Genomic DNA, 282,049 nt, shown 5'->3' with positions numbered 1-282,049 from the left:
AATTGTAGCCACCTTCATTAAGTATCTCAGTATCTTCACTAAGTATCCAGAAGATAACTTGCTGCAGCTTCTACAACAGCACTTGCTGCTTGACCTTGTACTTTTATGTTAAGGTGATGGCTTCTTTCTTTAAACCTCATGAACAAGCTCTGCTAGTTTCAAACTTTTCTTCTGCAGCTTCTTCACCTCTTTCAGCCTTCATAGAATTGAAGAGTGTTAGAGCCTTGCTCTGGATTAGACTGGCTTAAGCGAATGTTGTGGCTGGTTTGATCGTCTATCGAAACCACTAAAACTTACTCTGTATCAGCAATAAGGCTGTTTCACTTTCTTATTGTTCTTGTGTTCACTGGAGTAGCACTTTAAAATTCCTTCAAGAACTTTTCCTTTGCATACACAACCTAGCTAACTGTTTGGCGCAAGAGGCCTAGTTCTTAACTCCCCGACCAGGGATGGAACCTGCGCCCCCTGCAGTGGAAGCGCAGAGTCTTAGCCATTGGACCACCAGGGAAGTCCCTGGCCTATCTTGGCTTTTGACGTGCCTTTTTCTCTTAAGCTGAACCATTTCTAGCTTTTGATTTAAAGTGAAAGACTATTCCTTTCACTTGAATACTTAGAAGCCATTGTAGGGTTCTTAACTGGCCTAATTTCAATATTGTTGTATCTCAGGGAATAGAGAGGCCTGAGGAGAGAGAGGGAGAGAGATGGAGAATGTCCAGTCGGTGGAGCAGTCAGCACACACACAACACTCACTGATTAAGTTTGCTGTCTTACATGGGCATGGCTTGAGGCACCCCAAACCATTTTAATAATAACATCAAAGATCAGTGATAACAGATCACTGTAACAAATATAATAATAATGAAAAAATTTGAAATATTGTGAGAATTATCAAAATGTGACACAAAGACGTGAAGTGAGCAAACGCTGTTGGAAAAATGGCACCGATAGACTTGCTGGAGGTAGGGTTGCAACAAACTTTCAATTTGTAAAAAACAAAATCTATGAAGAAGGATAAAATGAAGTAAGCCTGTTAGTAGCTTCTTGAAGACTAGTTGTTTTCTTTTGGGGGGATGTCAATAGCTTTTTTGATGGCCACATGGGGGAGCTCCACCTTCCTTAACAGTTACCTTGGAAAATCACATTCTATGTTTTTGTTTGCATATTTATTTATTGTGATTACTTTTTATTTTCATCAAAGTAATCACCCACAAAATTAAGAACAATCAAATGGTTCTACCTCATCCCTCTACAACTCTTAGTCTTACTCCCTAGAACCACCTACTATCTATTTTTTAGCCATTTTCCCAAGTATCTATATTTGACTCTCTGTTTCTAAATATGGGATTTATACTGCCCTATCTTGATTTAACAACTTCAGATAGTATATTACATATGTTCTGTTATGGTAGATGTGGATTTAGCAATCTAGCCCTCTGACTGCCAGGATATACCCTCCCCACCCCCCCATCCCCTGCCCAGTTGTGTAATTAGAATGCTTTCAAGTGAGAATTACAGAAAACCCAGACTCTACAGGCTTAATAAGGGAATTTGTTATCTCCATTTAATGTGAGGCTGAAAATAATATTTCTCAAGGTTGCACAATTCAGTGGCATCACTGAAACCTGGGTACTTTTTATCTTTGCTCTGCTATCCTTGGGGTATTGACTTTGTCTGTAGATTGACTGCTCTCGTGACTGCTAGATGGTGGCAGCAAATTTATTTGTCTTTTCCACATGTCCAGAGGAACAAGAAGAGACTGACTCTTCCTTGCATTTCTGTTTAAGAAGCCTCCCAACAGACTTGGATCTATGTTTCTTCCTAAAACTATCACAACTAAAGGGAATGGGGTTGTCATGATTGGGACTAATTAGATTTACCCTTTACGACTGGTGTTGGGATCAGCCTCCTCTAAAGCAGGTTGCCAAACAGAAAATGGTAGATACTAGAACAAAATAATGTACTATGGTTTAATTTCTTTGCTTTTATAGTTCTTGTGCTTGCTTTTCCTGAAGTTGATGATTGTAACATTTGTTTTACTTATATACTTTTCTATTCTTATCCTTATTTTTTTCTATGAGATTTGTCAAACGCTTTTCAATAGTTTCCCAAATGCTGAGCAAGTCAGATAGTTTATTATCTTCATTCCTTTTTCTGGGAACATTCCTTCTGGAGCTCTCTGGGGATCACTCTGTACTGGTTGTTCTCTAGGTCAGCTGTCAGACTGCGATTATTCTTTTTTTTTGGGCTACGCGGGCCTCTCACTGCTGTGGCCTCTCCCGTTGCGGAGCACAGGTTCCGGACGCGCAGGCTCAGCGGCCGTGGCCCACGGGCCCAGCCGCTCTGCGGCATGTGGGATCCTCCCGGATCGGGGCACGAACCCGCGTCCCCTGCATCGGCAGGTGGACTTCTCAACCACCGCGCCACCAGGGAAGCCCAAACGGCGATTATTCTTGAACTCATTCTTAAATTTGACACTCTGTTTGGGGGGATGCATGATTTTTCTTTTTCTTGATTCATTTGCTTATTTTGCTGGACTCATTCGCTTTCTAAGAAAGAGAGTAAGTTTGTTTAGCTATTGTGTGTCTGCAAATGCTTTTAGTTTACTCTAAAGCTTGACCAGGTATAAAATTCTAACGTGAATTTCTAGGATGAAAGTCATTATCTGTCAAAGTTTTTAAGACTTCTTACTTTTTGTCCTCTATCATCTAAGGTCATTATTGAGAGATTCAAGGCCATTCTCATTTCTGTTCATTTGTATGTGATCTTTTATTCTCTCTTCTGAAGACTTAAAGGATTTTCACATTATCCCCAATGGTCAGCAACTGTATGATGCTTTCCTTGGAGTGGGACTTTTGAAATTAATAGTGCTAGTCATTTGGCAAGTCCTTTCAGGCTACAGACTTGTGTCCTTCACCTTCACTAGTTGTCTTAAATTATTTCTTAGATTATCACTCTTTCATTTTTTTTTAAAGTCTTTATTGAATTTGTTACAATATTGCTTCTGTTTTATGTTTTGCTTTCTTGCCGTGAAGCATGTGGGATCTTAGCTCCCCGACCAGGGATTGAACCTGCACCCCCTGCATTGGAAAGTGAAGTCTTAACCACTGGACCACCAGGGAAGTCCCTCATTTTGTCTTTTTTTCTCTTTCTGGCATGTAGAATGATCAGATGTTGCATAACCTGGACTAATTTTCTGATTTTCTTATCTTTTGTATTTTTCATTTTTCCCTTATTCCTCTGCTCTCTTTTTTCCTACTTTCTGGGATGACTTTATTTTCCAACCCTTCTATTTAATTAAAATTTTTTCAATGTATAGATTTTTAATTTCTTTTTTTAAAATTAATTAATTTATTTTTGACTGCGTTGGGTCTTTTTTAAAAATTAATTAATTAATTTTTGGCTGCATCGTGTCTTCGTTGCTACGTGCAGGCTTTCTCTAGTTGCAGTGAGCGGGGGCTACTCTTTGTTGCGGTGTGTGGGCTTCTCATTTTGGTGGCTTCTCTTGTTGTGGAGCATGGGCTCTAGGCACACAGGCTTCAGTAGTTGTGGCACGTAGGCTCAGTAGTTGTGGTTCGTGGGCTCTAGAGCACAGACTCAGTAGTTGTGGCGCATGGGCTTAGTTGTTCCGTGGCATGTGGGATTTTCCCGGACCAGGGCTCAAACCCGTATTCCCTGCATTGGCAGGTGGATTCTTAACCACTGCACCACCAGGGAAGCCCTAGATTTTTAGTTTCTAAGAGCTTATTCTTGGATTATCTGTTTTTGTAGTGCTTTTTTTTTTTTTAAGGGTACACCTTCTGTCTGACGCTATTCTCGTTTGTAAGTTTTAATCTCTTCCCTGTATTGTATACCCCCTTTTCCCTCCCCACTCCTTGAATTTTTTTAGTGTTCTTTCTCCCTTTCTTTTCCTGTTTGCTTGTTGTGATTACTCTCTTCTATGTTGTCTTCTAGAAATATCTGATAAAAATCTGATAAGGCATTTATTTATATTTAAGGGCAGAATCCTAAGCAGTTGGTTGGAGGTCTGTGTGTAGCCACTTCTCCTATGACATCTTTCATGATTCCTCTAACCTATGTGCTTTTAGTCCTTTAATCTCCAAAGCACTCTGAATCTCTCTTACGGCATTCACATTCTGCTTTATATCAGTTACCTCTAACCTAGCTTATAAATGTAAACTCTCCTATGAGATATGGATTCATTTCCCTGGGATAAGTCACATCAAACCAGGCTGGATAACCCTAGAACAGTTTGTTTCTTCTGTTTCACTGCCAATGTTGTTTATCACTGTCAATGCTTGTTAATCAGGAACATGGTTGAAATTCCTGGATTAACCATGCATAATCTGGTAAAAACAACCATAGAGTATTTTGCTAAATTTACTAAATAAAAGTTATCTATCAGGGTTTTATTTTTGCATTTTCATTGATTTGTGGGCAGGATAGTTATTCTTCAAGGTGTTGTATCTGCCGATCATCAGGGAGCAGCAAATGATACCCCAAGAAGCCGTAAAAGAGGGCTTGCTAAAAATTGGAATGATTTGTATACATCCATTGAATCAAAGAGTGATGTATAATAAATGCCTCTCAACTCAAACAAAAGTATAATTAGAAAAGAATTTTTCTTTTAAAGATGGTGAAGAGCTTCTAAGAAATATAGTGCTTCAAAGTGAATACATTTTTGTCAACTTCTTTAGCAATAGTCATTATTCACTTGACTATCAAGAATATATATTTTTAAAGAAGGTAAGAATTATTTTAGTGCTAATAGATTAAATATTTTACGTCTCTGTTATGGACTAGAAAGAACATTTACCTTGAAACATTGCTATATAATTGTATATCAGGAAACAATGGCTAGTGTGAAAAATAATGATGTTTTTAAAAAAACTGAGTCAACTAATGTAAAAGAGTTGATAGAAAGCTCACTAAGATTTGTTTGCTTAGCTAATTCCCTGAAAACTGTGGTGTGTGAGTTGCATGTTTCTGTGCTTGTGTCTGTTCTTGGCCAGGTGAAGTGATAGAAGGGGGAAGAAAGCAGGGTGCTTGATCTCAGAGACGCCTTACCTTTGCCCGATAACCCAAAATGGGGAAATGATGACAAAAAAATGCGCACTTAGGACATCATTGTGTGTATTCAAGCGATGGTGAAAAAAGGTATGGTGGTTTTTAAGAATTGGCTGCCGTTTCTTTGACATGCCTCCCATCAAGGAGTATATATCCCCTCCCTTTGAATCTCAGCTGGCTTGTGACTCACTTAATAACCAGTAGATGGAGCAGAAGTGATGCTGTGTGACTTCTGCGGCTAGGTGAGAAAGGTGAGTCACCATGTAATACCATGTTGAGAGAAAACACTTGTAACAGGATCTATAAATGGAAGTTTAAGCTAAGATCCTAAGATGACAAATGCCAGATGGCAGAGTGGATTGTGAGGATTTGTCAAATTTCAAGGGAAGTTTCTAAATCTTTCTCATATCCAAGTTCTAAAGGATAGGGTTGGAAATGGGAAGAGAGGATTGGATAGAGGATGTCTTTGAAGAGAGCTCTGTTGTGAGCCCTCCCTGCCTCCTTTCTCTTCATCTTAAACATGGTGAGAAGAGTTCCTGAGATATCTTGATATGTGATTCATGCATTGGCGGGGGGGCAGAGGGTAGCCGTGAGGACTGATGTCTGACTTTTGACTGAAAAATGTAAAAGACAAGAATGTAGACTATCCAGCTGATCCAAGGGGAGCAAAGGATGTGTGTGTGTTTCCTCAATCAGATGTAGTCACTGGGAGAAAAGACAGGCCTGAGGCTCTTTTAAATCTTGTCCAAGCCTGGACAGAGTGATGGGAACCCAAAGGAGCAAATGGAGTGTGGAATGCTGACGTGGAGCAGCTAGCAGTGGGGGGGAGAATGCATCCACCAGGACTAAAAGCAAAATTGAATGTTCCCACTGAGGACTTCTAGAAGGACTCATAAAAGGAACCATAAATTAAAGAGCCAGCTTTAAACGTCTATCAGATAAGAGGGCAAGGACCATTTAATGACAGTCTTGATTAAGTAATAACTTTCCTGTTCTCCCTCCCTGCTCCCCTTTCCCTTCTCTCCTCCTGCTTTGGCCCTTGAGGAGTCAGATAACACATAGCAAAATAGGACATAGGAGAGAAGGGGTAGAAGCCCAGGGTGGAGAAGTGGGATCATATTCCAGTCTTTGGTTGGCTTACGTACAAAGACCTCAGTTGGAAGAGGGGAGAAGTTTAACTGTTAAATCAAATTCAATGTTTTGGTAATTACTTGAGATTGTGCACTTTCACATTCATTCTGAGACTTTGTTTGCAACTTGATGTGGCCATTTGGGCTTTTTATCATCTAAGAATGACCAGAAAAGTCTAGGACGGCCTGAATTTCATTCAGGGTGAAAGAAGGAGGGAACCAAGGAGCAGACCCTTTACTTGCAATTTGAACTTCCCTCCTTGTCCCAACCGAGGAAGATCTTTTATTCTTCCGGAGGTAAAAAGATGCCCTTTCTTTCAATATGGCGCCATTACCATGGCTATTACAAAGTTCTAGGCTTAGTCTTTTAGGTTTTCGCTGAAATCTTGCAAGTCAAATCCTGTTGCATTTCAAAACAAAATTATCACTGTACCTTCTCAAGCACTTGCAACTCACTCCCTTTGCTTTTGTTTTCAAATTGTTGTGTCTTCTGTGAGCTGATGGAGCAACTTGACTGGCTTCTTTGTCCTAGGCTAGGTAGGTAGGTACCCTCAGGGAAACCAGGAATAACTAGGGGTTATGAGACCCAAACTACATTAGTTTAATATTTTAAAAATATTATCCTGCCTCACACCAGTATTAGGCAGGCTGAGGGCATGTATTTCCACTGGTCTCCGTTTGGCTTATACAGTAATGTACTAAGGTAGGGGGTGCCATTTGTGAGGTTGTCTCTGAGTTATAGGAGCAGGTGTAGAAATAATCAGTTGACTCCATTTCAGCAACTGTGGTGCCTACAGAGGAATTATTGCTTCCTTCAATTTGTGGACTTGTAAGACCTCAGCTGGTGGAACCAAAAAACTAAACTAAAATAAAACTAAGTAAAATCAAAGTCAAGTGGCATTAGAGGAAATGCTAGAGAAAGACCTTTATTATTGATCAATATGATACGGCAATTTAAAATCTCACCTGACCTTGGAACATTGTATGTTAGAGTTATCATTATCTGAGTTATGGTGCCAGGAACTCTTTTTCTATTCATTTCCACAGATCTTACTCTCGTGGTTAAAAAAATGAGTGAAGTTTAGGTACAGATGGAACAATATCTCAAATAAACTGTTTTAGGCTGGCTGTAATTCCTCAAGGAACATGGAATAAAATGGTTCAGTCAGCATTCTGGAACCAACTATATTCTCCACATAGTATAGTATTTACTATTATTGTTGAACGTGGAGTAACATTTTAATGATAAGAAACTGGGAAAATCTTATGGGCCACTCTCCTTGAAAGATTTTTGATAATTCGTACCATTCTTCCAGACTATTTGTTTACAGTTACCTATTGGTTGATTCCTTAATCTCAGTTTGGTATAAATATAGATGTTGTAGGGACAATTTGTGTTTCACTGGAAAACTATGCACTGTTTAGGGGATATCCTTCCATGTTATATGGTTCTGATTTTTTATAAGCTTTTCACAATTCTGTAAATTGTTGATAACTGATTGCACTGTAAAACAGTTCTTGTCTATAGACATACATTCTATCCTGTCTAGTAGAGGTGCAGTTGACTACTCTCCACCACTGTGGAAGAAGCTAGTTTTGCCTCCATTTGCATGTTCATTTCACCATTTCTTTACTCCATGGAAAGTTGTGCTTTTTTTGACTTTCCCTTTGAATTGGTTGTAACACCTCCTCAGTTTCCTCACTGAGTTAAATAAAATCTTTAACACACATTCATTTTCATATCTGTATGAGAGTCATGAGTTTACCTTAAAAAATTATCTTTTAGGGACTTCTCTGGTGGCACAGTGGTTAAGAATCCGCCTGCCAATGCAGGGGACATGGGTTCAATCCCTGGTCCGGGAAGATCCCACATGCAGCAGAGCAACTAAGCCCGTGCGCCACAACTCCTGAGCCTGTGCTCTAGAGCCCATGAGCCACAACTACTGAGGCCATGTGCCACGACTACTGAAGCTCGCTCACCTAGAGCCCGTGCTCTGCAACAAGAAAAGTCACCACAGTGAGAAGCCCGCGCACCGCAATGAAGAGTAACCCCTGCTCTCCACAACTAGAGAAAGCCTGTGCGCAGCAACGAAGACCCAACGCAGCCAAAAATAAATAAATAAAATAAATAAACTATCTTTTAACAGTGTATTGTCAAAATCTTAGTGTCTGGCAATCCATATGTTGCTCACCAATGACATGAAGTGGTGATTATTGTAGCAGAGATTTGAAATGGAACTATGAGTTTTAAATCAAAGTTTCTTGCTCATTTATCCTGGAAAATCAGTGGCTTTGGTGCTTATGCCGCATAGCCTGTTATTTATGGGCAACAGATAAAAGGGCAAGGAATGTACATGTCTGGGGCAAGAGAATTCCGATGACTGCAAAACTATTATGGAATCCCTTAGCAACTCCCCCTGCTCACCTTCCCATTACTGAACCAGGACAACAGGAGAACAAAGAGACCAAAATATCAACATCAAATTACAGCAGGCAAGGCCACCCATACCTCCCTGTGCTCCGGGGCATCCAGAAGGAGTTCCTTTCTGATAGTATCAGCAGAGATCTTCCCTAGAAGCTTAGAAAAATGTAAAGGCCAGTTTCTATATTTAACTAAGAGACTTCTGATGTTTTTTGATGGCAAATTAAAAAGAATCAGAGTGGTTCCTTGGCATGAAAATCTTCTCCAGACACACAATATTATTAGAGCAACAAGTCATGAAAAAGGCCTGGTATAGGTTGACATCCATGACCTTGTCAACATTGATGGGAGCTTGTGTGGAAACCAACTTTTGTCCTCTTTGAAGTCTGAAGGTTTGAGTAGACTCTAGCTGCTTTGCTAGGGCCCTGACACTGATTCGTTCTGATCTCTACCTTTTAAGATTCTCTTAGCAATTTGGCTTCTGTACAAGTGCTGCCAGGGGCATGTGCTACCATTCCTCACAAATATGGTAGCGTACTTGGCTTTACAGTTTCTGACACAGATGAAAACAATGCCAGCTGAAGGGAAGCATAGGCACTTGTTGGAGTATAAACACATTCTAAGGGAGTATGTTTTCCCCATCTACTGGCCTCATCTACCAACTCCACTTTTGATACTACTTGGTCCCTCCTCAGGCAAGAAGGGAGAAAGTATTGTGTGTGATCACCTTAAAGTCTAATTAGAGCAGAGATGTCATATAAGCCTGGCACATTTCTCTGGACACTTTCTTGGTGATGGGAGCAGAGTTACCCCCATCTAACCTTGATACTAGTTATTTAAATAATTGTTGCACCGTTGCCTCATATGAAACACATTCACATTTTATTTTTTAACCTAGAAGTTGAAGCCACTTTGTAAAAGCCCTGTGCTGATCTTCTGCTATTGGTCCGAATTTTGCTAAATTGATTCCTACATTTACGTAATTGGGATCATAGCTAAAGCTCCAACTTTGGAGGTAGCTTTGTTCACTAGAACATGAGAAGTGCAAGATATTTATTTTAAATCGGGACTCTAAGTCTACAGTAACGTGACCTGTAGCAAATGTAGGGCATCATTCCCATTCTATAAGATCTGCAAGACTCACTCTTAGAATATCATGGTTGATGTATGCTTTCTAAATATCTGTTTCAAATGTTCATAAAATGTGATAGTGGTGCTTTTTCCATTTCCCCAAACTTGGAGAATTAAGGTGAGTTCATTAAAATTTTATGTGGATTATTGCCCTCTACTGAGGCTTTATGTCCATGTCCCTGAGTTTTAAAAAGGGAGAGGGGCGCCATCCCACCCTGATCCCTGTGAATCTATAGAGATTAAAAATATGCAACACAATGCCCTGGGCCTAAAGGTTGTAGCAATATGAGCTTGTCAGGCAATTAATTAGTGAACGGAGGTATATACATGTGTAGGAGAATGCTTCCTTGGGCTCCCATATGTTCTTCATTTAGAGGTACGTCTAGAAGCAGGAGATTGTGGTGTATGCTAGTCCAGTGGTTTCTGGCAGAACTCCTGCAAGGGTATAAGAAACAGAATCCAGAATCTAGGGGTAGATTAGGCAGGAACTAGGCAGGGAATCAGGAGGTGAAATATTTTAGAAAGAGCTTGTCATTTGGAGCCAGACTGAAATGGCTATCTGGGTATTTCCCCTTCCTAGCTGTGTGAATTTTGTAAGTTACTTAACCTCTCTGAGTCTCAGTTTCCATAACTGTATGGTAGAATGGTAATCACCACTTCATAGGTTGTTGTAAGGATTAGAAATACTGTATGTAAACTACCCAGCACAGTGTAGGCCCATATTATGGCATCTACTCTAAATTGGTTAAGATACAAGTCCTAGTGAAGGATGAGAGCTCCAACCAGCTGAGCCAAGGCAGATGCTCATTTTGAAGGACTCCCATGACTTGGGTCAGAGAGAGGTCAGGTAGGTCCTGCCTGCTTGAAATTCCAAGGCTCATCCCTAGCAGAGTACACCTTGTCTACAGGCTGAGAGGCCTGGGGCTGCTGATAAGGATTGGCTCAGAATAGGCCTAGGACTGAGGCTAGCCCCTATAGGGGTCAGAGGACAAAAAGGGCAATCAGAGAAGGCAGAAAATGTCAGTGCTTTTTGTTAGTAAGACTTACCTGTGTCCTCGTGGAGTGGTCTTTGGTCTCTTGTCTAAAGAGACCAGATCTTTTGGGAGGATACTGAATTCTCAAATGTGTGTGTGTGTGTGTGTGTGTGTGTGTTGCAATTTTACTGTTGCAGGAGGAAAGGATGTTAGCAATAATGATAGTTATTCATAGAATCTTTTCAGTAACCTATATTATTAATGCTATCCTCACCACAAGTGTGAATATTATCATTTTTGCCTAATACATGAGGAAAATAAGGTAGAGAGTGATCAGGTGACTGGGTCATGTCACAATTGGGACTAGAATCTATGTAGCATTTCTCCTGAGCCAGAGCTTTCCCCATTGTATAGATTTAAAAATAAAATGTATTGAAGGGATTTTTTTGGTGCTGATAATAGGGCATATCTTCTTCTGTGACTTAGGGGATTTTTTTAAAGCCATATAACAACATATGGGCAACTTTTAATTGTAGCTCTATGTAGATTACACTTGGAGTAAAATTTATGGGAAATTTTACGGCAGAATTTACATTCCCAGTCCCAGGGAAACCTTGCCTGACAGTACACTTTTTGAGGCAGCCAACAGCTCAATAAACAGGATGGTTCTGGATTTGTCTGTAGCCAGCTGTGTAGCTTTAGGCACGTTTCCTAGACTTAAAAATCCGGGAGACTGTCATTCTAGCCTTACTGTCTTAAGTGACCTATGAAAGCTTCCTTCTGCTCTAAGTAATAATGATACTGCGCTCCAAACACTGTACTTTACAGACAGTATCATATGTAGGTATAACCACCCTCCTTTGATAGAAGAGAACCCTGAGGCTCAAAGAGATGAACAGACTTGCCAAAGTCATAAATGGAAGAGCAGTTTTCAGTGCAGGATGGGGACCTCAAAGCCCTCGCTTGTTCTACTGTGCCAGATCACCAATCAGTTTATCTCTCTCCCCTTTACTGGTAAAAAGTCAGAAAACTGTTAGGGTAACAGCCTCCAGTATGGAGGTACCCCCTCAGGCATGAGCAAGATACTCTATTGGGGAACAGAGAAGAATGTCTGCACTTTGATTTATATTTATCTCATACTTTAAATATTTCTATTTTGGGAGTGTATTTTAAAATGTGTATAATCAGTGTAATAGTACGTGTATGTGATGTGTAAATACATTAATTTACACACATCATACATGGAGGTTTGTGGGGTATGCAGTAAACTTATTTTTTCCTGAAAGTAAAAAAATTTAGCGAGCCCTGATTGTCAATCTAATTTTAATATTTGATTAAAAAATATTGTGAAGGGCTTCCCTGGTGGCGCACTGGTTGAGAGTCCGCCTGCCGATGCAAGGGACCGGGTTCGTGCCCCGGTCCGGGAAGATCCCACATGCCGCAGAGCGGCTGGGCCCGTGAGCCATGGCCGCTGAGCCTGCGCGTCCGGAGCCTGTGCTCCGCAATGGGAGAGGCCACAGCAGTGACAGGCCCGCCTACCGCAAAAAAAAAAAAAAAAAAAAAGTGAAAATAAATAGGCCATAAAAAAATGTTGTGTAATAGAAACTCAGTTGTAGATAATTCTATTTGGATTATTTACACTTTTAGATTATCTGGGGCCATTATTCTACATCAAAACAGATGCCAGAAGGTTGATTGGAGAAGAGATGTCTGCTTCATGTGGGTATTATTTGACTTTTGTAACCTTGCTTTTTCTTTTCCTTTTTTTTTTCTTCTTAATTTTTTTTTTTTTTCCCCGGTACGCGGGCCTCTCACTGTTGTGGCCTCTCCCGTTGCGGAGCACAGGCTCCGGACGCGCAGGCTTAGCGGCCATGGCTCTCGGGCCCAGCCGCTCCGCGGCATGTGGATCCTCCCGGACCGGGGCACGAACCCGTGTCCCCTGCATCAGCAGGCGGACTCTTAACCACTGCGCCACCAGGGAAGCCCTCTTTTTAACTTTTTATTTTATACTGTAGTTGATTAACAATGTTGTATTAGTTTCAGGTGTACAGCAAAGTGATTCAGTTATACCTATACATGTATCTATTCTTTTTCAAATTCTTTTCCCATCTAGGTGTAACCTTGCTTTTTCTGATATTCTGGTAGTAATAATAGCTACTGTTTATATATTTATATGTCAGGTACCTTGATAAGCACTTTAAGTTGTATCTCATTTAATCCTCACAATGGCCCTGTAAGTCAGGATTAATAGCTCCACTTTATAGACAAGGCCATTGAAATTTAGTAAAGTGCCGAGATTTGCCCAGGATTACCCAGTTAGAATTTGGACTTTGATCTTTCTGACTCCCTAATTCACTTCTTTCTTGTTTGGTAATCTGTGTTAAACATGTTAGATGTATTTGCTAAAATAGTAATTTCATACAAATCAAGGGTTTTTTTTCTCCTTTAGAGCCATTAAAGTGGATCCCACAATACACATCTCATCTCAACCTTATCACAAAATTTTCAAAGTGTTCATATAAGAGATCATTCTAAAAATTATATATTTTATGTCTTTTTCTCCTCTTTAGAGGTAAAATTAAACTCTGAAAGGGTTCCCTAATTAGCATATTTTATGAACAGTTATATTACTCTCAAGACTTTAAAATTACTAAATGTTAGATTATTAGAAGTAACTTAAAATGGGTAATTTTGCTATTTGATATAGGAAAAGTTAAGGCTATAAATTATTTTATTGTTTAATTAGGTTTGCTACATAATTCCGATTTGTCCCATTAGTTTCTATCAGAAATTGAATACATAGTTTCATCAACAGAAGGCAAATTGTTTATTAATGTTAGGTAAAAAAAGCAAACAAAGAGGATACAAAAAAAAATCTATTAATTATGTGTGAAGCAGTATTTACTAATTTAATTTGTCTTTATAAGATACATTTCACTTTCAGTGAACAGTTCATAGATTTAAATAATATTTTCAATTGAAATTTTGGAAAATGGCTAATCACATAAAAAAGAATTTCAGGGACAAAAAGGATTAAATTTGGCCACTGGGTGTCAATCTTGATCCATATTCACAAGTAGTTAGGGCAAGAGAAATCAATCTTAAGTGACTTCAGCTTTTCTTTGTAATTCTCTCTCCAGAGAGTTAAGGGAGTGGTTTTATTTAATAACTAACACGGTAGCACATTTTCTCTTTTAAAGTCTTTGTGATTTCTCTTTCACCACCATGAAGAATCTTCAGAAAATCTGAGGAGGAAAAAAAGACTTAAAAAAGTAGCAAAAGAAGATCTTTAACAAAATGGACTGACATTTGCACTTTTTTTTTTACATCTTTATTATAGTATAATTGCTTTACAATGGTGTGCTAGTTTCTGCTTTATAACAAAGTGAATCAGTTATACATATACATATGTTCCCATATCTCTTGCCTCTTCCATCTCCCTCCTTCCCACCCTCCCTATCCCACCCCTCTAGGTGGTCACAAAGCACCGAGCTGATCTATCTCCCTGTGCTGTACGGCTGCTTTGCACTTTTAAAATCTTCTTGGGCTAAGCTGTGTTGACTGGCTATGTAAGACATCACTGGGTCACTTTATTTCTGCACAGTACTCTCACTATGTAAAATTTCAAAGTCCCATATGTCAAATATTGGTCTGGAAAGTATAGCTCTCTTAGTGAAACAGTGCATTTTTTTGTTCATGATTACTTTTTCAAACTTGGAAAAAAGTAAAACAGTAAGAGGTGTATAGAGTGGGGGAGACATATCAGCCCCACGATCCCCTTATATTTACCTCTTTCTAATGTATCCTAGAATCTAGATATACCCTATGCATACATAAACATTTATGTGTACACGTCTCCTCTTTTTGGGTATACAAGTGGTACAATATACATTCCATTCTGAAACTTTTAAAACAATTTATTAGTGTATCTTGGAACTTGCTTCATGTTAGTCAATATAGATCTGCCTCATTCTGAATTGAGACCATCCTTTTTTTAAAGATAATAACTAGTGCTCCGATGTTCTCTTCACTTAGGATTTTAAAAGTGGCACCATGGGCTTCCCTGGTGGCGCAGTGGTTGAGAGTCCGCCTGCCGATGCAGGGGACGCGGGTTTGTGCCCCGGTCCGGGAGGATGCCACATGCCGCGGAGCGGCTGGGCCCGTGAGCCATGGCCGCTGAGCCTGCGCGTCCGAAGCCTGTGCTCCGCAACGGGAGAGGCCACAACAGTGAGAGGCCCGCGTACCGCAAAAAAAAAAAAAAAAAAAAAAAAAAAAAAGTGGCACCAAAGGCAAGAATTCGGTAGCACGTGCCAATCCAGATTAGAGGAAATGGAACGAAGAGAAGTTCGAGGCCCTTATCTCTAATGGTCTGCAAGTCTTTGATGCCCCTTCCCCTCCTCCTTCCAAACCCCTCCAACAATCCCAAACATACCTCTGACTTCTGTTATCTTACACTCCCTGATGAGCCTTTTTAGAAACTGGTGGTCTACTTATGCCAAGCCACAGCCATATGATTGTCCCCAAGACACACCATAGCATTGTAAGGGCCCAGAAGAAAACATATCATAAGATTAGATAAAGTTGGATATTTGCAAATAACATTAAAAAAAAAAAAAACACCTCTCATTTGCATGAAAACCATGCAGCTTGATTTCATTCATTTCTGAACTACTGAACTGGATTGAGCATATTTTCATTTTCTCAAATGTAGTAGTTTGACTTAAGTCTGTTATCCTATTAACAGGGCTGCTTCAGATGAGGGTCTATCATTATGGTGGATGCTGTGGCCCCAAATTTACCCTTCCATTATGTTGGACTAACATTGAAACCATATTGGACAAAGTGCCAGTCATCTTTCTAAAACCAGTGCAATCAGGATGTGCTGAGATATAGCCTCAACAGGTAGCTGATGATTCCTGACTTTCTGGAGCTGCTGCACTCAGCTCTTGGGTTTCAATATCCCCTCCCATCCCAAGCACCACGGGAGGCTGTACTTAGGTTTTGAATTCATCTGGTTTTGAGCACTTTCAGTCTTGCTCCGCATCCCTTGGGATCATTAGCGATACCCTGGGGGTTAAGTGCCGGGCATACTTTTTACCAAACTGTGTTCTCTTAGCACAGGCCCCTTGGTTAGTAAATGGACTTTTTTTTTTTTTTTTTGTGGTACGCGGGCCTCTCACTGTTGTGGCCTCTCCCGTTGCGGGGCACAGGCTCCGGGCGCGGTGGCTCAGCGGCCATGGCTCACGGGCCTAGCCGCTCCGCGGCATGTGGGATCTTCCCGGACCGGGGCACGAACCCGTATACCCTGCATCGGCAGGCGGACTCTCAACCACTGCGCCACCAGGGAAGCCCGTAAATGGACCTTTGAAAAGACTCAGGGCTTCATAATTTTACAAATGGTATAAAACAGGCCCATTTGGAGCGACTCTGTTGCATCACCTTCTAAGATTTAGGAGATATGGTTGGTGCTTGTGTCCAGAGGGCAATGTTGGATGTTTTATGCCCTGTTTGGATTTTCAGTGGCTGCCCTTGATTTGCAGCTGAAGTCTCTAGCGGCCTTAGGACCTTCCATTACACCTTGACTGGGAATGACTTTAAGTCAAGGCTGCCCAGCAGGTTGATTTGCAGGTCTTCCGGAGCAGTGTTTCAATGCATCCTTAAACTTTACTGCTGTTTAACTCATCAGGCCTTGAAAGCATTAATGCATCTTCTGAAAGGGTGCTGCATAAAGGTGGAGGGCCAGAGATGCCAGCAGCACAAAGAAGAGTGGCTCTCAGGCCTCCACCACCAATGATCCGGAGGAATGAATTCCCTTCCTGGATTGCTCAGGGGAACTTTGGCGTCTAGTTTCTACTTTTGCCTTTGGCTGGTAACTGCTGCCAAAAGCAGGGTCAGACTAGCCTTTCGGAAAGACAAGTATGGGAATTAGTGTCATTTCTTACGTGCCCTTGGCCTAGGTAGTAACAGTTTTTCATCTATGAAATAAAAAAAATAATAATGGCACTGCCTGTGGAAATCAGTGAGATGGTGTTTGTAAAGAGCTTGGTACAACACTCAATAAATAGTTGTCACTAACATTAAGAGAGAAGGTTGCTTTAGTAGTTACCAGAATAGGGTAATTTTTGTTGTTCCTTGACTAAAAGAGGACCTGCCCTCCTGACTCTGATTCATGAAGGTATGTAACTAGAAATTTACTTTCTTTCTTTTTTAAAATATTTATTTATTTATGTATTTTGGCTGTGCTGGGTCTTAGTTGCAGCACGCAGGATCTGTTAGTTGCGACATGCGGACGCTTCGTTGTGGCATGCATGAGGGATCTAGTTTCCTGACCAGGGATTGAACCCAGGCCCCCTGCATTGGGAGCGTGGAGTCTTACCCACTGGACAACCAGGGAAGTCCTGAAATTCACTTTTTAAAATCAAAATATCTTGGTAAGCGTGAGAGAGAACATTCAGACTTGGCAGCCACTTACACGTTAGTGAGAATAAGCTAATCTTATTTTGATAGGGAGTGATAAGGGCACTGAGCACTTTGGAGAAGAGAAAGAGTTCCCACTGAGTAGATAAAAAGCAAAGATTATTAAGCCTCCGGTCACTACAGATGAGCTTCCTCTACTTTAGAGTTCTATACAGAGCTCCTCTATTTCCTTGAAGTCTGTGCCCCTTCGGGAAGAAATATCATCTAGTGATCCATGCGTATTTAGTCCCATGTCTCCCTTGCTCCATTATTAATCACTCATTATTTTCTTTGCTTAAGTTAGAGCAAGACTGGAAACAATGTGGGAGCAGGGACCCCAGATCTGCTTTTATTAGTGCATGTATAATGCCATAATCAATATCTGTCTTTACTATACTATAAAGCTACAGTGATCAAGACAGTATGGTACTGGCACAAAAACAGAAATATAGATCAATGGAACAGGATAGAAAGCCCAGATATAAACCCACGCACCTATGGTCAACTAATCTATGACAAAGGAGGCAAAGATATACAATGGAGAAATGACAGTCTCTTCAATAAGTGGTGCTGGGAAAACTGGACAGTTCCATGTAAAAAAATGTAATTAGAACACTCCCTGACACCATACACAAAAATAAACTTAAAATGGATTAAAGACCTAAGTGTAAGGCCAGACACTCTAAAGCTCTTAGAGGAAAACATAGGCAGAACACTCTATGACATAAATCACAGCAAGATCCTTTTTGACACACCTCCTAGAGAAATGGAAATAAAAACAAAAATAAACAAATGGGACCTAATGAAACTTAAAAGCTTTTGCACAGCAAAGGAAACCATAAACAAGACCAAAAGACAACCCTCAGAATGGGAGAAAATATTTGCAAATGAAGCAACTGACAAAGGATTCATCTCCAAAATTTACAAACAGCTCATGCAGCTCAATATCAAAAAAACAAACAACCCAATCCAAAAATGGGGAGGAGACCTAAACAGACATTTCTCCAAAGAAGATATACAGATTGCCAACACACACACGAAAGGGTACTCAACATCACTTATCATTAGAAAAATGCAAATTGAAACTACAGTGAGGTATCACCTCACACCAGTCAGAATGGCCATCATCAAAAAATCTACAAGCAATAAATGCTGGAGAGGGTGTGGAGAAAAGGGAACCCTCTTGCACTATTGGTGGGAATGTAAATTGATACAGCCACTATGGAGAACAGTATGGAGGTTCCTTAAAAAATTAAAATAGAGGGGCTTCCCTGGTGGCGCAGTGGTTGAGAGTCCGCCTGCCGATGCAGGGGACACGGTTCGTGCCCCGGTCCGGGAAGATCCCACATGCCGCGGAGCGGCTGGGCCCGTGAGCCATGGCCGTTGAGCCGGCGCGTCTGGAGCCTGTGCTCCCCGGCGGGAGAGGCCACATTGGTGAGAGGCCCGCGTACCGCAAAAAAAAAAAAAAAAAAAAAAATTAAAATAGTACTACCATATGACCCAGCAATCCCACTACTGGGCATATACCCTGAGAAAACCATAATTCAAAAAGAGTCATGTACCACAATGTTCACTGCTGCTCTATTTACAATAGCCAGGTCATGGAAGCAACCTAAGTGTCCATCGACAGATGAATGGATAAAGAAGATGTGGCACATATATACAATGTCATATTACTCAGCCATAAAAAGAAACGAAATTCAGTTATTTGTAGTGAGGTGGATGGACCTAGAGTCTGTCACACAGAGTGAAGTAAATCAGAAAGAGAGAAACAAATACCGTATGCTAACACATATATATGGAATTAAAAAAAAAAAAGGTTCTGAAGAACCTAAGGGCAGGACAGGAATAAAGATGCAGGCATAGAGATTGGACTTGAGGACATGGGGCGTGGGAAGTGTAAGCTGGGACAAAGTGAGAGAGTGGCATGGACATATATACACTACCAATGTAAAATAGATAGCTAATGGGAAGCAGCCACAGAGCACAGGGAGATCAGCTTGGTGCTTTGTGTCCACCCAGAGGGGTGGGATAGGGAGGGTGGGAGGGAGATGCAAAAAGGAGGAGATATGGGGGTATATGTATATGTATAGCTGATTGACTTTGTTATAAAGCAGAAACTAACACACCACTGTAAAGCAATTATACTCCAATAAAAATGTTAAAAAAATATTTGTCTTTGAAGGAAGGTAAATGGGCATATTTTATAAATCTCTCTATGTATAAATATATATGTACAGAAATCTATATATAATTATAAACTATATATAATTGGACCATATATTTATATATTATTAAATATATATTCAATATATTCAATCAATATATTGATTATGTATTTAGATATGAGTATGAATATTATATTTGAATATATATAATTATATATGTACACTTGAAAGTGATACATAGTTTAAAGTCTATATCCTTAATATTTTCATTCTGATGAGTACCTTCTTTCAGAAGGGAACTTGTACCTTTTCTAGTTAAATGTGCTTATTTTATAAAGAGGAATTTAAGGGCCAAAATGGAGAAGTTATTTCCTCTAGATCTCACAACTCATTAGTGGCAGGGCAGAGACTAAATCTGGGGTCTTTTGTTCCAAAATGGTGCTTACTATGTAATACTCAGCATAGCTGAGTAGTCAAACAGTGAATGCCTGGGATAGCAGCTAGGTTAGTCCAATACATACCTGCAGATTTTATCTGGGGCCAAGTACTCAAAAAGACACAATTCAATTGCATGAAAATTTATACTTCCTAAAATGAACCTGTCTGGTTAGAGGTCAGAATAGTGGTTACCCCTGGGGAAAGTGATTGAAAGGGTCATGAGAGGAGCTTCTGTGATGTTGATAATATGTTGATAATTTCTTGATCTGTTGCTGACTACATGAATTAATTTGTGAAAAATTCATCTAACTGTATACTTAATGATTTTTGTCTGTGTTTTATTCTTTAATTTTAAAAGTTTACTTAGAAGAATATAGATTGGCTAGGCGCCATCTACATGAAAGACCTTTAGATGCTATATTTTACCCACATTAAAGTAAGAATTGAAAGAAGTAGTGTAAGGACAGAGGTGCACATTTTAGAATGATCGTATTTAATCCTCCACCTTTGTTCTTTTATTGTCTCCTGGAAGTCCAGTTTCTCCAAAGTAACTAAATTTATTTAAGCAATGTAACAGATAAAAATCTACCTCTTGGGCATCTTTTTACCAAACTGAATTGGAAGATACAAGGGCTTGTAGGTTTATGATTATTACCATGAGCCCAGAGTTAAAAATGCTTGTCACCTGTTTGGCCATCTTTTTAAGTGCACTTATCTGATCTTCTTTCCACTCCCGGCAGTAAAGGGGATGATAATTCCTCCTCTGGGCCTCGCAAGGACATTGTTCATGGGAGGAGGTGCGGAGGTGCCAGATGTAGAGCCGTGAGTTGAGCAGAGCTATTTCAGATGTTCAGCATGTTTCTCTGCTTCTGCTCTTCACAGTGTGAAGGCTTGTGCAAGGCAGGTTCAAGCATATTTTTCTTGAAATGAATGTTAGCACAGAAGGGAGTGGGAATTAATGGGTTTTTATCAAGAAATAGGAGGAGGAGGCGGCTGAATGCTATTGATGTAGAGCTGACTACGGCCTGCAACCTATTTCTCATTCTTTGATCTTTTGCCATGATTTCCACCTTTAAAAGTTTTAATTAAGGCGTTGCCATAGAAAATATGGCATCCTTATGGGCCCACCAGAGTAAGTGCAGTTTTGCAGTTTTATAGATTTTTAACATCTAAATTATTTATAGAAAACCTGGGCCATTTTATATTTAAAAATAACTATAAGCTTTCTAGAAATGTAGTGATAGTTGTCTCAAGGTTCTGTATTCCCATTCATTAGCTACTTTTTTTTTAATATGACAAATCACTATACGATGCTCTTTTTTTTTGCATCCAGACTTGCTAAAAAATTCTTTTGAAGTGTAGTGGAAATTCCTTCAATTTCACTTGCCCTTTTCTGGTTGAAATAAGAAAAAACATTAATTTAAAAAATATATACATCAATTTTATCAATAAACAATGTTCTTACATAGTTTGAAACATTCAAAAATGGCAAGAACCTCGTCAACATTTTAATTTGGTTCATATGATCATTCACTGCCTTTGCCTCCCTATATTTTTTCAGCTTCCTTGAGGTATAACTGACAAATAAAATTGTAAGTTATTGAAACCGTGCAGTGTGATGATTTGATACATGTATACTTTGTGAAAGAATGTATATACTGAGTTAATTAACACATCCATCCGCACACGTTTTTTGGGGGCGGGGTGTGGGGGGTGGTGAGAACATTTAAGTTTTACTCTCTTAGCAAATTTCAATTATACAACTAAAGTGATCATTGTTATACATTGGACTATTAGATTCTCAGACTTTATTCATCTTAAAACTGAAAGTTTTACCAAGCTCTCTATTTCACTTTTTTATTCTCTGTTTCTATGAGCTCAACTTTTTTTTTTAGATTCCACATGTCAATGATACCATGCAGTATTTGTCCTTCTCTGTCTGGCTTATTTCACTTAGTATACTGTTTGGCTACCTATTTAAAGTGTGTTGAAACTCCTAGGTCTCAGCTCTGTGTGTATCAAAGCCAGACCAAAAACATTTATTTATGAGTATATAAAAACAGACAAAATTTCAAAGAGCAAACATTTTGACTTAGTGCTATTTAAAGTTCAGATTTTACAAAATCTTTGCCATATAGTTTGCCATATAGTTCAGCAATCCCATTTATGGTCTACCCACTATGTATCAAGCTCCACGTCAGGCAATACACAATACAGTGACATTCAAAGTTGCATTTGGATAGAAGGGGTGTGAGTCTTCCTCAGCTTGAGAATGAAATAATTGTATCAGACATAAACTCAAAGAGAAATTGGTCTCTGAGACTTATTTTGTTCTGCATTTTCACTCTTTTGATCTTTCCATCTTTCAGTACATGTTATTTGAAAGCCATGTCTTTATAAATGCGATGATGCATCTAAAATAAGTTAAACGACAAAGCTTCAAACACAGCTGCTATTTAAAAAACTATATGCAGCTGAGAGGAGAAAACAAAAACTAAGAGACAAGTGAAAATTCTATAGTTACTAATGTGAAAGATGGCGTAAATGAAATGGAGACACAAGTATTGACTCAGTACTTATTTTGAGCCCCAGATATTAAATGAGTATTTTTTTCCATTGAATGATATTGGGAAACCTCTTTGAAAAAATGCTGTGCTTAGGAGCACGTCCATTGAAAAGATTCCGGGACTACTACTCCCGTCTGCACCCACATTCCAGCCCTATCTCTAGTTCAGAGATCTGAGAGTCAGAGTTAAAGAGATTTTAGAAAATAGTAATTTTTTTTCTTTTTGCTGTAATTCAACCTGAGGGCTTTTCATTTAAGTTGTCATTCCTGGGGGAAAACAAAAACCTACCTTCAAACCTGATAATGCTTCCTTGGCTGGCTGCAGATAAGAGCGCTTTTGCCGTAAAGGAATGAGTTGACTTTGATTAGCTTAAAATTACTCCAGTGAATTTATTGTCAAAGGAGATATAATATCTTTGCATAAATTTCATATAATATCTATATTTTCAGTAATGTATAGCATTTTTACATGTTTACCCTTGTTGTCAAGGAATAAAAACTGATTTAAGATCACAAAAGGTTATTTTCATGATATATGTATAAGTGAGATTCTGATTAATTAATGAACTAACTGGTTTTTTTTCCCACCATGGACTTGTGGGCATTACTCCTTTCTCTTATTATGTTGTCTGGAAAGTCATTTACTTGTACTAAATTAACTAACGTCTACAGGAAATCAGAAGATAAGAATATTGAACGAGTCTCTCTCTTTTTTTTTTTTTTGCGGTACGCGGGCCTCTCACTGTTGTGGCCTCTCCCGTTGCGGAGCACAGGCTCCGGACGCGCAGGCTCAGCGGCCATGGTTCACGGGCCCAGCCGCTCTGCGGCACGTGGGATCTTCCCGGACCGGGGCACGAATCCGTGTCCCCTGCATTGGAAGGTGGACTCTCAACCACTGCGCCACCAGAGAAGCCCACGAGTCTCTCTTTTCTCCCCAAACTGTGGCTCATGTAGTTTAACCCGCTCAATGTTGTCCCATGTAGTGTTCTTTCAAAAACAGCTACATTTATGGGGAGTTCCCTGGTGGTCCAGTGGTTAGGACTTTGCACTTTCACTGTTGGGGCCCGGGTTTGATCCCTGGTCAGGGAACTAGGATAAGATCCCACAAACTGCATAGTGTGGCCAAAAAACAAACAAACAAACAAACACCCAGGTACATTTAAACTTCCAGTTATAAGTATGTAGTAAGTACTCAGGATGTAACGTACAACATGATAAATACAATTAACACTGCTGTTATATATGAAAGTTGTCAAGAAAGTTCTCATCACAAGGAAAAATATTTTTTCTATTTCTTTAATTTTATATCTATATGAAATGATGGGTGTTTACTAAACGTATTGTTTATTCATTTAATCATTTCATGATGTACGTAAGTCAAATCATTATGCTGTACACCTGAAACGTATACAGTGCTGTATGTCAATTATATCTCAATAAAACTGGAAGAAAAAAAGTACATTTATTGACAACATTTGAAAATTGGGTTATTTCTAATGAAAATCCAGATTTCTGGCTTCTGTTACAAAATTAGGGACCGAGAATACCAGGACTAACTTTTCGCAGGACAATAATTGGCTTAAGTTGAGCAGTAACCAAGTTATACACTGTAGAACAATGTGGGTTTTTTCTTAAATATGACCCATATTAACTCATTTGTGTTACCAGATGAGGTCCTGTAGTCCTTTGAATTTGAGACTCCTGTTTGAGGCAGGAATTGTGTTGGGTTACATAAGACTTGGAAGGGGGCAAAAGATTTTTGGTGCTAGAATGACCCTAGAGCTTCATAATCAAGAGTCTAGACTTTGGTTCAGACGGATATGAGCTCAAAACCCTGCTCAGTCATGTTCTTGGTCTTGGAACTTGGGGCAAATTGCTTAAATATTCTTAAGCTGCTGCTTCTTATGTAAATAGAGCTAATTATATCTCCCTCATAGAGTTGTTGTGAGGAGAATTAGAGAGTGATTGTTCCTAGTACAAAAAGTTTTGCTAATCAAGAAATCCCCTGGCTACTTTCACGAAATTGTTTATAGAACATTTACTAAAATTCTGAGAAGGCATATTTGCATATTTTAAATACTCATCTAAATATTATCTATAATACTGGAGTACCCCTCATGGTCTCCAAATCAGAGCTGTAAACCATTTCTCCTTTAATATAATTCTTCTCAGAAAGTCACAGTTGTGGCTTTCAGGCTGAATAAAGCTTCCTATATTGTTTGGCTAGATTTCTGCATTCACAGTAGGCATGCTTAAAAGTCACTGTAATTTCAGAGGTCATTCCTAGAGAGGATATTAAGCAAAATATTAAAAAAAAAAACAACCAAAACCCATAGGAAAGGATTAAGATTTGTGTGTGGGGGGAGCTGGTGCAGAAAAGGGTTAAATCAATTTCCTTGGACTGGAAAAATAGACTTGACTTAGAAAACCCTTTCATAGGTGCATATTTTACAAATGAAACCTAGCAAGGCCAACAAGAATCTTATAATTGACTGGAAATTTAACCTCCTTCAGACCCTTCCTTTAATTATCCTGTCTGTACAAGTCTGTAGTTATTAATACTGTCTAAGCAATAGCATCCCCAAGGTCAGGGTTCTCCATCTGGCTACACATTAGAATCACTTGGGAAATTTAAAAAATTAGCAATGCCCAGGCCCTACTCGCAGAGAGGCTGAGTTAATTGGTTTGGGTACAGCCTGGATAGCACTATGAGCTTCTGCTACATGGCTTTATGCTAGCACTGGGAATTGGTGTTGGAGGGAAAGGTAAGTATCAAAAATGTAGAGCCTGGCCATAGGTCTGTCTCTATTATACCAATCTCCTATTCCTGACATTCATAGAACTACCCTTGCTGGCTGCAACGAACTGAGCCTTCACTTATTTAAGAACAAAGGAGAGGGACTTGGTTAAGAATCCGCCTGCCAATGCAGGGGACATGGGTTCGATCCCTGGTCTGGGAGGATCTCACATGCCACGGAGCAACTAAGCCCGTGCGCCACAACTACTGAGCCTGTGCTCTAGAGCCCACAAGCCACAACTACGGAGCCTGAGTGCCACAAGTACTGAAGCCTGCGCGTCTAGAGCCGGTGCTGCACAACAAAGAGAAGACACCTCGATGAGAAGCCCGCGCACCACAATGAACAGTAGCCCCCGCTTGCTGCAACTAGAGAGAGCCCACGTGTAGCAATGAATACCCAATGCAGCCAAAAAATAAAAATAAATTAAAAAAAAACAAAACGGAAAACAAAGGGGAGAGAGGGATGACATTGGAGGAAGTGGTTAGTCAACACTCCAGCAAGGGAAGGAAAGTCCATGCTAAACATGTCTAAGGGTATCTATAATAGTATAAGAAACATTTGAAGTGCACTTTGTACTTTACACAGTATATCTCATTTGATCATATCAATAACCTCTGAAGTTGATGTTATTAATATTCCCACTTTATGGGAAAATGGAGGGATCTATAACAGGTTTGAATTTTTCCATAACAACTTGACACATTGTTTTAATTTTTGAAATAAAATTGAACCTATTTCTGAATTCTTGTTTGCCAAGGTCAATAAACAATTCAATATAAATCACTCACCTGCCATTGGCTTGCAAGAACTCTGGTCTTAAGGACAGGATGGGAGGGCTGTGTCTTTGAACTATGGTGGTCACTGTTATCAATCCACTCCTCCAGCTACATGATGTCCTGTCACACCCATATCATTCACTGTTCCACTCCAGGTAGACTACAGAGAAATTCTTCCCCGAGGTCCTTTCTAATTTCTGCAAGCTTGGCCATGGAGAGTCCCATTGGTGTTCCCAAGGCTGTTGTCCTCCATAGGCATCTCTGTGCCATTCAACATTCAGGTTCACTGTGGGAAAGCTATTGGAGGCTTCCCTTCCTTATAGAACCCCATCTCTCTCCTCTCCCAGTCTTTCAGGGATCCAGCAATACTTGGGGGTCCAGGCAAGCTGTCTCCTTTCCTCGCATGGGCTGAGCCTTCCCAAAAGAAAGCTTAGGAAACACATAAAACACTATTATCTTCCCTGAGGCAAAAGAACCCAAAACTTAGACATAAGGACCTGGCTGGATTTCTTGAATGGGAAAAGGGAAAGGAACATTCTTTTTCTTTTTTGTTGATGAATTCACAGCAGCCTCAAAGACACAAATTAATTATTTATAGTCCATTTTGGTACAGTGCTAGAAAGCTTTCAAAGCAAGTGAGACTGCTTTCTGGGAGCTTCTCTTTTCATCAAAATTAATCCATTGACTTAAATGGGTCTTGACACTTCATAGATCCAAAAAAATAAAAAGTGATACCTTCACTGAAGAGGTTTGAAATTAGACACCGTATCAGGTCTTTGATAGGTAAAGACAAAACTTCAATCTTTAATGAAGGTCCTTTGAAACAGCTGACTTTTCACAGACAATTCTTCAACAGCACCCCTCCACCCCATCTTTTAAGCGTTGTTTTAATTTTAATTTTTTTTTTTTTTTTTTTTTTGCGGTACGCGGGCCTCTCACTGCTGTGGCCTCTCGCGTTGCGGAGCACAGGCTCCGGATGCGCAGGCCCAGCGGCCATGGCCCACGGGCCCAGCAGCTCCACGGCATGTGGGATCCTCCCGGACCGGGGCACGAACCCACGTGCCCTGCATTAGCAGGCGGACTCTCAACCACTGCGCCACCAGGGAAGCCCTTAAGCGTTGTTTTTATGAGACTTTTTGAGTACTAAAGATTAGTGCTTTTCCCATTGATTCTTATTCTAATAGTCACATACCTAGTTCTTAAGCCAGAAGAATATCTTTAGTCAAGAAGTGCTTATAGATTTGGGGGGACCCTTGGACGATCTAAGGGCTTCTATGGCCTTACTCTCAGCTGTGGAGACCTCAGCTGTAAATATCAACATGATACAATTCAGTTGGTCTCTAGCTCTATTATCCAGTAATATAGATACTTCTAACAGTAGAGTTCTAGCCTGTTTATCTTTCTTGCAAATTAAAAAGACTGGCCTGTCTGAAGCTGAAGTTATTAGATCTCATAAAGAACCACAGTGGGGTCTGATGAATCATGGTAAGAAATCAGGGTGCACACCAATGGAGGTTTATACTACATGGTGAAAAATGGAGGGTCATTAGTAGAATGGACTCTTAGAAAGACTGAGGATTCTGTGACAGGAAGAGAAGAGCAGTAGGTATCTTGATTTTCTAGAGGACTTGTACGTTGGAGCTGTCAATAATAATAACTGATACTTACTGAACATTAATCCTCACAAAAACTGTATGGGGTAAGCACTCTAATTAGTCCCACTTTGCAGATGAAGAGACTGAGTCACAGGGAAGTTACAAGCTGAGGCTGTGTTGCCAAGGTTACGTAGCTGCATAGAGGAAGTAGAGTTGGGATTTGAGCTCAGGCTCTTAATTATGACGTTGCCTGTGTTAGGCTCATCTTCTTTATTATTGGGAGGATCTGGGGGGAACTTGCTGAAAATACCGTCTTCCTGTAATACCAGCAATGCTCCCCCGGGAAGTGCTGCCAGCCCTGATGTTGGCAGTGTTGCCCAGCCAAGTTTGCCCATGAAACTCCTTATGCATTGAATGTGTACAAAGGCAGCAACAAGAGCTAAACATTTCCTTTTCTAACCTCCCCCAGGGTTTATCAAGTAAAACAGTTACCTTAATCATCTCAAGGTCCAAGAGTTGGAACTTTGCTTTTTCCTAAGAGATGACTTTCTGGGAAGGTTTCTAACTAAGAGAACACCTTGGCAAAAGAGTAAAAAATTGACTATTTAGTGACTCTTAATCCGGGAGGCTCAGGACCTTTGGATTACTGACACAGTTCATCTGCTTTGGCAGTCATCTAGGATTTCTGGGAACTGGCACACTTTTATTAACTGCCTGTTAAGCCACCAGACATGCAAATGTAGACCTGACATATTAAAATACAGTCATAAAATGCTGGGGTATTTTTTGGGTAGAGTGGCACATCTGAAGACTAAAGTTATACAAGCTTCTGTCCATTTTATTCAAATCACTGACAGTGTGGCTATGACCAATCCAAGTGTCTTCTATTTATCAGACTATACAATTTTTTTAACACACTTTGATCAATAGTTCTTGCAATGCACTGAATTCCAGATGAGAGTGTTGAGTAAGAATTAATATATTACTATATTTAAAATTTGATGTTTGTGATTATTAATGATTTTTAGCATGTAGTTAAGAGGGAGCAACCACTAAGTTATTCACTTTTTTTGTTCCCAATAATTCCTTTTGATTGTAGCATTGGAGTGTCTTCTCCCCAAAGCCTTTTTTGGCTTATACTTTTCCTTCCCCTCTCTCTGTGCAAACTTGTCCCTTTGTTCAGAATCTTCTGAATTGTCACATATTGAAACCCTTGTTGTCCTTTGATGACCAGTTTGAATGCTGCTTCTTCCATGATGCCTTCTTTGATTGCCCTGCTCTCCTCTGCAGTCTCCCAGGATTCAGCACTGGGTGGGTGTCACTCACACTATGTTTACCTCATCCTATCTGGATTTGCTGTTATTTCCATATGCATTTCACTTCACCTGCTAGATCAAGGGCTGGCAAACTTTTTCTATAAATGGCCACATAGTAAATATTTTAAGCTGTGTGGACTATATGCTCTCTGTTGTAACTATTCAAATCTGCTGTTGTGTGAGATCATCCTTAGTCACTGTGTAAGTGAATTAGTATAACTGGGTTCTAATAAAACAATTTTTGGACACAAACTTGAATTTCACATAATTTTCATGTAATGAAATACTATTCTTCTTTTGAATTTTTTCAACCATATAAAATTGTAAAAACTATCCTTAGCTTGTAGGCTATACAAAAATAGGTATCTGGTGGATTTGGCTTTGCAGTTTGAACTCTCTTCAAGACTATTAATCCACAGAAGGCAAGAGCCACATGTCAGACAACTTTGTGTCTATTTTATATGCCTGCCACAAAACCTTTAGCCAAATCAATGTTATTTGTTGAATTAATGGGCAATAAAAAGAAGACATATCTGTATCATTGAACAAAATCAGAAAACTTGAGTGGTTTATGGTCGTTTCATTTATTCTTTCAACGGCAAGGAAGTTTGGAGACACGAAAAAAGTGATGGATTTTGTTTGTGCAACTTTACATAAGCAGAATTAAGCCATTAAAATGCTACTGCCACGTGAAGAGCCTAATGAATAATGTAGCCACCACTTTACCTGGAGTTTTACAAAAAGAACCCTTCTGAGTTCATTTGGAGTGTAAATGTTTTAAATTACACATTGCTTTTGAAACGGGGGTGAGTAGGGGTTTGTATTAGTGAGCAGAAAAAGAGTAAGACATTCTGAAGCCCCTAAGAAGGACAAAAACATAAGAAGGTCTGAAGGTACTTTTCAGTGTATGTTGATTACCGAATGGATTTTCTACAAAAAGAAAGTAGGGTAAGGCTGGCTATTGTTGACTTCCATTTCTTTTTCTCTTATTGTCTGAATTTTTTGCTTATGGTAAAATTTACTTAATGTAAAATTTGCCATTTTAATAATTTTAAAGTATACAGTTTAGTGGTATGACATTAAGTACATTCACAATGTTGTGTAACCATCACCACTATTCATCTCCAGAATTTTTCATCTTCCCAAACAGAAACTCTGTACCTATTAAGCAATATTTCCCCATTTCTTTCTCCCCACAAATCCGAGTAACCATTATTCTTATTCATTTCTGTCTCTAGGAATTTGACCACTGTAGGTACCACATTTAAGTGAAATCATACAATATTTGTACTTTTGTGTCTGACTTTTTCACTAAGCATAATGTTTTCAAGGTTCATCCATGTTATAGCATGTATCAAAACTGTATTCCTGGGCTTCCCTGGTGGCGCAGTGGTTGAGAGTCCGCCTGCCGATGCAAGGAACACGGGTTCGTGCCCCGGTCCGGGAAGATCCCACATGCCGCGGAGCGGCTGGGCCCGTGAGCCATGGCCGCTGAGCCTGCGCGTCCGGAGCCTGTGCTCCGCAACAGGAGAGGCCCACGTATCGCAAAAAAAAAAAAAAAAAAAAAAAACTGTATTCCTTTTAATGGCTGAATAGTATTCCATTGTGTGTATATACCACATTTTGTCTTTCCATTCATATATTTTCAGTTCTTTTGATTATATACCCAGAACTGGAATTGCTGGATCATATTGTAATTTTATGTTTAACATTTTGAGAAAACACCAAACTGCTTTCCACAGTGGCTGCACCATTTTACATTACCACCATCAATGCACAATTGTTCCACTTTCTCCACATTGGTTTTTTTTTTTTTTTTTTTTTTCTGCACCACATGGTACGTGGGATCTTAGTTCCCTGACCAGATATTAGACCAGATGAAAATCAGTCAACTCTGAGGATGCAGAGGCAAAGGCACACAGATATGGAAGATACACTTATCTTTATCCACGCACTGGAATGGGCTGTGCTGGAAGAAAAAAAATTGCAAGTCTCTCTTCTAAAGATTGTGTTATACAGTGCCTCCAATTTTCCAATTAGACAAATAGTAGGGGTTTTATTAGAAGGAGTGACATAAGTAGTCCAGCGGCCACGGCCCACGGGCCTAGCCGCTCCGTGGCATGAGGGACCCTCCTGGGCCGGGGCACGAACCCGCGTCTCCTGCATCGGCAGGCGGACCCCCAACCACTGCGCCACCAGGGAAGTCCCAGTTCAGCTTTCAAGATGACTTAAATCCAGTCTTGATACACCTCAATTTGACTGGATCAAGGATTTACCCCTATTCTAACTGCCTGCTTGAGGGAAAATAAATCCTCTTGGGAGAAGGTGGCATCATCTATAGCCTACACAATTTTTCATACTCAATATAAAGTATTCAATAAAAATTTGCCAGGCATACCAGGAGCTAGGATGATTCCATCCATCCCTGAAAACAAAAATATAATTAATTAAAAACAAATCCATTGGGCTTCCCTGGTGGTGCAGTGGTTAAGAATCCATCTGCCAATGCAGGGGACACGGGTTCGAGCCCTGGTCCGGGAAGATCGCACATGCCGTGGAGCAACTAGGCCCCTGCGCCACAACTACTGAGCCTGCGCTCTAGAGCCCGTGAGCCACAACTGCTGAGCCCGTGTGCCACAACTACTGAAGCCTGCGTGCCTAGAGCCTGTGCTCCGCAAGAGAAGCCACTGCAATGAGAAGCCTGTGCACCGCAATGAAGACCCAACACAGTCAAAAATAAAATAAATAAAATAAATAAATCTATAAACAGCAACAACAACAAAAACAAAGCCAAAGGTCGTTCTTTGAAAAGACCAACAAAATTGATAAGGAAAAAAAAGAGAAAAGATAGCAAATAACCAATGCAGTAATGAAAAGAGAGATCATACAAAAAATCATGCAGATTCCAAAAAGGTAATACGAGGATATGATGAACAAATTTATGCCAATACATTTAAAATTTTGAATTAAATGGAAAAATTCCTAGAAAAGCACAAATTGCTAACACTGACCTGAGAAAAAGAAAAATCAGCCTCTTGGTGCCATGTTGATTACAATGGACCTTTTTCATGTGGAGGAAGAAGTGATTTGTCCTTCTTAGAATCAACAGATCCTGTAATATGGGTTTGTTTTCCCTTCCCACAGTGCCTCTGCCGGCACCATCATTTGAAGGCTTACAAAATGCCTGATTCACTAACATGGAATCTTGAATCGTGTTGCCCCAGAACAGCAACCTATTTGTAGTGAAGGAGGTTTAATACTGGGTGTTTGACCTTGCAATGCCTTCATCCTATTATGTACTTCATAACCCAGAAGGAGCCACCCTAATGGAACAATGAAATGATCTATTAAATTCTCGTTTAAATGACCAGCTCAACAACAAAACCATGGGATTGGGATGCTGTCTTCTGGGATGTAGTATGTAGCAGATATATAATGCTCTGTCCCTAAGAAGTGGAAGAACAATTGGTGCCTCTCACCATCATCTCAAGAATTTGCTAAATGACAGAAATGTAATTTAGGCTCTGCTGATTTAGAGGTTCTTGTTCGTAGGCATAATGATTCCACTGGGGGACACAATAAAAGTTCCACAGGACATTTAGGTATGACAGCTGCCTGGTCAGTAGGCTCCTCATACAGGCTTCAACTCACCTTATGCTGGAAGCATTACGCTCCGGGTGCCTGCTGCAGCATATCTTTTACTTTTTGCCCTGGAACTTCTCCACTGCTGCAGACACGGGGGGCTCAGCAAGCGTACATGCATACCCCAGGTTATGGGGAAGGTAGTGCCCATGAAGATAACTCTTTACCAATAGTGGATGGGAGCTGATGGATGATTACTTCTCCCGGTTGATAGTCAGGTGGATAATTCTGAAAAGCATTCTCTACTCTCCTTAGAAGCCTTTGGGAAAACTAAGTGCCAGGTACCACAGTGGTGACATTGATATAGCACCCCTATATAGCTTTCCTCCTTCCCTGTCTCATTCTATCTGGTGCCCCAATATTGCTGCTTGGAGTTATTTCTCAAATAAATGACAGGCACTCAAGTGTTTGTTTCAGGACTCTGCTTTCAGGGGAAGTACAAGCTTAGGTACTCTGGAGCTGATCAGACTGGGTTCAAATTCTAGGTCTGCTAACTATCTTGTGATGTTCAGAAAATCACTTAACTTCTCTGGGCTCAGTTTCCTTTTTTAGATAACAGGAATAATTATAGTAACTACTTCATAGGGTTGCTGTGAGGATTAAATAAGTTGATATTCATAAAGCACTTTGAACTGTGTCTAGCATATAGTAAGCACTACATAAATGTTAGCTATTACTTGTTCAAGGATCATTTTTTCATTTTATTAGTTTCTAGGAACATTTCTGTAATATTAAATATTAACTTTTTTGGTCATAGGTGTAAAGAGTATTTTCCAATTTGTCTTCAAATTGTTTATTGTGTTTTTTTGCTTACAAAATCATTTTATTTTTATAGATAAAACTATCAATTCTTTCCATTCTCTATTGTAGGCTTTGTGCTTTGTAATATTAGGCTTTCCCATTCTAATATTATAAAAATAAAATGTAATAGAAATAATTTCCCCAGACAATTCATTAAAAACAAGGTGTATCAGTATTTGCATGCTAGTTAGCTGGAAACTTGCTTGATGTCAGCAAGTTTTCATATGCATGTAAGATTCTTAGCTCATATCTGGCACATAAGTGAATATTCATCAAATTTTAGTTACTAGTTTTATTCTTCATAAAACAAAATAAAAAGAAGATCTTGACTGATTCTAGGACTAGGGCAGGGAGTATACAAGATGAGCCTGGATCACCCTGTAGTGCTGGAAAGTAAGGAAGTGCTCAAAACAAAAAAACCCACAAAAAAATCCCACGAAGATGGGGGTATGTTAAAGGGACATAGGAACCAAATGAAAGAGTTCCCAGTGACCAAAGCTTGAACAATTTGAGCAATAAAATAATGCAGTATTGGCGTATAACCCAAACTATAAAATAAATATCCATAATTCCATAGTGATATAAATAAAGTATTGAGTAAAAAAATAATTAGGGACAAATAGATAAATCTATTCATGTGGAAGAATTTTCTTACTTTGCCCTTAAGGAAGTGGAGTGTGGGCTGTGCATATATACTTCCTTATAAAGAGGACAGAACGAAAAGCAGGGAAAGGAGTGATTGCTGTGTAGCAACGTGACACACATGACTACAGCCAGGTGGTCAATATTTTTTTTTTTTTTTTTTGCTGTACGCAGGCGGACTCTCAACCACTGTGCCACCAGGGAAGCCCCCAGGTGGTCAATATTAACATCAACCTGGTAAGTCATGTTGACAGTACGTACTCTTGACATGATGTGAGGATTATGGCCCTTTACCTCTGTAGTCTTGCCCCCAAATAACCCCAGTCCAATCATGAGAAAAAAATTAGACAATCTGAATTGAGGGGCATTGTACAGAGTGACTTCAGAACAGTCAAAGTCACCAAAACAAATAATGTCTGAAAAACTGTCACAGCCAACAGGCGCTTAAGGGGACATGATGACTAAATATAATGCAGGATCCTTGATGGGATCCTGGAACAGAAAGAGGGCATTAGGTAAAAGTTAAGAAAATTGAATAAGTATGGACTTTAGTTCATAATAATGTATCAATAATGGCTCATTGATTGTTACAAATATACCATACTGATGTGAATTGTTAATAATATGCTAAAATGGTTGGAGGATATATGGGAGCCCTCTGTACTATCTTTGCGACTTTTATGTAAATCTATTCTACAATTAAAAAGTTTTTTCAAAAAAGAAGACTTTGAGGGGCTTCCCTGGTGGCACAGTGGTTGAGAGTCCGCCTGCCGATGCAGGGGACACGGGTTCGTGCCCCGGTCCGGGAAGATCCCACATGCCGCGGAGCGGCTGGGCCTGTGAGCCATGGCCGCTGGGCCTGCGCGTCCGGATCCTGTGCTCCGCAACGGGAGAGACCACAACAGTGAGAGGCCCATGTACCGCAAAAAAAAAAAAAAAAAAAAAAGACTTTGAAGAGTACAAAGTATATTGCAGCAGATATGAATGTAATCAAAGAACTTATACTACATAGTGAGAATCTTTTCTAAAAAAATTAATTAATTAATTGATTGATTTTGGCTGCGTTCGGTCTTCGTTGCTGTGAGCGGGCTTTCTCTAGTTGTGACGAGCGGCGGGCTACTCTTCGTTGCGGTGCGCAGGCTTCTCATTGCTGTGGCTTCTCTTGTTCTGGAACATGGGCTCCAGGTGCGTGGGCTTCAGTAGTTGTGGCATGACGGGCTCAGTAGTTGTGGCTTGCGGGCTCTAGAGCGCAGGCTCAATAGTTGTGGCTCACAGGCTTAGTTGCTCCATGGCATGTGGGATCTTCCCCGACCAGGGCTCGAACCTGTGTCCTCTGCATTGGCAGGCGGATTCTTAACCACTGTGCCACCAGGGAAGCCCCATGTACTGAGTATCTTAATGTAGGTAAGTGGTTGGTGGGATGGGATTACAGAAAAGAAAGAGACTCTCTGGGAGAGGTAGAGGAGCTCTTACCACAAAGGGGAAAATATTTGAGCTGAGGCTTGAGGAAAAAATAGCAGTTGGTCAACAATTACTTTTCTTGTTTAGCTTGCATTTACTTAAACATTGCTGAAACCCAAGAACCGAGATGCATCTTCTACATTTTGAAGTGCTTCTCGGCCTGCCCCATCTTAACGTCTGTTTCTCTGGACTGAACTCTTATAATCCTTTGCCTACTGCATTATCCAATTACTAGGAAGATATTAGCAGAAGTGGTTTTTAAATGGATTTTATGATTCTGTTCTTGCTCTAAAGGTCTGAATTCCATCTTCAAGATTTAGTTGTCACAAACCTTTTTTTTTTGCGGTACGCGGGCCTCCCACTGTTGTGGCCTCTCCTGTTGCGGAGCACAGGCTCCGGACGCAGAGGCTCAGTGGCCATGGCTCACGGGCCCAGCCGCTCCGTGGCAGGTGGGATCTTCCTGGACCGGGTCACGAACCCGTGTCCCCCGCATCGGCAGGCGGACTCTCAACCACTGCGCCACCAGGGAAGCCCTGTCACAAACCTTTTGATTGCAGTTTCAGGGTTTCTCATTCTTGAATTAGTGAAATTTGAGGGCAGATAATTCTTTGTTATGGGATGGGGTGGGGGATGGAGTGGGTGGAGAGGTTTGTCCTGTTCATTGTAGGTTGTTTAGCAACATCCCTGGTCTCTACCCACTAGATGACAGTACAACCCCCAGTCACAACAACCAAAAAGGTCTCCAAATATTGCCAGATATCCCCATGGGACATTAGAGAAATAATGCTCCTTTTATAACTCAGATTGCAATGTTAATTGTAGGCCCTAAAGTCAAGGAGAGCTAAGGAAAGGTTAAAACTCTGAAATCCCTTTAGGATATTTCCCACAGTATACAAGATCTCAAGATCTCTTTACAGTAAGTTGCATCTTGTGAGGTCTGAAATGGGTGAAATGCCAGAAGCCAAATGCAGAGTTTATACTGTTTTATTTCATTCGTTCATTTATTCGTTCTGCAAACATTTACTGAGGGTTTGCCATGTATCAGGCCCCATGCCAAGTTCTGAGAATTTGGTGTTGAATAAGACAGACCCAACTCCTTTGATAGGGAGCCTGGCTGAATTCTGATGCAAGTCCCCAAACAAAGTCAGACATCAAAGACTGGAGTTATGTCTAATGGTGATACTGAGATAGTTGTCCTAATTGATTTCACCTGGAGGATCATATATGGATCCTGACTTTACGTAGGCCCTTTCTTCATGCACGTACTGCTCCTTATCACATACCTTTCTACAACCTCCAGCCCTCTCACAGCCCCTGAGATAAGAGATGGACTGTGGGACTGAAGGGATTGGATTGGTCTTCTGGCTCTCAAGAGTCATTATCCAGGCAGATGTTTTCACTGACCTTTGCCTACAGAAATTGCTCCTAAGAGAGAGGAATTTGAAAGCAGGAGGCTCACCACGTTGACCCTGCTACTGTATTCCTAGCCTTCCTCATGATGCACTATCAAGTGGCCCTGCACAGACTCTTGACTGGGGCTTGTGGTGGCGTCACCATCTGAACACGTGTGCCTGCCTTAGGCCCGCCTGACTCCCAGGGCTTCCTGCCATCCTGTCTTTAAGTCCTAAGTTTTTCAGGCAAGTCCTAATTTTATTGAACTCTTTTTTTGCAGTTAGTGAGACTCATTAGATTCTCTACTGTTTCTTTAAACCTCTGCCAAGATGTTCCCTGTGACTATATTTACAAAGAAGGAGGATTCCCTTGTCATATTACACCTGGTGTCTCCGTTTTTGGTTTGGAAAATGTGGCTGCTCCCTTGGTTGTCCTTTTAGCTGTGGCTGTGGCTTTTCCAGGCCTGGCTACCCACCAGGAACAGGCAGCTGACTTACGGCTCAGGACCTGGTCCTGAGGCTGGCAAGTCAGAAGCTGGAAAAAAAAAAACAACAAAAAAATGTTCTTTCCTTGTGAATGGCAGTTGTTATTACATCAGAAGCACACTGGGGCTGCCTGGTAGGTGAGATACCTTATGATGTCTTTTCGGCAATTTTTTATGGTTTCAGTCTGGCTCTGTTTTACAAGGGGCAGAGATCCATTCAAACTCACTCAAGAAAAAGGAGGATGATTGTAAGGATAATCTAGGTTAGAAACTAGACCTGGAGTGCAGTCAGGAATTTCATCAGCCCCATGAGACTCTGTCTATATCTCCGCCCTCAAGGCTGGGAAAGCAGACAGTATGTTTGAGGAACCAGGTGGAGGCCAGTGTGTCTGGATAGTCATATGAGGTTCACAAGATGGTCAGTGTGAACCTTCACTCCAGATCATTCAAGAGCTTGTAGCCGTGCTAAAATTTTTGAATTTTATTCCAGGAATAAATGAGGAAACTACTGAAGTGTTAAGACCAGGTGACTGATATGGTCTGGATGACTGAAAAAAGTTACTCTGGCTTCAGAGGGAGAAGATTTCAGGAGGCCAAGGGAACACAACAAGTGTGACAAGAGCTGGGCTGGGGGAAATCAAGAGAGCTATGAGGGCATATCCTCTTAAGTCAGTAGCAGTGGTTAGGGAAGGCTTCCTGGAAGAAGAGATATTTTAAATGAGACTGGAAAGTTGAATAGGAATTAACCAGATGAAGGGACGCATTGGGAGGAGAATAATATTCTAGACAGAGGGAATAATAGGAGAAAACCCTGGGAGACAAGAGAAGAATTGTCCTTGTGGAGCTTATGACTTGATGCAAAGTTTCTTAAACTTAAAAAAAAATTATTTTAACATAATTTTAATCTCACAGAAAAGTTGCAAGAATAGTGCAAGAGACTCCCATATGCCCTTTGCCCATTTGTTCTCTTTCTGTCTTCCTAATCGATAAATTATGAACTCATGTTCCTGAACCTCTATTTATTTATTTATCGGCTGTGCCACATGGGCAGGATCTTAGTTCCCAGACCAGGGATTGAACCCCAGCCCCGGCAGTGAAAGCACGGACTCCTAACCACTGGATGGCTAGGGAATTCCCGTTTCTGAACCTTCAAATACTTCAGGATGTATTTCCTAAAAAACAAGGACATTCTCGTTCACAACCAATATCATACATTATAGGATATTATTATTCAATCTACAGTCCATATTAAAATACCTCTATTTTTTCCCAATAATACCCTTTAAAGCTATTTCTCTCCCCAGTCCAAGTCCAACCCAAGGCTGTGCATTGCATTTAGTTGTCTTATCTCTAAAAAGTCCCTCAGCCTTTCTTTGTCTTTTGTGACCTTGCCAACCTGAAGTGTACAGGTTGATTATTTTATAGAATGTCCCTCTGTTTGGATTCTTCTGATGCTTTCTCATGATTGTGTTATGCATTTGTGTAGGTATACCTTGTGGTATCTGCTTTGTTTACCATGTGTCTAGCTTCCGTAATCCTGATGCATCTGCCCTGCATGCATATGCTAGACACACCTTGTCCTGATAATATACCTGAGTCACCTTGCCTTGACCTCCTGCCTCCTCCAGAGTTTTGGGGTGGGGGGAGTTATGTTCAAATACTAACTATCCAATCCTAAACGTGCTTACCCTGCCCGTCTGTTCCCTGTTCCTTCCCATGGAAATCACAATAAAGGTGCTTGCCCACAATTTCCCCCTTTTCCTCTCTGAGTTATGACTCTGATGGTTGCCTGTGTGGCTCCCGATGTCCTGACTTGTTTTACTCTGTGAGTATAATAAACTGTCTTTTCAGTGGCCATCATTTCCTGATCTGTTGGCCTTACCATACCTAAGTAATAATAAAACCCATTAAAACACCTGCCAGTTTCTCCACTTAAAGTTACTATTTTCTCTAATTAACGAGGAATTTGTGGGGAGGTACCTCAAACTTTTTTGACTGAGATGCATAATAAGAAATACATTTTACATAGTGGAATGCCTGTTTCACAAGAGCTTTGTGAAACAACTCATGCTCTTTCCATATGAAAGTTATTTTAGTTTCTATTCTGCTCTGTTTTATTTGAAAATAAGTCTTGTCTGACCTACTACCTTGATTTCATAACCCTCTAATAGTTAATTACCTTTGTTTGAAAGCACTAGTCTGGTGGAAATATCACTTTGATCATCTGTTTGCAGAATGGAAAATAGATGTGAGAGGGCAGACTGACAGCCAGGAGCCCATGATAAGGTTCTGGCCATAGTTCGGGTGAGAGAGGTTGGTGGCTACTGGCAGTGAGATTGAGAGAAATGGGTGAGTTTGAGAGAGAAGTGAGTGGATTGAGGAACTTGCATATGGAGTGGGGAAGAGAGAGGAGTCAAGAATGACAATTTCGGCCTTGGCCTGTGGGGTGGATGGTGGTGCCCCCTACTGAGACAAGAAACACTGAAGGTTTATGGTTCAGGCTCCATCATGTTGAGTTCGAACTCTTAGGGACATTGGCTTGGAACTGTCCAGTGGGCAGTTAGCTCTGTGGCGCTCAGGAGGCAAATCTGGGTTAGATTATTAGCAAGCCGAAGTTGGATCATACTCAAGGAGATTTTACAACTTCATGTCCACTGCAGGAAGCAGAAGTTGGATCAGGATAGGAGCAAATGCTCTGAAAATATTTCTAGTAATTTGGCGTTGAGATGCATAATAACATAGACAAGTCAAAAATAAATTTTAGGAAATCAATGAACACAAATTTACTAGTATAAATTTCACTTTTCCGTACTTTCCTGTCTCTTTTGGTTAACTGCGCTGTAATGTATAGATGCATAGATGTAGAGAGAAATGTGGAACATAAAGAAATTACACGTTTGCATTACGTAGAAACAATGCTGGCATAAATCACAACTGCGTTAGCCTGTGCTTTGCCGGATGCTGGTCCTTAGTTGTAATCCTCCAAATCTAGCAACAGGCATTCTCAGGTATAGATGTGGAGATAAAGACATGCGCACGGTGCAGGCTGTAAAAGACGCTTGGTTTTAAGTGGCACGAGTTTGGAACTGTATTGAAAAAAATGGGGTTTTCTAGTGGAAAAGAGTGTGGATGTGTGAGTTTACATACAGTGTTGGGAATGATGGGCCGTGCTTCGTTATTGGTCCCTCATCCTCCATCCCCACCCCTTTATCTGCTCCACTCCCTCCCACCCCCCTCCATTCTTCCCCCCTTCTCCGGCGTTATTCTGGGATTAACGGCGGGGTCGGCCCCATACACAAACGCAGCTGGTTCGTACGGTCAGCCTGAGCCCTGCTGTGCAACCACGTCAGGAATTCCAGTAAGATGGCAACACTGGAGCACAAAGACAACAACAATGAGGGAAACCCTTCAGTGCAGAAAGGAATGTTTGGAGCGGGGGCTGCTACAGTGAAAGGACACAACCCCCCCCCCCCCCCCATCGCGCCTGCGCTCACCCTCCCGCACCTCCGCGAGCCCACGCGCGCCCTGGGAGGGACGCAGCCCCTCCCGCGCCTGCTGTGCCCCCGCCCGCGCGCCGCTGAAGGCGCGCGCCTCCCGCGCCCGTCGCAGCTCTTTGTAACTCGGTGGTGCGGGGACGCTCATTGACTATGCAGCGCGGCTCCGGCGGGCGTCGGAGCGGCTTGACCCCGGCGCGGTCTCGTACCATCGCCCCGGCCGCCCGGAACCGGCATAAATCACCCGCTGAGACTAAAGTGCAGCTTCTTGCCCCCTCGCCCCTTCCCTCCTCCCACTCGCCTCGTCCCCCTTACTTCCCAGCCCCCCTGCCCCTCGGGTCCCCAATCCTGCCTCCTCCTCGGCGCCGCCCAGCGCCAGACTCTGTGCAGGGAGGCACATAGCGTTCCAGTGACTTTGGTCAGAGCAGAGAACTCTGGATTCCCAGTCCTCGAAAAGAAAGCCACAGAATCTCTCCCGCCCCTTCTCGCACCCTACTCTTTTTAAGGCGAAGTTTTCTCTATCTGTGGCTATTTCTCTCGTCTTGTCTTTCAAAAATAATACCTATCTCTCCCTTTCACCTCCCCGCAAAGCTTCACCAACCACTAAATTCCGACTGTTGGGGGTCAGCAGAGTCCCACAAGATCCATGCTCGGGGGACTACGTGGGTGTTGGGCTGCCGCCTTCACGTCCATGGCCCCTCTGGCTGAGGGAATGGGCTGCTGACTCCCTGGACCAGGGCCTGGCTCCTGGGGCAGGAAATTCTGGGGTGACCCCTGGCCCGGAAACGGCCCCTCCTCACACAGGGCTCCCAGTGGCCAGGAAAGAGGTTGCACCAACCCTCCTTCTTTCTGTGGGCACTGGAGTCACATATCGGGTGAGCTGTAAGGTTAGCTCACAGTGCTTTTGGTGGCCGCCCACCCCCCGCCCTCGCCACCCTGGCTAACGCTGCCCCAAAGAAAGGAACTGCGGGGTCCTCTGAACCCCTTACGTTTCTCCCTCACATAAAGGGGCACCAGCATCATCGAGAAGACGTCCATTCTTTCAATTTTGCTTCAAAATGGACAGATTTGTACAAAGTGCGATTTGGCTGTGACACCTGTAGACGTGGTGCTTAAGAAAACTAAACAAGGATCCGAGGCGCCCCTCTGCCCCCAATATTGATCCAACTCCCCCCATAACTTGTAAAAACCCCATCTCAGCGCCCTAAGGGGGAAACCGAAGTGTCCGAGGGAGCCTGAGGATTGCAGACTAGAGAATGGTCTCAAACCTCTCCAACAGCCTCTTTACTTCTCTTTCCCCTTCCCTTCTCTTCCTTCTCTTATTTCCCCCCCCCTTTTCAAAAACTGTATAGGTGGCAGATATCCGCGTGGACCGCCTAGCGGACTTCAGTGCGGAGGCCAATCCTGCCCGCGTGTGAGTGTGTCAATGTGAGTGTGTGACTGTTAGGGGCGTGTGTGCGCGTATGAATGACCGCGTGTACCTGGGAAGTGTAAGTGCACGTGTGCGTGTGTGCGCGCGAGGGAGCGTATGAGACTGCGTGTGAGGAGTATGTGCCTCTGTGTGCGCGAGGCTATTTCTGTAGGAGTGCATGCGTGAGTGTGCACGCGTGTGTTCGGGTCCCCGCTCCTCTCGGAGCTGCAAAGTGCAGGGGGCGGGCCGGGCGGCAGGGGGCCTGCCCCGCGGGATTCCCGCATGCTAGTTCCGGGGCGGGCGGGTCTAAAGGGCTTTATGCACTGTCTGGAGGGTGGGGACTGGCGCGGGTAGAAAACGGGATGCCTCGGGCGCGGGGCCCGGCTTTCTGCCACTGGGAGCCCGCCGAGGTGCGGGCCTGAAGGAGCGCTCTCCAGTGGAGGCGCTGCAGTGCTGAGTGCGACGCGCGCCCACCTCCCGGGGAAGGAACGGCGAGGCCGGGGACCCGGACCGTCGCGGGGATGGAGCGTAGGGCGTCGGCGGCGTGCACGCTGCTGCTGGCTTTCGCCGCCTGCCTGGCGCCGGCCAGGGGCCGAGGTAAGAGCTCACCGGCCGGAGTTCCGCGCGGAGCGCCGGACTTCCCCGCCTGGGGCAGGGTCGGGTCCGCGGACAGGCGGAGGGGACCGCGGCCGGCAGAGGCCAGGAGCGGGCGGCGGCGCGGCGGCTCCCCCTGGGGCGCTCAGGTTGCCCAGCGCTGGCAGAGCGGGAGCGCCCCTCTTTCGCCCGCCCGGGAAGTGAGCTGTCGCAAACTTGAGAAAGCAGCCCCTCCGGTTTCGGTGACAGCGCACCCCACGGGGACCCCGCCTTTGTTCCCATCGGGGTTTGTCCCAACCCTTCTGGAAGGCACTTTGCGGTTCTCCCCGCGAGTCCGCAGCCTGCTCCCCCCGCTGGTTTACTCTCTCCGGGGCCGAGCGGTCCTTGGCGCTGCTCGGTGCGCAGTTTTCCACCTGCAGCGCCCGGCCCGCGAGTCCCTTCGCGCGCCCAGGCTGCGGGCTCGAGCACCCCGCCTCTCTTCAGCAGCGAAACTTGGTCTCGCCGTGACCCCCAAGAGACCGTATTTCGATAAAGATCATTTACGAGCCAAGATAAGGCCGGGAGGTGGGATTGGTCGAGAGAGCGGCTGATGTGCTGCAGCGTTTTCTTGAAGGGTTTCCCTTTCCACCCGGGAGGGGGGGGGGCTTTTGTGTTGATGAATGGGCCCGTCTGCGCGGCCAGAGTTTTGAGGGCTCGAATGGAGAAAGTTTCTGCTATGAAGAGCTGTAAACTTCTCTCAAGTCGTCGGGGAGTTTTCGTTTTTTTACAGAAACAGGCGAGGGAAAGAGGAGGAGCAAGTAGTGGAGAGAATAAAAATAGATGAAAAGGAGAGAAGACAAGCAAGTAGAGAGTAAAAGGGAGAGAAGGAGGGGAAAGAGAGAGCGGGGAGAGAGAGGGAGAGGGAGAGAGAGAGGGAGAGAGGGAGAGAGAGAGAGGAAGCTAAGGATGAATGGGAAGGGCGAGGAGGCAGGGGAAGCAGCGAGCTCTCTCCCTGGCTTTGCGTTGCTAGGTAGCAGCCAAGAGCTGCGTGTGACCGACCGCCAGACAGACAGAGCGAACTCTGCTGCCTCCACGGGGACTAATCTGTCTGTGGGGAATGGGAGACCCCCCCTTCCCCTCCTGCTCGGACAACTTAATTGCCCTACAATGAAAATGAAACCCCTATTGTTGTAGGATTAGCCAAAGCAATAAATTGATTTCCCTGGATCACATATTGGGATTGACGGGTGGGGACTGCAGAAGCCCCCATTGATGACGGAGAGAGGGGAGGGCTTGTGGATGGGCCGTGGCATGTATTCAAATGGTTAATTTGCTTTCTTTCCTCAATTCTTAGCGTAAGCTCCTTAGAAGGAATCAACTAAGTAATTATACAGCAACTCCTAGCAGTACCCATTGCAGACTTCCTGGGAAGAAGTTTGGAAACGCCAACAAATCCCACTGGTTGTGTAAAAATCTTTGGAAAAGGAGGGGAGGCAGGGGGAGAACGTCAATAATTCTAACTTTGAACACCTTTTCTCACTGTTGGTAACACAGAAAGAGGATTTATTATTATTGTGGAGGGTTTACTGCAGTGCTTAGGGTTATATATATCTCGTGTCCTAAATATAGCCATAGGATTTACTGTATGTTCCTGTCAGTGCCTGGCAAAAGGAAATGTTGTCCGGATTCAACTGGGATACATCTGGGTTGTCCGCATACAACCAAAACAGATGTTCTCTTCCCTGGAGTGATGGTTTAGTCACCAAATAACCTGTACTTACTCTTCTTGGTAGTTTAGACCCACCCATCTTTCATTCTATAATAATAATAACATAATAATAATATGTATAGTAATAGTAACATATCATATACTTATATATGTGGCAGGCCCTGTTCTAAATATTTTACACTTCTTGACATTTAATCTTTACCATACCACTTTGAAGTAAGTACTCTTACTATTTCAGTTTTACAGATGGGAAATGGAGGCATAGAGCAATGAACTTGCCCAAGGTCATGCTGCTAGGAAATCACAGAGCTGTGAGGCAAATCCAAGAGATTCTGACTCCAGAGGCTATAATTTAACTCCTACTGTATGTGGCTCTCTATCTCTTTTGTACCAAAAATGTCATGCCCCCTAAGTTACTGTCCGCATGTGAAATTACTAAGGAAACTGAGGGGCATTTTGCAAGTTTTTGCCACATAATGTAAAATCTGTTTACTGCTCATAACTAGATATTTTCAGAAACTCTTTTCTGGTTTCTATCACCTGAATCCTACTATCCTCACTCCCAGTCCTCCTTGATCATTTTTACATACATGTCCCCTGAATGTCCTCAGCCTGGGTGTTTAAGAAGATTTCTAGATTCCTGTTGTATTGATTTTTGATTTAGATGAAGTAAAGTATGATGACAGTGTAAATGCCCTTATTTTAGCATAAAATATTTCAGGTAAGATCTTACTGCAAACTTTGTATCATTAGAAGTTGGAAAGAGTGTCATAGTTAGTCTTTCAAAAAAATATCACGTATCTGTAGCTAAAAATTATTTGCATTGTCCTCTATTTTATATAATGCTGTTTAAGAAAAAAAAAATGTGGGAGGGCCTGAACTCCATCAATGGCTTCACTACTTTCTAGCTGTGTGACCTTGGGGAAGTCATTTAACTTTGCATGGCTCAGATTGCTTATCTGTAAAATTGGTATGCTGATGAGAGAATCTATTCCATGACATTTTACGAACATAAAGAGATAAATGTGCTTAGTGTGGTGTAAGGCATGGTAGACAGTTTTCATAAATAAACTAGCAGCTCTTTTTATTATATTGATCAACAATAAATGTTACTTTTTTTTTTGCTTACTACTCATATTTCTAATTTCCAAATGCACATAGGAAAGTCTTTAAGCATTTTCCATTTAACATTTCTTTGAGGAATTCCCAGATTCCAGGATGTGATTTGAAGTTTTTTGAGAAAATGGTATTGATTCTCAGGACAATGATATTCTTTCATCCAACAGAAGTTTGGTTGTGCCCTTACTAGTATCAGCTTTTATGACAATTACATCTTTGGGTGCAGTTTATATGGTTAAAAGGATTGTGTGGCCAACAACAAACAGGCAACATTTTGGTTCCATCACATCTCTGATACCTGCTTCTGCTTTTATTTCACAGCAGTTGGCTTCTCTTTCTCTAATTGAAGTTCTTCCTTGCCAGTCTTTGGGGCTTCTGCTTAAACTCCCTTCAACAGTGTGCTTGTCCTGTTTGAATAGAAACTTTAATAACCTTAGATATCAACTGGTCTTCTTGCATTATTTTATAGATAAGTAACTAAACCCTGGAGGGAGACTGAAAGGGAGTGAAAGGGTGGGGATTAAGTGCCTTGCCTAAGGGCATATGACCTGTGATAGAGCCAGGATCTGAACCTGAGTCTCCTCTCCTCATTCTACAGGACCTTTTTTAGAGACATGTCCTCTAAATGTCCCCAGGTTGAGGAAATTTCTAGATTCCTTTTTTGTTGATCCTGACTTATCAGATGAGGCAAAGTATGATGAAGAGATTTGATCTTGGCGAATCTTCAGTTGGCTGGGTCACCTGTCTCAGGCCTAAGCTGAATCTTATGATAACCATGTGTTTTTAGCTTGGTCCAGAACTTATGCCATGTCAGCACCCCAACTCCCAAAGTCTCTGCCTCTGGATCCATTTTTCAAAACCTTGGGCCATCAGAGCATATTCCTGAAGGTCTCTGGGTTTTGTAGTGAAGGCTGCTACATGACTAGATTTTTAGTCTTATTCAAGGTAATTATTCGGTCATGGTTAATCACTGTCCATGTTCTTTAGTCATGTGCTCTAAGAACACTGACAGGTTTCAAAAAATGTAAATTAAAAGTTAAAGAAATCATTTTAAAATAATGATATCAAGAACTTAAATGTATTTCCCATGTGACTAGAAGCACATTGCAATGTTGTCTTTGGGGTTTCTGCTAAGTCCTAGTAGCTAGAACAAGGTATGTAGAAAGTTGAGGTGTTTACAGCAGTTTGTTGAATTGAAAAGAGTTGGTATAACTCAAATAGTTATATCATATTCTATTAACTTTGTGATCTTGAGGAATTAAAAAAAATTGTCACCACTGTGGCATTCCACAAACATTTATTAATAAGTATCCACAGTGTGCTAGTGAGTCAGCAGTATCAACACTGCAGAAAGGTTAAGGAGGATGAGAACTGAAAAGAGGAATCTAGGTTTCACAATTAAAATGGTCTGCAACTTTGCCTTTAAGATTCTGAGATCGTCATTCTCTAGTTCCTAATAACTCTGGCTGTGATCTCACCAATATTAGAAAGATTTGACATGTTCCAGCCTCCGTGTTTTGGGCTGCTTCTTTAGAATGATCAGGTTGGTAGATGTTTTGAAATGTCAGAGACATTTCTTTGATGCTCCCCATGTTTCTATAGGGGTCTGTGCAAATGTTTCCTAATTGATTTCTTGACAGTCTTAGCATTGTGAGACAAAGTAGGAAGAGTGTGAGATTTTGGGGTTAGGGGATCTGGGTTTGAAACTTGCCCCTGCCGTTTGCTATCTGGGAAATTCATTACAGTGTACTCAACTGCTCTGGCTTGGTTTTATCTGTAAAACAGGCATATGTCTACCTGATAGGGTGGCTATGCCAATTAACTGAGGTGCGTGTGAAGTGTTCTTTACACTGTGAGGTCTCATATATTCTTCTATCCATCATTACTGCCTTCTTCAAGGATCTAACTTTTTCCAAACTTGAGGAGAAGATATTGTATCTTGGTATCCTTTTTTTATTTTTATTTTTTTAATACAACCGATCCTTTGAGTGATATTCCTGGGCATGTTTGACATAGTGCTTTAGTGACTACAACAACTTTACATAGTAGCCTAAATTCTCATATTTGTGAATGACAGAAACCTAAGTTAAACTGCTTGAAGCCAAAAGGGAAGTTTATTGAAATATGGAATTGAAAAGGTAGAGCCGTTAGGCTGAACCATATGGGATTTTGCTGTTTTTCTAGGTCAGAAATAGTCAAATATGGCAACTTCACTTGGTTCAACCTAGTACAAATGGGGGCTCAGCATATGTCATGCTGATCTGGATTCTCTTTCTATCTTCTGGCCCTGAGATGACTCTGTTCTCTAGCGTGTTCTTCTCTGGTGTTATAAGATGGCTGTTAATGGCTTCTGGAGCCACATCCTTTCATGTCATGTCCAATGGGAAAGAGCAAGAGTTTCTGTCTTAATTGTTCTCTGCAAAAGTCTCAGTTGCATTTCAGGGGCTCTGCTTAGGTCATAAGCTTATCGGAGAACCAATCGCTGTATCCAGGGATGTGAAGTGTGCCTATAGCTTAGACTTGAGTCACATGCTTGGTCCCTGAAGTCATAGACTAAGGCTAGACCCCAGAGGGAAAATTGGGTAAGGCTCCCAGGAGAATTGTGAACAGATGTAGGGCTGCAAAAACAACATGCGTCTAGAACACCTTATCAGATAAAACCATTTTTCCACGTTATGTATGAAGACAGACTTGAAAAGGCTGTAGAAATTTCTCAAGAGCAGGCAGTCCTGGGGTAACTCAATAATTGAAGGGGGAAAAGTATTGGAAACATTTAAGGCAAAAGACATGGTGCTGTGTTCGTGTGGTCATGTTGCAACTAGAAGATTTGCTTGTAGCCTAAAGGATTCTTATTTGGAGCAGAACTTTGTGATGGACAGGAATGTTCTATAAAATGAGCTGAGAGATCAAAGCAAGGAGCTCTTGAGTCCATTGTAGGATTTCATTTTTCAGTGAGTCCTAGGTCCTTGCTCCTTTTCCAACTTACTTCATTTGTTTTTATTCCCAAGATGTTGTCCCTTTTCCAGGCACTAGACCTTGGCTGTGAGAAAGAGGTAGAGAGAAAGAAGAGAGAAGAAGGGTTTGGAGACATATTAAGATGCTTCTATGGAGACAAAATGCACCTTGGTGCAAATCTAAGAGTCCTTAGCATATACCCTAGGGTCTTCTTCTATAAATGGTAGAATAGTTGTCTTTCACACTTCACCGGATTAATTCAGAAATGCCAAACATTTGCACTCTATGCCGATGGTTATTTTGCTGGTCTTTAAGTCTTATTTCTAATATCATGTACCAAGAAACTGGAAACATCAGTTTCCTGGAAATATAAGTCTCTTCAAGAAAATGACAGATTAGACAATGTGAAGTTTCATGTTAAAATCTCTATGCTTTTGGTCATTAGCCCTCAGATCATGCCTAACCCCCAAGGTTATTGGAAACAGTGAGAAATGAATGAAAGCAGGAAATGTAATTACCATTCTGTGCATTGAAAAGTTAAGCCACTGTTACCATGGATACAATGGCTTGTTTATCGTCCAGATCTTGAGGTCCCAAGTTTGGAAGCAATACCAGAGCTCTCCTTTAAGTTTATGTACCATCAGCCTCATGCAGATTCTTAGTAACTTTTAAAATAAGGCTTTACTCACTGATTCACATTAAGTAATAGCATACCTACTTTTGAGTGTCCAGCGGGTGTTGAGGAAACCCAATAAAGGGGAAGAAGACCGCAGCTACAATTCTGTTATGCTAGACTTTCTTGGATTCTCATATAAAAACATCCTGTCTTATAGTGTCAGAGATTTGCTTGTCACCTTGGGTCCAGTTCTTTGGTTTTTAATCTCATTAACAAGGAGAAGTTTTTCTCAGTAAAGGCTGAAAAATCAAAATTCATTATTTCAATAGGGAAATCCTCAAATAAAATTGAATTTAAGGATAGAAATCTTTTTCATATGTCAATCTTACCTACCTTTTAATCTCACTAAAGGGGAGGAGAAAATGCTAGTGTGTACTTCCACACAGGTTTGATTTTGATGTGGGAAGGGTGTGGAGGATACTTTTTGTTGCAAGAAACAGAAAACCCACCTCAAATTGGCTTAAACAATTAAGGGTATTTATTGGCTCATGTAAGTAAAAACTTCTGAGTCATAGCGGGGTTCAGGTGAGGTGCAGTCATGGCTCCAGTTCTCTCTCTTTGTATTTTTATTGACTCTACTCCCCTCTAGGTTTCAGCTTTGTTTTCAGCCTGGCTTCCCATATTGTTATATTATAGCTGCCAGGACAAACGGGGCTACATGTTTTCTTGATCCTATCTAAGAACAATTCAACTTTGAGAAGATTTCAGCTATGTTCTCAAAAGCGTTATTTCATCATGATTTATAGAATGCTATAATCTCTAGGGTCCCTAGATGGAAATCACCTAGCTTCCTACATTTGGCGTATCATCAAAATCACATGGGGAGTTTTAAATGGTATGTAGATTCTTAGGCCAAAACCCACACTTACTAAATTAGAAGTATGGAATCTGTTTTGTTGAGTAATTCTGAGAGTCAGACAGTTTGGGAAAAACTGATCTGGGTAACCTGTCTGATTTTAGTTTTGTAAACTGAAACTAATTTGCCATGGCAAATTCCTTCCAGTAGCAGTGAAGTATACTCTGTTAAATCTCTTCTTTCTTTTGGGTGGGGATGTTAAAAGGTAGTTAGAGTAAGGAGGAAAACTTCTCTTTTATATCTGAGGGTGATATGAAGTACTGCCCCCATTCCTGGCGGTCTCCTTTCCTGGCCAACATGACACTCCCTCCCTGTAGCTACTATTTGTGTCTTAATTAGATTCTTTGTTCTTTCCCTGGACACCCTTGATGCCCTTCCTCCCACTCTAAGAACCTGAGATTCTTTGAGCTACTACTTCCAACTACTGTTGGAGGTCTTCTTACCCTTTTCCACCCAAGTCAGGGATTCATCTCAAGAGAATCCCGGGCAGAACTCATTGGAATCTAAAGCAGCCGTCTATGTTTGGTATGGGAGTATTGGAAAACCTTGTAGCTCATTCACTTTATATCCTAAGCCCAACTCTTTGTTGATCCCACTGGTACTTATAGTCCATTGCTCCTGCCACCTCTTCACTGCCCTTCAAATTCCTCAGTTATTCACTTCCTCAGCTTGTATTTTATGGCCCATCGTTAGCATCACTTCCTTGCCTCCACCCTCAGCAGTCTGGTCCTCTTTTCTCAAACCTCCATCCAACACCACCTGCTCAGACAACGTTGCTTCTTATAAACGTGAAAATAGACGCAATCAACAGAACTCCACAAACTCCCGTAGCTCAGCCATCATCACTTGAGCTTCAGCCTGTGTATTTTGTCTTTCCTCCTGTTACTCTGGATGAACTTTCCATGCTCTGTAGTGCAACCAGTTCATTCATGTTCTAGATCACATTCTCTCTCACCTCTCACCATTTGTCTCCTTTCATGAAATCTTCTTTTCCACACATTCCTTCTTGCTATCACCTATTTTCTCTGTTTCTTGGCAAAAATCCCTTGGCAGATTTGTCTTTTTTTTTTTTTTTTTTGGCTGTGCCACACAGCTTGCAAATCCCAGCTCCCCAACCAGGGACTGAGCCCAGACCCTTGGCAGTGAGAGCACAGAGTCCCAACCACTGGGACCACCAGGCAGATTTGTCTTTATCCACTGTAGTTTCGCGTCAGTTGTTCTCAAATCCATGCCATTCAAGTTTTTTCCGCGCCCCGCCCCCCTCACAGGTATGTCTTTGGCCAAGGTCACCGATGACCTCCATGTTGTTAAATCCAAAGATCCATTCTCAGCTCTCATCTTGTTTAGCTGATTAGCAACGTTGCACACAGTGTGTCCTGCCTTCCTCCATGAAACCACATTCTCCTAGTTTCCTTCCTTCCTTGCTGGCCTCTCCTTGGTTTCTCATGCTTGTTCTCATCCACCTTCCTGATTACTTTTCATCTCTATCTACATTACTTTGGTTGCCTCATCCTGTCTCTTTAAATACCATCTGTATGCAGACAACTTACAAATTTATGAGTGTAATCCAGACCCTACCCTAAACTCTAGTCCTATATGTCCAACTGCTTATTTGATATATCCACCTGGTTGTGCAATAGTCATTTCAGACTTATGTCCAAAAACTGAACTCCTGATCTCCACTAATGCCCCAAACCTGCTTTCTCCATAGATTTCCCCATATTAGTAAGTGGCTTCTCCATCCTTGTTCAGACTCCAAACCTTGGACTCTGCTCTGACTCCTCTTTTTCTTTTATACCTCACATCCAATACGTTAGACAATCCCATTGTTTCGATCATCAGAATACATGTAGAATCCAACCACTTTTCGTCTTTACCACTACTGCATTGATCCAAGTCATGGTCACGTCTTACCTGGATTATTGCAATAGCTTCCCTACTGATCACCTGCTTCCCTTCTGTCCCCCTTCTGTCAACTCTCAACCCCCTTTTAGAAACCAGTCAGATCCTGTCACTCCTCTGCTCAAAAGCTCCAATGGCTTTTGTCCCACACTAGGTGGGTTTTCCAGAAACAGACGCTGAGATGGAGTTTGGAATGCAAGATATTTATTCAGATCAGTGTCTGTGAAGGGAAGGGGAGGAAGCAGAAATAGGCAGAGGAAGCAACTGAACTGTAACAAGGTCTTGCTTGACCCAGTGGGGAGTTCTGGAGCTACAGTTGGCAGAGAGAGTGTTCTATGTGTCAGGCTGAAATGGCCTCCCTCAGTTGCTAGATGTGGCCTGCCCTGGCAAGGTACCTTATTCTACAACTGAGATGGACCTCAGAGGAGCTCAGTGTAGGTAGAAAGTCCTTCCCTGCAGCTGGTCCTTCCTTGAAGGGGAATCTGGGTGGTACATCTCCTCATCTACCTGTCTATCATTGCTTCCCAGCTCATAAAGAGTCAGTGTCCAAGTAGACCCTAACCATCTGGCCTGCACATCACCTCCCTGAACTATCTCCTTCTCTCTCCCACTCACGTTGCTCTAGGTGCAATGATATTCTCGCTTTTTCCCCAACGCAGTGAGCACCTTAAGGCCTAAATACTGGCTTTCTCTCTTCCTGAACATTCTTGCCTCAGACTGTGTATGACTTGTCCCTCACCTTCGATAGGTCACTGCTTATGTGTCACTTTCTCAGTGTCACCTTCTCTGATTTTTTTCTCTTACTTTCTTCATTGCACTTAACACCCTCTGACATGATGGACATAATTTATTTGTTTTTTTTAATTTACTTTGTTGTCTCTTCCCTAAGATATGAATTCCAAGAGGGCAGGCATTTTTCTGTCTTATTCATTGACTTATCCCTAGTGTCCATAATAGGGCTAACTAAATACATATAAGTTGAATGAATGAAGGATAGATGTCACCGTGAGTGCTAAAACCAAGAAGGGCAGCCTAAGCTCATCACCACGTCCTTGGTATTGCCAGCCCTTAATTCTGCCGGGCTTCTGGAGGCCTCATCAAGGTCCTGATGGGGAAAAAAGAAAATTGCTGTCTCTATCGAAACAAGTGGCTTAGCAACGCTGTTTCTCTCCATTTGACTCTCCCCCTTCCTCTGCCTCACTGCCCCCCAACTACTGATGAATCCCAGTGCATTTGATAGTAGCGGATTCTGCATCAGCCTTTTTCACTTCTACCCCAGACACTTGGTTACCCTGTGAGGATCCCCTGTACATACAGAATGGGGCTATTTTAGGGACAGATTTGATACAGTTGCTTCTACAAAAAGATAAGCCAAAGTTTTTAGACTTTATGTTAGTGGACTGTCATTCTGTGTTTAAACAGAACACAAAAGAAATCTGTCTGAGACCGTGGCACAGTGAAAACAGCCTTGATCAGACAAAAGGCCCTCTTTGAAGAGGGGAGTGGCTTCTCAACTTGGGGAGGCGGCGTAGACTATGGAGGAAAGAACATCACATGTCAAGTCAGGACATTCATGGGTCTTGTTCCTGATGAATGAACCAAAAATGGGCCCAACTGAAGAGGGCCAGACTGCTGAAAAATGCCTGTGGCTGCCTGTCCGTAGGCACAATCTTTCTCACGTTAGACCCCATTCTTTTTTTTTTGTTTTGTTTTTTAATTTGGCTGTGTCGGGTCTTAGTTGCAGCATGTGGGATCTTTCGTTACAGCACATGGGCTCTCTAGTTGTGGCATGCGGGCTTAGTTGCCCCACAACATGTGGGATCTTAGTTCCCTGACCAGGGATCGAACCCATGTCCCCTACAATGGAAGGTGGATTCTTAACCACTGGACCACCAGGGAAGTCCCTAGACCCCATTCTTTTGATAACTTCATAATGCAACCGTGACCAAATAGGTGAGAGGCAGAGGAGTGACTCAGTGACGTGCATGTATGGGTGAAGAAGTTGGGAGAATGACCTGACATAACTACTGCTAAAAAATTTGAGTGCTTTCTATGTGCCTGATACAGTCCTAAGTGTTTTACAGGCGTAACTTTACCCACTTCTTTATTAACAGTTTGAACTTTATGGATAAAGGAGCAAGGCAAAGACAGGTGAGGTCATTTGCCCACAGCCATCTAGTTATTAAGTGGTGGAACCAAGATTTGAACCCAGAGTCCTTAATCTTATGTGTTATCACTGTGGGTAAGTAGGAGCAAGTGCAAGATAGCGCCTCTGTATCAATCAAACAAACCCTCATTTAATGGCTCATATTATGATCAGGTGACCTCATTTCAGAAGCTGGTACCTTTGCAACTCAACTCTTGGACATTTTTGTGCTACTTTTGGCAGTCATTCATTCGTTCATTCATTACATGTCAATGGAGACTATATCATGCTTTGGCATGTGTAACTGGGTACAACAGAGGACAGAGAGATTCCTGCCACATGGGCCTATCCAAAACAGCTTGCTCTTGAAGAGTACATTTCCATTTTAACCTAGTTTTCCCTCTATACTCTTTTGGTACTGGCTGATTCCTGCTTGCTGACTTTCTCCTATACTACCATTCCTTTATCTAGGAATGTCCTCTTCTCTATAGTTACACATCTTTTAATTCAGAAGACCCTTCCCCAATCAGAGAGTTCTATTCTAACTTCTTCTTTGGGATGGCGGTGATGTACAGATTTTTAAAGTCTGCTGTTGCTTAATACTGATGGAAAAATTCCTACTAAGTTCTCTTATTCAAAGTCCTAGAAGAAAGTAATGAACAACCAAATGAGAACTGAGACTCTTTACAGCTGAGAAGTTTAATCGTGTAGAGATGGGGAAGGCGTTTGCCTGTGGGCCGGAAGGGCGGGAAGGGCTGGAAGTGCTGAAACATCTCTTGGCTCCAAAGCATCTCTCACCCTGGCCAAAGATGTCTGCTCTGTCACCATTAGAGCCAGTTCTTTAGAGTAAGACACTCTTCCCCCCGAAACTCTGGTTAAAGTGAGACATGTTTACCCCGTCTGGTAAAGTAGTTCGTTGAGATAATAACGCACAGTAAACATTTGTCAGCGTGAGGTTCAGAAAGAATGAGACGCAAAGCTGATGGTTTGTGGCGGTGGTGGTGCGAAAGAAGGGAAGAAGGCACCAGAAGGTGAGTCCTGAAAGGGAGCCAACCTCATCTCCTAATTATTTTGCCTAAATCAGCTTTTCTGGGGAAAAAAGATATTATTGCTTGTGCTTTTCCCTTAGGGTGACATTATGGGGAGCTTCTGCTGTGAATCTGTCAAAAGGATATCAAAGATAGCACTTCTTACTTTCTAGTAAGGCTCTCCTTCCTCTAATTAGCTTAGCTGAAATACAATTGTTAGAACAAAAGGAAAGGTTGATCCTAAAAGCAACAAAGTTGCAGCACTCTATCAATCATTCCTTCGGGATTCATCGGCATCAGGTAAGGTTGAGAGGAAGCTTTTGGATTTAGTGTAAATGGAAGTTATAATTTTTCTAGACCATAATGATGACTATTGATAGGAAATCCAGTGTTCTTCCTTAGTTAGTATGCAATAAAAAAAACAGTTTGCAAATGAATAAAGTGAAATCCACACATTTCCCAAATCTGTTGCTAAATGGTTAATTTTTATGTACCACCACTTTGAATTATTTTTCCAGTTCACTTCTGGCATAAAAATTTACTTCTCCCCTAATATTTGGTGCAGCGAGGTGTTGAAAGAATTTGCTAAGTAATCACTGGAAGCTAAGATTCTAGTGAAAAACAAAATGCATGGTTTAAAAATTGAATGTACTAACTCGGAGACAGCAAAAATTAGATGCTTCTTGCTGTAAATAATTAAACCCAGCAGGGCAGACAGGAGAGAACATGGGACTTGAGCTAAGAAGGATGCATAGTGTATTGAACACTTTCACTTCCCTGTCAGGGAAATCAAAGAGGTCTTTAATAGTTGTTGCTGATTGTGAATATGTGCAACAAAATCCCACTGTAATCCAGATTTATTTTTCAAGCATTTTGCTTTGATTGAAGGAATGAGAAAGTGAAGGGAAGAGGAACGGTATTGGATTGAGGCCCTTTAGCCCTCTTTTTCTCTAGGAGGTCCAAGTGTGGTTTGTCACTGTGACCTGGGGCTTTGGTTCCCTTCAGGGCCTTCTTGCGCTGGGGTTGCATTGGTAGATCAAAGACAACTGGTTCTATTTTCTTGCCAAGAAGCAGTGGATATACTAATTGAGAAGTGGACTGACACGAGACACATAGGATGGATTCTTTCTGATTTTCTCTAACAGGGCTGGTTTCCTTAGTCTCCCTACCTCCTCCACTTTTTTCGAGGTGGGGGGCAAGTAATTGGCCTTAATTTTTCTATCTGTGTAAAAGGGAATAAGATTTTACAGCTTTCATACGGGTGGGCTTGAATATTAGCCTTAATGAAGTGCTTTATTTTATTATTTAAAAAATTAACGTAGGGCTTCCCTGGTGGCGCAGTGGTTGAGAGCCCGCCTGCCGATGCAGGGGACACGGGTTCATGACCTGGTCTGGGAAGATCCCACATGCGGCGGAGCGGCTGGGCCTGTGAGCCATGGCCGCTGAGCCTGCACGTCCGGAGCCTGTGCTCTGCAACGGGAGAGGCCACAACAGTGAGAGAGAGGCCCGTGTACCGCAAAAAAAAAAAGAAAAAAAAAAATTTAACGTAGACTAAAATGGTGTGTGTATAGTTCTATAAATTTTCATACATGTATATATTCATGTAACCAGCACCGCAATTGGGATTAGAACAGTTTAATAACCCCCCACTCCCTCGATTCCCTTATGCTATTCCTTTGTAGTCACACCCTCCAAATAAAGTTTCTAAGTTCTTTTTCTGAAAACTCACTTTCCCACATGAAAGCCTCAATTTCTGCCTTTCATTTGTTCATTTTAATTCAGGAAGTGTTTCTAGTTCATTTCTGAAGTAATTCAAAATGACATGGGTGAATGGTAAGTTTGCAAGGCTGGTTTCCCCTTATTGTATGGAGGAAAAAACTGGAAAGATGGAAGCTCTTTCAGTATAGCCATATAGGAAAAAAATTGCCTAAACTTGGCTTGTTGCTAGATTGGAATCTGCAAAGAAAACACACGCAAGAAATCTCCCTTGAAGAGGAGGACAGAGGTTTATTTTTTATTTAACGATTTACCCCTTGACACCTGGGAAATGATTAGTTGATGTTTTCAAAGAAGATTAAGTCAGTGTGGTTAATTAACTGTGGTAATCAGGTGACTTAAATTAATTAACTCCTTGTTAACAATTTCCATCAATTTTGTAAATAAATGACTAAATCAGTAAATTATATTCTTAAGATTAAAGGCTTTATTTCCTGATTTATTTTATTGATGACAAATTAGAGATTTTTCTCCTCATCTCATTCCCTTCCTGCCAACCTGACAAATGAGAACTAGCTGGTTATAGTTCGAGAGGAACACACCAGAGTACCTTTTAATATGTGGTTTTAAGGAAAAGTCAGGCTAAAGGACACTTTTGCTCCTTCATCTCAGCACATTTTAAAAGATTTAGGGGAATGAAACTTAAGAAGTATGTACATAGCAACATTAAGGGAGAATGGAGGTAGCAAGTAATGATGAAACTCACTCCAGGATAAGCTTTTTACTATGAAGTTTTTAATGTTTTATTTTCTTTCTTTTTTCTAAGTGAAAAGTGAATGAGGGATATAATAACATGAGACAATTCGGCTTTGAGCTAGAAATAAATTTTAATGGATAATTAGGTGTTCTATTTAGAAGGAATTTATCAAAATGTTGGGATATAGTGATTGCATTAGTCAGTGAAGCTTGATTGCAGGTTTAAAATGCCATGCAAATATACAACTAGAATGTTCTTACTTTTTAGAATCTTTATAATTGAAAATTCCCTTCCCTGCTTACATGATTATGTCTTGGTCTCCAATGAAACATGTGAGCTGGAACATTACCCACCTGTCCCCCATGCCCTCAAATATGCCATTGCATTTTCTGAAAGGCATTGAACACTCAGGGGATTTGCATTGTGAGACAGATGCTATAGGGTTATTTAGGATTCCTTCTAGAAGGAATATTTGGCATCTTGAATAACTTTTGAGGAGCTACAATATATTTACATATTTGCAAAAATTCAATGCTAAGATCACTCCATTTTATAAAGAGAAAATTCCTACAGTTTTCTTGAAGGTATAGAAGGCAGCCTCAATTGTGGGAATGAGCTGAAACCAGTGATGTAAATTTACATCTCTGACTGCTAAGCAAAATTTTGGGGTCTTCCTACTATTATGGAAGCTCTCTGGCCACGCCCTCTGCCCCCTTCTCCACCTACCCAAGGATCCTCAATCTCAAGGGTCTACCCTGGATGTAGTTCACCTGTGGCCAAACCTTTCTGGTCTGGGGCGCTGCCTGGTGTTGTTGGAGTTTTGGAGATTTAGCTCTGTCACGTTCCAGATGTGCCCCTCTGGGCTATTTGACCTCTCTGAGCTTCAGTCTCCTGGACTACTTAGTAATTTCTACTCCACAGGTTCCTGGGAATATTTAAAGGACCTTGTGAGCATGCAAGGTCCTGGCACTTGGTGAGCCTTCAGTAAACATTTAACCCCACAGGGAACCTGGTGCTAAATCATTCATAGTTGACCAGCTCTTGGTTAGGTCAATGCAGCAGAGCAGCCACCATGCTGTGTCTTTTGAAATAAAGGAATCACTTGTCACATTCTCTATCCATAGAAATTGTTGAGGAAAAAATACAGGTTTTTTTTTTTTTTTTTTTTTAGGAGGGGGAACTGTCAAACAAGGAAGCATTAGAAGACAGACGTTGTATCTTGCCTTTCTACCCCCCAAGAACATTTACTTGGACTTTCACCTTTAGGGCTTGAAAGCACAGACCCCAAATGTCACGTTACGTAGTATTTCAAACTTCTCAATGGACTCAGTGTTTCCATTTCGTGTGTCCTGTACCTACTTCCTGTAAACCTGGTCCTCTGCAGAGTTTACTGGTGATGTCTCTGTAACTCTGAGAACAAGAATGATAGAAGCATGGGTCTAAGTAGAGCTCAGGTGTGCCCTCTGGTCAAGGAGAAAGCTCTCCAGAGGGAAGAGTACGTTAAAAGATGAACACTTGGCTTTGTGAGAAGTTTTAATCAGACCACGTAAAAATCATAGTCAATGTTATAACAGTTCCTTATTATTCCGTAAAAATAGAAAAGAGTCAGTGAGAAGTTTAAGAGGTGAAAAGCTATCAGTCAATCCAGATTTGGTTCATAATTACAGTGAATACATTGACGTATTTATTCCACATTTACTGAGAGCCTATTGGGTCCAGAACTGAAGACACAAAGATGAATAAGACATGTACACAAACAGTTGTGCTACAAGGTGAGAGGTGTTGTCATAGAGGTTTGGGAGCACAGGGAAGGGAGTGAAGTCAAGTGGACCTGAGGGGGCCAAGAGCCAGGGAAGAGTGCCTGATTTGCTATTTGAACAGTCTTTTTTTTTTTTAATTCTAATCAAAAGAGCAGCCATCCTAATTGAAGAAATATTTTTGTTTCCCAGTGTGGATTTAGATGTAGTTCAGAAATTGACTCCCTATATCAAATGTATACGTATGCTAAGCTAACCAGTCCACTACTTTATTTTTTTAATTTTATTTTATTTATTGAACAGAGTCTTGAGGAGGGTGTGTTGGCAGGAGATGGAGCTGGGAGAGCCGACTCTGGTGAGACTAGAGGACTTTGTGTGTCAAGCTAAGCAGTTTGGTGCCTTTGAAAAAAATGTAAGCTGGGAAGCACAATGGTTAGACTTAGATTTTTTTTTTTTTTTTGAAGATAATGCTTTCGCCATGAGGCAAAGCAGATCAACCAGTTAAATTAGAGAATTACTGTAATTATCTGAGAGACAGATGATAAGGGTCGAACTAAACTTGTGGACCTGAAGGTGACCAGAGGGAGAAAGAGTCATTGTGGAATACAGAAAAAGCTTTTATTTGTTGCTGTTTTTGATAATTCCCATTATTTTTTTTATTTTTTATTTTTTTGCGGTACGCGGGCCTCTCACTGCTGTGGCGTCTCCCGTTGCGGAGCACAGGCTCCGGACGCGCAGGCTCAGTGGCCATGGCTCACGGGCCCAGCCGCTCTGCGGCATGTGGGATCTTCCCCAACCGGGGCACGAACCCGTGTCCCCTGCATCGGCAGGCGGACTCTCAACCACTGCGCCACCAGGGAAGCCCCCATTATTTGTTTTATAAGTTCATACGTGTTATTTATGGGAATATTAGACATGTGTTTTCAATGTACATTCATAAATACTTGATGGTATTATCTTGAATCCCCTTATCTGCAAAAGTTCTAGCATATTGGGTATGGTAAGTGATGTTTTCCTTGGTTTTGTTCATTGATTCCTAGTTGGTACAGCTTCCTTGCAGAGTATCTGGAAATGTGTAGGGGCATTTTTGGGGCTGTCACAGTCCCTGGTTGCCACTGCTAACATTTAGAGGGCAGACAAGGATGTTAAACCAGCTGCAACACACAGGACAGTTCCACACTACAAGGAATTGTCCAGTCCCAAATGCCAATATTTCTTCTGTCAACCAAGGGCCCATATTGGTTGATACGGAGTGGACAAAGAGGCAGGAAGGAATAAATACTGGTAATAAGGGCTGACATTTGTTGAAACTTATTATGTGTCTGGGATATAGTCACCAGAATTATAGCATTTAGTCCCCATTTTACAAATGTGCAAACTGAGCCGGAGTGGAGGACTATCTCTGGATCTTGCATTTTTTTTTTTTTTTTTTTTGTGGTATGCGGGCCTCTCACTGTTGTGGCCTCTCCCGTTGCGGAGCACAGGCTCCGGACGCGCAGGCCCAGCGGCTATGGCTCACGGGCCCAGCCGCCCCACAGCATGTGGGATCTTGCCGGACCGGGGCACGAACCCGTGTCCCCTGCATCGGCAGGCGGACTCTCAACCACTGCGCCACCAGGGAAGCCCTGGATCTTGCATATTTAACTTTAATTCACAAGTATAAGCGGAAAAGGAGAAAAACATTTTCTTTGTGCACTTGCAGGTAATCAAATCTCAGGATCCACCTCCAGGAAACATTTCTTCCAGTTCCAGAGAATATTGGCAAAGCATCACCTTCCAGTATTTTTTAAAATATGGAAAATATTTGATGACATTAAAAAAAAATAGGGTGGCATTATGGATTGGGAGAAACTCTCATTTGACAGCAAAACAGTTGGTGGTCCATAAATGCCTGGTGAATTGAACGGACTCCATGGAGGCACTCCGTGGCTTCAGAGGGTGCCAGGATCTTACAAATTTATTTTTTACTTCACATAAAAGGAAACCTGCTTCAAGCACAGTCTTGGTCATTTGAAGGCATGTGTCCGTGACATAGGATGAAGAATGTGCCTCCTTCTTGGTCATGCCCTACACTTTCCTGCCAGTTCCAGTTTGTTCCTTCTGCCAGGCACACCCTCCCCTCAGACCCCCATATCGTAGCTTAAAAGCACCTTCCTCCACAGGGCCTTTCTTGATCTCCACTGAATGTTATCTGAGCCTCTCTCACAGCACTTATCATCACACCATGAATTACAATTATTTATGTATGTATTTTATCTCTTCCTCTAGAATAGGACCACTGATGCTAAGAGTTATGCATGCTTCCTCTGGTATCCTGTGTCTGGCACAGAGCCACGTGTAAGCAGGAGCTCAAGAAATCTTTGTTTAGAGGAAAGTTCTTTTAAGAACTCCATGAGTTGTAGTAAAGCAACTCTGTCCCCCAGGGGAGGTGATAGGCATGCTCTACTGTGGATCGCTGTTGCAGAGAGGATTTTGTTTGGCTTTGTTTCTCCCTAACGTAACCAGCAATAGGAGGCTGGCTTGGTACTTCCATGGTATCATCAGGGACCTAGGTACCTATCTTCTTGCTCCACCATCCTCTGCTGGTGGCTTCCATCCTTAAGGTCACCTCATTGTCCAAAATAGTTCTGTAGCCATAGCTACTTCTGCTCCATGCTTGGTGCGGAGGAGGAAAAAGAAGGGCATGCCTTCGCTCTTTAAAGGACACTTCCCAGAAGTCCTACGTAACCCTATTGCTTGCATTTCATCTCATTGATCAAGACTTACTCCGGTGACCATACTTAGCTGAAGTCTGGGAAATATAGCCTTTTAGCTGCACACACTGTTCACCTGAATAAAACTGGGATTCTGTGTCTGAAGAGGAAGGGGAATGAATATTGTGGTAGACTGTTGTGGTCCTGGCCATAGATGGTCAGGTGACAGTGGGCATTTGTTACACTTTGAGGACCACATCTTTGTAAAGACATTTGAACTGAATTTGGAGGACAGAAAAAAGGATGATGAGAGAGCCAGAAACCATGTTACGGGAGGAATGATAGAAAAACTGGGGATGTTTGTTTTGGAGAAGAGAAGAATCAGGGAACAATGGCTAGCTCTCTCTTCCGATATTCAAAGGACCATCACATGGAAGAAGGATAAGGCCTATTTTTAATGATTCTAAAGGATAAGAAGGGAATTGTAGGCACATAGCCTGCACCAAGAGAAGGCTGGAGTTTGACTTTAATGTCTCTTTTAACCTTTGACCTTATAGAGATGTATACTATATACATGCATCTGTGAGTCTGATTTTGAGGTTAGAAATATTGCTTGTTCTATAGTTGCTTTGTTATCAGAATCCCCTTTTCTCAGTGGTTGCTGTAGTGGTGCTACTGCATTGGCAGTTTATATTTTGAAAAGCTCAGGACTTTTCCTTCTGTGAGGTGTGGGCTCTGTCTCCTTTATGCTTGGTCATTTTCAAAATGTCATCGAGAGTCAGAAACAGTTTCCACACTCAGGCTGAAGTGAGGAGAATTCCTAGGTTGTAGATACTAATATCAGGGCTTAAAAATTCCATATTGTCTAACTCAGTAATTCAATAAATATTGTCACTATCAATTTTGCACTAAGATATCTGTGCTTAGGCAACTGGTTAATGTTATTTAGTTAAACATGAATTCTTTTAAATTATTACTAAACATTTTAAACATCTGAAATGTAGTTGCTGTAATGTCTTAAAAACAGAGGCATTATCAACCAGAGAAATAAACTAGCAGAGTTAATTTATCTCACTGAATAGTGATTTATTTTTGAAACTGCATAGATGTGTACCTGAAAACTTGCCTATCTTTGTGAATTAAGTTCTATTTTTCTAGTTCAGTTTCATTTTGAATATAGATGTTTTTCTTTTGTGAACCTCAGATATAAGAAATAGTTAAGGAGAGAGTATAATTTAAAATAGAAGCGATAATTTAGTAATTAGATAATATGAAATTTCTGTATTAAATCAGCTTTTTTGGGGCAATAAGCTATAATTCTAATTAGGGTAATTTAAAAAGATCTTCAAACTGGGTTGCAGATTATGAATACAGAAGTGCTAGAATATAAGCAAATATATATTAAACAAACAAACAAAACCCTGAAAAATTCAAAGGGGGACCATATACAGAGTTTAAAGGATCAGAAAACACCTGCCTAAAAATAGTAACAATAGCTAATGTTCGTTGACCATGTCCTTATGTGTCAGGCCCATACTTCTTACACTATTTCCATTTTAACATTATGAGTAGGAGCTCTTATTATCCTCATTTTTAGATGAGGAAACAGAGGCAAGGAAATTAAATAACATGCTCACTCACCATAGTGTTAGGAAGAGGTGGAGCTGGAGTTTGAACCCAGGTGTAGATTTCAGGGGCTTCTCTCTGGAAATTTACTTGGGTTTCTGAGCAGCCTTTCCTCTTCCCTCCCTTTCCTCACCCCCCAGTCTTAGAGTAGTATATCAAGCATTCAGCCATCTGGTTATTCAGACTTTGTCTCTTAAACTTCTGTAGAAAAGCTTTAGACATGCTGGGCTGAATGGAAGAAGGGAAATATAGACTCCTATACTTGAGATGCATTCCTACAGGTGTGATGGAAAGTACACCTCCAGGAAAACATATCAAGTCCATTCCTTAGTCAGCAAGCTTTGAAATGTTGGGCTTCCATGGTTGTGTGTGTGTGTGTGTGTGTGTGTGTGTGTGTGTATATCTGTGTACATGCATATATACACAGATACACACATACACATTGGGTGGAGCTGGTGAATCTTGTATTTCCAATGGAAGGAGTTCTTTGAGTTACGTAGATAAGGGGTTTCAGTTTACAAAAGAACCAATACTACAGTGTTTCAATAAATCATGTTCATTTGTTACTTGATTCTCTAGGCCTTTGGAGTCATTCCTTTTGCAATATTTCCTTAGGGCCCTTTTCTTCAGCCCAGATTAATTTAAGACACATTACACTGATTTGAGATGTCACCAGTTCTCCTGGGAAACCCTTGGACTGTATTTTCAATGGCCTGTGCTTTTATGGAAAAATGCTGTCTCACTGCCGATGAGGCTTCTGGTGTCAGCAAAGACAGTTGATCACGTACCACATTAGAAGCCCTGATAAGGTCCACTATCCCCCTAGAATCTGTGCCATCAATCTGGCGAGGAAGGTATTTGGGCATTAGAAATGCCTAAAATGCCACAATTAGAAAATTCACTTCTTTGAGGGCCTCCTGTTTTCTGCTGAAAGTACCAGTATCCATAAAGGCTTTAAAACTCAAACTTTCTTGTGAATAAGTTCATCTGGGTGCAGATTTGGGGGCTCAGGGTCGAGAGCCGTGAAAACTCTGGCCACGTTATGGGGATCTAAGGGAGAGAGAGGAAAGGATTTTTAGACAAGGGTGAGGGAAATGAAGCAGAGGTAGGACCCTTTAACTAGATAAGGCCCTAATCGCCTCATTCCTGGACTATCAGAAGAGCCTTTTAGATTTAAGCTGCTTTTGCCTCTTTGTAACTTTACCGACCAAGCTTAGTGAGCTGTTGAGTGCTCTTAGTAAACAGAGTGACCATGGTCCTTCTCGGGGAAGAGCTGGCTTCACTTAGTTTCTGGCAGGAGGTGGGCTGGCTGTGTGGGCTTGCAGGAGGACAGCCAAAGTTGTCGTGTGTTTGCTGTCTTTACCGGAGTCACCTGACAGTTGTTATTCTGTCTCCTTGAGAGCGCATAGATAAATGGTCTTCCAGAGCCTCAACATGCTGTTGGATTGAATGGAGTTTGGAGCCTTTGCTCTGTGAGGTGGAGACTGTTTAGGAGGGTGGTGAGATCTCTCTGTTTCATTACGAGGGAAGCCTGATGCTGGGGTCATGGCAATGATGGGATATTTTATTCCTCCTTTTGGAAGGGTTGGGTGTCTAGGTTCACGTAAATCCATTCTTATTCAACCAGAGAGAAGGTAATAACTGAAGGCGATAATCAAGTTTTCCTTCGAATGTACTGCAAGGCATAATCACAAATGATTTTAGTCAAAGAATGTGTGCATTTGTAGCATTTTTCTATTACGTAAGAGAACGTTTAGAAACCAGGATAATGAATATCTTAGCATTTTAAGGAAGAATTTGAAATTTCATTGTTTTGAACCTACGCCCTGGAGAATTTATGAGCTTTCTAAATGAAGAGCTTTTTAGCTTAGCTTCACTTGATTAAAATCCTGGATTTCTTTATGTCCTCAGTTCTGTGCCATATGTTGAGGTGAGCACTGAGGTCAATGGGAATACTTTTATGACCATCAAAAGGTCACCGTGTCCAAGTTTAACGTGCAGTATAATGATTTAAAGTCCACTCTGGGAAAGCCTCTGTATTTATCATCGAATTTTGTGTGTGTGTGTTGAAATTATACACTTACGGTATTCCACATGAAGACTCCAGAGGCTCACCTGAGATCGAGTGATTTAAAATAGACGAAGAATAAAAATGCTTCTTGTAGGAAAATAGGAAAATGCATAAAGGAGAAAATAGGAAACCAGTGGCAAGCTTGGTGTTGGCCCTAGCTTGACCTGTGTGTCCTAGGATAAATCTTGATTTTCAGTCTTGCCCTTGACCTCAGACTGGGCCAGTGGCTACTTTGTTCATGGACAGGCAACCACCATCCATCCTTCCTCTAAATGCTGAGCCTCCCACAGGCAAGGTGGCTCAGGCTTTGGGAGTTTTCTCTCATTTAATTATTAAGGGGACAAACAGGTCTTATCTGGTGAAGACATTGGTCCCCAAATATTTTCCTTCCTAGGCTGTTAGAATGTTTGAGATGGATGAGAAGTGGGTGTGCCCAGGAGGGAACCACCCTTCATGGAGGGACTGCTGTACTTCAGGCTTTATGCTAGTGGTTTACAGGGACCTCTTTAATCCTCACCAGAACCTGGTTTTGCGGGTCAGAAACTTTGCCGGTAAGGAAACTGTGTATCAGAGTTTAAATCCCAGTTCACCAAGCCAAGTCAGTTAAGCAACAAATACTTACTGACTGAAGATTTAATGTTGAATAAGACAAACAGTTCTTGCCCTCATGGAACTTTTTGAATGGTATGGAGACAGTAGTCAGTGCTACCCATGTGTCCTGGTTCTTAGTCTAGTATTTTCTCCATCACTATCTTCTTATTTCAGCACTTATTGAGAAATCTGAATTTCTTACTGGACTTGATTTAAATTGTCTTTATTATAATACCTAAGAACCTATATTCTGAATATCAGTTCATTCATTCATTGTCTAAGTCAGCACTGTATAATTCTAGATGCCCAATTTCCAGACTTAAGACAGCCACTGAAAACTCTGTTCTTGACCAAATCCCTCATATCAGTTTATTTTCTTGTAATTACTTTTTTAAAAAGTGTAATGCAGACAAGATTCCAGTAAACAATTGTTTTAATTTGTTTGTGTCAGTTAATAGAGATTTTATTGTATGTACTTCCTAGTATAGTTTATTACTGAAACGATTACATTTTTCCAGCATTAGAATTCTAAGATTCTATTTTAATGCATGGTTAACAGTTTCTATTTATTGTGACAATAAGTTCTTACTGTCACTACTTATTGATACTTAAAATACAGATTAGGTGAAATCTTAGGAAATATATGCTACCTTTTTTCTTCCTGCTTTTGACAGTCATTGCAGATAAACTGTAATTTTATTTAAGCTGCTCTTAATATTGGGGGAATTATAAATTCACCATATATAGTCAGAAACCCAAACACCATTTCATTACACATTGGGTATCAGTGGGTGACAATATAATATTGTTGATTCTGTGTCAACAAGCTATTGAGTTTCACATTATAACATGAAGTGATGACATTTATAGAGCCTGGAAGTCATTTGAAGACCCGTAAATGTTGTTTAAGCCCAGGCATAACAAACCGGGGCCAAAGAACTCCTGGTTTAACAGATAACCTGCTGGTGAGGCATGTCCTGAAGTTCTTTTTGCTCAATTGCTAAAATCAGTATAGTAGAGGAGACACAGGAAATTTCGTGTCATTTTACCATGAAAATCTTTGTAAATGTAATAAATCCTATTTTATAGACTCTCAAGTTAACAAAATCAGCTTTACCTTTGACTCTATAGGGAAACTAAAGTTGTGCTTATGTTAGCAAATTGCTTACAATAAAAATTACAGATTTTGATTTGTGGAATTAGATATTCTCCGGTAGCTTTCTTTTTCTCCCTCCTATTTTTTGTGGGGGAAGGTATAGAGTACTCTCTACTACAGAGTAATGCTGGATATAAATGTTTTGTATAATATGAGTGGGGCGGGGGGGAGGGGCAGTCCCATTCTTTATTGAAATAGCAGAGAATGACCTGGACATATAAATAGGTTCCTAAGGATTTGGAGTTGACTTCTTAAGAGTCTTTCTGGACTCTCATGAGGGTCAGTATGGAAGATAATTGTTCAGTTGGTAATTAGATTGGAAGAAACAGTGGCTCTAAACAGCAGGATCTATTAAAAAAGTACACAAGTCATCATGATCTCATGACTTTATCACCTTTTGGATATCAACTTCACCCATATATTACAATGCATCATATATCGTTTAGTTATTGAGGGTCATCTGGGTACTAGGACGTTCTGTGCTAGGCACTGGGATTACAGAGGTATTTATTCCTGCTTTTAGGAGCTCACACTTTAGAATAATGCTCTGTTATTGGTAGAATCATAATAAATTCTTGCCACCTTACTATCACTCTTCTTTTGGTCTCTTAATCTCATTTACTTTTTCTGTTCTTTATTTTTCATATATCAGGTCATGGTGGAAGAATTTTGAGCTTCTGCTTATAAAATCCTTTCTGAGATAGAACACCACTAGAAGGGAAAAAATACAAAAACACTGTAAAACAACAAAACCAGTTTTCTTTAAAAAAGTTAATGACGTAATACGTATGTATTAAACATGTTGACTTCAGTTTACCAGATGATTGGTTATCAGTACTTATTGCCCAGGAACAGGCTTTTAAACTTATTGGTGGAAATATTTTCACATTGTTGCTGCACAGTATTTCTTAAGAGTTTAGGAGAATTTGTTGTTGGCAGAAGCCATACATGGCCATAACTAAATCATCAAGGCTGAGTCATGCATGTGTGCTCACCTCAACTAGTCTCCTAACAAATTGATAAAAGTCAGTGTGTAAACACTGTGATAAGCCCCCATAAGTCCTGCCATGATCAACATTTCTGGTCAGAGTTGTCATCAGACTTGCTTATGGATGCGTAAGTATTTGTTGTTTCAGAGTAAATTTCATACACATATATGAAATTATATATATTATATATAAAAATATATCTGATCTCTACTTTCTGAAAATATACACATTTAGAATGAGAGCTTATTTAGTTCCTAGCTGAGATTTGTGACTCATAAACCCACTTACCAATTACAAACTGTTCCAGCCTGGATTTGGGCCATAGCTAGATAAGAATGAGTTCCCATTTTGTATCAAATTGTGGTTAGGGTGCAAGATGCAAGGTCTCATTAAATTTAGTGTTTGGATGCTAATTGTTGACCTTGATATCTCTCCTTTCCTCCCCCTCTCTCTTCCTCTTTCCCTTTTTCTCTTTCTTCCTCTATTTCTGCCTCTTCTCCCTTTTCATGTCTTGAGAGCCTATTGGTGTAACTATTGTGAATGGTCAAGAACTAAATAACAGGGCTTCCCAGGTGGTGCAGTGGTTAAGAATCTGCCTGCCAATGCAGTGGACACGGGTTGGATCCCTGGCCCGGGAAGATCCCACATGCCGTGGAGCAACTAAGCCCGTGCGCCACAACTACTGAGCCTGCGCTCTAGAGCCTGTGAGCCACAGCTACTGAGCCCGCGTGCCACAACTACTGAAGCCCGCTCACCTAGAGCCCGTGCTTTGCAACAAGAGAAGTCACCACAGTGAGAAGTCTGCGCACCACAACGAAGAGTAGCCCCCACTCGCCGCAACTAGAGAAAGCCCGCACACAGCAATGAAGAACCAACACAGCCAGAAATAAATAAATCAATCAATTAAAAAAAAAAGAATGAAATAACATAGAGTAAGGGATAAAGAATACAGCAAAGTGTTTGTTAAATGAAAACAAGGAAAAATTGTACAGCACAAGGAAATACAGCCATTATTTTGTAATAACTTTAAATGGAGTATAATCTATAAAAATATTGAATCACTGTGTTGTACACCTGAAACTAATATAATATTGTCAGTCAACTATACTTCAATAAAGTCAATAATAGAAGTTAAAGAAAAACTAAAACAAGATCAGAACAAAAAGGTGTTTGTATGATTCAATCCAGAAGATCCGTTTAGTAGTTACAAATGATTTGCCCTGTGACTATAGAGAATCATCCCCAAATCCACCAGTTGGGAGTCAATTTCTTTTGCTTCTGCTGCTATTGTCATAACTTCTGGTATCAAGCCATTGTTCACTTGATAACCAGGTTATCAAGTGCTTGTTAAGGTGACCAAAACAGCAGTGATGCTTGCAGGTTTAACACACCTGTGTTGATGTGACGTATGGTTCAACACCTGGGACTAATTAATCAGAAAAACCCTGGTTTGGTGCTATTTATAAACTCTGTGTTAGGATTGAGAGTGGGTCTATCACACCCTATGTAATAAGCCTTAAGCAGGAAAGCTGCCTATCTGGAGATCTGTGTAGTCACTTATTCTCACATGTGTGTGATTTTCCTTTTTAGCTTTTGATTCTGTTCAACCATCTTCCAATAATTTATCCTGCAAATCAGTAAGCTGTATAGGAATACTCTGGGCGGTTGGGGCTGGAAATCAGCTCTTAAATGGGGGGATTTATAGTTTTTGTACAAGTCATGTTAAAACATTGTGTTGAAGGGTGTTGTACTCTTTTCTCATGGAATTTGATTCATTGGGTTCTTATTAACCAGAGCAGGCAGACTATCTTAAATTTTCTTCTGTTTGGATAGTGGTCTTTTCAGCATCCCATAAATGTAGCTCTTTGGCCATCAGATAACCAGTTAGTTCCTTGCAGGGGAGTGGGGACAAAGGTCTTGGACTTAGTTTTCTCCCATGTGGAGGAGGAGTCCACCTATAGGAACCTCAGTGATTCAGCTGTTAGAGAAAACACTGCATGGATTATATGAGGAAATACAGGAAAGACTAATACAAACACAATTTCAGTGTTTGGTAATGGCTGGCAGAAAGTTTTCGTTGCTGAGTGTTCTTGGACAAAACTCAGAGATTCTTTCAAATGTTTTAGGCACTTAGATGATTGTCAATTCATATCTTTATTTTTTTGTGAGTCTATGTGGCAGGGGTGGAGAGAGGACATTGGAAAAAAGCTTTTTCTTTTGTTCTGATAACTACACAGACGGGAAAACGTTGCACCATGGGCAGGTGTGTTTATGACTGTTTTTCATAGCAATGACCTTTTCCACTAGTGAAGAACTGCTTGAGGACTTCAGATTTGGGGCTTGTTTTTTTGTGTGACTCCCCCCACCCTTGAATGGGTAAGCCTGTGGATGCCCCGTGGAGCTCTCCAGGGTGAAGCAGGCCTCCCTGGAACTGAGATGCTTTACCACACTCCCAGGGGAGTTCATTTCAAGGTGCTAGTACTAGCAGCTGCGGCATGATATTGCCCAATCTCAGGCCCTCTCATTGATGGGTGGGAGGGAGTGCGATTGCCGCTTAAGAAATTTTATTGTCTTTAGGAGGGAAGAATTTTTTTATTTACAGGGGGTTTCGTAGATGATCTCTTTCATGTGGGTTAAGACATTTTGAGCTCTGAATGTCCATGCTGCTTAGAGGTTCTAAGTTGTTCTCAACTGGGGGTGGTACCACCACTCTCAAGGGGTGTTTGGACATGTATGTCACAGGGACGGGGGATGGGCACTGCTGGCATTCCGCATGTCAGGGGCCAGGGACGCTAGACATCCTGCTTTGCCCACGGCAGTTGAATAATTATCCCATCCTACATGCCTATCACGTCCTGTCAGGAACCCCTGAGAAGCATGGTTTTATTTATAATGCACTTCAGTGCTGATGAACCATCGGGTTGTAGGTCGAGGAGGTGCTCGGTGAAAAAGAAGTGATGTGGAAGAGATGGGGAAAGGGGAGAAAGGCAGGTAGCTAGTGTTTAAACAAAATGCGTGAGGAATAGCTCAGTTAGGAAAGGTGGAAATGTAACTTCCCACTTCTCAGAATTGAGAGGCTTCTCTGATAGTGCATCATATTATGCTGCCGGCTTTGGATCATTGAAAAGGCACTTTAAAATTATTAAGCAAATATTTCAGCAGTCTTTGAGATCCTCTGTCTCTCGAGGTCTGGCTGAATTCCTCATGCTGGATGCTCAGACACATGCATTCAACTTGGAGAGAACAGGACACTAGGAGGCCTTGGGTGGCACCTGCGGAAACTGTTGGCCATTTGCCATGCATTGGAGTTGCTTTGGATCGGGCCTGGGGCAACTGCAGGGGCTGCAGGGTGAGCCCCATCCCTGCCAGAGCCTCTTGGTGAACCACCCACCGGCCTGTTCACTGAGCTCATGCTCTGGGCAGGGTTCTGAGGAGCCCAAGCCCTTCTCATGGCCAAAGTCTATATCCTCATTCAGATTTGCATCCACCCAGAGCGACTTTTAGTTTTAATATAGTTACTGGCACTAGAGATTTCTAAGCTTTCTCACTCTCAACCCATTTGATCATGTCACTCTGTTCTTGGCATTCAAGGCCCTTTCTTCCCCATCTCCCCAGCTTGGTTGTCCCCCACTTTAGAATAGATTCCCTGCACTTGGGCCATGGAGGCCTGCTTATTCCCCCCTTACCCATGCTGGGCCTCCCTGAAGTTGTTTGGGCCCTTGCACAAAACATGGTCCCTCCTTCACCACCACCCCCGCCCCGCCAAGTCCTGCTCTTTCACACAGGCCCAGGGCAGTCTTATTCTCCTTCATGAAGCCTCTCTCATTGCATCATCTTGTGGTATTCATTTTTTTCTCCCTGAGACAATTGGTTCTTATTACCTCTGCTGCTTATTTGGAACGAAATCATCTACTGTCATATGGCACAACTTTGGAGTCATACTACCTAGGTGTGAATCCCTGCTTCCCCACCTACCAGTTGTGAGATTTGGTCAAGCCTCAGTTTTCTCATCTATGAAATGGGGCTATTAGTACCATCTCATAGGATTGTTGCGAGGATAAGTGAGATAATCTATGGGAAACACTTAAAACACTGCTGGCACTTAATAAATTCTGGGTGATTGAAAGCTGTCATTTGTTTTGTGGGATGGGGGTTGAGGAATAGAGCACAGGCTCTGAAATCACACAGGCCCTGGGTCTGAATCAAACTTTGACATTTTCTGCATCTGTGGGAATTTGATTAATGCCCTTGAGATTCAAGTTCCCCTTCTATTAAATAAATATAAATCTCACTTCACATATTTCTAAGAGGATCCAATAGATATGTATAGGGACTTCCCTGGCGGCACAGTGGTTAAGAATCCACCTGCCAATGCAGGGGACATGGGTTCGAGCCCTGGTCTGGGAAGATCCCACATGTCGCAGAGCAACTAAGCCTGTGCTCCACAACTACTGAGCCCGCGTGCCACAACTACTGAAGCCCATGTGCCTAGAGCCCGTGCTCCGCAACAAGAGAAGCCACCGCAATGAGAAGCCCGCGCACCGCAATGAAGAGTAGCCCCAGTTCTCCACAACTAGAGAGAGCCCACCCACAGCAACAAAGACCCAAAACAGACAAAAATAAATAAAATTAAATCTCTAAAAGAAAAAGTGGATGTGTATAAAGCTTTCTATATTGTCCAACACATAGTAGATGCTCAACAAATAGCAGCTATTGTTGTTACATGGCTATTTAATTTATAATGCATAAATAACTTTTGTCCCCAATAAATTTGTAAGTTCTATTAAAACAAAGGATCATATCTTATTCTTTGTTTCTTCCACAAACCTTGAACAAAGTTTTGCACACAGTGGGTATGATTTTTTTTCGTGTGTGGCTTTATTGAATCATTTAAGTGATGTGTGTACATGATCACACATCAGCTGGCTTGTGGGTTTCCCTCAAAGTCTTTGACTTCTTGAAATGTCCTCTCAATATCAATATTGTTTTCCTCTATCAAAACATCAGGGCTCTGAAACAATAATTTGGAAAAAGCAGTCAACTTAGTTGTTTGTAAACTGGATTGAAAAAAAAAAAGAATAATTCTGGCCACCTATTTGGTGAACTGTCTGAAAACCAGGCAGCTAAAATGTTGTACAGAAAGAGTAGTAGCCTGGTTTGCTGTACCCGTCTTGTTTCAGTTCCATCAGTTGAGTTGGTGGCTATTCCACCGGTTGACATTAGGCAGGGCAGGGTCTCCAGACAGTTTGTTACCCTTGGCTGTCATGGCTGCAGTGTCAAGTTTGGAAATCAGCAAGTGACTTTAAATCTTCAAAAGGGGACTGGCCTTGTTGGTGTGGACAAGGTGTGAGAATTGTAGTAAACCATCACCCAGCTTATAAACATCACAAGTATGTCTGTCAATACCAAGGGAGTAAAAACAAAGTACCGAAAAAGTGAAGTAAAAATTATGGGTGAATTAAGGAATGTATTTCTTTGAGTTCAGTGGAGGTAAGACTATTAAAGTGCCACGCAGTGTTACATGTTTTTAAAAAGAGCACATGTGCCTCCTCAGGTAGACCAAAAGTGTCTGGAAAAACCAGCACATGTTAGAGGATCTAGCCGGAAAGTAGGATTTGCCACAGAAATTACCTTACTCTGTTAACTTTGGACAACGTTCCATTGACTACGACTTGCCTTTTTCTTCTAATAAGAGAATTCATGAGAGGAAAAAGAAACTCTTATAAGGAAAGGGCAAAAGAATGAAACATTAGGGGGTCTCCCTGGTGGTGCGGCGGTTAAGAATCCGCCTGCCAATGCAGGGGACACGGGTTTGAGCCCTGGTCCGGGAAGATCCCACATGCCGCCGAGCAGCTAAGCTTGTACGCCACAACTACTGAGCCTGCACCATAGAGCCTGCATGCCACAACTACTGAAGCCTGCGTGCCTAGAGCCTGTGCTCCGCAACAGGAGAAGCTACTGCAATAGGCCCACGCACCGCAATGAAGAGTAGCCCCCAGCGCAGCAACGAAGAGCCAGTGCAGCCAAAAATAAAACAAAATAAATAAGTTTAAAAAAATTCAAAAAAGAATGAAACATTAGTATTACTCAATATTTTTCTCTTTTTAAAACGTTTAGATAGTCCTCCTATTTCAAATTATACCAGGTTTCATTTTTCTTTCTATAGATTTAAGATAGTAAACTCCAAATAAAAGACTCATTGTTTGCCTTGATGGTTTTATGAATCTCTGATATGTAATTTTACAAAGAGAAATCTTCATTACCTGGTGAATACGTGTTTTCTGTCCCACATGTGCCTAGCACTGTGCCAGAGTTTGTAAAGGATACAGAAGTGGTGCTCTCCATTCCGTGCTGTGCCCCTTCTGGAAAAACAAACTTCTTCCCTCCTCTAGGCATTATCTGTTACTCCAGTATCTTATCTTAACACATTCTTAGTCCAACACTTAAACCAGGAAGCTTGGGCTATGGCTATTTATGAAGAAAGGATTACTCTTGTTTTTCTCCAGCTTGGGGCTCTATAACGTTGAAAACCAAGTTTATCCCTATGTCTATTGTAATTTTTCTTGAAGAGATTGAAACTCTTTTTGATTTCCCTGCATTGCTTTTTTTTCTTTTCTTTTTTTTTTCCAGCATTGCTCTTTCTAAAAAAATTTATTTTATTGAAATGTAGTTGATTTACAATGTTGTGTTAATTTCTACTGTACAGCAAAGTGATTCAGTTATACATATATATATACATTTTTTTCATATTCTTTTCCATTATGTTTATCACAGAATATTTCATATAGTTCCCTGTGCTATGCAGTGAGAACTTGTTTTCCATTCTCTGTATAATAGCTTGCATCTGCTAACCCCAAACTCCCAATACATCCCTCCCCCACACCCCTCCCTCCTTGCATTGCTTTTGCTTGTTGCAAATTTTCCTTTGTTTTTATGTGCAATGTTTGTTGCTAAGTAGACTACTCTTCTGCAATTGTATTGTATGAGCATATGGTGTGGTGTGGATTCCACACCAGTCCAGTTAATGAATCCAGTGAATGTTGATAGCAACTTTGGAAAATAATCAAATTTTTACATTCATTTTTTTGGTGGAATTTTTTTTTTTTTTTTTTTCTGGTTTGAAGAGAACATAGAGCACTGGTAGTACAGCACAGATGCTGGACCAGAATTGTCAGATTCAGATCTTGCTTTGCACATGTTTGCTATTTGATCTTGGGCAAGTTACTGAATTGCTCTGTGTCTCAGTTTCTTTATTTGTAAAATATGCATGATAATGACGTCTATCTTGTAGGGTTGTTATGAAGGTTAAATGACAAAGTTTACAAAAAGTTTACAAAGTACTTAGAATGGTGCATACCATTTAAGTACCACACAAATAGTTTTTTCATCTTTGTACCATCTATTTTGATTTTTGGGAAAGGCAGGGCCAGCCTGGGAAAGTAGGGTGTCCCTTTGGTTCTAATGGTTCCTTGTCAATGACTGCCTGGTTCTTAACAATAGGTTTTTATTTCAGTGTGGATTATGATGTTTTCCTCTTTGGTTTTTATTAGAGGGAGACTTTTAAAGTTATAAAAGATTGTTTGCAAAATTACCTCTTGTTTAAAAATGGATTGGTTGAATATGGATGTTTAGAGACCATTTGTTGAAAGAAGTGTTAAATTTTGCTCTATTTAGATTTTTTTCTTTCATAAACTATGTTTAGCTCCAAAGTATGAAATTCCCCCACTCCCATCTTCTTTGGACTTCAAATTATTAAACAATGAAGTATAGATAATATGTAGTAACCTTTGGAGGGGTTATGAGTAAAGGCTACTTATTTAAAAAAAAACTCTCAGGACTTCCCTGGTGGCGCAGTGGTTGAGACTCCGCCTGCCGATTCAGGGGACACGGGTTCGTGCCCCGGTCCGGGAAGATCCCACATGCCGCGGAGCGGCTGGGCCTGTGAGCCATGGCCGCTGAGCCTGCGCGTCCGGAGCCTGTGCAAAAAAAAACTCTCAGAAAATAAAGTGCATACAAACCAATTGAAATCAGGGGCAGCTGAAATTGTTATCAAACTTGATCTAGACCTTTTCACTAACAGTGTGTGTTTTTTTAAATTTATTTTTTATTTTTGCCTGTTTTGGAACTTTATTATTATTTTTGTTTGATTTCTATTTTATTATTGTTAAAAAATGTATTTTATATTGGGGAATAGTTGATTTACAATGTTGTGTTAGGTGTACAGCAAAGTGATTGTGTTATATATCTACATATATCTATTCGTTTTCAGATGCTTTTCCCATATAGGTTATTACAAATTATGGAATAGAGTTCCCTGTGCTATACTGGCAGTTTGTTTTTCAACAACACATTTCCTTTGTAATAGAATGGATGACAGTCTTCTGACACTAGTGGAGCATTTGGTTGATTACTAAGATGCCACCCAGCAAATGATAATTTGTTCTTCTGCAGAGATGTTTCCAAACAATAGTCATTTGGGAGTTATAACAGGCATGGAAGTTAATATTGAAAAGATGAACTTGACAAATGAATTACCATGGATCTGTTGATAAGTTGAGTGAATTGGGCTTGATATATTACTTTAGATAACTGAGTATTTGGGAGGTCAAATGTGAAAAATACTAACTAGAAAGAGTTACATAATTGTAAAACTTCCCCTATCAGTTTAAATTTTTTTTTTTAATATGTGATTTTTTTTTTCCCTATAATGCCAGCTGCTGGGCTTAGCATTGGAATTTTTTTTTTAATAAATTCATTTATTTATTTTTGGCTGCATTGGGTCTTTGTTGCCGCGAACAGTGGCTACTCTTCGTTGCGGTGAGCGGGCTTCTCATTGTGGTGGCTTCTCTTGTGGAGCACGGGCTCTAGGCGCGTGGGCTTCAATAGTTGTGGCACATGGGCTCAGTAGTTGTGGCTTGTGGGCTCTAGAGCGCAGGCTTAGTAGTTGTGGTGCAAGGGCTTAGTTGCTCTGTGGCATGTGGGATCTTCCCGGACCGGGGCACGAACCCGCGTCCCCTGCATCGTCAGGTGGATTCTTAACCACTGAGCCACCAGGGAAGCCCTAATGTGTGATTTTTAAATAATTGACTTTGAAGTGCTTAAAAAATGACTTTCGGGTATCTATTTTGTGTTCTTTTCATGATGTGCTTAACTTCATATTTTAGCAAAAACAAACTCAAAATTTGACTTGTAATAAAAATGCTTAAGAAATGAAAAAAGAAAAAAAAATAAACAAAAATGTTGCTTAAGAAATAACACTAATTATACATATATTTAAAAACAGGCAGTATATTATTCTGAGAATTTGCTTCAGTATGCTCAGTTTCTAAGTGTATGATTTTTCCAGCAAGAGGAAGCTCTTTGTAAGTAGACTGACCTTTAGATTGTTATAATTTTTCAACCAGAAATTATTAGATACTAAGGGAAACAAATGTACTGAATTTACAAATGTATTATGTTGGATTTCTAACAATAGACCTAATTGATAAAAGTGATTTAATATATGTTGTGTTAATAGCTAAACCTCCAAAGCTTCTAATCTCTCATGGAAATATTGCTTTGTAGAACAAAATCCAATGAGAAGTTCTGGGATTCCAGAGTGAATTTGTACATTCCTTAGGGGCATTTTTGCAAGGGAGGTTGTTGTGTTTTAAAGGTAGTTGATAAGAGACCTGCACCACCAACCCCAGACCTGCACCACCAACCACCATCATGCATTAGTCTATAGAAGGTATTTGGGTGTACGTATTCCTGTACCACTCGGTACCACCATTTAGCCAAGGAAAGTTTCTGACCATTTGCAGCATACATTATAAATCAGTATGTCACTACCAGACAATCAGATTTGAACATTCCATGAACAAAGTAACCTATATCCCCTAGGAATAGATCACTTAACTGTGTTTATGTCATGCTCATGATAGGCCTGCATTTACACAAGACAGGATAGCACATTGTTTATTTATTTTAGGAGTAGGTAATTGATCTGTATATTCCCTTAATTTCAGTTTAATTAGTCAAACACTGAAATGGGTAATTTAGCATGATTGCTTAAATACATGGGGAAAGTATAATTATTCTTCCAACCCCCCCGAATTATTCCTCTACCACCATGGGTTTGTGAAAGAATAATTTTGAGTCTTCTCCACGTTGGGCTGGCGTTGGCTGCTCTCTTAAAAATAAAATTCGTACTTGGCACATAATGTATGGGGAGGTTGCTGGTCAGATATTTGGGGAAACTCAGAGGATCGCTAACTGCCAAATTAGTCCCCTGGGGAGAACTAGGAAAACTGCAGGATATACTCGTTGAATTAAATGTACTTGTTTAAGTTATATTCACTTTCTGGTATCACTAGGGGATATCACTGCCCCTTGGAAGTGTGGCTAGTTTGATGCCAAGTTTGTGCGCTCTGATTGGCTGCCGAGATTTTTGTTTGTTTGTTTTTTGGCTTTTGTTTGTTGGCAGAGAAGAGCCGTACCTGGCATCTTACAAATAAGTTACAAGCAAAAAGCCATAATATTGGTCTTGTATCTAAGAATGAAGAAACATAAATTGCTGTATATGATTTAGTAATAAAAAGGCACTTAAAAAGACTGTAGGGTGGGAAACTGAAAAAAGCACAGTCCCACAAATGAAAAGTTACTCATGATGGTATCAGAGATAACCACCCTTAACTTTCTGGCCTTTTCTGTGCTTTTTTTCTGCTACATATGACTCTGTTACAGGTAAAATTTGGCGTCCTTGTCTTTGTTATAACGTGTAATGAAATATTACAAATATTTCTCCAAATCATTTAGAAGTTCTTCATAACTATTTTAATGAGTTCCTAATATGATATATATAGATATAAGAAAATTTATTCATTTTCATATTATTGGACATTTACAAGGTTTGCAATTTCCTTTATTATAAATTATACTATGATGAAAACCTCTACACATAAATCTTTAATTCTCTGCTTAGTTCCTTAAGGGGAAAAAAAATTACCTAGAGGTAAAAGTATTAAGTTAAAGAATAAGCACTTTTAAAAAGCAGGATACCTTTTGTCAAACTGCTTTCCAGATTGGTTACCTCAAGGTGCACTCTAGTCAGCTGTGTGTGAAAATGACTTTCCTGCAGACCCTGACACAGAATATAATCATAAAAATGTTTTCCTAATTGTATAAATAATTTACATTCTTTGATTACTAATTAGTTGAATAATTTTTTGTTTTCATCAAAAATTTGTATTTTTTTTGAAATATCTGTGTGCGTAACTTTTTAAACTGGCTTTCTCTTGCTTGTGGGATTACAGAATGTCACAGTGATGAGTTTCAGTGCCAACCTGGGGTTTGTATCATTGCGTCCTGGCGGTGTGATGGGACCAGAGACTGCGCGAATGGCTCGGATGAAATTGGCTGCCGTAAGTGAAGAGCGGTGGGGCTAAGCTCTGTTCTGAGTAGCAGAAGTGCTTCATGGTCATTTCAGCTGTAACAAAGAGAAAGAGTTGTGCCTTTAGTAGTAGATTGGACTGAGCGCCAATCTTTTGAGATGGAGAACTGGTGGCATTAAGAATTCAGTCCCTTTTGATCACGAGGTTCAATTCACATCTGTTTCTATCTTACTCTTATCCCATGACCTTGGTATGGAACCAACTTTCTGAGCTGTTTTCTGAAGCCTATAAACGATTATTTCAGATTATTCAGTCTGCAAATTTTGTGCACTAACAAGAATAAAAAAATAATGTTGTCTGTACTGCTGTGATTTGTAATTCAAGGAAGAGTCTGTTTTTATAAAAAGGATGTAGTAGAACTTGTGTGCATTACTATCAAGAGGTCACAGAAGGGGCTAGTGTGGTTTATGTTTTTTAAATAATAGTTAAAAACATGATAATATTATAAACCCCCAATTTAACGCTTTAGAAGAATTATAAAATCACTTACACATATTTCTTCATTTACTTCTCTCAACAATACTCTGAGGTAGGTTTCAGATGAGGAAACTGAGGCATAGAGAAGCTAAATTATTTATTAAAGGCTTCCCAGTTGGTGCACTAATCCCAACCCTTATGTCCATTGCTCTCCCACCTTGCCATAGGTGATCCATCACACTACTGCAATTTCATTCATTCTGACAGGTGAACAGGCAAGGGTTATCATCCAAAAACCAAGAAAGCAGGTGAAAATTTGTTTTGAATCGTTGGCCATCCTGTGGCACAACAGGACAAACTTTGGTGTATTGTTTGGATGACGATGCTTTTGAAAATGGGAGAAGTGTGGGGATTAGGTCCTATAAGGCGCTTCTCAAACTTTCAAGCAGAAATGGATCACCTGGGGAGGTTGTTAAAGTGTAGGGCTTAGTTCCATATGTTTGAGGTGGGACCTGAGATTCTGCATTTCTGCAAGCTCCCAGGTAATGCTGATGCTGCTAGTCTGGAAACCACACTTTGAGTAAGGGAGTAGTTCTATTTGTAGAGATATGATCAAGTGCTATCTATTTGCTTCCTCTGGGCTTACTGAGTTCATTTTAGGTTAAACACTAGGAGCAGAAAGTCAGGAACAGTGTGTTCTGAGATAAAGGAATAATTGAGCAGTCATACCAACAATTTACCAATGTCCCATAACGATGATGATAAAAACATACCAATGACAATCACTCGCAACTTATTTACATGGTACTTTCACATATGTTACTCTACTTATTTTTTTTTAACATCTTTATTGGAGTATAATTGCTTTACAATGGTGTGTTAGTTTCTGCTGTACAACAAAGTGAATCAGCTATACATATACATATATCACCACATCCCCTCCCTCTTGCGTCTCCCTCCCTCCCACCCTCCCTATCCCACCCCTCTAGGTGGTCACAAAGCACCAAGCTGATCTCCCCGTGCCATGCAACTGCTTCCCACTAGCTATCTATTTTACATTTGGTAGTGTATATATGTCCCTGCCACTCTCTCACTTCGTCCCAGCTTCCCCTTCCCCCTTCCCGTGTCCTCAAGTCCATTCTCTACATCTGCATCTTTATTCCTGTCCTGCCCCTAGATTCATCAGAACCATTTTTTTTTTTTTTAGATTCCATATATATGTGTTAGCATATGGTATTTGATTTTCTCTTTCTGACTTACTTCACTCTGTATGACAGACTCTAGGTCCATCCACCTCACTACAAATAACTCAATTTCGTTTCATTTTATGGCTGAGTAATATTCCATTCTACTTATTTTTTATAGCACACCGTGAGAAAAATATAGTCCCCATTTTATGATGCATACATTGCGATTCAGAGAACCTGATGAAGATTGTAAAGCAAGTAAATTGTGGAAATAATAAATTATTTGATTTTGGGTCTTGTTTTCCAAATCTCATGGATTTTACAATTTATCATGATGTTTTACTATTAGTTATTACAAAACACTTCAAATAATTTAATAATTATAAACTCATGGTTGATTTTATTGAAATTAAAAATTTAATATTTTTTTGGTCATAACTTCGTATGAATGTGTGTTTGGGCTGTTTGTTTTATTCTCTGTATTTTGTATTGCTTTGGATCAGCATTTTGTTGTGATGCCATTGCTGAGATTACTTGACAGTGAACACTGGTTAAACTCCACAGGCTCTAAGGTTCTTTATATTTGCTATCAAATATATTGAGCAGGAGTTGACATACTTCTTTTGAAACGAGCATCGTTTGTTGGTATAATAGGGTGGATGTTAGACATAATGAGTTTTTTTCCGGTTTATTTTAGCTCACCCTACTTGCCGTTCCAACCAGTTCCTGTGTCAGAGTGAGGAGCTATGCATCCCTGTCCACTGGGTGTGTGACGAGGAAGAAGATTGTATCGATGGCTCAGATGAACGGCGGCATTGCCGTAAGTGCTTGTAGAGGAATCTTGTTTTGGCCCTTTGGACACCTTAAATTCCAACCTGTTACAAATACAAAACACAATGGAATGAATCTTTATAAATGCAGAGTTGGGCCTTGAAGGACAAGGGAACCTGTGCCAGCCGTCTCACTCAGGGGTTGGATGATACTGAAAGTGTGAATGTGCTGAAGAATTATCAATATAGCCAGTGATTTGGACATGGGATAGATTCCCAGTATTTAACTCAGGTTATGTTATGCTTAAGAAAGAAACAAAACACCTATTGGTATCTGTATGTGGAGGTCTTCATTTGTCTGCTTGGCAGTTGGATGGGTCCACATGCTCCTGGAGCACACTGTGCAGGCAAAACCTTCCACCCCTTCTGCCCCACTATTAAACTCTCTTCTTTCTGACTGAGCGGAAGTGGAGGTCTGTCGGAGGCACTTCAGTGACAGCTGCTAGAGCCGTCGTAGGATGAGCTGGAACCAGAAAGCAAATAGTAGCAAGGAAGAGGACATTGGCGACTGCTGATTCCTGGACATTGAGGGGGTTCAGGGCAGTAACCTGGAAGAGACACTTCCATTCTGATTTCTTTGGGATGGAACTGGAAAAGACTGTTTTATTGGGCTTAAACAATTTTGGACAAGAGCATAATCTTGGGTGAATTTAAGATGGCAACATGTGAGAAAGATGTCTGTCATCTGTAGCATTCCTTTCTCTTAAGGATATTTGTATAATTTAAAATTATTCTTGTATCAATGGGGATGTTTTTGGCTGCAAAGAGTGAAAAACACAACTCAAAAAAGTTAAGCAAAAAGGGAATTTATTATCTCACCCAAGAAGCCTAAATGTAGCATTGTTCCAGAATTGATTGGAAGATAATGGAAAATCTCAATTCCTTGGATCAGTGACATCATCCAGGTTTCTTCCACTATTCTGCCCTGCCCTGCCGTCTTTTTAGCCTATTGGCTTTTCATGATTGCATGAAAGCCGCAGAAGTCCTGACTTTTACATTCCCATAATTCAAATTTCAATATCTAGAAGAGAAAACATCAACATCTTTTCCCTGTGTTTTTATAAGACAAAAGAAAAAAAACAACAAAAAAACCCCAAACTAAAACCTTATAGCGAGTCTAAGTTGGACTGAGATGGAAATTGGAGAGAAGATACAAGACTGTAATGAACCACCTCAGGCTCTTGACCTCAATTGTCCTCTGGAAAAGTCCAGCTCTGATCACTGTGTAGCATTCACCTTTAAACTTCCCCACATTCTATTTCATTAAATGCACATCCCACAAATCATGGACATCTATCATCACTGTGTGTTGGTTTTGAGATAGCCAAGATCCTGTTGGCATTTTCACATGGACATTGTCCACAAAGATCAAAGAAGAAACAGATATTTTTGATGGCTACGTCATGTGGGAACTTGTTTGTTAGGTGACTAGCAGTGGAGATGCTGTGGGCTTCAATAGGTTCTGGATGTATTTATAAAAAATTAGAATTAAGTCCAGGAATTTTGAGTCCAGCAGTGGGAGTATGAACTCTCTTCAGTCGAGCCACTAGAAGCCTTCTTTTGAGGAAGATAATGGAAATTCTCAATACTTTGGTGTAAAGGTAAAATGTAGACTGTATAATTAAACAATCTGTTAGGGCTTGCCAGTGCTGGTCATGAGGTCTGCCAGCAACAAAGAGATGGTGATCCTTGGGACAGAGTGGTTCAGGGGAAACCAGCAAACTATGTAGGGCTGGGGAGGGTGGTGGTGGTGACAAATGGCAGTCTTGAGGAGGGCACAGACAGGAGCTAGTCAAGGCCAGATAGGAGCACGGCATATCTACATCAGGTCCAGTTACGTGCATCCGGATCTGAGGTGGAGTGGCAAAAAGGGAGGGAGGTGGGGGACACTAGTTCAGAAGGACTGCAGGGAGGAAGGAAAAGTACCAGGCATAGTAAGGAGCAGGCAGAAATCCTTGTTTCTAGGAAATCTGTTCTGGGCTCTGATGTTTCTGGCTGGCCTCTCAAAGGTCCTAGAGGAAAAGGGTGACCTAGTAGGTACTCAGTGCTAGATCGTGAAGCTCTGGAGAGCAGTGACTGTGCTTTGTTCAGCTTGTATCCCTAAGGCTTGGTATTCTGTCTAGCAGATAGTAGGTTCTTGATAGTAGGTTCTGAATGAATGAATGGTGGGTTATTTATCTTTTGGCTAGATGTGCCATTTGGTTCCATTTTCCCTTGCTCCCCACACGGAGTAGGAAGAAAGCTGAGCTGTAGATTGTGATGCAGTGTGTGGTGGATGACCCCTTGATAATAATACTACATAGAGGGGATGGGAACTACCAAGGGCAACTGCTTGGGGAGACTGGAAATAACTTTACAGCAGTAATTTATGAGCAATGTTCCATACTATTTTAAATGAGTATGGATTTTATAAGGTAACTCTTGCATTTTAAATTTTACATTATTTTTTTATTAGATCATCTTTTCCCCAAATGCTTCTCTCTTATGTGGACAATTAAAAAGTCCCATCATAATTCCTGCCTCAGGGCTTCCCTGGTGGCACAGTGGTTAAGAATCTGCCTGCCGATGCAGGGGACACGGGTTCGAGCCCTGGTCTGGGAAGATCCCACATGCTGCGGAGCAACTAAGCCCATGCGCCACAACTCGTGAGCCTGTGCTCTAGAGCCCACGAACCACAAACACTTAAGCCCTTGCGCAACAACTACTGAAGCCCGTGTGCGTAGAGCCCATGCTCCGCAGCAAGAGAAGCCACCACAATGAGAAACCCACGCACCACAACGAAGAGTAGCCCCCCTCGCCGCAACTAGAGAAAGCCCACGTGCAGCAACGAAGACCCAATGCAGCCAAAAATAAATAAATAAAAATAAATAAATTAAAAAAAAATTCCTGCCTCAGACTCACAGAATAGAATTCACATGATGCTTGGAATATTGATTCATTTGATTTTGTCTGTTTTATCCAGAGGCAAATTTGATAAACTACTGGTGCTCTGCTCTCACCTACCCTAATCAACTTAGGATAAAATCAAGCTAGCTTAAATTTATGTTTATGAAATTGACAGGTAGTCAATGTGGAAAGCTTATATAGTAGAGAAAACTCTAAAGAAAAAAAAATCACCCACATTCCTAATACTCAGAAATAACCACTGTTTACTCTTTGGCATGTTTCCTTCTTGTTTAAACAAGGATTTCAATGAGGGGGACCTTACTGATCCTTGATTAATACCTATACCTGCAAAATTCTTATTTCATTCATCCTTTTTACTGTATAGGTTTTCAAGCTATATTGTATTCTCAACACATGTTGATAATATAATTGTCTACACTCACAACCTTGAATGTTGATATGATTCTGGGCATTTTGATAGTATCCTGATAATAACACTTCTGCTTTCACATTGTAAGATGTCTACCTTAGAGTAGCTGGGTTAATGTTACTGTCATATTTGTTAGTTGGTCTGTATTTTTCAGTAATTACAAAGTAATATTTTTTTCCTTTCACAGCTGGGAGAACATGCTCAAGCCATCAGTTTACGTGCGACAACGGTGAATGTATCCCAGCAGAATTCAGATGTGACCATTCCACAGACTGCTTGGATGGAACTGATGAGAAAAACTGCCGTGAGTCCCTTACAGTCTTTGCACTGTATTTGGTTTCACCTTTGTCCCTTTGGCATTTTAATCAATTTGTTGATGGACAGAAATGCCTACAATATGCCTCTTGTTATTGAAATCTCTTGGCGGATTCTTTTGTGGATTAGAGGTGATGTTCTGATAGGAGTCTATTTTTAGCAAGACATTCTGAGTCTGTCCTGCCTTAGCACATCAAGTTTCTGTATGTCTTGAAGTAAGAAACTTTTAACTTTAACACAGAATCACAAAAAGTCAATGAGTACAAAATCCAGTTTGGTCAATTTTAACTTTTAGTACGTTACCATGGTAAGCTTCTAGGTCAAATGTCTCAGTTTTTTTGCTCTTACGGACTCAGTGTTTTCCAGATTACCCTTGGAAACGTGTTACATTTTGAAAATGGCTCTCTGTGTAATGGAAGAATACTATATCAATTTGTAACTGATCACCACAAGATAAAGCCTACAAGTCACAGTATTCTATGTATAATGTTTAAATATGACCATAAGCAAAATAAGAAAGTGCAATCACTTCTTACAAACGAGTAAAGAGTAATCTGCCTCTCTTGAGGTTTATATAGAATTGTTAGAATACAAGAATATACTAATTATGCTGCTGTGTCAGTCCTCTGGTCCATCTAACTCTGTCTTTAGTCTCAGACATACCCATTTTCTCTCAAAAGCGCTTATAGGTCTATCATTTATGAATTTACCCAGAGCTTCTTTGAGTTTTTATATATCTTTCCCTGGCATTCTTTCTGGCATACTGCATTTCAGACTTCAAGGAGTTATTTTAATATTCTAGTATTCTAATAATCGGTGGATAGATTTTGTGTACCTTAGAAACCTTGATCATAAACTTCTTGGTTATTATGTTTCCAACTAAAGATTTAGGTTTTAGTCTCTTCTCATGGGACAACTGTTTTATTGTTTGATCATTTTGATAGGATTTTAGCTCTCTGGACTGTTTCTAAATCCCTTCCTTTGGTATATTGTATGCTTAATGAAAGAGCCATCTTGCTACACTTCCCGATATGGCTCTATGCCGAGGGTGGGAGCTAACATAAACTGGTTATGAGCAAATTGTTCCTATTTACTGTAGTGTTCAGATTGTGCTCTTAATGGAAGAAATACTCGTATGTGTGTCCAGATTCATGCTGCAGCCTCACTGTCATCACACAGTACATTAAAACAAAACAAAAAACTTCTCCAATGCTTTCTTCCCTTGTATGTTATTTTCCTTTGAGAGGAGTCTGTGCTATTTGCCTTTGTGTTTCCATTTCCTAGCAGAATTTCTGATATAGTTCTGTTGTAATTTCTAACTTACATGTTTTCTTTTGAAAGAGATTGTGTGGCCTCTAGGTTGGGTCTTCTTTAACTTTGGAAAAGTTACGGAGAATTTAGACTTGGTACCGGCAGTTTTAGAGATGGTAGTGTGTGTCTGGAGGTCACAGATAGCAAGTCCAGAGTCAAGGACTCCCCTTCGAGTACTTTGTAAAGCAAACAATAAATTCTTTATTGTGGTAAGTGAAGAAAATATTTTTGATTAATAATAGAGACAAATCATACATTATATTTTGCAGTATTGTGTAAACTTCAAAGTGTTATGTGAATTCCAGTGGTTATTGTTATTAGACCCCTGACTGAGGACATTAGGGCCAGTATTATAATACTGTCTTACGAATAAGGTAACTGAACCAGCAAAGGATGGAGTGGCTTGTTCAGGGTTAAAAGGTGTGTGGCAGAGCTAGAGCTCAGCTCGTCCTCTGGTCCAAGTCTGATGATTACTGTTCATGAAGGACTGTATTTACAGAAGGAGGAAGTCCTACCTTGTGCAAGAACAGAACCAGAGGCCTGTGCCACCAGCCAACAGTCTGTGTCTTTATCCCTTATTTACAAGTGGATAAAAATGAGTGCTTTATTGCAAATGCAATGGTACTGCAGGAAATGCTATTTTAGGGAAAATAAAAGGCAGCCAAAACAGACTGTTTGGATTTATTCCATGTGAACACCCCGCAGCCAAGTCTCAAGTCACCAATACAGCTGCCTCATGACTTTGCCGACGGACCTTCTGGAAAAAAACTGGCAGGGTACAAGCATTCAAGCAGCTCTTATAGAAAGGAATGAAGGAAAGGAAGTGAGCTTTGTAAAATATCTGGGCAGGAATCCTTAATCAAGATTTTGTTCATTTTTTTAAGTACATACAAGTAATTGTTGAACCAGAGTTAAACCTCATTGTTTCTGGAATCATACAAGTCGTGAATCCTTCAGGGTTCATGGCCCTAAAGTGAATCTCACACGTGTAAGGAGGTTTTACAATGAGGTATTTTTTCCTATTTCTCTCTACCTCATTTATTTATTGCTATGTGTTCTGTAAGGAAGAGTGTAAAAAAAAAAAGCAAATCAGAGGAAATTAAAAAAGAATCCTCATACTTCCTTGTTAGTGCTTTGATCTCCTGGCCACAGCCAGATTTGTACAGGAAGGAAATGAATGACCTGGATCAAAGTCTTTAAAAAGTGCCAGTACTGGGGGGAGGATTTGCCTCATTTTATTTTCCGTCTTTGTTTGGAGCTCTTGTGGGAAATGGAAAAGGGGAGTGTCACTCCCAGGGCATCAATCACTATCATATTCAATTTTTTTTTTTTAATTGGAGTATAGTTGCTTTACAATGGTGTGTTAGTTTCTGCTGTACAGCAAAGTGAATCAGCCATACGTATACATATATCCCCTCCCTCCTGGATTTCCTTCCCACCTAGGTCACCACAGAGCACCGAGTAGAATTCCTTGTGCTATACAGTAAGTTCTCACTAGTTATCTGTTTTATACATAGTAGTGTATATATAGCAATTGCAATCTCCCAATTCATCCCACCTTCCCTCTCCCCGCTTGGTGTCCATACGTTTGTTCTCTACATCTGTGTCTCTATTTCTGCTTTGCAAATCGTTTCATCTGTACCATTTTTCTAGATTCCACATATACGCATTAATCAGTACTACAAAGTAGGTGTGAGGACCATCTCCACTTTACAGAGATCAAGAGGTAAGGGTAGACGAACCAGGATATTAACCTAGGTCTAAACCCTGTGCCCATGCTCTTGGAATACTTTACTTTTGTATAAGAAGTTTACAGAGCATTTTTGCCTATAGGTTACTTAGCTATTTTATTATTAAAATGATTGTTTAAAGCTTTTCATTATGGAAGGTTTTAAACATAATCAAAAGCAGAGTGATTACATCAACTCATAGCTAATTTTGTCTTACCTATGTCTCTTCTCTCCATTATTTTGAAGCAGTTCTCAGATATCATATAAGTTTGTCTTTAAATAATTCAGTATCTATATTGCTAAAATATAAGGACTGAAACATTACAGTATCATGATCACACCTAAAAGTTTATAACTGTTCTTTAAAGTAATCAGATATCCATTCAGTTTTAAAAATTCTTCAATTGGCTTATTATTTTTTTACAGTGTCATTTAAATAAAAATCCAAAGAAAATCTATATGTTGGAGTTAGCAAGTGGCTTGTTCTGGAGTTTCCCATAGTCTGGGTTTTGCTCATTGCACCCACCCTCTGATGTCCTTTAACATGTTCTTCTGTCCCCTGTATTTCCTAGAAATTGGTAGCGAGATCTAGAGTAAGGTTTTTCCATCTCGGAAATAATGACATTTGGGTCCAAATCATTCTTTATTGTGGGGAGCTGTCCTGTGCATTGTAGAATAGCTATCAGTATCCTTGGCCTCTATCCACTAGAAGCCAGCAGCACCTCCCAATTGTGATGGCCAAAATGTCTCTAGACAGTGTTAAATGTCCTCTGGGAGTAGAATTCCCCTCCCCTGCTCCAGTTGAAAATAGCACTAGTCTAGAGGCTTGAACACATGCAAGGTTTTGTGTGTGTGTGTGTGTGTGTGTGTGTGTGTGTGTGTGTGTGTATAAGGGCAACAACACTTTGTATATAAAGGTATATATTTCCATCAGGAGGCACCTAATGTCTAACTGCCCCTTTGTGATATTAGCAGCCATTGATAATCACGCTAAGATCCATTTAGTCCTAGAGGTACTTAGCTATTTTAAATGTCACTTCAGATATATAGCAACTGTTTAGTTGTTTTAAATTACAATGTTCCCACATAATGGAGGATTAAGTGAGGCTTAGACAGAAAACCTTTTTGTGAGATATGACACTTTGTTCTATTGTTTTTGGAGTCATGATGAATAGGAAAATTACTTTTGGACAAACTTAGAATCAGTTTATGAATATAGCTTTAATTTGTCTATTTCTCAGAAATAAGATTGTCTATAGGAATGGGTCTTCTAGGCACTAGAAACCACTTAAATATAGTGGAGGATGTTGGAAAACTGCCAAGAAGGACTTATTTCTTTTCCCCAAATATTTGAAAGGATCAGGAAGCTTGACTCTGTAGTTCATAGTCCCGCCTGTCAGATCAGACCCCTAGGATATAGTTCTTACTCTTTCAAGCTTCTAAGATCAAGGTCTTGAGCTCCAAGACAGAGCACCTTGTGTCCATTCCAAGCACTCCTTTTATATAACAATGAATGGTGTGTAAGGGTCCACTCAGGGAAGCAGGGAGAAGGGAGGGAAAAGAATGGGTGAGATGGCAAGAAAGGCAAGGGTATTAAGGTCCCAATAAAAAGATTATCCTTGAAATAAATAGTTTCGTATCATATTTGGTCTTTTTGTCTGCTGTGTTCCTATATGCATAAGGCATAAGATATTTTTGGTTATTCTACTGTTTGAGGACTTTCTGAAAATATATGTGTGTGTGTGTGTGTGTGTGTGTGTGTGTGTGTGTACAACTATGAAACAGGTAAAAGTTCATTTTTCCTAAGTTATTTTGCTCTTCAGTCTGGCCATCTGTAAAATGACACCTGCTATTAAACAGTTTGTCAATTATCACTATTTTTTAAGGAACAGAGAGTTGAAACTGCCATCCATTTTGCTTTTAATGGGATTAGCATCAAGGAAAACCCACTCACTCAGAGTCTAAGATAAACATCGGAACAATGCAGCAATTATGGGTCATTCAATTAATAATGTTGCACTGACTTTCCATTGCTCAAAAATAGTATAATTTTTTCTTAGCTAAGTAAACAGATTATTTCATCTTTATCAAGTACCATATTAGCATGCTTTTGGTGTGAGTAAAACTATTGCTAATTATCATTGGTTTGCAGCACTTCTCTTTTGTTACTTAGGAATGCCAAAGAAAGGGTCAAATCCTTGTTACAATGAAGGCTTTCTTGCCGGTAATCAGCAGTATTTGGTCTGCCTGCCACGGGGGCGGCTTCGTCTCTGAAGTTTTATTTCTACTGACTTTCTGTTCTTTAGAATTTTGTATATCTAACTTTATATTTCTAACTGTTGAAACTCCAACTGGGGGCATAACTGGGAGGGAGTGAAGAGGAGGGATAAGTCATTCTTTGGACAGTGATGCCTGGTGACGGACATGTTCATCAAACTCAGCCCCACTGTGCCTCGCTCTTACTATTCTCTCTACTCGAGGTGAGAAGGAAGAAGCAGACTGACCGCATCTTACATATAACGTCACAGACGGACCTTTTTTTTTTTTTTTCTTTAGCAGTTTGAGATAGGATTCAGAGCCCTGAAACCTTGAGGAAAGAGAAAAATCTCTTATTTAGTCTTCATCTTACAAGCACATTATAAATATCTCCCATCTTTTAAAAGACCCTAAGATCCCTCTCAGCTGTTACCCTACTTCTCTGCTCCCTTTCACAGCAAAGTTACATAGAATTGTCTTTAATCGTTGTCTATCTCCATTTCCTCTCCTTCTTTCTTTCTTGAACTCATTGAAAACAGTCCATCTCCAGATCTCCCAAAAACATTCTTGTCAGTGTCACCAGTGACCTCCATGTTGATAACCCTAATAGTTCTTGTTCAAACATCACCTTATCAGAGAGCTACTCCTCACTGTTACTCTTTCTCATTTATTTCACTCTGTTCTTCCACCCTCCTAAATAGAATGTAAGTTCCATGAGAGCAGGGATTTTATGAAGTTCATCACTTTCTCTAGTACTTAGCAGTCCCGTTACTATCTGTTGAATGAAATAGTTTTAAAAAGCTGTGTTACTTCACCTATAATTTCATTTATAATCCCTTTATCCAGTTCTTAGCATGGTGTCTAGGAAGGTGGATTTCAATAAATATATGTTGCATTATTCCCTGGAGCATTTGAGGCACAGTGTTCCATCCTGTGGCTCAGTGACTCCATTGCTAGGGCTCATGTGAGATTTTTATTATTTTTCAAAAAATTAGAACTATGTCAGTCTTAACCTCCTTTGCAGATTTTGGTGATAGTTCTGTGTATGTGAAGAAAGAGGTACTGCAGATCCAAACTCTTCAGAACAGGCCTTTTGGGTGCTTTTTAAACTTAGGTCTGAGATCAGGTCACCATGGATAGAGACCAGATAGGGATTTAGGACTTCAGACCCAGTAGTTCAAAGCGAGGGCGGTAAGGGAAACTATATAAGTGAATGTCTTTCCCTTTTTGGCTTCAGGCTCCTGAAAGCTGCTCAGACTAAACTTGATGTTAGTCCAATTCTAGTAGCCCGTGGGAAGACCATATTTACTTTCTCTTTCCAAGGTACTGAATTGTTATTCACACTTTATAAATATTATGTATATGCTTTTCATTGATAGGCTCCTCAAATTATTTTTGGAGGGCTTCCCTGGTGGCACAGTGGTTGAGAGTCCACCTGCCGATGCAGGGGACACGGGTTTGTGCCCCGGTCCTGGAAGATCCCACATGCTGCGGAGCGGCTGGGCCCATGAGCCATGGCCGCTGAGCCTGCGTGTCCGGAGCCTGTGCTCCGCAACGGGAGAGGCCACAACGGTGAGAGGCCCACGTACCGCAAAAAAAACCACATATATATATATATATATATATATATATATATATATATATATATATATATATATATTTTTTTTTTTTTGGAAAGAGGCAGGAAATGCTTCTCTGTTGTCCTCTTGCATATTACTGCACTCCCTAGATGCTAGTCCGTGATGACAGTCACTTCAGGGACTTGAAGTTGACTGACACAGGAGGTGGGGGGTCAGAGAGGAATAAGTTGGTCTCCTGCTGCTTTGTGGTCTGTTTTTTTTTGGTATGGACTCTCTTGTTTGTCCTGGTACTCTTGGAAAGCTCTGTTTCCTAGCATAGGGTTTCCTGGATTTCTTAGATTATACCAGATTGAAGTCCTTAGTAGAATATGCCATAATTTGATGAAATTTAGATTTGGCCTGACTTCTCCAGACTTCCCAAAGTGGAATGAGAAACTGAAAGGAAGAAAGAAAAACTTTCCCTTGCGTTGCTTCTTCTCTTTCTTTTCATGCTATCTTTTAAAGATTATTTCCTTTCATTCAATTTCATTCTTCCTCCTGTAATTTTCTCTTCCTATTACTCTGAAGCCTGTAAGTGGTAGCAATACCTATTATAGTGGTTAGGAACAAGCGTAGTGGGGCCAGGTTGCTGAATTTGAGTTCAGGTTCTCCAGCTGACCAGTCGTATGACCTTTTTCAAATTGTCTAACCTCTCTGTACCTCAGAGAGGCATGTATGTAAGATCTCTAAAATGGAAACAATAGCGTAACTACCTCATTGGGTTGTTATAAGAACAAAATGAGTTCATACACATTGAGTACTTGAACAGGCTTCTGGCACATAGTTTTCAATACGTGTTATTGATGATTATTATTGTTTTTGCTTATTTAACTTCGCGGATGGTACTTGCAGCTAAGTGCTGGTGGCCAAACTAGTAAACTTCTTCTGGCAAATCATTACTCTGACTGGATTATCCTGCCTTGGAACCAGGCTAACATAAAGTAACTTATAAAGGATGACTTCAAGACCTTGAAAAGTCCCAGGTGTCTGGGCAGGACTTATATCAGTAACTTCTTGTTTTCCTTTTAATCTTGGCTTAAGTGTCGTAATATACCTTTAAGAGGCCCTCTCTTTCTTTAGAATCAATTTGTCTTCTTTTTGGCTATTTTGTCAAAATCTGAGAACAGAATGTATTTATAGCCTTCCCGTCAAGATAATAAAGAGTAGTGCCTAATATGTGTGTCTTACCCTGCTGTGAATGATTTCCATTCTGGGAGGCCTACGAGTTTCTCAAACCACATCTTCCTCCTTGATTATGTAAACAGAACTATAACATGGAAATTTCTTGCTTCAAGCCAAATCATTAGCAGAGAAAACATTAAAAAAGTCTTCAAGCACCAATCTGACATGTATATTTGGAGACAGCTCCCAATTTCGAGGAGCAAACATGGACATGTATCGTTTGGAAGTTGGAGAAAGGAAGGGAGAGGGAAAAGGTGGTGTGAATGAGGACATTCTTCTTTAAAATTTTTTTAACATCTTTATTGGAGTATAATTGCTTTACAATGGTGTGTTAGTTTCTGCTTTATAACAAAGTGAATCAGTTATATGTATACATATGTTCCCATATCTCTTCCCTCTTGTGTCTCCCTCCCTCCCACCCTCCCTCTCCTACTCCTCTAGGTGGTCACAAAGCACCGAGCTGATCTCCCTCTGCTATGCGGCTGCTTCCCACTAGCTATCTACTTTACATTTGGTAGTGTATATATGTCCATGCCACTCTCTCACTTCGTCCCAGCTTACCCTTCCCCCTCCCCATGTCCTCAAGTCCATTCTCTAGTAGGTCTGTGTCTTTATTCCCATCTTGCCCCTAGGTTCTTCATGAACTTTTTTTTTTCTTAGACTCCATATATACATGTTAGCATATGGTATTTGTTTTTCTCTTTCTGACTTACTTCACTCTGTATGACAGTCTCTAGATGCATTCATGTCTCTACAAATGACCCAATTTCGTTCCTTTTTATGGCTGAGTAATATTCCATTGTATATATGTGCCACATCTTCTTTATCCATTCATCTGTCAATGGACACTTAGGTTGCTTCCATGTCCTGGCTATTGTAAATAGAGCTGCAAAACAGTATGGAGCTTCCTTAAAAAACTAAAAATAGAACTACCATACGACCCAGCAATCCCGCTACTGAGCATATACCCTGAGAAAACCATAATTCAAAAAGAGTCATGTACCACAATGTTCAATGAGGACGTTCTTGCATTTTTGTATCAGACACACTTTAGAGGTCTGGGCCTTAGTTAATAGGCGTTTGTCCATCTTTCCATTAAAACAAAACTCAGCAGGATGAGTTTCTCTGGTGTTCTTGTGCAGTGTCTCTTCTCTTACTACACTTCCCCTTTACTTTAAGTCCTGTAGGACATTTCAGCTACATGATGGATTTGCTCCATGGGAAAAAGTTTACAAGGTTAGACTCAGACTCTCCAGGCAAATAAACCAAGAAGTAAGACTTTAGAGATCCCCTATCACAAAGTATTGTGACTTCCTCTTTTCTGGGGTAGATTGAAACCCATTAATTAATACTGTTAGCAGTAGAAATCTTTAAAGGGAGTAGAATCTGTTCATTTCTTACTTTGCTTAGTTTACAACTTGGACCTGTTCCCTCTGTGTGTGTATCCAAAGGGGGAAAACCTTTTGGAAACAGTTTTCCAAATCTTTTGTGTATTTTGTGTCTTGGATCTGTGCAGTCTTTACTATGGGCATACCCCTCCACTTAATCATACACAGAAGAGACCAGAAGGTATACAGGGGTTGAGGCAAGTCCTTAGCTGATTGACAGAGATTCATTATCAGCGTGGACAGAGACAAGAAAGCTGTTCATTCTTCATTCCAAGTGTCAAACTGCTGACCTCTAACCATTCCAATACCCTCTCTGATGACATCAAGCTGGCCTTGTTTGTTGGGGGAATGAGCCATGTCAGCAAACTTTTAGTCTTGTTAGTGGATACTGGTTTTCCATTTTATGGGACTGGTTCTCAAAAAGACGGACAGGGAGAACAAGAGATCTGCCCAGCATATTTGTCTCAGATCCTTCATATCTACAATAATCACCTTAAATGAAAGAGTCACAGTCCAAGCCCAAATAAATTTTCCTCCTGATGGATAACTTCTCTATTGCAAAGAGTTGGGTTTTCTAAGATTTCTTTCCTGCCTGCTGCTCTCTTGAAAGGCTAGATGGCATACTGACCCTAAACGCTATCCGGCACATGGGGGAAAGGAATCGCTTGCTGGACTCAGCTGGCTTCTAGGTATCTCTTGAAGGCAGAATTACTTAACTGAGCTGTGTGACCCTTTGAAGGTGCATCTGCAATGTGCACCATCTCAGTGATGAAAAGACATCAATAACCCTAAACACTAGCTGGTTCTTGGGCTATTAAAAAATAAAATAGGGGCTTCCCTGGTGGCGCAGTGGTTGAGAATCTGCCTGCTAATGCAGGGGACACGGGTTCGAGCCCTGGTCTGGGAAGATCCCATATGCCACGGAGCAACAAGGCCCGTGAGCCACAACTACTGAGCCTGTGCGTCTGGAGCCTGTGCTCCGCAACAAGAGAGGCCGTGATAGTGAGAGGCCTGTGCACCGCGATGAAGAGTGGCCCCCGCTTGCCACAACTAGAGAAAGCCCTCACACAGAAACAAAGACCCAACACAGACAAAAATAAATGCATAAACAAGTGTGGGGTTTAAAAAATATAAATAAATAAAATAAAATTCAGAAAAATTAGAAATTTTAATCAGTTATTAAATGCCTTCCATTTTAGTATATGATTGACTACATGTAACTTTGGCAGTTAAAGTATTTAAAGACACTTAACAGACTAGTTTTGAACTTCTGGAGATGAGAATATTTGTGCTTATTCCTTTATTGGGGGACTTCACAAAATGGGACTGTGCTCTCTGGTGTTGGAGACATACCCTTTTCTTACTTAAAAAGAAATCAGAAGAGAATCTGAGAATCATTGTGAAAACAATCTTTAATGAAAGAAAGAATGGACCAAGAAAGATATCATACTTGTGAGAGGGAGGCTATTAAAAGATCATAAAAGGCAGACATTCAAACTATTTTTAAAAGCTTTTTTAAGTGATAACTCTAGCAATACCAAGCAGTTCTGGAGCACAGTGAGTAATGACCCAGTCCCTGTACTGAGTGATGGGGATTTAAAAATGAGTAAGACAGGATCCTTGATCTCAGAGGGTTTCATGATGTCATGGGGGAAACAGATAATCAACCAATAGGATGAAGCCTACACTTAGGGATCATGAGAGATACATGTTCCAAGTGTGGGGAAGCACAGGGGAGAGACTGACAGTACCTTTTTTCTTCAAGGGGCATGCTGATTTTTCCAGTGAGATCTCAAAAACCAGAGTTAAGCATCTGGTTAATAGCAGTGAAGTGACCATATGTGCATAATGTGGTAGCAGTTATTCAGGCTTTTCAAAAAGCTTTACTAGACATTGTCCTTTGAGGTCCCTGTACCCTGTGAAGGAACTTATCCAAATGTGTGGATGGGGAAGTGGTGACACAAAGAGGATGAACAACTTGAGTAAGAGTAAATAGATACTGAGTGGTACCCCAGGTCCCAGGTTTCCTGGCTTCTAGGCCTGTTTTCTTTCTATGACCCTCTAGCCAAAGAACTGGCCCTTCGTTTCCCAAAGCATATGTGGTGGTACATTACTTTCCTGGGATGTTATTTGTATTATGTAAACGAAGGTTCCATTTTGAAATAAGTTGAATTTCTTCTCATTCTTCAGCTCGAAGCTCGCAAGTCACTTCAGAGGAGACTTCCCTGGGCTCCCATTCCTACTCCTACTATGCACTCTTTCGGCACTCTGTACTTCCCACATTTAGCATGTAATCCAGTTTGTAATTTGCTGTTTGTGTCATTCTTAGGTTATCCAGAGAATGTATCTTTTGTTTACCAATGTATGCTTAGCAGTTAGTGTCTAGAATATAGTAGTCACTCAAGAAGTGATTGCTAAAGCAACGTGTTCATTTAAGGTTTGCGTTCTCTTTCTGTTCTTTCAGGATACCCAATATGTGAGCAGAAAACTTGTGCCAATGGAGCCTGCTATAACACCAGTCAGAAGTGTGATGGGGAAACGGATTGCAGAGACGCCTCTGATGAACTCAACTGCAGTAAGTAATATGGTGAAGCTGGTTTATACTGGCCAGTTATGCACATTTCCAAGTTTGTGTTCAGTGAATTCATGTTGGTAGCTTGAAGTCAGCCACGGTGGAGTATTTACACCATGGAAATTGGCAGATACTACAGGTGAGGACTTTTATGTTCCTGGAGAACTGGTTATTAAACATTTACCAGAACACTACTGCATAGTAAGAATCTCTCTTTAAACTTGAGACAGAATCTTCCTATGAAATTAAGTGGCTACAGTGGAATTGAAATTCTCTCTTTTCTTTCCCTTCTTAACCTTGTGTCCCAGCTCACCGATGCTTGCGCAGTGAGTTTCAGTGTGACAGTGGGGAGTGCATTTATAAAACCTACGTCTGCGACCATGACCTTGACTGTGAAGATGGCAGTGATGAACGTTCTTGCAGTACGGTGATTTCCTTACGTTGGGTCATGCTGTTAGGAGTGTTTTTGTGTTTTTTCTTTTTTCTCCCTACCAATGTGCTACTTTTTTTAAATCACAGAGTCACTATGTCTGATGGCAAAGGGAGCCAGACTGTCATTTAGGGCCCATGGCATGAGCCTCAGCAGTGTTGCTGAACTTGGACTTCTTTAATTTCCAAGGATCTGTGTAGAGTTGAAGGGTTGCTGATGGACAGTTTGCATTCTTTCCTTAGGCTACAAAGATACAGAGTGTATTGTATCACTGGACTCTCAAATTACTCATATCTCAGGAATGGGTCTAATAACCTTCACAGAGTGAGAGAAGGGCTTAGAAAGGGAGACAAGGTCCCTAATAGTAACGGCCCTAACTCTCCTCTTTACTTTGAAATTCTTACCACATTAAAATCACGAGTCAGGAAAGTTTCAGTATGGTTGCAGGTGGCTTTTTTTTTTTTTTTTTTTTTTTTTGCGGTGTGCGGGCCTCTCACTGTTGTGGCCTCTCCTGTTGTGGAGCACAGGCTCCGGACGCGCAGGCTCAGCGGCCATGGCTCACGGGCCCAGCTGCTCCGCGGCATGTGGGATCTTCCCGGACCGGGGCACGAACCCGCGTCCCCTGCATCGGCAGGTGGACTCTCAACCACTGCGCCACCAGGGAAGCCCCGCAGGTGGCTTTTGTTACCTCCACATTTTCACTCTGACCCTCCTTTTCTTTCCATGATATTGCCTGCAATGCACACGAACGCTCTCATTGTTGCCACCTCCGGACTCATTTTATTAGAATATGAAATCTCCATGAGAGAGTTTTATAAATTCCAATAAATTGACAGGTTTTTTTTTTTTTTTTTCTGGTGGTCACTTATTTACCAGAATGAAGGATTTTCTACACACCCATTTTGATTGGTGGGTAACCATGCCTTAGAAGTTGTTAAATATTTTCAGTATCACTCTAATTTTCTGTGAGCCATGCCTGATTTCTTTTCTGGCGCCTGTGCTTGTTTCAGGGACTGTATTGAGAAGAATGTGACATCATGGAAGGAGTTACTCAGAATCATTAGGTCCTAGATAGCAATGACTGTGCTTGTGGTCAAGTAAGAGAGTGTTGGCCATTGGCGTGTCTATAGCATCTTTGTCAGTCTGTGTTCTCTGTTCTGTGACAACATATAACATAACTGTCTTGTTTTTAATCTTGATGCACCTGAGTTCATGTCCTGGACCCAAAGCTGCTGTTTTCTTCTCCTCCTTCTCCTCTTCTCTCTCCTTCTCTTCCTCCTCTTTTTCATTTTTGTCAAGATAGTTAAGGAACTAAACGGGCACAGAAATTTCAGTTTCTAGGAGCTCAGTTTAGGTGGCAAGATGAGCACTTTGATTTTTCCTGAGTGGTTTGTATCTTTGGAGTGCAGCTGTCATTTTCTTCCAGGTTCTTATCAGACCTGCAAAGGTAACGAATTCACTTGCCCCAACGGCTTCTGCATTAATCAAAATTGGGTTTGTGATGGAGAAGGTGACTGTGTAGATAATGCCGATGAAGACGGATGCGGTAAGGAGGGGAAGAGCTTCTGATTGGAAAGTGTTTTCTTAAAGTGTTTTCCAGAACTTGTTTTTCCTACTTTCCTTGTTACAAATTATCTGTGTGACATGCAAGTTTCTGGATTGGCTGGGCTTAAGGGGAATTAGTGGATGGGGAGGAAAGAGGTGATTCCACTAGCTTTTCCTAAAAAGACCCCAAACTCAAATATAACATAAATTATAATCCTTTCCTGCCAATACTAAGGCCAAATAGGTAGGACAGTCTCTCCCCTGTCTATAGCCCTATCCAAGGTTTTCCCTTTAAGACTCTTATTTTAATTAGATGTATCTATATAAAAATAAGTAGGCTGGGGAAGGAGGGAAAATGTGATTTGTCTCAAGACCTTATAACCTTGAAAAATGACTTAGAGCTGGAGATTGTTAGTTGTGGGAAAGGCCACTCTCCAGGGAAGTGAGAAGGAGATTGTCAGTGATATTTGCCCCCTTCACCATGCTGTTATCATCAGCAGTAGTACCTCCAAGAGTTCAGAAGTTGCTGACACCATGAATAAAGCACGTCACCTTTGTGGGTCTAGCCCCAGGTATTGGGTTGGCCAAAAAGTTCGTTCAGCTTTTTCTGTAAGATTTTTATATTAAGAATGATGCTTGTTCTGGGAACATCCATTTGTTTCATGTTTCAGTGATCCAAGAAGTTGTTTTCCTACATTTGGGTGTTTCTTACACTGTTGACATTTCACTAAAGAAACGAAACAAAAACTGAACAACTCAAAATGACACACACACACACATAAAAACAAACATAGGAATCCTGGCATTACCTTGATAGCCCTATAGTTCTATTGTTCATGATTTAATTAACTAAATGTTCTCCTATGGATTATTCATCTAGTTTGTTGATAATTCAGGCCCATTTCTGCTTCCTCCTCTTATCTGGCTGGGAGTTGCTTCCCCTAGAAAGAGTGGAACTTAATGCCATTTGCCACTGCTTACCATCTCAATAAAAGGTCAGTTGTAGAGTTAGAAACTACTAGTTTACTGTGAAATATAGGTCATTTGTAGACTTCTTGTCTACCTGATCTCTATCCTCTCTTAACCATGTATTGAAAAAGAGTTGGCTCTGCCTCTAATGTGACCTGTAGTAACTCTCTTTTTTCCCCACAGAAAGCAGAATTAACCGTACTTATGAATGTTACCCAAATGAATGGGCTTGTCCGAAGTCTGGAAAATGCATCCCAATTACTAAAGTTTGTGATGGGACTTCAGATTGTCCGGAAGGAGAAGATGAAAGCAATATCACTGTAGGACAACACTGTGGTGAGTATGGAAATTTATCTGGGCATCTTTCAGGTGAAGGTGTGTCTGTTTCTCTATAACAGATTGCCAAATACAGAGACTGTCAGTTGGTGTTTGCAGAACGAACAGTCCCACGACTTAGTGGCTTTAACCAGCGAACATTTATTATTTCTCACAGTTCTGTGGGTTGGCTAGCTCACTCACATCTCAGGATGCTGCAGTAAAAGCATGGCTAGTCCAGGCTTGTTTGCATGGTGGTGGAAAGGGCAAACCCCAGTGTACAAGCTCTTTTTTTTTTTTTGCTATACGTGGGCCTCTCACTGCTGTGGCCTCTCCCGTCGCGGAGCACAGGCTCCGGACGCGCAGGCTCAGCGGCCATGGCTCACGGGCGCAGCCGTTCCGCGGCACGTGGGATCTTCCCGGACCGGGGCACGAACCCATGTCCCCTGCATTGGCAGGCAGACTCTCAACCACTGCGCCCCAGGGAAGCCCTACAAACTCTTTTAAGCCTCTGCTTATGTCATGTTTGCCTAGTGTTCTATTGGCCAAAACAAGTCACAGCAAGCCCAGATTCGATGGATTGAAGAAATAGACTCCATCTCTTGATGGGAGGAGCTTAAAAATATTTGTGACTCCCCTCTCCCCCTTCCCAGGAAGAATGGATTTAATGGTAATTGTGATGACTCTAAAGTGTTCTGGAGATTTTATTCCCTGGCTTATACCTATGGAAAAAGTGTTGTCTGGATATACTCCAAGAAGCTTCTGGTTTCAGGGATATGTACTTTTGAGTCAGTGTTTCTTTTTTCCTCCTGTGGCTGTAGAATATTCCCCCACCATCAACCATCAATTCTGTGCACAACTGACTTTCCTGTAAGAAAATATAATTCATGACCTTGATTTTATCAATAGCACTCTCTCTAAATTATCTAGTAGTTGCCTAGCAGTGGCCATTAACTATAACCCTAAAGTTTTGGGGATTTTTTTCCCTGGAAAAAAGAGACTTCTATGGCTTCTTTTTGGCATTTCATTTGGGGACCCTTTTAAATAGTCATAGTACAAAAGTTAGAAAACTAAAATTAACAGAAAAATATAGTCACCTGAAATTCCACCACTTGAAGCTAGCCATGATTAATTAACTTTTTAGTGTTAAAAGTTAAGAGTTTAGTGTTTAGTGTCCAGTGACTTGGGAATTCTTGGGAATTTCCTTCTATGATGTTGACACAAAGATAGACTTATGACCAGATTTTTCCATAAACAGCACTTCTGATGGATTTGCTTACACTTAGTTACAACTTGTTAAAAATATGTGCTGAGCTTTTAAAAATTATTATTATTAATTTTTTTACATCTTTATTGGAGTATAATTGCTTTACAATGGTATGTTAGTTTCTACTTTATAACAAAGTGAATCAGCTATACATACACCTATATCTCCATATCTCCTCCCGAGCTTTCTCTTGCATTGTATTGCAGGAAGGCTTGAATGGTGACAGATTTCCTGTGGCTGCTGCATGCTTACTGAGCTTTTACTTTTGAAAGAAGAAGTTCTTACTTCTTGTAAATCAGCCTTGTCCAGAGGTCACCGTTCATTTCACCAAGTGTTTTTCTCTGTTTAGATGTGGATTTGTGTCCGTTCTTAGGCTGTGAGTACCAATGCCACAAGTCACCAGCTGGAGGGATGTGTTACTGTCCCTCAGGTTTTATTGTCAACGAAAATAGCACCCATAACTGTGTCGGTAAGTGACAGGTGGGAGGGCCTGGTCTTTCATCACGGTGCTTGCGCCATTGGTGGGATCCATGCCCTCTAACATCACGGAGTTTGTACTTGTGGATAGGAATGTCTATTAACAAAGAGCAACACAGTCCTCACCGAAAACATGACAGTATGAAGTTTTAACTCTGAGAAGCTTTTGTGAGGCACCCAAGGCGAAAGAGTGGTTGTGTGATGAGTGAGTTGGCTAGCGATGCGTATATCTTTCTACCACCCGATGATGGAGGTAGTCTTTTGGTGTTTTGTGTTTTATGTACTTGGAAGCAGAAATGATATAGCCATACTTGTTAAATACAGTTAGCCCTCCCTATCCGTGAATTCCACAACTTCAGATTCAAATCAACTGGGGATTAAAAAAAAAAAAAAAAAAGGCAGAAAGTTCCAAAAAGCAAAACTTGAACTTTCTGTGTGCAGGCAACTATTTATATAGCACTTAAATTGTATTTGTAACTATTTACATAGCATTTACATTGTATTGATATTAGGCATTATAAGTAATCTAGGGATGATTTAAAGTATATAGGAGGATGTGCCTAGGTTATATGTAAACACTACACCATTTAATATAAGGGACTTGACCATCTTTGGATTTTGGTATCCTGGGGGGTCCTGGAACCGACCCCCGTAGAATGCCAAGGGTCGACTGTACTGAAATACTTCCATGTAGTTGGTAAATAGCTGCTGTCTTGAATCCATCAAGTACCTTACCCTGCTCCTCTGGCCTCTTCCCAGGATGTCCAAACCTTCCCAGGTTCCAGGAACTAGAGAGTGGTCACCCAACACAACAGAGGGTCACCAGGTCACTGATCCACTGACCACACTGGCCAGTCAGTGCCCACGCTGTGCTGGTTGTTAATCCCATTGATTTTCGAAGCTAATACTAAAGAAGAACAAACTCTATCATGTTATTTCCATCCAGTGGCTGGCATTGAATTAGACACCAGTACACTAAATATTTCTGACATCTTTCCTATCTGAAAGATAAGAATGATTTCTCCTCCTGGGAAAGTTTTGATTTTGATGTAAGCCAGCTTTGCACCCCACTGTGATTAGGAAGGGGTTCTTATGATGGGAGAATTAGACATGGCCAAGTATCATCAATTTTCAGTTTTTTAGGGTTTGAACAATGAATTTTTAATGCTCTGATTTCTTTTTCCTTCTTTCTAACTTTTGTTATATGAACAACAGACATACTAGCAGAAAGTGACCACAGGGGTTTTTACTGGTGTTGGGAAAAGGCATCTGGAAGGCAACTGAAACAATTCATTACTATGAAGTATTCATCTATGGATCTTCAAAAGATAGATGATTCAGAATTTTACCAGGATATCTGTGTTCTTTTGATACTCCGTAGAAATTTGAGATTCTTTAGGGTTTTTTGGATGAAAACAAACATGGCACACATACGAAATACTTTTAGAAAAGTATTTCTTCTGAAATAATTTCTAAAATATTAATATAATTTGGCCCAAAATATTGAATTTGGATAAACTTAATGAAATTATTCAGTCTTTAGTCTCAGCTCATGGCTTCCAACTTAATTATGGTGGATCTTAATAATTTCCTCATAGTCAGAAAAAATTTTAATGTCAGAAAGACTCTGGGGGGTTCCCTGGTGGTCCAGTGGTTAGGTCTCTGTTTCACTGCTGAGGGCCTGGGTTCGATCCCTGGTCAGGGAACTAAGATCCCACAAGCCATGTGGCACGGCCAAAAAAGAAAAGAAAAGAAAAAAGAAAAAAAGAAAGACTCTGGTTTACAAACTCTTGAGAAAGTCTATTCCTCAGTGTTACTGAGAACTATTGTAATGGGGCTCGCTCATTTACCTGTTGTATGCCAAGATTTTTATATCCGGTAAAGCAATCCAGTTGAGGTTGTTCTTGTGGTGTTCAAAGTAGGTAATTTTAGATTTCTAATATCAGGACCGTGTCCCAAAGTTTGCCCTGGATCTGATTGCTCCTCTTAAGTAACTCTATTCGACAAGACATGTTAAGATTAAATGCTTTATGCAAATCAGCCTGAGAGATCCTGAAGACTCAGGGAGAACTTTGAACTATTGAAGAAAGCCCCCAAATTTCTAATCGTCTCTGAACGTTTTATAAATAAAACATTTATGATCTGCAGTGACCATTAAGTGATATTATAGGACACTTTTTGTGTTTTATTATTATCATTATCATTATCGTAACACTGCAGATTCATTCAAGTCATTTAAAAAGACTTTTCACACAAATGTCCTCATGTGTTAGGTGGTTTTCTGACTTTGGAACCCCTGCTTATGCTTCCTGGCATCACTGCGAGGGCTGCATCCCTTTTTTCTCGGAGTGGTGCTCATCTGTAGGTATAAGGCTGCTCGTGTGTTTTTGCCAAATGTCAGGCTTCTCCACCCCCTTTACTGCCACCCAGCTGCCAATCCGATTTCCAGTCTCTTAGTTTTCTAGGCCTCTCTGCTTTCTCTTAGTAGAAAAGGAATTCCAGTAGAGATACCAGAAGCCACGTTCTCAGTATTACACTAGCTTTTCTGTTTTTCCTCTCAGCCCCAAAGAGGAGTTAGGCAAAGGCACCCTTTGCCTCTGAGTTTTGAAGCTTGGTTAACAATGATTTCACATTTCTTTCAAAGAAGACTATATTTTGCCCTCTTTGTAAAGAGAACTCATTAGTTTCAATACATGACACGACAAAACCAGTTACACTTGTTTCAGCTGAGCTTTTAGGGGAAATGTTTAGGTCTGCTCTTTCAAGCGTTTCAAGTCTTTCAAGTTCAGCGAATACTCTCTTTATGGCTGTAATCCTCTGCATGGCTGACTCATCACAGAGGCTTCAGGTGTTGGAAACCTATACAACATTTACCATCTTAGATCTGGCTCCCCAGTGAATGCCTCAGTGGTCATCAAGAATAAAATGGAATAATCCTGACAAGAAATTTTTTTGTCCTTCCGTTCATCTGCTCCTGGTAGCCTTGCCCTGGCAGCGGAGCCTCTGAGGCATGCTGTCGGAGCAGTTTACCGGGGTGATTGTTTCTTATTGACAGGACATGCTGTTTGTTGAGGGAATGACATCGTGGTGCAGAGTTAGAGCAGGAAGGTCATTCAGCATGGTGGGATTTCACACAGCCAGGTGGATCAGAGGGTGTCCAAGGGGGTCTATGCTAAAAAACATTTTTTTGAATTACTTTCAAAGCAGTATTTGTTGGTAGGCGGGGACAAAGAATAAAAAGGAAAGTAGATCAAGGTAATGGGCTGGAGTATTGTAAAGCAGCATTTTAGTGTTTTTTACAGTTTCTACTACCTTTTCTAGTCTCTTGAAAACCTCAGGTCTCCTTTCATTTTTCTTGTCTTCCCTTTGGCTGACAATGGATACTAATTAGGCTTCATTCTTCTTCATAATGGAGAATAGAATCTTATTCAGTCATTAAAATTGACAGTGTTTATACACTTATTTAAACCTGTAAAGTATTTGTAGCCCAGGTGATAGGAAGGGCATTTGCACCCAAGAATTCCTAGTTATGACTTCACCCTCTTTTTGACATGAGAACTGCTCCCAGGGTGACTCCAGACCCTTAGACATAGTCATAGTGTCTTGCATTCAGAATGAGGTCATGACACCCTGGGAGTTTGAGGGCGAATGTCCTGTACTTTTATTCCTGCTGAAGCGAAGCCTCACGTGGTGCTTTCTTAGGGCTGAGGCGAGGGCACAGGAGACATAGATCAAATGTGGGCCTTTTATTTTTACCCACATGGCCTTTTATCTTGTCATGTCCAAATTGGATTAATTTTTTCTTCGTCACGGTCCTTGGAATGAAAGATATGCTGGTCAATGTTTTGTTATACTTGGTCTGGAGGGTAAATGGGAACTTGATCCCAGGACTTCCTTGGTCTTTCTTGCTGGGGAGTCACAAGATGGTGGGCCATCCAACAGGTGTGGTAGAACTCAACTCACAACTCTGCAACTGTGATCGGATCCTAGAAATTCCGGAGAATCCTAGACCTGAGGGTCTCAGGAATTATAATTTACTTGAGAATTTCCTGAAGCCCTGGGGGGTGGGAACATGGTTGGTTTAGGCTGTGGAGGTCATTCTCCAAGGGAAGAGAGCAGGGTGAAGGAGGGTGAAGAGTGGATGTGAACTTGGGGGGTCAAATGAAATATTTGGCACCGGTGGACCAAAGATAGACAATTTCTGTGCCCCTTAAGCTTTATAATCTTTGAGAAAGACACTTTCTTTCCCCCGCATACTGTATTGTTTATATGTCAATTATATTGAAACTCTTCTTACACGGTAGAACTGAGACTGTTATGGCATTGAACAGAGCTCTATTGTGTTATGGATTTTCAATAAGCGCTTATTAAATGAATGAATAATGCTAATGAATAATCAGAAGAGAATATATTTTTCATGTCTTAAAAATGATTTTAATTTTGGTTACGATTTTTGACATCAGAGAAAAGGCAGCTGGGTAAACAGACCTTTGCAGATACTTTATTGCAGCACAGATTTGTGTCTTACTGAGCCACTGGATATAAGGCAGTTCTTTCTGCAGTGATGGAAATGTCTGTGTCTTCCAGTATGGTAAACACTAATCATATGTAGCATTTGAAAGGGGGCAAGTGTGACTTGGAAATTGAATCATTAAATTTATTTTATTTTAGTTAATCTAAATATAAATTTGAGAAGCTGCAGAGGGCAGTGGCTACCATATTGGAAAGCACAGTTTTAAAGGGATGCATTTACACTAAAAGTCAGATATTTTGTAAGCCAACATTAACAAATGAAATGCAAAGGCAATGTGTCCAAGCGGTGTTGTGCATCACCTGCAAAGTTATCCTTTACATAGATTTGAAAAAACCTTGGGTTTTCCCTAGTATGATGATGCCTATTTTTTTCCCCCTAGAGGGTACTTACTTAGGCAGGGGCATCACCGTATTCCTATATAGCTTGTCTAAGATTTTTTTCAGAAATGCTGTTAAACATGATTACAAACGGTTATTTCCTATATGGTAGATTTTGATGATTGCCAGATGTGGGGAGTTTGTGACCAGATATGTGAAGACCGAATTGGCCATCACCAGTGCCACTGTGTAGACGGGTATATCTTAGAGCACCAGCAGCGCTGTAAAGCTAATTCTTCTTGTGAGTAAATTAAAGACACTTGTGTTTCTGAACAGTAAACTTTTGATGACTATCCTCTTTCCATAGCAGATGACAAAAAAAATATCAGCATTGATGCGGATGGCAAGGTTTTATTACCACAAATCAGGAGTGGCTCCTGCTGTTGGAAGAATAGGTCAACATTAATTTCATACTTCGGTTATTAGGGACCAACTTGTGGATTAACAGGTTTTTTTTGTTTTTTTAAAATTTTTATTGGTTGCTTGTTCACTTTGGGACTGGAATATTATGTCATCTATCACATAAATTTTATGAGTACATTTGACCTACTTTTAATTACTGTACTACCATATGGTGACGAGTACCAATAGGCATTGTTTGTGCAAAATTTAGAAGTGGTTCATAATGGACCTGCTAAATTTGGATTAGTTTGTGAAAATGCCCTCATTCTAACAGTACTGTGGCAGAGAAAAGTCATGAAAATTTGTTTTAAAAAATTGGGCCTCCCAAAGCATTTTTGTCACCATGGATTTCTGGGTAATAAGATCTTTACTCTTTTTTTCCAATTGTTTTTTTCACACCTGTTTAAGGTGCCTTTGGGGGCTTTCTGAAACTTATCTGCACACATGATCTATGAATTGACCATTTTCTAGTTGTTTTTGTGTTGAAATACTGATATGCTGTGGACGAACTTTTAGATTTTTACAACTGATTTTTACCATTTATTTATTTTTGAATAGACATTATACTCATATTTTCAAAATTTAAAATTATTTAGAAGATATATGACATCCCCCCACCATCTCTGTTCCCCTCTGCCTAGTTTCCCACTTCTCCTCTCCTATGGATAATCACTGTTTATTTTAATTCTAGAGATTGTTAAATGCATAAATAAGAATATACAAATATAGACACAACGCTATTTTTACATATATGGTGGTAAACTATACATACAGTTCTTCATCTTCCTAAAGTTGCATACTATATTTTCAAGGGCTTTCCATATCAACACAGACAGCTTTTTTTCATTTTTAAAAAAATTTTGTTGTATTTTTAAATTGAATTATAGTTGATTTCCAGTGTTCCAGGTATACAGTTTTTTTTAATAGTGGCAAAATCCATTTTTTTGGTTGTATATAATTTATTTAACTAGTCCTTTACTTATGGACTTTCATATTATTTCTTACCCTCTGATATTGCAAATAAGACTTCAGTGAATAACCTTATTCATTTTGCATTCTTGTGAGTATACGAGTATAGCAAATTTGGATCCACCATTGCCATGTTTTTCACAGAGTGGTTTCCCACTAATCCTTAAAATGTGTTTTGTGTTTTACACAATCTAAGGTTGCACCTGGGGTAAGGTGCCCACATCATCAAAGATTCTCGATGATACCTCAGTGTCATTGAACTAGCAATCAGGACATTCGAGTTCTTGGCAGACTCTGTTCCTAACTTACTGTGATTTTGGACATTTCATTAAGCCTCTTTGTGCCTCAATTTGCCCATCTGGAAAATGGATAGAATGACATATATGTGTGCCTCAGAAGGTTTAAAACCAAATAAGAAAACATAGTTGTAAGTTGCTTCATCATCTTTGTTCACGTGAAAGACTGATAATGCCTTCCTTCTTCACATTTAGTTGGTGAGGCCTCTGTGATCTTCTCCAATGGTCGGGATTTGCTAAGGGGTGATATTCATGGAAACACCTTTGAGATCCTGGTAGAATCTCAACATCGTGGATCAGCTGTGGGTGTGGATTTTCACTATCACCTACACAGAGTCTTTTGGACTGACATTGTGCAAGATAAGGTAAATAGAAATTTCTGGAGTGTAGCTTGGGAGCTGATAGAACTCCAAGCACAAAGTGTTGATAGCTTTTCATTTTTAGGGGAGTAGAGGGGAAAGTTCCTTTGTTTTCTAACAAAAAAGGCCCTTGAGATATTTTATGTTAATCAGCACCTTTTACAGCTATAGTATTACATGTGACCTATTAAACAAAGCACTCTATTATATGGATTAGCCTTGAGCAACTTTTAATTTTATTCGAAATGGAGTCCAAAAGCCTAATTAAAAGAAATAGTAGACATTCTTTCAAAACTGGGTAGATATTTGGTAGTAATTTTTGAAACTTGATCATTTAAAATGTAAAAAGTATTCTGCTTTCCTGTATGATAAAAATCAGATTTTTACCTGCATCTTCTAAATGGAACAGTAATTGAGGATTGGGTAACAAATATTGACAGTATTTTGTTTAACAGCCAAAATTGCATTATGCTGTCTTATTTGGAAAGTGTGATGGATCTGATTTCAACTTTGAGTAATGCAACGGAGATTGTTAAAACATAAATTTTAGAGACTCCTAAAGAGTTATAGAGTTTTATTTCTTCCCTTACATTTCCTTGTACCATTAATAAAATTTTAATTCAATTAACTGATAATTTGCATAAAATTTCTAAAAATTGAGACTTCGGATTATAAGCAGATCTGACTTAATGACAGCTAGAAATCAAAACAAACCACTACCACCTTCTCCACCAAGAAATCCACATTGAATTAAACTTTCTCTAACTACGAAGAATTAGAAATGCAGGCTTTTTTTTGTAAACCCAACTTTTTATATATGCCTCATATGCTTTCAAAGAAACTCCCTGCCCCCAGTAACCCGTGATGTAAAATAACAAGTCTCCAGTGAATTCTTTTTTTTTTTAATAGATCTTTATTGGAGTATAATTGCTTCACAGTACTGTGTTAGTTTCTGTTGTACATCAAAGTGAATCAGCCATATGCATACATATGTCCCCATATCCCCTCCCTCCTGAGCTTCCCTCCCATCCTCCCTATCCCACCCCTCTAGGTCATCGCAAAGCACCGAGCTGATCTCCCTGTGCTATGCTGCTGCTTCCCACTAGCTAACTATTTTATATTCGGTAGTGTATATATGTCCGTGCCACTCTCACTTCGCCCCAGCTTCCCCCTCCCACCCCGTGTCCTCAAGTCCATTCTCTGTGTCTACATCTTTATTCCTGCCCTGCAACTAGGTTCATCAGTACCATTTTTTAGTTTTTTTTTTTTAGATTCCATATATATGTGTTAGCATAGAGTATTTGTTTTTCTCTTTTTGACTTACTTCACTCTGCATGACAGACTCTAGGTCCATCCATCTCACTACAAATAACTCAATTTTGTTTCTTTTTATGGCTGGGTAATATTCCACTGTATATATGTGCCACATCTTCTTTATCCATTCATCTGTCAATGGACACTTAGGTTGCTTCCATGTCCTGGCTATTGTAAATAGAGCTGCAATGAACATTGTGATACATGTCTCTTTTTGAATTATGGCTTTCTTAGGGTATATGCCCAGTAGTGGGATTGCTGGGTCGTATGATAGTTCTATTTTTAGTTTTTTAAGGAACCTCCGTGCTCTTTTCCATAGTGGTGGTAGCAATTTACATTCCCACCAGCAGTGCAGGAGGGTTCCCTTTTCACCACACCCCTTCCAGCATTTACTGTTTCTAGCTTTTTTGATAATGGCCATTCTGACTGGCATGAGGTGATACCTCATTGCAGTTTTGATTTGCATTTCTCTAATAATTAGTGATGTTGAGCATCTTTTCATGTGCCTCTTGACCATCTGTATGTCTTCCTTGGTGAAATGTCTATTTAGTTCTTCCACCCATTTTTTTTTTTTTTTTTTTTTTTTTTTTTTGCGGTACGGGGGCCTCTCACCGTTGTGGCCTCTCCCGGATGCACAGGCTCAGCGGCCATGGCTCACGGGCCCAGCCGCTCCGCGGCACGTGGGATCCTCCCGGACCGGGGCACAAACCCATGTCCCCTGCATCAGCTGGCGGACTCTCAACCACTGCACCACCAGGGAAGCCCTCTTCCACCCATTTTTAAATTGGATTGTTTGTTTTTTTGATATTGAGCTCCACAGACGGGCTGAATGGATACAAAAACAAGACCCATATGTATGCTGTCTACAACAGACCGACTTCAGACCTAGGGACACATACAGACTGAAAGTGAAGGGATGGAAAAAGATATTCCATGAAAATGGAAATCAAAAGAAAGCTGGAGTAGCAATACTCGTATCAGATAAAATAGACTTTAAAATAAAGACTGTTACAAGAGATAAGGAGGGACACTACATAATGATCAAGGGATCAATCCAAGAAGAAGATATAACAATTATAAATGTTTATGCACCCAACATAGGAACACCTCAATACATAAGGCAAATGCTAACAACTGTGAAAGGGAAAATTGACAGTAACACAATAATAGTAGGGGACTTTAACACCCCACTTACACCAATGGACAGATCATCCAAACAGAAAATAAATAAGGAAACACAAGCTTTAAATGACACAGTAGACCAGATAGACTTAACTGATATTTTTAGAACATTCCACCCAAAAGTGGAAGAATACACTTTCTTCTCAAGTGCACATGGAACATTCTCCAGGATAGATTCCATCTTGGGTCACAAATCAAGCCTCGGAAAATTTAAGAAAATTGAAATTGTATCAAGCATCTTCTCTGACCACAACGCTATGAGATTGGAAATCAGTTACAGGAAAAAAACTGTAAAAAACACAAACACATGGAGGCTAAACAGTGTGCTACTAAATAACCAAGAGATCACTGAAGAAATCAAAGAAGAAATAAAAAAATAAATAGAAACAAATGACAATGAAAACATGATGACCCAAAACCTATGGGACGCAGCAAAAGCAGTTCTAAGGAGGAAGCTTACAGCAATTTAATCTCACCTCAAGAAACAAGAAAAATCTCAAATAAACAATCTGACCCTACACTTAAAACAACTAGAGAAAGAAGAACAAACAAAACCCAAAGTCAGGAGAAGGAAAGAAATCATAAAGATCAGAGCAGAAATAAATAGAAACGAAGAAAACAATAGCAAAGATCAATAAAACTAAAAGCTGGTTCTTTGAGAAAATAAACAAAATTGATAAACCCTTAGCCAGACTCATCAAGGAAGAAAGGGAGAGGACGCACATCAATAAAATTAGAAATGAAAAAGGAGAAATCACAACTGACACCGCAGAAATACAAAAGGTTATAAGAGACTACTACAAACAACTATATGCCAATAAAATGGACAACCACAAAGAAATGGACAAATTCTTGGAAAGGTACAATTTTCCAAGACTGAGCCAGGAAGAATTAGAAAATAAATAAACAGACCTATCACAGGTAATGAAATTGAAACCATAATTAAAAATCTTCCAACAAACAAAAGTCCAGGACCACATGGCTTCACAGGAGAATTCTATCAAACATTTAGAGAAGAGCTAACACTGATCCATCTCAAACTCTTCCAAAAAATTGCAGAGGGAGAAACACTCCCAAATTCATTGTATGAAGCCATGATCACCCTGATACCAAAACCAGAAAAAGACATCACAAAAAAAGAAAATTATAGACCAATATCACTGATGAACATAGATGCAAAAATCCTGAACAAAATACTAGCAAACAGAATCCAACAGCACATTAAAAGGATTGTACACTGTGATCAAGTGGGGTTTATTCCAGGAATGCAAGGATTTTTCAATATACGTAAATCAATCAATGTGATACACCATATTAACAAATTGAAGAAGAAAAACCATATGATCATCTCAACAGATGCAGAGAAAGCTTTTGACAAAATTCAACACCCATTTATGATAAAAACTCTCCAGAAAATGGGCATAGAGGGAAACTACCTCAACATAAGAAAGGCCATATATGAATTCTTTTTTTTTAAAATCCAAATGACTGATTTGTGCAACAAAGATAGGTCCCTGGAATGAAGTATAGGAAAACTGCTCCCAGTGAATTATGCTTAAGAAGTGTAATAATTTTGGTTTTTCTTTCAGGTTTTTTCAGTTGACATTAATGGTTTAGATATCCAAGAAGTTCTCAATGTTTCTGTTGAAGACCCAGAGAATCTGGCTGTGGACTGGGTAAATAATAAACTTTATGTTGTAGAGACCAATGTCAACTGCATAGATATGGTAAATTTGGATGGAAGCCAACGGATTACCATTATAAGTGAACATTTGGGACATCCTAGAGGAATTGCCGTGGACCCAACTGTTGGGTAAGTTATGTGAAAACATACTGATTCCAGCATTTTTGGAGTTTTATTTCTCCCCCTGTACACAAAACATCCATTGGCATAACTGAAGGTTAATCCTGACTTCTTTTAGGTTCTGTACTCTAGAATCCATGTTTATTTCATATCTCTTTTCATAGAAGCTTTAAAGGAGTTGGCTAGATATAATCCAATTTGAGGATATGCAGTCCAAACACACCTACTGGTGTCCTAAAAATATGTGATATTTTGGGGGTATGAGTTCTATTCTTAGTGTTTGCCACATTCTCCTGGCTGAGAAATTGGATTCTGTTTTCTGACTTTAATAGTATTGTCACAACTAAACCATTATTAACATGATCACTCTAACGTAAGTTGTGAAGTTGTTTTAAAGAGGGGATAGATCTGAAACCACTAGGTGGCGTTGCGAGGGGCTCTGAATATTCTTTGTGTCTCAGCGCAGAGAGAATTCAGCGAGAGGCAAAGTGATAGGTAAGAAGTGATTCATTAGAATAGGATGCTTGTGAGGCTTACAAGCGGGCAGGCGAGTGTTGTGTTGCCCCGAGCACTTAGCGGGTTACGTTTTTATAATCAAAGGAAGAGAGGGGAGGGGGAGAAGACCACCTTCTTTTTCATTCTTTGAGTCTTCCATCATTAACTCCTCCTATACGTTGGGCGGGGGAGTTTTTGAACCTACATGGTGTCTCCGGGACTGTCACAGCACTATGGAGAAATTATTTCAGGTCTCAGTACAATGAGGGTCTTTCACTTTGAAATATCACCTTTCCATAAGTTATTGTTTTTGCGTGTGTGCAAAGAGAATGTCCTAGGGGTCATTCACTTGTTGACATCACTGGGCAGATTGTAGACCTTATTTTCCACTGTTGTTTTATTGTTTTGGGGCGTGTCTCATGCTTCTGTTGCATGGTTTTGTTGGTAAGCAAGTTGGCTCGGTTTTGTTGTTAAGCAAGCCAGCCTGGCTTTGATGCTAAGCGACTTGCTCTGCTTTATGAGTCAAGCAAGCCCACATTGTTTCAGGATTTTTCCATTACTTTCTTGAGTGATCATTAACTTACTGTGGTCTCCCAAAGCCCCCTAAAGTTCCCTCTCTATCTGCAGTCCCCTAATGTGGTTTCTAAGCTAACTATTTGATTACCCTACTCTATCCCCTATCAGATCTATCCCTTTTAGTGATTTCTTGTTAGAGACTGGGGTTGAGATGTCAGTGTTAACACCTCATCACAAGTTGTTCAACTGTGAATCAGTCCAGCAAGAGTGATAATGCTTACTTTTCTCCAGGTGTAAATTAAAATTTTCCTGATCTTCACATTTGAGGCCAGTTATGGGAGACTAACTTTCTCCTAGATTTTCACAGTTGGGTCTTAGGAGCCTTGGATGAACTTGAGGCTACTTAAGTGTTGGTGAATGGTGATTATTCATTTCTGTTTCATGATTTCAGCTGTCCTTCCTTGAAAATGATGTATATGTTCTCTAGACTATGCCTTAGAGTGAGGAATTAAGGAGGGAAATGGCTTGATAGTTTTTTCTTTTTTACAGCCTTTACAGGCTGTAAAAAAGAGAAGTGAAGGATGGAGCCAGGGATCAGGGGAGAATATTAAGAAGTTAAGAAGGTAGATATGCATTTTTTTTTTTTTTTTTTTTTGCCTGTCAGTTAGTGCATTTTAATAGTTGCTATTTGGAGTTGTTGACTCTCCTGATTGGCCCTCACAATTTCTGATTTTTAATACTTTAAAATTTCTCTATTGTTTTAAACCCCCATGGTTCTCTAATCAGCTAGAGGAAATTGCCATTGATCCAAACATACAATCTCAAAAAATATTTTCTAGGTAAACTTGTAAAATAACTGATTCTTTCATCTTTTGGTTTTCTTTTGTAGTTATTTATTTTTCTCAGACTGGCAGAGCTTTTCTGGGACACCTAAGATAGAAAGGGCTTTCATGGATGGCTCCAACCGTAAAGACTTGGTGACAAGAAAGCTGGGATGGCCTGCTGGGATAACCCTGGATTTGGTATCAAAGCGTGTTTACTGGGTTGACTCCCGGTTTGATTACATTGAGACTGTAACTTATGATGGAATTCAAAGGTAAGAAGTATTTTTTTATATCTTTATAAGTTTTGGGGAAATACATAAAATTTATGGAGAGAGAAACTGAAGGACTAGAATTAAAAGATTGCTTTGTTGGTTGACATAACTTGAATGATCTTTGTGTTGACATTGCACATTGTGACCTGCTCTGAGTTTTAGCTTGTGTTCCATGTTAACACTCATTAAATATTACCTACAGCATTTGTTCTCTGATTTCTCTTCTCCAAGCCCTCTCTCACTCCCAGATGAAGCACATTATTTTCATTAACTTCCGAGTCCATTTATTTGTTTGGGTCCCTTATGGTTTGTTTCCAAAGATCACTTTATCTTTTAGCTTTCTATCTTCCCTCCAGTAAATAAGTTTTATTATTTTTTTAACATTATCTGGTGGGAATTAATTGGGTTTTATACTGCTTTTATATATATTTCAAATCTTAATGAGAAATTCTGACTTTACCTGATACACTTAAAAGACATTTAAACAATATTTGAACGCAGAGTATGGCATGCCTTTTTCCTTCATCTTAGTCGGATTAGAGCTCACTATAAATTAATTAAATTGTTACCTATTTTAGATCCTCTTCTTTTGGTATTTTCAAAAACTGGTTAAAACATGGTCTTTAAATTTTGACCAAGAAAAATTACTCTAGCCAATTTGATTTTTCCAAATGATGTGATTTTATTGTTTTCTCAATGAAAAGAATATTCTAGTTTTGGTTTCTCCTTTGTCTCTATTTTGTAAGGATGGTATCACAGTTTGCCACTGGATTTTATATTCTTAGAACAATCTCTACTTGGTTAAATGAAGTGATTGGGTATTAAGGCTATGACGTATTGTCACTGAAACTGGTTCCCATAGTGAGGATAGGAATTAATTTAATGAAAAAATAATCATATAAGTCATATAAAAACAATTGAGAAATTGCCTATTTTTTTCAGCATTAATTTTATAGTCTAAATATTTTTATGCTATGGTTAAAGTAAAACATAAAAATCAATGGAATTTCAGAAAGATTCGAGTGGTTTGCTGGCTGTGGAGAAACATGGAGGAGATACTAGAACTCACGAGTACAGCTAAAATCATAAAGTCATTGCCTCTTGCTTTACCAGCAGGTGGCATTTAGATTTATGGAATTTATTATTATTATTATTATTTTTTGGCTGCTTTGTGTCTTCATTGCTGTGTGCGGGCTTTCTCTAGTTGTGGCGAGCGGGGGCTACTTCTTTGTTGTGGTTCGTGGGCTTCTCATTGCGGTGGCTTCTCTTGTTGCAGAGCACGGGCTCTAGGCTTGCGGGCTTCGGTAGTCGTGGCACACAGGCTCAGCAGTTGTGGCACATGGGCTCAGTTGCTCTGCGGCATGTGGGATCTTCCTGCACCAGGGATCAAACCCGTGTCCCCTGCATTGGCAGGTGGATTCTTTAACCACTGTGCCACCAGGGAAGACTTCTAGACTTCTGGAATTTGCTAAATGAAAAAAAGAAACCCATTAATTTTAATGTACCATGTCACTATTGAGTGTTTCAAAGTTTGCACTCACTTGCCATCTTGGGTTTCTTTGTTTTTTTCACGTGCAGTGTGATTCCCAGGGTTAGTATCTTCAAGTCTTTTCTTAAAGCTCTATTGTGCTCTTTAGTTTTTCAGGGCTGCTGAGATTTTTCTTTGAGGTCTTTCTCCTATGCCAAAAGAAAAGAGGTTTGTTCACGTACCGTCCTCTACCTCACTTTACTTATGTGGCCTCAGTGAATTACTGTTTCTGTAGATGCAGTCATGGCAGCAGTATTGATTTCTTCCCCTTGCCTAGCACCTCTTACCTGTGTTGTCTTCCATTTTAGTGGCTCTGGGCACTCTGCCTCCACTACAAATATGCTCAGCTGACGGTTTCGTCAGGCAGAGGCATACCAGTGGTAGCCCTGCTTTTTCCCCTCCCTGGAGTGACATCAGGAATGAGTCTGTGTGTTTGCTGTGGGTTGAATTCTCCAGCTCACTGTCTTGCTCCCTAATTGCTGAGAAATGGTCAGTGGTGCAGCGTGGAGTAAGTGTTGAAGTTGTCTACCAGACTTCCAGTCCCTTGTTACACTCTTTCCCCTACAAATGTCAAAATGATATGTCACATCTTAGACCTTTTATATATGGAGCAACCTTAAAAGAATGAAGAGCAGGTGGGAAAACAGTAATTTTTCAAAAGATCTAGAACAAGCAAAGACGGAGACTGGAATTTAAGTGCCAAGGCTCTTTTCGAAGAGACAATAGGAAAATCCTTCTAGCGAGTATAGACAGAAATACACCTGCGTCTTAAAATGTTATAGACAGAAATACACCTGCATCTTAAAATGTATCTTGACTATATATTTCTATATTTGTAGCAAGAAAGTTTTTAGCTTTTTAAGCATTTACGTGAACTAATTCCACCTTTTGTTTTTTTGGAACTAATTCCACCTTTAATCAAAATTGTATGCTATATATCTTTTGTAACAGGAAGACAGTAATTCATGGAGGCTCAAACATTCCTCATCCCTTTGCAATAAGTTTGTTTGAAGATCATGTGTTCTTTACCGATTGGACAAAGATGGCTGTAATGAAGGCAAACAAGTTCACGGAGACTGACCCACAACTGTACTACCGGTCTTCCCTGAGGCCTTTTGGAGTGACTGTTTACCATGCCCTCAGGCAGCCCTATGGTAGGCCCCTCAGCAGTGGAAAACCATGCTTGGTACTGGCCTTGGTAGAAAGGTTTTCTCAAGGTTCTCATGAGATTTGGGTGGCATTCTGAGATATATGATGGGTTATCTAGAGAGTTCAACCCTCTGAAATTGGCTTTGCAGATTGTTGGCATTCTGGAGAACTTGATGTATTTCAGAGTTAAAATGCCCAATCTACAAAGAACTTTGAGGTGTATTTAACAGATATTTATTCGCACCTGCAGTATACCAGATCCTGTCTACAGGCTGGAGAAAGAGCAGCAAACAAAGCAAACTAAAATACCCATCCTTATTCTATGGGAGGAATCTCCCAATTCAAACTTCTAATATTGCAGTCGAGGAAACTCGACTAAATGGTCATTTTAGGTAGTGTCAGAGCTTTTTTTTCCTTCTTCTCTGTTGTATATTTATGACACCTGTTGTTTGGTTTGCATTGTTTCTGTCATAGGTCAGCTGGGTTTGGTTATCTCTCAGGCTGGTCACTTATCAAAGAAAAGAAATATTTTGATTCAGACACTGAATGTTATTTTATAGTACTTATGTTACTTATGTTGTTTTACAGTAAGTTTTGTTTGTTTCAAGGTTTTAAATTGACATGACTGTTTAGACTGTGTATACAGCTCCCTTCTGTATTTGCTCATGCATCAAAGAAAAGAAACACAATAAAATAGACTACATTGGAAGAAAGCTTAATATCAGTGAACAGTAATTCAGAGAAAGACAGATTTCACTTTAAAACTGTAATGCTAAGTGATAGGTCTGGCTAGGATGGAGAGAGACTATAAAGTAATTAGGTTGATTAAAAAAACTCCAACCAACCAACCACTAAACTGATAGATTCAGATGACTACCCTTCAATGTCGTCATCCTAGGAAACAAATACTTCATTGGAAAATATATACTGTACCTGAAAGTATATACTGTATTAGAAAATACCTATTTGGAATAATCAGTTCATGAGCTACTAAATTCACATCTGCCCTTGACCAAAAATATTACCCAGTTTTATTATCTAAATTATTTCTATTATTTGCTTCAGAATTATACCTGCCTGCGTTTCCCAAAATTAATCTACCCGAGAAGGTGAAGAGACTATTTTAAAGAATAACTCAAAGGCTAAGAAGACAATTTCAAAAGCAGACATTTTTAGCTCTGACAGCCTTGTGTACAGTGAACTTCCTGATGTCACTGCTTTGAGAGTCGTTTTTGGAAGTATAAACTGGTTTGTGTTTCAGACATGTAGGGTTTTGGAATGAGATCTGGATTTGAATTCTAGTTTAGCTATTTAACCACCGAATAATCTTGAGCAAGTTGTCTCACCTTTTGGAACTTTGGTTTCCTTTTCTGTAAAATTGCGATAATATTTACCTCTTAGAGGCATTGATTGTTAAGTTGTCCTACAAAATAAGCATCCAGTGAGTTATAGTTATTTACTCTATTTTTTGAATGGTAAAAAATAATACTAAGGTTATTTGGGGGGCAGTTATATTTTAGTCACTGAGGCTAGCAGACAGAGTATGTTACAGTTATAGGGGGAAAAAGGTCCCCCAAGGTTATCCAGTTGCAGGAATCTTGTCTTTTTTTTTTTTGCCACCATCAGTTTGAGAGTAGATTCGAGAGCAACGGTGACATTGGGAGCAGCTAAATGTGGATGTATTCAGTAGCAACCAGTAATGATGTCTCCAAGGAGTTTCAAACCCATTTCACCCACAGGTCTCAAAACGGCTTCGCATGTCTTGGATAAATATGCATTTCTAATTGAGATTTAACCATGTGCATTTTCCCCTCCAGCTAGCAATCCATGTGCAGATAACAATGGGGGCTGTCAACACATCTGTGTCCTCAGCCACAGAACATTTAATGGTGGTTTGGGCTACCGTTGCAAGTGCAGGCTCGGCTACATTCCGGATATGGATGACTACCACTGCGTTGGTAAGAAATCACTTTTGGACTGTCTTTCTGACGGTCAGCACAGGGGTATGTGCTGCTCTTGGACTGGGCCAGCTCCCTGTAGCACTTCTTCACAGGAAATAAGCTTTTGGTAGCCCACGGGCATCTTCCTTGGTAGGCACCTTTCCCTTTGTACAAAGAGCTGTGTTTGAAGATGTAAATTTCTGTCCTTTGGGACACATCTAGGGTTTCCTTGGGCTCCCCTTTCCCTTTATTTCCTTCCTGAAATCTCTGTCTCTTTTTAATTTTTTTTAACATCTTTATTGGAGTATAACTGCTTTACAATGGTATGTTGGTTTCTGCTTTATAACGAAGTAAATCAGCTATACATATACATATATCCCCATATCTCCTCCCTCTGGCGTTTCCCTCCCTCCCACCCAGCCTATCCCACCCCGCTAGGTGGTCACAGAGCACCGAGTTGATCTCCCTGTGCTATGTGGCTGCTTCCCGCTAGCTATCTATTTTACATTTGGTAGTGTATATATGTCCATGCCACTCTCTCACTTTGTCCCAGCTTACCCTTCCCCCTCCCTGTATCCCCAAGTCCATTCTCTAGTAGGTCTGCGTCTTTATTCCCGTCCTGCCCCTAGGTTCTTCATGACCGTTTTTTTTTTTTTTTTTTAAGATTCCATATATATGTGTTAGCATACGGTATTTGTTTTTCTCTTTCTGACTTACAACACTCTGTATGACAGACTCTAGGTCCATCTACCTCACTACAAATAACTCAATTTCGTTTCTTCTTATGGCTGAGTAATATTCCATTGTATATATGTGCCACATCTTCTTTATCCATTCATCTGTTGATGGACACTTAGGTTGCTTCCATGTCCTGGCTATTGTAAATAGAGCTGCAGTGAACATTGTGGTACATGACTCTTTCTGAATTATGGTTTTCTTAGGGTATATGCCCAGTAGTGGGATTGCTGGGTCGTATGATAGTTCTATTTTCAGTTGCTTAAGGAACCTCCATACTATTCTCCATAGTGGCTGTATCAATTTAAATTCCCAACAGTGCTAGAGGGTTCCCTTTTCTCCACATGCTCTCCAGCATTTATTGTTTCTAGATTTTTTGATGATGGCCATTCTGACTGGTGTGAGATGATATCTCACTGTAGTTTTGATTTGCATTTCTCTAATCATTAATGACGTTGAGCATTCTTTCATGTGTTTATTGGCAACTGTATATCTTCTTTGGGGAAATGTCTATTTAGGTCTTCTGCCCATTTTTGGATTGGGTTGTTTGTTTTTTTGATATTGAGCTGCATGAGCTGCTTATAAATTTGGAGATAATCCTTTGCCAGTTGCTTCATTTGCAAATATTTTCTCCCATTCGGAGGGTTGTCTTTTTGTCTTGTTTATGGTTTCCTTTGCTGTGCAAAAGCTTTGAAGTTTCATTAGGTCCCATTTGTTTATTTTTGTTTTTATTTCCATTTCTCTAGGAGGTGGGTCAAAAAGGATCTTGCAGTGATTTATGTCATAGAGTGTCCTGCCTATGTTTTCCTCTAAGAGTTTTAGAGTGTCTGGCCTTACATTTAGATCTTTAATCCATCTTGAGTTTATTCTTGTGTATGGTATTAGGGAGTGCTCTAATTTCATTCTTTTACATGTAGCTGTCCAGTTTTCCCAGCACCACTTATTGAAGAGGCTGTCTTTTCTCCACTGTATATTCCTGCCTCCTTTATCAAAGGTAAGGTGACCATATGTGCATGGGTTTATCGCTGGGCTTTCTATCCTGTTGCATTGATCTATATTTCTGTTTTTGTGCTAGTACCATACCGTCTTTTTTTAAATTAATTAATTTATTTTTTATTTTTGGCTGTGTTATGTCTTCATTGCTGCACGTGGGCTTTTCTCTGGATGCAGCGAGCAGGGGCTACTCTTCATTGTGGTGCACAGGCTTCTCATTGTGGTGGCTTCTCTTGTTGCAGATCACAGGCTCTAGCCACATGGGTTCAGTAGTTGTGGCACACAGGTTCAGTAGTTGTGGCTCACGGGCTCTAGAGCACAGGCTCAGTAGTTGTGGTGCACGGGCTTAGTTGCTCCGCGGCATGTGGGATCTTCCCAGACCAGGGCTCGAACCCGTGTCTCCAGCATTGGCAGGCAGATTCTTAACCACTGCTCCACCAGGGAAGCCCCATACTGTCTTGATTACTGTACCTTGTAGTATAGTCTGAAGTCAGGGAGCCTGATTCCTCCAGCTCCGTTTTTTGTTCTCTAGATTGCTTTGGCTATTCGGGGTGTTTTGTGTTTCCATATAAATTGTGAAATTTTTTGTTCTAGTTCTGTGAAAAATGCCAGTGGTAGTTTGATAGGGATTGCATTGAATCTGTAGATTGCTTTGGGTAGTAGAGTCATTTTCACAATGTTGATTCTTCCAATCCAAGAACATGGTATATCTCTCCATCTATTTGTATCATCTTTAATTTCTTTCATCAATGTCTGATAGTTTTCTGCATACAGGTCTTTTGTCTCCCTACGTAGGTTTATTCCTAGATATTTTATTCTTTTTGTTGCAGTGGTAAATGGGAGTGTTTTCTTGATTTCACTTTCAGATTTTTCATCATTAGTGTATAGGAATGCCAGAGATTTCTGTGCATTAATTTTGTATCCTGCTACTTTACCAAATTCATTGATTAGCTCTAGTAGTTTTCTGGTAGCATCTTTAGGATTCTCTATGTATAGTATCATGTCATCTGCAAACAATGACAGCTTTACTTCTTCTTTTCTGATTTGGATTCCTTTTATTTCTTTTTCTTCTCTGATTGCTGTGGCTAAAACTTCCAAAACTATGTTGAATAATAGTGGTGAGAGTGGACAACCTTGTCTTCTTCCTGATCTTAGAGGAAATGGTTTCAGTGTTTCACCATTGAGGAGGATGTTGGCTGTGGGTTTGTCATATATGGCCTTTATTATGTTGAGGTAAGTTCCGTCTATGCCTACTTTCTGGAGGGTTTTAATAATAAATGGGTGTTGAATTTTGTCAAAAGCTTTTTCTGCATCTGTTGAGATGATCATATGGTTTTTATTCTTCAGTTTGTTAATATGGTGTATCACATTGATTTGCATATATTGAAGAATCCTTGCATTCCTGGGATAAACCCCACTTGATCATGGTGTATGATCCATTTAATGTGCTGTTGGATTCTGTTTGCTAGTATTTTGTTGAGGATCTTTGCATCTATGTTCATCAGTGATATTGGCCTGTAGTTTTCTTTCTTTATGACATTTTTGTCTGGTGTTGGTATCAGGGTGATGGTGGCCTCGTAGAATGAGTTTGGGAGTGTTCCTCCCTCTGCTATATTTTGGAAGAGTTTGAGAAGGATAGGTGTTAGCTCTTCTCTAAATATTTGATAGAATTCGCCTGTGAAGCCGTTGGGTCCTGGGCTTTGTTTTTTAGAAGATTTTAAATCACAGTCTCAATTTCAGTGCTTGTGATTGGTCTGTTCATATTTTCTGTTTCTTCCTGATTCAGTCTCAGAAGGTTGTGCATTTCTAAAAATTTGTCCATTTCTTCCAGGTTGTCCATTTTATTGGCATATAGTTGCTTGTAGTAATGTCTCATGATCCTTTGTATTTCTGTAGTGTCAGTTGTTACTTCTCCTTTTTCATTTCTTATTCTATTAATTTGAGTCTTCTCCCTTTTTTTCTTGATGAGTCTGGCTAATGGTTTATCAATTTTGTTTATCTTTTCAAAGTACCAGCTCTGTCTCTTTTTCAAACTATGCTCTTGAAATTCTGTAGTATTTAATTTTGAGTTCTTTTCTCTACCATGTGTATATCTTTTCCACTTTAGATGTTAGTCTTAACTCTAATGGGGAGCACTTCCCATCACTTTTATTGACCTCTCTTAGGTCACCAATTTTGCCTAAGTCAAGTAATCACATCTTGATCCCACCTGGCTTTACTGCTGTATTCCAAACTAAACTCCTAAGTGTTGGGTGGCTCATTTCTTCATCTAGTGTTTACTCCTCAATTCAGATTTTCTCTTTATTTCTGCCTCTATGCTCTGGGTTTCATTCTTACCCTAAATGCTTCCTGTCCTCCTCTTTGGTCACCTGCACATCTACTCACAATTAAAATAGGCTACTGCCTTGGCTTCAGCTGATGATGAAATGCACTCCTACAATATTTGTTTCTCTTATGTTCCCTTTGATAACTCTCCTTTTTAATGCCTGTGGCAAATTCTTACTCCCTAGATGGTGCTGCTTCTTTCTGGCTTAGTATGTAAATTCTCTTATTTTAACTCAAACAAATTTGTTCACTTTGTAGGTAACCCTAGATTCAGATAAAAATCACCCTTGTTTAAAAAACCGTGTGTTTCTTTTTGATTTCCTGGGATACTGTCACTGTCTCCTTCTTTGATCTTACACATCACTCCTTCTTCCTGTTTCCTCCATTCCTCCACTCCCCTTCTTCTTTCCTTCCTTCATTTCTTTCTAAAGAACTTACCTGGTGGCTGTCAAACTTCTGTTTTGCTGGTCTTAATATCCCCCAAACTGCAATAGGATTTTTGATATAGATCTCTATACAAAAGTTAATGTAACTTGAGAATTTTGATGGGATTATTATTATGCAGTTAATACCAATTTAGAAATTAAGCATATGGACACCATGTTTTTTTTTTAACATCTTTATTGGAGTATAATTGCTTTACATTGTTGTGTTAGTTGCTGTTGTATAACAAAGTGAATCAGCTATACGTATATATATATCCCCATATCCCTTCCCTCTTGCGTCTCCCTCCCACCCTCCCTATCCCACCCCTCTAGGTGGTCACAAAGCACCGAGCTGATCTCCCTGTGCTATGCAGCTGCTTCCCACTAGCTATCTATTTTACGTTTGGTAGTGTATATATGTCAATGACACTCTCTCACTTCATTCCAGCTTACCCTTCCCCCTCCCCGTTTCCTTAAGTCCATTCTCTATGTCTGCATCTTTATTCCTGTCCTGCCCCTAGGTTCTTCAGAATCATTTTTTAGCATACGGTATTTGTTTTTCTCTTTCTGACTTACTTCACTCTGTATGACAGATTCTAGGTCCATCCATCTCACTACAAATAACTCAAGTTTGTTTCTTTTTATGGCTGAGTAATATTCCATTGTATATATGTGCCACATCTTCTTTATCCATTCATCTGTTGATGGACACTTAGGTTGCTTCCATGTCCTGGCTATTGTAAATAGTGCTGCAATGAACATTGTGGTACATGACTCTTTCTGAATTATGGTTTTCTCAGGGTATATGCCCAGTAGTGGGATTGCTGGGTCATATGGTAGGTCTGTTTTTAGTTTTTTAAGGAACCTCCATACTGTTCTCCATAGTGGCTGTATCAATTTACATTCCCACCAACAGTGCTAGAGAGTTCCCTTTTCTCCACACGCTCTCCAGCATTTATTGTTTGTAGATTTTTTGATGATGGCCATTCTGACTGGTGTGAGGTGATACCTCATTGTAGTTTTGACTTGCATTTCTCTAATAATTAGTGATGTTGAGCATCCTTTCATGTGTTTGTTGGCAATCTGTATATCTTCTTTGGAGAATTGTCTGTTTAGGTCTTCTGCCCATTTTTGGTTGGGTTGTTTATTTTTTTGATAGTTAACTGCATGAGCTGCTTGTATATTTTAGATATTAATCCTTTGTCAGTTGATTCATTTGCAAATATCTTTTCCTATTCTGAGGGTTGTCTTTTGGTCTTGTTTATGGTTTCCTTTGCTGTGCAAAAGCTTTTAAGTTTCATTAGGTCCCATTTGTTTTTGTTTTTATTTCCATTTCTCTAGGAGGTGGGTCAGAAAGGATCTTGCTGGGACACCATGTTTTATATAAATAAATCTTAGGGATAAATTTCTCAGGGAAAAGTAAGATTGTAATACTTCAATTCAAGATTGTTTTGCCTTCACAGTATTTTCTTCTTCCCTTCTTTCCATTATTTCCAACTATGTTTTCTACAGATTTATTTATTTTTATGTTTATTTCAGAATTATAACATGTACTTTATGGGTGTGTAAGTAATTTCTCTGGAATTGGGAGAACGCGAGAACTATGCTGTGGCTGACTGTGTGTGTCCCTCTTTCTACAGCTGCTGAGCGATTTCTATTCTTTTCATCTGACGTGGCTGTTCGTGGCATCCCGCTCACCCTCTCTCACCAGGCAGATGTCATCCTTCCAGTGACAGGAGGTGCTTCCGTCTTTGTTGGGATTGATTTTGATGCCCAGGAGAAGGCTATCTTTTTTTCAGATACAACAAAAGACATGATTTGTAAGCAAAAGATCGATGGCACAGGTGAGAAGGGGTTTAAAGGGTTTGTTTTTGCATATTTTGTCTGTCTTCAATAATAATACTAATAATTTTTTCACTAAAACCTTGCATTCACTTCTTAAGCAGGGTCTTTTACTAAACTTGCTAAATACTTTTAGATTGGGAAAAGAAATCTATTGCTTTTCTTTTGAATTAAGTTTAAGTGAACAATTCCTTTATTTTCAAAATAACTTACAAATGAGAGTGCATTTTAAAACGAATATTGTTGTAATTGGACAATTAAGAATATCAATATTGACAAATATTAACCTATGGACACTCCATAATAGGAGTGTCATATGTATGAAAGCTGTTAATGGGTTAATTAACTAGAGACTGTTCCCTATATTCAAGTAGCCAGACTGAGCCAATGGAATGACCTCCCTATAGGAATGCTGCACTACATAAATGCTGGGCTTGGAATAATAATATTTATTTTTAAAAGACATGAATTATATGTAAATATGGATTTATTGTCAGTTTTCAGTTGATTGGAATTCTGTTAAAATCTTCATAATCCTCACAGAAAGATAAATTATAGTCAGTCGTACCTTACCATTTGGGTACTTTATTGGATGTTGGCCTGATCCAGTACTTTGATTTTAGAATCCACTAATGGGTCGAAACCTGAAGTTTGAAAAACAAATCAGTAGCCAGTATAACATAGCAACTAAGAGGGGCCAGCTCAGGAGCTAAAGTGCCTAGTTTTGAATCCTGGCTCCTCACATTTCCTAGTTATGTAATCTTGGGGAAGTTACTTTCTTTGTACCTCAGTTTCCTAAATCTGTGAAATAGGAATAATAATAATAATAGAGGTACTACATAGCTCATAACGTTGTTGAGAGAATTTTAGGCTAATACATGTAAAACACCTAGAATAATGCCTGGAAAATAGTAAAAATTCAGTAAATATTAGCTATTATTGAAGCTGTTCTCAATGAAAATGCTCGCTAGAGGTAATTCCTTACCATTCTTTTACCTGTTTGTTCTATTATTTGTCTCCGTGTTTCTAAATATTTTGCTTATACTGTTACTGAGTCCAAGTTTGTACTGCTCGCTGCATGACAGGCCAGTAAATCTAGAGATGAGGTGTTGGGGCAGGGAATAGCGACTTTATTCGGAAAGCCAGCAGACTGAGAAGATGGTGCATTAGCGTCCCAAAGAACCATCTTACCCGAGTTAGAATTCAGGCCTCTTTTATACTAAGAGGGGAGAGGGTGTGGTTGGTTGTTGCAAACTTCTTGGTGCTGGAATCCTTTGTTCTTGCAGCTGTCCATGTACATCTGGTCACTGTGTTCTTATAAACCACTAACAAGACAAATGTTATTCTCTGTTCTGCAACTTTTTATCTCTATGTGAATGGAAAAGTCGTACACCTTTAAAGGTCAGAGCCTTGAGAATGGGCTCTCCTGTGTATTTCAGGCCATAGGCAACGTTCCTTTACAAAAGGTGCACAGCCAGCATGACTAAGCACAGGCAACAGAGCACAAAGGTTAGAGCTAAAGGAATAGATTCAATATGGAGTCAGGTTTGTTCTTCTCTGTTGCAGTACTACTTCTTGATTTGCATATTAGACATTTAATTTCATTGTTATAGATAGGGATTTAGCTCTTACATTCCCCTCTACCAACCTCCCTCTCCCCCTGTTCTCCCTAAAAAGTTAGATTGTAATTTTTGTTCGCTGCTAAGTCAAGTAGTATTCCATGATAACATTTCTTGAACAAATTTTGATTTTTTTTTTCCTGCAGTTAACAATTGCTCCATCTTCATTTACTTAGTTTTCTATGTAGCTATTATATTTTCCCCAAATGCTCCAACAGATCTATCAAATGCTTGTCTGTGTATCTATGTATCTATCAAATGTGAACAATCTATAATTTTTTCCCCCTCTGCTGTTCAATTGGATCTGGTACACAACTCTTGTCTTCCGATTTCCCTCGGCCACTTTCCTGTGCTGGTTTTCCTGTTACTGGCAAGCCACTTGTTTCTCTTTCCAGACTGATTTCCTTATTTTGCTGAAACACATTATATAGTAGCTTCTTAAGAAGAATGAGTTGGTGGTACATATTTCGAGTCTAAAGGTGTTTTCATTTTGCCCTCCAACTTGATCATTTGACTAGGTGTAGGATGAAAGCAATTTTACCTCAGAAATTTGAAGACATTGCTGCACTCTCTTCTAGTAGCCAGTGTTGAGAGTCCTATGCCATCCAGAGTAGCATTTCAGTGTGTACAACCTTTTTGGGGGGAGGTTGTTTTTGTTCCTTTCTGGAAACTTTTAGAATCTTTTGGTTATCCCATTCATCTTGAGATTTCTGTCCTATTCTGGGAATTTTCTTGCCTCTGCTTTTTCTATTCGAGAATGTTAGATTAATCATCTATTTTTTTCTTATCTTTTCTTTCCTGGTTTTCATCTCTATCATTTTGTTCTACTTTCTGTGAGACTTTTTGGCATTTTAGTTTTAGCCTTTCTATTGAATATTTAATTTCTCTTATATTTTCAATGTTGAAGATCCCCTTCTTGCTCTCTGATTATTCCTTTTTTAAAAATAAAGCCTGTTCTTGCTTCATAAGTTCAATCTTTTCTTATTCTATGAAGATATTAATTACATTAAAAAATTAATTTTCCTCGGGTTCCTTTTTCCTTTTGGTTTGTTTCAACTTTCTCCTTCATGAAGGAAGCTTTCTTCAAATTTCCCTGAGCCTTGTTTGATATTAAGAGCAAAGCTATGAAACACTGATCAGAAGGCTGTTGGTATGAATGGGCCTCATCAGCTGGTGATAAGGCAGCTGTTTTGTTGGGAAGCTTCCAAATGTCAGTATCAGAAAATCCTCTCTGGAGATAGTCAGTTTCTCCTTAGTAGCTGCTTCCATTCTCCCTGTTGGAGTGAGAGGAGTAAGAGGGGGGAAGCTAGTCTCTGTTTGGGGAGCAGTACGGAGGACAGGGAGCTGAGGCCCGTTCAGTTCAGTGTTCACATATATAACCCTCCTGTGCTCAGTCTGTGCCGATCCCAGCCCTCCATTGTGCAATGTGTCCTCAGCCCACAGCCTCTCTGCTTGAGGTCCCCCAGAGAAGAAAATCTCTGGTCTGTTAGAGGAGGTAGACGGAGAGGAGTGTCATACATGCTCAGGGTCTGAGAGGAACCTCTGGGTCCAGTCGCTTCCGATGCCAACTTTTAACTAGGCCCCTCAGCGTCCTGCCCCTACCTTTTTCAGAGCCGGTGCTTCTGCGTGCAGACACGCTGAGGCTCTGTGTGTGTGGCTGTTGGCGCTCCCCACTGCCGGCACGTCTCTCCTTTCACTTAGTGAGTTACTTTGGAGAAGTCTCTTTCTCTTCCAAACTCTGTGGAAATCTTTCATCTGCTGTTCTTTCACTGTCATTATTAAAAGGAGTTTGGAAGGAAGAGGAGTTAAACACAGTGGTCAATCTGTTATTTTGAACCAGAATGCATCTTTTCTGAGGACTAGAATTAGGTCTGCTGAGCTACACACAGGCTAAGTCTCCTGTAGATGCTTCCACAGGTCAGCTTCCTTCTGCTTTGGCAACTGCAATTCTCATCATGGGTTTTTTTGTTTTTTTAAATCAATTTCAAGTCCACATGCTGAGCACATTGCCTTTACAAAGTTTCTTATAGTTAGTGGTTAAACTGCTTGTGCTCCGGTGAAGGATGTATTTTTGTACATTGCCCTGTTTTTCCGAGTGAGCAGGTTAAGTGTCAATGAGTTTATATGCAAAAACTGAATGGTCAGAAATCAAATTGAAGTCAAGATGGGCTGAATGAAGCCCTCAGGGAACTTGCTCCATCAATGATCCCTTCTCTCCTCCAACTTCTCTTGTTCTACTGACTTTTCCCCATCAGATATGCTCAAGTCTCTCCCATACTAAAAAACCTTCAACCCACCCTTCACTCCACGTTCCTCTCTAGTTGCAGCCCTCTCTCCTCAAGTTCATGAACAAGCACCTTAAAAGTTTGGTCTACACTTTCCTGGCCCTACTTTCACATTTGTCACCTCTTCACACTATGTCACTTGAGACCCCTTATCCTGGTCACCTCCAGTCCCTTTGTTATAAACTTTATCCTTATCTTTGGCGCCTTAGTCGTCTTCTTTAAAATGCTTTTTCCCCCTTGACAACACACTCATGAATTTCCTTCTATTTCTTGACCATTCTTTCTAGTGTTCCTTACACGTCTTTTCTTCTTTGCCTGTCCTGTACACAACTGTGATCTCTAGTGTTCAACATTGGTCCTCCTTTTATTTTTTAATTTATTTTTATTTTTTAATTTGTGTATTTATTTTTGGCTGCGTTGGGTCTTCGTCGCTGCGCGCGGGATTTCTCTAGTTGCGGGGAGTGGGGGCTACTCTTCGTTGTGGTGCACGGGCTTCTCACTGTGGTGGCTTGTCTTTGTTGTGGAGCACGGACTCTAGGCGCGCGGGCTTCAGTAGTTGTGGCTCGCGGGCTCTAGGGTGCAGGCTCAGTAGTTGTGGCGCACGGGCTTAGCTGCTCCGTGGCATGTGGGATCTTCCCGGACCAGGGCTTGAACCCGTGTCCCCTGCATTGGCAGGCAGATCCTTAACCACTGCGCCACCAGCGAAGTCCGGTCTTTTCTTATTCTGCATTTTCTTCTGCATAATTTTGCGCCTTCCGTATCTTTCGTTACCATCTATGTAGTAGTTATAAATCAGTGTGAGGAGACTTATAACAGGCCATTTCCTGAATGTTTTTCCTCCTCACCTGGAGAATGAGGGGAAAGGTCAGGTAAGGCTTCTTACAGGAGGTGATGAAAATCTCCATCCAAACTCTCTCTCTGGGGTTTAGACCCATAGAGCCAACTGCCTTTTGGATGTCTCACCTGGATATCCCACAAACCACCTCCAAACCAATATGTCTAAATGTCTACCTTTATTCCACTTCTCCAGACCCCTGCCTTAGGGGAAGGGCACCACCTCTCCCCCTGCCCACCAAATCTGGTGGTCACCCAAACTTCTTCCTTTCTTTCAGCCTCTACCATTAACTTATTAACCTCCAGCCATGCTTTGGAGTGTGTGGAATCCTGTCTCTCTCCCTCCCACTTCCACGTCTTTGCTTTCCTGCAGCCCCCCGTTCACCACTTCCTTTGGGAAACCTCTCCACACCTGCACTTTGCCTCGGTTTCCATACCATCCTGTGCATACCTCCATCACAGCACCTGTTACTCTTCTGTTGTTTTCCCTCTTGGCCTAATTGCCTCCCCCCACCTCTCCCACTTCATGTGGACGCTGTCTTCAGCGTCCACATTTGAAGACAGCATCCACATTTCTTTCAAAATGCTTCACTTTTCTATGACTCAGTTTCCTCATGTGCAAAATAGGGATAATAATAATTCCTACTGTTGAGCTGTTGTGAGGATGGATGAATTCATGTAAAGTACTTGGGCCAGTTCCAGGCTCATAGCAAGTGCTCAGTATAAGCTATTATGATTAATACTATTAGCAATATCATGTTTCTTCAATGTCTAATATGGTGTCTAGCACACAGAGGACTTTCTTTTTACAATTTGCTGAATGAATGAATGGAAAAAGCACCAGGATTGTTTTTCTTCCTTCAAAGGAAAGAGCTGTGATTGTTTACTCTGATTCACTTTTTTTTTTTAAAGAATATTTTGTTGTGATAGTTTCAGGTGTACAGCAAAGTGATTCAGTTATACATTTTCCCATTTAGGTTGTTACATTTAGGTTGAGCAGAGTTTCCTGTGATTCACATTTTCTTTAGTAAAAAAAGAAAAAGGAGGGGAAAAGTCATAAAAAATTCACAAGAAGAAAGTGGTCTTTTTTCTTCTTGTACCCAGTTCTGATTTCCTTTCTGGTTCCTGGTCTTTTCCAAACTTGGCAACTCTGTGGCTATGAAAGACTGTTGATGAGAAAGTTGGGCGGGAATATCTCATAGATACCCCCAGTCGTACCTGGCGGTGTCAGCTTATCAGCGCTGTCTGTGGGTGGTGGTTGTGAGTATGTGAACTCAGGTATCTCTTCTTCAGATGTTCTGCACTGAGAAATTTTTTCTGGAAGACTGAACAAGGGAGTAAATCCAGGCCATACCTCTCCTGGTTCTATTTATCAGAGTCATATCTATTCTTTGAGATCCAAACTTTTGGAGATGGATAGATTCTAGGTTTATCTCATGTGTTGCTTTGCAGTTGCTTTACCGTTGCTTTATTTTTTAAAAGAATTCCACATTACTGAAATATTCTCTAGTTCTCACACAAAGTTTAAATATGCAGTGGTAGGAAAATGTATGTCATGTAAAATATGCTTACTTTAAACCATGTCCATATTTTAATTTACAGGAAGAGAAATTATCACAGCTAACAGAGTGCCAAGTGTTGAAAGTTTGAGTTTTGACTGGATTTCAAAGAATCTTTATTGGACAGATGCTTCTTATAGGAGTGTCAGTGTCATAAGGCTAGCTGATAAATCGAGGCGCACAATAGTCCAGAATTTAAATAACCCACGATCAATCGTAGTTCATCCTATTGCTGGGTAAGTGTGTTCATGTTTTCCTAAGAGCTTGAAACTTATGTCTTGTACAGTCATTGCAAAGTGATGCCATAGGTATTTGGCAAATTCAGTAAATACAAGATTGAACCATGTAAATTGAAATCACCTTAGATTGTGTCCTTTTAGCATATGCTGAAGTGATCACTTTATCTCCTTCCAAAAACTTTCTCCTAAGCTTTGGCTTTTCAGTCTTCACTGGAGTGTGGTTTTTTTTTCACAGTCGCGGAGGACCAAACAATGAGACACAGATTCTGTGGAGAAGGAATGAATATGCAGCAGAATTATCAGGAAAGGCTCAAGTTCTTTCCCTGCTTTAATGTATTGATATAAAGCTTACCAAAACTTGCTTAATCATTCAGTAGTTTTCAGAATAAAAAGTCTTTCAGACCACAGACAAAGTTTCATGTTTAACCATTGCATTATTGGTGGAGTCAGACAAGAAGAGACAGAGCATTTCACGCCATGCCTTTTTGTTCTTACCTTTCTTATTTAAATATGCTTGATAGCTAACATAAAGTCTGAGATAGGCAGTTGTGTTTCAATAGAGTAGTTAAAAAAAAAAGATGACTGGTAATTCACTAAAGCCTGATTGAGGGTACATAGCAAACACTTTACGTAGTACATAATCTCATCTAATCCAAAAGCTGGTTTGTGAGTGAGGTATATACAAGACCTGTTTTGGAGATAAAGAATCTGAGGGGCTTCCCTGGTGGCGCATGGGCTTCCCTGGTGGCGCAGTGGTTGAGAATCCGCCTGCTAATGCAGGGGACACGGGTTCGAGCTCTGGTCTGGGAGGATCCCACATGCCGCGGAGAGACTGGGCCCGTGAGCCACAACTGCTGAGCCTGCGCGTCTGGAGCCGTGCTCTGCAACGAGAGGCCGCGACAGTGAGAGGCCCGCGCACCGTGATGAAGAGTGGCCCCCGCTTGCTGCAACTGGAGAAAGCCCTCACACAGCAACGAAGACCCAACACAGCCAAAAATAAATAAATAAATTTATAAAATAAAAAAAAGAATCTGAGGCTCAGAGAGATAAAGTAACTTGCTCAAGGACCCACAGCTATTAAGCAATAGTTAGTATTCAAATTCCAGGCCTGTCTGACTGCAAAGCCTGTGTGTCTAACATATTTTAAAACTGATGATGTTATTGATAAGAAATTTTATTGCCCAATAGACAGTTAAACAGTTGATTTTCTAGTGAATTTATCTTAAGCTAAATCTTTGGCATTGGGTTTTGAAAAGGCATTAAATTCCTTTCCTGATGTATCCTTCATATATTTATCCTTCATATATTTATTTTTATAAATGTATTTATTTTTATTTTTGGCTGTGTTGGGTCTTTGTTGCTGCGCGTGGGCTTTCTCTAGTTGTGGCAAGAGGGGGCTGCTCTTCGTTGCAGTGCACGGGCTTCCCATTGCGGTTGCTTGTCTTGTTGCAGATCACGGGCTGTAGGCACGCGGGCTTCAGTAGTTGTGCCATGCGGGCTCAGTAGTTGTGGCACAGACTCAGTAGTTGTGGCACACAGGCTTAGTTCCTCCGTGGCATGTGGGATCTTCCCGGACCAAGGCTCGAACCCGTGTCCCCTGCATTGGCAGGCGGATTCTTAACCACTGTGCCACCAGGGAAGTCCCTGTCCTTAATTTAAAACAATATGAAGTCACGTTTCAGAAAGTTACCTTTTGGAAAGACTAATTTTAGTTTTTAAGGCTCATATGAAAGAGAAAAGATTTTTTCCCTACACTTATCTTTTTGCCACTCCTCGGGTTAAAAAAAGACCTCTTGGGTAAGATCATTTAAGAGTTACGTTTATTTGGATGCATTTTTCATCAGGGATGAAATGCTTTCCTGCAAATTTAATTCCTTGTGGAAGATGACTAAAGAGTGATCTAGTGGATCCTGGATGTTTAATCCAGAAAGAAAGTGAGAGATTAAAATCTGTTTTCTTGCTCATAGTTTATTTCAAGAGCATGAAGTATTTAAAATGTAACCTGAACTGTGTCTTTTTAAAGAATCTACTTGGTGACAATAGTTTTAGGTCCTGAAGTCTAGCACAGTGGTTCTCTGCTTTGGATGCCCATTTTAATACCATTTGTATTTTCGATATATTTTTCTGTATAAACCCAATAGCATACAGAAAATGAAATTAATTTGCAGCAAGTCTCTGGAGAATCTGTGTTTGTGCTAAATCTCTCTAAGTCATGTAGTTTGTCCCAATGTTAACATCTTTGATTTATTACCTCCTTTTCTAGGTATATATTCTTCACTGATTGGTACCGTCCCGCTAAAATTCTGAGAGCATGGAGTGATGGATCTAACCTTTTGCCTATAGTAAACACTACTCTTGGGTGGCCCAATGGGTTGGCCATTGATTGGAGGTAAGTAGGAATCATCCCAAATTGCTGAGTTCCCACTTACTATGGAAGACATATACATAGTTGGCCAGCTTCTGCTGGGATGAAAACATATGTAGTAATGAATATTCTGAGGAAATTGCTAGAGGAAGCAGAATAGGGCAAGACCTAAACCCCACTAGAAGTAGAACAGGGATTTGATGAAGTACAGGTCATGTGCAGTTTTTACAGGGGGCATCTTGAGGATAGGAAATTGTGTCAACAAATGTGTATTTACCTATATACACCGTGGGAGGATTTTTGGAATATGAGATTTAAATTTTAAGAAATTAATCTGTCGAGGAGTATAGGAAAAGGTAACAGGGTAGATAAGCTTACAGACCTCAAATGCAAAAGCAGTTTATAGGAGAGAAAAAAGGAAGAAACGTGTTTAACCTTTTAAACATCAGTTACTACGAATATTTTTCCTAACTTGTGGATTTAATAAGGAGAAAAGTAAAATTCCTAGCTTGAAGATAATAACATTTCAAGTTTTCTAAGACAATTGGAAATCACTTCATAAAAGTTGTTTTGTCTTTCTGGAGAGCATGAAACTATTAAACTTTGCTTAATAAATGTGTCAACTGAACGTGCTATTTTTGAATGCCCTTAGTATAAAGTGTGCTTTGCTAGCTTCTGGATAACCAATAACCAAGTATTTTATTATTTTAGCTCTTCACGATTGTACTGGGTAGATGCCTTTTTTGATAAAATTGAGCACAGTACCTTTGATGGGTTAGATAGAAAAGTCCTGGCCAGTATACAGCAGATAACACATCCGTTTGGACTTGCCGTCTTTGAAGGTACGTTTTGAAGCAAAAGAAGTGTGTCTTATTTATACTGTACAAGTTGTATAAAACTCATCCTCATTTGGCAATCTCACAATTCCAGAAAAGCTGGTCACTTTTTTAATTGAAATGGTGCTTTTATGTATAAATAAAACATTTGGTTAGTTGACTGAGTATTTAACTTTTATTTTTTGTTTGAGAAATTTTGTTTGAGAAAATAAATAAATAAATAAATTTTAAAAAAAGGCTTCTAAGAGGTAGGGTCTCTCTCAGAGATCCATACCATCAACTCCTATTGTTTTTATTCCCTGGTTATATATTACACTCCTCTAGAGCTCTTCCCTTTCTCTCCAAGTCATAGAATTTTCACCTCTACTGGTGCAGGAAAAATTTGTATCAGGAAGTATTCTTGCAACTCTGTTGTTTTATACGGGGTCCTTAGCTTCAGAAGCTCAAAAGTCAATAAATAAATGTTTTATTTAAGAAAAAAAAAGAAAAAAAAATATATATATGGGCTTCTAAAGAATCATTTCTAGAGACGAACAAGTCATGGAAAATGATTACAGAAACATATTACAGATATTTATGGAGGAAGCTTCCCACATTTGGAAGAAGCATTACAAACATATTGCATTTTCCCAAGTGATTTGTAAGTGAACTGTGGCGAGAATACTAATCACCGTGTTCCTTCTTAGACTACGTGTATTTTACTGACTGGAGACTGCGTGGTATTGTTCGAGTCAGGAAAACAGATGGTGGACAACTGGTGGTCCTCCGAAGTGGCGTTGGTGTTGTAATGCGTGTGAAGGTATATGATACCAGAATCCAGACCGGTGAGTGATGTTGCCAGCTTCTTTCATAGGGATGTGTTTAATATAGTGGCTCCTTTTCTCTTTAAGTACCTTATTATTTAATATAACTCCTGATAGTTTTATCTTCCTGTGACTCAGATAGTTTTAAAGTGTAAGATTTAGAATTTCTGTTCGACTCGGCTAACTTTAAACCTGTGTTTGAGAAAAACACGTTTCAGCACTTTCCTGTATTTATATTGAATGTGCTATTTGGCACGTTGATTTCCAAGAGGAATCGAGTTTTTAATATTGGGTCTGACAACCAAACCTGTGATCAATCAACCTAAAGGAAATGTGCTTGACTCACTTATCTAGGGGCGTTGCTTTTTCAGGTTCTAACGCCTGTAACCGACCCACCAATCCGAACGGTGACTGCAGCCACTTCTGCTTCCCAGTGCCAAATTTCCAGCGGGTGTGTGGTTGCCCCTATGGAATGAGTCTGACTTCCGATCGTTTGACATGCGTGGAAGACCCATCCCGTGAGCCACCGTTGGAGCAGTGTGGTGCCTTTTCCTTCCCCTGTAACAATGGCAGATGTGTGCCCATTCACTACCGCTGTGATGGAATTGACGACTGTCATGATAACAGTGATGAGGTTCAATGTGGCACATTTAGTAAGTAGCTATACACTAGCAATACTTCCTAGGATGAATAGAACAGAGAGAGGGGGCTTAAAAAAAAAGGCTTGGGTTATCTCTATAGGAAAGAATATTCCTTTCGGATTGTTAATATGTACTCCAAAGGCTTTTAGGAAGCTAGGCGATGAATATCATTCATAGATAATGTTGCAGGTGATTTCTAGCATTGATTTGGGCTATCTTCAACAAAATTTCTTTCTGACATTGGCTGTTTGGATCAATGCAGAGTCATTGCATCTTGGCATACTCCTCAAAAAGTCAACAAAACAAACTGGATCTAATCTTTAGTATTGGAGAGAACAATATCACAGAATAGGTGCTTGTAATAATAGCTTTTGAAAATCTCATGTGCTATAATATTCCTTTTTCCTCCTGTTGGTGTAAAATGAATTATGGGTGAAATGGTGGTTTTAACCTTTACATTCTTCTTTTGATGGTAATCCAGTTTATAATAAATGCTATTGCAGAAGACAAAAAGATAGAGGACAGTTGAAATCTCAGAAATTTCTATCAAGGAAACATTAATAGAAAGAAAAGTGACATTTAAAAATGAAAGTGCTCATTTATACATTTTTGAGATTTCTAAAGTTTTATTTTGTGTATATCTTTTTGTTTTTAAAAGTGCAGATTTTACATGAATGTTTTATCAATTTCCAATGACCCATGTGATCAGAGGAAGCATAGCTTAGAAGTAAAGGACGGGCCTTAGAGTCACACCAACTAGAGTTTTGGTCTTGGGCAGATTCCTAAGCTCTCAAAGCCTCAATTTCCTCATCTATAAAATGCAGATAATTATATGTACCTGACAGTATTCTTGTGAGGATTAAGAGAGACAAAAAAATGTAAACACTTAGAAAAGTGCCTGGCGTATGATAGTTGCTGAATAAACTTGCACATTTTGTATAACGCTCCCATTGAAAAAGGAGAAGAAATGGGCCTTTACAAGGTAAGATCTCATTTAAAAGGCGGTAAAAACAGATGTCTTTATGACCAATTCGTTTCTGTTGTAGATACTTCCTGTGCACCTTCAGCGTTTGCGTGTGGCCACGGAGGACAGTGCATTCCTTCATACTGGCGCTGTGACAACCAAAATGACTGTGTGGATGGCAGTGATGAGCAGAACTGCCCCACCCGAGCACCCACTTCCTGTCGTGCAGACTTCTTCACCTGTGATAATAGCTTGTGTATCCCAAAGAGCTGGGTCTGTGACACAGATAATGATTGCGGGGATGGATCTGATGAAAAGTCATGCGGTAAGTTTTGAACTGATTTCTCTTGGTTGGTCAGCCTAGTGAATAGATTTGAACAGTCAGTAGGCCTTGTGCACTTTCCTTGAAGGCTTACATAAATTTCGTTGTATCTTAGCTACTTCTCTTCATCTGTCAATCCCTGTATTAATAGGCTATAGGAGCAAAGACGTGGGAAGTCTTCCTAAATATTTCCTATGCAAGCAAAACAAGGACTGTCTCTGATGTCTAAACCCAGATAGAAACTGGAAAATAAAATCCCTCAACTAACTATTCAGATATTTAAAACAATTTTTCTTTATAAATCATATAAACACATCCAGACATTTGGCTATTGGTTTTCCTTTTCATTTATACAGGCAAAAAGGCAACAGAATAAAGAGGCACAGGACATTTAAATTTCATTAATCTCACCCACCTGCTTTTCATCTTGCAAGTTCTGATTTCCTCTAGGTCGTCGTTTGTTTTCATATCAGCAGTCATAGTTTAAGGTGGAGCAAAGTTCCCTGGACTAAATTCCTGTCTTGGTTGCATGATTAGGCAATTCGCTTTTTCTCAGGACTAGATGAGCTTTAAGATCCCCTCCAGCTTTCACATTCTGTGAGACTATATTTACTATGACTTCACGTTTCGGGTAGGGGGAGGCAGCGCATCTGACTCTAAGGCTGTGTCTCTTCAGCCAGCTAGGACCCTGGTTTTGAGGATCGTTCTGCTTAGATATTGGATTAAATCCAGTTATCATGATCTGTCTCTACACTGTTGCTACTGGGCATTGTGGTCATGCGGACCATGTTGCCTTGCTGGGCTCCATTGCTTAGCTTTGGTGCAGTCTTGGACTTCATAGCATTCAGGAGGTGTAGGCCAGTCCAAGGCCATGATGCTTACTTTCTAAGTGTGGTCTGTTTTTCAAGGTGTAATCACAGTTTCTGACTCTGCCCTGTAATATTTTTCTTCCTCTTTCCAAAAAAGTGTCCTAGCTGGGCTCTGGATGGGCTGACTTTGGCAATCTGGCTGACTTGAAGGAATTTTGAGCACACATACAACTGAGATAACTTACGTATTTCCTTAGCGTTTTACAGTTTGGCTCTGGTACACACTGAACAAGAAATAAACTGTAACTTGGTTTTGTTTTTGGATGACATTAGATCATACAGAGACATGCTCACCTAGTCAGTTTCATTGCCCCAATCATCGATGTATTGACCTATCTTTTGTCTGTGATGGGACCGACGACTGTGCTGATGGGTCTGATGAGAGTGCTTGTAGTAAGTACATTGCTTTATTTTTAAATTAATTAATCAATCCATTGAAGTCTAGTTGATTTACAATATTATATGTTTCAGGTGGATAACATACTGATTCACAATTTTAAAGGTTAACTCCATTTATAATTATAAAATATTGGCTATATTCCTTTGTTGTATAATATATTCCTGTAGCTTATCCCTATCTTGCCCTGCCCCCTTCCTTCTGCCGATTGTTAACCACTAGTGTGTTCTCTATATCTGTGAGTCTGTTTCTTTTTGGTTACTTTCACTAATTTGTTTTATTTTTTAGATTCCACATGTAAGTGATATTATACGGTATTTGTCTTTCTCTGACTTATTTCATTAAGCATAATACCCTCCATGTCCATCTATGTTGTTGCAAGTGGCAAAATTTCATTCTTTTTTATGACTGAGTAGTACTCCATTATATATATATATGCCACATCTTTTTTATCCATTCATCTGTTGATGGGCACTTAGGTTGCTTACATATCTTGGCTATTGTAAATAATGCTTTATTTTTATTCATGATGTTTAGAAAAATCTCAATGTTTAGTTGTTTGCTCCTTGGCTTAATTTCTAATACTTTTCTCTCTCATTTTCAGTAATTAATTGCACTGCTTCTCAATTCAAATGTGTCAGTAATGGTAATTGTATTAGCAACACATATCGCTGTGATGGTGTTTTTGACTGCAATGACCACTCTGATGAGACAGATTGTCGTAAGTACCATATACCTAGCATGTTTCGGGTGAAGGGGTCATTTCATGTTTACCAGTATTGATATTACCACAGATTTTCTCTTAGACAAACTAGAGAGAAGGCAGCCTGAATTACAAAGCATTGTCAAAGGAACACAGTATTGAACATATAATAAAATCGACTTGACATTACCAAACAGCGACTTATAATTTGTGAATCGAGGGGTTGTAAATGGGCACTTTCAAATTGTCTCCTGAGTAGGTTAAATATTTCTCAGATATTTTTGTTCTCACTATTAATTTTTCCTAGGGCATACCAAATTAGTGGGTTTCAAATTTTTGAGGTTTACTATTTATAAAGATATTTTAATGGTTTCTTTTAAATCTCAATAGGGAGGTGAAATCAAGCAAATCATTTGTTTAGTATCTGCTAACATGTTACATATGGTCTTTATCCTGAGAGTCTGGTAAGAGAAATTATCGAAAGTAAGAAACAAAGTAAGGTAGATAGTTACAAGGGCCTTATAGAAACGATACAGATAAAAATTCTATAAAGGTTCAGAGCAAAGAAATTTTTTCAGAGGATTCAAGGAGGACTTCACGGACTATAAATCTGTTGGGCCTATAATCTCCACAAGCTGTAGACCTATAATCGACAGGATTTGTTATTCCCCACGTTTTATATTAAATGAGGTGAGGTGGTCATTTGTTTGAATAATGGTATTTTGAACCACAAATAGTAGGTTTCTATCAATTCTCCTCCCTAATCAGAAAAGAAGTGTTTAAATCTATGGATCAAAAGGAAAAGTTAAATGCTTGCTTACTGTATAGGTGTGTACAACACCCAGAAATTCTTAATCACTGAATTTCCTGTCTCACATTGAAAACGTGGAATTCTTCTGTGGTGATCTGAGGTTAAAGTTCCATTGCCCCTGATTTGCTATTGCCTTAAAAAGTTCCTAGGAGGGAGTTTGGGTTTACTCCTGTGAAATAGGCAAGCAATTCTTACTTATCTCGTAAGGATTGCTTGGTGAATAGTGGAAAGTTTGCAAAGAATTGAGGATTTACAGTCATCTTTTGTTTACTTAATGTGTGCTGGTTTCATCTGATATAATTCACTTGAGGGAAAATGATAACATCCAAATATATGACATTAAACCCATGAATTCCAATTCACCGTAGCTATTTAAGCTCTATTTAAATGCTCTGGTGATTCTTTATTATTTAACCCATAATTAGAAACACAGGAAATAGAATTTTCTTTTGACCCAGGGACTTATCTTCTATCCAAGAGTTGTACATCCTTTGTGGTCAGATCCACTAATCTGACGCATAAAGATCTCTACGTGCCACAATGTCAGAGAAGACTCGTGTCATTTTAGATTTTAATATTACATTTGTCATAGTCATTATTATAAACCTACCATTGATCCAAAATCATTTCCTCTGAATCTAGGAATTATATAAAAGGGGTTATGGATTGCCTTCACAAGCCCATTTTCCCCATTTCGTTCTCTCAGCAACCAGGCCTCCTGGTATGTGCCACCAAGATGAATTTCAGTGCCAAGCAGATGGTATCTGCATTCCGAAGATCTGGGAGTGTGATGGCCACCCAGACTGCCTCCATGGATCTGATGAGCACAATGGCTGTGCCCCCAAGACCTGCCCTTCATCTCATTTCCTCTGTGACAATGGAAACTGCATCTACAGAGAGTGGCTCTGTGATGGAGATAATGACTGCAGGGACATGAGCGATGAGAAGGACTGCCCTACGCAGGCCTTTCAGTGTCCCAGTTGGCAATGGCAATGCCCCAGTTATAGCATCTGTGTGAATCTGAGTGCAGTATGTGATGGCAACCCTGACTGCCCCAGTGGGACAGATGAGTCCCCACTTTGCAGTAAGTTTCCTGACCACAGTTTACTGCCATAAATTCATCCTGAGCAGTGGCCGGCTGTACATCATCATTGTCACAGTCACCATGTAGCTTTTGAGGAAGGGATCTCAGTTCCTCTCTGAATTTAGATCTGTGTAGATCCGGATAGCCATCATGGAATTCAAATAAATCATCACTGGATAATATTTCTCATTAAATCCTTTGCACCTGGTTCTGTGTTTTTGCTTCATTAGATCGTCAAATTAAATTTGGTTCTGTTGGTAATGTGCTCATAAGTTTTTCTAACTTTAATATTTTCTGATTTCAATCAGAACTTGCCACAAAACAAATGAAGTCTGGGGATTTGTGTTTGCTATGATTAAAATCCTGTGATTGGCATGTAATCCTAATTACTGTCCTTTCTTTATTTCTTCTTTAATCAATGCTCACTCTCAGATGATACCCAGCCAGGTATGATTGCAAAGTATTTTAGATTCTTATGATTTTAAACGCATTGCGTTTGTGCTGAAAATGTCCTAATCATTTTGACTTACTTCCCCTTCTAGTGCATGTTTCATATCATGACTCTTATAAATAAGAGTACACATGGAAATAGAGGGCATTTGCATCCTCAGGTAGATGAACTATCTTTGGGTGCTTCAGGCATTGCCGTCTTAGCCCTGAAAGTAAGGATGATGGCATATCAGTGCACCTGTGCCCTGTAGTCTTCCAATTGCCTTTCTCCTTTATAGACCTTCCAGCTCTGCTCTTCAGTGTCAAAGTCTTATCTTCCATTTCTGTGTAGGTAGAAGAATGACAGGAAGCAAATGGCAAGTAATTTAGGTCTCTTTGCATGCTTTACCAATGATAGTTGTGTTTCTTGATGTCCACCATATTTCCCCAAGTTTCTCTCATTGCACTAAATGGAGTTATAATAGAAGGCTGTAGTGAAGAAAGTGGTCCAAGTCCAGTGGACGTGAAAGATGGTAAATCCTCAGGTAAATCGGAGCACTGAACAGCCTGTGGACCTCATCCAGGTGGATTCTGCTCATAGCTCTTACCTGGGTATTGTGTTGAAGGTGACCTGAGACTGTATGACACATAATGCAACTGAGTGAACCAAAGAAACAAAGATTCCTGACTTTCCCACTCTGTGATTCTTTTTCTTTATTCTAGACCAGGAGAGCTGCTCAGATTCCAATGGTGGTTGTACTCACCAGTGTATTCAAGGGCCCTATGGGGCTCAATGCCAGTGTCCATTGGGATACCTGCTTGCCAATGACTCTAAGACCTGTGAAGACATAGATGAGTGTCGTATTCCAGGCTTTTGTAGCCAGCACTGTTACAATACGAGAGGTTCTTTTCGGTGCTGGTGTGATCCGGAATACAGGTTAGACGCTGACCAGAGGACCTGCAAAGCTACAGGTAATGAAAGTGAACTAACTCCAGCCAGTTTACCAAGCACACTCCAGAGCTTAAGATTAAATGTCACGTTTAACAAATTTCACCATCTTTATATAATGTTTAATGAATTCTATTCAACTGGTATTAATTCAGTTTCTACTACGTGAAAGTATTTGTACTATGTGTTAGGGTATTGCTTTGGCTGCTTTAAAAGTGACCATATAGTGACCACCTAGAGGGGTGGGATAGGGAGGGTGGGAGGGAGACACAAGAGGGCGGGGATACGGAGATGAGATATATATGTATATGTGTAGCTGATTCACTTTGTTGTACAGTAGAAACTAACACAACATTGTAAAGCAATTATACTCCAATAAAGATGTTAAAAAAATAAATAAATAGAAGTGACCAGATAAAGAATGCTAAAACAAAGTAGGCAGTTTCTTTCTTTTTCGGGCAGCAGTCTGGAGGGCAGACGGTTCAGGGGGTAAAAGCTGGTGTGGCTTCCATCTCGGGATCCATTGTTTTGCTCCAGTCTTTGCCTGCTCCCAGAAAGTAGGAAAGGGGCAAGTAGCTTCCTTTTAAGGATGGCACCTAGAATTTGACACATCGTCTGTGTTCACATTTTATTGTTCAAAACTTAGTCATATGGTCACTCCAAACTGAAATGGAAATGGGGAAATGTCTCTAGCTGGTAGGCCCTGTGCTGTGCTAAAAAGTGGCATAATTTATTACTAGAAAGGAAGAAGAGGAGAGGGACATGGGGATGATTAGAAGTCTCTGCCACAGCTGAATGCAAAGTACAAAATAAGCAAGTACAAAGGTAACTATAGTAACAGGAAGAATGCAAGTAGAGTTCACTCCAGGTTGATATTTAGATAAACACTAAAGTGTAATTCAAGGAAGAAAGATATTTCGAAAAAGCTTACTTTCAACGCTCATGAAAACCAGCTAACTGTTAAGGTAACATCATTCTTATAGGAATTTTTGTTTGTTTTTCCCATTACTCTAGTGTGGAATGACATCTTCTTTCTGTTACCAAAGGTATTACATCAAATATTGAGTGTTTTTTCTCCCAGAATCGTTGACACTTGTATTTTCTTCTTGGACAGCATCTGAAAGTCTGCTGTTACTTGTGGCGAGTCAGAACCAGCTTGTTGCTGACAACATCTCCAGGCAGGAGCACTCTATCCACGCCCTTGTCCAGGATGGTTCTCACATTGTGGCTGTTGATTTTGATTCAGTCAGTGGTCATATCTTTTGGTCGGATGGAACTCAGGGTAAAATCTGGAGTGCGTTTCAAAATGGAACAGATAGAAAACTAGTAAGTACATGTCTACTGGCCTTTGACCTGACTAGTTCCCCTGTCTTGGGTCTATTTGCTGTTGTTACTCACCAGTGAGAGAAAGCCCTACCTCATCTTAGGTGGTTCTCATGTTTTCCTCTGGGCCACATCACACCCAAGGGACCCCGATGTTCCTAACTCCTACTTGATGGGATCTGAAGGGAGATGCATGGCTCTGAATTGCAGGTCATATGATGCAGAGACCTCACAGCATCTTGGAGGTCCCTTCTGCAAATTTTTTTCCTAGTGGATGAGAGATAAGGGAAACACAGGGGAGGTTGCTTTTCTTTCGTCTTTTAAAAATGTTTTTAAAATTTATCCTTTTCTTTGCCATTATGGTTTATTACAGGATACTGACTATAGTTCCCCATGCTATACAGTAGGACCTTGCTGTTGAGGTTGCTTTTCTTAGCTTTAATTCAGTTATGTTTCTTGATCAATCTCCCGGAGTTTCAGTTTCTTGATCCTTGATGGTTATGTTTCCTCTGCCCCTTAGAAATTTATTTTGTAATTGTTGGCACTCAATCAATAAAGGTATTACTTTTGCCATGTGAACACTGTAAAGTTTCATAGGGTTGCCAGCTTAGCAAACGGATACAGCTTTTGTTTAACTGAAAAAATTCTGAAACCAAAATGAAACTACATACTAATCCAACAGTAGAGTATTCAGTTCTACACAATCTTGTATATTTTTCCAGAAAACCCTACTGTTTCTCCATGGGAAGACAAAGTTTTCTAATCTTCATAAGCAATCATAGGACAAATTAGATGCCTTATTCTCAATTTTCATATAATTTCCATGTTTGCATTCATTTATTCCCTTTAGAATTCACTCGTTATTCACTTTTGTCTTTAGACGCTTGACAGTGGTATCACCATGACTGAAAGTATTGCAGTAGATTGGGTAGGACGCAATCTTTACTGGACAGACTTTTCTCTGCAAACAATTGAAGTCTCTAAACTGGATGGGAGTCACAGGACTGTGCTGCTTAGTGAAAACATAACAAATCCAAGGGGACTAGTGTTAGATCCCAGAACTACGTAAGACTTCTTTTTTTTTTTTTTTTTAAGTGATGTTGCCTTAACATTGTATGAGGGAAAAATAACATGACATGCTGTGGCTAATATTCATATCACAAAATTTACACATTGATTTATTAGCTTGGCAATATATGATTAAGTCTAATGAATGCATGCAGTAATATTCCATAGACGGGCCATGGTATTTGTGCCACGTGTACCTCATGGTTATGCAACAAAACAGCCAGATTTTCCTGCTTCAGTTTCATATTTACTAGAACTTCCTTTTATGTCATGTAAGGAAGTTTTGGCCTGCTGGCCCTAAAGGGAAGAAGAAGAAATTCTCCCATGTGCTTAGAAAACTTTGAAGGCTTCTTTCCTCGAATTTCCTTAGATTCTCTTAGATTCTTTTCTGCAGGAAGATGACTTAGGCAAATTATGTTCAATGCAATGCAGACTTCCTAGATATTGTAAAGTAAATTTCACGCCCGTGAAATTCATGATAAATCTCTGAGGATGAATAAATTGACTTATCTTAAAAACGACAGGGTAGATAAACAGGAACAGATGAACTTTTCTAGATCAACTATTTGTGGATTGTACAGAAACATGAATCGGCCTTGAGACATTTCAGTGTCACAGTATACTGCATGTTTTCTGAACATTATAAAAACACCCAGATGGCTTGTGATTGAATTATGATTACGGTTTTACTTTGTGACTCTCAGAGGAAATAGTAATCTCTGTGCATATATTCTGACCTGGATATGAGTTATTTTAAGCAGAGCTTAAACATGATATTCTGTCACTTAAAATGACAGTTATTTTCCATTTTGAAATATGTCCCATCCAATCGGTAACTAGTTTCTTTTCACAGTGCCTCTGTGATGTTCTGGTCTGACTGGGGCCATCACCCTCGCATTGAGCGAGCTAGCATGGATGGCAGTCTGCGCACCGTCATTATCCAGGAGAAGGTTTTCTGGCCCAATGGCTTAGCTATTGACTACCCCAACAGGCTGCTGTACTTCGTGGATGGCTATCTTGATTACATAGACTATTGTGAATATGATGGAAGCAATCGGCGGCAGGTGATAGCCAGTGATTTGGTAAGTTGGTAGTGAGGAAAGGAAACTAAGACAATAATGGTTTAGTAGGAAGCAGATAGAGTAACAAGAAAGCTAAGAAATTCACTGTTGTGTCGTAGACATTACAAGGTCCATCGAGGAAATATCAACAGGAGGAAGGGTCAACCTATCTTTTATTACTGACAGAAAATCAATATTCTAGTTCGTGGTCAGATTGTGCCGCGTCCAGGAAGGATTAATAGCTCGTGTGACTTAGTTGATCTGTGGATGCTAATCCGTTGCTTCTCTAAGTCCATGTAAATAATGATTTAATTATATGTAGATTCCCTCCATGAAATCATAACCTGTTATATATTTTTATTCAGGAAATTCTGGTGAATTTATTGTCACAAGTTAAATGAGAAAATATGTATTTTACCAAAAAGCTGTTATTGACTTCTATTTAAGATTGTGATTGTTCATAGTTCTGTGGCTTGAAGAGGCCCTGGGAGATCTCTCCTGTAACTAGACAGGTGATCTACATAAGTCACCCTACTTTCTGCACTTCCGTTTTGCTTTTGTTTATAAGATGGATGCCCAGTGTAATTACCAGAGTAAAAATGAAGGCTAAGTGACACAGGTACATGAAAGTATTTTGGTTGGTAAGTGGGATATAGGTCAAGAAGTATATATTTTTTCTGTCTCTTGACCAATGATTTCACTATGTCTTTATTAAGTTAATGCTAAAGGAAACCATCTTCTTGGGGAGGTATCCTTTTCTACTTTGTTCATCTTCATTTTCATTTCTAGGTCTCATTGTTCTCTTCTGCTTCACAGACTCTGCGGCATCCCTACTCCCTAAGTCTCTTTGAAGATTCCGTGTACTGGAGTGACCGTGCTACTCATGAGGTTATGAAAGCCAACAAGTGGCATGGGGGGAACCAATCAGTAGTACTGTCTCTTCACCAGCCCCTTGGAATTGTTGTGGTTCATCCTGCAAAACAACCAGCTTGTAAGTGATAGAGATATCCTGCATGGTATAGCTTGGAAAACATTGATCTGGGGAATGTAAAATGTATAACGTTGCAGACCCGTTTGTTTGGACAGTACACTTCCATGACCTCTGTTTACCATGGAAAAGTCAAATCTCGTATGTCTTTACATACTCAAGTCTCCCTGGTCTTTTCTGCCACTTTCTTTTGCCACACTGGACTTCACTGGACTTCATTTTCGTACAGAAGCACACGAGGCTACTTACCATCTCTGAACGTCTGCACTGGCTCTTCCTTCTGCCCTGGGACGCCCCTCATCCAGATGTCTGCCTGAGTTGCTGCTTCACGTTATTTAGAATTCTCTTAGGTGCTCCTTGTGGGCCTTGACCATCCTATCGAAAATGGCACCGCCTCTCATAATTCTTTTGCTCTTTACTCTCATGTTCTAAAGTCACACAACTTATGAGTTTAGTTTTATCTCCCTTTGTTAGACTATCTGCCTCATGTTTACAGTATTCCCAGTGCTTAGAGTGGTGTTTGGTACATAGTGAAGGCTTGCTAGTTTTTGAGTAAACAAATGCATTACTGCATCTAACAAGGTGCATGTAATAAGAATATATAGGACCTAGAGAACATCCTATGAGCACAGGATGCGCACAGGATCCCTCTACTTCAAGGAGCAGAAACACACAAAGATGTCATCAATAGAAAAATAAAAGATTATTATCTAACCAAAACTTGGACAACAGTGGGTAAATGTCAAGGTCACATAGGGAACACACAACTTGGTTTCGTTTAATGTGAAAAGATCTCTTTGGGGTCAGCCAAGGAGACACATCTTATGTAGCATCAAATTTCTATTACTGAGCTCTGGATTACTCAGCGGTGTTTGTTCTGTTTATAGACTGGATTGATCTGTGACCTTGGGAAAGTCACTCCTCCCTCTTATGCCTCTTATGAATTCTATGTTGAAAGACTGATGTTGGGGAAGGGTAAAGTAGTTTAGGGCAAATACCAAACCAGCCAAAGTAACTTAATGTATTGTGTCTCCAAATATTGGGGGCTTCTGGAAGGACAATTTATTAATTGAGATATAATTGACACATAACATTGTATTAGTGTTAGGTGTACAACATAATGATTTGATATATGTATGTATTGTGAAATGATCACTATAATAAGTTCAGTGAACATCTATTACCACACATTCTTTTTTCCGTGCTGAAAACTTTTAAGATTGACTCTTTACTATAGTCATCATGCTGTACATTACATCCCCAAGACTTATTTACCTTGTAACTGGAAGTCTGTACCTGTTGACCACCTTCACACATTTTGCCTCCCCGCATTCTCTGCTTCTGACAAGCACCAGTCTGTTCTCTCAGTTCATTATTTTTTTAATTTAGATTTAAAATTTAGATTATTAAAAGTGATCTCATATAGTATCTGTCTTTCTCTGTCTGACTTATTTCACTTAGCATAATACCCTCCAGGTCCATCCGTGTGTTGCAAATGGAGGATTTCCTTTAATGCGGGCCGAATAATATTCGATTATATGTGTATATATACATACCATGTCTTTATCCATTCATCCCGTGCACTTTAAAGTGGGCGGTTTTCCATTCACCAATGTTTTCTTCTCTTCTCTTTGTATTACAGCCACAAATCCATGCGTCCATGCCCAATGCAGCCATCTATGCTTGCTTTCCTCAGAGAGGCTTTACTCCTGTGCTTGTCCTTCAGGGTGGCGTCTCTCTCGTGATTCTGTGACTTGCGTGAGAGGTACAGTATGTCCTTTAAGTATGCCCTGAAGGTGGAGCTTGCCACAGTTTGTACAAAGCTGTGTGAGCTCTAAGCCACTTGGTGATGGAGTGTGTGCTGTGTTCCCTCCGATCAGCAGGTATCTGTAGAGTGTGTGCTATATGGGGTGTTAACTGAGCACCATTTACAGAAACTGTATTCCAATTGACCATATGCAGAAACTGTATTACAACTGAGTTGTAATTGTAATGTAGTTTCTGTACATGCAGCTAATATTATGTGTGCATGTAATTCAACGATCTTTAACCTCACATTTTCTCTTACCTGGTTATGGTCAGGCAAGCTAGGATAATGGGAAGTTCCAGATTCTGCATTTAGAAGTAAAAATCCTTGATATTTGTGGATAGCTTCATTTTGTAGGTTCCTGATCTCATCTTTATTCTCATAACCAATAGTCAATAATGAGTGTTATAGTCTGGGTCTTCTGACTCCAGTTTCAGTACCTTTACTATTACTGTATGGTACTTTAAAAATGAAAGTTTTCTCTGTATGAAATATTTAAAGGCATTATTTGAATAATTTATTCTTCATCTCATTCTAGATATCTTACTGGGTTGATTGAAGAGTATGTGGAGAGCTATACTAAGTACTTTAGGGAGCAAGAAAGGAAGGACAAGATGTAGTCAGTCCACAAAGGAGATTTCTAAGAAATCATTTGCTTTTGCTTAAAAATCTAAAGAGGTAGTCTAAACTCAAGTTTCTTTCATTACTCGGTGAAGAGGAGTAAATGTGTTTTGATACTGATAAAAAATGGCTATAGACCAGTTAAAGTGAAATGGTTAATGGGAAAAAATTGCTAAATTAAGAGAAAAGTAGAGTCAATCTAGAGGGAAATTTAGTTTTCAAATGGAAAATATACTCCTGAATCCAGGAAATTTATGGTGTTTACAGGTTATGAGGATGTAAGGTTACTGAAAATCAAATTCCATCGACATGTGATATTTTGCAATGATACTTTTGTGATGAAAGATTTTAATTATTGGTAATGCCTACAAAGGGACTGGCATTTGCCATTTTTCTTCAGAGCTTTATTATAAACCTAATCCTTGTTGACATTGTTTAATTTAGTGTGTCCTCAGAGTCTTTCAGCAGAAGATTAAACTGGGCTATAGATATTCTGCATACAAAGCATTCTTTCACCACACAAAGATTGTTGAACTGTGCATTGGGGATTGGTGTAATCTGTATTACTATCTGATGGTGATTGATAAGTGTAAACTCTAAATAGTACCTTTTGTTGTTTCACAAATAATTCCACTAGTGGTTTTCCCATGGACTGACTTTACTGAGGTGGAACCTTTTCAATAGTTTCCAGCCGGCTTCTGAGCACCAGCTGGGTAACTGAGTGCTAATATATGTGAACTAAAAAAATGTTGCATTTTTTTTTTCCAGCAGGAAGCTTAGAAGACTGTTAACATTCATAGATGAAAACGTTTTACTTGATTTAAATGTCCGATTGCCTCTAAAATTTTGCCTGCAAAGTGTCTAAAATATCTTTGGAAGTGCTTATGTGATAAGATCAAGTGAAAAAGCAGAGATGGTTTAATATTGGCTATGTAAAATCATGCATTAAAAAAATCTGGAGGACAAGATACACAAGTGCCAATAATGCTTACAGTTGGGAAGGGGGATTATGGGATATTTCTATTTTTTCCTAATTTTATGCTATAAAATTTTAAAGGGAGAGCTTTCTCTGTATGAAATAGTTTTTTATTGTTTAGAAAATATGTTCCCCACAATGCCAAAGAAACCCCCAAAACTCAAACCAGAACATCTTCCCAGCACCCCCTAAAATGAACAACTGCAAATCCAGGGCTGTTCAAGGTCATACTTTGGGAGGAGCTAGGCTTGGGAGTCATAAATGTCACCTCTTAATGACAACATAAATTTCCCATTCCTGACTGTTGTTTTTCACTTCTTTGCTCTGCTAACACTAATCTTAATAGGATCATGACATGAAAGATAGAAAATGAAGAAATGTTGTGTCATTTCAAAAGACTAAGACCTCCTGAACTCCTTTCCAGCCAACCCTAGGTGCGGCTGTGCCTACTCTTTCATTGTCATGGTCCATATACTTTGTCTGGCCCTCCCGACTCTAAGTTCCTTGGGAATAAATCCTCTACCTGATTCCTTGATGTATGCTTTTTGCCCGCGGCACACAGTGGCACTCAGTAAATGTTGAGTGAATGACAAACCCTCCAATATCCCTTTTTGCTTCTTCTCCATTCCTGTTTTTCACCTGCTCATTCCTTTATAGATGTGTATAGTCATAAAATCACTCCTGTTTTCTTTCCCATGGAGCACTTTTCATGCACCTTCCTATGCCACCTGCTGACTCAGTGGTCACTTCTGCCACTGCAGCATTAAATGATACCCCATCTCTGGTCTGTGGCCCACAAATGTTCACTGGCTGTAAACCCTTTCAAACACACCTGCAGTGACCTGATGATGGAGGTCCTGAGACCCATCCCCAGGGAAGAGTAATGGCTGAAGGAGTAGTGCTGGGTGCTCTCAAGGGAAGAGCTTGTTAGAGGAGTCAGGAAGGTCCATGTTTGATGGATGAGAAATGCAGTTTTTTAGGCCTTTAACAGTGCTTTGGTTGAAATTCTTCCAATTAAGCAAAAGAAAAATTACCCATTAAAAAGAACAGAATCAGGTTTTGAGTAAGTAATAGTTCCCCTGTGAAACTGGGAAATATTTCTTGTTTCTCTGAACCAATGAACATTTATAACATATAATTAATATATCATTAAATATCATCTCAGCATATTCAGGGTACATCTTAAACTCATAATGTTTAATTTCTGCAGTTAAATCAAATGAATTGAGTGGTGATCTGATATTCGATAAGTAGTACCCGGCCTGCACTTTTTGCAGAGGAGTGATTAAGAACATAGGTTTTGGAGAGTTCAAGCAACCTTGCTGTGACCTGGGTTAGATATGCTAATTTCTTTGTGCCTCATTTGAAATTTGGGGGAGGGAGATAACTATCTAACAAGCAGGGTTATGAGGCTTCAGGAAGAGAAATTAAATGAAGTAGTACTTATTTGCTGCATGCTGTGTAGCATGTCTTCTCAATAAGTGGCGACGATTATTATGGTTATTGCAGTTGTTCAGAAGAGAGGCATAGTGGAGCAGCTGAGAGAGTCAAGACTTGGGAGTTAATCTCATTGCCTTGTTTCCTGTGGAAGCTGCAAAGCTGTGGGAAGCTCCTTGGCCTCAGTTGTTTCTGAAAACAACTTTGCAGGGTTGCTGTGAAAGACTAAATGCTATATGTTGTAATACTTTGGAAAGTATTAAGCATGAAGAGTTGCAAATTTTATTTTAGATTTGTACCAGGTTAATAAATTGAGTCATTTCTCCGTAGTGGAAATGCCAGGAACAAGGAAAAACTAATCGGACATGAAAGTAAGTAAAGAAAAAATTGTCAAAATAATCCTGCTGAAGATGTAAAGCTTCCCTGATGATCAAAATAATGCAAACACCATTTTTAGCCCATGAAGAGTATGCAATGATTAATCATTTTATATAGTGTCTTAATAGGTGCTATATCTTATATATCTTAATAACACAAAACTCACATTCCAAAGTTTTCCTTTTCTCACAGAGGAATGATAATAAAACCCTACTCGTGAACTTCATTAATTTTTTGATAAAGGGACTATAATTTGGATGAAGGTCATCTTTTAAAATGGACCTCATTATCTATTAAAGAGCCTACTTGAACTGGTAGCTTAAATTAGGCATTATGAAGATGTTCAAGTTGCAATGTACAGATACTTTTGAGAACTTTAGAAGGTACTCTTTACATATTTACTTATGTATCCATCCATTTATTCATTTATGGGGTCATTCAGTTAGCAAATATTTATTAGACAACTATTATAAACCAAGCTCTGGGGACATAATAGTGAGTAAATCAGACAGGGTCACTGCCCTTTGGGAGTTAGAATCTAATGTGGAAGGTCGACATTAAACAACAATTGGTGGGATTATAAATTAGATTTACTTAGTAATTAAAGTCTCTCATAGACACTAGGCAACACCGTATGGTGTTATTTTCTGAACATAATTAAAACAAATGAACTGCCATTCACCAAGAAGAGTCTATAAATTTTCTTTCACATTTTGGGGCAAAATCCAACTCTCCTTTCTCTGAGTTATTCTGTGTATAGAAATGGAAGAACTTCTTGTCTGTGACTCTTAGCAAACTTGGATAGTTTAGCAGCATGAGTAAGGAATTAATGAAGAGTATGATAAATGCTGATCTACTTTGGGTAATTCCAGAGGTCTTATGTGTGAAGTTGATGGTCTGGTGATGCAGCAACCCATTGAAACCCAATGGAAGGCCCTGGATTATCTGGTGAAATATCTATCATGCATTATAGTTATTGCAGCAGTTCTGCAGTGGCATTTTGTCCCATCAGATGGTACCAATCCACTACCTTCTGTTACTCTAAATGTCTGGGATATAATTTTGAGAGATATTCTGTTATTTTCACAGGTGATGAAGCGTTCCTAATAGTTGTAAGACACAGTATAATTTTTGGAATCTCCCTTAACCCTGAGGTGAAGACCTTTGATGCTATGGTGCCCATATCAGGGATACAGAATGGTTATGACGTTGCAGTTGATTACTCAGAGCAATTCATCTATTGGCTTGAAAATCCAGTAAGTTTCGAATAACATTCAAAGTATGCAACTTGTTCTTGAAGAGCCTACCTGCACTGAGGCCTTCTTATATTTTTGCTGGGTGTCAAGTGGCCCAGACATAAATCGATTTACCACTAAGCATTTTTTAATTTAGTGAGGAATGTCAATGGGAAGTTGGCCTGGAGCAAAGACCTGATAATAAGCACGTTTAAGCTATTGGGTATATTTATCCATTCAACAAGTATTAAGTGACTACTCTTCTCCCTGCACTGAACTCACTGCTTCCAACTGCAGAGTACATGCCAAGAGGAAGCAGTAACAAAGCTTGCTCCTAAGGAGCTTTAGTCTATTAGACGAACATAAAAATGAGGATATTAGACTAACATAAAAATGATCATCGCTCAAGACCAAAAGCAGTAGTTCCCTAAGGGAATTCCAGGAAAGCATCTGATGTGGCCGCTGTGGGCTTCACTCAGAATCTTTGCCTCTAGGATAAAAAAGAACACTCCTCCAATTTCCTTCCCACTGGGACCCTTTCCTCACCCTTTAGGGACGAAACCTGTGAGGATGGGGAAGGGGCAAGAAAAATACAAATGAGGAAGAGAGGGAAGACCTTTGTAGTTGATGCTTGTCACCTCTGTGGAAAAATATACTCCTGGCCTCCTGATTCACACCTGTAACTTGGATTATTTTTATGACTCTTTGGCCTGTGGTGGTTAAGGAATAAATTTCTGTAGCCGATATCAGAGGGAGCCTGAATGGTAAGCCTTGTATATTCCTGTGATGCACTTGAAAATCAGTGTTTTCAGTGTTGCTGGCGTTAGCGTTATACACGGTAACCCCAGCCAGTGGCCCTGAAACTTTGCCTTTCTTCCACGTGTGAGGCGTGTTAAAGAAACACGGTAGCTGGCAGTAGCTGCAGTGAAGCTGTGGCCTTGAAACAGCTCACCCCTCCTCGTCTTTCTCACCAGGGTGAAATTCACAGAGTGAAGACAGATGGCACCAACAGGACAGTGTTTGTTCCTCTCTCAAGTTTGGGGGCTTCTACGAGCCTGGCCTTAGATTGGCTATCAAGAAACCTTTATTATACCAATCGTGGAACTCAGTCAATTAAGGTAATGATTCCATAATACTATTGACACAAACACTGGTTTCTTAGTCACATAAAATCTGTTCTCAGGAAATGCTGTCATATGGAGGAAGCACAAGGGATATTAATATTAACTATCAAAGTCTCTGAAGCCAAGGAGAAACCTAAAAATTGGAACTTTCTACTGCCCTACTTTGTCTCCTCCTAAGTATAAAGGGTAACTTGTTCATATAAAAGGATGTTAGATAGTTTATTAAGATATATACAAAGGTAAATAAAAAATTATGTAAGGAGTTCAACATAAAGGGAAGCTTATAGTAGGCAAGGCATTTTCATTATCTTTCCTCATCAAGTATTCAATACTATTTCAGTTCTAAACCAAATTTATAGGTTACCTCTGTTCTTAGATGGAAATCTTTCTATGGCTCCAACAGTGAAACAGAAAGTAGAAACTTGATTCTGATTCCTTTGATGCTTTCCTTTTTTGAGATAAGTGTTTTTTTTACTCTAATTCCCAGAAGAAATTCTATAGGGGCACAGGTATGAAATCACATGAAGTAAATCAGAGGTAACTTGACTAGTACTGGTTTGCTCCACTCTGGGACAAGGTTAAAACATGTGATGGATTATTCATTCAGAGTAATTTTGAGAGTGAGAATTCCTAATGCAAAGGGGTGGTCTTGGGAGAGCGACAGTAGGGTGACAGTGCACTGCTCAGGATGAGGCACCAGTTAGTAAGCTGGTTCTCTTTGGGGCGTTCAGAAAGATGAATGCTAAAGATGAGGAAGACACACAGCAGCTAAGTGGCTAATTTAGAGCAGATTTGCTAGGAGGAGTGCTTATTCGATAGTCAGAACAGTGCTTTACGGTTTATAAAGGTCTTCCACAAACATCATCTCATCCAATCCTTACAGCATTCCGGAGGGCAGGCAAGTGTAGGAAACGGTCACAGTGATGGGGACATTTGCAGTACGCATGCAATATGCTCATCTCAAGCTGGGTAGAATCAGCAGCTCCTAACATGAAGGGAACCTTGGAGCCTCATCTGGTTCAAGCTGTTTGTGAGATGAAAATCTGAAGCCCACAGAAGCTAAGAAACTGGCTTAAACAGTCAGCTTCACTGCCCTGATTCTGGGGGAGGTGGGTGGTCTAACTTTGCCTTGTTGTAAACCACAAGTTCGGCAGTCTAGCCTGCTTCAACCCCCTTTGACAGTGACAGAAGGTATTTTGCACAACCTCAACGAAAAATATCACTGACCCATCAAAACGCAGGCAATATTTACTGCCCAAGACCTTTAATACCAAACTCACATCTCTCTAGAGTCCACTCAGTAGAAAACTGTCTTCATTCCAAATGGCAGTTAATCTGCTCCTGCTTTGTAAGTGGGGTCTTCTCTTCTGTTTTTTTTTTTAACATCTTTATTGGGGTATAATTGCTTTACAATGGTGTGTTAGTTTCTGCTTTATAACAAAGTGAATCAGTTATACATATACATATATTCCCATATGTCTTCCCTCTTGTGTCTCCTGGGTCTTCTCTTTTGGACTGATACTCTTCCAAGAACAGGGCACATGTCTCCTCCATCAGGGTTAGATACAACAGAAAAGCACCAGTTGAAGAACTGAGTATGTGCGTGTGCATGTGTGTGTATTGGTGAGGCCACTTGAACCACGGAAACCTGAAGTTGGTAATTGTGCTCCAAAGGCAGTGAGGTCCAGAGGAGAGAGAACCTGCTTTGGAGTCCTGGCTTCGAGTCTGGCTTGCTTGCTCCTTTATGCATTCATTCAATAAGCACTAGGAAAGGCTTTCCATGGATTGGTGCCATGGTTAGTCCTGGATAGTCAAGGATGAATCAAACATTTGTTTTTCCTGCTTTAAAGTAGCTCACACATCTGAGAGCTAGACACCTAAACAAATATCTTTGCTCCAGTGTAAGTGCGATATGTGCATTGAATATAAAGAGAGTGATTAAGGACAGAAGTAAGTGTGTGGGGAGAGAACGGTGGGCTTCCCCCAAGAGGTTACTTGAGAGCTGAGTCTTGAAGGATGACCATCCTTTATTTCTGCATGATGAAGAAGTAGGGGGAAAAAAAAAACACTTGAATAAAGACCCTGAGATATGAAAATGCATTTTGTGACTAAGCACGGTGTTTACTCACAGGCTGTTTGACCTTGGACAAATTATATAACTTCTCTGAGTCTGTACTTCCTTATCCATAAAATGGGGTTAATAGTTCAGTAAGTAAAAGTACTTGACGCTAAGGTATCCTGCGAATACAGAGCCCCGTTTCCCTCAAATCATCAATATATTTAGACTATCCATAAAGGTAAATTGCCCCTTTAGTGTTTTTATCGGTTTTTTCCTTTGGTGGTATCAATTGTGACTCTTCCAGATGAATGTTAGATTGATTAAAGAAACAGAAATTGTGTCCAAGTACTGTTTTCCTGTATGATATCCGTTCCAGAGTAGGAGAAACTCACATTTAATTCCAGCTCCTCCGCTAGGGGTAGCTGTGTGCTCACGCACTAAAAGCAATTCTGTAGCTGAAGAGTGAACCCTACAGCATGGCCGTGTGTGAGAGAGCTCCATCTCTGCCAAAACACAAGGAGACTTGAGGATATGGGGAGGGGGAAGGGTAAGCTGTGACACAGTGAGAGAGTGGCGTGGACATATATACGCTACCAAATGTAAAACAGATAGCTAGTGGGAAGCAGCCGTATAGCACAGGGAGATCAGCTCGGTGCTTTGTGACCACCTAGAGGGGTGGGATAGGGAGGGTGGGAGGGAGGGAGATGCAAGAGGGAAGAAATATGGGGACATATGTATATGTATAACTGATTCACTTTGTTATAAAGCAGAAACTAAGACACCATTGTAAAGCAATTATACTCCAATAAAGATGTAAAATTTTTTTAAAAAATGAGAGAAAAAAAAAAACCCACAAGGAGACGGACTTCCCTTTGAACCAAAGCCATCCTTAGGGAAAGGAGAGAAATTGCAGCAGGAAGAGGCAAATTGAAAAGAGAAAAATTATTTTAGTCCAAATAGGAGAGAAACGTACCACACAGGAGAGAGAAAATATAGAGAGAAGAGTGAGGGAGAGAAGGGTGTGTGTGTGGTGTGTGTGTGTGTGTGTGTGTGTGTGTGTGTGTGTGAGAGAGAGAGAGAGAGAGAGAGAGAGAGAGAGAGAGATGTATGTAGATAGAGAGGCAGAGATAGAAACAAACACAAATCATCAGTTTGTGTTGAAATGTAATTTTATAGAAAAGCCTTCATGGAAATCAAAAGGTATTTTCTTATTTCTTACGAGTTTTTCTCATCTCAGACTGTCTGAAGTGCATACCAAAATAGCCTTGTTTCTATAAGAAACTGCGTCCAGTCCAGTAATCCATACCCCTCTGTGGTGTTTCACAGTGTTCTAACACTGTGGTTATAACAATTCTAGCAAGATGACTTAAAAACATAACATTGGGAAAACCACAAATCCTCTCTAGGCCTCTTTTTCATCACATTATATGAGCATAATAATGCCACCTATCTCACAAAATTACTGTGAGGATCAAATCCGATAATGCTTAGTATAAGGCCTGCTACATAGTGAGGTCCCAATAAATGGATCAATAAAAAATATTGAATACAGTTGTGCTGGGTGCTGTGCGAAGCACTTTACATGCATTGTCTCACGTTCCTGGCGCCTCTATGCAGAAGGGAATTTGTCATCCACATTTACTGATAAAGTTCAGAGAGGTAGACTTACTTGCCTCAGGTCCTGTAGTCAGATCTGGCCGGGTCAGGATTTGCACTCAGGCTGTTAACTTGGCACAGAATTCACTTTAACTCTGTGTAAATTTGGACTGTTTGATCAACTGTGTTTGCAGTGATGGGCCACTGCATGCTATGGCCCAGTCACTGGGGTACAGGAGACCTGGGGGGTTCTCACTGGTCTTCCAGAGTTTTCTCATCTTTTTCTGTAGTTTTGCTCAGGCAATGATTCTGTTTGTTCACTCATTTGAATCTTTCTTTTTTCCGTATAAATATCCTCTCCTGGAACTTTAGGTGAATTGAAAATAGAAATTTGAGAGGTGATTTTTGTTTTCTTACTCCCATTTTCTATTGAGCTGATTTTCTCATAGCCCTGAAATGCAATTAGGGATTATCTGAATATCACGCAAACCCTCCCATTCACCACAGTCATGCTTTGAATTCGTTGTGTGTTTAAGTTCTCCTTCATCATAACTTTCTTTATTTTCCCCTTATATAGGTTTTGACACTCCGAGGAGATGTCAGATACGGAAAAACACTGATTACCAATGATGGGACGAATCTTGGAGTTGGTTTTCCGGTTGGCATAACTATTGATCCTGTTAATGGGTGAGAATTCATTCATAAGTAGTGTCTGTCTTCTATACAGCACCACCCTTGTTAATATTATGGTCTAATAAAATGGAAGATTTCAAACGTAGGGCCTTTTCTGATTTTATATGCTGACATTTGAAAAATTTAGATCTCAGTAAGAAAGAAATAACTCTGTTATATTTAATGTGTATTGTGTTCTGTTTTTCAAATTAATAACATTGAACTTAAAATTAATTCCAAACAAATAAAAATTTCAGGCATTTTAAAATAGAATTATAAGAATGAACAATAATGCATTTTGACTTTGAATGAATGTGGAAAGTTTTAAGGGGGTGGATAAACACTTGAAATGGACCTTGAAGGATGAGAAGGCTTCCAGCAGGTGCAGGATGGGTTGCAGCTGAGAAGTGGTACTTGAGGCCAAAGAGCAGTGAAGGCCCAGAGACATGGTGGCATTTAACATGATTGTGTAGAGGGCTGGAACCAGAGACTTCGAGTAGGGGGCAATTGACTAGATGGGAGATACAGCAGCTAAAGTCATTTGGGGACAAATCAGAGAGGGTCTTTATTTATTTTTTTAATATTTATTTATTTATTTGGCTGCACCGGGTATTAGTTGCAGCACATGGGATCTTCTTGCCTCGTGCGGGATCTTTAGTTGTGGTATGAGGGATCTTTTAGTTGTGGCATGCGAACTCTTAGTTGTGGCATGTGGGATCTAGTTCCCTGACCAGGGGTCGAATCCGGGCCCCCTGCATTGGGAGTGCGGAGTCTTAGCCACTGGACCACCAGGGAAGTCTAGGGAAGGACTTTAATGTCATGCTAAGGAGTTGCACTGTATTTTTTTTGAGAAATAAGGAGCCAGCAGGGAATTTGGAGGAAGGGAATGATAGACCCTAATCTGTATTTTAGAAAGATTGATCAGAACTGGAGTGGAAAGGGTCAGGGGAAGGAAGAAAATGTTCAGTCAGGGATGAGTTCTTAGCTAAGTTTCGGTAGCTTAAATTTTTAGTGAACTCAGAATTCACAAGAGTTTTGTGACTCTGTCCAGAAAACTTCTGGCAGCCTGGCATGGGAAAGGAGAAAGAAGAGAATGACAGGAACTCAGGGTTAGTAGTTAGCAAGGTAGGCACAATGGGAGATCATGAGAATAAATCAGAATATTGTTAAAATGGTTACAATGGTATGAGGTCCAGGCATAGAGGGCCTGAAGGATTGAGAGCTCAGACAAGTTTTAAGTGCAAAGAACAGGTTCAATGGAAGAAATAAAATAGGAGCAAGGAAGAGATGGAAGAGTTGGGTTGAAGCAGGGAATTTTAGAGTCTGAGAACTTAGAGGTAGAGAAGTTTAGAATTGAAGAGGAGGTTCATGCGATGGGTATCTTGGATTGGTGGTGAAAGAGGTATGCATATAAAGATGATGGGAATTAAGTGTTTCGAGGACTTATAGGGAAAGAGTGTGAGAGGGTTGTCTGTTGAGGCTATAGCAGGAGGTGAGATAGAAAGGAATGAAAACTTGGATTCGAGTCTAGAAGTTATGTCCTCACTGTAAATGGAAAGCAACCCTCGTATATTTTAATGAAGTTTCATGGATCACGGATTTGGTAATTCTGTGTGCTGATTAGGGTTCATGTGTACACACTGCATTTTCCATCACGAAAATCAGAAAATAAAGTAGCTGGTCTTGTGGTAGATGATGTGGAAAAGAATTAAATAAGAGGGCTGAGAGGTGATCAGGGAGGTACTTGACCACATTTACATTAGCTTTGTCCTTCCTAGTGTGCTGGGCATACTGAGTCTTTGAAAAGGATCGACTGTTGATACAGGCTCTTCTTAGTCCGTGAACTTCCTGTGTGGCCAAGCTAAAGGATTGCCCACCAATGGAAAGTGGTATCCTGTATCAGATACCATTTTAAATGGCCTCTCCCCCAATAATAACTAAGAAGTATACAGACATTACAGAACACTGATTAAGGACTCCTCCACATTGGATGTAACAAGATATTAACGTTTCAGACTTCCTGCCTTGAATGGTGTGCATCTTGAGGACAAGAAAGACATGTTTTTCATTTAAGTATGTAGTGAAAGCATCTGTTTCACTAATGCCTTTGTTTTTCCTGGTTGTAGGAAACTGTACTGGTCAGACCGAGGAACCGACAGTGGCATTCCCCCCAAGATTTCAATATGTAGTGAAAGCATCTGTTTCACTAATGCCTTTGTTTTTCCTGGTTGTAGGAAACTGTACTGGTCAGACCGAGGAACCGACAGTGGCATTCCCCCCAAGATTGCCAGCGCCAACATGGATGGTACATCTCGAAAAACTCTCTTTACTGGGAGCCTTGATAATGTGGCGTTTATCACCCTCGATATTGAGGAGCAGAAACTCTACTGGGCAGTCAGCAGCACGGGAGTGGTATGAGCACACTTTCTAGTCTGCTGTTCTTTGTCGCCGAGCTTGCACAGCTGACATTGATTGTTCTGAGTTGTCTGGCAGTGGTTCTCAAGAAATCTCACTTGGCCATTTGTACCAGTGTTTTATTGCCCTTTCTCTCAATAACTTCTTTCCCTGAAGTCCAGTTCTTTATAGGGTGTGCATGGTTCCTTACAGAATGTTTATTTTTTCCCTCATTCTTTCTTTTTCTTCAAGATAAAATAATTCCATTTCTCATTTTGTGTTTGTCCTTTAAGAACCCTTTCTTTCATGTTTCAGTGATTTCAGTGCTTTTCTTTGCAAGTTCTCAAAGGCTCTCCGATTGCAGAGACTAAGAAAAAAAAAAAATAGCAAGCTTCTGAGCTCAGTGTCCCCTCACAGCTACATATGACACTCTAATGTCCTAACATGGTAGATGGATGTGTGAAAACTCCCTTTCCTGGTAATTTTAAACTCGAAGGTGGAGTTCATTACATTCTGCCATAAGAAGCAGGAACTATAAATTCCATTCATTGACAGAAATAACATTTGATCTTCACTACTGTGCTTATGCAGCTGAGCTGGGACTGGGCACATAGAAGGTGCTCAGTAATAATTATTGCTCAACTAAAATATTGTTTTGGATGTTGAGTGTGTGCTAGTCTCTTCCTTGCTTTAAAGAACAGGAGTGATTTCAGAGCTGTCTTTGACATGGGTGCTCTCCATAAAATTGTCCGGTAGGTTTGGTTTTCAGTTCATGACCGCTCGCCGAGTACTCATTTCACTCCTGATATGTGTTTATAATGTTGAAAAAGAAGTAGGTGATGTGTGTGAAAGCACTTTGCAGAAGCTCTTGCCACATGGTGTGGCTTCTGCTTACAAATTAGTGTGTCCCAGACCAGACTCCCCAGGCCCCTCCCCTTCCTGTTTCCACATCTGCTCCGCTCTCTGGAATCTGTGAGCTGGTTGGCGGTATGACTCTGCATCCTTTCTCCTAGGCTAGAACCCACATGTTCCTCCTTCAGTCTAATAACCACATCCTTATTTAATCATCACAAAATCCTGGCAGCTTGTCCCCATGCCTCTTCTCTCAGGTCCAGCCTTTTTCTGCCACTTCCACCATTCTGGGCCACTTCTCTCTAGCCTTGACGAGAGCACGACCCTCACTAATGAACCTGTGTTAGTGATGGAGGCATGTGGTCTTCATAAAACCACAAGGAACCCTGGAACCCTGGCCCAGATAAGTAGCTCCAGATACTTCAGCCAAGCGTGGTCAGCTCATCTGGTCCTGGTCACTCCCTCAGCAGCTCCCCTCAGAGCTTATCTCCCCTGTTCTCTACCCTTCCAGAACCTCTGTCTGTTTCTAGGGCATAACCTGCTCTCATAACTGCTGGGTTCCCTTGTCCAGGAAGGCAGGAGCCACACCCCGTTTCTCTGTTACCAGCACTCAGCTCAGATCCTGGCGCAGAGGAGGCACTTGAGACAAGTTTCTGGAATGAAATCAAACCAGCTATGTCTACATTTTGTTTTTCTTCCAGAGCAGAATGCTTGTCACTTCCCGTTAGGAACTTCATTCTTGAGTTCTTTCCTAGTTCATCAGAGTCATTTTGACTCAGGCTCGTTACTGTGCTGATATAACAGCGCTATCTTGCTGTCTTGCTGTGAGTGTGTCGAGCACGTTTCCTATCTCCGTTGCAGAAATAGTTGGTGAAGATGTTAAACGCAGGGCCAGTTAGACATTAAATGTGTATTATCCTTGACCAGAAGATCACATGCAGGCATTAGTCCCCTATTCGTCACCATGCCATCTGAGAAAGTTGATTGGCTTATTTGGATTTCAGCTTCATCGTCAGTGAAATGGGCACAATGACGTTTGTCTCACCTACGTAGATGTGACTATCAAATATAGTCAGAAATACAGTCAGAAATCCCTGGAAAGGAGAGAGTGCTATATACATGTGAAACATTATTAAGAGAATATTGGTTTCAAACATTTTCCTCATTGCACCATGAAACAGTCAATAATGAAAATTTTGATCTTTCAGATTGAAAGAGGAAACGTGGATGGTACAAATCGAATGATCCTGGTAAACCATCTTTCCTACCCCTGGGGACTTGCTGTCTACGGCCCCTTCCTTTATTATACCGATGAAGAATATGAGGTCATTGAAAGGGTTGACAAGGCTACTGGGGCCAACAAAATAGTCTTGAGAGATAATGTCCCAAATCTCAGGGGCCTTCAAATTTATCAAAGACATGGTGAGTATTTGTCACTGAAACATACATATTCATGGGTGTATATATATTTATTCATGGGTGTCTGCACACTGACATGCCCACACAACAGACCCACATACGCACAAAACAGTGTGCATACACATGCATGCAAACTGAAATTACCCCAAGATATTTAAAAAATTATAACCATGTCTTAAGCATGGCTAAGTGTCGAAGACTAAGCTGGCATCTGAAAGGCCAGATTGACTGCAGAGTAAACTTACTCCCATTCTTTCCACGGCACTTTAAACTCCTTACTTTGCTTTTATTTTATCATACTCCCTGACATATTACGTATGTGTTTATCATCTGGGTTCTTCATTGGAAGGTAACCTCCATAAGGACAGGTATTTTGTCTGTCTTGTTTCTTACTCTCTCCCCAGTAACTAGAATAGTTGCTGGAGCATTGGAGGTGCTCAGTAAGTATTTGTTGGATATCTGCTGGGAAAGTGATTAACACGATAGAATTTTTTTAATCTTAAAAGGAATACTCTTAGATGTTGCCTTTTTCAATAGATTTTTTTCCCAGAGATAATCTAACTTCTGACTTGCCCCTTTATATTAACATTATGTTCTGGAGATTATTTTTTTATAATTTTGAAATATTTTATAGCTAGCCAAAGATTTGTTTGCTGTCCTATAACCTAGGTTTGTTACTTGGTATTATTTGATTGCATGTTCAAAAAACCCTCAAATATTCTTATTTAATATACTTTAAATCAAATGCTCATCACAGTGTTGATCATGTAATTAAAACGGATATAATTTAAAATGCCAGTACATAGGTCAAGAGGGCAAAAAAAAAAAAATTAGAATTTGTTGACTGACCTCCCTAATTCCTCTAATTCTTGAATGATTTGTGGAAGAAAAACAATTGGTGCTCCATTCTCTATTATTATATAATATATAAGCTATATAACCATTATATAGTTGTGGTCCTGTTTTAAACCTCTGTACATGTTAGTTCTATAAGCAGTAGGCTCTCCAATATTGTTTTTAGGTTAACTCAGATTCCATATTTTGTTACTTAATTTTATAATGACTTATTTGGTGACTCAGTTGAAAAATTTGACATGGAGTGGCAAGTAGGTGGGGTGAAAAGTTACAGACTAATTTTGATTTCATTTAGGCTCCGAATCCTCAAATGGCTGTAGCAACAACGTGAATGCCTGTCAGCAAATTTGCCTGCCTGTACCAGGAAGACTGTTCTCGTGTGCCTGTGCCACCGGATTTAAACTCAGTCCTGATAACCGGACCTGCTCCCCATATCACTCTTTCATTGTTGTTTCCACGCTGTGGGCAATCAGGGGCTTTAGCTTGGAATTGTCAGATCATTCAGAAGCCATGGTGCCAGTGGCAGGCCAAGGTATGCCAACTCCAGTATAAGTCACATCTGACTCCATCTGGTGCCATGTTGAAGTCCTTGGTACCATAAAGCATTTCTCCACGTCTGGATTTGGTACATAAGGAAGCTTGTTTCTCCTGCTTGATAACCATATTCACATGTCCTCATGACTCATCTCTCTTTTCTTATCTCTAAAAAGTCATGGATCTAAGTTACCATCTTGTAAATAAAGTCACTAAGTTTTTCAACCAATTTTTCATTTTGAAAAATATCAAATGCAGAAAAGTTGAAAAAAAGGTATAGAGAACATCCTCATACCCGCTAGATTCAACCATTCTTAACATTTCACCACATTTGAGCCTTCAATCTCTCTGTGTGTTTATGTGTGTATACATACATATACATATATTTTGAATGAACCTTTCGAAGATATATTGCAGATATCATGACACTTCACCCCTGTCTACTTAGCATGCAGCTTGAAGGGCATTATCATCTAATTCGTATTTTTTCCTGTTGGCCTCATAATATTTTTATAACTGTGGATTTGTTCCAGCCAAGATCTAATCAAGATTCATGCATCGTATTTGGAATGTCTGTTTTGTGTCTTTTGATCTGTAGTAGTTACCCCAGTATTTTGTTATGACAGTGATTTTTTTGAAGAGACAAACCTATTGTCTTTTTAGCATCTCACATTGAGGATGTCTGATTACTTCCTCATAGTGTCGTTTAACTTGTCATTCAATTTATACCCTGATTTCCCATGAAATGAAAGTTAGGTCTAATTGCTTGATTAGATTGGGGTTGAACACACTTGAGAAGAATCCTTCACAGATGAAGCTGTGTCCCTGATACAGAACCTCATTAAAAAGGACATAATGTCAGCTTGTGCCCCTCTTAGTAATGCTTAAGCTTGATCACTTGGTTAAGGTGGTCACCGTGAAGTCTCTGCTTATTTTCCCCCTTTGTAATTTGTATGAAATCTTTGGGGTCACACTTTGGTACCCATGAATATGTTTTTCCCTAAGCACCTTTTATTCATTGGTTTGAGCCATTGATGATCCTTGTCTGAAATGATTATTTAATTGGGCATTGCAAAATGGTGATTTTTCTTGTTCTATCATTCCTTCTACATTCATTCTTTTAAAAAAATAATTAATTTTTGTCTGCGTTGGGTCTCTGCTGCTGTGCGCGGGCTTTCTCTAGTTGCGGCGAGCAGGGGCTACTCTTTGTTGTGGTGTGTGGGCTTCTCATCGCGGTGGCTTCTCTTGTTCCGGAGCACGGGCTCTAGGCGCTCAGGCTTCAGTAATTGTGGCATGCGGGCTCAGTAGTCGTGGCATGCGGGCTCAGTAGTCGTGGCGCACAGGCTTAGTTGTTCTGTGGCTTGTGGGATCCTCCCGGACCAGGGATCGAACCCGTGTCTCCAGCATTGGCAGGCGGATTCTTAGCCACTGCACCACCAGGGAAGTCCCTACGTTCATTCTTCTATAAAGGAGAGCTCTCCTTTTTACTGTCACATGCACTCAAGTTTTTATTTTTTTAATTCAGTGTAGAATCATTTAGCATAATTATTCTTTTGATGCTCCAGGCAATCCATTTTGGCAGGAGAGAGCCTCTCAAAGTGACTGCCTGTATTTTTTCGACATGATCCCATTAGTGTTTGAGTGCTTCCTTGTTTCTTGGTCTAATAAATATGTTCCAGGCTCACCTTGTACCTTCCCTTCCCAAACCTATAATTAGCCATTTCTCCCAGGAGCCAGTGCTCTTTACTGTGGGAAGTGGTTTTTAGAAACTAAGATCTGGGGGTAAATATGCTCATTGCAACTGGGAAATAAATAGTTTTATTTCATAATGGGGGCATGGTTGGAGCAGAGGGGGTTGGGAATGAGAGTTTGAGAGGAAGGGCAGACATTTTTAAAACTTCTAGTTCAAGCTAGAGTATTGTTTAATGATCTTTTCTTAAATATTCTAGGGCGAAATGCACTGCACGTGGATGTGGACGTATCTTCTGGCTTTATTTATTGGTGTGATTTTAGCAACTCTGTGCCATCTAATAATGCAATCCGTAGAATCAGACCAGATGGGTCTAGCTTTACAAACATCATTACAGATGGGATAGGAGAAAATGGAGTCCGGGGTATTGCAGTGGATTGGGTAGCAGGTGGGTAAGCTATATAGTGATTTTATTGAAAAGGCTTTTCATGTTTGCATTTCTTATTTATTTATCATCTTATTTATGCTATAAAGTTTAACATAAGTGCGACAGATCTGTTTTTCTGAATGTTTATTGAGATTACTTAAAATAGATTGAATTGTGTTTTTAGAATAAACGTCACAGACTTGTGTCTGTTAATGATAAGGTGTTTCAGTTGACAGATTCATTAGAGATTATCTCATTTGCTTCTATTATTAACAGGATCAAACTGTAGGCAAAATGGATAGAAATATTTAATTATGTAGGTTTATTTCACACTTAAATGAGCGTCTAATTTCTAAATTAGAAATGTCTAAATTTTCATAGAGAAGGGGATATCAAAATATAATGTAAACCATGAAATATGACATTTACTTTAAAGGTTAGCAATTTTACTTGCCGAATTCTTAATTGCTTCCTCATGTTAATGTATGAAAACCGTTTTGATTATTAGGTACTTTATTGTAGTTAAATTGAAATGCCTGACCCAATATTACATTAACTTAGCTATACTGATTCATGTACTTAATTTTGGATTATCACTGAATTTTAATGATACACTGACAAACAAATGTATTGTACTTCTAGAATATAATCCCGTTATATCAAAATAGGTATCACTGTGTGTTATCAAGCTTGGCAAATAGATATTACTTAGAAATATTAAAATATATTATGAAAATCTAGATACTATAATAATTAATTGCCAGTAGTAAACATGGTAATATGGTTAGGTAAAGCTTTAATTTGGTTCTTAAATTCCATTCTTGATTACAAATTTACTACATTATTTCTGAGGATATAGATAAAACACAGCTATGCCCATTCATTTATGTATTGTCTATGATTGCTTTCATGTTACTGTGGCAGAGTAGAGTGTACTGTATACTCTGCAAAGCCTAAAATATTTACTGTTTGGCCCCTTACAGAAAAAGCTTGCCAACCCTTAGTAGCAGTACAACAGACTTCTGACTACATGGAATCAATGCGGGCTCCCTCTCTATTCCTTAAACTATCTTCCTGCCATGCTTTTTATTCTAGCATTTACATTGTTCTTTAATGCCCAAAGGCAAATGGCCTTTTGTTTTGGTGACTTTAGAAGGTCCTTGGGATGAAAACCTCTACACTACTTAGAAAGGCAAGAAAAGATCTCGCGTTAATGCCAAACAGAAAGAGCTTTTGATGACATAGGTAACAACCTGAGATATTGCTGGCTCTCACTCTTTGCTCCTTTCATCATGTTGGAGTAGAAGGTATGTCATGATAATGAGTCTTTGAAGATTCAGGTAGAAGAGGAAGGACATTCTGGAAAATACACCTTTCAGTAGAAAGTGGGTTATGATGTTTGCTATGAATTCGGATCTGCTTTAGAAGCTGAAGAGAGTTACATTCTCTTTAAATGTGAAGAAACAATCTATTTAGTTCCTAAGAGTAAATATTTATTTTTCTAAGTCTAAACTGAGATATTAATCTATCATCCTGGAAAAGACAACATATACTGACCCAAACCTCAATCTTACAAACGGTATCTTCTTCTTCCTTCTTGTTTTTCCATTCATCAGCATGCTCTTCCATTTTTCTGCAGGAAATCTTTATTTCACCAATGCTTTTAGGTCTGAAACACTGATAGAAGTTCTAAGGATCAATACCACTCATCGCCGTGTTCTCCTTAAAACCACAGTGGATATGCCCAGGGATATTGTTGTAGACCCCAAGAACAGATACCTCTTCTGGTCTGACTATGGACAAAACCCAAAGATTGAACGTTCTTTTCTTGACTGTACCAATCGAACTGTGCTTGTATCAAACATCGTTGCCACGCCACGGGGCTTGGCATTGGACCTTAGCAATGGCTACGTTTATTGGGTTGATGATGCTTTAGATTTAATTGCAAGGGTCAGCATTGACGGAGGGGAATCTGAAGTAATTCGTTTTGGCAGTCGTTACCCTGCTCCATATGCCATCACTATATTAGGAAATTCCATCATATGGGTAGACAGGAATTTAAAAAAAATCTTCCAAGCTAGCAAGGAGCCATATAAAACAGATCCACCAACAGTTATAAGGGACAATATCGACTGGCTAAGAGATGTGACCATCTTTGACCAGAATGCTCAGCCCCGGTCACCAGCAGAGGTCGACAACAACCCTTGCTTGGAGGATAATGGAGGATGCACCCATTTCTGCTTTGCTCTGCCTAAATTGCACACCCCAAAATGTGGCTGTGCCTTTGGGACCCTGCAAGGTGATGGCAAGAGCTGTGCCATTTCATCAGAAAATTTCCTCATCTTTGCCTTGGATGATTCCTTGAGGAGCTTACACTTTGACCCTGAGGACTATAGTCAACCTTTCACAGCAATAAGTGTGGAAAGAATTGCCGTGGCCCTAGACTATGACAGCATAGATAACAGAATCTACTTCACACAAATTTTACAATCTGGAAAAGGCCAGATTTCCTATGTCAACCTGAATTCAAGGAGCAGTTCTCCCACCGTTGTTGTTTCGGGTAAGTGCACACTAAGTGTAGCTTATCTTGGACGGAGACACAATGGGGTCAACACACATGGATAACCCAGGGGTTCTAAAATGCATATTGAGACTCTAACTTCTTTTTGTGTTTTTGTTGGTGTATGTCCAGGCATAGGGAATCCTGAGGGCATTGCCTTTGACTGGATCAATAGAAGAATTTATTACAGTGACTACACCAACCAGACAATTAAGTCCATTGCCACGGATGGGTCTAAGCACACTGTGATAGCCCGAGTTACAAAGCCAAGAGCAATTGTGTTAGATCCTTGCCAAGGGTATGCCATGGTCTACTTATTTCTGGAGGGAGTGGGGTCTGAAATTATTTTATGCTCATAGAGAGTCAGTGTTTTGTGGGCTTGTAGCACTGTAGCTACAGATTCAAGGGTGAAAGAGCATGAGTGACTCTACCTGGGAAGGAACTCCCGTTGATGCTAGGAAAATTGGCAGCATACTAGCAAATTAATGCTCTGACTCAGTAAATCCACATTGGGCAAGTTGTACGGATGGGAATGGAGTAGGGTTTCATTTTGCCATATTGGTGTCAATTTACAGTTAAAGAATGCTGCCATCTGTCTTAAGTAAAAAGAGTGAGGTTCTTCGTGATGAATTATGACTCCTTTTGGATCACTAGGTACATGTATTGGACCGACTGGAGTACTAATGCCCAAATTGAGAGAGCCACACTGGGAGGAAACTTCCGGGAATCCATCGTGAACAGTGACCTGGTCTGGCCCAACGGGCTCACTCTGGACTATGAAGAAGGCTTTCTCTACTGGGCAGATGCTAATCTGTATGTGTCTTTGGTTATTCCTGTGGGTGTTGATGAGAAGATTTCTTCCTTCCTCTTCAGAAAAAGAGGGATATGCATAATGTGATGAAATATTGGTGAATACACCTGTGAAAATTGATGTATATCATGAGATTGAATAATTGTGAACTGAAGGCATCTAAAGATGCATTACTAGACAAGTTAATTTCAACTATAATTACAAATGTAGTCATTCAATTTATAATTTACGGGCCCCATGTAAGTACCATAAAATATGAATGGCTTTTCAATGCACACTGATAGTAAGTTTTCTCTGGGCTTTAGCATTCAGTATCTTGTAAAAACATTTTCCTTCAGTCTTTGTCTTTTCGTTGTCTTCTCAAAAAAGTTCTTTCTTCTGTGCCAGCTTCTTCTCAATTTCATAGTGTTTTGCTTATAAACTTCTGTCAGCTCTAATTTTATATGTAACTCTCCAAGTACTCCTGAAATTACTCACATTCCAATCATCCGAATGATTGAAGAGATGAGATGATTTTGTTTATTATGACTGGTGTCTACATGGTGGGAATCTTAACTTTTCTTGCTTATTTTCTTATGATTTTGGTCTTGTGCCACTGAGCACCTAACAACTTCATCTTTATTTTCTCGCTTGAAAACAAAGCAGTGATGTTTTGTGTCTAAATTTGGATCATTCTAGGTAAATATCTCAAAGTAAATGACAAATGGAAAAAATCATTAAGGGAGTGGGAAGGGAAAAGTAATTCACATTTTTAAAAAAAATATTTATTTATTTGGCTGCATCGGGTCTTAGTTGCAGCATGCGGGAATCTTTAGTTGCAGCATGTGGGATCTAGTTCTCTGACCAGGGATTGAACCCGGGTCCCCCGCATTAGGAGTGCGGAGCCTTAGCCACTGGACCACCAGGGAAGTGCCATGTAATTCACATTTTATTGAGTGACTACTTTGTACTAAACACCAAGTACCATGCAATTACATGTATTATTTCATAATGCTCTCCCGTTTTCAAATGTTAGTCTGGTTCCCTTTGTAGGATTACTTGTGGGTTATATTAATATGTGGAAATCAATGATTTATATAGGCCATTGTTTGATAAGCAGATGAAGTTCTCCCGTTACCAGAAGAAACATTTCTTGCTGCCATATGCTGCACTTGAAAGTTGGGGGCTTGTGTAAAGCCATGGTTGGGCTCAGGCATTGGGTACCAGTTGAGAAACTTATTCTTTCTGGATTCCAGCTTTTTTTTTTTTTCCCCCATCTTCGTTTTAGGCAGAAGATTGAGCGCATCACTCTACAGGGCCTGGAGCGGGAGGTCATTGTCAGCAGAGCCAATAATCCTTTTGGTTTGGCTGTCTATGGCCAGTATGTTTACTGGACTGACTGGTTCAATAAAAAAATTTACCGAGCAAACAAATATGATGGGTCAAGTCAGACTGCAATGACCACGACTCTTCCCTTCCTGCCTAAGGGTATTCGTGCTGTCGTGAAGGACCAACAGCAGTGTCACAATCCTTGCGATCAGTTTAATGGGGGCTGCAGCCATATTTGTGCACCAGGTAAGGCACTGGCCATGAAGATAGACTCATGGAGAGTAATAATAATGATGACCACTAGTAAGGAAGGCTGAGGGAATATTCAGCTCTAATAGGAGAAAAAATTCTCTTTGTTTTCAGAGTAACTTTTAAAATAGATTTCAGGGTTTGTATGTTGAGAAGAAGACTTTGAAAGGTTTCTTTTGTATTCCATATGGAGCCTTCTTACAAAGACGTTTTTAATTCAAGCTTGATGGAGGTAAAAAGAAACGTGCAGGTTAGGCTGCTGCATCTCATGTCTTGAATAGAAATTTCATCAATGAGCTAACGTTCCTTATAAAAGGATTTAATTCTTTCACTTAGGAGGTACAGTTTATAGTGGATATTTTAGAGTGTGGTGTGTGCTTCAGAAGTGTGTTTTATAGAGAACAACAAATTCATAGGAAGACGTGCCTTTTGAGACTGTTGCTTTGCAGATTTTGCTGAGAAGGTAGAATCATTGCTAACGTTTCAGTGAAGACAAGAGATAGTGGTTTAAAGATTAAGGTGAAGTAGCCACATTTATTAGAAATTGGTGGTGGTTCTTATTGATGGAAAAATGACTCAGAGTAGAGTTTCCATGGCTTGTCTTATAGCGTGTTTAATATAGAAGCTGTGGCCAATGCTCTTCTGGAGGAGAAAATATGAATGTTTGCTACACAAATCTTTAGCTTTTCCTGGGCCTACCTTTCTTCAGGTCCAAATGGCCCTGAGTGCCAGTGTCCACACGAGGGCCACTGGTACCTGGCCAACAACAATAAGTACTGCATCCGGGATAATGGTACAAGGTGCCATAGTTCCAAGTTCACCTGCCTCAATGGGAACTGCATCCCAGAGCAGTGGAAATGTAACGACATCGATGACTGTGGTGACAGCAGTGACGAGCTGGAAACTCTCTGTGGTGAGTTGGACTCTTGGAACTTTTGTTAAGAACTCACAATGTGCCAAGTGTTTGGTCCTTTTAGAAGTGAAAAACATTTACTCTGAGAATCTAGACTTGCACTTTGCTTAAATCGCACATAAGCTGATATATGTGCTGTGAAGTAGTGTATGATGCTTTATTAGGAAGCACCTCTATAGTGGTTAAGAGCAAAGGTGCTGGATGCCATTTACAGTCTGTAGAGCCCTGGGAAAGTTACTTAACCTCTCTGAGCCTCGATCACATTAAAGCATTGTGTCTGAAAACTTAACGTGATTAAGTTTAATGTGATTGAGATAAACTTATACAGTGAGATGGCAGAGAAATGGAGTGACTTTGCCATTTGCTTAAAATACTTCATTTGCTAAAAGAAGCATACAAAATATTTGCTTAATCTAACTAATTTAAAGTGTCATCTCACTTTGCATGCAGTGCGTTTTGCCTTGGAAGGTAAACCCAAAGTGTCTTATTTTATTTGCTTGTATCTTTTTTAGAAAATGGGATGATGCTTTAATCCAGAAGCTTCTTCAATGTTTTTTTTCCCCTCCTCTTAGCCTATCACACCTGCCCTTTGACGAGCTTCACCTGTGCCAACGGGCGATGTGTCCAGTATCGTTATCGTTGTGATCACTACAATGACTGTGGTGACAACAGTGATGAGGCAGGGTGCCTGTTCAGGGCTTGTAACGAAACCACGGAATTTACTTGCAGTAATGGAAAGTGCATCCCGCTTCACCTAGTCTGTGATGGAATGGACCACTGCCATGATCACAATGCTTCAGATGAGAAAAATTGCTGTAAGTTCATCTTCAGTACTTGTGCTTTGGAGTCTTGAAGTCTTAGAGCTTGGGAGATGAAATTTTTATATAAAGACAATGCATTTTCTGAGAAAAAACCCCATCGTATTCATCTAAAACATACATTTCATTTTAATACAGTCTACTAAGCGATTTTTTAAAACTATTCTACCTAGTATTTGAATTATTCACCTAAATTTATGGATCTGTACAACCATTCACTATTTAACGTTCAGTATTTTCTCCTTGGTTTATACATCTGACGGTTTGAAAGCTCTACCAGTGGTTACTGACAAAAACGATTGATTAATGTGTTGTGTTTAATGTTTGTTGTGCAAAAAGGTATGTAGTACAGTGTTGACTGAAATGATTTGTCTCTTTAGTTTTTCTGATAAATTGCTTTTTAGTGAATTGGTTTTCCAAAATTTCTGGGATTTGCACTTTAGAATCTTGAGAAAACAAAAGGGCGGAGCGTGAGCACAAATGTATTTTTAGTTTGGGTATATCTACATGTTCCATTGCTTTTGTAGGCACTTAAACACAATATTTATTCAGGTGTGCCTTTTTTTTTTTTTTTAATCAACAAGTGGCCAATCTGTTTCATCTATCTCCCCAAACTTTTTTTTTTTTTTTTTTTGGCGGTACTTGGGCCTCTCACTGCCGTGGCCTCTCCCGTTGTGGAGCACAGGCTCTGGACGCGCAGGCTCAGCAGCCATGGCTCACGGGCCCAGCCGCTCCGCGGCATGTGGGATCCTCCTGGACCGGGGGCACGAACCCGTGTCCCCTGCATCGGCAGGCGGACTCTCAACCACTGCGCCACCAGGGAAGCCCCCAAACTTTATTTTGAGTATTTTAATGCAACTCCCAGACATACATATCACTGATAAAGACCTTCTGAAAAACAACTACTATGCCAGTATTATGCCCAACAAAATCAACAATACTTATTTAATATCCTCTAGTACTCAGTCCATATTCAAATTTTATCACTTGTCCCCAAATGTCAACAGTTGCTCTGTTCAAATTATGATTCAGGCAAGGTCTACACATTGATTTAGGCTGGAATTGAGGCCTAGTGATTTGATTACATTAGACTCAATTCTTTGGGCAAGAACACTTCATAGGTGGAGTTATTTCTTGTCGTATCACATAATGAAGCACATAATGCTTGATTGTTCCGCTTTAAGTGAGGATGAAATTAATTAGTGAATTTAGAAGTCAGCCTGAATCTTCCCTTAGGAAGTTCCCATCAACCTTTCACCCAGGGGTTTTAGCATCCATGGATGGTTGTTCCATAAATTCATTATTACTTTAAGGGTTACAAAATAGGCATTTTAAAATTTTGTCGTTCCTTGCACATTTATTAGCTGACGTTCCATAAAGAAGAAATTTCCCTTATTAACTATTTTGTTATCCTGAAATAAAATTCTGCAGGGTAAATGTCTGATTCCTTTCCTTTGTCATTTTTGAGAGTAATGAGTTGGTGACCAATGAGCACTAAGTTTTTGCTTTGTTTTGTTTTTACTATTGTGTTAAACTCATGGATTTTTACGTTTTTGAGTTTAAATGCAGTGAAGTAAGTTACTGGTTTCGGTGCTTAATTGTTCTATCTTCGGCCAGCAGGAACCCTGGTAAAGTTGGGTTCTCTGTTATTTTGACTTGACCCCATTCAGTCTTCCATAGCTCAGACTTGTACATTTCCTGTCTCAGACCTGGAATTGGCCTCATTCCTTTTGTGGTATTTAAAAATTACCACAGTGTTGCATTACCCATTCCTATTTGGCTTTTATTGCTTCTAGGCCTTTTTATTGGACAGAGCTAGGAAATACAATTCTTAAGGGGAAAAAAAATGATATTGGTATTTTCCATTTTAATTTGGGATAACAGGTTTTTTACCTTTTGGATTTTATAATCATGTCTGTTTTACTTAAAAATCTTGGTTTGTAATAAGTGACATTAACATAGTCACTTATTTGCTTTATTCTATAATAATTTCAACATGCCTATAAGAATTTCAACGTAACCACACAAATATAATTAAAGATTTTAGGTCCTTCTTGTTCTTAGATTATTTCCCACTAGGAATATGCAGTCATTTGTTACTGTTTCCAAATTTTAGGAATTGCTTTTCTTTATCTATTTTTATTTCATTATGTTTATTTATACAAAATAATGTGCATGGTTTCATAGTCAAAATTATATGACAAGGTGCATTCACAGAAGTCCTTCTTCCTTGTCCTCTCCACCCTGCTCCCTCCATACTATTCTCAATCTGTTCATAGGGGTTACAATTTTCATTAGTTTTATCTTTTCATCGTTGTTGTTTTTAGTGTAAGCATTTCTTTCTTGCTAGACATACACACTGCCATCATTTTTCTTACACAAAAGATAGCCTAGTGTTCTGCTTTTTTTTTTTTTTTTTTTTTCCGGTACGCGGGCCTCTCACTGTTATGGCCTCTCCCGCTGTGGAGCACAGGCTCCGGACGTGCAGGCTCAGCGGCCATGGCTCACGGGCCCAGCCGCTCCACGGCATGTGGGATCTTCCCGGACCGGGGCATGAACCCGTGTCCCCTGCATTGGCAGGCGGACTCTCAATCACTGCGCCACCAGGGAAGCCCTCTGCTTTCTTACTGTTGATATATCCTGGAGATCATACCATCATTCCTTATCAATATACAGAGATCTTCATTCCTTTTTACAGCTACATATTACTCCATTGTGTGGATATGCCATCATTTATTTAACCAAGAGTGGGGATTCATGCTGATGCTATTAAATAATGAAAACAGACAATTAAAACTATAAAGCAGCCTCCCCTCACCTCCATGGCCTCCGGTATCAGCTGGAAATATCTCTTTTTACTGTAGAATGTATGGCATCCCATAAGTGTCATGGATCATGCCTCTGTGATAGCTTTGAACATCCTTCCCTTCTGGTGGTTTGATTCTGCAATAGATCTGTTAGCGTGGACGTGTATGATGTGTATGTGGTGGGTAAGTTCCAAATGTTTATCTGGTTGTCTTTTTCAAGCTGATCGCACGTGCCAGCCTGGATACGTAAAATGTATGAATTCAACTGTTTGTATTCCTCATCTTTTCTTGTGTGATGGAGACAACGACTGTGGAGATATGAGTGATGAAAACCCCATTTTCTGTGGTAAGATAAAACTGCGTTTCCTTCTGTGGTTCCAGGGATGCATGTCTTGAGCTAATGCAAAGATACATCGCCTGGGTGTTTGGGCTAATTTCAATTTGTCATCTCAAATTGACCTTGTAAGTAGATTCAGTAGGCAGTTACTTTAGGATGTAATTGTAGGGGCATAAGAAGCCCCTTCTCTCTGTTCCCTGGCTGGATGCCTGACTCCAAAAATTTCTTCCAGAGACCAGCTCTAATGCCTATCTTTCTACAATTAAAGACCTTTTGTCTTCAGGAACTCCAGGCAGAATTTGTACATTGAGCCCTTGTATTTGCTCTCAATACATTTGTAGTAGCCATTAGTAACTGAAAGGATTTTTCTCTCTTTTTCATATGTTTGACTTTCAGAAACCTTAATTTCATATTTAGCCATTTGGTTTAATCAAATAATTTCCTGTATCTATTAAACTAAAAGGCCTTTCTTAAGCACGATGATTTTGAGACTATTGGTGTAAATAGATGCATCCTTTAAGAACTTAGTGATTGTCACCAGGCCAGGTTACAGTCCAAGAGCAGGAGTCAGTTGTAAAAACAGCAGCAAGAGGTAGCAGAAAATCTAGAAAACACATTAGACCAGAACTACCTCAGGTTATGTGAGAAAAGAATCAATGTTCACGTGTAGGCAGAGTCATTTACTCAAATGAATTATAAGGATGATTAAGAGCAGAACTTTGATAACTCTCTAGAATCATGGTCTAAGATGGCTAAAAGATTGTGTGTAGGGTGAACTCAGATTTGGTTATATTGTTGTTTTTGCTTTTCAGTAGCATTTATTTTATTTTATGTTATGGCAGAAAACGTAGAACCAAGTTTTCTTTTATCTATAATTTGTGATTTCATGTGTCAAAAAAATAGTCTTTTGGTATTTCTAGCAAATGCAATCCATTTTTGAACTTCTGGAATTTGGAAAAAAATTCTGGGAAACTGGAGTGGTATTGCTCTCCCATACTCTTCCCTCCCAATGGAAAACTTACACAAAAACTCATTTCCCAGGCCTCAGCCTTCCTTTCTTGGCAACTCGTATCCAGATCAGAGATACAGGCAGGTTATTAGGAACAAGCTTGTGTGTTGCTCATGGGTTTTATCTTCTTTGCCTCCTGCAGTCTCTAAGTCGTGTAAGAGCGATGAGTTCCACTGCACATCTGGATCCTGTATTCCTAGCTTTTGGTTTTGTGATCACGAAAGAGATTGTTCTGACGGCTCTGATGAACCTGACACTTGTGGTAAGAGAGTAAACAAGCATGAAAAGCATTGTAATGCGGCTGGAGACCCTCTTCCGACTACTTCAAATATAGACTACGATTCTGGCTGCGGGATGTTTGCACTCCTTACTGAAACCACTCAGCAGACATTCATTAAAAACCTATTCATGCAGGGCACTGGGTGGGTTGCTGATCAGGATATGGAGGCTGCTGATCGATGCAGATGAAAAGAGATTATGTTGGTGATGCACCTGGTACCTGCCTGGCTTGTAGAACTCAATTAATTGTAATTGACTCTGAGTTGGAATTTCTGAACTTGGCTGAGTTCTGACCCATAAGACTGTGGGAGGATCCAAGAGTGATTGAAATCATCATATATAGGTGGAGGGGGCATATGAGGGGCACATATTTCTTTCTGTTCTGTGTGCCAGCTGAGGAGGTAGGGTCCATGGCCATCTGAGCTTCCTGAGATGTTCCAAGGACCTTCTAGTCATATTCTTAGAGGCAGTTGTGTGTTGCTTGTGTTTGAAGGCTGCTATTTACCTTTGCAAGTCCTAATCTATATCCACGCACAATTTTTTTTTACATAATTAAAAAAATATAAAGGTAAAATCGAATACATTGCTTTTTTGTCTGTCAATATTGCTGTATAGGGGTCAGCAAACTATGGCCATGGGCCAGCTGCTTGTCTTTATAAATAAAGTTTCATTAGAATGCAGCCACATCCTGGCTATGGCTGCCTTTTTGCTACAATGGCAGTGTCAAGTAGGCGCGACAGAGAACATATGGCCTGTGAGCCTAAAATATATACTGTCTGGTTAAGAGAGAGTTTGCTGACCCCTGTTACAAAGTCTTCATACTCCTGTTTAATGGCTGTGTGATATTCCATTGAGTGGTTATATGATCATTGAATTAACTGCCTCTATTTTAAGCATTTAGATTGCTTTATTTTTTTCCTGTATTATAAATATCACTGCAGTAAGTACCATCACATATAAAGCTTTTTTTTGGAGTGGTATTTTCTTTTTTCTTTTTATAAATTTATCTATTTATTTTGGCTGCATTGGGTCTTCGTTGCTGCGCGCAGGCTTTCTCTAGTTGCGGTGCACGGGCTTCTCACAGTGGTGGCTTCTCTTGTTGCAGAGCACGGGCTCTAGGGCGCGCGGGCTTCAGTAGTTGTGGCACACAGGCTCAGTAGTTGTGGCGCACGGGCTTAGTTGCTCCATGGCAATGTGGGATCTTCCCGGACCAGGGCTCGAACCTGTGTCCCCTGCATTGGCAGGCAGATTCCCAACGACTGCGACACCAGGGAAGTCCCTGGAGGGGTATTTTCTTAAGACCATTAGCCTAGTTTTGCAGCTGAATTCAGACTATTTTCTATTCCTATCTTCCCTCAGGTTCAAATTCTGTGGCTAATAGAAAATGGTATTAGAAGCTCTTTGCCAATTTCTTTTTCCCCAACACTAAGAGTTTTGAGAAAACAAAGGGCACATAGAGTTTTGAGGATCTGTAAAGGAAATAATTAGTAACTGTTAGGTGGGTAGAATAGTCTTAGAGATTGGTTTAAATATATGAACTATTGGTTCAAATATATGAAGAATAAATATAGTTTCCAGACCTTTCCATGGGAACCAAAGTCATAGTAATTAGTACCAACTGTCTGACATATTTAAATAGAAGTAAACACACAATCTAATATGAATGCATTCTCATAATATGCAGAGATATTTTTTTCTAGTTTTATTGAGATATAATTGACATACAGCACTGTGTAAGTTTAAGGTATAGAGCATGATTTACACACATCATGAAATGATTACCACAATGAGTTTGGTGCACATCCAATACACAGATATTATTTTAAAGAGATAATAAGATGTATATAAAAGAGTAAAATCCCCATTCCTTCACCCTCCTATGGTCCCCTCCCTCCCTAGACATAATCACTATTAAGTGTGAATTCTTCTTATCTTTATCTATATATCCTGACATGTAGTTTTTAAAACACAAATAGGATCTTACTACCTATATTTTTTCTGCAATTTCCCCCTCCCACTTTTTTTTTTAGCCTAACAGTAGCTTGTCACTTAGAAAGTGCAGCTCTATCTGATTCCTTTGCACTGCTGAATATTGCTGTAAAGTATGGGTGTTCCATGTGTTTTTATCCCTTTCCCAGCTGATGGATATTTAGGTTGTTTCCATTTTTTCACTATAAGACATAATGCTAGCATGAACATCCTGCAAATGTGGGAAGATTCTTATAGGCTAGATCTCTAGGACTAGCATTCCTGTGTCAAAGGGGATATGTTTCTTTCAAAGACTGTATTGATATGTACTCTTTTCTTACCAGCTTATGAAAGGTCATGTTTCTCCTTACTGTTATTATTGTGCTGTATTTTTAGTGGTTAAAATTAAATTTTCTTTAGCCCTAGGCTAATTTTGAGGGGTCTCTGGGTTTATTGGCATATGACAACTTGATTCGTTGACATGTGGGATATGATTAAAGAACTCTAATTGGTGTTCTAGAAAGCCCATGCTGTAGTAGGCTTCTCTCAAGATTCCTGAACTGCAAACCACTCTTCTCACCAAGACTGCTTTTTATATTTTTTCAGAGTTTTCTGAGCCAACATGCTTCAGTGATGAATTCAGGTGTGACAATAACAGGTGCATCCAAGTAGAGTGGGTCTGTGATGGTGATAATGACTGTGGGGACATGAGTGATGAGGATGAAAGACACCACTGTGGTAAGTGCAAACAATCAATTCCTCTGCATTGTCACATTCTAGGGAAACTCAGTAGATTTATTTTTCTGTCTTTGGAATATGTGGTTGTCAGAGAGGTTCCTCTTTGTTGAATGCACACAGATAGAATGTTACCTTTATTTTTAGGCCCAAGAATGTTTGATATCATTCACTTAAATGCTTTAAAATGATGAAAAATGATTTTAATGTTTACTTTTTTTCTGTTGCATTTAGGTAATGGAAATAATGTCCTACATTTCTAGAGCATATAAAGAGAACTCAGTTGGCCACTCTTAATAGCAGTTTTAATAGTGTTGCAATTAACTGTGCCTCCAGTTTTATCCATTACCCTAGAGCTGTTAGGGGGTGGGGGGGTCATTCCTTTTAAGTGAATTATGGAACAAACTATGGAACACCATCTCCCATTACCAACAGAGCATAGAACTCTTAGCTAAGGTGTCTTGGAAGAGTGTCTTTCCATGGTAGAATAATAAAAACAATGACTCCATGATGTCTGCATTTGATTGTTACCTCATATGTCCATGACTTTGGTGGTGGTCCATGGTTCTACATATATTCTATGAAATGGGTGGTTGGCAGCTGCACAAACATGGACTGTAGATATACTTTTCTCCCATATCTCCTCACCAAGACTCCCTTCCTCTTGTCTCCTCTTTACCCTCAGTGAGATTGGATAAAATACCTGTATTTTATTCTGCAGGCTTTCATGATTACATGTTAGCATCTTAGCTCTTTCCTAACAGTGTCTTGGTTTCTGACAACTCTTTTTTTTTTTTTTTTTCTGACAACTCTTATTGACATACACAGCTCCTATACACCTAGGAAAGAAGCCCTAGCTTTTTGGAAAATTTTATGACTTTGAGCTATCTAGTCAACCATTGCGAGCTTCAGTTTTCTCATCTGTAGAACTGGCATAAAAATGCCTATCTCACATTGTGTTTGAGTGATTATACTTTGTAAACTAAAAAATGTTACCAAATGTAAGGGATTTTTGGTATCCAATTAATAAAATGTGAGTAGTTTTTTTGTTTGTTTGTTTGTTTGTTTTGTGTGTGTGTGTGTTTTTTTTTTTTTTTTTTTTTTTTTTTTTTTTTTGCGGTACGTGGGCCTCTCACTGTTGTGGCCTCTCCCGTTGCGGAGCACAGGCTCCGGACGCGCAGGCTCAGCGGCCATGGCTCACGGGCCCAGCCGCTCCGCGGCATGTGGGATCTTCCCGGACCGGGGCATGAACCCATGTCCCCTGCATCGGCAGGCAGACTCTCAACCACTGCACCACCAGGGAAGCCCTACCTTTACTTTTTACTTCTGAAAAAAAATCAAAGATCCAAAGCAATTAAAATGAAAATTTGGGAGCGTAGTTTGTCTACCTATTTTCCCTTCATTTCCTTTCATCCCTCAGACTATTATGTAATGTCAAGCAAGATAAATAATGCTTCAGAATGAATTTGACTTCTAGAATGAGCTCTCATGTGATTTCTGATTCTCATGTGCTTTGGTTTCAGAGAGTCACAGCTGCTCAAGTTCTGAGTTTCTCTGTGTAAGTAGCGTGTCTCCATCCAGGAGGTGCATCCCTCAATCTTGGGTTTGTGATGGCGATGCGGATTGCTCTGATGCCTACGATGAGCACCAGAACTGCACCAGGAGATCCTGCTCTGAAACGGAGTTCACCTGTAGTAATGGACTGTGTATCCCTGACTGGTTCAGGTGAATTGGGGATTAAACAATCTACCAACAAACCTAAACTTCCATGAGGCAGGACTGGGGCCTGGAGCCCATGCTACTTTTAGTGGTCTATGAAAATGTTTGGATTTCTTTTAAAATCAAAAGAAAAAAAAAAGAAATTTTAGGTCAAAGAAAGTATTATAATGCCAAATAATATTAATATATCTGGCTTTATACCAATGTGGTCCTTAATTATAAATGTTTTTTATGGTGGTAAAAGTCACATAATATAAAACATACTATTTTAACCACATTTAAGTGTACAGTTCAGTGGCACTAAGTATATTCACATTGCTGTGCAACTCTTACCATCATCCATCTCTGCAATTTTTCACCTTCCTAAACCGAAACTCTGTCCTCTTTAAACACTAACTCTCCATTCGCCCTCCCCACTCCCCTTAACCCCCGGCCCCTGGCATCTACCAATGTACTTTCTGACTCTATGAATTTGACTATTCTAGGGAAATAAATAAATATTTTTATGGAGGAAGGGGCCCATGAAGGCAAAAGTGCCTAGGGTCCATGAAGGTCATAACGTGACCTTGCACGGAGGGTCAGAGAGATGAATGAAGTGGGCTTGCTAGAAGAAAGTTCTTTCTTGAGGTAGCTGAGGCTCTTGGTTTTCCACTTGGAGTAGAGGCATGGGTACAAGAAATACTTCATTCTCTTCTCTCTGCTGTAAGAAGAATAACGGTGTGAGCATGATGATAAATGGGTCTGGGCGCTGCGGCTCAGGGTCAACCAGGCAACAGTGAGGGGCAGGTGAGGTGGACCTTGGGCAAGTGTTCCAGCTAAGAGACGCAGACACTAGTCAGCGTCATTTGTGTGGAGGGAAATTGCAAATCTGGATTTTCACCTGAAATATTCCGATTTTAAATGCTGGAAACATATTAAAAAAAACCCTCTCAAGAGTGGTACTGGGTTTCATGACACAGGTGTGACCGGCGCAACGACTGTGGTGACTACAGTGATGAGAGGGACTGCGTGTACCCTGCCTGTGACAAGGTCCATTTTACCTGTCAGAATGGGCTCTGCATTTATAAGGCCTTCGTCTGTGATGGGGAAAATGACTGTGGAGATGACTCAGATGAGCTGGAACACCTGTGTCACACCCCGGAGACCACGTGTCCCCCTCATCAGTTCAGGTGTGACAATGGGAACTGCATCGAGATGGTGAAAGTCTGCAACCACCTAGATGACTGTTTAGACAACAGTGATGAGAAAGGATGTGGTGAGTATAACAGAAGATCGGGGAAAAGGAAACCAGGGGGACAATGTGGATTTTCAACCCTTCATGACTTAGCAGGACTTGTCAGTTGGTTCTCTAAGTAGAATATTGCCAGAAAATTACCATTGCTTGTCTAGCAGAAAGCAAGGATTTCTTGGTATCTAAGGTCAGTCACAAACATTTTGTGGACTAATTCATGAGTTAGGCAGTCATTACAGAGAACAGGAGATGAACAAATTCAGGCCAACGGTATCTAACAGCAGAGAGTGTTGATTCTCTTTGGCCTCTTGCAATGACTTGTTTCCTTCACTGCCTCTCTGCTAGGATTCCTTAGCCTGTTTTGTTTTTTTTTTAATAAATTTATTTATTTTATTTATTTTTATTTTTGGCTGTATTGGGTCTTTGTTGCTGCACGCAGGCTTTCTCTAATTGCGGGGAGCGGGGGCTATTCTTCGTTGCGGTGCGCGGGCTTCTCATTGCGGTGGCTTCTCTTGTTGTGCAGCATGGGCTCTGGGCGCGCGGGCTTCAGTAGTTGTGGCTTGCGGGCTCAGTAGTTGTGGCTCGTGGGCTTAGTTGCTCTGCGGCATGTGGGATCTTCCCGGACCAGGGCTCGAACCCGTGTCTCCTGCATTGGCAGGCGGATTCTTAATCACTGTGCCACCAGAGAAGTCCCCTTAGCCTGTTCTTAATTTTCATCCTCAGGTGACTAAAGGGGAGAGTTTAATTGGCAGCCCCTCCCCCCCGCCCCCCACCAAACTCCCACAAGTAAACCCGTCTAGAATTTATAAAGTACAGAATCTTAAGGAAGTGTTCTCCCGCGCTGTGTAGTTAGTTTTTGAATGAGAATGGCCATGTGTCACAGGACCAGCCAGAGGTACCCTCCTGGGGTGCTGGGTGGCTCATCCCATTTGTGAGACTTAGTCAAGTGAGCACTTCTCTTCCCATCTCCATGTTCAGGGATGTCACACTGCGAGCCTGAAATTGGCCATGGTGTGAGTCGTGGCACCATTGAAATGGAAGAGGCTACAAATTAGAGCTCCCCCCTCCCCCCATCCCACCCCACACCCCAGACCTGTTTTACCAGCACACCACTGTGTGGGCTCTTCTGCTCTTCTTTCTTCTCTCTCCTGCTATTTCACTTCTAAATTTATCGATTAAAAGAAGATTGGCAGGTATAGGATTAGAAGTCAAACTTGTTGGTTGTATTAGTTGTTAAAACCACTGGTGAAGGATCAAGTTGGGAGGAAGTTGAGTAAGAGTGACTTTTGAATAATGTAGGGCCTTTAGAAATCCCTTCTTATCTGTCTTCTTTTAGCATGATTCATTAAGAATTGGGTCTGTCCAAACGAAGCAAAACAAAATGAAACAAAAAGGATTGCGTCTGTCCAGTGGGAAGGTTGACTTTGGACCACTATGGTGGATCCGTTGCTGTCAACTTAGGTTCTCTGATAACTGTCTTTTACCTACAGGTGTTAATGAATGCAATGACCCTTCACTCAGTGGCTGCGACCACAATTGCACAGACACTTTAACCAGTTTCTATTGTTCTTGTAACCCTGGTTACAAGCTGTTGTCTGACAAGCGGACTTGTGTTGATATTGATGAATGCAAGGAGACGCCCTTTGTCTGTAGCCAGAAGTGTGAGAACGTACTGGGCTCTTACATCTGCAAGTGTGCCCCAGGCTACATTCGTGAGCCAGATGGAAAGACCTGCCGGCAGAACAGCAACATCGAGCCCGATCTCATTTTTAGCAACCGTTACTATTTGAGAAATCTAACTATCGATGGCCATTTATACTCCCTCATCTTGCAAGGACTGGGTAATGCTGTGGCAGTGGATTTTGACCGAGTAGAAAAGAGATTGTACTGGCTTGATATAGAGAATAAAGTCATTGAGAGAATGTTTCTGAACAAGACAAACAGGGAGACAGTCATAAAGTACAATCTACCGGGTACAGAAAGTCTGGCTGTCGACTGGGTTACCAGGTAAGAAAAAGCTGAGGAGCTTTTTAAGAGTTAAAAGGCGTTTTGCTTTTAAAAAAGTATTCAAACCGTGTTTCCATCCTAACAGAGAGCTGATCTTTTCCAACTTGGGTTAATGGGTGGATACATTTTAATGCTTCTGCATGTTTTTGTTTTTTTCTGCTATGTACCTAATAATCAAATGGGATACCACAGAACCTAAAATCTAGTGATTTTAAGAATTTATGATATCAATTTCATGGGGAGGGGCATCACAAAGGAGGAAAGAGCTCTGTTATTACTGGCCATTCAGTGAACTGGAGGTGTTGTGAAGGGATGATGCATGCATTTGTTGGTGCATTCAGTCATCGAAAGCTGTTGCCTAAGTGCCTCCTGCATGCAGTGCTATGCTAGGAACTGGGGTCTAGAGGTCAACAAGACAGACACAGCCCCTGCTTTCCTGGCGTTCACAGGCTGCTTGCAATGCTATTTATTCACAGCCTGGGCTGGTTGTAAAATGGAGAATGGCCGACTTGAAACTCTGAGCATCTTTAAGGGAGATGGTGATACTTTAATTCAAGTCCACCAGCTCAACCACACTTCTTCACATCTCTATTGCATATCGAATCAATCAGATATTTGGCTTTGTGGTTGACATGAAGCTGGAGGCACTTAGCCTGCAAATATTATTGCTTCAGTCACCTCAGACCTACAGAGGACTCTTCCACGTCTTCTCTGTTTGACCATCTTAAGGGTAAAGGTCCTAAGATGGGGGATGGAGAATTGGCCCCCTAGTTCTACCTGAATAGTAACTGGCCTGCCATAGGTGCTCAAGGACTGCCTACAGAAAAATGAATAAAATCTTGATCATGTGAATACAAGTATTTTATATATAGTGGCTCTTTTGTGTGTCAAAAAGCATAGTGATTAATGATTTGCAGGAACAGAACTAATTGTGGTACTGCTCCTATCTCATCCTTTGCTGCAATGCAAGAAAAGGTAATATTTTAGCCTTGATATTGTCATTCAGCCCTCTCTCCCCAAAACTGGTAGGATGAGATTTTCCCCTGGATTTCAGCTACTTTCCTGTCATTCTAGGCATGTTCTTGACCAGGGGAAAGAATTAGGTACATATGTGGTACTGAGAAAGATGGAGCAAAAACGTCTAGGGTGAGGGTAGGATAAAATATCTCATGACCGAAGCATTTTCTCAAATGTTCAAGAAGGAGTACAGCCAGGCTAAACATTCCTTAAAACACAAGGCAGGATAGAACCCAGTCACATTTAAGTTTGTAGGGGACAGTTCTAAGATACTAATTACATTGAAATTTGAAACCATTTCCCCAATATCAATAAAGATGTTCATAGCGAACTCAAGGATGTTTGGTTTCCAAGGCCCTTAAACTTGATATACAAGTTTTTCAAAGCACCATTATGCACAGTGGAAAATTGTGCCGGTTCTCAGTCCTCTTAATTTTTCTTGGAGCGTGCATGGAGTGTCTTCTCCATATTCTGTTCACTGGGTCAGCGTTTTGACTGTGGAATAAAGAGAAATTAACGAGTTGGCAGGAAGTTCCACAGAGTGGAGTGCCCTGTGGTGGAGCCAGTCTTGAATTCCTGCTCTAGCTCTTACTAATCAGCAACCTCTGGGCCTCAGCAGCCTCATCAGGAAAACAGGAATAATGGGCTTCCCTGGTGGCGCAGTGGTTGAGAGTCCGCCTGCCGATGCAGGGGACACGGGTTCGTGCCCCGGTCTGGGAAGATCCCACATGCCGCGGAGCGGCTGGGCCCGTGAGCCATGGCCGCTGAGCCTGCGCGTCCAGAGCCTGTGATCCGCAACGGGAGAGGCCACAACAGTGAGAGGCCCTCGTACTGCAAAAAAAAAAAAGAAAACAGGAATAAGATATTAAATAATATACTATTAAAAAAAGTCCTTAGCCCAGGGCTTGGCATTTAATAGATGTTTGCTATTATTATTGCTATTATTACCCTCTACAATGTTGGAATCTAAAATTGTGGCCATCTCATACATCAGGATTTACCCAACTGAATTAAATAGCAAGGCTTGTGCATTTATGCATACTCATTCCCTCATCCCCAAGCCTAAAAAGATGCTACTGTCCTAACAGTTAAATATTCTGACACCTCGCATGGTTGGATCAGGCTTGCCTCTGGCAAGGAGACATTGGGGTCTTTTGGAAGAGAAATCGTTTCAGTAGGAATTGACTATCAGATCTCAAATGACACTCATTCTAGGAGTTTTGAACCCTTTGGAAGGTTATGGATACTTTAAGACTCTGGTGATACCCACAGACCCCTTGCTGGATAAAGCCACTTAACAAATTTATGCTTATACAATTTTGCATCAGTTTTAGAAGGTACACCCCCCGCCCCCAGAGCCTAGGCTACCCTGGTGTCAGATTAAGAACCCCAGATTAAGAACCCTGCCTTATAGAAAATAAATGGATTTTATTGAATAGCAATATATTCAGAACTGAAATATCCTTGAGGTAAGAGATTCTAATAAGTTTCTAAAGCTTTTTGAGTTTAAGTAAAACTTGGCACAGGGTAAGAAACTCATTTTGCCAGCCTACTGGGACGGGGCCAGGGAGGGGGTCAGGTTTTTCTTTATCTGAAGGATGCCATGATTCAGAGTTCCCTTGTGCAGTCCCAATGATAGCACTTAGACAAGTTTGTTTCCTTGACTCCACCATTTAAACTGTAGTTCATGATACTCATGGATCACTCTCACTTCCGCTTCCCTGCTCCTCTAAAGCCTGGAACATTGCTTGGGGAAGATGCCTTTTGCTGCACGAAGCAAGTAAAGCTAGAATCCTTGTGTGAAGTGTGGCCCCAGAATTTCCTGTTGTAAGGTGACATCAGGAAGAGTAGCACACATTCTTGCATCTTCCGTTGCCTCAGGGCAGGAAGGTCAACTGTGTTTCCCCTTGTCCTTGTTTGCCTGGGGGAAAAGTGCTTGGATCGGAAATTGTGTGGCTAAATGTGCCTTTTTTCTCAAGTAAAATGGCTATAACTCCTGGTTCTCCATTTTCAGAAAGCTGTATTGGGTGGATTCCCACCTGAATTGCCTTTCTGTCTCTGACCTCAATGGTCGATACCGCCGCAAGCTGGCCGAGCACTGTGTGGATGCCAACAACACCTTCTGCATTGAGAATCCCAGAGGAATTGCCCTTCACCCTCGATATGGGTATTGTCTCCCTGTAATCTTGGGCTCTTCTTTCATGCCCTTCTTCCACCTCTGTTACCACAAAGGCTGTTCACGTAGTGATATCAAGGCCAGTGTCTTGTTGGAGTTTGTCTTCTGCTTTTCCTACCTGGTAAATGGCTTAGTATAATGGGTAGAAGCATGGCTTGTTCAAATGCTATTCATCGGCTATTCTATTTTCTTTGCCATGACACACCATTTCACTTTCAAAGTCACATTTGGCTGCATACAAGTAATTTATGGTTTAAAAAAACAACAACCCACCTTTACTGGACTTTCCATGTCCAATCCACTGAAATCCCCAGTTAATCATGTTCATTCCTGAGCATTTCCTGTGCATCATGCCCTGTTAGATTATTTTCTGTTCTCTTTCCTTTGTGAAAGGCTCTGTAGGATGTAAACTCCATTTCTCTAATTGGAGAAAGCTTATGTCTTTGCCACTGAGTTCTTTTGGCTTCAGGGACTGACCCTTTGTGTTTGCTCCAACAGGCATGTCTATTGGGGAGACTGGGCTGACCGAGCATACATTGGGAGAGTAGGCATGGACGGAACCCATAAGTCTGTGATTATTTCTACCAAGATCAAGTGGCCCAATGGCCTCACCATTGATTACACCAATGATCTACTATACTGGACAGATGCCCACCTGGGTTACATTGAGTACGTAGAAAAGAATAAAGCAAACTGGGTGACTGCTGATTCTAAACACCAGTGCTTGTGTTGCCAGTGCATTTTTCCCAGGCAGCTTCTAACTGGCCTGTTTGTTGGAAGTCACTTCTAACTGTAGTGCCTATAGGTGCCAAGCTCTATGGTATGGTGCAAGAGAAAGAGCATGAACTCTGAAGTCATACAGATCAGGATATTGTCTTGGTGCTTTTACTTCTTATACTCCTAAAAAAGCAGCTAGTAATCTCTCCCCTATGGTAGTCACTTAGTGCTCAACTCATCTTAATTCCCTTATCCCTTTACTTTACCCTACCCTCCCAAATATATGATTAATAGACTTGGAAAAATTATACTGTTCAATGAAAAGTACTCCTTGTAAAAAAGATAATACAAATTATTAGCCAAGCAGTACATGTGTATTTCGGGGCATTGCTAATTATGGCCCAGTTGGACTATGGTAATGTCTTCTGGGCATTTATGAACTAGTACCCAGATACACAGCCTGTTGCATGCAAAAGCAGGGAATTGTTGTTAATTCACTAGAGCTATTTTAAAGGTTTAAAAAATCCTGTCATTCTATTAAATTTATTTTGAAAAAAATTACACTTGACAAAAAATACCCATAAAAGTATCTGAGGTCTTTATATAGAGATCATGCAAGAACTGAAGGAGAAGACAAGACTGCTTTCTGGTTTATGACCTTTTTAAAGAAACAGATAATGACTAAGTTCTGGTCATTTATCTGCAGTCTTATTAACAGAGGTCAAGAAGATATTCAGGTTTTCCTATACCTTCTTTAAGTTTCCATAAATTATGATATTTTGGAAAAAATTTCTAACATCACACGGCTAATGTTATGAACTTCTTTAGTTGCTAGCTCATTCCACCTCTTGTGAGTTTTAGGGTCTGCTCCCAGTTTTTTAAATATTAAAATATCAGTATTCTGACATAGGTTCAGAGGAATGAATGAGACCTAGATTCACTAATAATAATGTCTGGGTCATGATTAATAATACATGTGCTACCAGTGTGTACAAAGCTAACCCTGCTGGCCTCTAGGTTAACTCAGCTAGTCTATACCGCTCAGGTTATACTGAGAATCAAGCTGTCTCTGAAAACTGCTTCTTCCCTTGTCTTCCTGAGGAGACAGAAGTCCAGCTTTAGATTGCTTTCCTCTGATGGCTTAGGAAACAGTGTTCATCCCAGGATATTGAAAGAATGCTTCATGGAGAACATCAACATAAGAGATTATAAACCTTCAAGAGCTGAACCAGCTGCATCAGCAGGAAAGCAGCTGTGGTTAGGAATTAGTGATCTTTAAACTCCTCTGGTTATTCCTATTTTTTTTTGTTTTGATTTTTTTTTAACATCTTTATTAGAGTATAATTGCTTTACAATGGTGTGTAGTTTCTGCTTTATAACAAAGTGAATCACTTATACGTATACATATGTCCCCATATCTCTTCCCTTTTGCGTCTCCCTCCCTCCCCCCTCCCTATCCCACCCCTCTAGGTGGTCACAAAGCACTGAGCTGATCTCCCTGTGCTATGCGGCTGCTTCCCACTAGCTATCTATTTTAAGTTTGGTAGTGTATATATGTCCATGCCACTCTCTCACTTTGTCCCAGCTTACCCTTCCCCTTCCCCATATCCTCAAGTCCATTCTCTAGTAGGTCTGCGTCTTTATTCCCATCTTACCCCTAGGTTCTTCATGACCATTTTTTTTTTTTATATTCCATGTATATGTGTTAGCATACGGTATTTGTTTTTCTCTTTCTGACTTACTTCACTCTGTGTGACAGACTCTAGGTCCATCGACCTCACTACAAATAACTCAATTTCGTTTCTTTTTATGGCTGAGTAATATTCCCTTGTATTTATGTGCAACATCTTCTTTATCCATTCATCTATCGATGGACACTTAGGTTGCTTCCATGTCCTGGCTATTGTAAATAGAGCTGCAATGAATATTTTGGTACATGACTCTTTTTGAATTATGATTTTCTCAGGGTACAGGCCCAGTAGTGGGATTGCTGGGTCATATGGTAGTACTAGTTTTAGCTTTTTTTTTTTTTTTTTTTTTTTTTTGCTGTATGCAGGCCTCTCACTGCTGTGGCCTCTCCCGTTGCGGAGCACAGGCTGCGGACGTGCAGGCTCAGCGGCCATGGCTCACGGACCCAGCCGCTCCGAGGCATGTGGGATCATCCCGGCCCGGGGCACAAACCCGTGTCCCCTGCATCGGCAGGCGGACTCTCAACCACTGCGCCACCAGGGAAGCCCCTATTTTTAGCTTTTTAAGGAACGTCCATACTGTTCTCCATAGTGGCCGTATCAATTTACATTCCCACCAACAGTGCAAGAGGGTTCCCTTTTCTCCACACCCTCTCCAGCATTTATTGTTTATAGATTTTTTGATGATGGCCACTCTGACAGGTGTGAGATGATATCTCATTGTAGTTTTGATTTGCATTTCTGTAATGATTAATGATGTTGAGCATTCTTTCATGTGTTTGTGGGCAATCTATATCTTCTTTGGAGAAATGTCTATTTAGGTCATCTGCCCATTTTTCTCGACTGGGTTGTTTGTTTTTTTGATATTGAGCTGCATGAGCTGCTTGTAAATTTTGGAGATTAATCCTTTGTCAGTTACTTCATTTGCAAATATTTTCTCCCATTCTGAGGGTTGTCTTTTCATCTTGTTTATGGTTTCCTTTGCTGTGCAAAAGCTTTTAAGTTTCATTAGGTCCCATTTGTTTATTTTTGTTTTTAATTTCGATTTCTCTAGGAGGTGGGTCAAAAAGGATCTTGCTGTGATTTATGTCACAGAGTGTTCTGCCTATGTTTTCCTCTAAGAGTTTGATAGTGTCTGGCCTTACATTTAGGTGTTTAATCCATTTTGAGTTTATTTTTGTGTATGGTGTTAAGAAGTGTTCTAATTTCATTCTTTTACATGTAGCTGTCCAGTTTTCCCAGCACCACTTTTTGAAGAGGCTGTCTTTTCTCCACTGTATATTCTTGCCTCCTTTATCAAAGATAAGGTGACCATATGTGCATGGGTTTATCTCTGGGCTTTCTATCCTGTTGCATTGATCTATATTTCTGTTTTTGTGCCAGTACCATACTGTCTTGATTACTGTAGCTTTGTAGTATAGTCTGAAGTCAGGGAGCCTGATTCCTCCAGGTCCGTTTTTCCTTCTCAAGATTGCTTTGGCTATTCGGGGTGTTTTGTGTTTCCATATAAATTGTGAAATATTTTGTTCTAGTTCTGTGAAAAATGCCACTGGTAGTTTGATAGGGATTGCATTGAATCTGTAGATTGCTTTGGGTAGTAGAGTCATTTTCACAATGTTGATTCTTCCAATCCAAGAACATGGTATATCTCTCCATCTATTTGTATCATCTTTAATTTCTTTCATCAGTGTCTTATAGTTTTCTGCCTACAGTTCTTTTTTCTTCTTAGGTAGGTTTATTCCTAGGTATTTTATTCTATTTATTGCTGTGGTAAATGGGAGTGTTTCCTTAATTTCACTTTCAGATTTTTCATCTTTAGTGTATAGGAATGCAAGAGATTTCTGTGCATTAATTTTGTGTCCTGCTACTTTACCAAATTCATTGATTAGCTCTAGTAGTTTTCTAGTAGCATCTTCAGGATTCTCTACGTATAGTATCATGTCATCTGCAAACAGTGACAGCTTTACTTCTTCTTTTCCGATTTGGATTCCTTTTATTTCTTTTTCTTCTCTGATTGCTGCGGCTAAAACTTTCAAAACTATGTTGAATAAGAGTGGTGAGAGTGGGCAACCTTGTCTTGTTCCTGATCTTAGTGGAAATGGTTTCAGGTTTTCACCATTGAGAATGATGTTGGCTGTGGGTTTGTCATATATGGCCTTTATTATGTTGAGGAAAGTTCCCTCTATGCTTACTTTCTGGAGGGTTTTTATCATAAATGGGTGTTGAATTTTGTCAAAAGCTTTCTCTGCATCTATTGAGATGATTATATGGTTTTTCTCCTTTAATTTGTTAATATGGTGTATCACATTGATTGATTTGCGTATATTGAAGGATCCTTGCATTCCTAGGATAAACCCCACTTGATCATGGTGTATGATCCTTTTAATGTGCTGTTGGATTCTATTTGCTAGTATTTTGTTGAGGATCTTTTCATCTATGTTCATCAGTGTTATTGGCCTGTAGTTTTCTTTCTTTGTGACATCTTTGTCTGGTTTTGGTATCAGGGTGATGGTGGCCTCGTAGAATGAGTTTGGGAGTGTTCCTTCCTCTGCTATATTTTGGAAGAGTTTCAGAAGGATAGGTGTTAGCTCTTCTCTAAATGTTTGATAAATTCTCCTGTGAAGCCATCTGGTCCTGGGCTTTTGTTTTTTGGAAGATTTTTAGTCACAGTTTCAATTTCAGTGCTTGTGATTGGTCTGTTCATATTTTCTATTTCTTCCTGGTTCAGTCTCAGGAGGTTGTGCATTCCTAAGAATTTTTCCATTTCTTCCAGGTTGTCCATTTTATTGGCATAGAGTTGCCAATAAAATCTCTCATGATCCTTTGTATTTCTGCAGTGTCAGTTGTTACTTCTCCTTTTTCATTTCTAATTCTATTCATTTGAGTCTTCTCCCTTTTTTTCTTGATGAGTCTGGCTAATGGTTTATCAATTTTGTTTATCTTCTCAAAGAACCAGCTTTTAGTTTTATTGATCTTTGCTCTTATTTCCTTCATTTCTTTTTCATTTATTTGTGATCTGATATTTATGATTTCTTTCCTTCTGCTAACTTTGAGGTTTTTTTGTTGTTCTTTCTCTAATTGCTTTAGGTGTAAGTTTAGGTTGTTTATTTGAGATGTTTCCTGTTTCTTAAGGTAGGATTGTATTGCTATAAACTTCCCTCATAGAACTGCTTTTGCTGCATCCCATAGGTTTTGGGTCGTTGTGTTTTCATTGTCATTTGTTTCTAGGTATTTTTTTATTTCCTCTTTGATTTCTTCAGTGATATCTTGGTTATTAAATAGTGTATTGTTTAGCGTCCATGTGTTTGTAGTTTTTACAGATTTTTTCCTGTAATTGATATCTAGTCTCATAGCGTTGTGGTTGGAAAAGATCCTTGATACGATTTCAAGTTTCTTAAAGTTACCAAGGCTTGATTTGTAACCCAAGATATGATCTATCCTTGAGAATATTCCATGAGCACTTGAGAAAGGTTATTCCTATTTTTAAGGCATTGCTTTTGCAACTTTTACATTTTTCATTCAGTCCAAATAAACTTTAAGTTTAGTTTTTGTTTTAATTGAAGACTAAAAGTTTTGAGGAAGATCTGAACTTCAGTTACCTCTAGAAGGTAGAACTTTATTCATTGATTTGTCAGCCTCTATCCTTAAAGGCATTAGAGGAGGGGCATTATGTTCACTGAGTGACTCTTCCTTCCTCCGACTCCAGGTACTCTGATTTGGAGGGCCACCATCGGCACACGGTGTACGAAACCGGGACACTGCCTCATCCCTTTGCTATAACTGTTTTTGAAGACACCATTTATTGGACAGATTGGAACACAAAGACAGTTGAAAAGGGAAACAAATACAATGGGTCAAATAGGGTGGCGCTGGTGAACACAACACACAGACCATATGACATCCGTGTGTATCATCCCTACAGGCAGCCAATTGGTGAGTAAGTGATTTGGAAGTTTTTGCACAGTTGCTTTAGGGTCTTGTGCATTCCATTCTTGTTTTTGTTTTTTAAGCATAAATATCATGATTTATACTGGGAATGGTGTTACTTGCTAATGTTTTCTACAAAGCAAATGCTGAGAGTTGAGGGGATGGAAATATCTTTAGAATTTATTCCCCTATTCCTGGAAAAGTCTGCTTACAATTCTTTTTCATAGCACCTGCTCTATTCTTAAAGATCAGTCTGGGCTTTCTTTTTGATAAGAATCAACAGTTGTTATGTTGCCTTTTGACATTTCAGCCCTAAATACTTAAGAAAGCACCTCTGGAAAATACGGACATTTCCTGTATAACCACAATAAATTGTAACACCTAAGAGATGTATTGTAATAACATGGATGCATTTATAACAATCATTTCTTTACAATATCAATCTACTGAAATGATTAGTTTAAAAGAAATGCTTAAAAGAAAGTTATAGTAACTATAAAACATCATTTATTAAATGTCTGTTTGCACTTGATATCTAGCCAAGTTCTGGAGTATTCTTTGGGGATAGAATGGATTTTGTGGGCCCACTTTGTCGTGGTGTCTTGTTAAAACATACGATAAACTTGGAAGTTAGGAAAAATGAGAATTGGCAAAATATTTTTTTCTATATATTCTTCATATTATTTAGCAGAAGTTCAAATTCATCTTTACCTCTGAGTTGCGGCCCAGAAAGGTAGTATAGTTGTTGCTCAGTTTATCCATCCACCTGATTCTTGTGCAACTTCTGTTGCCTATATCCTTAGGATGAGAGAATATAGCAGCTGCTGAAAATGAAAACTTTAACTTAGATTGTGGGCACATGGATGTAAACTAAATTTCCCACCTGCTCTCCAAGAACTTTGGGAGACACAGTTTTTCTAGCCCAACACCAGTGAGTAAGCCTCACTTCTGGTAGCACATAAATCAATTTTCTGTACTAGCAACAGGGTTGCTAAAACAGCTCTACCATATGTACTCTTTATGCACTTTTGCACAAAGCATGAATCTAGGATAACGTTTTTTTTTACTAAGAGGTGATGAGTTTTATGTGGCTGGTAATCAGCGCGTCTGTGCTTGATACTCTCTTTAAGTGAATGAACATATATTCTCTTCCTTCTTTCACTAGTGACTAATCCCTGCAGTACCAACAATGGTGGCTGTTCTCATCTCTGCCTCATCAAAGAAGGAGGCAGTGGGTTCACTTGCGAGTGTCCAGATAACTTCCATACTGTCCGGCATAGTTACAGCACCCAGTGCCTGCCCATGTGCTCTAGCACCCAATTCCTGTGTGCCAACAGTGAAATGTAAGGCTCTCTTCTCCCTCTCCCCATTGCCTCTCCAGCCCTTGGACACACATTGAACTTCAAGGCTCCAGGGGATGGGAGTTTTCCAATGAACCAAGATTTTGGCTAATTAACGTGGCTCATTTGGGATGCACCAAGACCAGGAAAGTTGGATCTCCAACCGTCCAACTTTCTCTAACTTCGATAATTTCGTCCATGAAAGAAGGAATTTGTGAACCAAATGGTTACGCCCATGCATACAAGTTTTTGTTTCTGTAGCAAGGAAGCAAACTGTGTGTTTTTTTAATTTCTAAGGAATTGTCCAGAGTCTCAGGGCCAAGAATGTATATAAGTGTACACTGAAAAATAGCCCTCAGGAGTGATAGAATTTCTCCATCTTTTTCAAACATATGCTGGCCTAGCTTCTTAGAGGACTGTGCCAGCGGATCCAGGGTCACACATTCAAATCCATGTTTGATGATTTGTATTTGTTATGAAACACGGTCACAGCTTATTTCCCTCACAATGGCCACAGGCCTGATGACTAGGGGCTGAGTCAGAGAGTGAGGTCAAGAGGAGATGTTAATGCAAATCATAACATCTGAGATTCAGTGGCAGATTATTTTGACGATTGAATAAGGTATCCTAGGTTAAGAATCTAGCATACACCCATCATGACATAGACTCTCAAAAAATGTCAGCGCCTCCAGCTTTCCAGCCAGTACCCAAATGTCATATACCCCTCTGGCTGACGGTCCCAACCAATCCCTGTTTCCAGAACCCCAGCTCCAAACACACACTCCACTCTTTGTCGTGGCAGGAATTTAATCATCATACTCAAAGCATTTTTTCAGTGTGTGTTGGGTCTTAACAAACCTGGTCTATGTCACCTTGTCATGTTTTCTCTGAAAATATTCCACAGTAGCTAAGGTTTAATTGATCCTCTTCTTGGGCCGTGAGAGAACTCGTGTGTATCATTCCTTGGAATTCCATTTTCCCTGCTTCTCTCTGGATAGTCGTTGCCTGCTCCTCTAACCACTTGGTGTTTTGCTAGGAGAAGTGCTCTGTTTTCTCTGTGTAGGTGTATTCCCATCTGGTGGAAATGTGATGGGCAGAGAGACTGCTTGGATGGTTCCGACGAGCCCATCACTTGCCCGCAGCGCTACTGCCGGTTAGGACAGTACCAGTGCATGGATGGCAACTGTACCAGCCCACACTTCATATGCAATGCTCATCAGGATTGCCCTGATGGGTCTGATGAAGACTCGGTTCTTTGTGGTGTGTTGAACTGCTTTCTACCTTCTCTGCCCACTTCTATAGTTGATCGCCCATGGTTCTGTAGGGATTTTCTGAATGTCATAATCCAAAAACTGGTCCAAAATCCTAGGGGGAAAAAAAAAAACTCAGAGTCCATCCTATATCTATTTTTATAAAGTTTAAAAAAAATCCCAGGTCTCTACAAGGAAGATGGTTGAGGTAGATACTAAGTTGTCTATATTGATGGTTCTTTACTGTATGCTGTGCATAGAATCTCCTTTGAGAGTTAACACTGAGGGTGAAATGAGGGATTCCCACATTTTAAACAGGGACTCTCAGTTGTAATATTTATTTATGTTTCCATTTTTAAAAAGCCCCATCAAAACCCAAAAAAAACAACTCTCCAAACCAAAATCAACACATAAACAATAGCAACAAACAGAAAGTTTGAAAACCTTTGTCCATTAGGGCAACAGGTACAGGAGAAGGTGAATTTAGTAGGCTGTCAGCGATTCAGTCCTTATCCCCTAATTCTGCATGCAAGAAAAAGATATTTAAGAATTTAGGAGACAGTAATAGTCAAAGGACTGACTGCTCACGTGGTGGTACTGGTTAATAAGAAGTGCATTAGGGCATAAGTCCTCTAAGAAGAAATTAGAATCGAGTTCTCCAGGATCCATTAGTGTAAATTAGGAGCTTTCGTTCCTGACACCTTCCAAGCTGATAACCAAATGTCCCCGCTTGCAGAGCATCACCAGTGTGAGTCCAACGAATGGCAGTGCGCCAACAAACGTTGCATCCCGGAATCCTGGCAGTGTGACATGGAGGACGACTGCGGAGATAACTCGGACGAAGACAGTTCCCACTGTGCCAGCAGGACCTGCCGGCCGGGCTATTTTAAGTGTGCCAATGGCCACTGCATCCCTCAGAGCTGGAAGTGTGATGTAGACAATGACTGCGGAGACTACTCAGACGAGCCCCTCCAGGAATGCTGTAAGTTCCTGTGAGAGGGACCCGGCCTGACCGGGAGCAGGGAACAAGATGGATGGAGAGAGGGTGTGCAGCCCCTGCTGCAGCCCCATGGGGTGCCCCCTCTTGGCTCTTCCCCGCGGCTCTTCCGGCAGCGCAAGGCAAAGGAGAGCCGCGCGCACAGCCTGCGGGTTGAACCACGCCCCCTGTTCTCAAGTGGCTGATTCCTGCTCTCCATACACGAACGTCTAACTGTCCCGAATATGATAACAAGGGCTTACACTTTGTCTATCTAGCACTTTCTCTTTTGAGCCTCAGAGAAACATGGTGAGGTAGGGAAAGTGGGTGTTACCAACTCTCATTTTACAAGTGAGGAGCCTGAACTTCATGTTAGGTGGCTGGTCACTTTTCTACTTCGTGCCAGAGCTAACACTTCAACCTGTTTTTTTTTTTTTACTTCAAACCCAGTTCTTCCCCCCACCCCACCCCACTCCCCCCAAAGTTTGACTGCAACATAAATGAGTGGTAATGAAACGGTGAGAAAACTTAAGGACTCTGTCTTTCTGCTTTGGGTGAACAGATCACACCTAAAAGAGACACAGTTGCCAGAGTCCGTTTGGTTGGTAACACGGTCACCCTTACTCATCAGCACCGCATCTTAAGTAAGACAATGGAAAGGTGTCTTTGGTTTCCTGTCAGGACCGAGACTTCAGTTCTGACCTTGCCCCTTCTTCTCTTTTCAGTGAGCCCTGCCTACCGCTGTGACAACTATACGGAATTCGACTGTAAAACAAACTACCGCTGCATCCTGCTGTGGGCTGTGTGCAATGGTTTCGATGACTGCCGGGACAACAGCGATGAGCAGGACTGTGGTAGGGAGGGGCTGCAGGGGAGGAGGGAGGGACAAACAACTTAGCAGGAGATGAGAGCAGATTTCCCACATCATCCTTCCTTTGTTCGCCTCTAATAACATGTTACATTTTTGTAGTATTTTACAGGGATATTGGGAGTTTACTTTATACGTCTTAAAGGAAATGTGTCTCAAAGGATACTATACTTGGGGAAGACCTTGTGAAGATATTAGGAATTTGTGTAATTTCTCCCAAATGCAGAGTTCCTATTTACGCTTGACAAGTTTAAACTGTCTGTCTAATCTTAGAGATTGATTGAAAGGAATGAAAGGGGGAGTAGAGAAAAGATTTGGTATCTATCTCTAAAAAGGATATTTCAAAATCAGAATATTTCTTATTTGGAGATTTTCATATTCTGAATCTCCCTCTGACTTTCCACATCCTCTGTGTCTGGCAACGTAGAAAATTTATGGACAAAAGGCCAAATGAATGAATGGAATTTGCCAAGATTAGGCGTATACTCTAACTTGAAAACAATGTCTGTGTGTGTGTGTGTGTGTGTGTTAGGTTTAGTTGGAAGAGAGGTAAGGAAGATATTGGGTTATTTTAATAACACTGAGTCTAATCAAATAAAGACAATGTGATGGACGTGTTTTGTTTGCTGGTGGCATCACTTAATTTTCCTTTCCAGGCCTTCATTGCAAATTGCAAGCCAGGGACCAAATCATTTTTTGAACAGTTTCTACAGAAGAGAATGGATCTAGTTTCTAACAGTAGGATAGATTCAGTTTAGCCTAGAGAGGAATAGTGACAGTGAATGTGGCTGGCATTCCTCTTTCTGGGAGCTTTGAGGATATGGTAGCGTAAGCCTCAGACCATCTCACAAGAAAGCCAGGACTACTTCGACATTTCTTGACCATGGGTTTCTGAAGTATTTGCAATGACTGTGCTTTGCAGAGTCGATGGCATGCAAACCTTCTGGGGAATTTCGCTGTACAAATCACCACTGCATCCCTCTTCGCTGGAGATGTGATGGGCACAATGACTGTGGAGACCATTCAGATGAGGAAAACTGTAGTGAGTGTTCAGGGTCCTTCATCCTTACGTGCCACTGGAGTGGTGATGTCTGCTCTTTGTCTGTAATTCAACTGTCTATGCCGTTCATCCTCAAAGGGTAGGAGGACGGCTACCTGATCTCTTGTTTTCTGACTGGTACATTACTACTTTTTCATCTCCTTCTCAGCTGCTTGTAATCAAGCTCTGGGAGAAGAATATTTACCCAAGTATATCTTTTGTCTCTTATTTATTTATTTACACTCAAGTTTATTATTTTTTTTTCAAAAAGAACTTGAGGTGACTTACAATATATCATTGCCTTATGATATATATCGATTTCAGATTAACATGAAATACATTCTGACTTTAGTCCCCTTTTGGAAGTAAGAAGGTATAGGCAGTTGAGAGAATCAGGATGCTGGTTACCCCTGCAATTATCAATTGAGTAAAAACTTCTTACACAAAAGGGTGATCCAATTGGCATTTTATTGTTCATAAGAAAGTTCATGTTGAATCCTATAGGAGGTTATCTGGAGTTTCAGGAAATGAAAAATTATCTTAAGATTAAATCACCTTTGGACAAACTTTTTGACAAAGTCCATTCTTTACAGACTTACAATTGAGATGGAAAGTCTATTTTTGGAGGCTGGACAGTCTGGGACTTGGGACACAGGAGGGTGTTAGGCACAGAGGACACTTAGGCCAGTCCACAAGCCTGTCTCCTATGTATGATTCCTGGTGCCCTCTGATGGCCACGTGGCTTTCTTTTTCAGCCCCCCGGGAATGCACAGAGAGCGAGTTTCGGTGTGATGATCAGAGCTGCATTCCTTCGCGATGGATCTGTGACCAAAACAATGACTGTGGGGACAACTCAGATGAGCGGGACTGCGGTAACTGTCACAGCTCTTTAAGGGGCTTTCCAGAGAGTCTTGTACTAGGGTCAGCATATTGGTCGGAAGTAGGGGCTTTACATGTGTGTTTGGAAGGTTTTTTAGACTTAAATGATTTCTGTGTAATTTATGTAATATATAAACCTTAGCATTACAATACCTTCTGCTTTATATATATTTTCTATGTTTATGATTACCTTATAGCAGTCTAGATCAATAATAATAGGGGAAAATCTCAAGAGAGTTGTAAAAATCTCATTTTAACTTAAACCTCCGCTAGGAGCAGACTTTAATCTGCATGGACCTTATAAACAAATAAAAACATTGGTCTTCCTACTGTTCTCCAGAAAGTGGCCCTAAGATATATACGGCTGTAGCTCCCTGGTGTAGAGGTCAGATGTTAGAATAGGAATCATAAACCCCAAGTAGTTTTATAGCTCTTACTGATTAAGGGTCGAGTCTGAGAAAAATCAGCGTGCAAAACAGTAAAAGTTGGGGAGTTCAGGGTTTTGAGGAAAAGTTTAAGAGCTAGAGATATTTAATAGAGGAGAGATTGCTACTTCCATCTCCATATTTTGAACGGGGAAGGTGTACCTTTGAGAGTTGATTTACTCGCTAACCACCAGGCGTGGGTTTGTTGTGAGCCAGTCACCGGGTATGGATAGGAATGTGATGGAAGACTTACTACCCTCCACGGAACTAACAGTTGTCTGAGAATGCCAAGGCGTCCTGGAAATGACAGTCTTTTCTCTTCAGAGATGATGACCTGCCATCCTGGATATTTTCAGTGTGATAGCGGGCACTGCGTTCCTGACCAAATGAAATGCGACGGGTTTGCCGATTGTCACGATGCCTCTGATGAAGCCGCTTGTCGTAAGTTTCTAGACACCCGTGGCACCGTTTGTCTGAAATGTATGGATATGGCAGTTTAGACCCAACCTTTCCCATCAGCCACCACTTCTTATATTAAAAGACCATAGATATTTTCTATTCAGCGTTCATTGATAATTATCAGTTTACCTGGGGCCTGAGTCACCATGTCCATATATTTCACAGTAGACATTCAAGTGCATTTCATTAATAATATTTCAAATAGAGAATATATTAAGTGTGCTAACGAAAGTATTTATATGTTATCAGCTACTCTACAAATCGTTAATTGGATAAAAACTTGGCAGGTAAAAGAATATTCAAGCAATGAATAAAAGGGTATTCAAACATAATGAAGTCCTAGCATTAAACGTTTTCTGAATTGAATAATGGCATATAAAATTGTTTAAAAGTATAAAGCTGATATGATCATTTGCATTTTAGTCTTTTTGAATCACTGAATAAATATTAACTGTTGATGATTGTCTATGATGGATTTTGTTGATAATGCAGTTGCCGCATCTTAAAACCTGGTTTCCGAGAGACTGTATAAATGGAAGATAGGAAAAGCCAGTGCTGACACCACTGAAGGGTTGCACTTGCCTATAATGAAAAAGTGCAGTGCTGTCCACAGAATGACTCATGTCATTGAATACTGGGCTTGGTCATCTATCCTTAAGAAACATTCCATCAGAATTTCAGACAGTTTAAAGCCACAGAACATCTGGTTGAATCATGAAAAGCACGCTATAATGGAACTCTTTCCATTAGGAGAGCTCTCTCTGTAAAGGAGAAATAGCCGGATAGCTTTCCAAAAAGTATCTTTTTCTAATAATTTGACTATGTCTCCTCCCCACCAACAGCCACTCGCTTTCCCAATGGGGCATACTGCCCAGCTACTATGTTCGAATGTAAAAATCATGTTTGTATCCAGTCATCTTGGAAGTGTGATGGTGATAACGACTGTGGCGATGGTTCCGATGAAGAACTTCATCTGTGCTGTGAGTGAGAGAGACTGGGGCTGGTGTTGTCAATGTTTCTTACGTGGAGCCTGTGATCCAGGAGGGCGGTTGTACAATTTTTGAGTACTGGACACATGCTCTGCATTAGTGTGCTTTCACTTGGCCTTCCTGCTTAGTTCTCTACGTGGAACATGAGAAAGTTGGGCAAGCATCCATAGTGTTAAACATTTTGTGGCCTTCAAAGGCAGTTGGCATAAATAGCGGCAGAACTGTTGTGGTTGAAGTCTGAGGTAGGGTGGGGCTGTACATCTCTCCTGCTCCATCCTACTTTCAGTGCCCCTCAGAGTACTTCTGCTAAACCCCGCGAGCTTCAGAGAACACCTTTAGGACATTTTAAAACTAGTTAGTCCTTAGTCACTTCACGTTACATCATAATTCAAGCCCATCTAATTCTTTTCTGTTGTATGATACATATTTATTTATTTATTTAAACATCTTTTTTTTTTTAAAACATCTTTATTGGAGTATAATTGCTTTACAATGGTGTGTTAGTTTCTGCTGTATAACAAAGTGAATCAGCTATACATATACATATGTTCCCATATCTCTTCCCTCTTGTGTTTCCCTCCCTCCCACCCTCCCTATCCCACCCCTCTAGGTGGTCACAAAGCACCAAGCTGATCTCCCTGTGCTATGCGGCTGCTTCCCACTAGCTATCTATTTTACATTTGGTAGTGTATATATGTCCATGCCTCTCTCTCACTTTGTCCCAGCTTACCCTTCCCCCTCCCCATATCTTCAAGTCCATGCTCTAGTAGATCTGTGTCTTTAGTCCCATCTTACCCCTAGGTACTTCATGACCTTTTTTTTTTTTTCTTGGATTCCATATATATGTGTTAGCATACGGTATTTGTTTTTCTCTTTCTGACTTGCTTCACTCTGTATGACAGACTCTAGGTGCACCACCTTGCTACAAATAACTCAATTTCATTTCTTTTTATGGCTGAGTAATATTCCATTGTATATATGTGCTGCATCTTCTTTATCCATTCATCTGTTGATGGACACTTAGGTTGCTTCCATGTCCTGGCTATTGTAAATAGAGCTGCAATGAACATTGTGGTACATGACTCTTTTTGAATTATGGTTTTCTCAGGGTATTTGCCCAGTAGTGGGATTGCTGGGTCATATGATAGTTCTATTTTTAGTTTCTTAAGGAACCTCCATACTGTTCTCCATAGTGGCTGTATCAATTTACATTCCCACCAACAGTGCAAGAGGGTTGCCTTTTCTCCACACCCTCTCCAGCATTTATTTGTTTTTGTTTTGTTTTGTTTTTAACATCTTTATTGGAGTATAATTGCTATATAATGGTGTGTTAGTTTCTGCTGTATAACAAAGTGAATCAGTTATACATATACATATGTCCCCATATCTCTTCCCTCCTGCTTCTATTTATTTTTTAAACCAGTGAGTCTCAATTTGGGTACCCATCAGAATCACCTGGGGAGAGGTGTTTCAAAAGCACACGCTCTGGTCCCACCCTAGGCTTAGACCTATTGAACCAGAATGTCCAAGGACATGTCAGGCCTGGGCAAAACGTATATTGAGAAAGCTCCTTAGCTTTTAATTTAGTCTCCTGGTTGAGAACTACTGATTTTAACAAAGTGAATGAAAATAGAGTTTGTTTTGGTCATTTTGCTCCATGCTTTGAGTCATTGGAGAGACTTGAGGACAGTAGTTCTCAGAGTGTCATCTCTGTACTAGGAGAGTCAGTATTACCTGGGAACGTGTTAGAAATACAGATTCATGGGCCCACCCCAGATCTACCCGATCCGAATCTCTGGCAGGGAGACCTAGCACTCTCTGCATTAATAAGCCCTCCAGGTGATCCTGATGCAAGCTAAAGCTTAAGCATTTCATGTAAGTAAAAGCCCCCAACACAGGAGAAGACACTCCCAGAAACGTTACTTCTGGAACTCTTGGTTAACTCCTAGTCTGACTTAGCTGCAACTTGCTTCTGGGGTTCTCATCACCTCTTCCAGTCAGTTTCCTAGATTCATCTGCATCAGTGTGCTTTCACTTTCCTGCTTAGTTCTCTACTTGGGACATGAGAAAGTTGGGCAAGCATCCATAGTTTTAAACACTTTGTGGCCTTCGAAAACAATTCATTTTTAGCCCAGGGATTTGACTCTAGAAAATGATATATCAGAGTATTCCTTCCCCCCAGAGAACTTTGAATTAGCATACATTATATTTTCCCAGTGGCATCCCAACACTTTCCTTGCCACATCTTAGTTTTGTATAAGGAACTAACCATGTTTTGTTTTGTTTTTCACTTGATGAATCTTGAAAAACATCTTAAGCATGTGTAACTTTCAAAGAAGAAGTCCTCAGGAAGTTGCTTCCCTCTAAAAGATAAAGTGCCCATAGTTAGTAAAATTAAACTTTGCGGAGGCAGAGACATATAGCCACATGAAAAAGTGACCAACACTGTTTTATAATGTTGCATTTCACAGCAAATAATTCTTGCAAAGTTCTATTAATGATACTTCCAAGAACCAGTTCTCAGAGCTGATTTTTTTTTTTTTTTTTTTCTTTTTGCGGTACGCGGGCCTCTCACTGTTGTGGCCTCTCCCGTTGCGGAGCACAGGCTCCAGACACGCAGGCTCAGCGGCCATAGCTCACGGGCCCAGCCGCTCCGCGGCATGTGGGATCTTCCTGGACTGGGGCACGAACCCGTATCCCCTGCATTGGCAGGCGGACTCTCAACCACTGCGCCACCAGGGAAGCCCTCAGAGCTGAATTTTTTCTCCCCAACCTCATTACAAGTCTCTCCTCTTGCTCCCTGTTTGTGGTACCAAGGCAGAAGGAAAATCAAACAGCTCAAGTCCTCCATGGGAAAGAAGACATGTGTGTTGAGTTCACTGAATTCCTGGTACATGCATAGAGGACCGTTTCCCTGTAGCAACTAAGGGACCTGGGTTCTACCTGTAGGTTCCTCACAGGGACACAAGCATGAGCCAGAGGTCTAATTCTGGATAATAAAGTGAGTCAGGGTTTGCTTATGAAATATCAACTTTAAGTGCAATAGGTGAGGGAATTCAGGTAGGAAAGTCCATCATGGTGTAAAACTTTAAAGAAAAGACTTTGTGTTCTAGAGGCTCAATGATAACTCCAGTCAGAGGGACAAACAGTGGCCTCTTGGCTCAGGTATGGTCCTGCTGGCCTCTCCAGCCTCCTGGCCACCATTGTCCTCCTCACTCCATGCTTCAGCCCAGAGACTTTTTATTCAGGTCCAGAAGCCTGCCTTCCTGACTCAGAATTTTTCCATGTGAAGCCTCTTCTGACCCCTCCTCCCCCAGAACTATATCATATCTCCACAGTAGATGCTTTCACAGCATGTTTCCTTTGTGGCTCTTATCACAGTTGTAGTTGAATGGTTAATTTGTAAAGTCTGTTCTCCTGCTACAATAAACATCCCGTGAGGATAAGGATTGTGTCTTTCTTTTTCCCAATTGAATCTGATGCCCGGCACAGCGCCACGGTGTCAACTAGACACTCAAGAGCTATTTGTCGATTGGTTAATCGAACAAGCCAATGAAGGGATGAATCAGGCAAGCCTGGCGCTGGCACAGGAGTGTTTTTAGATCCTGACCCTTATGTTTTGCTCTTAACCTGTACTTTTGCTTTTCCGTCTTGTGTTTTAGTGAGTGTTCCCTGTGATTCACCACACCGTTTCCGGTGTGACAACAATCGCTGCATTTATCGTCACGAGCTGTGCAACCATGAGGATGACTGTGGAGATGGAAGTGATGAGAAGAAGGAGAACTGTAAGCAAAAGTCAAAAGGGAGAAGGGAGGGCTTCCCTGGTGGCACAGTGGTTGAGCGTCTGCCTGCCGATGCAGGGGACACGGGTTCATGCCCCGGTCCGGGAGGATCCCACATGCCGCGGAGCGGCTGGGCCCGTGAGCCATGGCCGCTGAGCCTGCGCGTCCGGAGCCTGTGCTCCTCAACGGGAGAGGCCACAACAGTGAGAGGCCTGCGTACCGCAAAAAAAAAAAAAAAAAAGGGAGAAGGGAAAAAGAAGGGCCCCCAATTTCTTGCAGTTTGCAAAATGTACCTCAGGGATTTCAGTTTGTTCTGTAGAGGCTTGAGCTGCACCTGTGAGTGCAGATCTCCATGGACATTATTGTTTGCAAGACCCTATAAACACGCATTACTCAGAGGCAACCCTTCCCCGCTTCTTCCTATTTCATTTGAACCAGATGTTGGCAAGTTCCTTAAGAAAGTGAGAACAAACACTAAATAGTGTTTGAGTCACACTTGACAAACTAATGGTTTCTCTCTTTTCAAAGATGAGGTTTGGTCACTCTTCAGCCTAGAGTTTCTAATTGCCAATCTAGGCATGGGAAATTCTCAATGCCCCACTGAAAAGATCATGTTAAATAAGGCAGCTCTGATGTTCACAGAGCTTATCTAATATCCTTCTTTAAAATGAAAATGTATTTCCCAGAAGAGAAAGATGATAGATTATTTTAAGAGATAAGTTTCAAACTGGCTGCATTTAATATTTTAGATATTGAAAAGTCTGTGCTTGTACATTTTGAGACTGTTTTAAATCTATCCATTGAAGGAGAGAGCTGATTAATTTTCTGGGCAATTTAATTTACCTAGAAAAAGTCAGTGAGGAAAATTATTTCTCCTGAGTCGAATTACTTTTTTTCCTAAAAGGATATTATCTGGGAAAGTTTAGATAAATGCTTAACTTTTCTATTTTCTATTCCTTATATTGATGTGGGCTTAGAATGCTTACTGTCAGCTGCCATCCCAGATGGCCATCCCGGGGACTGGGTGTCAGGGGCACTTTGATACTATTGTCGTGTGCAAGTTTGTACCCTCCCTCTCCCTCACCTTTTTGGGGCAGAGATGAACCTGTGGTTATAACATTGTTAATATGTTGGTTTGAAGCATAGCACAAAGAATGAAAACCCAGAAATAAACCTTTTTAAAAAATTGGAGCAGGTTTACCCCTTTCCCTCTTCTCTTTCCATTTTCCCTATCAATCATGCCATTTTTCAGTGGAGCCAGACATTTGTAGCATGTGGTCAAATCCCAGAGTGGGAAAAAAAGGGGTAGTAAACTAACATTCTTCTTGTGGAGCAGGAAGTTAGAGGAATCACTGCTAGCCATCACGGTAGGCGAACTGCAACATTTCAATAGCTTAAAACAGCAGAGGACTAAAGTTTGATGAAGGTCAGGCAGCTCCCTCCATCCTGTAATTATGCCATCTGGAACACATAGCCTTCAAGGTTGCTGAGGCAGGAGAAGTGAGAAATGGAGGAGACAGTTTCCTAAGTTCCTGGGCCTGGAAGTGACAGGTGTCACGCATACTCACAGTCCATTGGTTGGCAGTAGTCACGTGGTCCCAATCTAACTGCAAGGGGGACTGGGAAATGCAGGGAAGTGCATGGATATTTAGTGAACACCATTTGTTTCTACCACAGTGTACCCTAGTGTCACTAAAATTCCCTGTGCACTTTTCTTTCCATGCGTAGAACACTCTTAACCCCTCCCCCAGGGACATAACCCAGAGTCCCTCTCAGTAAATGAAATCCAGGAGCTCCAGGTGACAGGCACTAGTCATGCCATCAATTCCAGATGTGTTTCCTCTTGGTCTGGAGGCCCATAAACTAAGACACTAGTTTTATTTGTGTCTCCTGCCCCCAGTAGATAGTGGTAGAACAGGGGGAGCATAATGGAAATAAACATCCTCATTGGGAAAGAAGGAATGAGAGACTCCTTGCCGTCCCTGTTCTGTAGCAATTCTGAAATGCCACTGGGCCATGGTGGCACATGTTGGCCCAGGACAGTCCTGATGTACGTCTGTTGCCCTAGTGGAATTGTTAATAGAGCTCCTTTCCCTCTCACAAGCATATCGACTTGGAGAGTAAATTGTATGTTTACCCTGTGCAGACATTGTGAAGGCCCTTATATAGTGGGGATCGGAGGAGATTCATTGATGAGGTCAAGACTCTGCTCTCAGAGGAACACCTATGCCCATTTTTCTTCATTGTCTCTGCCTCCACCCTTTGGGAGTGGTTGCTTGTCTATATCCCTCTTCAAATGAAGAGGGAACAGGGGAGTATGCCCTCCTTAGGGGCAGTACAGCTTTCCCAGCCACTCCCTGCTTGTAGAAGCTTGGGGGCCCAAGAGTTTTGTCACCTCAGTCACAGTGTTTTGGTTTATTTGGTCGTATGTTGGTTTTTGATCTGCTTGCTTTCAGTTAGTTCTAAGTGTCAATAACCTTACTCAGTGTTTTTGTTTGTTTGTTTGTTTTGGTTTGGGTTTTTTTTTTTTTTGAGACACAGTTCTTGAATTTGTTGCATTTCTTTGCTTAGTTTCCCTCACGCACCTTTGGGTCAACTTTGTCAGTTATATTCAGGCCAGAAAAGTAGATGGGCAGTCATTTAATTCAACTAAGAGAGTTGACTGGTCCTTTTTAAACTTCAGAGTCTTGTGTCATCTAAATGCAGTAGGTTCTCTGCAAACTGCAGATTTCTGGACTTTATTTTCATGGACTTCTGCTTGTAAATCAACTAGTTCTTCCCCGAGCTCATCTCTTTCTTGCCAAACTCAGGTAATGGCAACCCGTGCACATTATTAACATTCCATTTTCTAACCTCTTTGCCCAGATTGACAAGTTCAGTAAACATGTGGTCCACCTTCCAGTTTTTCCAAGGTGACAACTTTACAAATCCTTTGCCACTGCGTAACACAGGCCTCCATCTTTCCCTCCTTTGGGATCACTTTCCTCGTTGCCTGCCTCCTGACTGACGCCAATGCCGAATATTTTAGGTTTTGTTATGGAAGTGCCCTACTTCTATATCATTGAGGGTAATTAATACTAGTGACCGCAACCAACAAATCGCAAACTCTCAGTGGTGTGACGTAGCCAAGGCTTATTTCTCACTCACGTAAAGGCCGGTGCAGGTTGCACGCCCTTCTCCATCTTGACGCGAGGCCACCTGATACACATGGTCCCTGGTTGCTGAGCAGGGAGGCACATGGGCTTTAATAGCTTCAGCTCAGAAGTGACACGTGTCACCTCCAACTCATAGTCCATTGGCCTGAACTAGACACATGGTCCCAACCTAACTGCAAGGGAGACGAGGAATTGTAGGGAAGCGCATGAGCTTATTTGTGGAGATACTGCCTCTGCCACAGAAGGAAGCGTCATGTTTCACAGAAGAAAAAGTTTTGACTTTATCTTATTCTTAAATTTTAGGTGTAGAACCGACTCCTAGACCTTGTACAGCAGATGAATTTAAGTGTAGCAATGGACGTTGCATTTCACAGCACCTGGTATGTGATGATGTCAATGACTGTGGTGACCATTTTGATGAGACGGGATGCAGTAAGTAAATACTTACTTTTATACTTCATTGTAGTAACTCAGGTTAACCTACTGGAAGCATGCAATAACATAAAGTAGACGATAACCGTGTTTCTCTTTAACTTACACATTGTGTTCTGAACTGCAGTCAAGCCCATAGCCACCTGTTATTGAACACTTATTCAATACCAGACATTGTGCTAAACAGTACATGGATTATTTCATTTCATCCCTGTAACAATCCTGTGAGTTAGGTATGGTCTGTCTTTCTGTTTCTCTCTTTTATACGAGTGAGGAAACCAGCTTACAGGTTAAATAAATTGGCTATGTCTTCCTGTCATTAAGAAACTGAGTCAGGATTTGAACTCTGATCTGTTTAACTGCAGGGCGTATCCTCTTCCCAGTTCGTTAGGTGCCTCTCAGCACCTTGAAGCTATTAAGTTTGTTTCTTAGTTTGTACATTTTTTCATCTTAAGCCAAATGCAGTATCTTTGGCACATAGGGGAAGAGTGGTCGGTGAGAATGGAGATGTCACAGGGGACCTTGGAAGGACCACTTATTTTTAAGAGAGGATTTTGTGTAGGGAAAGGGTGATGTATGCAATCAGGGGATGATTCTAGCTTAATATTGTGATGGAAATCTTGGAAGGGCATGCTAATTATTTGCACTTTGGTAGTCCTTTATAGCATTTATTTATGTATGCTTTCACATACATTCTCTAATTTGTCACTCAAGATAGCTCCAGGGGATTACTGCTATTATGTCTAACTATATAATAAAGCTCAGAGAGCTTAAGTAACTTGCTTGAGGTCACACAGAGTGGCAGAGGCAGAATTTGAACAGTCCTGGGACTGCAGTCTGGAAGAGCCGGCTTCTAGCTCCTCTGCAACCAGCTGTGCCACTTGGAGTACACACTGACTTCGTCAGGCCTCGATTTCTTCTTAGGAAAAAGGAGGGAGTTCTTCAAACCCTACAAGTCTGGACTTAGTCACCTTAGTTAGCTGCACATGCTTTCCATTTTGTGGGCTTTAATCGCCTTTTTCTGAGGCGCCCCAAAGATTTCCTGGCAAATTGTCTCCTGTGTGGGTTACAAAAGGAGATGAAGAATCAGCCATATTGAGTTGATTTGCCATTCGTTTCACGCACTTTCTCAATGGGGCCTGGAGTTTTTGACATAATAATGTGACTTGATTAAATATTTAAAAAGCGTAAACATGATGGAATTTGTAAAACCCGAAGGTAGATTTGGGTTCTGCTGCCTAGAGACTGATATGTGAATGGTTCCAGGACTTTGGAATATTTCCAAGTTAGGCTCAGGTCAAAATTGGTTTCTCTTTTAGTTACCTGTGCCAATTAAAAGCCTTAAAATTAACCTCAGTACTTTTAATTCAAATGACATTTAATTAAAAGCAGGGTTTATTTAAAGGAAATAGGTATCACAGGCATTAATATGGTATGGAAGCAGCATTTCTTTTCAGATATTAAGCGGATCTGTGATATGGAATTCAGTCTTACTGCAGTGGGCTAATTTGACTAAGACATAGAATTCTTATTTAAAACACCAGTTCTTTGATGCTCCTAATCCACTTGCTTTCCTTTTCTTTTCCTTTCTTCTCCTCTTCCTCCTCCTTTTCTTTTAAACAGGATCACTGAAGTGTTTTGGACATGTGTTTTCTTTTTTAAAAACATTTTAAAATCATGAAAGGAAAGACATTAACATTTTGCTCACACCATTGAGGGATAAAGAAAAGAAGTTAACCTCAGGTTGCAAATATTATTTATGTGATTACAGAGATAGATTGACCTGCTATTTCTCTGTCTGGTAGTTCTTATTCCTTCTTCATAAAATGGAAAATAGAGTGTCTACTTCCGAAATAGAGTGTCATATATCTGGGTTGGGGGAGATCTCTTGTATTATGAATTAAAATGGTGATTGTTTTCAAATGAAAAAAGTTACAGGAAGGTCTTTACATTTGAGGATGAATCTCATAATGTTAGAGGGTTCTGCTCTCGTTAAAGACTCTTGCTTCACAAGAGTATAACTCATTCAAGGGAACACTTGGTCCAGAAATTTTTACCTCCTGGGATCCCTAATCACATTGTAGATTTTAGAGCTGGGGAGGAAATCACAGAGCCTCATGGTGCACTTGAGACTCAGAGAGGTTATGTGACTGGCTCAAGGCTATTCATGTTGATAAAAATAGGGTCACATTTATTGAGCAATGCTGTGGAGACATTACTTACCCACCTTACAGAAATTTAAAAGGTAATAGAGAAATACTATGAGAAACTTCATGCCAACGCATTAGACAACTTAGGTGAAATGGATAAATTCTTAGACAAAAAATGCTAAAACTGCCTCAGGAAGAAATAGAAAATCTGAACAGACCTATTTAGCAATGTGTCATTGTTAAGAGCTCAGAGTAGACCTTTATTATAAGAGTTTCACGTATAAAGCTTTCCAGTATGAAATCCAAGGGCAGCATTCCATTGAAGGTTATTGTGCTTTATTTTGTGTTTTTGAAACTGAATGTTTTTAGTTTATTCAAACCACATATACCCATGGTCATTGTACCTTAAGGCAGCGGTCCCCAACCTTTTGGCACCAGGAAGACAATTTTTCCACGGATGGGAGCTGGAGGTGGGGTGATGGTTCAGGCGGTAATGCGAGCAATGGGGAGCGGTGGGGAGTGGTGGGGAGCGGTGGGGAGCTATGGGGAGCAGTGGGGAGCGATGGGGAGCAATGGGAAGCAGTGGGGAGCAATGGGGAGCAGTGGGGAGCGGCAGATGAAGCTTCGCTCGCTTGCCCGCTGCTCACCGCCTGCTGTGCGGCCCTGTTCCTAACAGGCTGTGGACCAGTAGTGGTCTGCGGCCTGAGGGTGGGGGACCCCTGCCTTAAGGGACCCTGAGAAGTGGCTAAGTTCACTTCATTGCCTACTATAGAAGACAAATAGATACAAATCTATTTTTATTTAAAAGAATTGAGTCAGGAGATACCTGTATCAGTGTCTTTTATTTATACGTGTGTGTATATATATACATGTATACACACATTTGAGATGTATCTATTTATATGTAAACATTATTTATATATAAATATAATTATATAATATTAAGATAGTGGAGCAGGTGGTTACAGTTGTAAAGAGTCCCTGGCTGTGATTCTGTCCAGAACTGGATGCTCTGAGAATGAGCCTGGCAGTGCTGAGTATAATCGGAAAATTGCCTCAAGGATCTGACATTACATGTATTTGTACAAATGGTTTTCAAGCCATTATCAGATATCCCTATACAGAGGTCTCTGGTACTCTGCAAAGCTTATGGAACGGGGTCCTCTCAAGGTGTTCTATAACTGGCTATCTGTAGGTGTTCTTCTGATACACCACTTGACTCTTCATTTGTGGCTGATGTGCTTTGTACTTTTCATTTGTAATGCCGGGATTTTGTTTTTCAGATACAGGAAAAGAAAGGTCATGTGCTGAAAATCTATGTGAACACAACTGTACCCAATTAAGTGAAGGAGGATTCATCTGCTCCTGTAGACCTGGGTTCGAAGCCAGTAGTTTTGACAGAAACTCCTGTGAAGGTAGAGTATATTTCCTCCACTTCCTATTAGGGAGAACCTTGTACTTTTTAGATTCTCCATTCATTCCTTTTTACTAAACATGGTTTAATTCCCTTCGTGGGGCTAAGCTCATGGTCCTAGCTCATGAGCTAGGACCATGACTCAAGGATGCCAGTTGCTTTTTCCCCAGGCTATCTTACTGGTGCCTTGCAGAGCATCGGGCCATAGCTCATCTTCAGTAATGTCTGTGAAACTGATATGACTAATGAAGACCTGAGTGATGATGGCTACTTACTGTACCAGTGTCTGAGATCAAATTTTCTTTTTTTTCTTTTTAACATCTTTACTGGAGTATAATTGCTTTACAATGTTGTGTTAGTTTCTGCTGTATAACAAAGTGAATCAGCTATACAACACAAGCCTTACTTTCTTCAAACAACACGTATGTATTACATACCTCCTTACGTCAGACAGAAATGAGTTCCCAGGTGCGGAGTCCTCAGGGAGCTTATCAAGAATGGTAAATATCAAGTATGATTTTAGGTGTATTTGATCATTTGAATTTACTGTTCCTATCTCACGATGTGCCACACGCAGATGATTAGAATCGTTCTTTTAAGGGCTGAAGCTTAAGACCTCAATCGAAAAAACCAATCAATGACTTCCCTTTCTGAAGCCAATTAGCAGGAGGGAAGTGGTACCAAACATCAACAGCACAACAGCTGCTTCCCCAAAGGGAAAATCTTATTCTGTTGTTGTACAGAGTCAGACTGCTTCCGTTTAAATCTGGTCTTTGGGGTTTTGGGTTCAATAATAGTCCCTACCTCAGAGAGTCTTGTTGGAAGATTAAATGAGGAAAAAACATGAAAAGCATGTGAAACGGTGTCTGAAACTTGGTCAGTGTTCCGCACACATTGGCATCATCGCTTATGTTCATCTGCACCCTTCTCATCCTTATTGCTCGTGAATATGGCTTTAAACAGAAGCAGGGTCTCTAAGGAATGGGTGGGAGCAGATGTTGCCCACTTGGTTTTATTTTGCCTACAGACGTCAACGAATGTGAGCAATTTGGAGTTTGTCCCCAGAACTGCCTTAACACCAAAGGAAGTTACGAGTGTTCCTGCGCCGAAGGGTTCAGGTCCGTGACTGACAGCCACGGAGGACGGTGTGCAGCTGACGGTAGGATGATTGACCTCGGGGTTAACTGATGTACTCAGCAATGCTGATGCGTACAGTATACCAGGAAATCAACTTTAGAGTCTTATTTTGTAAATTCACCAGCTACTTCTCTTCCAACACCCATCCACCCTCTTCTCCTCTCTCCTCCCCTGCCAAATTAAAACACTAACTACAACCCCCCAACAAATACATAGGAGTTAAAACAAGAGTCAGGGGTTACCTATTATTCTGGATTTAGCCTCTGGTCCACCTGGATAAAAACTTCAAAAAGTGGACAAGATGTCACTCTCCAGAGGATTCAAACAACAAGTGCTTCCCTGTAGGATGGTGGTCACCAAAAGCTCCCAGTCCACTGAGGTCAAGGTTAGAGGCCCAGTAATCCAACGCGGGTCACAAAAAACATTCCATTGAATGGGTCGCAGTCAGTTGGGGCAAATCAGGGACATTCTGTTGAGAAATGTCTTTTTATTGTTCATGGACTACTGATCACAGATAGAAAGCATCTGGCTTATTTGCAACTTCAATCATTAGCTCTACATTTTAGGTTAATGCCAATATTTGAGAATCAGGCCTGAGTGAAAGCAGTAATAAATACTAGATAGAAATGACAATAAAAGTCAGAAGTATCATAGTCCAGATTTCCAGAGGTCTGATCTAAATCAGCATATCTCGGTTAAGGGGTCTTTATGATCTTATAGATTTGAATTTAAAGTTTGTAAATGAGTTTAAGGACTTGATAAGAAAATAGCATTTTTATTTTGCAAATGAAGGGTGAAATGGCTTTTCAATTTCTTCATACAAATTGGGCTTTTAAAGCACCCATTTGACTAGCATACTTAAATATTTTACCCTCCAAGCATTTTTGACACTGAAGGAAAACTAGGATAAAGGCATTTGAACAGTTGGTGTGGTGATAAAGCAGCAAATTAGAAAATGTTTAACTCTTAACTAACGAGATGACTGAAATAAATTAGAATATTTATATAAAACATTATGTCAAGATAAAGGAAATATATAAAATGAACTTTCAAAAGTTACTTAAGTTAGATTCGACTGACATTATGCAAGTCAATTAAATTTTACAAATTCCAGGCAGTGCCTCTTGGAATGAGTCACCATTCACATAGCTGCTTGAAGTAAAGAAAACTTTTTTTAAACCAAGAACAAGCTGTTTTTTGTCATTAGCTAGAAGCTAAATCGGGTCACAGAGCTGATTGCCTGCTAAAAGAATCATTAAAATCTGTCAGTAAAGAATGGGAAATGAGGACTTCCGGGTAAACTTTTAGTATGACTCTACATATTGTATTTCTTCTGTGAGACTGAATGTCTACAATCTGGTCTGTTTTACTGTCAGTGAGAAAAAAAATCAGTGAAAAAGAAGTAGCTATCCAGGGGTCTCAGTCTTTGCTTAGCTTTAAACTGTTGCCCAAAGATAAAGAACTGATAATATCCCTAACAGAAATGTTAGCTTTCTACCTGAAATGGAGACAAGGATGTCGACAGTCACAGATTTTGCAACCCCGTTGATGGTCCGCTCTATTCATTAACAGAGATCAATTTTTAGAAAAATTCGTTTTTGTTTTGTTTTGTTTTTTAAGGGCAGGGAGGATATCTGCTGTTTTATATCCTACTGTTATAAACAAAAGTTCAGGTAGCATTCAAACAGATTAATCAGCCCTTCATGTGTTTACAGGTTACCCTCCTTTGCTGCTACTGCCCGAAAACGTGCGAATTCGAAAATACAATCTCTCATCTGAGAAGTTCTCAGAGTACCTTGAAGACCAGGAACGCATTCAGGCTATGGATTACGACTGGGATCCAGAGGGCACAGGCCTCAGTGAGTATGAACTGTGGCATCGGTCACTGATAGCAGTTGACTACATTGAATTATAAAGTGTTGAACTTTGGGGAATTTATTTCTCATGAGTGAATGTTGTTGCCTCAGTGGAAGAGGATGCTCCCCCCGCCCAGCGTGCTCCAGACAATTTAGCTGTGGCTGTGCGTCCCAGCCAGTGTTTCCCACCTTCTCACGGAACCTTCTCCCATTTCTGGGGACTATCCTTTCAGAATCACCTCATGTCCCTTTGTTTACTATCTCCTTGTCTTTGCCCTTGCCTTCCCCACCGTTGTACGCTTGGAAAATTTCTACTCAAAGACTCAGTTCAAAGTCACCTCCCCTCTGATGTCTTTGATAATCCCTCCTGGCACAGTTCTGGGAGCCTGTAGCATTTTATACACGCTTCTACTAAAGCACATGTTATGTTGAATTACAGCTAATTGTCCGCGTATTTTTCTCCCTACATCTTAACTGTGTGCTCTTTGGAGACAGAGACTTAATCGAATTCATCTCTACATGCCTGGCATCTGACCCAGGATCTAGTACAGTGTGTGTGGTGGGTGTTCAATGAAGGAAAAATGAATGATGCTTACTGTGGAGTCTCTCATGGCTCTGGCGTGTGGGAGACGGTAGTGGGGCAGGAAAACTTGTGTTCTACGCCTGTCTCCCTCATCTACTAGCTTTATGACCTTGAATAATTGTAACAATTCTCTGGATCTCCATTTCTTATCTGTAAAATAAAAGCAGTAATCTTGTTCAGGCTGCCTCCCTCTGAGAGTTGTTTGTAAAACCAAGTGAGATGACAGATATGAAAATGCTTTGCAAACTAACTATGTAAGATTTATTGCTGTTGTGTTTTCACATTTCATTATACAATACAATGAAATTTTCAAGAATGGTTCAGGGAGCTTCCCTGGCGGTCCAGTGGTTAAAACTTCGCTTTCCAGTGCAGGGGGTATGGGTTTGATCCCTGGTCAGGGAGCTAAGATCCCACATGCCTCGCAGCCAAAAAACCAAAACAGAAAACAGAAGCAGTATCATAATAAATTCAGTAAAGACTTTAAAAGTGGTCCACATCAAAAAAAAATCTTAAAAAATAAAAAAAAGAATGGTTCATACCTAGGAAAGTATGTGCCTTGAAAGTCAGTCTTCCTATGCTTTTTTTTTTAACATCTTTATCGGAGTATAATTGCTTTACAATGTTGTGTTAGTTTCTGCTGTATAGCAAAGTGAATCAGCTATACGTATACATATATCCCCATATCCCCTCCCCCTTGCGTCTCCTTCTTCCTATGCTTTTTAAAATGCCTGCTGTCCAGTATCCTTTAGTCTATACATAAAATAAGACTTCTCATCTATACAGCTCCTTTATTGCTAGTATGGACTCAAACTCTTAACAATTTGGCCCTGGTTTATCTATATGTTCTGTTTTGGAAACTAGAACGTGATCCTAATGGGGGTAAATAGGCTGAAATATATTTTAATGGATTACCTTCAAATAGAGAGGACTAAGTATCAATAAGTTATCAGTTGAAGCATTTGTAGCTAATAGCTCAAGTATGATACATTTTGAGGTTTGATCATACTGGTTAAATTGAATTATTAGTATTATAGGAACACCGAAGAGGTAGATGTGTCAATGAATGAACAGTACTTCACCTAATTAGACCCAGTTCCTCCCTTACCTGGTGCTCCTAACAGGAAACTGACCTGTGTGTCTTGCCTCCGCAGGTGTTGTATATTACACTGTGCTAGGGCATGGCTCTAATTTTGGTGCTATCAAACGTGCCTACATCCCCAACTTTGAATCTGGCAGCAATAATCCTGTGAAGGAAATTAACCTGGATCTGAAATACATAGTGCAGCCAGATGGATTAGCAGTGGACTGGGTTGGAAGGTAAGTTTAGCCTCATTCTATTTTCCTGGCCAGAGCTCCCCTCTGCTCACCATGGCACATGAGTTAAACTGGCCCAGATTATGGGCACACTCAGCCTCAGGGGCAGCTGGGTGATGCCTGGGCTTCCTGTAGCCTCAGCAACTACCTCGGCTTCCCCATTGTGTCATATAAACATCTTCACTTCCTATATTCTATGTGTGCCATGAAAATTTTGGGAAAGCCCCAAGGTCAAGATTTTATATTTTATCTAGGAGAGCATTCTTGCCAACAGAGTTCTGGATTCCAAAATGAACTTTCAGTATGGCAACGCTGTTCATTTTGTGAAGAAATGGGACAGCCTTACATTCTACCAGCAAAGCAGTTGAGATGAAACATGTTTCTTTATGGTATTTTTTTGAGGAGGAACCATCCACATGTTGTGTTTTTAGGAGGCTATGTTGTCTGAACAGATTGGAAATTTGACTTCCCTGTTTAATCTTTGGGTTTGAGTTAATAGAGCTGTTAGCTTTGATCTGCTCTTCTACACCTTCTAGAACTTCAGGGACCAGAGCCAGACATTTTGGACGATACCTAAATAAGAACCTTAAGTAGGTTTGTCGTCAGATACATGCATGAGAGGCAAACTGATGGGAAGAATTAATAAACTCCTTCTTCAAGGAAGAGCCTTGGGTTGGAATGACGTTTGTGGGAAAGTAATTACATTACAATCAGAATTCATCCATTTGCAGAACCTCTTATGTCCTTGAAATGAACTAATAAAGGAAAATGTTTGCTGCACTCTGGGAGAACAGAGAATCCTTTGTAGTATTAATTAATTTTCACCTTTTCGCTCACTTGTCTGGTGCTCTTGGAAGACTTGAGCATCTCTGCAGAAGTTAAGTAGGTCCCACTGTGCCTGCAGCGTAACAGGAGACTCATTTCAGCAACTTCTGTCAGGAAACAAGACCTCAGAGAGTCATGAACTGGAAACTCTAGGCTTTAGCGCTTCCTTCTTCAAACCAACCACTTCCTTCTTCAAACCAACCAACCAAGATCTGTCTTCTTGTTTGAAATTTTACCTCTTCTCAGCCTTAATGAATGAGTAAATGTAAGCAACTGCTGGAACTCTTTCTGCTTGTTAGAGACTGAGACCTGAAGCCTTAGGGATGGAATAAGGGCAGGATGGCTTTGCTGGGTTTGTTATTTTGAATGGCTATTTCCACTCATCCTTGGAGCTGATGCCAGATTCCTAGTGATTCCAATGGGTTCTTGGCTGAGGAAGAAGCCAACTCACAGGCAGTCAGAATGAAAGGCCAACAGTGCCTCACAACTCCTATCTAGAAGCCATTGTCTCATGATAGTGCCGGATGTGAGGTTCATCATCATTACCAATCCTGGCTGATACAGCTGCTTTGGCTGAATATCCCCTTCATCCGACACCCCATCACTTGTAACTTTCTACAGATGTCCCCTTGGCTGAAGAGATTGGGGCGTTCCTGGGAGAGGGAGGCTGTGCTCTCATCATCACTGGTGTCTGAGTAGCTGTCTTGTTGGCCAGAACTTCCAAACTAAATGCTCTCATCTTCACACCTCTTCCCCAGAAGTCCAGTCTAGACTTTTCAGTTGTTTAACTTTGTCTCTCTAAATTCAGGCATATTTACTGGTCAGATGCCAGGAGTCAGCGGATCGAGGTGGCTGAACTTGATGGAAGGTACAGAAAGTGGCTGATTTCCACTCAGCTGGATCAACCAGCTGCAATAGTTGTGAATCCCAAACTAGGGTAAGTACTTGAAGGAGTCCTTAATGTTCTAGATATTTTCCACTAGATTCTCCAAAAAATTATATCTTCAATTAGCTTTCCCTAATTGTACTGAAATTGTCCTTGGACTTTTTTGAGTGGCACCTATGACTATTTTCAAGAATTATAATATGCCCTAAAGATCACTTAGGACAAAACAGGCTTCAGAAGATGGACACTGTGTCAGGGGAAGGCCTCTGGCCACACTTTTTCCACAGCCCAGTTTGTCTAAAACCCAACATTTCTCAACAGAATTTAAGGATTGAGCAACACCTGATGATTGGTTTAGACTAGACATTGCAAAGTGGTGGCTGATGGGCTAAATATGGCCCATACACTTATTGGACTTGAACTTCACAGAGCTTTAAGATTTTTTTTTTTTGTAAACTTAGTAGATAACATTTAAATTAAAAATAAATATTTGTATTTTTGGCTTGAAAAATCAGGAGAACTGGTAAAGTTAGGTAGGTATGCCTTCCTTGACGCGGTATTGCCTGGAACTCTTAGACAGGGCTTTGCTTGATGCGGTGTTTGCCCATCAGTCTACATTCATAACTGCCCTGGTCCACCCATTTATCTTGCCTGCCTGATCCTTTCTAGATGTTTAAAGGGTACAGTCCCTGGTCTGCTCAGTTCTTCTACAATTAAGTATTAATTGCATGCAAAGTAATACCTTTTCAAAGAGTTAGAATGTAAGCTCCATGAGGGAAGGAATCTGTTGTGTTCCCTGATACGTTCCAAATACAGGATAGTAGCTTCTCACACAGCAAGCATTCAAGAAATATTTTTTGAAGAATGAACAGCTTTTGTGATTATATATTTTAAAAGGTCTGGATACATATCTTTGGACAGGGCTGGCCAGTTTCTATTGGGAAAATGCAGTTCTCAGGAAGGATAGATCACAGATGCACAGGCTCCCCCCTTTTTCTCCCTGTCCTGTGTAAAGTATAAAAATAGCATCATTTAGGACCCAAGGCTCTTTGAAAACCAGTTGATTTCTCCACTAGATGAAATGCTGCCATGAGGAAACCTTCTGTTACAGGTTTATGTACTGGACTGACTGGGGCAAAGAACCTAAAATCGAGTCTGCTTGGATGGATGGGCAGCGTCGGAAAGTCCTGGTTCAGGAGGACCTCGGTTGGCCAACCGGCCTTTGTATAGATTATGTGAATGGTGACCGGATCTACTGGAGTGACCTCAAGGAGGACAATATTGAAACCATCAAATATGATGGGACCGATAGGAGAATTGTTGCAATTGCAGGTTAGAAATTTCACTTAGAATTTCATATATTAAATAATTAATGTATTTCCAGTCTCTTTGCCCATTTTCGTAAGAAGGAACCCTAATCTTAGGAGATGCTTTTTATAGTTTATTAGATACCACTCTGCCCAGCTCCCAGCTGCTGATTTAAATGCAAATGAATCTATTAGCAATTATTAAGTCCTTTTTGTATAATTAAAAACACTTGCTGTCAGCAGCAGATGTTGAAATAACCGTTTCTTGTTGGGTTGCTCTGATAGAGATGGCCATCATGTGTTCCAATGGTAATCCGTGTCTAACCACTTCTAGGTACATTAGTTTTTAATGTGCTAGATTGATTTTTATGCACAACTGGAAACATCTAGGAGAGAAGCATTTTGTTTTCTTATCTAGACTCTACAGAACTACTACAATCCAGCACGTAACAGGTTTTTCTGATAAGTGGTGTCTTATGTTCATAGAAAAAAAAAGATCTCTGCCCTACAGATTGTTTTCTAAAAATAAAATCAAATCAGCAACTTGAAAGTGAGCGAGTCCCCTATAATTGGTGTCATTCGGTAGGCATTGATCTATTTTAATTTCTGTCATCTTGATCTCCTGGTGCAGCACACTTTCATGGTCGTGTGTACAGAGAGTCTGCCTGAATGTTGCTGGAATTTTAAGGTGTTGCCTAAGAGATTGATCCAAGCGGTTTGACTTCTGACATAAAAGTGGGGCTCAGGTATCTTCTTTTCAGTAACCTTGTTTTGTTTTGCTTTTCCCCTGTGGGTGAACAGCAATGACCCCTTATAGTCTGGACATCTTCGAGAGCCAGTTATACTGGACATCTAAGGATAAGGGAGAAGTATGGATCCAAGATAAATTTGGGCGAGACGAGAAAGAGAAATTGCTGATAGTGAACCCTTGGCTCACGCAAGTTCGAATATTCCATCAATGGAGATATAATCAGTCAGGTAGTCACCAACTTTATTTCAAATTAATGGCTATATTTCTTTTGGAAAATGGTGGTGGATAATAATAGGCTGATCTCCCTGTGCCTGAAACATGTGTGTGTGTGTGTGTGTGTGTGTGTGTGTGTGTCTGTGTGTATTTTAACCGTTTTGACCAAAGAAGATAAAATTGGAGGTCGAATGAAATGATGCACACCACCAGCAGATATGGAGTAAAAATACTTCAGTCCTTGTTGCTGCTTGGAGTTGTGGGGTTGTACTCTTAGGCCACAGAATCCAGTAGGTGTCAGATCCCCTGCTAAATGTGAGTTGGGTTGCCAAGTCACGTAATAGGCTTCGTGGACATCAGAAGTCTTACCCACTCTAGCAATTGCAAGGCCGGGCTAGTCAAGTCATCCTGAGCTATGCGAGCCTTAGTTTAAAGCTTAAAGGATGCATTTCTACATCCTCCCTTCTTTCTCATTTTCTGAGTTCTTGGTCCTGCTTCCTCAGGTTACCTGTGTTCTCATTCATCCTTCAACATTGTGTGGAATAATGTGAAAGGGAAAGGACGTTATCTTTTTCCCGTGGGCACATTTTTATTCACTGATGTCTTTAATGATTTTTATTTCAGACATAGGTAATTATATATCAAAATATTCTATCAAATCATTTTTGGGAAATATCTTCCTTTTTTTAAAATTAATTTTTATTGGCGTATGCTTGCTTTACCATGTTGTGTTAGCCTCCACTGCACAACAAAATGAATCAGCCATCCTCATACAGATATCCCCTCCCTTTTGGACTTCCTTCCCATTTAGGTTACCACAGTGTATTAGGTAGAGTTCCCTGTGCTATACAGTATGTTCCCATCAGTTGTCTATTTTAGAGAGTATCAATAATGTATAGTGGGGAAAGGACATTTTTGAAGTGAGGAAAGGAAATAGACTTTTATTAAGTTCTGTATGTCAGATTCTCTCTTCAGGATTAACCCAGACATCTGCTTCTTCAATTAATCTTCTCCCAAACTTATAAAGAGGTTTAATTTTCATCTCACAAGTAAGGAAACTGACAATAGGAAAGATTTAGTAACTGGTGCGCCCAAGTTACACAACCAGTGGATAAGCTTTAAACCCAGAAATGGTTTTTAAACTCAATGCCATTCACCCAAAAGCTCAGCACCTTTCTGTTCTGGTCCAGCTATCAGTGTACCCAATTCCAGATTGCATTCTGTGGCTGTGTGGCCTTTGACAAGTCACCTCCCTTCCGATCCCTGCATGTGAAACAGATGTGGAGCCTGAGGTCCCCCTGAGTTCTCTGATACTCTGAGAGCCTGAATCAGTCTTGACAAACTGAAGTGCAGAACGGAGGCTCCCAGGAGATTACACTGGCGGCAAATGCCTTTTCTAGGGATTAGCCCCCTTGTGTTGCTGGTAGTGATTACCCTTCTTCAGACCTTCTCCAAAACATTCCAGACCCCACTGATATAATAGCTCTTGTGTCCTAAATGCTCCTGCAGCTCTTATGTTTGGCAGTTTCAAGGGCAGGAGGGGAGAGCCCAGTATACCTGCGGAGCCCCCTCTGGCCCCTGTAGAGAGGACAGCCCATGGGTCAGGCAGAGGAAAATCTGGAGACTTTCCCTGAAAAGCATCTCAGCCAGCTGATACTCTGAGCCTCCTTTGCAAAGTGTTGATTGATGAGTAGGCCAGAGGCTCAGCCCAGCTGTGCCAGATTAGCATTTACTCTGGACCAATAGCTCTCCAATTTAGCACGTGTCAGAACCGTCTAGAGGGCTTGTTGAACACGCCTTGCTGGGTCCCACCTGAGGGGTTTCTGACTTAATAGGCCTGAGGTGGCCTAAGAATTTGCATTTCTGACAAGTTCCCAGGTGATGCTGATGTTGCTGGGTCAGGAACAACATTGTGAGAATCCCTGCTCTACTCAAAGGGTGGGCCAGGGACCAGGAGCATTGGTACAATACGGGGGCTAGTTGGAAGTGCAGACCCTCAGGCCTACCCCAGCCCTCTTGAATCCGATTCCCCAGGTTATTTGTACGACATTAAAATTTGAAAGCGTGCTCTAGAGAGCTGAAGAAATGGTCATGGGACAGGTTTTTTTTGTTGTTGTTGTTTTTTTCTTTGCGGCACGCGGGCCTCTCACTGCTGTGGCCCCTCCCGCTGCGGAGCACAGGCTCCGGACGCGCAGGCTCAGCGGCCATGGCTCACGGGCCCAGCCGCTCCGCGGCATGTGGGATCTTCGCGGACCGGGGCACGAACCCGTGTCCCCCGCATCGGCAGGCGGACCCCCCAACCACTGCGCCACCAGGGAAGCCCATGGGACAGGTTTTCAGTGAGGCTTTTTACAGCCATGCCTCGTCCATGGTCACGTTTTTGCATGACAGAGAATCAGGATTATAGAATGTTAGTCTGAGAAAGAATTTAGAGACGACCTAATCCTTGGATAAATCATAATATATGCTAAGCTAGTTTCAGAATTACCTGAGGCGCTTTTAATGGTAATACTTGAGTTCCATCCCAGAGCGATTTAAATCTGGATTTCTGTGACAGGGCATCAATCATTGTGAATAGCTCCCAGGTGATTCTGATAATCATAGCTCTAAATTCCCTAATCTTGCAAATAATGAAACTGCAGCCCAGAAGGAAGTTCTCCGTGGAGAGCAGGGGTGGAAATCACATCCAATGTATGCTTTGGCTGGACCACACTTTATGATCTATCCAAATTTGGGTGATGACAAATCTTGATGTAATAATGGGGTCTTACTGACCTTTTAGAAATATCTCAAATTGCTTAGTGCTGATTGGTTTTTGAGGTCATGCAGTGAACCAGACAGACACCTATCTTCCAAACCTGCCAGAGCTATAGGGGAGATAAATGCTGCCAGAAGAAAATGGGAGGGGTACAGCAGTGGGATGGAGAGCACGGGGAGGGACTGTGGCACTTTGGTGGGGTGGCAGGGGAAGGTAGCGTAAAGGAGCGTGAGTTGCCAGGTGGCACGCGGCTTAAAGGTGTTGGTATGCTGCCTGGGCTCTGAGGTCACCTGGCCACAACTCAGTGTATGGGCATGTCCTTGGTTGGGGTATTCGTTCCCTCCTTGGAAACTAACCACTGTTCTCTTCTGCTTCCCAGTGCCCAACCGCTGTAAAAAGGTCTGCAGCCACCTTTGCCTTCTGAGACCTGAGGGATACACCTGTGCCTGTCCTCAAGGCTCCAGATTTATAGAAGGAAGCGTCACCGAGTGTGATGCAGGTAGGGACACTGCCTGGGGGCCTGGGAGAGCTCCTTTGCCTTCGTTAGTAGGTTCCCTTACCCTGCTTCACCTTTTTCAGGAGTATGAAGAATCCCTGTTTACTGGCCTCTTGCAGAATAGAGTGGGGATGGCTAGAAAGAGGGATGGGAGATGTGGAAAATATGAACAGAGCTGAGTGGGACTTCAGGGGCCAAACAGATCTGGTGTTCCAATGATTTCTGAGAATTATTTGCCAAGATCTGCAGAGATTTAGATCCAGTGCCCCTAAATCGACTGTTGTGTTGTCTATAAAGACATTTTGAAGAGTGAGTTTCCTATAAGGCCTCTTCCTCCTTTCTCCACCCCATACTGGATCCCAATCGCCCCTGAATCTATTCAGTCTTAACAGGAGCTCCTCAAGGTGGAGAACCAGGCTCCTGAGGTGGGACGGGGGCGCTTATCCAGTACAGAGGGGAGGCCTAGAGGAGGTTCACTGGTTTTCCCACATGCTCATTTCAAAGTTTGGACAACTGAAAAAGGGCCACGTTTTAAAATGTACCTTATGCTCTTGGGAGATGGAAGCTGGAAGGAAGGAAGGAAGTAAACAGTGGTTTAATTCTCATCCCAAATGCTATAGATGATCTATTCTTGGCAAGACCTTTCTTCAGTGCCTCTTTTAAATTAAGGAGTTAATAAGCCATAGGGAGTAACTAGTTAGTGTCCCTAACTAGTATCCAATGCTTGATAAGGGTGTTAGAAAATCATCCTGCAATTCACTAGTGGCCCATTTTATGGCTCACATCCTTGGGCCCTTCCCCCTGCTTTAGCTGATGGGGAAATGAAGAGGCGTAACCATGTTCTGCCACCAGGAGGCGCAAGCGGTTAAACAAGGCACCTCCTGTTGACTTCCCAACCAGGCTGAAAAGTTGGCAGGTTTAGAGCACGAACTCAGCAAGTAAAAACTGCCCCCTCCCCTTCCCCTTCCCCTATCCCCGCTCTTATCCCAATGCTACTGGGGCAATATTGGCAAGATTACAATCTTTAGCAAGGGCAATTTTGAAGGTGTTAAAAAATGAGGAGATCTCCAACCAGCTGTCCATTAAGCGTCTGTTTATCTGTCTACGTGTCCGTTTATTGATGAATGGATTGCTGATGCTTCGGAGCCTTTAGTGGAAGTTTCGGGGTGTGCCTAAGTTGAATTCTTGATTTTAACTAGGTTCAAAGAGAAGAATTCTGAAAACTTCAAAAGAAAACGTCAATGTCCTGAGAGATTTCCTTTACCACAATGTTCTTTTTAACTATTAGTATATATTCTGGAGTCTAGTATCTCACCACTGTTTTGCGGGGGGGGCGGGGGGATGCTATAAACTGCCTTTTTTTCCCTACCAAATGTATGTTACTCCCCAAGACCTTATTGATAAAGAAATTCATCTGACTTAAGGGGAAGGTGACATTTAAAAGGGAGACTAATTAGCTGCCCCACCACATGGGCTCCCCACTCCAGCCCTGGGCTGAAGCAGGTTTGCATGGTAGGGGTCTCTGCTGAGCGCCGCTGACTAACACCTGCGTGGCTTTCCCTTTCTGCAGCGATCGAAAGTCCTATCATCATGCCCCCTCCATGCAGGTGTATGAACGGAGGAAACTGCTATTTTGACGAGAATGACCTCCCCAAATGCAAGTAAGTCTGAATGCTGTAGGTCTTGCATCTTCTGGGGGCAATTTGAGACCTCAAAGTAGCCAATAAAACAAGTACAAGAACCTTGCCAGTTCGCTAATTTTCACATCATAACCAGCTTGCCCTCCAATGGGGGAGTCCACAGAGAGCTAAGGCAGTGCTTCTCAAACTATAGTGTGCGTGAGAATCACCTGGGGCTCTGGAAAAAAAATGCCCATCTCATTTACAGGGATTCTGCATTTCTGACAAGCTCCCGGGGAGATGCCACAGAACTGTGGGCCACGCTTTGGGGAGCAAGGAGTTAGAGAAGTGACAACCTCATTTTCCTACTCACCTCAGATTACTAATTATAATTGGATTGTGGGAGAGCAGCTGTCAGCAGAGCTGTTACAGTGCTAGGCGCTCACGAGGGGCAGAGACTGGGCTGAAGATTTGGAGAGCAGAGAATTATCAAGAGAGCTCTTAACATGGAGCAAGATGATATTTAATGAAAGCACGTCAAAGGAAAGAACACAATGAAGGTTTCCAGTTCCACTCTCCAAGGAGGAATTCCATAGATTAGAGAAGACACCAATAGGTTTATTTGTTGAGGCTGATTCTGTAGATGCCACAGGTATTCCCTCAAAAGTGAATTTCCACAGTCAGATTACAATCAGAGCCCAAGAAATCAACAGCTTGTGAATGATTCTTCTTTTCCTTTCAGATGTCCTAGTGCCTACGTGGGAGAATATTGTGAAATAGGGCTTTCAAAAGGCATTCCTCCCGGAACAAGTAAGTTTTAAGGATACGAGGGACATGGGAATGCATCATGGTAACTAAACTGAGTGTTGTCTATATTCTGTTTAACTCCAGTCCCTATTGCTAAGACTACTGGCTCTTTTCCTTCTCCTCATGTTCATATGTTTGCTTTTTCTTCCCTCTTTGACAGCAGCGGCCGTGCTGTTGACAATCATCCTGATCATCATAATTGGAGCTTTAGCGACTTTAGGATTTTTCCACTATAGGAAAACTGGCTCCCTTTTGCCTTCTCTGCCCAAGCTGTCAAGGTCAGTTTCATTAGGTGGAACATTGATTTTAGACGTCTGTGTGATCTGTAACCACATAAATAACTTAGTTTTTCTTTTAAGTTAAAAAAGCATCCTAGGCTGTTCACCTATTCTGCGGAAACAAAAAATACTGAACTTAAAGCAGTCACTTCAGATCACAATGTCTTAACTGATTGCTTCTCTGAAGCCTGAGTACAAACCACATTTTAGAGTCTAAAGGGTTGTACGTTGAGGTTACACTGGAGAGCAGCGTCGGCTGTTTGAGGGACCAGGCTTTCTTTCTGCAAGTGCCCAGCTTGTCCTCTCCTCATTCTCAAGCATTCGGGAATGTGCTCGAACATTTCCAGGAGGTCACTAAGAGAATTTATTCCCATATGTGGTGTGTAAATGGGAAGTGGGAATCGAGCCTTTCATTTAAGGAAGAGCTAGGAAAAGGTACAAAGAAAGAGTCCTAGTGCAAACGATTGTTTTTTAAAAATAATAAGACACTGATTACTTCTTTTCAGCTTAAGCAGTCTTAGCAAATCCTCTGAAAATGGAAATGGGGTGACCTTCAGATCAGGGGATGACGTTAACATGGATATTGGAGTATCTGGTTTGGGGCCCGAGTCTGCTATTGACAGATCAATGGCGATGGTGAGTTTGGTTTCAAAGTGACTATTTGAAGGTTATCATCTTTACTGTTTTATCAAAGAAACACTTTTTATAAAGAATAAAATTCACCTAGAAAAAAATGAAATACTGTATGCCCCCTCACTATACCAAGTTAGGAAACATTAGGTTTGTTGTAGAAATGTGTCTAAAAACATTAGTAATGAAATTGAAATTAACCCCTGATCTAAGCCACATGGTTGAACTGGAATCACGAACAGTTTTAAGTTTAATTGGAGTCTTAAACAATCTATGTTTTTTGGGAAACAGGGGAGAGGGACCATGATATTCTGTTTTTATTCGATGACTTTTTTGTATGCTTAAAGGGAGAGGCAGGGAAATAATATGCTTTCTAGTCTCACATATTTTCCCACCAGTGTGTAGTGTTGAGATAAACAGTGGTTTTAGAGTCAGTGGTTGGTTCAAATCACAACTCTGCTACCTGCTAGGTATGTAATAGTAGGGATGGAGCTTGATCACTCTGTCCCCATCTGTAAAATAATCCCTCCTGTGAGGACCAAATACTTTATGAATGGACTAGTATCCACTCTGAAGTCTACCGTCAGTGTTGGGAAATCATTCCCAGTATTCCGCCTCCCCACCAATCTTTCCTTTTTGTTCCTGCCTAAAGGTACAATATTATCCCTCCTGTCTTCTTTCCCCCTCTACCTCTTCTCTTTGCTCCTCTTCCAGACCCCCACCCTTTTCCCTATGTCCAAAGCCAATCACCAAGTGAGTTATTTGCCTTAAGGAGCCATAGAGAACTCGGATAAGGGAAGAGGGTTTCTGTTCTCCTGACCTGAGGAGTTAGTGCATTTACATTACTTTACGTAACGGTTTGCCTCGTGGAGGCCTTGTGTCTCCGTTGGCTTTTGTTGGAGGTGGGGGGGCAAGTTCTTTCTGGGTCAGTTGGACGTAGCACCTAGCGTCCCTCCAGGTGTGAAGAGCACATCCTCCTCTGTGTATGAATCAGATCAGCACGGTATGATCTTTTTTTTTTTTTTTTCTTTTTTCTTTCCCTCCATCAGAGTGAACATTTTGCCATGGACCTGGGGAAGCCGCCCATAATATTTGAAAACCCGACATACACCTCCAGGGACACTGCTGTCAAAGTGGCTCAGCCAACAACAACCCCGGTGAGAAATCACAGTCCGTGCTGTCAGGTTTGGCTGTTGCTGGATCTTGTTCTTTGGAATAATGTGCCTTTAGGGTCCTCCCAACCTTCCCTCCATGGAAGGAAGCACACTGGTCGCTTCCTCAGCCTCACTCCCTGCAGTAACAGGACTGACCCAAGGACAGAAGGCCTGAAGACAGTCAGAATCCTGGGTTTGGGCAGCCATTCTTTGGCACCCAGACCAAGAGCCTTTTCATCCTGAGTGGTCAGAGCGGGAGGTCTGAGTGCATGTTCAGAGGCTCGGCAAACACCGTGCCTGACACACACACACGGGCTCTCTGTAAATATCTGTGAACTGAATGAGTGGATGGTCGTCAGGTCATTATACAGAGGTTTGGGGTACTGGGCACACTCTCTGGGTTCTCAAGGATGTGATTTGAGGTGACCTCCCTGCTTGCCCTTGTCATACTTTTCTGGAAAGTACAAAGGTCTTCGAAGTTGATAGGCAGATACGTAAATTTCCTTTGATGAGGCCCTATTACTCACTCGTCTTTTAGAGGAACAGGGAGATGAGATAGACGTATGGATGAAGGAACAGAACTCTTCATGAGGGCTGGATCAATAGCCCCAGCGTCACTGCCGGTGCCTGTCAACTGTTAGGTAGCCTGTCTTTCCTTTGTCAAAACAGCTAGGGCCTCGGCAAAATACAGTTTCACCGTTAACACCTGAACTTCTTTTGAACTCACAAGGTATAGTACATTTTAATGTTAAGACAGAAATGTGTATTTTATGAATAACTTTCTTGAGATCAGCAATATTTGAATCTTGAAAGCATTTTGCCTGATCCTTTAATATCCAGATAGCAAAGCTTTAATCACATGATAAAATAGATTTTTGGCATTGTCCCTTGAAATAAAACGAAGCCATGTTTACCAATACATTTCCAAGTTAGAGAAGAAATAAAGTGGTGAATGTAGAAATATAGGAAAAGGGGTGAATTTCTACCCTGTAACTTATTAATTATATATCCATGGTAATTTGTGCTTTAAGAGGGAACCTCGGAATCACATGAATGTTACAGAAAATATCTAGAGGGGTATTAATGTCATTATGCCTCTTGTTTTAAAAATTCAACCTCTTTTAAGCAGTCCTCTGAAATTAATAATTTTATTCTAAATATCCAAACGTAATGCGTTTGGAAATAATTCGTACTGTTCTATTAGGATTTGGCTGCCAATGTACAACCAGAGTATCCTTTATCCAAAACTATGGTCAACAGTGGGAGTAAGGGGCCCTAGAGAACACCGTAGAAGTTGCTATTACTACATGAGAGTGTGACCATTGATGGGTGTATTTGCCTCCCAAGATTAAGGCATCAGATAGACAACTTAGTAGTTGGTGCTCCTGATTTTGGGGAGACGAGAGTGGTGTTTATTCCTGGACCACAGGGTTGGTCTCACATAATATGGTGCCTGTTCATGTTTGTGGGAGAGCAAGGTGATAAACAGAACCAAAGAGCTGATAAGAAACTTTATAGCAAAAATTCTTTCAAAACTGAATAATGGCCTTCAACATGCACACAGGTAACCGAATCTGGAAACGTGTATAACGAAAACTATGGAAGTGCCATAAACCCTGCTGAATTAGCTCCAGACACAAAGCCAACTTCCCCAAGTGCTGATGAAACTCAGGTAACAGTGACTGACTACTGAAATGATATGGGATTTGGGAAGGACTTTGGAATTGCTGGGTTTATTAATCCTAGGCAAACTAGAGAGACCCTGATAGGCTCATAAAGCCCAAGATGTATCGGCAGTTAGTAAAGATAATTTTATCATAAACTGAAAGACTTTCCACTGAGTAAAGCTACATTCTAGCACTGCGTTGGTAATGATGTTCCTTGTGACATGGGAGGTAAAGCAGAAAAGGAGGGCAGCCGACTTCTGGACGCAGCCTCTTCAAATCAGAGGCGTTTAATTTGAGATAACAACTTAGTATGAATAAAGACCTCACTGTGTCAGTGATGCACATAGAGGACCTTTTCCTTTCCCGTGCAATACAATTTTTCTACAGTGTATATCTTTGTTCCCTTAATAATGTATGTTGTTTTTAGCTCTACTCTTGTTACCAATGTTGACCACTAGATGGCACTGATTTACACTCTCTTCATCTATCCGTCTGTCCATCTTCCATCTAACCATCCAGCGAACATTACTGCCCTCAATGTGCCGGGCACAGTGTTTAATACAGAAGATTAAAAGAAAAGAAGTCCACTAGATGGAGCTTCTCTATCTTGTTTGCAGGGCCTTTGAAATTTGTAAACTATCTTGTCTACAGAGAGAAATTCAGTAAATAAACTTGATACAAAACATAATAGATAATATATCATTAGTTCTAACAGACACATAGGAAGCTATCTCAGATATAGCTGTTTGATTCTGGGCAACTATTTTACCTCTGAGCACTAGAGTCTTAATGTTTCTCATTGGGGGCACTATTGGCTTATTGGGAGGGGCAGTTCTTTTTGGTACAAAACTATCCTATACATTGCAGGACATTTTAATATTCCTGGCCCCTGTCCACTAAGTGCCAGTAGTGTTTTACCCAATGCATTGTGATCCCAGAAATCACTCCCTCCCCAGCCCCTGGCCCCCCGAACATGCTCTCCCAGTTGAGAACAATAGGATCTGGAATGTCTCAGTTTTAAGGTTCTATGACTTCTGTGAAGTAATATAAAGAAACAAAAGCCCAAAGGTAGTTAGAAATCTTATCACTTTTTACAATCCCTATTCTCAAATTGCATAGTCTATAAGCAAAATTGGTATCTGCAAAGTCATGTTGGATTTTCAGCACCTCACAAATTGGATCCTGTTCTGCTTGTTAGCGTCAAAATAGAAGTTGAACTAAATTGATGCTAATGAGAAGAGCTTATAACAAAGGTCACTTTGTCCACCTTTTCATATTCCATTTACTAATTCCTTCTCTCTCTCACACACACACACACACACACACACATGAATGTTGTCTTAGAAAGGAATTTCCAGTTTCATATTTTGCATATTTCATATTTTCAAGGGACTGAATTTTTTTTTTCCTTAAGCTACATTGAAAAGTTTATTTCGAACACTAATTTTCCACAGACACCAGAATACTTGAATGTCACATATTTGGTTCTCCAAGTCTGACTCAACTCCACAGCAGTGCCAGATCTATTTTATATTCTCAACATTTTTTCTCAGTCCATTTCGAGTCTAGTGATCTTCCCTAGGCAGAGTTCTCTCCCAGCTGAGCAGGAAGGGGAGTGTGATGGAGATGCTGCAACCTCTGACCTGCACATCAGTCATCAAAAACACTGAGAGACGGGCTTCCCTGGTGGCGCAGTGGTTGAGAGTCCGCCTGCCGATGCAGGGGACACGGGTTCGTGCCCCGGTCCAGGAGGATCCCACATGCTGCGGAGCGGCTAGGCCCCTGAGCCATGGCCGCTGAGCCTGCGCGTCTGGAGCCTGTGCTCCGCAGCGGGAGAGGCCACAGCAGTGAGAGGCCCGCGTACCGCAAAAAAAACAACAACAATAAAACCCCCAAAACAAAAAAACAAACAAACAAAAACACTGAGAGAGTCTTTCAAGTGAGAGCGAATGTTTACCAATTATAGTCCTTTTCTTTCTCATCTCCATCTTTGCAGTACATTGGCTCTTCTTCCTTTTTTTTAATCAGTTGAGGCTGAGACCCTCTAAGGTCTGTCCTCCACGGTACATCCAGGGATTTTTCTATGACCTTTGCCTTTGGGAACTGAGAGAACAGCCAGGGAGGCTTAAAGCAGTAGAAGCCTTTGGTTAGGATGACCCTAGGTTGACCTTAAGATGCCAGAGAGGCTCACAGGTTTCTCTTTCATCAATAAATCTGCTCAAAGGACTCAAAGAACGTGAAGTCCTGTGGCTTAGTCCTGTCATTTTCAAAAGTCGTGTCGACATGCATTGGATTTCCCAAGGAGATGACAATGAAAATCACCCGCACTTCTCTTGTTAGTAGTTACTCAGCTCCATGTGGCCATTCCATACCGAAGCAATGAGTTTTGGCCTTCCCTATTGAAGTGTAGGTTTCCAGAGGCCGGGCTCTGACCTGAGTGTCTCCATCTTGCCCTTGTGCCAAGCAGGTGCTCACTTAAATGTGGGTGAATGGCTTCTTCTACTTCTCCTGTATTCACATGCTCCCCACTCCTTCACATGTTGGCCGCCTACTTTCACAGAGCAAGAGACAATCCATAAAACACGTGGGCTACCTTAGCTCTGTGGGAGGAGGCTGTTTCCTCATCTCCTGTTCTCTTGTCTCCTTACATCTGGCAGCAGGGCCGTGGCCAGCACTGCTGCCACAGGCAGCTTTTCAGCCAGACAGGGGCCACTTATCATAGACTGGGGTGATTTCTCTTTGGGTTCTTCAGTGTTGAGACCTCCATTTCCTGGAGGCCCTGCCTACTCCTCTATCTACCATTTAGTTAAGTAAGTTTGCTGTGACTGCCTTTCCTCCTCTGCAAAAGAGCATCTACCTCACAGAGTCCTTGGGAAGATTACATCAGAAACTTGTAAAGCTCTTGGAATAGTCCGCGACACATAGTAAGCACTCAATAAATGTTAGTTGTTTTTGTTGCCATTATTATTATTGATTACAGGAGGAAATGATGGAGCGAGACAGAACATGTTTGAGTTGACCGAGGATCAAGACATCGTTTTAGGAAATGAGAGTTACAATCTGGCTTGTTCCTTAAATTTTCGGGCAGCCCCTGAAGAAATCTCTTGCCTGGCTCTGTCAAAGCTTCTAGATACTCTGGGCACAGATTCTGTAAACTGTACACTTCAGATCAAGAATTTTTTTTGAAATTATTAGATAAAAAGAGCCCAAAGAGTTTCAGTTACTGTTCAGGGCCCAGCCGAGGAAGAACTGAACAACTTACTGCATGGGCCAGGTCACATGGTCCCAGGTCCCAAATTGCTTTCTCCCTCTGTAAGAAGAAATTTTAAAACCTAAGCAGAAGGAAGAAACCCACCAAAAAATTCCATTACTGAAGGTTTTCTCTTTCCTCTTTTCACTTAGGCAACAAAGTGGAATATCTTCAAACGAAAACCGAAACAAAATGCCAACTTTGAAAATCCATTCTATTCCGAGGTAATTTTTAACAATTTTTCTCAGCCCAGGCATTCTTTCTTAGTATTAACTTGCTAAATCAGGCATACACTCAGATGATTCTGAGCAAATTGGCCAAGATTTGTCTTCTTCACACAAAACCATTTCCCATCACGTCGGGGGAATAAATGGCTGATTCCTGTTTCTTTGTGGCCTTAGATGGAGAGTGAACCAAAGGTTGGTGCTGCTGTGACCCCACCTCCATCACCTTCTCCCCCTGATAAGATTTCTTGGAAGAAAGGCCCAAGTCCAACCTACAGTGCAACAGAAGACACATTTAAAGACACCGCAAATCTCGTTAGAGAAGACTCTGAGGCATAGCTGTGCCAGCTATTTAGGGAATAATTAGAAACACACTTTTGCACATATATTTTTTACAAACAGATGAAAAAAATTAACATTCAGTACTTTATTAAAAAGATATTTTTTCCCCTGTACTCCTGTAGTTGGAAATATTTGTGGAAACAATACCTTGTGTGTCTTTTTTACTCATCTCATATTTTTACAAATAATTATCACAATGTACTATATGTATATCTTTGCACTGAAGCTATCTGAAGGTAATGCTATAAATATATTGTATATTTGTAAATTTTGGAAAGATTATCACATCATTAAATTTGCTAATGAAAGTATCTGCTGAATTGGAATTGGGTTCTTCAGTTTTGAGACCTCCGTTTCCTGGAGGCCCTGGAAATTGGTTGAATTGCTGAATTGGTTGGTGATCATTACATTAAATGATCCATTGGGACTTCCCTGGTGGCACAGTGGTTGAGAATCCGCCTGCCAATGCAGGGGACACGGGTTCGAGCCCTGGTCCGGGAAGATCCCACATGCCGCGGAGCAACTAAGCCCGTGCGCCACAACTACTGAACCCATGCGCCTACAGCCCGTGCTCCGCAACGGGAGAGGCCACCGCAATGAGAAACCCGTGCACTGCAATGAAGAGTAGCCCCTGCTCGCCGCAACTAGAGAAAGCCCACGCACAGTAACGAAGACCCAACGCAGCCAAAAATAAAATTAATTAATTAAAAAAAAGAAAATGATCCATTGAAGAAAGGAGTTGACTTGGGGCCTTTAGACATGTCAAAAGAGGAGGCACCATTCATAGTCCCTATAGAATTATCAAGGAAGGGAATCCAGGCCACTCCTGGGTCCGTTTTCACACATCAGCACTTAATGTTCAGTATTATATGTAACCTGATGAATAGCGTAATGATAGAGATGCAGATAACGCAGTAGGTAGAAAAGCAATTCAGTCCCACCCTTGTGCATGTTTGCGTTGTCTAACCAGAACACTGTCTCCTGTGCGTTATCTCGCTCGCCGCCAAGCCAACACTTTTATTTTAATGTCTGAGAAAGTCCCATGTCATTAAGTGTAAGTGTCCTGCAAAGAGTTTGTATCTAATCGCATGAAATTTCATTTGATGGACCATAGGGTGATTTACACCCTTGCCTGGCATCTCAGGTGGTCACCTACCCTAGAAACTGGAGCTCAGGAGCTGAATTAACTGAAAGTAAATCTGTGTCTTCATAAAGGAAGGTGCAAAACAAATACCGGTTAAGCAAAGCCTCAGCTGGGTTTGTGTTTGTGTGTGTGAAAATTTCCTTATACTGACTATTTATTTCCTCAGTTGAACATGAATAGAAAGGGAAACCGTTCTTATTGAGCCTTTTTCAGGTCCTTGGCAAAATCGTTCATTTTGAGGAGCGTAGCCCTCCTCTTGAATAGCGGCTGTAGTCTCCACAGCGGGAACCGTGGCAGGAACACACAGTTTCCACACTAAGTAGGTAGGATTCCTGGCTTTCTGTGCTAATATGGCACATCTTTAAAACAATGAATGAATGAGTGTACGAATGGATGGATGGATGGATGGGTGAAACATGTACTACTGATGATTTTATTCCCGAGTTCTCAAAATATTTTTTGTTCATATTTTGAGTGCTTATTGTAAATTACTTTGACGTGTACTTTGATTAGAAAGCAAATGGAAATGATGCTGCTGAAAAATTTCTAATAAATGTGTATTTTATCAGACTTGTTCTGTGTGTTTCATAAGCCCGGGTCATGAATCAGTTGTATTTTTTTTTTTTTTTTTTTTTGGTACGCGGGCCTCTCACTGTTGTGGCCTCTCCCGTTGCGGAGCACAGGCTCCAGACACGCAGGCTCAGCGGCCATGGCTCACGGGCCCAGACGCGGATCTTCCCGGACCGGGGCACGAACCCGTGTCCCCTGCATCGGCAGGCGGACTCTCAACCACTGCGCCACCAGGGAAGCCCGAATCAGTTGTATTTTGCTGTGCAGAGAGCTTTGGGCTTTGAGTGCTAGGCAGCTGGGGAACCAGGAATGCCCAGGGTTTGGGGGGGGTGGGGGGGAAGAGGAGGAGGAATCCACAGCTCACACAGCCCTAACAGGCCTGGCGGGGTGAGCTCAGGAGAGTAAACTGTAGGTTTCTGGGACTTCCCTGGCGGTCCGGTGGTCGAGACTTCACCTTCCAATGCAGGGGGTGCGGGTTCGATCCCTGGTCGGGGAGCTAAGATTCCCACATGCCTCATGGCTAAAAAATCAAAAAACATGAAACAGAAGCAATACTGTAACAAATTCAATAAAGACTTTAAAAATGATCCACATCAAAAAAATCTTAAAAAAAGAAAACAAACTAGGTTTCCACCTGAACTCTGGTCGGGCGGTCCCCTTAATTGCCTTTCAGAGTCACCCATTTCCCCCTACCTTTTTCCTTCCTCACACCCTAGGCCCTCAGCCAGTTTCCCATTTCGGATCTAACTGTGATGGGAGAGCAGCGAGCACGGTCACGGCTGGAGAGGGTTTTGTTCACCCTGGGATTCGGGCTCCAGTGGGGTGCGGTGCGTGAGACGTATCAGTCCACGAAGTGTGAAGTCAAGAGTAAAAGGGAGCTCAAAACTGGTTGTGATTTCCAGCTTTGATATTTGTCTCAGGCCTTAAGCGCAATAAGAAATTATTCTGGGGAATTTAAGGAACGAGAATTAGTTCCCTGCTTAGCTTCATTTGTGGGTCTCCCAGAAAGGAATCAGAAAGCCTGCTGCTGCGTTTCTGTTCTCTCCCGTGTGAGCTGGCACTTGCGGGTCAGAGCGTCAGTGGGAGGGTTGCCCCTGCCTGGTCGGCTCTCCCAGCCCAGGTCCTGCCCCTGCTTTACTCTCTCCAGTCGGAGCAGCTGGTGGGAAGTTGTGCAAGGTTGGTGGGGGTAACCTGGAGACAGGGTACTGTTTAGAGGATGAAAAAGCTGATGTTATTCAGCATCTCATCACATGAAGCAGGAACAATTTTACTAGCAGAAGTGTATTACTGCACAATGTAAGATCACAACCATGAGCAGGTGTGTCCATAGGAAGCTGTCAAATCACACTGGTCACCTGTCCAGGGCTTCCCATTGATTTTTTTTTTACTATTTATTCCTTTCTTCCTTCATTCATTGATTCACTCACTCACTCACTCACTAGCCTGTGTTCTTACCAGCATTCAGTTGCAAACATATAGACATAAGAGACCATGAGTTTAAGGAAAATATGTGAGAGGAGAACTTTTAGTGGAGAATTCCATCCATTAACTTTTTTTTTTTTCCTGAATTGGGAAAAGATCACTATTATTTGATTTTTGAGGTGGAGTATCTCAGGCTGGCTCAAAGATGAGAGCTAGTTAGGACCTGGGGTTAAGGAGTAGTCTGAGGAAGCTGGTTAGAGATGCACATTCTGGAGAGAGCCCTGGCCTCACAGCCTGTAGCCCTGGGTCGTCCTTTGAACTCTCAGCCTCTCTTCAGTCTTCCCCTCTGCATTCATCAAGGTCACAAGCCACACAGTCATACTGAGGATAACATATGATTATGTGTTTCTTTTTTTTTAATTTAATTTTTATTTTATATTGGCATATAGCTGATTTACAATGAAAAGAGGTTGGACGTATATGAAAGGTCTGAAAAGCCTGGGAAAGGAAGGCCAGCTCTGGAGAGCATTGCCTCGTGCTGCTGGTGGCCCTAACCACGGCCATCGCAAGGTGGGGATCAAAAAAAAAAAAAAAAAAATCACCTGGGTGTGTCAACTCCTGAATTTTACCAGCCTTGCTGAGGGCTTTTAGTGACACCAATTCTGTGCCTCTTCCTGGAAGTGAATTCAGAGCATTTCGTGTGAAAATCAATCAAGCTTCTGCATTCACTTTGTGTCCATGATATTCTGGAATAAGTGATAGGAGACAAAGTAAACAGGTCTCTAGAAACTATTCGACGTCATTGAGTTCTCCTAGCTAACAATATCACCAGTCATAGAATGCTGTCCCCACCTTACGCAGACCAGAGAGGAAGGGCTCATATTTCTGTTCCTCTGATAATTAGTCCCCTAATGACAGTCATTTGCCAAGAGCACAGTTTCCCAGCCAATTACTTTCATCGCGGGAGCTGGGTCACGCGCCTGCTGCTAATCTCCGAGGCTCAGCTGCACCTTCTATGAAATAGAGAGGTGGGCTGTGAACGGCCAGTGTGAAAACATATGTAAAGAGTGTATGCAGCGCTTCCGGGAAGATGGCGGAAGAGTAAGACGCGGAGATCACCTTCCTCCCCACAGATACACCAGAAATACATTTACACGTGGAACAACTCCTACAGAACACCTACTGAACGCTGGCAGAAGACCTCAGACCTCCCAAAAGGCAAGAAACCCCCCACGTACCTGGGTAGAGCAAAACAGAAAAGAATAAACAGAGACAAAAGGATAGGGACGGGACCTGCACCAGTGGGAGGGAGCCGTGAAGGAGGAAAGTTTTCCACACAATAGGAAGCCGCTTCGCGGGCGGAGACTGCGGGTGGTGGAGGGGGGAAGCTTCGGAGCCGCGGAGGAGAGCACAGCAACAGGGGTGCGGAGGGCAAAGCGGAGAGATTCCCGCACAGAGGATCAGGGCCGACCGGCACTCACCAGCCCGAGAGGCTCGTCTGCTCATCCGCCGGGGCGGGCGGGGCTGCGAGCTGAGGCTCCGGCTTCGGTCGGAGCGCAGGGAGAGGACTGGGGTTGGCCTTGTGAACACAGCCTGAGGGGGCTAGTGCACCACGGCTAGCCGGGAGGGAGTCCGGGGAAAAGTCTGGACCTGCCGAAGAGGCAAGAGACTTTTTCTTCCCTCTTTGTTTCCCGGTGCGCGAGGGGAGGGGATTAAGAGCGCTGCCTAAAGGAGCTTCAGAGACGAGCGCGAGCTGCGGCTAAAAGCGCGGACCCCAGAGACGGGCATGAGACGCTAAGGCTGCTGCTGCTGCCACCAAGAAGCCTGTGTGCGAGCACAGGTCACTCTCCACACCTCCCTTCCGGGGAGCCAGTGCAGCCCGCCACTGCCAGGGTCCCGGGATCCAGGGACAACTTCCCCGGAAGAACGCACGGCGCGTCTCAGGCTGGTGCAACGTCTTGCTGGCCTCTGCCGCCGCAGGCTCGCGGCGCACTCTGTGCCCCTCCCTCCTCCCGGCCTGAGTGAGCCAGAGCCCGCGAATCAGCGGCTCCTTTAACCCCGTCCTGTCTGAGCGAAGAACAGACGCCCTCCGGCGAACCTACACGCAGAGGTGGGGCCAAATCCAAAGCTGAGCCCCTGGGAGCTGTGAGAACAAAGAAGAGAAAGGGAAATCTCTCCCAACAGCCTCAGAAGCAGCGGATTAAAGCTCCACAATCAACTTGATGTCTGTGGCATACATGAATAGACAACGAATCATCCCAAATTGAGGAAGTGGTCTTTGAGAGCAAGGTTTATGCTGTATAGCTTTGCTTCCACCATTTGTCCTAGGGTTCTATCCATCCGTTTTTTTCTGTTTGTTTTTCTTAATTATTTTTTTATTTTCATAACAATTATGTTTTATCTTACTTTATTTTATTTTACTTTATCGTCTTTCTTTCTTTTTTTCCTTCCTTCCCTCCTTCCTTCCTTCCTTCCTCCCTCCCTCCCTCCTTTCTTTCTTTCTTTCTTTCTACTTCTACTAATTCTTTCTTTCTACTTTTTCTCCCTTTTATTGTGAGCCGTGTGGATGAAAGGCTCTTGGTGCTACAGCCAGGAGTCAGTGCTGTTCCTCTGAGGTGGGAGAGCCAACTTCAGGACACTGGTCCACAAGAGACCTCCCAGCTCCACATATCAAACGGCGAAAATCTCCCAGAGATCTCCATCTCAACACCAGCACCCAGCTTCACTCAACGACCAGCAAGCTACAGTGCTGGACACTCTATGCCAAACAACTAGCAAGACAGGAACACAACCCCACCCATTAGCAGAGAGGCTGCCTAAAATCATAATAAGTCCACAGACACCCCAAAACACACCACCAGACGTGGACCTGCCCACCAGAAAGACAAGATCCAGCCTGATCCACCAGAACACAGGCACTAGTCCCCTCCACCAGGAAGCCTACACAACCCACTGAACCAACCTTAGCCACTGGGGACAGACACCAAAAACAACAGGAACTACGAGTCTGCAGCCTCAAAAAGGAGACCCCAAACACAGTAAGATGAGCAAAATGAGAAGACAGAAAAACACACAGCAGATGAAGGAGCAAGATAAAAACCCACCAGACCTAACAAATGAAGAGGAAATAGGCACTCTACCTGAAAAAGAATTCAGAATAATGATAGTAAAGATGATCCAAAATCTTGGAAATAGAATAGACAAAATGCAAGAAACATTTAAAAAGGACCTAGAAGAACTAAAGATGAAACAAACAACAATGAACAACACAATAAATGAAAGTAAAAATACTCTAGACGGGATCAGTAGCAGAATAACTGAGGCAGAAGAACGGATAAGTGACCTGGAAGATAAAATAGTGGAAATAACTACTGCAGAAGAGAATAAAGAAAAAAGAATGAAAAGAACTGAGGACAGTCTCAGAGACCTCTGGGACAACATTAAATGCACCAACATTCAAATTATAGGGGTTCCAGAAGAAGAAGAGAAAAAGAAAGGGGCTGAGAAAATATTTGAAGAGATTAGAGTTGAAAACTTCCCTAATATGGGAAAGGAAATAGTTAATCAAGTTCAGGAAGAACAGAGAGTCTCATAAAGGATAAATCCAAGGAGAAATATGCCAAGACACATATTAATCAAACTGTCAAAAATTAAATACAAAGAAAACATATTAAAAGCAGCAAGGGAATAACAACAAATAACACACAAGGGAATCCCCATAAGGTTAACAGCTGATCTTTCAGCAGAAACTCTGCAAGCCAGAAGGGACTGGCAGGACATATTTAAAGTGATGAAAGGGGAAAACCTGCCACCAAGATTACCCAGCAAGGATCTCATTCAGATTTGATGGAGAAATTAAAACCTTTACAGACAAGCAAAAGCTGAGAGAGTTCAGCACTACCAAACCAGCTTTACAACAACTGCTAAAGGAACTTCTCTAGGCAAGAAACACAAGAGAAGGAAAAGACCTACAATAACGAACCCAAAACAATCAAGAAAATGGGATTAGGAACATACATATCAATAATTACCTTAAATGTAAACGGACTAAATGCTCCCACCAAAAGACACAGATTGGCTGAATGGATACAAAAACAAGACCCATATATTTGCTGTCTACAAGAGACTCACTTCAGACCTAGAGACACATACAGACTGAAAGTAAGCGGATGGAAAAAGATATTTCATGCAAATGGAAACCAAAAGAAAGCTGGAGTAGCAATTCTCATAGCAGACAAAATAGACTTTAAATAAAGATTATTACAAGAGACAAAAGAAGGACACTACATAAAGATCAAGGGATCGATCCAAGAAGAAGATATAACAATTGTAAATATTTATGCACCCAACATAGGAGCACCTCAATACATAAGACAAATACTAACAGCCATAAAAGGGGAAATCAACAGTAACACATTGATAGTAGGGGATTTTAACACCCCACTTTCACCAATGGACAGATCATCCAAAATGAAAATAAATAAGGAAACACAAGCTTTAAATGATACGTTAAACAAGATGGACTTAATTGGTATTTATAGGACATTCCATCCAAAACCAACAGAATACACATTTTTCTCAAGTGCTCGTGGAACATTCTCCAGGATAGATCATATCTTGGGTCACAAGTCAAGCCTTGGTAAATTTAAGAACATTGAAATTGTTTCAAGTATCTTTTTTGACAACAACGCTATGAGACTAGATATCAATTACAGGAAAAGATCTGTAAAAAATACAAACACATGGAGGCTAAACAATACACTACTTAATAACGCAGTGATCACTGAAGAAATCAAAGAGGAAATAAAAAAATACCTAGAAACAAATGACAATGGAGACACGACGACCCAAAATGTATGGGATGCAGCAAAAGCAGTTCTATAAGGGAAGTTTATAGCAATACAATCCTACCTTAAGAAACAGGAAACATCTCGAATAAACAATCTAACCTTGCACCTAAAGCAATTAGAGAAAGAAGAACAAAAAAACCCCAAAGTTAGCAGAAGGAAAGAAATCATAAAAATCAGATCAGAAATAAATGAAAAAGAAATGAAGGAAATGATAGCAAAGATCAATAAAAGTAAAAGCTAGTTCTTTGAGAAGATAAACAAAATTGATAAACCATTAGCCAGACTCATCAAGAAAAAAAGGGAGAAGACTCAAATCAATAGAATTAGAAATGAAAAAGGAGAAGTAACAACTGACACTGCAGAAATACAAAGGATCATGACAGATTACTACAAGCAACTCTATGCCAATAAAATGGACAACCTGGAAGAAATGGACAAATTCTTAGAAATGCACAACCTGCCAAGACTGAATCAGGAAAAAATAGAAGATATGAACAGACAAATCACAAGCACTGAAATTGAAACTGTGATTAAAATTCTTCCAACAAACAAAAGCCCAGGACCAGATGGCTTCACAGGCGAATTCTATCAAACATTTAGAGAAGAGCTAACACCTATCCTTCTCAAACTCTTCCAAAATATATCAGAGGGAGGAACATTCCCAAACTCATTCTACGAGGCCACCATCACCTTGATACAAAAACCAGACAAGGATATCACAAAGAAAGAAAACTACAGGCCAATATCACTGATGAACATAGATGCAAAGATCCTCAACAAAATACTAGCAAACAGAATCCAACAGCACATTAAAAGGATCATACACCATGATCAAGTGGGGTTTATTCCAGGAATGCAAGGATTCTTCAATATACACAAAACAATCAATGTGATAAACCATATTAACAAATTGAAGGAGAAAAACCATATGATCATCTCAATAGATGCAGAGAAAGCTTTCAACAAAATTCAACACCCATTTATGATAAAAACCTGCAGAAAGTGGGCATAGAGGGAACTTTCCTCAACATAATAAAAGCCATATATGACAAACCCACAACTAACATTGTCCTCAATGGTGAAAAACTGAAACCATTCCCACTAAGATCAGGAACAAGACAAGGTTGTCCACTCTCACCACTCTTATTCAACAGTTTTGGAAGTTTTAGCCACAGCAATCAGAGAAGAAGAAACAAAAGGAATCCAAATCGGAAAAGAAGAAGTAAAGCTGTCACTGTTTGCAGATGACATGATACTATACATAGAGGATCCTAAAGATGCTACTAGAAAACTACTAGAGCTAATCAATGAATTTGGTAAAGTAGCAGGATACAAAATTAGTGCACAGAAATCTCTTGATTCCTATACACTAATGATGAAAAATCTGAAAGTGAAATCAAGAAATCACTCCCATTTACCACTGCAACAAAAAGAATAAAATATCTAGGAATAAACCTAACTAAGGAGACAAAAGACCTGTATACAGAAAATTATAAGACACTGATGAAAGAAATTAAAGATGCAAACCCAAATATATGGAAAGAAATTAAAGATGGAGAGATATACCATGTTCTTGGATTGGAAGCATCAACATTGTGAAAATGACTCTACTACCCAAAGCAATCTACAGATTCAATGCAATCCCTATCAAACTACCAGTGGCATTTTTTACAGAACTAGAACAAAAAGTTTCACAATTTATATGGAAACACAAAACACCCTGAATAGCCAAAGCAATCTTGAGAACAAAAAACGGAGCTGGAGGAATCAGGCTTCCTGACCTCAGACTATACTACAAAGCTACAGTAGTCAAGACAGCATGGTACTGGCACAAAAATAGAAAGATCAATGGAACAGGTTAGAAAGCCCAGAGATAAACCCACACACATATGGTCACCTTATCTTTGATAAAGGAGGCAGAAATGTACAGTGGAGAAAGGACAGCCTCTTCAATAAGTGGTGCTGGCAAAAGTGGACAGGTACATGTAACAGTATGAGATCAGATCACTCCCTAACACCATACACAAAAATAAGCTCAAAATGGATTAAAGACCTAAATGTAAGGCCAGAAACTATCAAACTCTTAGAGGAAAACATAGGCAGAACACTCTATGACATAAATCACAGTGAGATCCTTTTTGACCCACCTCCTAGAGAAATGGAAATAAAAACAAAAATAAACAAATGGGACCTAATGAAACTTCAAAGCTTTTGCACAGCAAAGGAAACCATAAACAAGACAAAAAGACAATCCTCAGAATAGCAGAAAATATTTGCAAATGAAGCAACTGACAAAGGATTAATCTCCAAAATTTATAAGCAGCTCATGCAGCTCAATAACAAAAAAACAAACAATCCAGTGCAAAAATGGGCAGAAGACCTAAATAGACATTTCCCCAAAGAAGATATACAGACTGCCAACAAACACATGAAAGAATGCTCAACTTCATTAATCATTAGAGAAATGCAAATCAAAACTACAAAGATATCATGTCACACAAGTCAGAATGGCCATCATCAAAAAATCTAGAAACAATAAATGCTGGAGAGGGTGTGGAGAAAAGGGAACCCTCTTGCACTGTTGGTGGGAATGTAAATTGATACAGCCACTATGGAGAACAGTTTCTTTAGTTAAGAAACTAAAAATAGAATTACCATATGACCCAGCAATCCCATTACTGGGCATATATCCTGAGAAAACCATAATTCAAAAAGACACTTGCACCCCAATGTTCATTGCAGCACTATTTACAATAGCCAGGACATGGAAGCAACCTAAATGTCCATCAACAGAGGAATGAATAAAGAATATGTGGCACATATATACAGTGGAATATTACTCAGCCATAAAAAGAAATGAAATTGAGCTATTTGTAATGAGGTGGATAGACCTAGAGTCTGTCATACTGAGTGAAGTAAGTCAGAAAGAGAAAGACAAAGACCGTATGCTAACACATATATATGGAATTTAAGAAAAAAAAAAGTCATGAAGAACCTAGGGGTAAGACAGGAATAAAGACACAGACCTACTAGAGACAGGACTTGAGGATATGGGGAGGGGGAAGGGTAAGCTGTGACAAAATGAGAGAGAGGCATGGACATATATACACTATGAAACGTAAGGTAGATAAGTAGTGGGAAGCAGCCGCATAGCACAGGGAGATCAGCTCTGTGCTTTGTGACTGCCTGGAGGGGTGGGATAGGGAGGGTGGGAGGGAGGGAGACGCGAGTGGGAAGAGATATGGGAACATATGTATATGTATAAGTGATTCACTTTGTTATAAAGCAGAAGCTGACACACCATTGTAAAGCAATTATACTCCAATAAAGATGTAAAGAAAAAAAGAGTGTATGCAGCCCACTGCCCGGCACAAAGTAAGCTCTGAATCTGCAGTAGCCATGATTATGATCATTTATTGAGTGGAAGAGAAAGGAAGAGGTTTTTTTAAAAAGGGAGATGTATTTTTTAAAGCTCCTTGGTGATTTTAACATGACGCGAGGGTTAGAACTAATCTAAATAGAAGTGGCTAATCTTCTTTAATTTTCTTTTTTTTTAAATGAAGGATGTTATGGGGGTTGTCAAGATTTTCTCCTGGCCTTTGGAAGAATGCACAGATCTTGTCTGTAATGAGGCTGGAGTGAAGATGATAAAACGTAGGGTCTCATTTTATTGTCCCTTAAGGGTAATGAGAAGGCAATAAAGACCCCTGATGTGAAAGATGGGAAACCTGAGGCTGAGAAAGGGAAAATGCATATTCAGGTCACAGCATGGGGAACAGACCCACATTTCCTGTTCCAACAATCCAGGGGTAGGACCCTGCACAAAATTCCCAGTGTCCCTCACCCAGCCCTTCGCTGAATTAAAGAACAGGTTGATGGAGGAATTTGTTCTTCTATCCCTTTCCATGGTTCCAGACACCAAGGGACTTTAATTATGTTCTATTAGTTTCCCTGAACCTCATTGTGGCTGTAATTCCTCAGGAGGCCTTTTGGGGGCCTGGGAAGAGGAGGAGACTGGAGCATCCTGAACCTTCCTGACACGACTTTTACTGCAAGACAGGTAGGATGCAGTCTATTTCCAAGAGTGCAGTTGTATATTTATTGCTTCTAGGTTTTCGTTTGTTGAGTTTTTATCTTTTTTGCAAATTTAGAATTTAGAGGATAAGCAACCTCGAGCTGTTCTTGGCAACAGTGCTTTGCCACCATTTTCCAAATCTTCAAGGGACCAGATTCATTCAGTGGAGGGCAATGGAGACTTTATTTGCTGCACAGAAAATGGTTCCCAACATTATGGAGGTAGTGCCTAGACTTTGGGTGTGGGGAGTCCATTTTTCTGTCGTTGGCCCTTGCCCAGGGCCTCGTGCAAATGGCTGACACAGACCTCAGTCACATGGGCAAGGAGCCCTTCTCCTGGAGAGAGTGAAGCTCTAAGTGGCCGTGTGACCTTGGGTAAGTCGTTTCACCTCCCTGCTGGTTAGTAGCTTTACCTGGAAAGTGAAGTGGTTGGACAAGGTTATCGCTACGTTTTCCTTTAGTATTCAAGTTCGACGATTTCTCTCTGCTTCAGTCTTCATTTGGAATTTGGTTCAATTCAAAATCACTGCAGCTGTTTCTGTAAGTTCTAAGCCTGTTATAGCAACTTCAAAGAAGACAGATTCGATTATAACTTCTTAGTTTTTATCCTCAAATGCTGTCTCTCTCTAGGTGAGTTATCAAAGAGATGCATTTTAGAAAATCTTTTTTTTTTTTTTTGAAGTATCTGAAAGCCTGCCTGTCAGTTTCAGGGCTGAAAGTTGCCATGAGGGGTTTATTTTTGCAGGAAACTCCTACAAACTTCGTTTATAGAGCCAAGGCTGCAGGGGCCTTTCATGGGACCCCGGGTCCATAAGGAGTTTCCTAAGGTACATGAAGGGACCCTAGTCAGAGAGTAAGGCTGGCTGGAGGACCAGGAAGTCATCTATGAAGAGCCAGTGGCATCTTGCAGACTTCTAATGAGATGCGAGGCCCATAAATGGGCTCTGGATTAAAGAACAGATGAACCTAGAACTAAAATAAACTAATCATGATTTTCAATTCTTTGAATGTTAAACTTGAATTTATTTTTCAATTGTGGTAAGATACACATAATGTAAAATTTTAAATTTGGATTTTTAATCATTGGTCTGACATCTGGAGCTGTTTTTTGTGTTTGTTTGTTTTTCCAAGACGGCCTTAGAAAGCTTCCTGTAATGGCTTTGAAAATCACTGAGGCATGGTATTCCTTCTAATATTCTGACTGTGTCAGAGCCCGTGAAAAGACAGCAGGAAACACAGCTCAGCCCAGGCCAGCAGGAAATGCCCTAGTCACCTACGTTGGCCACATGAGAAGTATCTCAGAATGGGTTGAGCTGGGGTGTTCATAGTGCAAAGCCGCCAGTTAATAACTTAAGCAAATGGCCACCCACGTCCTGGTTTAGGAGTCAGCCATGGCATCTGGGAAGGTGAAGTAGGGTTGGAGCCAGGGCTCTTTCCCTAGCTAGCTGACTGACCTTGCAAAAACTGTTGAGTTTCTCTAAACTTCTGTTTCTTACCTAAAAAAAAAATGAAGATAAATTCCATAGGGCTCTCATGAGGATAGTATTTATTAATTCATTCTACAAATATTGAATGAGCATCTACTAGGTACCAAGGAATAGTATCAAGTAGTAACAGCTAACATTTCCTGAGCACTTTAAGTGAAGTGTCTCATTTAATTCTGGAAGATTTATACTGGAAGTACTATTTGTACCATTTTACAGATCAGTAAATGGAGGGAGGGGCTTCCCTGGTGGCGCAGTGGTTGAGAATCCGCCTGCCAGTGCAGGGGACACGGGTTCGATCCCTGGTCCGGGAGGATCCCACATGCCGCGGAGCAACTAAGCTCGTGCGCCACAACTACTGAGCCTGTGCTCTAGAGCCCGTGAGCCACACCTAGTGAGCCCACATGCTGCAACTACTGAAGCCCACACGCCTAGAGCCCATGCTCTGCAGCAAGAGAATCCACCGCAGTAAGAAACCCGCGCACTGCAATGAAGAGTAGCCTCCGCTTGCCGCAATTAGAGAAAGCCCGCGCGCAGCAACAAAGCCAAAATAAATAAATAAAATAAATAAATAAATTTTTAAAAAAAGAAAAGAAAATGGAGGGAGACCACAGATAGGAAGATGCTGTTTTTTAAAAAAATCATGAAATTATATTCTGATAATTATAGTTATAAAATAATTCTATAATTTTGTGTAAATTACAAAACACAATACAACATGCTTTGGCACAAGATCGTGACCTAGGAAAAATTTTCCTTTACTTCCTCCATTTTATTTCTGTGGATCCTTAATGACCTATACTGTCCAGCAACAACAGCTATAAGAGTAGGTATTCACTGTATCTTTCCTATGTGCCAGGACCCTTTCTAAGCACTTTCCAAGTATTAACTCATTTAATCCTCCCAACAGCTCTAGGAAGTAGATTATTATTATTATCCCCATTTTACAGATGAGGAGACTGAGGTAAGAGAGGTTAAATAACTTGCACAAGGTCTTATAGGTATTAAGTGTTGGATCCGGGACCCCACCTCAGTCTAGTCCCTGGGTCCACACTCCACACCATTGTGCCACACTGAGTCCTCACATAGGCAGACAAGGAAATATCCTGCCCTACCCAGCCCCGACTTAACTCCCTCTCCATCCCCTTCCCACTCTGCCCTGACTGTCCAACAGCTTCCTAGTCTTAAAAACCTTTCCAAACTCCTATCAAAACTTCCTGTCCAAAGGAAGCCTTCAGTGACTTGTATTCTACTGATGGCAGGTCAATGCTTTCTGGCCCCTGTGGGTTAGTGTCTTGACTTCAGTTAATGCTAATGCGATTTAATAAGAACCCTTGGAGGAGAGGGCTCTGGTCACATGAGGGACCTCCTTGGGCTGGACTGGCTCCTGGGTGCTCCTTCCCCAGTTGGGTGCTGGCTTCTTTCACTATGAAGGGCCACGCCAGCCCAGCCCACCTGTGCCATCCAGCATTAACCTTTTCTTCATGCAATCATTAGCCTTTAAGTATATAATTAATCAATGCCTTGATTTATTCTGCAGAGAAATAAATCTGCCAGGACAGGCTGAATATTCCTAGTGTGTCTCCTGCTGTGTCCGACCGTGAGGCTCTTATTTCTGAGAAACAAAAGAGGCAGAAAAATGTGAAAGGCAGGCGAAATGATTTTTCTGAGCTCTGTCTCAAAACGGATGGTGGAGTCAAACAGCTAGGACAGCTAACCCTACCCTAAATGTTATTTGTAATTTCCCGGGCAGGGAGGGAGGCTGTGTGAGTGTGTGTGTGTGTGTGTGTGTGTGTGTGTGGTGTGTGTCTTTCTTTAATCAAGTGAGTTTCACACCCTTTTTCTGCGCTCACAGGACCTTCTAAGCTCACCTCCATTCTAGTCCTGGTATACATTTTAATAATCCCTTTTCTTGTCTCTCTCTCCAACCCTGTGTCAATGTGCCAGGGACAGTGACCATCTTTCACTCCTCTCTCCATAGCTCCTAACATTGAACCTGGCGCTTAATAAGTGCTGAATAAATGTTAGTTAAGGAAATTAGTGAAAAAAAGTTAAAGGCTAAGGCAAGAAAGAAATCCATCAAATCCTGAGCCTCCAGTGAAAGATGCATGATTTCACGAGCACGTTCGTATCCTGTGTACCTCGCGGGATGGTTCAGAGCTCATGTGTGTCAGGTGACTTTGGTCACGATCAGGTGCCATTTAAATTTGTACTTTGACTTTTTTCTTCTAAGCTCCTGGGACTCATCAAGGCTTCTTATTGAATAGAATGGTCAAATGTGTGGGCATATACCCTGAGAAAACCATAATTCAAAAAGACACATGCACCCCAATGTTCATAGCAGCACTATTTACAATAGCCAGGACATGGAAGCAACCTAAATGTCCATCGACAGGTGGATAAAGAAGAAGTGGTACACAGATACAATGGAATACTACTCAGCCATAAAAAGGAACGAAAATGGGTCATTTGTAGAGACGTGGATGGACCTACAGTCTGTCAGACAGAGTGAAGTAAGTCAGAAAGAGAAAAACAAATATTGTATATTAAAGCATATATGTGGAATCCAGAAAAATGGTACAGATGAACCTATTGGCAGGGGAGGAATAGAGACGCATACGTAGAGAATGGACTTGTGGACACAGTGGGGGAAAGGGGGGTTGGGGTGAGTTGGGAGATTGGGATTAACATATATTCACTACCATGTGTAAAGCAGATAGCTAGTGGGAACCTGCTGTATAGCACAGGGAGCTCAGCTCGGTGTTCTGTGATGACCTGGAAGGGTGGGATGGGGGGGAGGGAGGTCCAAGAGGGAGGGGATGTATGTATACATATAGCTGGTTCACTTTGTTGTACAGCAGAAACTAACACAACATTGTAAAGCAACTATATCCCGATTTTTAAAAAAAAGACATCTGAAGAGTTAACCTCATGCTCTTCCAGAAAGATGACTGAGAGGAGATGAGCTATTACTAAAAGCTCACCTGGAGGTAGGCAGGGAAGCTCCACCCTTCCCGTGTCACTCAGCCCCTAAAACTTACCAGTGCTCCATATATACAATGGAATATTACTCAGCCATAAAAAGAAACGAAATTGAGCTATTTGTAATGAGGTAGATAGACCTAGAGTCTGTCATACAGAGTGAAGTTAAGTCAGAAAGAAAAAGACAAATACCGTATGCTAACACATATATATGGAATTTAAGAAAAAAAAATGTCATGAAGAACCTAGGGGTAAGACAGGAATAAAGACGCAGACCTACTGGAGAACGGACTTGAGGATATGGGGAGGGGGAAGGGTGAGCTGTGACAGGGCGAGAGAGAGTCATGGACATATACACACTAACAAACGTAAGGTAGATAGCTAGTGGGAAGTAGCCGCATGGCACAGGGATATCGGCTCGGTGCTTTGTGACCGCCTGGAGGGGTGGGATAGGGAGGGTGGGAGGGAGGGAGATGCAAGAGGGAAGACGTATGGGAACATATGTATATGTATAACTGATTCACTTTGTTATAAAGCAGAAACTAACACACCATTGTAAAGCAATTATACCCCAATAAAGATGTGAAAAAAAACTTACCAGTGCTCGTGTATAAGACAGGGCTGCGGAGAGCCACTCACAGAACCAGCCTGGCTAGGAGCCTAGGCCTGCGACAGCTGGTGTCCGCCGAGCAGTTGGCACATGCTGTTCTGTACAGAGGCCCTCGTTCAGGGGGTGCACCAAGCTGAGGGAGGTACTGTTATTAGCATCCCCATTTTATGGAGGAGGAAACTGAGTCACGGAATTAAAACAGGATCGTTCAGCCAGGAAGTGGCAGAGCCAGGTCTTGAACCCAGCTTTGACCCAGAGCACGTTTCTAACCAGGGTCAGAACTGCTTCCTGGTTCATCTCTATGACCTGAGACACGATGTAATGGAAAGAGTCCTGTTCCAGGGAGGAAGAGATCCAAGTCTCAGTCCAGGTTGGCCAAAATTTAGCGATGTGATCTCAACAAGTTGCCTGCTTTTTGTGTTTCTTAAAAGGAGATTGAAGATCACTGCTTTACAACCTAAATATCCATTGACAGATGAATGGACAAGGAAGATATGGTACATAGATACAATGAAATATTACTCAGCCATAAAAAAGAATGAAATAATGCCATTGCAGCAACATGGATGGACCTAGAGATTATCATACTAAGTGAAGTAAATCAGACAGAGAAAGACAAATATCATATGATATCGCTTCTATGTAGAATCTAAAATGTGACACAAATGAACTTATTTACAAAACAGAAAGAAACCCACAGACATAGAAAACAAACTTATGGTTACCAAAGGGGAAGGTGGGGGAGGGATAAATTGGGAATATGAGATTAACAGATACAAACTACTGTATATAACGTAGATGAACAACAAGGATTTACTGTATAGCACAGGGAACTGTATTTAATACCTTGTAATAACCTATAATGGAAAGGAGTGTGAAAAAGAGTATATATGGATATATGTATAACGGAATCACTTTGCTGTATACCTGAAACATTGTAAATCAACTATACTTCAACAAAAAAATGAAAAAAAATTAATTTTTTAAAAAAAAGATCACTGCTTTAAAGTCTTTCATCAAGGAAGACCCTCTTTAATTAATTACATGGGACCCATGCTTTGAAAGTAACATTAATCAAAAGAAGTGTATTTGTTGAGTAGCAATTACCTTGTCTTCCATTTTGAATTAGTGAAGTCAAATTAGAGTTTGACTCAGTTTCAGTGAGGTCCTGCTTGTGCATTTCACCTAGTTTCTGCCTTCTGTTTTCCTGTGTCCCATCATGGATTATTTTTCTTAGTCTTAGCCACCATTTTCTACGTAGTAAGTCTATCTTTTTACTCAGTTTTGTCTGTCTCTCCCTCCAGAGTGTAAGCTTCTGTGTGGGCCAGCAACTCACTGCCTTATTCTCCTCTGTATCTTCAGGGTCTAACACCTAACAGTTGCTTGATGAGTTGTTGGACTAATGAATAAACTGACTTATAGGTGTTGACAAGCCTGTTAGCTGAGGCTATTGAAGAGTAAGCACACCATTAATCTGGCTTTTAACAATATTGAAAATAACTTGAAGAGCTCCATTTTTGCTCTTTAAAAGTCTGTAGACTCTGGGTTGGGAAGGGCTGGATGGCATGACCTCTAAGCTCCCATCTGCTTCTGAAATTTCACAACCCAGTGGTTTTCCTTTGTGAAGGCGGCTGGAGAGATTCACTGAAGGCGGGACACTAGGAGGTGGTTTTCCCCCACTGATGTAATTCATGGGAAGTAGGGAATGCTCTGGTGCCACCCACTAATACCCATCTGTCTCCAAGCAGGGTGACCCCAAGGCCAGATGACAGCATAACTGTATTCATTCTGGAGAGACGTCCGCGGTAGCAGAACTTCTTTAAAGGTCCCAATTGATAGCAAACTGATAACCTTTCTGCTCAGTTAATGTATAAGTTGAAGGAATTAGAAAAAATTATCCTCTCTCCTATACATATGAATGATTCTTAGATCTATCCTTTTACGAAACTAAATATTAATATTATGGGACCTCATGAATGCTGTGGAAAGCCATGTGTACAGCTATAAGGATGAGTGGGACGAAGGCAGGCTGGGGAGAGGGAGAAGCTCAACTCTGAGGCAGTTGCCATGGAGGCCTCAGCCAATGACATAGGGTGCTCTGGAGCTGGGAATGGTCCTTCTGAGTCATCCCTAATTGAGGGTGGGGCCAAGCCTTTGGTCTCTCCATCAGTTCGGCATTGGCTACCAACCATTCTGTTTTAGTCTGTTCAGGCTGCTATAACAGAATGCCATAGACTGAGTGGCTTATAAACAATAGAAATTTATTTATTTCAGTTCTGGAGGCCGGGGAAGTTCAAGATCAAGGCACTTGCAGGTTCAGTGTCTGGTGAGAACCCACTTCTTGCTTCATAGACAGACCTCACATGGAAGAAGGGATAAAGGAGTTCTCTGAGGTGTCTTTTACAAGAGCACAATCTCATTCATGAAGGCTCCACCCTCATGACCTAATCACCTCTCAAAGGCCCCACCTCCAAATACCATCACATTAGGGGTTAGGGTTCCACCTATGAATTCTGGAGGGACACAAACATTCAGTGTCTATCACAGCCCCATAAGCTTGTGTGAGGCAGCACACTGGCTGAGGGCAAGTCCATCAAAGGGCATAGTCCTGAGCCCTGAGCAGCTGGGGGATGGGTGCAGATGCCCCAAATAGGGATCCGGAAGGAGTACCAGATAGTCTTTAACTTTCATCTGATGCTGTCACCATATCCTTGCATACTTGATTTGCCAGAATGGAATAAAGTAGAACAAATTTCCCAGCCAGGACTGTGTTGCAGTCAGCAAAGGATGAATCAGCCTGAAAACAAAGATGGCCTGGCCCTCCATTTGCCAGACCTCCTGGCAGAGCAGCCAACCCAAGAATAAGCACCGGAGGAAGGTTCCTAACCCTCCTCCCTCTGTCCTCACCTTCTTGCTTTCCCTTTCCCTCTTCTTAGTTTTATTCTCCAGCTAAGCTGTCAGAGGCAGCCTTTGAGGGGCGTGCCGTTGGTCCTTGGAGAAGGAGGCTGAGGGGGCAGGGTGGGAAGGGGCTTGCACCTCCAGGTTGGGTGGCAGGGATGGGGATGGGAGTCTTCCTTCTGGGTCAGAATCCTTTTGCTGACAGAACTACATATATGATAGCTGTTTTAAATGGAGGAGTTGCCCAATTGCCTTCCTAGAACTTAAAACTGAGCTAGGTGGCACCAAAAGTTCTATCTTGCAGAAGAGGGACATTTTGATCTTGTAGATGTAAAGGGCGTTTCTCTAAGGTCACATGTTAGCAGACGAGGTGTGTCCTGGGTTTGTTTGTTTGTTTTTGTCTTTGAAGGACAATGAATCACCCTAAAGAACTAAACAGATATTCAATTCTAGGAAGTTCTGGGGTGTGAGACTGTGCTGTCCTTGAGTTAGTGAGCCTACTTTCAGACCTCAGGGGAGCTTGGTCCCTCTAGGTGTCTACTTGCTTCTTTAGCTCTTTGACGAGTGAGTGTGCATGTTTCATACTGGATTGCAAAGGAAATTTATATTTTCTAATTTTTTTTCTTTTTGCGTAAAATATACCAATACTGGGCTTCCCTGGTGGCGCAGTGGTTGAGAGTCCGCCTGCCGATGCAGGGGAAATGGGTTCGTGCCCCGGTCCGGGAAGATCCCACATGCCGCGGAGCGGCTGGGCCCGTGAGCCATGGCCGCTGAGCCTGCGCGTCCGGAGCCTGTGCTCCGTCCGCAACGGAAGAGGCCACAGCAGTGAGAGGCCCGCGTACCCCACCCAACCTATATATATTTCAAGATGGAACGATCTATAACATGACTCACCCGTTTGACAATTATGGGTTCTTGTGGCTTCAAGGAGGCTTGAGAAAACCTCTAATTAGATCCATGGAGGCAGTGGTCATAAAGACAGCCCGCACCCTCCCCGTTCACATATGGGCCAGGGCTCCCAGATTTCCTGTCCCCTCTACCCTCCCCTCAGCTTGGGGGAAAGGTGAGACCTCTTAAGAGTCCGTGAGTTCAGAAGACAAGGAAGGGAAGAGGCTGATAAAAGCACAGACAGCCCGGGGCCATTGAGCCTGGGTTTGGGACCCGGTCTGTGGAGGGGGCAGGAGCTGGAGAGCACTGGCTCCCAGGTGGCCCACTGCTGAAGACATGGACTCAGGCATCACAGGGAGCCTGGCTTGGAGTCCTAGTTTCATTACTTAACCAGCATATTCTTGCAGTGCGTGATTTAATCTCCAGGCACCTTAGGCTTGGTTTTTTGTTTGTTTGTTTGTTTTTTACTGAGTAAATTGGGGGTATGACCTTCGCATGCTCCTAGGTTGTTATGAAAACTAAATGAGATAATGCACGGGAATGTAAACTCCATGAGGACAGGGACATTTGTTTCATTGGTGCTATAGTTCAAGTGCTCACGTCATTCTTCTTGGTGCTGAAATATTTGACAAACCACGTAGCACAGGGCCTGGATTACGGCCAATGCTTGTAGCAACACAGCTGCTGTTCTTCTGCTGGGGATGCTTCCCTACACCCTGATGCTTGCAGAGCTGAACGTCTGCCAGGAGCTCCTGTGCATACTCACGGGAGCGCCAATGCGCAGTCAGCCCTCACACCTGATCACGAGTTGATTGGCTGGTTTCCTTCAGTGAGTCAGCAGATGGCAGACCTATGCAGAGGGACCCTGGGATTGGGGCAGCAGATCCAGTGTTGTTGCCTGGAGCCTGCTGAGGGTGGGCCAGCCTGGGGTGGGTATGGGAGACTGCCAAGCTGAAGGATTTCAAATGGCGGGAGTCCTGGAATGCTTGAGGAGAGGCTGTTAGGTGCTGGGGAAGGGGGGAAATGGCAGGGAGCCAAAGACGCAATGGCCTTGGTTTGTTTTAGGAAAGTTGCCAGGAAAGCAGAAAGACCTTTTCCTTTTCCTTTTTCTATATTCTTCTCTCTTAGAATGGAGCCTAGTACAGTTGGTTCTACAGCTGAGCCACGTTTTGGGTTCACAGTCCCTTGCTAGCTGGAGAGGGATCTGCACCACATTGTTTCTATGAGAAATTCATTCTCAATTCCAAACAGATGATGAATGGCCTTGGTATCAGAGTGAAACCCGTTCTGTGCTCTGTCCTGGAATCCAGAAAAATTAGGGCTTGGTTTTGGTGGGGGCCATTGGAGAGTTCTGTTTGCACACTAGAGACCTCACAGGCCCCCGGGGAGAGCACAGGCAAATTCTGGGGCTGACAGTCGGTCCCAGGGCAGAAAATTCTTGAATAAATTGGAGGGGTGCAAACTGGAGGCCAAACACCCTTCAACATCCTCGACATGCTAGGAAGTGTTCTAGTGGGGGAAGAATTCCACTTGAAGAGAGAGCCGTGCACCAGCTGGTCCGGAGGCTAGCTGACTTTCAAGGAACGTCTTGACAGGGGCCATCAAAGGGTTCATATTTTCTCCTAGCCAGGTTCCTAAGGGGGCCTGGGGCACATGTGGGGGGAGAGACGCCCATGAAATGAGCAGAGAAGGCCGAGGGAAGATGTGAAACACTAGGGGTGTTAAGGACGCCCAGAGAAGAAAGTCCTTTCTTAGGAACCCCATCAAAGATTGATCATGCTGGTGGGAGGGGTCCTCACCTGGGAGAGCAGTGACAGGGCCATGTCAGGTCTGAATGGGGAAGGTGACCAGATCACTCTTCAGTAGCCAAGGACTGACCTGGTCACCGGGGGATGTCGGGTGCTGGGAAGAGGGCAGTTGGCAGGACTATTGGTATCCACAGCCTCCTGGCTGCCAAAAAGATGCAGAGCCCCACTCACCCTGCCTGAATATAACCTTCCTGGCTACTGTCAGAACTGGAGCTACATGTATAAAGAAACTTCTGGAATACACGACTTTTGAAATCTGGGGACTTACTTGAAGGGATCTCAGCTTGGGGTCTCCTCCCACCTTCCCTCTAATGAGGAAGAGAGAGGAGGAGCCGGTCAGATGGTACCATCTGTTAATGGTACCAAGCACAGTACATGAGGTAGAGTTGTTTCCAGTTAGTTCCCTGCCTCCCCTTGTTAGCTATGGTAAACTGATTGGATGGAGCTTCACCCAAAGGGCAGCCAGATGGCTTCTTACTGCCTCCTTCTCCTCTCCCTGCCCTCAGTAAGAATGCTAGGAATTGTTGCCAAAGGATCAGAACAAAAGAAATGGGACACCAGGGGTTGACCCAATGCAGCCAGGAGTCCAGCTGCTATCTTGATGTTGTGTTTCTCTAGAACATTGCAGCTCTTTTCACAGATCATAAACTGTTGGGTTAGCTTCAAAAAACATGCCAGCCTGTGTCAATTATCCTCAGTAAGTAAGGCGAAGGGGAAACAAAATTGCATAAGAGAAGTTAAAAGGTAACTCCTAAACCCAACCTTAGCAAGTGGTTTCCACTTCACCCACCCTGGGTGTCACCCCATCAAGAGGAGTTGCCAGAAAAGAGCGGCTTGGTGCCCACTGCCCAGTGGAGGCTCTAGGGCCCCGAGGGGATTCAGTTGATCTGCCGGGGAAGGCGAAAGGACAAAGGCCGAGGGTAGTAAACACAGGGGCGCATCCGCTCAATTAGGAGGTACCCACGGCCGCTGGGCTGGCAGGAGATCTTGACGCTCCAGGGCTGCTCGGATGCTCTGTGCCTCTGGAAGGTGATTCGTGGTTCCTGAGCCTCACTTTTTCCCTTCTTAAAAACTGTGACTCCTAATACCTGCCCCCATCTCAATAAGGAGATAAAATCCAAGAAATGTTAAAAGGCGTTGACACCTCAGAGAAGGTTCCATGTAGGGGTGGTGGCCATAGGAGCAGCAGGTGCATAAGTGTGTTTCATACAAAAGGCAAAGGGTTATGAAAAACAGCAGGAGCCTTAGGGGCTATAGGAGCTGGAGAACATAGTTGGGAGCGTGGGTGTTAGGTGTGGGATGGCGGTAATCTTCTACCAGCCTGCAGAGGTGGGTGCTGGAGGCTTTCTTTTCATCCATGTTTGTGCAGCAGTCACGTTCCATGCGACACTAAGGCCACTTCTTCCCGGTTCTGCACTAGCACATAAAACATAGTCTTTGCCTGGTCTCCACCCTACATCTCCTGCAGCAAAATCTTGAATTCCCCTGCTCCCCAAGAGCACCGAGGCAAAGAAACATCTACAAACTCTGATTCCTTTCACAGAGTGCCAGGAATTTTGAACATGGGTGTAATTCATCTCCTAGGAACTAAACATTTTTTTCGTTGTTTGTTTCTTTACCGTTCAGCTGTTTATATTGGTTTGGTATGACAGCCGATTCGGGCTTTATTGAAATGTGTCCCTTTCCCCACGGGCAGGGTGGACTTGCCATTGGGTTCATCAGTCAGCACCTGCTGTGTGCCTGCCCCGGTCCTCAGAGAGGGAGGAGTGAGAGAGCCTTACCATCACGTTTGTGTCTCCGAAAAGCAGTGGATAATGATGGAAATTCTTTTTTATAATTATGCTTGCCCGGCAAATTCCCAAACTCGTTGTCACATCTTGTTATAGAGCTGTGCCTGCCTCTGAAGTGCCTCTCTCCAGGCCCTCCTCCGGGGAGCAGGCAAACAAAGGAAGAAGTATGGGGGCCATAGTGGTTATTGGGACCAGAGTGACAAGATGGAGGGACTGTAAGGAAATGATACGCACAGTTAGCAGCCTGGCAAGTTTACAAACGTTACTCATTAAAGATTTCCCCGAATATGTTGATGGGGCCTTTGTGGCAAACTTTAGTAGCTTCGTAACCATGTTAGTAGTAACGAAAATAGAGAACCGAAGTTGATTGACAGAACTGCATAGCGCCCATTTATCCATTCCCAAGCTTCTGTGAGAAGGGGAGGTGAAATGTCTTTGGCACTTAGTGGTCAAGACCTCAGCCATCTTTCTCTCTGGTCTGAAAAGTGCTTTGGCTCCAGCACAAGGAGGTCAGTGGGAGAAAACAAGCAAAGGTCAGACTACTTTTTCTTTCTCCTTTCTTTTCTGTTAGTCACGGTTAGTGACTGGATTTTTAAAAGGATCCAAAAGCATGAAATGGGAGACTTGAATATTCTGATTTGCATATTCATGTCAAACCTGGGTCGCCAGCACTCAGTTATTTCAAAGGCTGTTGCCAAGAGTCCAGCTTCGAAAGGCCTCAGTATGTCAGGGGCACCTGGGGCCTCTTCGTGGGGCTTCAGGAACTGAGAACACACTGCCGCTCCCCTTCTTTCTGCTGTTTTCTGGGCTTCCCCGGGTGAAAAGAAAGACAGTTTCTCCAAGGGGCTGACATCACCCGTCCAGCACCACTTCCTCCGTGAAGACATGTTAAGCACAGTGAGCTGTGGGCTCAGGAGATGGGCAGGACTTTGGAGATGGTCGTTATTTTTCTTTTATGCCTTGTAGTATTTTTGATCCCCTGTTTAAAAAAAAAAACATTATTATATTCATCATTGACTGTGTTCTGCATTATTCTGGGTTATCCTAGAAGCAGCAATAGCGGGGCTGGGAGGATTATGGTTTTCCATCTGACAGAGGGAACTTGTTTTTTTACTGTGTTTTCATAGGACTAAACTACAGCATGTCAGATTTAGATGGTCTAAAAGGAAGACTTCTCCAGTAGGAAAAGCTATTAAAGAAAGAAACGAGTTCATCTTGAAACGGTAGATTTTAATCCGTTAGAAGTGATATTTCTTAGGGGTAGAAGGAATGATTATGTTCCTTCTCAATGAGATCGAACAGGAACTGCACGGTCCTGCCTGGGAATCCCAGGGATTTTTATGAGCATCAAGTGCCCCCTAGTGTCCAAGTGGCAGTATTGGCCTTGCATGCTTTGATCCCAACAAAAATGGAGCACAGGTACGGGGACTTAGGAGGGGAATCTCAATTTGTCTCCATTTGTTTCCTGGGGCCAGAGGTGTTGGGGGGAGAAATAGAAGTAGGGAGGGGCCTGGTGTTAGGAAGTGGCTTGTCCAGTCCCCTGGAAGCTGCAGTTCCCGCACCCACACCATTTGAAGAAAGAGCTGACTGCGCATCCTTACCCAGTATCACCATGAGGGGACCAGGTCTGTGCAGTGGAAACAGGTTAACGTTGGGAATTAAAGAGACTGGAGCTCAACTCCTAACTTCTTGGACTAAGCACTTAATCCTTTGGATGGAGCCGCCTTCAAAATGGTGGCAGGAATAAGTGTATTTCAGAGACAACACTTGTGAAACTCCTGCTGCCTCTCAGTAAACCCCAGCCCCCTTTCCCCATGCCTGTCCCTCATCCCAGATTTGAAACAGCTTCCTGGGTCCAATTCACTTGACGCACAGCTATGTGGGCTGGCTTCATGCATATACTATTTCTTTGTAAAAATATTATAAAGGTTTGTGGGTTTTTGTCTTGGGCTGCTTTAATTATTTTTAGAAGTCAGTCTCCTTCAAACTTGACCCTGAAATAGCTCATGCAACCATTTCCACCTGAGATGTGGCCATTGCACTTTGACAATTATGAGACACAGCTGAGCCTTCAAGTTTGTCCGGCCTGCCAACCAATGAGGAAATCCACTAGAGCCGCCCTGGAGGCTCTGGCATAGTACCTCCAGGCAGCAAAACTCTTGTCTTGCTGATATAGTGCCTCTGGCTTCACTAGAAGTCATGAATAGATTTTCCTAGTGACCCACTCCAATGTGATATCAGAACGTCTTCACAACAAATCCCAAATCTTTTTCGCTTCTAATTTTTCTCCTCTCTTTAATTCATTTGGGGCAACTTTTCTATCACAGAAGAGTCTGGATTTAATCAGAAAATACTCTTCTGCCTCCCATTTTCACTATGGAGGGAGGAAAGAGGGATTATTTTTAGCTTAGGTAGGTGAGGTAAATTGGGACTCTTTACAGAGTACCTTCTCTGACTATAGCCTTAACTACTTAAAAGAAAGGGGACTAAATTAGAACACATGAATAGGTCATTTTGAAAACTTGCCATGTGTTGGGGAAGGGGCAGCAGAGATGGAGACATGCACAAGTGTCTGGTGAACCAGGATTGGCTTCCAGGACAGTCAGAGGTGTGCGTGCGTGCGTGCGTGTGTGTGTGTGTGTGTGTGTGTCCGTGTCCCCTTGGGCATGACACTCGACCTCTCCCAAATCTCCAGTTTTCTCATCTGTAAAATGAGGCATCATAATAGCACCTACCACAATGCTGTTGAGGAGATTATATCTGATAATGCATTATAGCCCACATTCACATAAAAAAGTTTCCATAAATGGTATATCTACTATTATTCATTCACTTTCTTTCTGCTTTAACTGATTTTGGGTTTATCTTGTACCTTTTGGAAGCTTCCTTGGCAATTTGCAGAAGTACAGGTGGTCTTACTTTACTTCCTGCTGAAATGGAAGCGCAGTTGCTCTTTTAACCATCTAGGGATTAGATGCAGAGGGAGATCCTATGCAATCCTGCAACAGGACATTCTGCAGCTCTCAACTTGGCTCTGAAAACAGAACGTGTTCAGGAAATGCTTGTCACCTGCTTGGAGCCAAGTACAGTGCCAACTAGGAAATACACCAGCACTTACACATGCAAGCATCCCCTCAAGTACCCTCTCTCCAGCACACGGCTTCTGGGAGTTGAGGGGTGTCCCAAGTGGGGTCCCCCTGGTTTGCTCTTGGTTTGGGTCTAGATGGAGACATTTATAACCAAGACCCTTAAGTCAGGTCCCCTAAATGATGTTTCTCTTGTCCCCTAAATAAGGACAGGACCTCCCAATTATGTCACACCCCCCGCTTTGTTTTTATTCCACAGTACCCTTGTCGGACTTTTGGGATTGAGCATGATGGCTCAAGTTCAAAACCCAACCACATGGGGCTTCCCTGGTGGCACAGTGGTTGAGAGTCCGCCTGCCGATGCAGGGGACACAAGTTCGTGCCCCGGTCCGGGAAGATCCCACATGCCGCGGAGCGGCTGGACCCGTGAGCCATGGCAGCTGAGCCTGCACATCCGGAGCCTGTGCTCCGCAACGGGAGAGGCCACAACAGTGAGAGGCCCGCGTACCGCAAACAAACAAACAAACAAAAACCCAGCCACAGAGTTTCCTGTGGTTTCCACTGCATGTCATTACACTGTGCTAGAAAAGTACAAGGGGAAATGCTGCTATGTCACTCAGGAGAAAAGCAGTGATTTCGGCAAGTTTCTGATAGTGCAAAAGCAATCAATACCAGACCCAAATGCCATGGAAGATTTTTGTCTGAGAGCCCATTCTTACACCAAGATGAATGTGGTGGTTATTTTTGATATCATTTTCACAGTTCCAAACTCTGTATGGAAGACCAAGTAAATCGATTTCACTGATAAGAGATATAATTACTCAGTGCTGTGGCTTGGATGTTCTAAAAATATATACTCACTGAGCAAGAAGGGCCCTTAGCAGCGTCTGTTGCAGGGGGCTGCCTCTAAGAGGCTGTCCAACGTAGAAGCTGATGGCCTCACCGCTACCCACCAGCTCTAGGTGCTGCGGAAGTTGAGTATCCTATCTGAGCTTTCATCTTCTTTGTAACCGCCTCGAAGGGCTGTTGTGTGAGGATTAAGTGAGGTAATCATGCATATAAAACAATTAACGCAGTGCTTGCTGTGCATGTAGTAGCCACTCAATATTTGGTACCATCATTACCATCATCATCACATCAACTTAGTTATCTTATTTCAGCAGCTCTTCAGGGATGATGATGTTGGAGCTCTTAGATTTCTACTGAGTCACTCTTTGAGGTCTCTTATCTTTCTCACAGGAGAAGTGGCCCATTTATTATCTGAGCCCCATTCTGTTGTGACTCTGACAGATAATGTTGCTTTCAGGGCCTCTGTTCCCTTTTCTTTGAACAGAGATCTGAAGGGCCTTGCAACCCCGCCTCTCTCCATTCGAACACTCTTCTAGTAGCTGAAGGCTTTGCCAGGTCCATCCTGCCTCTTTTTTTTTTTTTCCGTCCTGCATCTTGGACTCCCTTCCTCTGTAGTCACAGAACCTTGGGTGGGACTCTCCACGGAGTGGGTGCTGAGAAAACGGCGACCAAAGGATATTTTGTGTGGCTATTTTCTTCTCACAGGTCTTGATTCTTTTCCCTTACATTATTCTGAGTGCTCTGCTCTGCATCCAATCCCTTCTTATCACACTTAACTTACAAAATTGGGAAAAACAAAAGGCAGAACATTGATCTTGCCAATGCATTCAGATAACCGGCCGAGTTGGGGCTGACCTACACTAAGTTCTGCCATGAACCAAGGCCAATTTGAGAAGGTGCCAATAGAATGAACAATAGCTGACATTTATTGAGCACCATGCTAAGCTTTGCCATGCATTCACTAATTTAATTCTTGTAACTGTCTGAGGGACGGTTACACCCAGTCTACAGATGAGGAAACTAAGGTAGAGAAATTAAGTATCCTGCCAGTGGTGAAGCCAGTGCTAAGGGCAGAGCTTGGTTTTGACTCCAGCATCTTGATCCAAGAGTCCTTAACCACTTGTGAAGCACCTCTGGACAGATTTGCCACAAGTTTTTAAAGGTACTCACCTGGGAAAGATGCTTAGAGGCAAGAAACCGGACCAGGTGAGTTTCTAAGGATTCCTTTCACTCCAAGATTCTGCCAAACCAATGCCATGTTAGTACCATCACATGGTTCTGGAATGAAGTAGGACAAACTGGGTGGCACAGATGACAGAAATTTATTGTCTCGCAGTTCTAGAGGCCAGGAGTCAGGGTTGGTTCCTCCCAAAGGCTGTGAGGGAAGCATCTGTTCCAGGCTTCTGTCCTTGGCTTATAGATGGTGGTCTGCTCCCTGCGTCTCTCCACATTACATTGTTTTCCCTCTATATGTGTGGGTCTCTGTGTCCAAGTTTCCCTTTTTTTAAAAAAAATAAATATTTATTTTTGGTTATGTTGGATCTTCATTGCTGTGCACGGGCTTTTTCTAGTTGCGGTGAGCGGGGGCTACTCTTCATTGTGGTGCACGGGCTTCTCATTGCAGTGGCTTCTCTTGTTGTGGAGCATGGGCTCTAGGTGTGTGGGCTTCAGTAGTTGTGGCATACAGGATCAGTAGTTGTGCCTCGTGGGCTCTAGAGCACAGGCTCAGTAGTTGTGGTGCACAGGCTTAGTTGCTCCGCAGCATGTGGGATCTTCCTGGACCAGGGCTTCGAACCCGCGTCCTCTGCATTGGCAGGCGGATTCTTAACCACTGTGCCATCAGGGAAGCCCCCAAGTTTCCCTTTTTATAAGGATACCAGCCATATTGGATGAGGGCCCACCCTAATGACCTCACTTTATGTTGATTTCCTCTGTAAAGACCCTATCTCCAAATAAGGTCACGTTTGGAGGTACCAGAGGTTAGGACTCCAGCATATCTTTTTTGCAGGGAGACACAATTCAACCCATAACAGCCCCCTCTCTGTCATTTTGAAGTAAGAGTCATCAGGGAAGTAGTTTACTTAACAGGAGCTGCCCAGGAGGTTTAGCTCTTGGAGTGGAATGGGCAACTTTGTTAATACCTCATTTGCTACATTTAGCCAATAATCCAGTAAGCTGGTCTCTAGGTTCTCATCTACAAAAATAAGAAATAAAGGAAGAAAAGGAAGGTTTCAGTCAGTGTCTAACTTTTAGGAGCCCTTGACTCTTGATGACATGGAATGGACTCTCAGTGAATCAGACACTATTTAGGAATTAGATATCCCCCAAAGAGAATGTATTGTTTTCTAATTGGTTTCCTAAAAGAGTTAATTACCCTCTCATAGAAGAGCAGCTTACCTTCAGACTTATTTATTAATGCATTAGTGATTCCATCTGTAACTGCTAATGTTGATAAATAGCATTATGTTCTTTTTTGTTTGTTTGTTTTTTGGGTTTTGATGACATTTATTAGAGAGAGAACTGTAGATGTGAAAAAATTCAGTTCAAAGTACACGCAATACACTAAGGTCTCTACAGAAAAATGTATCTGCTATATTCATTATTTTCAGAATCTAGTGATTCTATAAATCATTTTTGTTAGCTAGCTACATAATGAAATCTTATGACATTATACTACTACATTTTGGATAATGCTAACTATGTGATACTGCCCATCATGAAATGAGAAATGTAAAAATAAAGGATTCCATAAAAATCAAAACATAGATTTCACAAACTGAAAATCATAGCTATTTCAAAGTAGAAGGTGAAATGAGTTTACTGTAACTTCCCGGAATCCCACTTGATAATTTGTATGAGGTTCTCAGCAACTTTACTTTGTTAACTTGAAAATTATTGTTTAAGGAGTTTTAGGTCATAGACTTGATCTTTTTCTGGACAATTTTACCATTTCTTTCTTTTTTTTTTAAACATCTTTATTGGATTATAATTGCTTTATAATGGTGTGTTAGTTTCTGCTTCATAACAAAGTCAATCAGCTATATGTATACATATATCCCCATATCTCCTCCCTCTTGTGTCTCCCTCCCACCCTCCCTATCCCACCCCTCTAGGTGGTCACAAATCACTGAGCTGATCTCCCTGTGTTATGCAGCTGCTTCCCACTAGCTATCTATTTTACATTTGGTAGTGTATATATGTCCATGCCACTCTCTCACTTTGTCCCAGCTTACCCTTCCCCCTCCCCATGTCCTCAAGTACATGCTCTAGTAGGTCTGTGTCTTTATTCCCGTCTTACCCCTAGGTTCTTCATGAACTTTTTTTCCCTTAGATTCCATATATATGTGTTAACATGCAGTATTTGTTTTTCTCTTTCTGACTTACTTCACTCTGTATGACAGTCTGTAGGTCCATCCACCTCACTATAAATAACTCAATTTCATTTCTTTTAATGGCTGAGTAATATTCCATTGTATATATGTGCCATATCTTCTTTATCCATTCATCTGTTGGTGGACACCTAGGTTGCTTCCATGTCCTGGCTATTGTAAATAGAGCTGCAATGAACATTGTGGTACATGACTCTGAATTACGGTTTTCTCAGGGTGTATGCGCAGTAGTGGGATTGCTGGGTCATGTGGTAGTTCTATTTTTAGTTTTTGAAGGACCCTCCATACTGTTCTCCATAGTGGCTGTATCAATTTACATTCCCACCAACAGTGAGAGAGGGTTCCCTTTTCTCCACACCCTCTCCAGCATTTATTGTTTGTAGATTTTTTGATGATGGCCATTCTGACTGGTGTGAGGTGATACCTCATTGTAGTTTTGATTTGCATTTCTCTAATGATTAGTGATGTTGAACATCCTTTCATGTGTTTGTTGGCAATCTGTATATCTTCTTTGGAGAAATGTCTATTTAGATCTTCTGCCCATTTTTGGATTAGGTTGTTTGTTTTTTTGATATTGAGCTGCATGAGCTGCCTGTATATTTTGGAGATTAATCCTTTGTCAGTTGCTTCATTTGCAAATATGTTTTCCCATTCTGAGGGTTGTCTTTTCATCTTGTTTATGGTTTCCTTTGCTGTGCAAAAGCTTTTAAGTTTCATTAGGTCCCATTTGTTTAATTTTGGTTTTATTTCCATTTCTCTAGGAGGTGGGTCAAAAGGATCTTGCTGTGATTTATGTCATAGAGTTCTGCCTATGTTTTCCTCTAAGAGTTTGATAGTGTCTGGGCTTACACTTAGGTCTTTGATCCATTTTGAGTTTGTTTTTGTGTATGGTGTTAGGGAGCGTTCTAATTTCATATTTTTACATGTAGCTGTCCAGTTTTCCCAGTACCACTTATTGAAGAGGCTATCTTTTCTACATTGTATATTCTTCCCTTCTTTATCAAATATAAAGTGACCATATGTGCCTGGGTTTTTCTCTGGGCTTTCTATCCTGTTCTATTGATCTATATTTCTGTTTTTGTGCCAGTACCATACTTCCTTGATTACTGTAGCTTTGTAGTATAGTCTGAAGTCAGGGAGCCTGAAGCCTCCAGATCCGTTTTTCTTTCTCAAGATTGCTTTGGCTATTTGGGGTCTTTTGTGTTTCCATACAAATTGTGAAATTTTTTGTTCTAGTTCTGTGAAAAATACCAGTGGTAGTTTGTTAGGGATTGCACTGAATCTGTAGATTGCTTTGTGTAGTATAGTCATTTTCACAGTATTGTTTCTTCCAATCCAAGAACGTGGTATATCTCTCCATCTATTTGTATCATCTTTAATTTCTTTCATCAGTGCTCAGAGCAACGGTAAAATTTTTCAGCCATCACCAACCTTACTCTATATGTTGTAAAATTAAAGTTTAAAAAAGATCAAAGCATCATTTACTTTTTTTTTCTCCTTGTGCGGGGAGGGGAAGGGGGAGGGTGGTTACGTCATATCATTACATCACACTGTTGGCTCACTTTGAGCTGATATTGCACAAAATGCATCAGTCATTTCCACAATGTGGCTCTGAGTCCCACGCTTGTTTTTTGGAACCACAGCAGAGCCCTGTGTCTTTCCCTTTATCATTTTGTCTTGTTAGTCCACAGTTAGATCTCATAGAGCATATGAGACCCTGATTCTATCTTATGTTTTTCCCCTGGTGTGTTGACAAATCTGCCTCTGTGTCTTCATCTAAGTTGATGGTAAAAAGTGCTCCTCTCTGGGGCAGAAGTAGGATCAGATTCTGTTCCCTTTGGAGGGGAAGGAGGTGCCAGTTGGGGGAGGGGACATAAAGAAGACTTGAGTGTTTGGAGAGATTCCTGACCAGACTCTTTATTTCATTCAGAATGAACATTGGAATTTGTAAAGTGTGGAAATAACTGTTTGTATTTCTGCTCATGAAAACAGCTGTATTTCTTAGAGGGGTGTTAGCAGCAGGGGTGGAGAGTAAGTAGGAAAATGAGAAGAGCCTGCATACCCTTGTCCATCATTTCTTTCAAGGGTTCAAGAGCATGGAGGAGCCTGGGAATCACTGGCCATGAGGTAGTCTTATGCTTTCAGTACTCAGAACTTTAGAGTTTTTCATTTATGCTGGCTCTAGGGTTCCAGAAAAAAACTTTAAGAAAACATTTTGGGATTAAATCCACTGTCTGATTTCTCTCTCTCTCTTTTTTTTTACCAAGAGGGAATTTAGGAACTGTTAGAGTTAAAAGCAACTTGGGGAAAGGGTAAGCTGGGACGAAGTAAGAGAGTGGCATGGACATATATACACTACCAAATGTAAAATAGATAGCTAGTGAGAAGCAGCTGCATAGCACAGGGAGATCCGCTCAGTGCTTTGTGACCACCTAGAGGGGTGGGATAGGGAGGGTGGGAGGGAGACGCAAGAGGGAGGAGATATGGGGATATATGTATATGTATAGCTGATTCACTTTGTTATAAAGCAGAAACTAACACACCACTATAAAGCAATTATACTCCAATAAAGATGTTAAAAAAAAAGCAATTTGGATATCAGGCTCCTCATTTGTAAGATGGGACAATAAAAGTACATGTTGTGTAAAAGTTGTAAAGACTATACATGAGAAAATGCATGAACAGTCCTCTGGGTGAACCCTGGCTCATTTGAAAGACTCGATGAACACACTATTATTGTCATGATTGCAGAAATAGCATGGTTGCAGAAATAACAGACCTTTCTCTCCTCTTTCCTCTCCACTGATAGATTTTGGCTCAAAAATAATAAAGAACATTCTATTAACTAGAGCCAGTCAACAAGGTAATTAGAGGTGGGGAGCTTCCCGTTCTCCAGTGGTATTGGAGGAGAAACTTGTTGTACTGGGAATGTCGTTAGTGGAAACATCTCTGTGAGACATTCTAAGCTACATGTCCTCTTCCAGCCAAGTCAGAATGTCCAGCTACCTTACTAGTATTATCTTTGATTGCAGGGTGTTAGCACTAGGAAGACCTTACCTTGGCCCAGCTAAGATCCACTCATTTTTCTCATTAGTATTTCCCAGGCTAGTGCCAGCCACAATGACTAGGACAGTCTGCCTCATCACATCCCAGTGGTACTTACATCATCACTTCTCTGCATTGAAAAAAATACAGCCGTAAGGACATAGTATTTGCAGTATCTTAGTCTGCTGTTCCTTTTTCCTTTTTCTGGTCTTAAAAGCTAAGAGATTCAAAGAGTTGGTCTTGGTTCAGGACAGATAATCTGAGGCTTTTATTGAGATTAGAAAAAAGTATTTACATATAAATTCCTGAAATGATTAACAACAATAATAACAATAAATAAAATCAACAACGACAACAATGAAAAAAGATAGAGAGAAGGAAAGAAAAGAAATCTAGAAATCCAGTTAGAAAACTTCAAGGACCTGAGGAATGTTGTATAAGTGCTTTTGTTATTTTATCACCAGTGAGAAAAATTTTAAAATAGAATATAGGAAAACAAAACAGAGTGTATATTTATATATGCTCAAAATTATGCATTACTCTTATGCATAATAATTATCAGCTAGACAATACTCATGTTAGATTAATTTAATTAAGGTTTTGTTTCTATAGACCCAGTATTGAAGTTTAGAAAAATACTCTGTAAGACTCAATTTCTATATACTACAGTGGTTCTGAGTGTGAGTTCTGGCATTAGCCTGCTTGGGTTTGAACCCTGGCCCATACTTGGGCAAATTGTTCACCTCTCTGTGACTTCATTTCTCTGTCTCTAAAAAGCACACCTAATATCCAAAATATATAAGGAACTACTCCAACTTAATAGCAAAAAACCAAATAAGCTGATTAAAAAATGGGCAAAGGACTTGAATAGACTCTTCTTCAAAGAAGATATGCAGATGACCAACAGGTACATGAAAAGATGCTCAATATCACTAATCACTAATCATCAAATAATGCAAATCAAAACCACAATGAAGTGTCACCTTACACCTGTTAGGATGGCTATTATCAAGAAAACAAAAGATAAGTGTTGGTGAGGATGTAGAGAAACTGGAACGCTTAAGCATAGTTGATGGGAATGTAAAATGGTGGAGTTGCTATGGAAAACATTAAGGAGGTTCCTCAAAAAATTAAAAATAGAAATACCATATGATCCAGCAAATCCCACTTCTGGGCATTTATCCAAAAGAATTGAAATCAGAATCACAAAGAGATACTTGCACTTCCATGTTTATAGTAGCACTATTCAAAATAACCAAAATATGGAAACAATCTAAATGTTGAGCAACAGATGAATGGATTAAGAAAATGTGGTATATACATACACTGGAATATTATTCAGCCTTAACAAAGAAGGAAATCCTTCTATATGCCTCAACATGGATGAACCTAAAAGACATTATGCTAAGTGGAATAAACCAGTCACAGGGACTTCCCTGGTGGAGCAGTGGAAGACTCCATGCTCCCAATGCAGGGGGCCTGGCTTTGATCCCTGGTCAGGGAACTATATTCCACATACATGCTGCAACTAAGAGTTCTCATGCCACAACTAAGGAGCCCACCTGCCACAACTAAGACCCGGTGCAAGCAAACAAATAAATAAATATAAATAAATAAATAAATATTAAAAATAAAGTAAGAAACCAGTCACGGAAAGACAAATATTGCATGTTACCACTTATATCAGGTGTGTAAAATAGTCAAACTCATAGAAGCAGGGGGTAGAATGGTAGTTGCCAGGAACTGGGGGGAAAGGAAAAAGGGAAGCTGCTGTTCAACTGGTGTAAAATTTCATTTATGCAAGATGATTGAGTTCCTGAGATCTTTTGTACAATACTGTACCTATAGTTTACAACATCGTATTGTACACTTCCTTTGTTAAGAGGAAGTGTTGTGTTCCTACCACATTAAAGATAAACGAAAAGCAAAAAGCCCCCATACCTAAGATATGATAAGGGTTAGGTAAAATCATTCATGCAATGTACAAATGCATTAAGAACCTGACATGTACTGAGTGTTGAATAACCATTACTATATTTTTCTTATTATACCTGTGAGAAGCCAGGTTGCTTGGATTACTTGATCCATAACAAAGGTACCATCATTAATTGGGTGGCATCATGCTCAAGTTCTATTTGTCATATCTAGGAGGAAAAAACAGACCCAGAGGGCTGAGAGTAAATATTTTACCTAGGCATGGGCCTGGATGGTTTTTGTCAGGGCTTAAGCTGTGTGTCTATAGCAGAATGCTTTCCATCTCCAGTTTCTCAAAAGGAACTCAAATGGAACTGTTCAGGGCAGTTGCTGGTGTAGAATGTGACAGAATGTTACGTTGCTTTGCATGACCTGTTTCAGGCTGGAGTGTTATTTATTTCCAGGAATGAATTAGGCAAGAGCTGTGATCTGGTTTTTTCCTAGGCAGGTACTGTGTGCAGAAAGAGCTTGGAAACTTTGCTAAACCAGAATCTGCATTAGAGCCCTGGCTATTTTAATGCCTCATATAGAAGAATGGATGTTACTCATATTGTTTTTTTAAAAATGAATCACAGAGTTGAGGAAGAATGTCTGAATTGAGTATCAACAGAATTGTCTTATTTTTCAACATGCAAAAATTCATGAAACTTTTGGCCAGTATTATCCTTATAAACTGCGGCAAAGATTAAGTTGTCACAAATAATTTGTAAATATTAAAAAGCTTTTCATTTTACGAATGTTTAGCTCTTTCCTCCACACCGATGGTACTGTTATCTCTTGTGTTCTTGAGAATTATTGGGATTAATAGGGTGGAGAAGAGCCAAAATTGATCACTTTTCTTAGAAGCTCCTGAAAGTTTTCCTCATTAAATGCTGGGCTGGATTTCCCACAGAAGTTATGGAATTTCTGGAGAGATTTTAAATAGAAGAGATTCTCTTCAGCCTGGATGGCATGGACATGTCCTGCCTACAGTCAGAGAAATGGACAAAATGATTTTTTTTTTTTTTTTTGCCACATCATGCGGCTTGCAGGATCTTAGTTCCCTGAGCAGGGATTGAACCCGGGCCCTCTGCAGTGAAAACACGCAGTCCTAACCCCTGGACTGCCAGGGAATTTCCTGGACAAAATGATTTCTAATGTTCTCTTTTTCTGTGACCGCCGGACCCAGGAAGTCTCAACATAGACGCAGGCTCCTTCACAGTATCTTTGGATCAACAGGTCATGGGAAATCACTATGGCAACACTGACTAATCTCTGAGGGAATGCTGATAGCAGAACCAGAGGTAGGGAGCCCTTGTGGAAGTACTCAAAGGCTTAAGGAAGTTACAGGATTTTGTTGAACTGACACACTGATAGCACAAGTAATGGGGCTGGCAAACTTGATCTTAAGTGATAGACGGCGCCTTAGTCAGAACGGCTAATACAGGCTGATTTCTGAATTTATTCCACAAATATTTATTCAGCACTGGTCTATGTGCCAGTAATGTGCTAGGCAAGGGAATACGAAGATAAGCAAATCATCATGGTTCCTGATTTCATGGAACTTAAAATTTGATAGGGAGAGTCATACTGTTCACTCTCAAGGTGGCTGTCCCCCTCCCCCATACGTACAGACAATAATAGGGTGTGGAATGTCATCAGTGGCAAACATTTCACAGATTTTTATTTTGTTTCTCTCTTCAACATTTTTGACACCGTGCTAATAGTTATATTCAGTACATGAAAAGATACTACTGTGTTGAAAGCCTTTTGGGAAAATTTGACAGTATTTTTGTACAAAACATTTTTTTGAAAAAATACTTGTTAGGGCTTCCCTGGTGGCGCAGTGGTTGAGAGCCCGCCTGCCGATGCAGGGGACACGGGTTCGTGCCCCGGTCCGGGAGGATCCCACATGCCGCGGAGCGGCTGGGCCCGTGAGCCATGGCCGCTGAGCCTGTGCGTCCGGAGCCTGTGCTCCACAACGGGAGAGGCCACAGCAGTGAGAGGCCCGCGTACCGCAAAACAAACAAACAAAAAACCAACTTGTTAATTTATTCTATTTTAATTTGCCAATGTCAATGAAAAGTTAAGAAAAAAAAATTGATAGGGAAAACCAATATTAGCTAACTTACCAGCCACACGAATACATAATTACAGACTGTGATAAGTGCCCTGAAGTAAATTATAGGATGCTGTGAGAATGTATAAGATGGGAACCTAGTTGGGATGAAAAGATGGTGGTCAGATTTTGGAATTGTACACGCTTCCCTGAGGAAGGGGCTGAGATCGTAGGATGAGGAAACTAGATAAGCAGGTAAAATCGGAACGTTCTAGGGAGAAGCATGATCAAAGGCCCTGAGATGGCAAAATGAGAATAGTAGCCTAAAATGAGGCTCATGAGGCATGCCAGGACAACGTGGTTTATGTTATGCATTTTAATCCAGTCAAAGTGCAATGGGAACATACTGAAGGGTTTAGGAAAGGGGAGAAGACCAGCATGATCAGATTTTAATTTTGAACAATCTGACTGCAGTGAGGAGAAATCATTGAAGCTACACAGGGTAAATATGCTATAGTTGAGATAAGAGATTATGGAAGCTTGAACAGATGGTTGCGCTGGACATGAAGAGAAGTAGATGGACTTGAGGTCTCCTCAGGAGATAAAATTGACAGTAGTTGGTGCTGGACTGGGAAAGGGTAGGTGGGGCGAGGGAGATAGAAACTCCAGATTTGAATATATTGTTCAGATAGAGCTATATCGGACACAGCTGGATTTTTAGATCGAACCAGAGGGAACATCTGGGAAGTTCTCCTGGTCCCTCCAAACTAAGTGGGGAAGGACCTCCCAAGCTCAATGTGGCAGAAGACGACGTCTCAATTCATTTTGACCACAGATTCCTGGAGAAGCTCCTCTAAGGCATCCTGAGTGGCAGCCTCAGCCTTTGGATTACCTTAAGCTTTGTGAAGGAAGGGACCATATCCATTTTGTTCCTGACTGTAGGCCAGTGCTTAGCAGAAAGCTCAGCACATATGTCCACCAAAATATTATTGATAAAAATGTATTTCCCCAAGAGCACAGAGAATATGAGAAGTGATGGTGCGATGGAGAGACGTCTAGGAGCCCATAGTTCAGACTCCTGGTGCTGTGACCTTCCCATGTCCCTCCCCACTGAGTCCCTCCCTCCCCCCCAGGTCTTGTGCTTTTGTTGAGACTATGCCTTTATACTCCAAATGCCCCCACCTTCTCATTTAGTTGAAAAACTTTAGAAGTTGCTTGGATGAATACATTTGGTTTCATTTTAAGGTGATATCATATTTGAGAGCATTCACTTAAGTACAGCATTTTTTTGGTTTGGTGAAACAGGGAGTTACCAATTGTAGCTACTTGGAGAAATGAGTAAAGAACTCAGGTCTAGGTGAAACAAAGGAAATAATACCATTAGGTAAGCCCAACAACACGGTGGAAAGTTCAGCAAAGGAGGTTCCTGCAGATTCTAAAGCCCTGGAGGCCCAGAAGGTCAGGGAGCAGCAGGCTAGATGTTTTTAAAGCAATGAAATGAAGCCAAGATCTAGGAATTCAAGGTGAGAAGGAGGAGCCCCAGCAAACAATGCGGATGAACTTCAGCTCCAAGGACAAGCCGAGTGACAGTCACCTAACCCACAGGTGGTTCGTTGCAACCAGAAGAAATCAGGAATCTATAGGTGGACGGTCTCTGGGGCTAGGACCAAGATGGAGATGAGTTCATAAGTAGGTAGTGATGATAGTTGAGATAACTTTTGCCCGAGAATTTTTCTGTCTGATTCTTGCTGTGATTTTCTTCATTTTCATGCGAAAAGGATGAGAGTATCTACTCTCAAAATAATGAAATATATGTTCAGGTGGACCTGACACCATTGGAAATTTGATTTTGCAAAGTCATCAGTATGTTGCAAATGTGAAAGGAGGAAACTACCTCATAGGCAGATGTTTCCTGAAAGGTGAGTGTAAATGAATTGAATTACTGATATCTTCTAAGTGACGTGGTTTCAAGCAGCAGACATTAAATAGTTTCTTCACTGTAAGTTCAGTGTGTGTATGCGCGTACACACAAATATGCACACTAGATAATTTCTCCCGCTGTTTCATCCTACATTAATCTGCAACAAATGTTAAATTTTGACAATTCGGGCTTTTCATGTAGATATTCAGCCAAACTCTGTGAGTGATACTGGGCTGGGCGCTTAGGTAGCTGTTTCTTTTGGATGGGGGGGTGGGTCCAGAGTCAACCCAATTTAGAACCACGGTATGAGCCAGGAGCAGACCTGCTCTCACTGTAACTGTAGGTGAAAGAGAGTCTTTGAATTTAGCTCTGTATTTTCATGGGGCTTCAGAGACCCCTTCAAATATTGGATTTCCAACCATCTCAGGTGTAACTGTATCAGATAGTCTATGTCTTGTTATATTTACAATAAACCAGAATAGACACACATGCTCTACATTTTTATTCTTTTGGAATGACTGGTTCCTCTGTTGTTACCATCTTTCCACAGAGAGCTGTATGGGCATCAATGTTCACAGTGGCCTTGAAGAAGCTGTCCGTCCTCTGTAGTTCCCTCTAGGATAGGCAGGCTTGTCTTGGAATCTCCCTACCTCTACTTTTACACTTGTTTCTTGTTTTCGGTCCTCCTATTCCTTTTCTCCTTTTCCTTCCCTCCTACTTGTAGTCTTACCTAGTACTTTTCTGCTGCCCCTTAGCTTATACCAGTTCCATAATGCTTCATTACCCTTCCTTTTCTTGCCTCCATCAAGGCTCACAGAACTGAGTTCTAATCCTTATTCCTAACCTTACTCTCAACAAGATAACACACCTAATCCACTTATGAAAGTATTCTACTTATCTCTCAATGTTTTGATAAGGGACAAATATTTAACATTCAGGAATTACTTTTAAGTGCTGTGGACTAGAAGCATGGGGCAGGCAAGGCGTGGAGATCATTTTGGATGGGAAAGCCTTCCCATTTTCCTTACATCATACCAAGCAGGCAAAGCCTAAATGTCGGGCAGGTGTCATACCTGCCCATCTTTTCAAATAAAGTTTGAAAAGGGACCCTGGGACATCATCAGTGATGGTGGGATCTCTTTTACCAACAGAAGCATCATCTAAATGAGTCCAGGTTGGATTAGGTAAAGAATGAGATGGAGAAGGAGATGTGTCCTTGGAATCAGCCAATCTCATAGCCTGGGGCAGGCGTTTGTGGTCAGCTGAGTCCCACTGCCTTGGGATTAGCCAGCTTTACTTTCTGTTTCAACAATAAAAAGTCTTGCAAAACTGCTGGCATGTGAGACAGAGGAATCCAGAAAGTTTTGGCATCTTTTCCAGCAGCATAATGGGTTTTAGGGAAGAGACTTGTGAGAGCGTGGTCCATGCATTCCACCACCAGGGAGAGGTCCATGTTCACAAGGGATGTAGAGCCTTTCAGTTTGTCTAGACCTGTAAAAAGAGACAAAAGTACATTTGCTCTGTGGAAGAAGAGGAATAGGGGAGTGTGAGCCTAGGTTGCAAAGGAGAGGATGCAGTGAGGGAATTTATTTTGAATTTGCCATTATAACTGGGTCCCCTTGTGATGGGTTTCTATCTATTCCTCAGAAAAGGATGCAACAGTGATTTCTTTAGACCACTGGCTCTCAAACTTGAGTGAGAAGCAGAATCTCCTAGAGGGCTTGTTAAAAGCCAGGTCCCACCTCTAGTTTCTGACTCAGTGAGTGTGAAGTGGAGCCCAAGAATTTGCACTTCTATCAAGTTTCCAGCTGATGCTGATGGCGCTGGTCCACGGACCAAACTTTGAGAAGTGCTACTTTAAACCAATGTAGGAAAGATACTTCACAAAGTCTCGGAGACTCCTGAACCCAGGAAGTTAGTAGTTTGATTCCGTATTTGTTTTACGGGAGTACTAAGTTTATAGGAAATGTGAGTGTTCACAAGTGCTTGCGCCTGTGTGTGCATACACTCATATAACATGTGTCTCTATAAGTCAGTGAATAAAGAGAGAATTATCTCCCAAAGTCCTGACTCAGGAAGCTAAAGGTATCCTGCTTCTCAGGTAAATGAAGTGTTTGAGTAACGAGCTAAG

The 282,049-nt window shown here is 41.0% G+C and overlaps 2 protein-coding genes across 3 annotated transcripts in view; one reads left to right on the top strand and one right to left on the bottom strand.

Annotated features, from left to right (window-relative positions):
• The first annotated feature begins 42,459 nt into the window (after positions 1-42,459).
• Positions 42,460-240,908, top strand: LRP2 (LDL receptor related protein 2). Of its 2 annotated transcripts, XM_079924859.1 has the most exons (79): positions 42,460-42,758; positions 79,796-79,903; positions 82,235-82,357; positions 85,871-85,987; positions 97,949-98,059; positions 98,365-98,478; positions 99,913-100,032; positions 101,184-101,336; positions 102,932-103,051; positions 108,083-108,211; positions 109,833-110,002; positions 114,082-114,305; positions 116,197-116,403; positions 118,883-119,085; positions 120,898-121,038; positions 127,139-127,342; positions 133,681-133,873; positions 136,140-136,265; positions 136,953-137,083; positions 137,764-137,901; positions 138,252-138,533; positions 139,568-139,810; positions 140,950-141,069; positions 141,678-141,794; positions 143,294-143,671; positions 144,824-145,072; positions 146,164-146,375; positions 147,253-147,437; positions 148,294-148,522; positions 149,318-149,492; positions 151,132-151,254; positions 155,798-155,964; positions 156,918-157,061; positions 161,300-161,409; positions 163,629-163,806; positions 165,849-166,062; positions 167,210-167,446; positions 169,398-169,586; positions 171,205-172,125; positions 172,258-172,423; positions 172,780-172,938; positions 174,204-174,490; positions 175,203-175,406; positions 175,979-176,221; positions 179,252-179,377; positions 180,520-180,639; positions 183,231-183,362; positions 184,883-185,084; positions 186,038-186,333; positions 187,800-188,316; positions 191,348-191,500; positions 192,008-192,178; positions 197,621-197,847; positions 199,007-199,184; positions 200,245-200,441; positions 201,168-201,413; positions 202,133-202,261; positions 203,198-203,317; positions 204,070-204,186; positions 204,943-205,059; positions 205,920-206,057; positions 209,729-209,851; positions 213,307-213,435; positions 216,869-217,000; positions 218,027-218,158; positions 219,852-219,995; positions 221,727-221,892; positions 223,523-223,651; positions 224,712-224,932; positions 225,709-225,885; positions 229,009-229,128; positions 230,696-230,786; positions 231,487-231,554; positions 231,712-231,829; positions 232,336-232,465; positions 233,509-233,616; positions 235,178-235,285; positions 238,683-238,754; positions 238,932-240,907. In XM_079924859.1, exons 1-79 carry the CDS (start codon positions 42,683-42,685, stop codon positions 239,091-239,093), a joined length of 13,956 nt encoding a protein of 4,651 aa, XP_079780985.1. In that variant the 5' UTR covers positions 42,460-42,682; the 3' UTR covers positions 239,094-240,907. The 2 variants fall into 2 exon arrangements, with proteins under 2 accessions (XP_079780985.1, XP_079780986.1); XM_079924860.1 differs by lacking the exon at positions 79,796-79,903 and having other exon boundaries at positions 238,932-240,908.
• Positions 240,909-281,176: 40,268 nt separating this feature from the next.
• Positions 281,177-282,049, bottom strand: part of DHRS9 (dehydrogenase/reductase 9) — a gene marked incomplete at its 3' end in the record, with an annotated part of 5,769 nt that continues 4,896 nt past the window's right edge. The window contains exon 4 of the mRNA XM_079923949.1: positions 281,177-281,409. Coding sequence (XP_079780075.1) covers positions 281,177-281,409 — 233 coding nt within the window. The remainder of the gene's footprint in view (positions 281,410-282,049) is intronic.

This window comes from Stenella coeruleoalba, assembly GCF_951394435.1.
Source record: "Stenella coeruleoalba genome assembly, chromosome: 6".
In the NCBI taxonomy this organism is placed as follows: Eukaryota; Metazoa; Chordata; class Mammalia; order Artiodactyla; family Delphinidae; genus Stenella; species Stenella coeruleoalba.
This window is presented reverse-complemented; position numbering and strand designations above follow the sequence as displayed.

Coding starts and splice junctions, on each gene's coding strand:
- LRP2 (XM_079924859.1), top strand. CDS start 42,683: ATGGAGCGTAGGGCGTCGGCGGCGTGCACGCTGCTGCTGGCTTTCGCC. Junction 176,222..179,251: donor TTCAGATGAGAAAAATTGCT/GTAAGTTCATCT, acceptor GTCTTTTTCAAG/CTGATCGCACGTGCCAGCCT. Junction 186,334..187,799: donor CAGTGATGAGAAAGGATGTG/GTGAGTATAACA, acceptor TTTTACCTACAG/GTGTTAATGAATGCAATGAC.